This window comes from Mustela lutreola, chromosome 10 (genome assembly GCF_030435805.1).
Source record: "Mustela lutreola isolate mMusLut2 chromosome 10, mMusLut2.pri, whole genome shotgun sequence".
Lineage (NCBI taxonomy): Eukaryota > Metazoa > Chordata > Mammalia > Carnivora > Mustelidae > Mustela > Mustela lutreola.
The window spans coordinates 100,462,985-100,733,872 of NC_081299.1; the positions used below are offsets into that span (position 1 = coordinate 100,462,985).

Below are 270,888 nucleotides of genomic sequence, written 5' to 3' on the forward strand. Positions count from 1 at the left end.
TCAATATATAAAAATTTTTCTGAATTCTCAAAGTCCCTTCCAAGTGTGGTCTGTTCTCACATTCATTGACAGAACGAAGCAGATGATAAGGCTCCCTAGATTTTCATGTAACATTTCAGAAAATAATAGTTCACATTTATATAGTGCATTGCAGTCTATAGCTTATTTTCCCACACATAACTTATTCCCCGCTGGTCTTCACTATGTCCCTTCAAGACAGGTAGACTTTATGGAGGTGTTAACTGGCTCAACAGGATGAAATGACCTGCCCAAGCACGCAGAGCTGGTAAATGAAGTCGACATCCAATACGGCGGTGAGTTGAAAGCCCGTATGGTATCAGGGGAGGTGAGACTGGCTGTCTCCTCAGAAACCTTATTGCACTAAGTTGTCAGGTTGCAAGATCTGTCCTTAGCTTGTCAAAGCCCCAGAATTTTGCCCTCAAAGTCAACGGAAGCCCCAGAACCAAACCCGTAAAGGATTGAAGTCTCCACCAGCAGGCTGGTAAATTTGTTGTGAGAAACATTACTGCTAGGTGAACCAGACAGAATGCAGTTGCTGGTGTACCAGCATGCTCTCTCCTGGTGGGCAGGATTACATGGGGAGACACATACAGTTGTGAGTTGAATGCTGGGCATGAAGGGAGGGGGGTCAATGGTGAGGACTGGGCAAGGAGGAAAATGACATGTATTGACACTTACAGTGGGCCTATTGGTATTTATTAGCAATTCCATTATCACCAATACTTATTACCATCATCTGGCCTGTTCTAGAAGGAGGAAGTTTAGTTACAAAGGGATGAATTAACTCACCCAAAGTTGTGCAACTAGTATGAGAGATGGGTTTCCAATCCGGGTCTATCTACTTTCAAGGTTCTTAGACCTTCTCGGAGGGAGCATGGTAGCCATTATATGGGACGATGGGGATGTGGGAAAGAGGGGAGAGGAAAAAGAAGGTGAGGGGAGGAGAGGGGAGAAGGAGGAGAGGTAGGATGGAGCAAAGGAGGAGAAAGAGATGGAGAGGATGGTGGAAGGAGGAAAGGGAAGGGAAGATACAGAGGGATGGGCAGGACACAGACTCTAATTACGGAGGATCTCAACACTTTCAGGGGCACCTCATATAATTCAACGTGAGAAATTTCCAGGGCGGGATTGAGGCTCTACTGCCCTGCTTGGTCTGTGTTACCCATTGAGTAGGGCTGTTCTTCTGGGGGAAGAGATGGGAGGAGTGGGGCAGCGGAGAGAGCCAGGCAGGCATCCCAGCAGCTTCCCATGTGTGATTGAGCTAAATCTGCCATTTGGGGATTTGCAGACCAACTGATGACAAGCAGTGAAATCTAGCCCGTATCACTCAGAAGTGCCTACTGACTGTATCACAGTGAGGATCCTGGCCTCACTGTTTATTTTCTAAGTTCAACGCATTATCACTTAACTTCTCCGAACCTCAGTTTCCCCATCTGTAAAATGCAACTAAAACGACTTGTCTACTTTCCTTATAATATATCATATTTTTTTAATCAAGTATCATTAACATATAGTGTTATAACAAATGTCTTTCTTCTATTTTTTTTTTTTACTTTCAAGTGTACAATATAATGATTCAACAGTTCTATACATTCCTCAGTGCTCGTCAAGATGTTTGCTCTTAACCCCCTCTATCCATTTCACCGCCCCCCCCCCACCTCCCCTCTGACAATCACCAGTTTGTTCTCTGTATTTAGGAGCTTTTTTTTTTTTTTTTTTTTTGTTAAAGCAGGCTCCACGCCCAGCATGGAGCCCAACATGGCATCTGAATTCACGACCCCCAGATCAGGACCTGAGCTGAGATGAAGAGTCAGTGGTTCAACTCACTGAGCCACCCAGGTACCCGCAAGAGTCAGTTTTTCACTTGTCTCTTTTCTTTGGTTTGTTTCTTAAATTCCACATATGAATGAAATCATATGGTATTTTTCTTTCTTTGACTTATTGGTGCTTATCATAATACGCTCTAGGCCCATCCACTGGGCAAATTGTTGCAAATGGCAAGATGTCATTCTTTTTTATGGCTGAATAAATATCCCATTGTTTTACATATATATATATATATTACTTATTATATTAATACATTATAATATATTATTATGCATACTATTATTTTTATATATATACCACATCCTCTTTATCCATTCATTTATCAGTGGACACACAACCTACTTCCATATCTTGGCTAGAATAAATCATGCTGCAATAAACATAGGAGTGCACCTATCTTTTTGAATTAATGTTTTCATTTTCCTTGAGTAAATACCCAGGAGTGGAATTACTGGATCATATGGTAGTTCTATTTTTAATTTTTTGAGGAACATCCATACTGTTCTCCACAGTGGGTGAACCAATTTACATTCCCACCAACAGTGGACAAGTGTTCCTTTTTCTCTACATCCTCACCAACACTTGTTAGTTCTTGTGTCTCTGATTTTAGCTATCCTAATAGATATGGGATGATATCTCCTTATGGTTTTGATTTGCATTTCCCTGATGATTAGTGATGTTGAGTATCTTTTCATGTGCTCATTGGCCATCTGTATGTCTTCTTTGGAAAAATGTCTATTCAGTTCCTTTGCCCATTTTTTAATTGAATTACTTGGGGTCTGTTTTTTTTTTGTGTGTGTGTGTGTGTGTGTGTTCACTTACATAAGTTTTTAAATCTATTTCAGATATTGGCCTCTTATTGAATATATCATTTGCAAATATCTTCTCCCATTCAGTAGGTCGTGTTTTTGTCTTGTTGATGGTCTCCTTTGCTGTGCAGAAGCTTTTTGTTTGATTTTGCTTTTGTTTCCCTTGCCATGGGAGACATAGCTAGAAAAATTTTGTTATAGCTGAAGTCAAACAGATTACTGCCCATTATTTTCTTCTAGGATTTTTATGGTTTCAGATCTCATGTTTAAGTCCTTAATCCATCTTGAGTTTATTATTGTGTATGGTGTAAGAAAGTGGTTCAATAAGAAACATCATTTGTTGAAGAGACTGTCTTTTTCCCATTGCATATTCTTGCCTCCTTTGTTGAAGGTTAATTAACCACATAATTGTGAGTTCACTTCTGGGTTTTATATTCTCTTCCATTGATCTATGTGTCTGCTTTTGTGCCAGTAACAAGCCATTTTGATTACCACAGCTTTGTGGGATATCTTGAAATCTGGAATTTTGAAACCTATGGCTTTGTTCTTCTTGATTTCAAGATTGCTTTGGCTATTTGGGTTCTTTTGTGGTTCTTTCAAAATATTAGGATTCTTTGTTCTAGCTCTGTGAAAAATGCTGTTGGTATTATGATAAGGATTACATTAAATCTGTGAGATTGCTTTGAGTAGTATGGGCATTTTAACAATATTGGTTCTCCCAATTCATGATTAAAGAATATCTTTACATGCTTGTGTCATCTTCAATTTCTTTCAGTGTGTTATAGTTTTTGGAGTATAGGTCTTTTATACCCATGGTTTATTTGTAGGTATTTCATTATTTTTGAGGCAATTGTGCATAAAATTGTTTTCTTAAATTTTCTTTCTGCTACTTCATTGTTAGTGTATAGAAATGCAGCAGATTTCTGTATGTTCATTTTGTATACTGTGGCTTTACTGACTTCATTTATCAGTTCTAGTACTATTACTGGAGACTTTAGGGCTTTCTGCAGATAACGTCATGTCATCTGCAAACAATGAAAGTTTTACTTCTTCCTGGCCACTTTGGATGACTCTTATTTCCTTTTCTTGTCTGATTACTATGTCTAGGACTTCCTGTAGTATGTTGAATAAAAGTAGTGAGAGTGGATATCCTAGTTTTGTTCCTGGTCTTAGAGGAGAAGCTCTCATTTTTTCACCATTAGGTATGATATTAGTTGTGGATTTTTCATATACAGCATTTACTATGTTGAGGTATGTTCTCTCTAAAACTATGTTGTTGAAAGTTTTTATCATGAATCATTGCTATACTTTGTCAAATACTTTTTCTGCATCTATTGAAAGGCTCATGTGGTTTTTAACATTTCTCTGTTAATGTGATGTATCAGTTGATTGATTTGTGAATATTGAACCGCTCTTGGACTCCATATCCGGAATAAATCCCACTCAATCATGGTGAATGATTTTCTTAATGTATTGTTGGATTTGATTTGCTAATAGTTTGTTAATGATTTTTGCATCTGTGTTCATCAGAGATATTGGCCTGTACTTCTCTTTTTTTCTAGTGTCTTTTTCTGGTTTGAATACCGCATATTTCTTAAGTGCTTACCATATTTCTAGGACTATGCTTACTGTTCTTTTTATAGGCACCATTGTTTGTAATACTTAATAGTGATCATATGATTCATAAAATAAATTACGATTATGTTTGTTTCATAAATGATTAAAATGAGGCTTTGCAAGGCTAAGTATCTTGCCCAATGAGGTGCTTTTGTTATAGTTTTGTTATTGGGGTACTTTTGTTATAAAAAGCTGAAAGATTTAGCTTAAGAGTCTTTTAGCTCAAAGAGTAACTTAAAACAATAAGATCCTAACCCGTGGGGACACTAGACCCTCACGACAAGTAAATCATTTGTTTGATTTCATCTAGGTACCGCCTCTTCAGCTGGTGCAAAAAAATCTACATTAAAGTCCAGGTTGGTTCCTTTGGAGTATGAGTTTCCTAGCAGAGTCAGTGAGTTTATGTAGGTATTTGAATGATACTCTGAAGTGTTGCCCTCTCTAGAGGTGACCCTCTGGTGTGGAGTGGATCTGCCAGACAAGGAGGGCTTCAGGGCTTGGATTTAAAGCTCTAAGAAAACTTTCGGAAATTCTTTTTTTAAGTGTGACATAAATATCCTGTTACTAATGTATAAGTTGATGAGCAGTCATAGGGGACCCGGATCCCTTCTCCTTTTGTAATTTTACAGCTTCCACATTGTTTTAGAGGTTTAAATATATCATCTCTTCAGGACCCTGTAGATTTTAATTACCAAAGCAGCGACATCAGTTTTTACCAAAAGCAGAGTGACCTTCTTTTATAGCTGAAACAAAGCCCAAAGCTGGGTCCCCACAGCAGGCAGTTAATAGGTCATTCCATAAAGATTTATATATACTTTGTGGACAGAGAAGAATTTCAAATAGGGGAAGTCAAACTATAGACTCACTTATCTTTAATCACTTTAGGCAAGTTAAGATTTACTTCAATTAGGGGCTGTCTTCTGGCTGAAGGAGGTTTGTTTTTATGAAGACTCCAAAAAGCACTGCCATTAAACAATTTAGAGAATAGGAAATTCAGTAACTAATGTTACTACACCTGCAGGGGAAAGCAAACAACCACGTTTCCTTTTGTTTTAGGAGAAGGTAGCTTCGCTGTGAGACTAGGGAAACAAGCAATGTTTCATAATTGTATTTATGCACCTGACGGAAGAAAATATTCCTCCAAAGTGAAAGCAAAAATCTCAGACAGAAATAACTGGGTGTTGGAGGTGGGTATGCGTGTAGGAGAGGGGGAGGGGCGCTCTTCCATTATCTCTTGTATTTAGCAGCAGCAACATCAACCTATCTTTCAGCCCACTGTGCTGTTGTGCAACTCTGAAGAGAGGGGAAAAAAAAATCCGTTATTAAAATCCTCAATCTCTGCGTCCCTATTCCCACACCCCATACCCTCTTCCCTTAAAAAAAAAAAAAAAAAAAATCTGTTGTCGGTGCCTTTGCTGTGATCCTTCCTTATGTGGGTTTCCTCTCTGGAATAACAGCTAAATCAGGAAAAGGTCTTGGCCACAGCTCACTGCTTCTGCGACTACCTCGAGGCCAGCTGGGGACCTACAGTCTCAGCCACAGGCCAATTGCTACAGACGCAATTGCTTTGAAAAGCAGGTTCCCGTCACTGCTAACCTCATGCAGAAAAAATGAAAATGGGAAACGCAGTGATATTTTATTCAGTTTCCTCCTGCTCGTCCTAGGAAATAGAACCGAGGCAACCTATGATTGGAATGAAATGAGGTTTTTCTTAGCAAATAAACATTCCACATGCAGAATCAGTACACACCTTGGCTTACAGAGTGTTCTTAAAACATTAAATGGCCATTCTTGTCTTCCCATCAGGGAGGGCCTGGGCGGAAGGGCAGGGAGTATAAATGGTTGATATTTAGAGAACTGGCCTTCTTATTCTTGTTTTTGAAAATAGCCTTCCAATGTGTAGAAGCTTTACAAATTTATAATTTTGTCAGGACAGACAGAAGTATCATTTAAGTGTGTTGTGGACGAGATAGAAGAGAATGGGGTTGTTCCGATGTTTTGAGAGCTCTTAATTAAGGTTCCTGGAATTTCTGCAAAATAAGGTTCATCTGCAGTATGAAATCCAGAGCACCCTTCCTCTTAGGGAGGGAGATCAGGAGTAACTGGGCCTTTAAGTAGGGAAGACCCCATGCCCAAGTAGAATGAAGTGGCAGCTTAATACCAAATACAACCCACATCTTGTAGCCGGATGCAGTGAATACAGGTCCCTAATAGCCTGCCTTATTCCTGGCGCCCTCTCTCCCCCAGAGCTCATGCTGTCTGTTAATAGACTCTCGCATCCTGCCTGAGTGGCTGACTCCCCTCCGTGGGGAAGCTCGCTGGGGCCTGCGTGCCTAAAGGAGTAGAGAGAGGAGTTACCCTATTGTAATCTTGCCACGAAATCACAGCACTCTCTTCCCTGCGGGAAGGGCAAGGGCCAGGCTCCCTACAATTCAGATGTTACACGAAGAGCAGTAAATATCACCCCGATTCATCAGACGGAGAGAGATGCTGCTTAGCTCAGGGACTAGAAGAGCTACGCCTCAGGAAACCAGAATGAGATGAGAAGTCAGGATGGGGCCAGACCTTCCAGGCCATGGGAGGGAAGGCTGGCGTCTCCGGCCGCAGGTCCCTGGCATCACGTGCTGGCTGTGGGCTCAGACAGCATGGTTCCTGCTCACCCCTTGATCCTGGGCACTTTTCTAAACCTCTGCCATTTCAACGGCAGACTCGAGTTTCCTTATCTCCGAAGTGGAAATGACTGTGTTCTGACAATTACAAGAGATAACGTGCACGAATTGTCTGGCAGGCAGTAGGCGCTCAATAGGTGTTAGCTATTACTGTCATCAAAAGCAAAACAGATCCATGATATATGCAGGCCAAACCATCACGCTGTACACCTTAAAATTATACAGTCATGTGTGTCAATTATATCTCAATAAAACTGGAGAAAATGGAATGGCTAAACTTGAAAAATAAGAACACATTAGTATTATTCTTTTTTTTAATCCAAGTACAGATTTTTCAAATATCATCTGAGATGGAACTGATGATTCTTTTGTTCCTGAGTCCAGGTTCCTGGGTGGAGTGGGTCAAGGAGAGGGGCCCATGTAGCTGGACTTTCTGACTTTTGCTTCAGCTCTGCAAATGTTTGATTTTTGTGTTGGATTAATTTCTGTGTGGAAGACTGGTGTGGAGGTAGGCTGAGCTCTCAGCTGACCATTTTCTCTTTATGCTCTACCCGGTCTGTATAAGTTGTCTAATGAATATTAATGAATCTGTGTTAATAAATGTCTGCCTGAGAGAATTATTGAGTGGTACCCTCTGACCTTTCATCCCGTCTCCCCTGTTTTCTGGGGGTTTGATAGTGACACTTATGGTTGTAGCATCTATTTTTATTGAATAAGGAAAGAAACAAAATTAGGAAAATGAAAGGCTTGGGTGCACTTGGATGTGGTTCTTTTTTATTTTTATTTTTTTTAATTGTATTTATTTATTTGACAGACAGAGATCACAGGCAGGCAGAAAGGCAGGCAGAGAGAGTGGAAGGGAAGCAGGTTCCCCGCTGAGCAGAGAGCCCAATGCGGGGCTCGATCCCAGGACCCTGGGATCATGACCTGAGCCAAAGGCAGAGGCTTTAGCCCACTGAGGGATGTGGTTCTTTTTTAAACAGTGTTAACTATTAGCATTAGCTCTGCTCTGAGCACGGTGTCAGCTACTTTCCTTGGGCTCCATCCTTTAGTCGCTGCAAGAACCTCTGAGGAAGTAATGCTTGCACTAGGGATCAGAGACGTCAAGTAGCCTGCCCCAAGTTGCATAGCTGCAAGTGGTCAAGTCCTGTTCCATCAATCGTGAGATCTCACTGTTCACTCCTTGCATGTTTGTGGAGTGCCTGCTCCATGTCCTCACAGTACCCAGTGCCAAGGACATAATGGTCAGCCAGGCAGACTCAGTCCTGATCCTCACAGAGCTTCCAGCCTTGAGAGAAAGGCTGACAAATAAAAAGGCCATTTCAAGTCCATATCGAAAAACACAGAGTGTGGGGCACCTGGGTGGCTCAGTCCCTTAAGCATCTGCCTTAGGCTCAGGGCATGATCCTGGGGTCCTGGATCGAGCCCCGCCTCAGGCTCCTTGCTTGGTGGGGAGTCTGCTTCTCCCTCTGCCCCTCCCTCCTGCTTGTACAAACTCTCTCTCTCACTCTCAAATAAATAAATAAGTAAATAAAATCTTAGAAACAAAACCACAGTCTGTGGGTTGGCAAGGTCCTCTGCTAAGCCCAGGGGCTGAAAAGAGCAAGGCATGTTGGGGGAGCTCTAAGGAATTGACTGAAGTGTTAGGGTTATATAATAAATAAACGCACAGGCAGAGGACTGGGGTTTCTTGGGGAAGGGGCCCACTAGAGGTAGACTGAGTTTGAGTTGATTTGACAAATTATGTTGTCAGACTCCAGTGATTCCCAAGGCAGTAATAATAGGGCTCTCAGGATGATAATGTTTCTTTTCTCTATTAGAATTTTCCAAGAAAGGGTAGGACTCAAGGTTTCTCCAGGGTTGGTCCCTGTTCTTATGGCTCAATATAAGCTGAGGGGCAGCGCTGCCTTGGGTCACAGCACATCAAATTCACTAAAGAAATGATCAAAACAAAACAGAGCGTGTGTCTGTGGCTCAGGGCAAAGTCCTGACATCTCAGCCAGTCTCAGGGGTGGTGGAGAGTAGGCAAAACATCTTCCCTGAGTAAACCCCCTTGACCCTGTACACCTAACACTTTGTACCAGGTTGTGTTCTTGAGCTGCACAGGTACCGACTTACTGAGTCTTTGAAATGACCCCTTGAGGTAGGAACAATTACACTAAGGCTTCAGATGGGGAAACTGAGGCACAGAGCACTTAAATAAGGAAGATACTCAGGCTCATACAACGAGTAGGTAAATCTGGGGCGGCATGACCCTAGGGTCTGTGCTCTTACTCCCAGTCTTTACCCCCTCCTCCCTCCAACTGTTGGAATTGTATTAGACTTGCCAAAAATTCATGAAATCATCTATGCAAATTATGGAAGATAAGCCATGGTTCCTTTCTTTGGCAGTACATGAATTGAAACCATTTATGGGCAATCTCATGGATGAATCTAGCACTGCCCACACCCGCCCCCAGTGCTTTTGACTCATCACCTCTATACCTTTACCAAACAACCAGACGTCGTAAAGCTCGTTACCTTCAGTGGAGCCATGAGCAAAGACATCTTGCTGGAACCCTGTAGGTGTTTTTTTCTTTACCTAAGCCTGAACAGTGGGTCCTTCTCAGAGAGCTCCAGAAAGACTGAGCCTAAGGTAGATAGCCGGGATGCTGTAGCAGGCTTTTGTTCCCAGCTTAGCTCCTTAGGGTTCATTACATGACCACATCTTACCCCAGGAGACTTTAATTTAGTGGCCCAGGGAAGGGGCTGGGGCACACAGATTAAAAACAACATTTCATGGGTGATTATGATATACGACTAGAACTGAGAACCACTGGAATGGGTCAGTCAAATGTGGGGCATTAATCTGGTTAACAGAGAAAGGTGGAGAATCTCTGACATCAGTGATGATGATGACAATAATAAATTAGATTAGTTGAATGAATGAATGACGAAGTGATGATTCCACAAAGCCTTGAGATGTGCCTCTAGACTCTTTGGCTATTTCCTTAGAAATAATATAGTTCCTTGCCTTTGCAAGCCATGGTCTCTTCAAGACACCCATCTCTATTACAGAAAGTCACAACCCAGAACCTCTGTGTCCCTTACTCATAATCGACTTCATGTTCTAGCTTCCCTCTAGATTGTATTCAGATTGCTCCCCAGTGTTCTTTTTTCTATATTTATGCAGTACTTAGTTTGATGGCTTACCTTGGGCTAAGAGGTAACTCCCTAGCCCTGTTTTCACCTAGATGAGGAATTTCTGCTTCTCCTGTTATATCAGCCCAAGGGAACCCACGGCCCCAGAGATGCTATAGCTTTCATGTTCCCCACTGCCTACAGAAATCACTGTTAGAGAAGTTAAGGCAGGAGAGAAGTTTAGTTTAGATGCAGAGAATGACTTTGTATGAAATAGCAAAACAGACATTTGAGGAATCTTCATTTTCCCCTAAATCATAAAATAAGATAGTGTCTTGTGGGGACACTGTGGGTATTTTGCTTAAAAAATGAGAGAAAACCTTTCCCAGTTCCTTGCTGTTATGTTATTATAATGATTAAATTGCTGCTGTGGAAATGATACAATTACCTTTTTTTCCCTGTTAGGTGTTGATTCTATCTTCAGATCTTGATGAATCTTTCTTTCTGTGCAGTGTGTAATTTTTGAGCATTATTCACATCTACTGGTACATTAGTTCCTCCACTTCCCTCTCTTCCTTGGTCTGTTCCCTCCTTCCTTTCTTTCTTCTTTTCTTCTTCCTTTTTTCCTTCCATATATGTTTCTAGGGAGCACAAGGATTTGAAAAAAAAGATTACTACCAACATGAAAGCAAGAAAAAAAAAACCAACCCTCATCTTTAACATATCTGGCTCAGCTGGAAACACAAACTATAATTTTATTTCCATGTCCTAATTATTTCTGTGCTGTTTTTTTTTTTTTTTTTTTTTTTTTTTTTAAAGATTTTATTCATTCATTTGACAGAGAGAAATCACAAGTACACTGAGAGGCAGGCAGAGAGAGAGAGAGGGAAGCAGGCTCCCTGCTGAGCAGAGAGCCCGATGTGGGACTCGATCCCAGGACCCTGAGATCATGACCCGAGCCGAAGGCAGCGGCTTAACCCACTGAGCCACCCAGGCGCCCCTTCTGTGCTGTTTAAAACTAACAAGTAGTTATAATTTTGCAAAATATCAGAAAAGCATCATGCATCAGTTCTTTCAGCTTCCATGATAGGGAAAAAGACTCCTCCAGCAGCATGATAGCAGGACCTCTGAGCTTTTAGCATTTCTCCATGAAGGGAAGAGGTGTCCAAATAGCATAACGGTAACCAAATCATGCTGGAAGTTGAGTGGTATACCAGTTGCCCTTAAAGGAGAAGAGCCCACTTCACTCTTTTCACTGTTTTGCTTGCTCTGCCCCTGAATGCAGAGGTTTGCATTTGAAGAAGTAATATGGTCTGAAGTGAAATTATCCAATAATGGCTTGTAATAAAGAGCAGACTCCATGTGTGAAATTTAATGTAATTTTTGCCCTCAAATAAATAAAGTGTTCGCTTTAAAAATCAGACACAAAAAAAGGTTTTGTCTTTTCAAAACACATCCTTGCCATCATTTAAGAGGCAATGCTAGAGTCACACAGCTCCTATGGCTCTATTACTACCAGGAAACTTCCAATGTGCAGACACTCAGGCAGATTCCCTGTAGGACTCCAAAAGGTTTCTTGGCTGTTGGAGCAACCCTGTGGTGGATGACAGGCTCAGACTTAACTCTGTTTGTTAGGATGTTAGCCTGAAATCGCACAACCTGTTTGTAACTTTAAAATTAAATCGCATTTGCCTTTCACAATGGCTGTAAAGTAAATACAAAACCCTAAAATTCATAATTGGAAATCTGTAAGTCCTTTAAACCTTTTTCATGCTTGAAGCTACTAAATTGCCTTTGCAATAATAGCTCTTTAATTTTCAGCATTTATAAGGAACTTCAGTTTGATCGTATAATATATACACCCATCCCAACTGCTGTCAATGCAAAAATCATTGCTCTCTGAAGGATAGACACACATTGTAAACTGAAACATTAGTTTAAGGTAATTAACGACAATGAGGGAAAGGAAAGGAGTTATGTGCCTTGAAATCTCTAACTCCGTGTAAATATTCACAGGTCAACATATCGGATTTACTTGTTTTAATACCTTCTGTACACTAAGGAAAGCCATGACTGCTTTACCACTTCAGTAGTTAGGCATATAGGTGTGTTTGAAAACTATTAAGTATAGAAAAGTAAGAAAATCTGCCATAAAAATATAAATAATTCTAAAGGACTATTATCATGTGGAAAATGATTATTTAGAATATATACACATTTTTCTGGTATTGTGAAAGTGTTGTTTTCCCCCCAGATTATTGAAACATTCCCTAAGCACCAGCAGTTAAAAGCAGAATACTTTTTGATAGATGTTATTTAAAATTGATTTGTGTATTCGTTGTAGAATGAATCTAATCTAATTTTTTTTTTTTTTTTTTTAAAGTAGGCTCCATGCCCAGCATGGAGCCCAATGCAAGGCTTGAATCCATGACCCTGAGATCAAGACCCGAGCTCGGATCAAGAGTTGGGTGCCCAACTGACTGAGCCACCCAGGCACCTCAAATATAATTTAACTTTTTAATGAACCATTTTGAATGTCTACATTGATGGGCTGAATGTTAAGTGGTATAATCAGAAAGAAGGAAATACTATCTCCCCCCCTACCAAAAAACCTCTTCCTCTTTTTCAGTTTCATGCATCAAGTTTTCTAGGGCAGATGTACAGACGCCATCTTTCATCTCTCTCCTGCCACCCAATCAACTATGCTATCTGAACGCTTCTTGTAATGCTTCCTCTTGTTCGTCACCAATACCACTATGTAGTTCAGGCCATTAATATCTCTTGGCTAGATGGTAGAGAGAGTTTTCTAAAAGGTCTTCCTGCCTTTATGTAGTCTGACCACTCTGAAGTCCACTCTTCATTTTATAGCCAGAGCAATCCTTCTAAAAATGCACATCTGATCTAATCATTCCCCTGCTTAAAACCCTTTAATGGCTTCCTATTGCTCTCAAAATAAAACCCAACTCCTTAATGTGGTCTCCTAAGAGGCCCTTCATGATACGATCTCTATTACCTCTGTTTTTTGTCTGCTTGATGTAGCCGTGTCTGATAGATCGTTAAAATCTCCTACTCAGACACGGGCTTGTCAACTTCTCTTTGTAATTCTGGTGGTTTTGCTTTCTGTAATTGAAAGCTAAGTTATTAGGCACATTCAACTTCTTGGTAGTGACCCTCTGTATTTCATTTGGCTTAAAAGACTTATTTGTCCGATATTAATAATGCTTCATCAGCTTTCTTTTTGATAGCATTTTGATAATTTATCTTTTTTAACCTTTTATGTCCAGTATTTCTGTGGTTAGGTTAGTGTGTCATTTGCTAGCATTACATACCTGAATGTTATTTTATTTAATTTTTTAAAAAGATTTTATTTATTTAGTTGACAGAGAGACAGAGAGAAAGCACAAGTAGGCAGAGCGGCCAGCAGAGGGAGAGGGAGAAGCAGGCTCCCTGCTGAGCAGAGAGCCCAACGTGGGACTGGATCCCAGGACGCTGGGATCATGACCTGAGCAAAAGGCAGCTGCTTAACTGACTGAGCCACCCAGTGCCCCCTGAATGTTATTTTAAACCAACTTGATAATCTGTCTTTTGATAAGTAATTTAAATCTGTTTAGTTACTGTACTTGCTGATATATTTATGATTAATTTTACTATTCTGTGTGTGCCTTTTCTCCCCCCCACTCCCTCTATTCAATGATCAGCTTTCTATATTGAATTTCCTCAACCTTTGGCCATTCTTTTCTCTCTGCAGCTTTAGAAGCTCTAGATCAGCTTTCTATTAGTATAAAATATCCTATAGACAAAGCATTCAAAGGCATTATTTCTATACATCTCCCAAGGGACTTAGCACACTTTAGTCATCCATTGTACATTTCCTTTCTTCTTGTGATTTTTTTTAACACTAAAGTAGTTATTTTTAATTTTATCATCACATTTTATTAATTCCCTCCTTCACCTGTGTCTCATATCCGGTGCTTTCCCTCCGGGCTTATTTTTCTTATTGGGAAAGGATGTTCTTCAGTAGTTCTTTGGATGTAGGTCGGAGGGTGATAAATGCTATTAGTCTTTTAGGTTGGAAAAGTCTTCGTCTTGACCTCTCCCTTAAATGGAAATCAAATTCTTGCTTGATGGTGTTCCATTCAACTTTTAAGATATTCAACTGTCTTCTCGTTTCTGTTGTTGCCTTTGAGAACTCGAGTTACAGTCCCTTTGTAGACAACCAATGTTTTCCCTTTGGTAACTTGCAGATAACGAATGTTTCCCCTTGGTAACGTGAGAGATTTTATCATCATTCTTACAGCCCTGTAGTTTCTCTATAATGCCACAAAAGTGTGAGTTTACTTTTATTTATCTTGATTGCTACACAAGGTGTTCTGATGTTTTGGTTAGAAAACTTTCAGTCATTTCTCATTTCTTTTAAGTAGACTTTCTCCATGCTGCCCTTAAGTTTTTCCTTCTGGAACTCCTATTAGACATATGTTGGAGCCACTCCAAGAATTTCCATGAATCTAAACATTTTTGCTCCCATTTTACAATCTCTTTATTTTTCTATACTGTGTTCTGGGTGAATTATTCAGTACCTCCCCTTAATTCATTACTTCTCTTCAACTTTGGCCAGCACCAGACTTAATGCCATCTATTATTGATTTTCTCATTTTAATGACCATATTTTTGTTTTTAAGATTTCTATTAGTTCTTTTTCACATTCATCTATTATTTACTCAGCTTGTATTTGTTCCCTATTTTTTTGTCCATTTAAAATGTCCCTAATTCCTTGTCATTTATCATCTTGAGAATGCAAAATATTAATTTAAAAATCTCAGTCCGTTCCATAGAGTTAATTTTATCTGGCGTAAATCCATGTTCTGCGTGTTCATTCTGTTGATCATCTATCTCTTTTAGTATTAGATATCAATATGTGTTTGGAACTTGGTGGTCAGGCTCGTTTTGAGTAGGAAGTTTTCACTTGCTATTTTCTGTTTTGTTTGAGTTTAGTGCTGGTTTTTCTGCGTGTTGTTGTTTTGTTTTGTTTTTCCCTCTCATGCACTCTGTGCTCACCCCTCCATGGTCAGTGATTTTCATCTCCACCTGCCTCCCAGAATCTCCATTTGAGAATCGGGTCTCATGTTGGCATTTTGAGGATTCGACCCCACAGTGATATTGGAAATAGTGCAGAAAACTGTCACTTGGCCAGCTGTTTGGCTTGGATGGCAGTAGTTTATTTTCAGCTCCTTCTGGGAGCTCCTGATTTCAAGAACCAAGCCTGGTTCCTTATTTCCACCTTATCTGGAGTATCTTTAGTTCCTGTTACCTTGCAGGAGACACAAATCAGCTTTCAAACCTGAGACCTCAGTAGGCCTGTGGCTTCAGACTGCTTAAGGCTTTTCCTTCCATTTCTGATCTATGAGAAGGCCCATTTGTTGTTGAGCCTGGTTGTGTCTTTTTTGTTTTCTCTTTCCATATGTTAATGGAAATTATTACTAGTTAATCATTACGAGTTTTGTGGAGTAAAGGGAATGGAGCAAATCGTGACCTTACTGTGCCAACCACTTGAGCAGAAATCCTTCCATGTTTCCCTCTCTGGTTTTATCTTTTACCATCCTTCCCTCTACCATCTTTGTTCTGGCCATAATTAATTACTCTAGAGGATCAATAAATTGCATGCTCTTTCTCCCCATCCCATCCCTGAGTTTTGGATGAAATAAGACACAGAGGACAGTCAAGTGGAGATTTTTTAAAATGTCATCTTTAGTACAGATAAGCTAATAAAGAACAGGGTTCTGGATCTGTAACCCAAAAGGGCTTGCTGATTTTCTCTGCCAGCTCCTAATTCCTGCAGAATATAGCCTCAGAACAGCCAACCACAGGGGACGTTTGAATCTGCACAGCAGACTTGTTTACCCAAGATCATTGTCTGCACTGTTCTGGGGCAGAAAAGGAACAAGAGGATGAATCCTCACTAACTGACTAGGGCCTTTTAATAGATTAGCTCCATCCAGTTAAGAACTATGAGCCAATGGATGTAATGGTATTCACCAATCAAGAGACTCACCCTTGAGTGTGAAGGATAGTGGTGTAAGGAGATGGAACACCCTCCTACCCACGTCCTGGATAAATGGGGCCAGAGGAAAGGAGGTGCCCCTAACACACACCATGTTCTTTGTTATTCTTCCAAGTCTTTCTTTTGCCTGCCAATACCTTCTCATCCCAATGCCTATAATAAAAACTGTAGTTAATATTTACTGAATCCCCAAAATGAGGAAGTACAACCTATGAGGTAGGTACTTTTATTTTAATCTTGTGGATGAAGAAACTAAACATAAGGAAGGACTCCAGTGTTTCCAAGTTTACACAGGTAAATGGCAGAGGCAGGATTAAGCCCAAGATTCTTAGTTCCGGACCCTATACACTTTTCATTATATGCAGCTGGCCTCCCCCCCATATTTTATTCCCCATTAGATTATTTAGAACATGCCATAGTATCAGTAGAGAATGGATGCTCAATAATATTTAATGAATGAACAAAAAAAAATCAATGAAACATATTCTAAGTCAACTGCCTTGAGTAGATTAAAAACTACTTTAATATGAGTATTAATAAAGAATACTTAGCTTCTTTTAGCATCGGGCTGCTTTTTTATAAAGGTGGATGTGAGCATCCATTGGAAGGTCTCTGTAGGGGGCTGCTAAGGTTTGCTGTCACTCGTGTCCAGCCCTTTTAATTTTAGGTCTCCTCCTCCTCCAGCTGCTCAAGAAGACAGTTGTTCTCCCTTGATTCTATATTGGCCCAAACCTGTTGGCCACCCGAAGAGTGGTCCTTTACATTGGTAAGTCTACTGAAGCTTCTTTGCATACTACAGGCAGGCAGAGCACCTCCATGCAGACATGCTGTGTATCAGACAACACTCTTCACACTGAAACCTGCAGAAACTGATTCTGATGAAAAAAGAAATTTATAGGCTCGTGTACCGGAGAAGTTCAAAGGATGAACAAGCCTTGGATATGGCAGGATTCAGAGCAGAAGTAATTTATATGAGCCCAATGAAGTTCCAAGGATGAACAAGCCTTGGATATGGCAGGATTCAGAGCAGAAGTAATTTATATGAGCCCAATGAAGTTTAAGCTTCTGGGTTCCTCCTTGCTTGGCCCCGTCTCGGGCTCTGGGAGAGGCCCTAGCAATTTATGTAAGAACAGGTTTTTCTAAATTTTGAAAATGTCTACTTTTTAGTTGGAGAGTATTGGGGGATTAGGGCCAGGCAGCTATTTTTTGGAAGAGCAAGCAGGGAAGGGTTCTAGATAAGTGGCAGGAAAAAGCAGCAGGGGGTTCCTGTGCATAATCTGCTCCCTAGGTTGGGGCACCCTCCATCTCTCCTCCTGGTTAATTAAAGGCTCAGTTTCAGGTGGCATTGATTCAGGAACCTTCCCCTACACACTCCCAATTTCCCTCTCCTTACTCTGGTGCCCTTTCCGTGTTCCCAGGAAACCCCGGGGCTTTATTCTGACATTAACACCCCCCCCCCCCATTTGTAATTGTCTGTGTTCAGCTCTCTAGACCATGAGCTGGTTGAAATAGGGATTCTGACTTTTTTCCAAATCTCTAGCACCTCGTAGGGTGTGTCACATACTAGTCTTTCAACAAACCTGTCTTTTATGGGCCAAAGAACCTCAAAGACTTTGGTTCAGTGAGACACCTAAAGCTTTTATGGCTTTGCTGATTTTCATGAAGCTAACTTGAGAGTTTCATAACATTGAACTTCAGTTTATTCCTGCCCTCTGAGGAAGAAGGCTTCAAAGAATAATGTGAAAACAGAAAGAACAGGGCCAAAGCCTGATTCTCTATGCATTCAGTGGTCATGTCTGGTAATTTATCTTCTAACATCTTTCTTGGATATTGGGGAACCAGTTGAAAATAAGAGGGAATAGGTTATGTAAGTAAAACAAAAGATTTTTTTTGGCATATCAGGTGTATATCTTTTTTTCTAGCTTGTAATTTCAATTTTACTGTAAACAGAGCTAGATGATATGTTTGTGTGTGTGTGTAATAGATCTTAAAATTGTTTTGGTAATGGAAAAGTTAACATATGATTGAACACAAATAACCTTTACATTGTAATATATAAATGGATCTAAGTAATGGTCCTATAAATCCAAAATATGTAGAGGTAAATTTTGTTTTGTTAGTAATTTAGTAAGTCATATTTACTGAAATATCAATTAATGTATATGGATTTATAAATGAGAAATCAACACTTTATCTGCCACTTTGGAATCTTACCTATGCCTTTGGTTAAAGCATAACTACTCTTTAGAAATGAAATATTCTCTTTGCACTCTCTAGAATGAGATCTTCCCTGTTTTATATATACTCTCTGCTTTCTGTTGATTGCCCCCAGATGTGTTTTCACCTTGGTACAACTGAATCCACCTATACGAAATATGACCTCAACTTTCTCAGGTACCAGTTTCTTTAATATTATTTACTTATTTAATTAATAATAAAAGGAACACAAACAGAACGCATGAGAAAAATCAAATGTAATACCAGCCTCTTAACAACAGCCATACTTCTTTTTTCAAATCTTCCCCATTAATCTTTTATATGTATATTTTTATATACTTGTAATCATATATATGAATATACTTGCAACTTGCTTTAAAGAAACCCAATGCTGAAAACAATGCTGATTCTTTTACAACTTACTTGAAAGTGACCTAGTCTCTAGAACAGACTATATGCACACACTACATGCTACTTTGTGATGCTTGTGTAAGATTCTAATAAAATAACTGATAGCATCAATAGCTTTAGAATTGCATTTGGACTGCATTTAAACATCTGCAATAATCCAAATTTAAATAATGAGGTTTTTACTCTTGTGAAGGAAAAATGAATTTTGCAGAAAGGCAAGAGCGAGAAAGAAGGATCACGCATAAGCCGTTTCCAGAAGCTATGAGGTTGAGCTTGCCAAAGTCACACTAGGTTGTGGCAGGTTTCCTATGATTGATCTCTCTGTGGTTAATGATTTGGTGTCAACTTAGATATTTACTTTTCAAGAATCACATAACTTGCTATGTCATTCACAGCTCAGTATTTATTTTCCCTCATCTTTTTATGGGAAATAATGACCTCACCAGCAGGAAACCCAGGTTTCTCCTTTGGCTTTTGGGGAGGTTCAGAATTAGAAACTTATTCATAAAATTGGCACATTTTATGAAGACACTTCTGGAAGGCAGGGCCTTTCTTATACACATTTTTCACAAATGTCCAACACAAACCTCATTTTGGATTGAGCACACTTTACTGCCAGCATGAGGGTGTGAACTCGTGAGAGGGGGCCCTCCCTTAACATTTTTCTCTCTGTTTGATTTGGTGAAGCATGGTCACCGACAATGACTTCTTTTGTCATATGGTAGGTAGTTAGATATGCAGAGCTTCTGAAAATAGTGCATACTGGAATGTACTTTGAGTTGTGCCAGTGAGCATGAGGATTTTTTTTTTTTTTTTTGCTTGATTTTTGAGCTAAGACTGTCTTTTTCTTTCCTGACATTTAAGGGCCTCCTCTCCAATCCCCAGCCATCAGTAAGGATGCATAGAGGGAGTAAGAATTTACCTTAATATTAGAATAAAACTCAATGTGAGAGTAAGTTGCAAGCGACAATAGAACATTTTATCCAGAACATTTTTTTCAGAGTTAATCACAACATGGTCTCAATATTATGGATGAAGGAATCGACTATTTAGATTGTTTTTAAGCCTGAACTTCAACAATATCGCTCTTCTGGGTTTTAGCACCTCCTTGATCATACTTATTTATTTTTTTTTACAAGAGTGGTGGTGGTGAGGAGTGGGATGACTGGAAAACGTATTGCAGTATTTGAATCACGAGAAGGCTGCTTTCACACAGGGTCTTATGGGCTGGTGTCACCCATTCCTCAGGAAAGAAACCTAATGGAAAGGCCAGGTCGCCATTTTTAACACAGAGCCTGGCACATGGTTGATGCTCTGTATTGATGATCGAGTCTCAGGTGCCCAGCAACGTGCCCGTGGGCTCCAGGGAAGAAGTCTGAGATCCCGCCGTTGGGCCCTAGGGGTCGACGGTCTATACCAGAAGCCAAGACTCCCACGGAGCAAGATTAATTCTTGCTCCACGGAGCCCATTAATTCCGCTAAGCCTTAACTGCGGCGAAACCTTCGCGACCCGAGCCCTCCCCCCGCTCCCCAAGGCTGGGTCAACGCCAGCAACTGGCGATGGCAAGGCGCCTGGCAGCGGCAAACTTGGCAGCCGCGAGCAGGGGGCGACCCGCGCCCACCCCGCGCCCAGACAGCGGCTGCAGGACGCTTCCGGGGGGCGTGCGGGCGGCGGGCGGGCGCCGGAGCCCGCAGCCGCGCGAGGCCGGAGCGCGGGCCGGGCGGGGCGGGGCCGGGAGCGTGCGCGCGCACCCCACACTCCGGCGCCCGGGGACGCCCAGTCGCGAGTCGGGGCGGTAGGCCGGCCCGCGCCATCCACCCCCGTACCCTCCGTCCCTTGCAGGCGTGTGCCCAACGGGCGTCGGCCTTCTGCTGTTTGCGCTCTCCGGGCCTAGGAGGCAGGGGCTGAGGACCGGGCCGCAGCCCCGCACCGCGTGGACGCGTCGCCTCTCCCGCACCCGCCGCCGCCAGAGCAAGCCGCTGCGAGCGACCGGAGGCGGCGCCGAGGAGGCCCGCACGGCGGCCCGCGGCCGGCGAGGACGGAGACGGAGCCGACCTCTGCCCGCCCGAGGCGCGGCCGCTCCTGCGCGCCCGGGGCCGCCGCCTCCCCAGCGCCGAGCGAGGAATGAGCAGGCGCCTGTCCCGGGCTCTCCGACTGAGGGGCCGCGGCTCGTCTTCTTCCCACGCTGCGGAGCCGCGGGGGCTCGGTCACCGCGGCCGGGCGCGGCGGGGTCACCGGCGGCCTCGTCCGGACAGCAGGCGCCGGGGTTAACTGCGACCGCGGCGGCGAGCGGGAGGAGGAGCCGGGCGGGGGTGGCCGCCGCGCCTCCCCTCCCCCCCGCACACGCCGGGGCTTCTCAGTGGCCGCCGGAGGAGGAAGTTCCGCTCCCCGCCAGACCCGTGCGCTAGCAACAGCGGCGGCGGCGGCGGCGGCTGCGAGGGCGCAGGCATTTGGGGCGCGAATGCCCTTCGCGCCGGCCGTCGAGGGGGCAGCGGCGGAGCTCTCCCCGGAGCCAGGAGCTGCGGGCGGCGTCGGGAGGCGCGGGCGTGCGAGACCCCCTTCCCGCGACTTCGCCGGGCGCCGCCGCTTCGCTTTCTCGGCGAGGCGGGAGACCGCCCTCCTTCCCTGTTGGCCGACTTCCGAGGAGCCCCTTATTTTTCCACCACCGAGGTGAAGAGGTCCTGGAAGTGGAGCACCAGAGGTGGTTAAGTGAGCCTCCTGCAACTCGTCGGATCTGGGCAGGCTCCCTTTTGGGGGCGGGAGACCACATTGGAGCATCTCGTTGGGGTGCAGGAATGGAAGACCCCACCTTGCATCGTTTCTGCAGTGTTGCTTGCCTCATCCACTCTTAGGAATGAAGAGGAGACTTGTGATAACCCGATGAGGTACTGAAAACCAAATGGCAGAGAAAATATCACAGAACACAAACTAGTGATCGTGTGGGGGCCACACGTTTCTGAATGTAATTGGACGAGCGTGAAAGAGGTGCCCTATTAAAAAGCACAACAGTCCTTTAAGAGGAGCAAAATTGAGTTTTTTTTGGCCAAGATTTTGGAGACTGTTCAATGTATTGTACATTTGATATAAGATGAGAACTTTATAATATATTCTGTCCAAGAGCGTAAACGATGACTACCCCGGCCCTGCTGCCCTTATCTGGACGAAGGATACCACCTCTGAACCTGGGGCCGCCTTCTTTCCCACATCACAGGGCTACCTTGAGACTTTCCGAGAAGTTTATCCTCCTCCTTATTCTAAGTGCCTTCATCACCCTGTGTTTTGGGGCATTTTTCTTCCTTCCAGACTCTTCAAAACACAAACGCTTTGATCTGGGTTTAGAAGATGTGTTAATTCCTCATGTAGATGCCAGCAAAGGGGCTAAAAACCCTGGAGTCTTCCTGATCCATGGACCTGATGAACATAGACACAGGTTTGTTTATATCAGAAGTTTTATTGTTAACATTTGGCAGAGCAAGGTGTGGTTTATTGCACCAAATGTGTCTTACTTTTTTTTTCAGTAAGGTGTAGTTTTCCCTAAGTCGTTAGAGTTATGGTTATTTCAAAATTGTTAGAATAGAACCATGGACTGGAAGGGCTCCTCGAGCCCAGTCTAAAGTGCAACAACTTTGTTTTATGTAGCAGAAACATTTGTGCTCAGAGTTGTTAGGTCTGATGTGAGCAGTTGGGAAGTAGGAAAATTTAATCTAAAGTAATGATCACATAAGCTGCTTTTTCATTTATTAGAATTTATTGCATTCAGTCTTAGTGCCACCCTGTGAAATAGACCCATTGAATCCTGACAGCTTCTATGAGTTTTTTCTCTCCCAAAGGGCTCTTATTCTCTAGCTTGTAGTTAAGGATTAGTAATGAATCTTAGATTTTTAGGAAGACCAACGATGGGCAGAATGTACCTGTCCTTTCTTAGCATACAAAAATACCTTGATTTCTGTTATTTTCAGGGGATCTGTTTTGGTGCTCCATATGGAAATCAGTTATGTTAAAAATATCATTGAATCTTACAGGCATTTCACTTTGTAGATTTGGTTATGTTTTTAAATTTCTTATTTTTATAATATGTGGGTTGGAGTGTGTCAACTAACTTTTGCAATTTGATTGATGAAAGGGTTCACATTCTTTCAAATCAAATTTGAGGAGAGCTTGGGTGAGTCTTGCGGAATTAGGATAAAATAGGAGCTCTAGTAACTATCTCTTTAAATCATTTATGCAATTTGTGTCAAAAGAAGAGTTTGGGAAAGTATTTTACTTTTCTCAAACCTACATTTTTTTTTCCCACCTGTTAAATCCCCTCCTTTTCCTGTTTCTTAAAATAATTTTTGAGTATGTGAAAAAAACCCGTATACTTGAATTCTGTTTTTAGCTGACATTAGTTTTCACTTTTTAAATGAAGCACAAGGTGTTTGAAGAAGCTTAGGTTCAGGTGTGAGCCTAAGTTAAATACTTGGGATAAGGTGGTGTTGTAATGACAGCTGGTTTTTCCTTTTTCTCAATCTTGTTAATTCATTATTTGCTTCCTTATTGTTTGACTTTTGGCTGAACCTTATGGAGTAGTTCTAAAATTGTTTCAAGCCATTATTTTGTAACTAAATTTGGACTTTTTGCCATCATTTTCAACTTCAATACTCTTTCTCATCAGTTTCTTTTATTTTTGCCCGTTGCTCTTTGTGACTTTGAGAAAATTCTGATGTGATCTGCGAAATATGTTGCTGAAAAATTAACACTGCAAGTACTGTTTTCCTGGAGAACCTTATTTCCCATGATTTTTATACAAGCTATGATAAAGATTTGAAAATAAAGGGTGGTAATACTGGCTTCAAATTTCTTTGAGAGCCACACGTTATTTAACTATTATTACACTAATCTGTCACATACTAAACAGTTTATATTTTAAGTGTGGTCTAAAGGTTAAAAAATATACAATATATAGCGACATTCTAGTTTAAAAACATACATTAGAAAAATTCTCAGTTAAGTGTAGTTAAAATGTAATATTTGGAAAAAATAAGATTTGAATGAGAATATAGGTATGTCCATCTTACTTACATTTTAAAAAAGCCTATTTAGATCTCTTAAATAAGAATTCTTAAATTGAATGCATATGCTTCATGTATTGTTACCCAAAACTATTGGGTTCCTGAGTTGGGAGCTTTGGCTGGTTTTGAGTTGTAATACTAAGGGATTGTGAGCCAGATCCTGAGAGTAAGAGCTTGGGTAGCAAATGATACATGTGAGAATTTATTTGAATCTACTTAGTTCCTGAATTTTAGAAAGCAAGGATTCAAATAGTGAGGGTCTAGGTGAAGAGGGATCCCTGTGTTACCTCTGTACATAGTGTCTGTGGCTATATCAGTTTACTATATTTGCTTGGTATGTTATGTGTTGTTGCTTGTATCTGAAGGCACAGTCTGCAGCAATTTCTAATGTGGGCGATGAAATACATTTCAAAATAGAGATCATTCAAATAATAAGTTTAAAATATGAGACGTTAAACATCAAGCTAATGTAGGCACATTAGCTCATTTAAAAATCATTCAAAAAGATATTTCAACAGAACTGGTTGGTGCTAGAATCATACCTATTTTGGGTGTGGTTCAAAAAAATCTTAATTTGAAAAATACAAATTCGTAATTTATCTTTATTTTGTGTGTATGTAGAAGGGAGCAGGGTAGAGGGGTGAGGAACCTTTAATGGATACGTAATAGAAAATGAATCATAGCCATTATTTCTTATTCACAGTATTTAAGGGGTACTTGTTGAATTGACTTTTCTTCATTAATGTGTTAATTTAGTATTATAGTTAGGTGCTTAAGTTCTGGAGTCTTGACTGCATGGATTTATGGCCTAGTTTGTCACTGATTAGATGTATGATCTTAAAATTTTTAAACTCTGTGCCTAAGCTGCTTGCCCTGGATGACATTGACATCTACTTGACAGATTGTTGTAGTGAATGAGATGGTACAGGCAAGTGCTCAGAGTAATATTTCCTGGTGTTTAGTAAGTGCTCAGTAAAGATGAGCAGTTATTGCTATTGGTGATTGTAGTTTTAATGGAATTATTTTAATTTCGAGGCTACTTTATGTATTGTATATGTTTCTGAAAAGTTAGGTACAGAGTAATATATATACATATATATTTTTAAATATTTTATTTATTTATTTGACAGAGAGAGAGCACAAGTAGGCAGAGCAGCAGGCAGAGAGAGAGGGGGAAGCAGACTCCCTGCTGAGCAGAGAGCGGATGTAGGGCTCCATCCCAGGACCCTGAGATCGTGACCTGAGCGGAGGTCAGAGGCTTATTAACCCACTGAGCCACCCAGGTGCCCCCAGATTAGTATTTTAAAAGCATACCCGAATCTTGTTGTCTAAGGGAACATTTTATAACCAAAGTAGTTAGCAGCAAATGTGTATTGCATGTCCACTGGGTGTCAGGCCCTGCTTTAATAGAGCTTCTCATCTAGGGGGAGGATGGGCATTAAATACATACCTTTATTTTCAAAGAGTGATAAGTATTATGAAAGTGTACTCAGTGCTGTCAGAACACATGATGGTGTGATTTATCCTGTGGATTGAGGTTGGGGGGAGGTGGTGGGCAGGCTGTGGGAGTAGGGAAGGCTTCATTGAGGAAGCAATGAATGAGTCAGAGATTTAGAACAAGTAGATTGCTGAGTGAAGTAGGGATGCGGGGAAAAAAAGTAGTCAAAGCTGAAGACGCCCTGTGTGTGAGAACCCTAAGCAAAAAGCCTGGCATCATGGAGGAGCTGACAAATGTCCAGTGTGGCTGGTGTAGATTTAGCAGTGTGGGGCTAGGCAAAGAGACTATACAAAAGGTCAGATTTGGCTTCCGTTGTTCAGAAAGTATGAGTTAGTTGCTAACCTTCAAATGTCAGGAGATTTCACATGAAAGTCTGGACTTCTGATTTCTCTTAAAAATATCAAAGGACCCGGGACGCCTGGGTGGCTCAGTTGGTTAAGCAGCTGCCTTCGGCTCAGGTCATGATCCCAGCGTCCTGGGATCGAGTCCCACATCGGGCTCCTTGCTCGGCGGGGAGCCTGCTTCTCCCTCTGCCTCTGCCTGCCATTCTGTCTGCCTGTGCTCGCTCTCTCCCCTCTCTCTCTCTGATAAATAAATAAAATCTTAAAAAAAAAAAAAATATCAAAGGACCTGACAACACCCAAATCTGTATTTTCCAATGACAGCCCTGAGCTAGATCTGGCAGGAGCTGCTCCCTCTAGAGGGGCATGTATTCTTCATTTTATGACACTCCACTAAGCTTCGAGTTAAGGAAATCTAATGAATCAGCATTTCACCTGGTTGTTGTTGAGTTGGGAATCCCTAGGCATGATCCCGGAGAGTCCATAGTCAAATATTATGGTTTTTATCCTGAGTACTATGGAAAGTCAGTGAAGGATTTTCACTAAAGCAAGGCAGTGACATAATCATTTAAAAAAATTTAAATAAAAATTTAAATAATCACTATGGTTGCATTGTACACATTGGATTGGAGAGGAGCAGGAGGATATGTGAAATTAGGAGAGTCTAGGTCACAGAAGAGACTGGCTTAGATCACGGTGGTGATAATGGAGAAGGAGAGAAGTTAGTGGAGAAGAGGGGTTGATTGAAGAGATGTTAGTCAATGTGTTAAGTTTCACAGAAATTGATAGTTCATTGAATATGGGGCTAAGGTAGGCGGAGGAGGGAGACCAGGATAACTCCCAGTTTCTGGGTGACATGTCTATGGGTTACTAAGAAATACATACCCTATGGAATTAATACTTTATATAATTGATATTACATGAGTTTAAGATAAAGCATTTTAATGAGAAAACCTGTGTGTTCCCTTCAGTTAAATGGTTCACAAATAATTGGTAGTTTTCAAATGATAATAATGTAAAATGCATGGTTTGATGTTGATGACAGTCATTTTTAACATCTATGATCTCAAGGTAACCAAAACAGGTATTGGTCATAAAACACATGGATGTTGTTATAAATATACGCTGATATACATCAAAGTATCATGTTCACGATTTGTGTACACGTAATAGATCTATTCCACTGAAATTTTACTTACTAATTTCTTTCATTTTTAAAACTGACATTTGTTTTATATTCTAGCATTATAAAAGTGGGCTTCGTGTTTTTTTTTTTTTTTTTTTAAAATACTTAATTGAATTGCCAGTAAGTTTCATCTTCTAGTCAGGATTTTGTTGGTATAACTTGAATATTTGAAGATATGTTAACTTCTGGTAGTTTCCTCAGAGAGAACAGGCTTTGGAATTAGAAGGACCTAAAGTTGTGTCTTGGTTTTACTAAATAGCTGTGAGGCATTGTACTAGACATAATCACTCTAAACCTGTGCTGGCCAGTGTGTTTAGTCACTAATGACACTTCACTTTTGAATTTGAAATGTGTCTAGTCCAGATTGCAGTGTGCATTAGTGAGAGTTTTTCAAGATTTTCAGGTCATGATTTGCATTTTTTGCTTGATTCAGTTTTGCTTTTTATTGCAGGAGTAGAAATTTTAAATCTCACTATCATTTTAATTTTAATATCCTTTCTTTTCTCATCCCTCTTCCATGCCTTTTCCCCCCTTATCCTGTTAGGCTTCTGTTTGGGGAGGTCACATCATTTTATCCTATTAAGTTGGCTGGGCTTCCATTGTAATGTATTTACCCTCTTTGGCCCTTGGTTGTTTTTCCCACTTCCCTTTACTCAGCTATGAATAAAGTAATGTCTGTTTAACAGTCTGATATAGATGCCTTGGTCATATGGGTATATATGTATACAGACTTTGTTTACTTTTATTGAGTGAAAACCATTTGTTTCCATAGTTGGAGAACAAGTTGATCTTTACCTCTCAGTGTAATTTCCTCTACTCCGCTGTGATACTAGCATCTTTAGTCCTCTCAACTGTTTTGGTGCTAGAGTACATTTTTGTGTGATTCCTAAATTCAGTGTACAGTTGGCTGCATGGACAGCTACTGAAATTGTTGTCTTGTCCATTACCACTTGGAAAGCAGTTTTTCATTGTTTCCCATGCACTTCCCTCATCCTCCAGGAATTGCTCTCTCACTAAACCTGAGTAGTTAGATAATAAGGTAAGAATTGGGATGAAATGGTGGGGAAAGGCTCTGACTTTATGGAGGTCTCTGTCCCATTTTCCTATTGGGACAGACCCTTGTTCTCTGCGATCAGTTACAATTGGGGTAGAGGTAAGGCTTGATTCTCTACAATCATAAGTATAGTTATCAGTTAGTAAAGTATAGTTATCAGTTAGTAAAAAATTCTTCCAAATTCTGAAGTAATAGCTTTTTTTTTTTTTTAGGATTTTATTTATTTATTTGACAGAGATCAGGCAGGCAGAGAGAGAGAGGGAGGCAGGCTCCCCACCGAGCAGAGAGCCTGACTCAGGGCTCGATCCCAGGACCCTGGGATCATGACCTGAGCTGAAGGCAGGGGGTTTAACCCACTGAGCTGCCCAGGTGCCCCATAGCTCTTATTTCTTTGATAGTCTGAGTTTTCATCATTTTTCTGCATCTTTTTTAAGTACTGATACTGATTTAGAAGAGTGCAAAATCATTGCACTGCTAACCAGATGACATTTGGTATATTCTTATTTAAAGTCAGATTTTGATCCTAGATGAAGTGATGGTGACCTTGCTTTTATTGGTTCAGCATTATCAAATCACTATCTCAGTAGTACTTATTTTTAATTCTTCTCAGAGATGAATAAAGTATTAGAGTGGTATGGTTAAAATGCAGAATACCAAGGCATAAATTCTCATTTTCAACTTGGTCAGTGAATGTTGGGAATTCCAGGAGATGGTGCTCCAGAAACTGAATGTTAATATATTAAACAGCATTTATAGGATCAAGTTAAATGTTTTTAGGAAATCAAATTTGTTCAAGCATTAGTTTGTTTATTTGCTTTAAGAGCTATTATAGCCTTTCCAAAATTTCTCTTGGGTTTTATAAGAAGTGTTCTAGGGCTATGAAATGTTTCTGTGATATTTTTGGATTTTCTTATTTTAAAGGCTCAATCTAAGAATATTTCTTCTGAATTATTAACATTGTCTTATGTAGGTATGTAGTCTCTGTAACATGGAATTTGAAATTAGATTTTATTTTTTATCAGCATCATTTATTGTAATTCCATGCTTCAATTACTTTGAGTGATTTGCATTTAATCTTATTTCTGATAGTGTTTTCTGATCTTCAGGGTTCTTGTTAATATTAATTTACCCATTACAGCTGAGATTGCCCGAATCCATTTATGGGTTTATTCCCTTACCTCCACTGTCTGTAGGTAGTGTTTTTCCCTTGTATTTTATCTTTCTCATGTATGTCTGTGATTGTATATTTACAGTCTTACTTCTCTTTCTCTCCTAAAAGAGCATGGGTTCCTTGAGGGCAAATAACTGTCTTTAATTTATCTTTTATGTCCAATGCTTGAAGTACATTTGGCCCTTAATAAAAGTATATACCTGTTGAATAAATGATGTCCATGGCACGGTGGCCAATTCCTTGAGAGAAGGTATAAACAAAACACAAGAATTGAGAGGTAAGATGCAGAAGTAGGAGGAATGATATCTTGCAGTGAGAAGCATAGTCTTTAATAAAGGCCCTTTATAAAAAACAATTTAAAAAAATTAGGGAATAATTCCTGCTGGCCTTATCGACAACATACTTACTCCTATAAATATATCTAAGTTATTTTGCATGCCCCCACATTGAATTTCTCCTTTAGAAAAAAAGGAAGAAAACAATAGCATGTGAAAAATGTTTTCACACATTTAACCTTTAGTCTTTATGTCATACCTGTAAGTTAGGTTTTACTAACATAATTTTTAAAAATATAGCTATAAAATTAGATCATGCTGAAAGTTGGCACCTGAGAAACTAACGTCTCCAGTAGTCCCCCCACATTGGCAGTTTCACTTTCCTGGTTCAGTTACCTGCAGTCAGCCAGTGATGCCCCTGCTGATGCGTGAGGTCAGTAGCAGCCTCCTGCTAGGTTGCAACACTTCCATTCATCTCAACACGTAGGCATTTTATCATCACACAGCGTCATCATAAGAAGGGGGAGTGCAGTACAACAAGGTATTTCGAGAGAGGGAGGGCAACCACATTTATGGATATTGTTATTCTAATTTATTATGAGATGTTGTTTATCTCTTACTATTTGTCATTTATATCTTAAACTTTATCATAGGTATGTGTAGGAAAAAATGGTGTGTGTATATAGGGTTTGTTATTGTCTGTGGACAGTAGGGGTCTTGGAACTTATCCCCCACAGAGAAGGAGGACTTTTTTTTGAAATCAGTAGTTCATGATAAACATTAGCTAACTGGGCAAATGTTTTGTTTACTGTTGTTTGAAAATTATTTAAAAAATTAGAATATGGTTTGGGCTGACGCTACATATTGATTGGTCAGGACAGTCATTTGCTGTTCTTATTTTCCATAATTGTGCAAATTCTGTCGGAAAAGTTTATTTTGATTGGCATTGAACCTTTGCTGGAACTTTTTCCTTTTAGAACATGGCTGTAATGAAGAATGCACTGGAGATTTATGTACAGATTGGTTTTAGGATTTATTGTAAGAAAAATCTCCTTCAAACGGGCATTTATTTCAATGGTCTATCTTGGAATTTTATGTAGTCCAGAAGGAAGACATCATTGTATATTTAAAAGAACCTTGGGCTCAGTGTTGAGAGATAGGGGCTCTAGTTTCAGCGTTGTCCTTACTTGCTGGAGTATATTTAGATAAGCTGTTTAACTTCCCTGTGCCTTATTTATGAAATGAGGGAATTAATTGAATCTTTAAAGATTCCTTCCAGCTCACACATATGAAATACTAATAATTTCATGAAGTAGGGAACTGAAAAATGTGCAGTAATTTACTTCAAGATATTATAAATACTGTGAAAACAAAATGTGTTCTAAATAGGAATTAGCAGTGTCATTTTTATATATAAAAATGAAGGTTAGGGGCGCCTGGGTGGCTCAGTGGGTTAAGCCGCTGCCTTCGGCTCAGGTCATGATCTCAGGGTCCTGGGATCGAGTCCCGCGTCGGGCTCTCTGCTCACCAGGGAGCCTGCTTCCCTTCCTCTCTCTCTGCCTACCTCTCCGTCTACTTGTGATTTCTCTCTATCAAATAAATTAATAAAAATCTAAAAAAAAAAAATGAAGGTTAAAAACTATTTCATGTGTGGCTATAATTCACTTATATAATATTATTATGTAATGAAATCTGTACCAATTTAAAAAGTGTAAATGAATAAAATACTGTTATATATTCTTGATTCTCTTAAGTTTGAAAGTATAATTTATTGAACATTTTTTTGAAACATTTTATGTGCTGGCCTGAATGAAGGTAATAGATATATTTACGAAAGTATTTCCAGGTGTCATTTTTGAGCCCAGTTAATAATTCCATCTCTTAATTTGCTGTCTAAGTCTTTAGTATAGATGCTGAGGGTAACAGGAGTCCCTGAGTAATTGAGGCCTCAGATCTGTGAAGGCTTTTACTACTCTTGATGCAAAATATTCTTTGGTTTCCTAACCATAATATTGAGAGATGCCATTGAAAGTGTCTGTTCTCTTTTATTCTCCATATCTTTTTTTTTTTTTTTTAAGATTTTATTTATTTATTTGACAGAGACCACAAGTAGGCAGAGAGGCAGGCAGAGAGAGAGGAAGGAGAGCAGGCTCCCTGCCAAGCAGAGCACCCGATGCGGGGCTCGATCCCAGGACCCCAGGATCATGACCTGAGCTGAAGGCAGAGGCTTTAACCCACTGAGCCACCCCCAGGTGCCCCTTATTCTCCATATCTTAACAAGAACTTTAGGGACAAGTTATATAATGAGTTAAACAAAAGGATATGAAGTAATCTGGAGACCACAAAGAACAATGTTTTTATTATTTATTTTCTTCTTCTTCTTCTTCTTTTTTTTTTTTTAAAATATTTTATTTATTTATTTGACAGAGATCACAAGTAGGCAGAGAGGCAGGCAGAGAGAGAGCTCCCCACTGAGCAAAGAGCCCAATGTGGAGCTCCATCCCAGGACCCTAGGATCATGACCTGAGCTGAAGGCAGAGGCTTTAACCCACTGAGCCACCCAGGCGCCCTCTTCTTTTTCTTATTTGTATGAATTATTTCTACATTCTGACTGAATTCTTTGTTATATGCATTACACATATATTCTTGAAATGGATGCCTTATTTTTAAACTTTGTTTATGGTTTCTTTAATGTTTCAGAAGTTTAAAATGTTAATGTAATAGAAATTGTTAATATTTTTCTTCACGGCGTTGCTTTTTGAATTTTGCTTGGGGGAATGCTTTAAACCCTGAAGTTATAGTGACCTATATTTTTAGTTCTGGCAGTTATAAGGTTTTGTTTTTCACATCTAGGGATTTAATCTACTACTTAGTTTTGATTTTTTTCTGTGATGAGGTAGGGATTGAGTTTGTTTTTTTGTACAGGGGTCCAGTTTTCCCTGTGCATCTTATTGAAGAATCTGTCTTTTCCCATAGATTTGTAATGCTGTTTCTTCCATATAACAATTTTTCATATGTTCATAGGTTTTATTTCTGGGCTCTGTGTTGTTCTGTGTATTTCTTTTGGATTAGCATGGTGTGCTATTTTAGTAAGTGTAATAACGAGTGTAGCTTTACATAACTCTTGATATCAGGTAATGCAATGGACTGAATGAGTGCTCCTGTCCTCCCAAAATTCACATGTTGAGATCTGATTTTCAGTGTGCTGGTATGAGGAGGGTAGAGCCTTTGGAAGGTAATTAGGTTATGAGTGTGAAACCCTCCTGAATGGGATTAGTGCCCTTGTAAAAACATGTGAGAGAACTTGCTTGCTTGCTTTCTTTACCATTCCACCATGTGAGGAGTCAGCAGTCTGCAACCTAGAAGAGGGTTCTCACCAGAACCTGACATACTGGCATCCTGATCATGGGTTTCCAGCCATGTATTTCCGGAAATACATTTTTGTTGTTTAAAAGCCATGCACTGTATGGTACTTTATTACAGCCACACAGAGACAGTTTGTTTATTTAAATTGTGCTTGCCCCTCTTGAATCTAAGCTCTTCCGTAAGTATTTATTTCTTCAATCAAGGTAAATTTTGCATGACGTAAAATCAGTCATCTTAAAGTGTACAATTTAGTGGCATTTTAATACATTTAATACATTCCTAGTGTTGTGCCTCTGTCTAATTCCAAAACATTTTCATACCATAAAAGGAAATTCCATACCCATTAAGCAGTTACTTCCCCAGCCCCTGGCAAACTGTCTGCTTTCTGTCTCTAAGGATTTACCTGTTCTGGTAAATGTTATGACCCATGTGGTATGTTTTTAACATGAAGGGAATCATGCTATCTAAGACCTCTTGTGTCTGGCTTTCACTTGCCATAATGTTTATGAGACTAATCCACATTGTAGCATGTGTCAGTATTTCATTCCTTTTTTATGGCTGAGTTGTACTCCATTGTTTGTATAAACAATTTACAGTTTGTTTATGCATTCCTCTGGTGACAGACAGTTGGACTGTTTCCACCTTTTATTCTACCACTATTCACTATTCAGCTGTGAACATGTGTGTATTTATTTGAGTACCTGTTTTTAATTCTCTTGGGTATAAACCAAGGAGTGGAATTTCTGGGTCATATTGTAACTCTGTGTTTAACTTTTTGAGGAACTGCCAAACTGTTTTCCATGGCCGCTGAATCATTGTACATTCCCATTAGTAACTTCTGAAGGTTCCAGTTTCTCCACATCCATGTCAACATTTTAAAAAAATGATACCCATCCTAGTGTGGGTGAAGTGGTATCTCATTGTAGTTTTCATTTGGATTTCCCTCAGGACTACTGATACTGAATGTCTTATCATGTGCTTATTGGCTATTTTAGAGAAATGTCCACCCAAGTACTTTGTCCCTTTAAAAAAAATTGGGTGGTTTGGCCTTTTGTTACTAAGTAAGGTTAAGACATAATCTTCTCGATACTAGATCCTTATCAGATTGATGGCTTGTGAGTATTTTTGCCCTATAAGATAATCTTATAGATTATCTTTCACTTTTTCTTTTTTTTATCTTTCACTTTCTTGAGTGTTCTTTCATGTAAATGGTTTTTAATTTTGATAAAGCCCAATTTATTTTCTTTTTGTTGCTTATGTTTTTGGTGTCATTTATGAATTTATTACCAAGCCAAGATTATGAATATTTACTCTTGTTTTCTTAAGACTTTTATGATCTTAACTTTTATATTTAGGTTGTGGATCCATTTTGACTTTTGGTGTATGGTGTGAGAAATGGGTCCAACTTTGTTATTTTGTGTGTGGCTCTTCATTTGTTCGTGCACCATTTGTTGAAGAAACTTTTTTTCCCAAGTATTGGCACCTTTTTTGAAAATCAGTTCTCTGTACTAGTATGAGTCTTTTTCTGGACACTCAGTTCTGTTCCTTATGTCTATATATGTTTGTATGTTTGTCCTTATGCCATTACCACACTTTTTTCTTTTTCTTATTATTTTTATTTTAAAGATTTTTAAAATTTATTTTACAGACAGAGATCCCAAGTAGGCAGAGAGACAGGCAGAGAGAGAGGAAGAAGCAGGCTCCCCACTGAGCAGAGAGCCTGATGCGGGGCTCAATCCCAGGACCCTGAGATCAGGGTCGAAGGCAGAGGCATTAACCCACCGAGCCATCCAGGTACCCCCTTTTAAAAAAAAAAAATTACATAGGTTATACCCATTTAGTTCCACATTATCATAAAAAGAAAATCATTACTTAATATACAAAAAATTGGACCTTCTGTTGGCATCAGTCATAGGTATAAAAGGCCATTTGATCTGAGCTTAATAGGACTTAAAGTACTCAAAAAATGTACATACCTTTTAGAATGGGGATAAGGGAAAAAAAAAAAGGAAGAGCAATCAGAAAACATCAAAGAGATGCAGACAGAGGGAGAGACATTATTTTAAATAGGTATCTCATGAGTCTGAACCACTGGGTTTGCACACACCTCACATGGAAGAGAATAGAATAGAACATAATCTCGAAAATGCATTCACAGATAGTAATTTATGACCTAGAATAGTACCACACTGTTTTGGTTACTGAACCTTTGTAGCAAGCTTTAGAAATTGAGAATGTGAATGCTCCAAACATTGTTATTCTTCTTCAGGATTGTTTTAACTATTTGGGACCACTTTCCATTCCTTATGTATTTGAGGATCAGCTGTTCAATTTCTGTGAAAACAGCTGTTGGAATTTTGATAGTGATTTTGTTGAATCTGTAGATTGGTTTGGGCAGTCTTATCTTTTTAACATTAAGTCTTCTAATCTGGCTATAATATTATTCCATCATTTATGTCTTCCTCAGTTTCTTTCAGTAGTATTTGTAGTTTTCAGTACACAAGTATCTCACCTTTTTAGTTAAATTTATCCCTAAGTATTTAATTCTTTTGTATGCTATTATGAGTGGAATTGTTTCCTTAATTTCCTTTTTTGGGTTTTTCATTTGTGATACATAGAAACGTAACTGATTTTTATGTGTTGAGCTTGTGCTCTCAGTTTTACCAAGTACATTTGTTGTCTCCAGTAATTTTGTGAATTCTTGGGGATTTTCTGTATATATAGGAACGTGTCATCTGTGAATAGAGATAGTTTTACTTCTGCCTATCCAATTTGGATGTTTTTGATTTTTTTTTTCTTGCCTAATTGCTTTGGCTAGAACTTTGTAGTATAATATTGAATAGCAGTGGTGAAAGTGGGCATCTTTGCCTTATTCCTGATCTTAGGAGGAGAGCTTTTAGTCTTTCACCACTGAGTATGATGTTAGTTGTGAAGTTTTCATAAGTGCCTTTTGTTATGTTGAGGGATGTTTCTTTGTATTCCTAGTTTGCTGTGTGTTTATCATGAAAAGGTGTTGGATTTTGTCAGATGCTTTTCCAGCATCATTTGAGATGATCATGTATTTTATTCCCTTTGTTCCATTAATGTGGTGTATTATTTTTCATGATTTTCTTGTGTTGAACCACGTTTGCATTTCTGGGATAAAATCTGCCTGCTCATGGTATGTATAGTCCTTTTAATATGCTGTTGGGATTAGTTTGCTAGCATTTTGTTGAGGATATTTGCATCTGTATTTCTAAAGAGTATCTAGTGTTCTTGTGGTATCTTTGGCTTTGATATCAGGGTCATGCTGGCTTTATGGAATGAGTTAAGTGTTCTTGCCTCTTTTGGTGAAATCATCTGGTCCTGGGCCTTTCTTTGTTGAGAGGTTTTGGTTCTTGATTTAAGATCTTTACCTGTTACAGGTCTATTTAGATTTTCTGTGTTTGCTTGAGTTACTTTTTGTAGTTTGTGTGTTTCTAGGAATGTGTCCAATTCGTCTAGGTTTTCTCATTTGGTTGTGTACACTTGTTTATAATACTGTCTTTAAATCTTTTTTTTTAAATTTCTGTAAGGTCGGCAATAATGTCTCCATTTTTATTTCTGATTTTATTTATTTACCTTATCTCTGTTTTAGCCATTACTGGAAGTGGAGTATGGAAGTCTCCAGCTATTATTGTAAAATTGCCTGTTTCTTTCTTCAGTTCTGTAGGCTTGCTTCATATATTTTGGGGTTCTGTTGTTTGTTGTTTATAGTTACTACATGTATGTTTATAATTGCTACATCTTCTTGATGAATTGACATCAATAATTATTTTAGAATTAGGTTACCAAGATCCCATCCTCCTGCTTTCCAGTCTCCCTTTAGTACCGCTTATTGGTTGAACCTAGTAGGAAGCCAGTTGATAAAAGAGAGAGGTAGTTTGCAGAGGCTAAGCCCCAGTATCATGAAGGAAAGTATAGAAGAGTAGATTTGAAAATTGAAGATTTGGGTTTACCCACTGGTGCTGTCTGGCTTCCTTGTATGGACTTTTAAAAAATTTTGATTTTTGATTTTTTTAAAGAGTTTATTATTAGAGAGAGAGAGAGCATGAGTAGGGAGAGGGAGAAACAGGTTCCCCACTGAGCAGGGAACCCAGTGCAGGGCTTGATCCCAGGACCCTGAGATCAGGGTCTGAGCTGAGGGCAGACAGTTTACTGACTGAGCTCCCAGGCGCCCCTTTAAGTGTGTGAACTGTAATTAGGGCCAGATGAGCAGTCAGTGGAGCATCTGTAAGGGGCCTCTTTTTTGTAGACTTGGAGTTAGAATAGCCAGTAGTTCACCTGAGGCAAAATGGATCCCTTTTGGGATGGGCCTTTTCTCTGGAGAGCCTTGTAGTCTGATGGTTTTGAACTGGGCAGATAATCAGGAGGACCTCTTCACAGGAGTGACTGAGGCAGGCCCTTTTAGCCTATGCTGGAAGTTATAGCAGTCGGCAACACAGGATTGTCGATAACTTTGCAGGGGAGCAGGTTAGTGCTCTGCCGCCAAGTCCCAGGTCTCTTCCCAGATTCCTGAAAGTACTTTCTATATCCGTGGGTAATAGTAACTAGGAATTATGGGGTGGTTGACTGCCTTCCTAATCTCCAACTTGTTCTCATTTATGCCATATTTAGAATAACTTGGAGTTTTAAGCATTAGGTGGAACTCCTCTGTTTTCAAGTGGTGGTGGTTGGTCAGAATTTTTCATTCTGCATTGGTTGGAATTGCCTTAGCAACATTTGAGAGTGATTGAGTCAAAGGCATGAACTTAGGTCATAGTACCAGAATACCTCTTCCGTCTGTATTAAAAAACAAACAGTAGAAACCAAGTGTAATGCATATTTAAAAAGGTATTTATTGGAAGGATAATGGTTGGCTTTCAAGGCTAGAGAACTAGGTTTGGAAAACAGGCATTAGAGGAAGCTGAGTATGCAGAGCCATGGTGAGAGTTAAGAAATAGTGTACCACGTCACTGCTGCTGGTCACTGAGCTCTGGTTATGGCTTTGCTACCTTTTGACACTGGATCTGCTTCCTGAGTTATTTCCAAAATTGAGTCCTGTTTCTCTGTGTCACTTATTTCAGCTCTGTAGTCCCAGCCAGAGCATCTGATTGCCTAAGCGTGGGTCACAGCCTCTTGTCTTGTTAAATGATAGACAAACTATCTTGAACCTTCTGGCTTCTATAGGAAGAGAATGGATTCTGCTTTCAGTATAATGGTGGATTCCTCAATTTAGATAAGGGATTACATATTAACATAATAAGAAACATAAAGTAAATTGAAAAGAGCTGTAAGTTTTATTACATTGACTTGTATTATAGTTGGGGATGAAATTTTTACTTGTGCTGTGCTATTTGGAAATGTAGATATAAACAGTCTTTCTAGACTCTACCCTTTCTGTACTTTCTGTGCAGTGGTTTAAAACAGGGGGCAGTATTTTTCCCTTAGAGGTTTGTTGGAAACACGGGGACATTTTCTGCTTGTCACACTGATGGAAAGGATAGCATTATTGACATTTAGTGGATGGGGAACAGGAATCCTAACCACTGCAGTGCCCTGGTATTCTGCACAACAAATAATTGAATTATCTTGCCCCAAATGCCCCTAATGCATTTGAGAAACACTGGATTATATGGATTATTTTAATGAAGGGCTGCAAATTTTTACTGGCCTCTTTTACTTCACTGTCTGCACCCTCTAGTTTGAGTTTTATTTCTTACTTCCTTGCTTTGCTTCTTGGTACTTTTCTTTAGTTCAGGGATTTTATTCCTTTTCAAGCCAAAAAAATAAAAAATAAAATCTTCAATACCACGTATAAATATGAACTCAAAATGGATCAAAGACTTAATATAAGAGCTAAAATTATGAAATTCTGAGAAGAATACTTAGGGGAAAATCTTCATGATGTAGGATTTTGCAATGATTTCTTGGGTAGGAAACCAAAAATAAAGGCAACAGAAGAAGGAAATAGGGAAGTTGACTTCATTAAAATTATAAACTTTTGGGGGTGCCTGGCTGGCTCAGTTGGTGGAGCGTGTGACTCTTGATCTTGGGGTTGTGAATTCAAGCCTTACAATGGGTGTAGAGATTACTTAATGAAATCTTAAAAAATTAAAAACATTTGAGAGATCATTAGGGCTTGGAGGTGAGGACGGGGTATGTCTGTATTTGTGGGCTGACATAGTAAAATGCTCAAGTAGATGGCTTAGATAACAAATATATTTCTCACGGATTTAGAAGCTAGAAGTCCAAGATCAAGGTCCAGCAGGGTTTGGTTTCAGGTGTAGACTCTTTCCCTGGCTTGCAGGTGGCTTCCTTCTTGCTGTGTCCTCACATGGCCTTTCTTTTGTGCTTAGGGTAAGGGTAGGATAGGAAGGGTTGGTAGAGGAGAAAAGAGTTTTCTCTCTCTCCTTATAAGGCCTCTAATCAATCCCATCATGAGAGCCTTACCCTTATGCAGTCTAAACCCTCATTTCTTCCCAAAGTCTCCATCTCCAAATACTGTTATGTTCAGGGTTAGTTTCAATATACAAGTTTTTAGTGTTACAAACATTCAGTGTATGTGAATTTTTAGGGACACATTCATTTCTAAGATGTAGTGTCTTTGGGAAAAACCAAATAAACTTAGACCACAGAAGCAAGTTGTCAGTTTGAAGAGGCTAGGTGGAGAAGGAGTATATGAGCCAAAAGAAGTAGAGAAGGAAGGTTCAAAAACTAAGAAAATGGAAAGGCAGAGCTACCAGGAGTGAAGAGAGGTGGCTACAGCACTTGTTTCTGAATCTTGTATTTTAGGTGTAGGCAGGGAGTATTTAGCAAAAATGCTTATTGTGAAAATAGCAGCTTTGGGCCAGGAACTGCACTAGAATCTGAATGGATAATGTTTCACACCACAGGAAAGTAATGAGTAATTTTACAAAACCTTTTAAAAAAGAACATTTAGAGTAAACTCTCTTTATGTTTTCACATATGACCTATAGTGACCTATAGTTTTGTTTTGGACACATGATTTCTCTCTCTCTGTCTTTTTTTAAGTGTGATTGATGCACAGTGTTACATTAGTTTCAGGTGTCCAACATAGTGATTATGTGCTGGCCATAAGTGGAGCTGCCATCTGTCACCATACAATGCTATTACAGTACTATTGACTGTATTTCTTGTGTTGTGCCTTTCATCCTGGTGACTTACTCCTTCCATGACTGGAACCTGTACTTGCCACTCTGCTTCATTCTGTCTATCCCCCACCCTGCTCCTCTCTGGCAGTCACCAGTTCTCTGTATTTATGAGTCTGTTTCTGCTTCTTGTGTTTGTTCATTTGTTTTGTTTTTAGGTTACTCATATGAGGGAAATCATACAGTATTTGACTTTCTCTGTCCGACATATTTCACTGAGCATAATACCTGATAATCTAGGCCCATTCATGTTGTTGCAAATTGCAGGATCTCTCTTTTTGTGTGTGTGTGTGGCTGATTAATATTCCATTGTATATTTATACTACATTTACACATTTAGTTATTGATGGATACTTAGGTTGCTTTCATATCTTGGATTTGGAAATAATGCTGCAGTAAACATAGGGGCACGTATATGATTTGATGATTTCTTATAATCAGTTTATCATATTAGTGTTGTCTCCAGCTTCTCTCCATTTAATGGTTACTTTTTGATGATAATGATTTTTTGTGGAGAGGATCTTTATAATAGTCAGAAAACCATCAACTTTTATTCTTTATACTTTTTCAGCCAGTTAAAAGGACTATTTAAAATACTAAGTCACCTTCTAAGACGAAAGCACATTATGAAATAAAAGTCTTATAAAATATTGAAGCTGAAAGAAAGAAGAGGCTGTGACTTACTGTGTACATAATAGTTTCTTCTTTTTCTTTTGAGTTATATACCTGTTTTCGGTTTCTGATTCATTGCAGGATGACCAGGTTTTGTCGTATTTAGAATCTTTATTCTGGGATAGAGATTTTACTATTTCTTTGTTACGTACTTTTAAATGATAAGAAAACACTTTGAATTTCTTGTAAGGTTTGTTTTATAGTGGATTTTTGCATGTGTGATGTGGTTGTCTATGCGTCCACACTGTCTGTGCCTAGATTGTAATCAGTATAGCAAAACTTCAAGGGAGAGGTTTGTAAATTGACAAAATGTGGGGTTTTTTTGTCCTTCAGAATAAATCGTGAAAATTGGTTGGGTTAAAAACAAGATACATGAGAGAGAGATGGTAATCAGAATGATCACATGAAGGAAACAGACTTACACAGCACTATATTGTTGAGGGATGAAATAGTATGATCAACATAGATGACCAGCAGGAAACAACAGGGTCTGAGAAACATGGAGATTACGGTGGCTTTCAGTGTGATCATTCATTCATTCATTTATTCGTCAATATTTATTGAATAGTGGTTTCAAAGAGTGGGAATATAACATAGAGTAAGATAATGCCGTAGACTTAAAAAGTTTAGCGAACTTAGAGAAAAATGATAAATATGAAAATAAGATTTATAAATAAAGGGCTATGGGAAGAGTGATGTTAGCATCATGGCTACAGAAGATGTCCCTCATTTTTGTCCTCCACTACCATCAGCATCTATCCATGAACAGAAGTGCTTTTGTGGGGGCTTTGCAGTTAGCACTATACACCAAAGGAACCAGGAGGAGTCTTTCCCACCCGTGCATCAGATAATAGGCAAAGAGACCTTTGTCCTGGCTGTGGACCCTGTCAAATGGCCTGTGACCTGGCTCTAGCCTTCCTCAGCTGCAGGCTAAAGCCCCTGCAGAACACTAAGATAGTCACCCATGGACAAGAGAGGCTTGGTGGGCATCCAGGTTTCTAGAAGAGAAGTTCCAGCGCTCTGTGGGAGCAAAAAAATGGAGGAGTTTGGCCTTACTGGAGTGGGTAAAAGAAACAGCTTGGCCTTACCTGATTCAGCCCTCCTGCAAAGTAGCACAGCTTTGGACCAGAGCCCATCTCAGCCCAGGATTTTTCCACGGGGGAGAGGAGGAATGGGTAAGTGAACATCCAGCTTTCCCAGCTATGCTGGATGCTGCTCAAGAGGTGCATTTCTCTCTCGTCCCATCTAGAGTGCTAAATTGGGAGCTCCCGGGCTGAGATGTGACGAAGGACTGGGATAGTGGCAGATAGGACTCTTGGACGTTCAAGGGATGTAGATGCTCTTAACTGCCTCACGGACTCCCATCAAGAACTTCCCTCTGAGTTGCTGGAAAAGCCTTGCCTGTAGATTCCCTCAGCTGTCCCATGGGAGGCCCTTAACATCCCCTGTGCCTTATACTTCCTCCCACTATGCAGCCAGGTCTTTGAGCTCCTGAAGGCAGCCTAAACCTGTGGCTCAGGGAGAGAGCACACACTTGTGCTGTAGCGCCACCCTTAGAAAAATGAAAGAGGCAGTCAGTACTCCGCCTGGTGCATTGTAGGTTTGAGAAAAGGCATACAAAATGAGAATTCTGCCACAGATGGAAACAAGAAGTATGAAACAGGTATATCTATAGAAAGTCTGAGAAAGCCTCAGAATTTCCAACAGGGCTGATGAAAGGTATATTTGTTATCCCCAGAAGGCAGCTGGTACAGACTAGAAGAGGTGCTGATACTTAAGCTGCAAAGAGAGCAATGCAGAAACTCCCAAAGAACATGAAGAACCAGGGAAACACGACACCACCAAGTGATCACTATAGACTTCAGTAACTAAACCCAAAGACATGGAGATCTATGAATAACCAATAAAAAATTCAAAAAAAGCTGTTTTAAGAAAAGTGAGTGAGCTATGAGAAAACAATGAAATTGGACAAAATCAATACGTGAGCAAAATGAGAAATTTAACAAAGAGATAGAAATCATAAGGAAGAACCAAATCTGGAGCTTAAGACTTTAATGAAAGAAAGGAAGAATGTAGTAGAGAGAATCAGTATCAGAATGGACCAAGCAAAAGAATGATTCTGTTAGAAGACAGAAGCTTTGAAATTATACAGGTGAAACAGAATAAAAAGAAAGATGAGAAAGTGAAGTAAACCTATCTAATCTTTGGGATACTATCAGAAGAACCAATTTGCAAATTATTGGTGTTACAAAAGAAGAGAGGGAGGAGGGGGCAGAATACCTATCCATCTCAAGTGTACATAGAACATTTTCCAGCATAGATCATATGGTAAGTCACAAAACAAGTCTTAATAAGTTTAAGAATATTGAAATCATACCAGGTATCTTTTTTCAATAACAGTGGTCTGAAACTAGAAATCAATTACAGAACAAAAGCCGGAAAATTCATAAATATGTTGAAATTCAGCAACACTTGGTCAGTGGATTAAAGATGTCCAAAGGGAAATCCAAAAATACCTTGAAACATATGAAAATGGAAATACAACATATCAAAAACTTACGGGATGCTGCAAAAGCAGTTCTGAGAGGGACATTTATAGTGACAAGCCCCTACATATTAAGGGAAAAAAAGATTTTTAAATAAATAGTCTAACTTTACATTTCAAGGAACTAAAACAAACAAACAATACAATGAAGCCTAAAGCTAGCAGGAGAAGAAATCAAAAAGATGAGAGCAAAAGGAACTGAAATGGAGACCAGAAAACCAATAGAAAGGATCAGCCAAACTAAGAGCTGTGTTTTTGGAAAGATAAAACGGACAAGTGTTCAGCTATACTGCTAAGCACAAAAGAGAAGGCACAAATAAAATCAAGAAATTAAAGAGGACACAACTGATACTGCAGATATACAAAGGATAAGAGAAATAAATGCCATCACACTGGATAATGGAGAAGAAATTGATACATCCTGGAAACATACAATCTATCAAATCTGAATCATGAAGAAAGAGGAAATTTGAATCAGTAATAATAAAACAAGGAAAAACCCAGGACCAGAGAGTTTCATGGGTGAACTCTACCAGACATTTAAGGAAAGATTAAGGTGAGCAGTTCTTCTCAAACTCTTCAGAATATTGAAGAGGAGGGAATACTCCCAGACTTATTTAATAAGAGGAGCATTATCCTGATTACAAAGCCAGACAGGGGGCACTCCAAGTAAAGAAAACTGCAGGCCAATATCCCTGATGAAAAAAACTGCAGAAATCTCAATAAAGTATTAGCAAACCAAATTCAGTCTCACATTAAAAGTATCACACACCATGATCAGATGGGATTTGTTCCTGGATGCAAAGGTGGCCCCCACAATGTGAATCAATACATGCGATACACTGCATTAATAGAATGAAAGATAAGTCATATGATTATCTCAATAGATGCAGAAAAAGCACTTGACAAAATACAGCATCCTTTCATGATAAAAACTCGCAGTAAATTGGGTATAGAAGGAACATGCCTCAGCATAATAAAAGCCATATATTATAAGCATATAGCTATCAATTCAACAGTGGAAGATTGAAAGCTTTTCCTTTAAGATCAGGAATAAGGCAAGACTCCTTACTCATCACTCCTATTCAACATAGTACTGGAAATTGTAGCCAGGGCAAGCAGGCAAACTAAATAAAAGGCATCCAAATTGGGAAGGAAGAAATACAATTGTCTTTTCAGATGATACCATCTTATGTATTAGAAAACCTCTAAAGACTGCACCGTAAAAAAGTTAGAAATAATCAGCGAATTCAGGAAAATTGCAGGATATAAAATAAACATGTAGGAATCAGTTATGTTTCTATACACAAACAATCTGAAAAAGAAGTAAAACAGACCCATTCACAATAGCATCAAAAAGGATAAAATACTGAGGAATAAATTTAACCAAGGAGGTGAAAAATCTGTCAAAGGAAACTACAGGATTTTGATAAAAGAGATTGGAGAGATACCCCTGCTCATAGAGTGAAAGAATTATATTGTTAAAATGTCTGTACCACTTCAAGCCATCTATACAGTCAGTGCAATCCCTATCAGAATTCTACTGGCATTTTTTCACAGAATTAGAGAAAACACTTCTAAAATTCATATGGAACCACAAAAGACCCTGAATAGCCAAAGCAATCCTAAGAAAGAAGAAAGCTTTAAACTTTATACTACAGAGCTATAGTAATCAATCAAAACAGTATGGTCCTGGCATAAAAATGGACACATAGACAAATGGAGCAGAATCAAGAGAAGTAAACCCTCACAATATTATACAAGAGAGTCAAGAATATTCAGTGGGAAAGGATAGTCTCTTCAATAAGTGGTGCTGGGAAAACTTGATAACCACATATACCACTTATAAAAATGGACTTACACCACTCATAAAAATTAGGTCAAAGTGGACTGTAGACTTAAACATAAGACCTGAAACAATCAAACTTGTAGAAGAAAACAAGAAAAGATCCTTGACATTTGTCATTGACAGTGATTTTTTTGGAAATGGCTAAAAGCACAAGCAACAAAAGCAAACATTAATACCTGGATTATATCAAACTGAAAAGCTGGACAGCAAGAGAAACATTAATCCAAAATGAAAAGGTGACCTAAGGAATGGGCAAAAATACTTGGAAATTTTATTGCTGATAAAGGAATAGCCAAACTATATAAAGAACTCCTGCAACTCAGTAGCAGAAAAGCAAACAATGCAACTAAAAAATGGGCAGGGGAAAGGAATAGACTTTTTTTTTTTTTTCCCCAGAGAAGACCTATAAGTGGCCAAAAGATATGTGAAAAATGCTTAATATCACTAATCCGTAGGGAAATGCAAATCAAAAGCATAATGAAATATCACTTCAGGTGCTAGAGGTTTTTATCAAAAAGACAAGATAACAAGTGTTGGTGAGAATAGTGGGGAAAAGGGATGCCTTGTACACTGTTGTTGGGAATACAAATTGGTATGACCACTATGGGAAATGTTATGGAGGTTCCTCAGAAAAGCAAAATCACCTACCATAAGAAGATCCAGCAGTTGCACTTTTGGGTGTACATTGACAGGAAATGGAAGCAGGATCTTAAGATATTGGCATTCCCTAAAAGAAAGAACAAGAACCATATGATACTCTTAATAGATGCTGAAAAAAGCATTTGACAAAGTACAGCATCCTTTCTTGATCAAAACTCTTCAAAAGAAGGTCCATCTGTACTCCAGTGTTTATAGCAGCAATGGCCACGGTCGCCAAACTATGGAAAGAACCAAGATGCCCTTCAACGGACGAATGGATAAGGAAGATGTGGTCCATATACACTATGGAGTATTATGCCTCCATCAGAAAGGACGAATATCCAACTTTTGTAGCAACATGGACGGGACTGGAAGAGATTATGCTGAGTGAAATAAGTCAAGCAGAGAGAGTCAATTATCATATGGTCTCACTTATTTGTGGAGCATAACAAATAGCATGGAGGACAGGGGGTGTTAGAGAGGAGAATGGAGTTGGGAGAAATTGGAAGGGGAGGTGAACCATGAGAGACTATGGACTCTGAAAAACAATCTGAGGGGTTTGAAGTGGCAGGAGGGTGGGAGGTTGGGTTACCGGGTGGTGGGTATTATGGAGGGCACGGATTGCATGGAGCACTGGGTGTGGTGAAAAAATAATGAATACTGTTTTTCTGAAAATAAATTAATATAAAAAATAATCAATTAAAAAACAATAAAATAAAACAATAAAAAAAAATTCTTCACAGGGGTGCCTGGGTGGCTCAGTGGGTTAAGCTGCTGCCTTCAGCTCAGGTCATGATCTCAGGGTCCTAGGATCGAGTCCTGTATCGGGCTCTCTGCTCAGCAGGGAGCCTGCTTCCTTCTCTCTCTCTCTGCCTGCCTCTCTGTCTACTTGTGATCTCTCTCTGTCAAATAAATAAAATCTCAAGAAAAAAAAAAACAAAAAAAACATCTTCACAGTGTAGGGATAGAGGGTATATACCTCACTATCATCAAAGCCATCTATGAAAAACCCACAGCGAATATCACCCTCAGTGGAGAAAAACTGAGAGCTTTTCTGCTAAGGTCAGGAACCACGGTAGGGATGTCCATTATCACCTATTCTAGTACTATTCAATATAGTGCTAGAAGTCCTAGCCTCAGCAATCAGACAACAAAAAGAAATTAAAGGTAACCAAATCGGCAAAGAAGTCAAACTATCACTCTTTGCAGATGATATGATACTGTATGTGGGAAACCTAAAAGACTCCACTCCAAATCTGCTAGAACTTGTACAGGGATTCAGTAGTGTCAGGATATAAAATCAATGCACAGAAGTCAGTTGCATTTCTTTACACCAACAAGAAGACAGAAGAAAGAAAAATTAAGGAGTCAATCCCGTTTACAATTGCACCCCAAACCGTAAGATACCTAGGAATAAACCTAACCAAAGAAGCAAAGAATCGGTACTCAGAAAACTATAAAGTACTCATGAAAGAAACTGAGGAAGACACAAAGAAATGGAAAAATGTTTTGTGCTCATGGATTGGAAGAAATATTGTGAAAATGTCTATGCTACCTAAAGCAATCTACACATTTAATGCAATCCTTGTCAAAATCCCATCCATTTTTTTCAAAGAAATGGATGGAACAAATAATCCTAAAATGTATATGGAACCAGAAAAGACCTCAGATAGCCAGAGGAATATTGAAAAAGAAAGCCAAAGTTGGTGGCATCACAATTCCAGACTTCAGGCTCTATTAAAAGCTGTCATCATCAAGACAGCGTGGTACTGGCACAAAAACAGACACATAGATCAATGGAACAGAATAGAGAGCCCAGAAATAGACCCTCAACTCTATGGTCAACTAATCTTCAACAAAGCAGGAAAGAATATCCAAAGGAAAAAAGACAGTCTCTTCAACAAATGGTGTTGGGAAAATTGGAGAGCCACATGCAGAAAAATGAAACTGGACCATTTCCTCACACCACACACGAAAATAGACTCAAAATGGATGAAGGACTTCAATATGAGAAAGGAATCCATCAAAATCCTTGAGGAGAACACAGGCAGCAACCTCTTTGACCTCAGCTGCAGCAACTTCTTCCTAGGAACATTGCGAGAGGCAAGGGAAGCAAGGGCAAAAATGAACTATTGGGATTTTACCAAGATCAAAAGCTTTTGCACAGCAAAGGAAACAGTTAACAAAACCAAAAGACAACTGACAGAATGGGAGAAGATATTTGCAAACGACATAGCAGATAAAGGGCTAGTATCCAAAATCTATAAAGAACTTATCAAACTCAACACCCAAAGTACAAATAATCCAATCAAGAAATGGGCAGAGGACATGAACAGATACTTCTTCAAAGAAGACATCCAGATAGCCAACAGACACATGAAAAAGTGCTCCACATCACTCAGCATAAAGGAAATACAAATCAAAACCACAATGAGATACCACCTCACACCAGTCAGAATGGCTAAAGTTAACTAGTCAGGAAATGACAGGTATTGGTGAGTATGTGGAGAGAGGGGAACCCTCCTACACTGTTGGTGGGAATGCAAGCTGGTGCAGCCACTCTGGAAAACAGAATGGAGGTTCCTCAAAAAGTTGAAAATAGAGCTACCCTACAACCCAGCAATCGCACTACTGGGTATTTACCCTAAAGATATAAACGTGGTGATCTGAAGGGGCATGTGCACCTGAATGTTTATAGCAGCAATGTCCACTATAGCTCAACTATAGAAAGAACCTAGATGTCCATCAACAGATGAATGGATAAAGAAGATGTATATATATATATAATGGAATACTGTGCAGCCATCAAAAGAAATGAAATCTTGCCATTTGCGACGTGGAAAAGAACTAGAGGGTATTATGCTTAGCGAAATAAGTCAGTCGAAGAAAGACAGTTATCATATGATCTCCCTGATACGTGGAAGTTGAGAGGCAATGTGGGGGTTTAGAGGGTAGGAAAAGAATAAATGAAACAAGATGGAATCAGGAGGGAGACAAACCATAAGAGACTCTTAATCTCTCAAAACAAACTGAGGGTTGCCAGGTAGGGAGAGGGTGGTGGGGTTATGGACATTAGGGAAGATGTGTGCTATGGTGAGTGCTGTGAAGTGTGTAAACCTGGTGACTCACAGACCTGTACCGCTGGGGCTAATGATACATTATATGTTAATAAAAAAAAGCATATTAAAAACAAGATATTGGCATTCCCATGTTCACTGTAGTATTACTCACCATAACCAAGATATGGTAGCAATGTAAGTGCTTGTCAGTTTGGGTATGTGGGTGAAGAAGATATATATATACACACAGTGGAATGTTATTATTCCATGTGAAAGGACATTCAAAGGACATACTGCCATATGCTTAGTGAGGTAAGTCAGACAGAGAAAGCAAATATATCACTTATAAGTAGAATATAAAAAGTCAAAAATCATGGAAACAGAAACTTAAAATTGTGGTTGTTGGGGGCTGGAGTGGGGGAAATGGGGAGATGTTGGTTAAAGAGTACAAACTTAAAGTTATAAGATGAACACATTCTGGGGATCTAATATATAGTATGGTGATTATATTTACCAGTATTACATACTTGAAAGTTGTTAAGAGAGTAGATTTTAAATGTTCTTATCACAAATAAGAAATGATAATGTATGACATGATGGAGATGTTAGCTGATGCTGGGTGGTTATCATTTTGCCATATATAGTTCTATCAAATCAGCATGTTAATACACTTGAAATTCATAGTGTTCTGTGTCACTTGTTGTGGGGAGTATAGAGAATGCTGGATATTGATAGTGGGATTTTTATAAATGCATATGAGCTCATCAGTGCAGAACAGAGAATATTCCAGAGGAGGGGTAGTTAGCATGTGCATAGTCTGAAAGGTGCAAAATGATTAGAGTTAGTTATAGTTTCTCCAGTCCTGTCCGTGAATAAATGCAGTTTTACTTCCTTCTCTGTGAACTGGTTGCTTATTTTTTCTTGCCCTTTTGCACTGGCTGGAGTCTCTAATGCATTTTTGAATTGAAGTAGTGAGAGTGGGCATGCTTCCCTTGTTCCTTATCTTCAGGAGGAGGCATTCTGCCTTTCACCATTAAAGATGATGTTAGCTGGGGCGCCTGGGTGGCTCAGTGGGTTAAACCTCTGCCTTCAGCTCACATCATGATCTCAAGGTCCTGGGATTGAGCCCCACATCTGGCTCTGCTCCATAGGGAGCTTTCTTCCCCCACTCTCTCTGCCTGCCTCTCTGCCTACTTGTGATCTCTCTCTCTGTCAAATAAATAAGTAAAATCTTAAAAAAAAATTTATTTAAAAAAAAAAAAAAGGATGATGTTAGCCGTAGGTTTTTCATAGATGCCCTTTATTGGATTAGGATGTTGCATTACATTCTTAGTTTGCTTGGGGTTTTATTTTTTAATCAGGAACAAGAATTGGATTTTGCCAAATTCTTATCTACTGAGATGATCATATAGTCATTTCTCAAAAGTCTGTTAACATGGTGACTTGCATCACTTGATTTTTGAATTTTAACTCCAGTTATTACTATTTTTTTAAATCATAGAAGTGCTTTTCTGTGTTCACGAGGAGTGGTTATTTCTTATTTTTATCTGGTTTGGTATCAGAATAATGCCCTCATGAAATGAGTAGAGAAGTATACCCTCTTCAGTTTCATGAGTTTCTGAGGAACTGATACTGATTCTTCCCTGCTTGGTGGAGTTTGCCAGTGAAATCATGTGAACTGTGGAGTTCTCTGGAAAGTTTTATGTATATATTCAGTTTCTTTCATAGATATTGGCTATTTAGGTAGTAGTCTAGGTCCTCTTGAGTCCACTGGAGTATTTGTTTTTTTTTAAGCAAGGAATATAAGTTACAGAGTTTTTGGTGTAACCTTGTGAAAAATAGTCCCTTACTATAATTTTAATATATCGCCCTCGCCCCGCAAGGACGACAAGAACCCTGGTTCGGATGCATCTTCTCTCTCTTTATTTCCGCAAGTCTACACACTTATATACGCTTACATGACCAATCAGCGAGCAGGGTACAGGAGGGAGCGAATCAGGCTGTGCACCTAAACGAACAACTTCGCTAGCAACCAATGCTGTTTATTTCCTCTTTGGGCGTTCCGCTTAGTCTCACGAGGCAATCCTAACCTGGCAACTAGCCAGGCGCCATCTTTTAATGGCAGAGGCCGCCCTGGCTAGGGGCCTGCCTCCGACATCTCCCCCTTTTTTCTTTTATGGCAGGGATCGTGCCTGTCTTAGGTTGTCAGTGGCGGGGAATATCCTAACCCGTCATCAGACGGCAGATATCAATGATCTGCGTCCTGTCTTAGGTTGGTATATTTCCCCCACCAATCTTACGCGTTGTTGACTACCGATCCAGCATACTTAGCCACACTTGGGGGGATGTTCCAGCCTCGATGGCTGACAAGGCCTGCACCATGGCTTGCTGTTGCTTAGGTTGCTGTCGCCTCCAAATTTGCAGTTTCCTTACTAGCAGAATCAAGCCCACTACTAGGATTATCATCAGACCAATTACCCTAGCCCATTGTTTCGTAAAGGTTAACACATCTTGCAATGTTTTGATTATGTCTGGGAGGGTTGCAAGCTCAACTCTGGTGTTATTTATCCTTGTTATGCCTAGTAGCAGGTGCTGAGTATAATTTTGGAATTCTGCGGACTAATTCCCCCGCAAGTATTGGGAGAGCTGTTGGGAGACATTCTGTAAGTCACTCATATTAGTATAGGCTATGGGAGTTACACAAATTGCCAGGAAGGGTACTATACATCCCAGTCCCAATAGGGCCCCCCATATGTCCACTTGTTCTTGAACCAAATCTACTCTCTGGTTGACTATCAGGATTCCTGCTTGCAGATGTGCATTGATCTGAGTCTGTGTTTGAAGGGCAGCCGCCGTTCCTTCTGCAAGGGTGTTCACAGCTTCCACAGTGGGTATAGTTGCAGCAAGCGAGACTGCTGCTGCAGTGGCAGCTGCTGTAGATATAGCCAATGCTGTCACAACGGTGGCTGTGATACCAAAATCTCTCTTCTTTCTGGATAGCACCACCGGTAACTTGTTCTCTGGAATGGAAACTGGGATAGGAACATGGGTAGGGATACGCATAATCACAGCCAGCTTGAAGGCCGTGACATTCCAGCACTGGGAAAGATAGCAATTCTTAGTGCAATTCAGCGTATCATTCAGCTCGCTAGCATTTGTTACGAGGAAAAGGAATGGTGGCGAGACGCATATGGGAGTGGGCTGATAAGTAATATTATTGGGACAAGACACATTAACTGTTGTCTCAAAGGTACTAGAGTCATTTTGTTTATAAGAACAGTTGAGGGATTTGCCACCATTTAACATGGACACTGCTGAGATATCAGTACATGCTCCTAGCAAGTTACAGACCTGCCATGCATCAAAGGAAGAGGAAGGAATATGAGAGACGAGTTAGTCACTGGTAAAGGATATAGCCATGCTTTAACCACTGCTCACAGCTCTCTGGCTTGAGTCTGCCACAGGAGGTGTAGCATACCCAGAGTTATCATCAGCATCTTCAGCATCATGACTGGTGTTTGGAGGCAAGGCTGCATGCACCAGCCGCTCTGGGATCCAAATTGGAGCCTCCTTTTCCTGTGGAAAAACACATACAGAACCCCTACTCCATACTAACACTGGATCTGGTCCATTCCACTTTCCTGTGAGGATGTCCTTCCAAAGTACTAAAGGCTTAGGGGAAGCAGCAGCATCACTTGCATGTCTGTCTGCAGCTGATTTACCAGTTTTGTGCGACGTTAAAAAATTCAAAATAAAGAGAATGGTGTTGAGCTTATCTTTAGGGGACCTGAAGGTGTCCCCTATTCCCCCTTTTTGTTTATAAAGCGCATTTTTTATTGTAAGATGCGTGCGCTCCACAACACCTTGTCCTTGTGGGTTATAGGGTATTCCATGTATCGAGTCAATGTCAGGTTGTTGTAGGAAGGCTTTAAAGGGTTGTGGGCTATAGGCTGGACCATTATCTGTCTTTAATTGGCGTGGCTTTCCCCATGCCGCAAAAGCCTGTAGGCAATGGGCGATAACATCTCTGGATTTTTCCCCCGTATGCACTGAGGCGAAAATTATTCCAGAGCAGGTATCTACAGAGATGAACATATCTTAACTTTCCAAATTCTGAAACATGTGTGACATCCATTTGCCATATATGATTAGGTAACAAACCCTTAGGATTAACTCCCAAGGACGGTGCAGGTAGTAAGATCACGCAATTTCTGCAGGAGACTACTATGTCCAGTGCCTGTGCTTTTGTTATGTTAAATTTGAGACCAAGAGTTAAAGCATTCACATGGAACAGCTTATGATAATGTCTCGCCTGTTGCACCAGGTCCTCAATGGCAAAGACAAATTCTCCTCTTTCACTTCCTCCAATGCCTCTGCTCCCTCTTGTAGAGCTGATTCACATTTGGGTTTAGGCCCCACCAGGCATCCCCGGACTAAGGTCCATATTGCCAGGGTCCTGGGTGGCAAAGGCGTTTTATTGTCCTGTTTCTTCAAATCCTCCCCTAAGTGGTCCCATTGAGGTATGTTTAGCAAGCCTTCATCTAGGAACCATGGAGCCGCCTTTTCCACTGTATTCAAGAAGGCCCGAGCAGTTTTTGCTTTTAGTGGAGTTCCATTGGCTTTCAGCAGGTCTTCTAAAGACCCTTCCAACCGCACTTGAGATACTTCAGATCCCATTATGAACACACAGACAACAGACGTGGACATTAAAGACTCGCCGCTAAATTCCGGCTTTAAGGCCGCCCCGCTTCTTATTGCGGACTTGTAAAATCCCGGCTCTAAGGCCGCCCCGCTTCTTATTGCGGACTCGCTAAATCCCGGCTCTAAGGCCGCCCCGCTTCTTATCGCGGACTCGCTAAATCCCGGCTCTAAGGCCGCCCCACTTCTTATCGCGGACTCGCTAAATCCCGGCTCTAAGGCCGCCCCGCTTCTTATTGCGGACTTGAATAAGATTCCCACCACTTTGATCGTGGTCCCTTCCCTGCTTACCTGCGGTTTCGATAAGAAAATCCCGGCTCTATGGCCGCCCCGCTTCTTGTTGCGGTCTTGTACAAGTTTCCCACCACCTTTGTCATGGTTTTACCCCGCATACCTGCGGACTTCTCCCTTGCAAGGTTTTTCTATTTTTACTCCCCGCTTTACCGCGGAATTTCCACTTTTGAACATGGCTAATGTCCCTGCTTACCTGCGAACCTTTACTTCCTGCTTTCCTGCGGATTACCTTGCAAGATTCCTTTATTTAGTTCCCAGGTGCCGGCGCCATTTATCGCCCTCAACGCGCAAGGACGACAAGACGCCCTGGTTCGGATGCATCTTCTCTCTCTCTATTTCCGCAAGTCTACACACTTATATACGCTTACATGACCAATCAGCGAGCAGGGTACAGGAGGGAGCGAATCAGGCTGTGCACCTAAACGAACAACTTCGCTAGCAACCAATGCTGTTTATTTCCTCTTTGGGCTTCCACTTAGTCTCACGAGGCACTCCTAACCTGGCAACTAGCCAGGCGCCATCTTTTAATGGCGGAGGCCGCCCTGGCCAGGGGCCTGCCTCCGACATTAATATTTGTAGTATTGTAGTTATGCTGCTGCTTCTGTTCCAGTTATTATAATTTGTGGCTTTCTTTTTCCCTCTTCTTATCAGTGTTCTCAGAAATTTACCTGTTTTTAAAAATCTTAGAGTAACTCTTTGTTTTATTGGTTTTGCTCAATCTTCAGTTTTCTCTTTTATTTCTTTTCACTTTTGTTATTTCCTTTCATCTGCTAACTTTTTTTTCTATTAAGTTTGAACCTGAGGTCCTTCATATGAGATCTTTCTAATTTGGATTGGTTATGCTAGAACTGTTCCTGTAACCTTCTTTTCTTCACGCTGGCATTTAGTGCTGTGAATTTACTGTAAGGATTCCTTGAGCTTCGCCTACAAATTTTGATATTAGCATTTTCTTTTAGTTCAAGCCACTTTCTAATTTAATTTTTTAAAAAATAGCTTTATTGAGATCGAATTCACACACCATACAACTCAGCCATTTGAGTGTATATTCAGTAGTGTTTAATTTATACACACTTACATGCAGCCACCACTGTAGTCATCTAGTGTCACTTTTGATTTCTTTTTGATTCTTAATTATTGAGAGATGTATAATTCAACTTTCAAATATTTGGAGATTATCTGGATCCCTTCATGTTATTGATTGCCACTTTAATCCTTGTATAGCAAAAAACATACTCTGTATTGTTTGAATCCTCTTCAATTTATTAAGGCTTGTTTTACAGGTCAGAAAATGGTCTGTGTTGGTGAATATTCTGTTTGCATTTGAACAGAATGTGCATTTTGCTGTTGTTGGGTAGTGTGTTTTTATAAATGTTATTTAGGTCAGGTTGGTTGAAGCTGTATTGTGTATCTTTTATGTCCATACTGATTTTCCTTCTTCTTTTATGAGTTATTGAGTGAATGGTGTTGGATTTGCTTAATATGCTGTGGATTTGTCTGTTTTTCCTTTTTTTTTCTGTCAGTTTTGCTTCATATATTTTGAAACCCTCTGATGTGTGATGTTTACATTCTTTTATATTCTCTTGCTATATTCTCTTGATGTATTGACCCTGTTATTATAATAAAACCCTCTTTATCCCTGCTCTGCAGACTGCTGTCTGATATCTGCATAACTACTCCTGCTTTTTAATAAACATCTTTATGACGTTTACTTTCCATACCATAAAATTCACCCATATAAGTGGACAGTTAAGTGGGAGCTGGCTCCTCCTATAGGCTGATGATTTTCTGAATGCATATCGAAAGCCCTGGAGATCTTAATCTGCTTGCTTTGTTGGTTTTTTTTTTTTTTTAAAGATTTTATTTATTTATTTGACAGACAGAGGTCGTAAGCCGGCAGAGAGGCAGGCAGAGAGGCGGAAGCAGGCTCCCTGCTGAGCAGAGAGCCCTATGTAGGGCTCAATCCCAGGACCCTGAGATCATGACCTGAGCCAAAGACAGATGCTTAACCCACTGAACCACCCAGGCCCCCCTGCTTTGTTGGCTTTTTAAACACAGCGTGTGTAAAACCATACTTACTCATTTCTTTCTCACTTTTTCCTTTACTCCAGGTCAACTTTTTCTCTAGTTTCTGTTAACGCTTACCCCTTTTTATCCAGTCAGTAGAGTGAAAAACCTGTCCTATAACTCCCTTTTCCCATTGATGTTTAATTACTTACTTAACATTATTATTGGTCCTGCCTTTCTAAGGTCTCTGATATTTGGTCCCGCTTCTCCATATCTACTTTATTTATTTAATTTTTTAAGATTTTATTTATTTAACAGAGATCACAAGTAGGCAGAGAGGCAGGCAGAGAGGAAGGGAAGCATGCTCCTTGCTGAGTAGAGAGCCTGATGCGGGGCTCGATCCTAGGATCCTGAGATCATTACCTGAGCTGAAGGCAGCGGCTTTAACCCACTGAGCCTCCCAGGCGCCCCTCCATATCTGCTTTAGATGGATTTTTATTAGGTCCTTATCATTTTTTGCTTGGGTGACCTCCTAACTCCCATTTCCTGTTTCATCTTCCTTCCTAACTCCCTTTCCCTCGCATTAGTCCTCCGGAGGCGTTGTTTTTTTGTTTTTAAAATTTAAGTTAGAGAGGAGTCAAGATGGCGGAGAAGTAGCATGCTGAGACTACTTCAGCTAGCAGGAGATCAGCTAGATAGCTTATCTAAAGATTGCAAACACCTACAAATCCATCGGCAGATCGAAGAAAGAAGTACAGCAATTCTAGAAACAGAAAAACAACCATTTTCTGAAAGGTAGGACGGGCGGAGAAGTGAATCCAAATGGCTAGAAGCTAGACCCCCGGGGGGAGGGGCCAGCTCCCAGCATGCGGCCAAGCAACGGAGCACAAAATCAGGACTTTTAAAAGTCTGTTCTGCCGAGGGAAATTGCTCCAGAGGCTAAACCGGGGTGAAGCCCATGCGGGGTCAGCGTGGCCTCAGGTCCCGCAGGGTCACAGAAGGATCAGGGGTGTTTGAGTGTCTCAGAGCTCACAGGTATTAGAATGGGAAAGCCGGCTACAGAGACAGAGCTGACAGTGAGCTCACAGCTCGGTGTAACCTTGAACCGGTCGCAGGCTTGGTGAGCTCGGAGCACGGCCAGAAGTCAGGCAGACGGGAGTTACTGGGCGCTGTTCTTTGAGGGCGCACTTAGGAGTGGGGACCTGGGCTCTCCGCTCCTCCGGGCTGGAGACCAGGAGGCCGCCATTTGTATTCCTGTCCTCCGGAACTCTACAGAAAGTGCTCAGGGAACAAAAGCTCCTGAAACCAAACCCGAGCGGATTACTCAGCCCGGCCCCTGGTAAGGGCGGTGCAATTCCGCCTGGGGCAAAGACACTTGTGAATCACTACAACAGGCCCCTCCCCCAGAAGATCAACAAGAAATCCAGCCACGACCAAGTTCACCTACCAAGGAGTGCAGTTTCAATACCAAGGAGAGCAGCAGAATTCCAGAGGAGGAGAAAGCAAAGCACGGAACTCATGGCTTTCTCCTTATGATTCTTTAGTTTTGTAGTTAATTTAATTTTTTTTTCTTTTTCATTATTTTCTCTTCTTCTGCTAAAAATTTTTTAACTTTTACCCTTTTCTTTTTTAACGTTTTTTAACTACTTTATCTAATACATATATATTTTTTTCTTTTTAATACTTTTCTTTATTCGTTTTCTTTTTTTAATTCTTTTCTTTCTTTTTTTTTTTTTCTTTCTTTCGGAACCTCTTTTTATCCCCTTTCTCCCCCCTCACAATTTGGGATCTCTTCTGATTTGGTTAAAGCATATTTTCCTGGGGTTGTTGGCATCCTTTTAGTATTTTACTTGCTCCTTCATATACTCTTATCTGGACAAAATGACAAGGCGGAAAAATTCACCACAATAAAAAGAAAAGGAGGCAGTACCAAAGGCTAGGGACCTAATCAATACAGACATTGGTAATATGTCAGATCTAGAGTTCAGAATGACAGTTCTCAAGGTTCTAGCCGGGCTCGAAAAAGGCATGGAAGATATTAGAGAAGCCCTCTCGGGAGATATAAAAGCCCTTTCTGGAGAAATAAAAGAACTAAAATCTAACCAAGTTGAAATAAAAAAAGCTATTAATGAGGTGCAATCAAAAATGGAGACCCTCACTGCTTGGATAAATGAGGCAGAAGAAAGAATTAGCGATATAGAAGATCAAATGACAGAGAATAAAGAAGCTGAGCAAAAGAGGGACAAACAGCTACTGGACCATGAGGGGAGAATTCGAGAGATAAGTGACACCATAAGACGAAACAACATTAGAATAATTGGGATTCCAGAAGAAGAAGAGAGAGGGGAGCAGAAGGTATACTGGAGAGAATATTTGGGGAGAATTTCCCCAATATGGCAAAGGGAACAAGCATCAAAATTCAGGAGGTTCAGAAAACGCCCCTCAAAATCAATAAGAATAGGCCCACACCCCATCCCCTAATTGTAAAATTTACAAGCCTTAGTGACAAAGAGAAAATCCTGAAAGCAGCCCGGGAAAAGAAGTTTGTAACATACAATGGTAAAAATATTAGATTGGCAGCAGACTTATCCACAGAGACCTGGCAGGCCAGAAAGAGCTGGCATGATCTATTCAGAGCACTAAATGAGAAAAACATGCAGCCAAGAATACTATATCCAGCTAGGCTATCATTGAAAATAGTAGGAGAGATTAAAAGCTTCCAGGACAAACAAAAACTGAAAGAATTTGCAAACACCAAACCAGCTCTAGAGAAAATATTGAAAGGGGTCCTCTAAGCAAAGAGAGAGCCTACAAGTGGTAGATCAGAAAGGAACAGAGACAATATACAGTAAGTCACCTTACAGGCAATACAGTGGCACTAAATTCCTATCTCTCAATAGTTACCCTGAATGTTAATGGGCTAAATGCCCCAATCGAAAGACACAGGGTATCAGAATGGATAAAAAAAAACCAAAACCCATCTATATGTTGCCTACAAGAAACTCATTTTAGACCCGAAGACACCTCCAGATTTAAAGTGAGGGGGTGGAAAATGATTTCGCATGCTAATGGACATCAGAAGAAAGCAGGAGTGGCAATCCTTGTATCAGATCAATTAGATTTTAAGCCAAAGACTATAATAAGAGATGAGGAAGGACACTATATCATACTCAAAGGGTCTGTCCAACAAGAAGATCTAACAATTTTAAATGTCTATGCCCCCAGCGTGGGAGCAGCCAACTATATAAACCAATTAATAATAAAATCAAAGAAACACATCAACAATAATACAGTAATACTAGGGGACTTTAACACTCCCCTCACTGAAATGGACAGATCATCCAAGCAAAAGATAAACAAGGAAATAAAGGTGTAAATGACACACTGGACCAGATGGACATCACAGATATATTCAGAACATTTCATCCCAAAGCAACAGAATACACATTCTTCTCTAGTGCACATGGAACATTCTCCAGAATAGATCACATCCTCAGTCCTAAATCAGGACTCAACAGGTATCAAAAGATTGGGATCATTCCCTGCATATTTTCAGACCACAATGCTCTGAAGCTAGAACTCAACCACAAGAGGAAGTTTGGAAAGAACTCAAATACATGGAGACTAAACAGCATTCTTGTAAAGAATGAATGGGTCAACCGGGAAATTAAAGAAGAATTGAAAAAAATCATGGAAAGAAATGATAATGAAAATACAACGGTTCAAAATCTGTGGGACACAACAAAGGCAGTCCTGAGAGGAAAATATGTAGTGGTACAAGCCTTTCTCAAGAAACAAGAAAGGTCTCAGGTACAAAACCTATGCCTACACCTAAAGGAAGTGGAGAAAGAACAAGAAAGAAACCCTAAACCCAGCAGGAGAAGAGAAATCATAAAGATCAGAGCAGAAATCAATGAAATAGAAACCAAAAAACCAATAGAACAAATCAATGAAACTAGGAGCTGGTTCTGTGAAAGAATTAATAAAATTGATAAACCCCTGGCCAGACTTATCAAGAAGAAAAGAGAAAGGACCCAAGTAAATAAAATCATGAATGAAAAAGGAGAGATCACAACTAACACCAAAGAAAATACAGACAATTATAAGAACATACTATGAGCAACTCTACGCCGACAAATTTGACAATCTGGAAGAAATGGATGCATTCCTAGAAACATATAAACTACCACAACTGAGCCAGGAAGAAATAGCCTGAACAGACCCATAACCAGTAGGAGATTGAAACAGTCATTAAAAATCTCCAAACAAAAGTCCAGGGCCAGACGGCTTCCCGGGGGAATTCTACCAAACATTTAAAGAAGAAATAATTCCTATTCTCCTGAAACTGTTCCAGAAAATAGAAATGGAAGGAAAACTTTTAAACTCATTTTATGAGGCCAGCATCACCTTAATCCCAAAACCAGACAAGGATCTCATAAAAAAAGAGAGCTCTAGACCAATATCCTTGATGAACACAGATGCAAAAATTCTCACCAAAATACTAGCCAATAGGATTCAACAGTACATTAAAAGGATTATTCACCACGACCAAGTGGGATTTATTCCATGGCTGTAAGGTTGGTTCAACATCCGCAAATCAATCAATGTGATACAACACATCAATAAAAGAAAGAACAAGAACCATATGATACTCTCAATAGATGCTGAAAAAGCATTTGACAAAGTACAGCATCCCTTCCTGATCAAAACTCTTCAAAGTGTAGGGATAGAGGGCACATACCTCAATATTCTCAAAGCCATTTATGAAAAACCCACTGCAAATATCATTCTCAATGGAGAAAAACTGAAAGTTTTTCCGCTAAGGTCAGGAACACGGCAGGGATGTCCATTATCACCACTGCTATTCAACATTGTACTAGAAGTCCTAGCCTCAGCAATCAGACAACAAAAGGAAATTAAAGGCATCCAGATCGGCAAAGAAGAAGTCAAACTATCACTCTTCGCAGATGATATGATACTATATGTGGAAAACCCAAAAGACTCCACTCCAAAATGGCTAGAACTTGTACAGAAATTCAGTAAAGTGTCAGGATATAAAATCAATGAACAGAAATCAGATGCATTTCTTTACACCAATAACAAGACAGAAGAAAGAGAAATTAAGGAGTCAATCCCATTTACAATTGCACCCAAAACCATAAGATACCTAGGAATAAACCTAACTAAAGAGGCAAAGAATCTATACTCAGAAAACTATAAAGTATTCATGAAAGAAACTGAGGAAGACACAAGGAAATGGAAAAATGTTCCATGCTCCTGGATTGGAAGAACAAATATTGTGAAAATGTCTATGCTACCTAAAGCAATCTACACATTTAATGCAATTCCTATCAAAGTACCATCCATCTTTTTCAAAGAAATGGAACAAATAATCCTAAAATTTATATGGAACCAGAAAAGACCTCGAATAACCAAAGGAATATTGAAAAAGAAAGCCAACGTTGGTGGCATCACAATTCCGGACTTCAAACTCTATTACAAAGCTGTCATCATCAAGACAGCATGGTACTGGCACAAAAACAGACACATAGATCAATGGAACAGAATAGAAAGCCCAGAAATAGACCCTCCACTCTATGGTCAACTAATCTTTGACAAAGCAGGAAAGAATGTCCAATGGAAGAAAGACAGCCTCTTCAATAAATCGTGTTGGGAAAATTGGACAGCCACATGCAGAAAAATGAAATTGGACCATTTCCTTAACACCACACGAAAATAGACTCAAAATGGATGAAGGACCTCAATGTGAGAAATGACTCCATCAAAATCCTTGAGGAGAACACAGGCAGCAACCTCTTCAACCTCAGCCGCAGCAACATCTTCCTAGGAACATCGCCAAAGGCAAGGGAAGCAAGGGCAAAAATGAACTATTGGGATTTTACCAAGATCAAAATCTTTTGCACAGCAAAGGAAACAGTTAACAAAACCAAAAGACAACGGACAGAATCGGAGAAGATATTTGCAAACGACATAGCAGATAAAGGGCTAGTATCCAAAATCTATAAAGAACTTATCAAACTCAAACCCAAAGTACAAATAATCCAATCAAGAAATGGGCAGAGGACATGAACAGACATTTCTGCAAAGAAGACATCCAGATGGCCAACAGACACATGAAAAAGTGCTCCATATCACTCGGCATCAGGGAAATACAAATCAAAACCACAATGAGATATCACTTCACACCAGTCAGAATGGCTAAAATTAATGTCAGGAAATGACAGATGCTGGCGAGGATGCAGAGAATGGGGAACCCTCCTATACTTGGTGGGAATGGAAGCTGGTGCAGCCTCTCTGGAAAACAGCTTGGAGGTTCCTCAAAATGTTGAAAATAGAACTACCTTATGACCCAGCAATAGCACTACTGGGTATTTACCCTAAAGATACAAACGTAATGATCCGAAGGGGCACGTGCACCCGAATGTTCATAGCAGCAATGTCCACAATAGCCAAACTATGGAAAGAGCCTAGATGTCCATCAACAGATGAATGGATAAAGAAGAGGTGGTATATATACACAATGGAATACTATGCAGCCATCAAAAGAAATGAAATCTTGCCATTTGCGACAACGTGGATGGAACTAGAACGTATCATGCTTAGCGAAATAAGTCAAGCGGAGAAAGACAACTATCATATGATCTCCCTGATATGAGGAAGTGGTGATGCAACATGGGGGCTTAGGGGGTAGGAGAAGAATCAATGAAACAAGATGTGATTGGGAGGGAGACAAACCATAAGTGACTCTTTTTTTTTTTTTTTTTTTTTTTTAAAGATTTTATTTATTTATTTGAGAGAGATCACAAGCAGGCAGAGAGGCAGGCAGAGAGAGAGGAAGAAGCAGGCTCCCTGCTGAGCAGAGAGCCAGATGCGGGGCTCGATCCCAGGACTCTGAGTTCATGACCTGAGCCGAAGGCAGCGGCTTAACCCGCTGAGCCACCCAGGCACCCCCATAAGTGACTCTTAATCTCACAAAACAAACTGAGGGTTGCTGGAGGGAGGGGGGTTGGGAGAAGGGGGGTGGGATTATGGGATTATGGTCATTGGCGAGGGTATGTGCTTTAGTGAGTGCTGTTAAGTGTGTAAGCTGGGCAATTCACAGACCTGTACCCCTGGGGATAAAAATGTATGTTTATAAAAAATAAGAAATTAAAAAATTAAAAAATTTAAGTAAGAGGTATGCCATTTTCAAGTAGATGTCATTCAGTGGCTTCCTTTTGTCATCAGGACGCAATGCAAGCTCAATTAAGATTTTGTCCTCTCCACCTTCCTTGTTATGTCCAGTCTGTTTTACTCTACTGTACCATACCACCTCCCACCACACACACTATTATTTAGTGGATACAGCAACTTATTTGCTAACTGGGGTGTTGGGTCACTTCTTCCATATCTCTTTACATACTATCCCTTCTATGCCTAGCATGCCCTTATTTTCTTGATCTGCCTGGAAAACTCATGTTTTTCATTTTAATTTGGATTTGGAGATCTTGCATTTCTTTTTTTTTTTTTTTTATTTACTCCCAATATTTATTTTTATTTATTTTAGAGAGGAACAGGGCGGGGCAGAGGGAGAAGGGAGAGAGAATCCCAAGCAGAGTCACCTCTGAGCGCAGAGCCTAATGCGGGCCTCAGGCCCAATCCCTTGACCCAGAGATGGTGATCTGAACCAAAACCGAGTCAGGACTCTTAACCAATTGCGCCACCCAGGTACCCTGAAGATCATGCATTTCTAAGCTATTTTCCTATGTAAATCTTCTCAAGGCATACGTGTGCTTAGAGAATACCTTTTCTGTGGATATCTTACTACTTCAGTCTAACCTAAAGTCCCTGGTATACCACCTGTAGTTATTTATGTTTTTGTGATCCACTCATTTTATATTTACTTAGTTTGCATTTTTATTGGATTGTTAACTCCTGTGGGCAAATAATATTTTATTTTTCTTTGTATTCCCTACACCTAGCTAAGTGCCCCTCACATTTGGTAAATATTTTTTATTATTGAGTTAAGCTGAAATTAATTCAGTGACTGATAACTAGTGATTTAATCTGAAATCACAATTAACTCAAACTAAAATTCCCTAAAATGTAGTCAGATTGATCTATAACAGTTCTCTGTTGTAAACAATTTTTTTAAATGACCATATGGATGACCTATATCTGCCAAATTTAAGATAGAGACAGTGAGTTGTGTTGATGGTTCATGAGCTGCATTATTAAAATGGGAACATGAAAGAACTTGGTATTATATAGGGTGCACATGATCAGAGTAAGTGGATTTGGTATGGAGATTTGAGGGTCATTGGATTTCTCAGGGAATTTTTTTTCACTTTGAATCTCTTTCAGTTTTTTTCAGGTGACTGACCAGTTGTACTGATGAACAGTTGGGCTTTCCTTTTAATGTGTTTTCTTAAGAATGGATTCACTCTTGCGGAATAGGGAACCTAAATGTGATAGAATTCATGCTTTTTGGTTCTTAACTACAAATCAGTACACCAGAAGGTACACGGTTTAGCTTAAAAGGGTAACATTCAGAAAGTTCTTTGTCATTTGTATGGTAGTGTGTTCTGTGCATGTAGAATGCATTCATTTGCTGTGAAGAATTATCCTACACCATATTTGTGAATAACCCTCGGAAAATAATTAGCATGGTTTTATCTTTTAGTTAGCTTGAGTTTCAGGAGTTCAACCTTTATGACCTTGAAGCAGTGGCATTTCTTTTTGGAAGGTCTTAAATTCTTCTAGGCACTTGTCACTAAGCCCGGTAGAATATTCTTACTCTAGTATATTTTGTATCTCTTGCTGACTATCTTATGGTTGTTTCCTAAAACCATTCTTGGCCTATGATTGTGCACAAATAGCTATTTATATAATTACATCACAGATTTTTGTTGTGCTTTCTTGGATCCTGAAGTTTCTTTAGAGTGCTTTTAAAATACAGGATATTTGAAAGGTTAATATTTTATAATTAAGAACAAAGCCATCATGGGATACATGGATGGCTCAGTTGGTTGGGTGGCTGCCGTGGCCCAGGTCATGATCTCAGGGTCCTGGAATTCAGGGTCCTGGGACTGAGCCCTGTGTTAGGCTCCCTGCTTAATGGGCAATCTGCTTTTCCCTCTCTCTCTGTCCCTTATCTTCCCCCTCCTCCCACTTGTGCTCTGTCTCTCTCTCTCAAATAAATAAAATCTTAAAATTTTTTTTTTTTAAAGGCCATCATATAGGGCCTATCATATAGGTCATTGTCATTTATCTTTTGGAATATAGCATTATGTTTTTGATTCATTCAGCATGTTTTTTAGTCAGCTCATAGTGTTATTAAAATTTGGAGATTAGTAAGAGTCACTGTGATAAAATTCCTCACTTTTAATGCTTTAGAAAAGTTATCTGACAAAGTCTTTAAGGGCTTTTATGCTTCTTAAATCTAAATTGGAAGACAGGGCCTGGAAGTCTTAGCAGTGAAATAATGGGTGTGAATGAAAGCTGATGTAAACAGTGGCTTTACCTTAAGAGAAAGGAATGTGTCAGTGGAAGTTTGAATGCTTGGAGTCTAGAAAGATGAGACCCAAAAAGGGTAGGAAGGAAAGGCAGTGATGTTTATTGGGTGTCTGCTTTCTGTTCATTTTTTTCCCTTCCTTGCTGCACTCTTATTTCTGATAATTTGTAGGTTCTTTGGGTTTCCTATGTATAAATCATATTATCTATGACAGAAGACTTTGAACTTTTTCTTAACATTTTCATCTTTTACTTTGCTGGCTAAGACATCTAGTACAATCAAATAAAATTTGGATGGTGAGCTTTCTTACGTATTTCCCTCATTTTGAAGGGACTGCTTCTAAGGTTTTACTGTTTAGATTGCTATTTGCTCTAGGTTTTGGATTAGGTTGAAAAAGGTCTCTTTTTCTCCTTTGCTCTAAGGTTTTATTTTTTTTAAGATTTTATTTTTTAAATAATCTCCTCTGCCCAAGGTGGGACTTGAGTTACAACTCTTAAGAACAAGAGTTGTAGGCCTTACTGACTGAGCCAGCCAGGCGCCCCTTGCTCTAAGGTTTTAAAATCAGGAATGGATGTTGAATTTTATCACTTTACTTTTCTGTTTCTACTGAGTGATTGACATAATTTTATTCTTTAATAATAGGTAAATTAATGGATGGAATTTTCTAATGTTAAGCTATTGTTTCTGGAGTAAGTTATGATTATAACTGATCATAATAGTTATGATGAATTATTTTTTCCATGTTTTATTATTGTTGTTAACTTTGCTGATATTTTTAAAACAAAAAAAATCTTGTTTGTGAATGAACTTAGCCTGTATGATTGTCCCTTTTCCATATTAATCATTCACTTCTGTTTTGGACATGTCGGACTGGCAAATAGTCGATGGCAATGTCTTACATATTGTTAGAATTTGGATTTGGAGTACTTAGTAACCTGGGAAAGGTTGACTGTATATGTGTGTGTGTATGTATATATATGTATGTATATGTATGTATATGTATATATACACACACACACACACAGTCAGCCTTTCCCAGGTTATATATGTGTGTGTGTGTACATGTGTGTGTATGTGTATATACATATATATGTGGACATACATGTGTGGACATACATACATACATATGTATGTATATATGTATACATGTGTATGTATGTATATGTATATGTATAACATGGACAATGTGGACACTGACACACACACATGTGTGTGTATATGTATATACACACGTATATATACACACACATATATATATAACCTGGGAAAGGCTGACTATGTGTGTATGTGTGTGTGTGTGTATGTATATATGTATGTATGTATATATACATATATATATATACACACACATACACACATGTATATATAATAGTTGAGAAAATACAGTTGGTTGATGTTGACTAGGAAGAGTACATAGAGTACTCTTTAACAGAAGTGGAGATGGAATACGACATTTTTGGGGCAACTGGTTGTGGTAAAACCTGTGATTAGTTTGTTGGAAAGGCAAGTGTGAGGAAGAGGTGGTTTCAAAGGATGGATAAACTTGGTTATCAGTTTTTAACTGTGATGGATAGAAGCGTGATGTGAGGTTAAGGAAAGTAGAAATGGCAAGTGTGTTTTTGAAAAAGTATAGTGATAGAAGGAAGGGGGCACTGGTAAAGGTGGACACAGGCAGTTTTGAGGGAAGTTTTTATTGATTTAGTTTTAAGGATGGATGAAACTTCATGTTCCTTAGGTGAAGCATAGAGAGGGAGAGAGTATTTGTATATCCCCCTCAATCTTTGCCAAATAAGACTTCAATGTAATTTTATAGTATCCTTATGTAATTGAGGATTGTATTTGCCCTTCAGAATGTTTCCAAACATGACTTATTTTAGTACTCTAATTGGAGAGGGAAATTTATCACCTGATGAGTTTCTTTCTGGCAAATCAGCCCTCAGATACTAATGAAAGCCTCAGGGAAAGAGAACATTTTGGTTGGAGAGTGAGTAGTTCAGTTAATATTAGGTCATTTTACCAAGCATAAAAGTCACAAAACAACAGTGGCTTAAGCAAGATAAAAGCTTATTTGTGATCACACAAATTCTATAGGGCAGTTTCAGTAAGGGAGTCTGAGAAATAGATTTTATTTTTAGCAGGAGCATGTGTTTAGCTAAAAAGTGAGGGCTATAGGATGAAAGAAAAAGGGAGGAAAGATTGAGAAATTGTGTTTGTATCTACACAGCAAGAGACAAAGTCTTAAATACAATTCATCTCTTACATGAAAGGTGCTATTTGCGTAAATGTTTAAGAAGTCAAAATGCATATGCTTGTGTCTAGGCTCTCTATTTACTAGCTCTATGACCCTGAACAAATTACTAAATTTTTCTCTTTGTGCCATAGTATTTTTCTAATAAGATGGAGAACAGTGCTTAATAGAGGGTACCTCATAAATTGGTGTGAGAATTAAATAAGATAATCTAAGTCATTGACTAAACCAGTGTCTTACATGATTTAAGCCACAATAGCTGTTGTCATTTGCCTTTGCTTTTCAAGGACCAAGGGTGCATGGAAGGACAAAACAAAAACAAAACAACAACAACAAGTCCTTACATTATGTATAGGGTATCAAAAAGTGAGTTAAATATTACACATAAAGATGTAATTGGTAGAAAGCAATTTCAGATTTCATGAGAACCAGTATATGTAAGACTGGATTTTATTGGAAGCCTTGGAAGGTGTCCAGAGTTAGCCTAGCTTCATAGTTTAAGTTTCATCTCTCCACAAGACAACATCACTTCTGACACCACCTGCAATTTCAGGGATCTCCCACAACCACCCTCAGGTTTGGTAATTTGCTAGCAGTCATAGAGCTTAACTGAAAGCTGTTAAACTTACAGAAGAATTATAGATTATAGGGAGAGGATAGAGTTTACAGTCAGCCAAAGGAGGAAGCACATTGGGTAAAGTCCAGGAAGGTTCCATATGTGGAGCTTCTAGTGTCTTCTCCCCACAGAGTGTGCCAGTATGTATTGCTAACCAGGTATTCAGAGTTTTTATTGAGGCTTTGTTAAATAGGCGCAATTAATTGATTGCCCACATGATTGAACTCATTCTCAGTAAAACTGTTTTACCCAGAACCCTCACCCAAAGTCATAGAGTTGGTGTTTCTAGTGTGGCCTGCCTTAACTCTAGGACTCTCAGATGTGGCCAGCCCCACCCTAAGGTTGGGTATGGCCAGCACTCACCATGAAGAAGAATGCTTTAGTCAGATATGAAAGATAACCTCCCAGAAGTTGAGGTATGATAAAGGCCAGACTTCTCTTTGGATGGGGCAGATTGTTTACTGCACAGAAAGATAAAAGGCACTGATGGAAAGGTAGCGGAAACATATACAGGTGCAAGTTCAACGTTGATATCTGTTGAAGATATCAAAGTTACAAAAAATCTTCAAAATACATAAGTAAAAGATGAACTAAGTGAAAAGAGTTGATTTAGCTGGTGTAATGGCAAATCTGGAAATTTGGCCACTAAAAATTTGAAGAGCCCCTTGAAAGGAGACCAAAATGAAAATAAAAATTTGATATGTGTATGTAGAGAGAAGAAAACTATCAGAGAGATTAGGGTGTTTGATATAATTAATGGTTACATTTTATGAAGTGCTTCTACTTACCTTGGATACCAGTAGCCAAGTGGTGTAGTTGGGGTAGTATTAATATGTGTTTACCCAGAAAGTACTGATCTTGTGGGTTTTTAATGATTTGTGTCGGATTGCAGAGTAAGTTGGGGCAGAGCTGGAAAGGAATTGTCTCCTGGCCTTTGGATTAAGTACTTTTACCTTGGGTGCTTTTTGTCCTCAACTATAAAATGACTCTTCTCGGCACCCAGTTAATGGGAGATTCAGCTCAGTTCCTTGGGACTCCGGAGTTCCTGATGAGGACTAGACTGGTCTTTCTTTGAACTCCAAGTTATGGTGGTTATTCCATGCTGACTGTATTCACTAAACTGCTAAACAAAAAATTATTTTGAGGGACAGATGCAAATTTATAGATCTTTAGGTTTTCAAAATATTTCTGAATGAGACCACACAAGTATTGCAACAGTATAGGTTCTGCTGAACAACGTTTGGATGCCATAACAATAGCAAAAGTGGGGTAAAGTGACTGGGGGCTTTCTTATAGAGTACTAAAATTTAGATGGTTCAGTTTTTTTAATTTTTAAAAATAACTGTGTAATTTGAAGATTGTTTACATATACATGTTGCTCTCAAATATACTTCTTTGCTTTTAGAGGAATCATTGCTATTAGTATTTAATTAGTAAAAATAGTGAATGAAAATGGGCTTCCCAGTACTCATGCTCATTATGCCTTTTATTTCTAAGGTGATCTTGAAGGCCCCAGCTGCTGTTATGGGCATATGGGCAAAGGAGTCAGGAATGGAAAAGAGAGGGCATAGTTCTCTGCTAGTTCTGCAGGAGGTGAGCCACATTTTAAGAGCATTTGGTGCCCTCTAAATCCTTGTAGGTTTGCCCATAAGTGTTATGTCATTCAGTGCAGGGATGCTGAAAAGTTGCAAGGTGTCCCTGGGTATTGGTCCCTGGTGTCTGAGGACAATGATGTTATCCCTGATCATTAAATGGCTCTGTGTGTGTGTGTGTGTGTGGTGAGGAAGAGGATAGGTGGTAAGGGAAGGAAGGAAACTTGTGTTGATAAGGACTTCTCTGTACTCTTAGACTCCTGTGTCATCTCATCCATTCCTCATAACAGTCTTGTAAGGGTGGTGGGGATACTCTTCACAGATGGGAAAAGAAGCTTCAGAGAGGTGATACACATCTAATGTCACACAGTGAAAAAGTGGCAGGTTCTACCAAAGCCTTAGTTGGCTGATAGCATAGTTTGAGAATATTCATCTGTGACAGTGTTTCATGGCATGCTAAAAGGGGTGTGCTAGAAGGGGATTGTGACTAAAAAAGGTTGGGCAGTATTATGCTAGGCACCTTTATTGCAGAACTTCGCAGAGCCTTTACAATACCCATGTGCATTGTGAAGCTTTGGAGAGGGACAGTGAATGTATTGTGGCCCTTAGGGTGGGCTCGAGAAGGCGGCATGTAATCCCCAGCTGTTGGTGGAGGTTTGCTGGTGCATGAGGGTGCTTCTAAAGTGATGCCCAGGTGAGCCATTGCACACATGGTGGGGGCTTCCATGTGCCTTTCAGTGGTAACATGGTGCTTGGAGCTATAAAGGGGAAGCATTGTTCCTGACGGAGTCTCTCCCACTCATCAGTCTCTGCCCTTGAAAGAACTAGTCCTTCCTGTTTGATGGTACTCTTCTTTGGGACTTAGTCCCAGGCCTACTGCTTTCCTCACTGTGTGCATTGTTTGCTCACTAAGTGAGGGTGTTGGGAACATTCTCAGGTGGAAGTGACAGAACACCTAACTGGTTCAGCTTCATAGACCCCGAAATCTGGAGACTGGCAGTTGAAGGCCCTGGTAGCAACCTAATGATATCAGCAGCACTTTATGTCTTTCTTTTCTTTTCCTGAATGATGTTGTTCATTTATCCCTGAGCCTTTTGCCTGCAAAATGGCTGTCACAGTTTTAGGCATCACAACCACAGCTGAAGATAGGAGTAGGTATTTTGATAGGTTTGGTCTTAGTAGCTAACGGGCCCTTTTCTCAAATGGTTCTGTCCATTTTTTAATTCCAAAAGGAAATTATTTCCTAGAGTCCTCCTTTGCCTCTGTGGTTGGAATAGGGTTGTGTGATCACCTCTAGCTGCAGGGGCATTTGAGAGAGACTTGGTTGACATAGACGCATTATTTGTGGGCTGGGCACAGTGTTTCTCTGTTGGTAAGGAGAGGGGGGCAGTTTGGAAGGCAGACGATGCCCTTTTTTGCCCGAGTCTCCTGAACGGAGCAGCCCAGAATTGCTCATGAATTCACCCACGGGCCAGCTTTGGCTTATCCTTGCTGCAGTCTTCCCACCTCCACTCTGTCTGGAGGCCCCGTGGATTCTTTCTCCCTGCCTTCAGGTGCCTCTTTGCCCTGTCTCTGGTGGTCTCTCCTGTTTCCCTCATCAGCCCCTCTTTACTGCTAGCAATCCAGTTTTTTCTCTAAACATTTAACATTTTATTTTTAATATTAGGCTGTAAACTGGTATTTTTCTCTGGATGTTCTGTGATTTTTAAACACATATATGTATTCCCATAATCACGATAATTGGGTTACATAACAATGCTTTCATCCCCCAAAACTCTCTTATGTGTTATTCCTTTAACGGTAATTCTCTCCCAACCATACTTCCTGGCAACCACTGACCTACTCACCATCCTTAGATTTTTGTCTTTTTGAGAATGTCATGTAAAAGGAATAAAGTGGAATGTAATGTTTTGAGATGGGCTTCTTTCATTCACGGAGTAATACCTTTGAAATTCATTCAAGTGTGTATGAATAGTTTCTTTTTATTTTGAGTAGTATTCCATAGTGTGGCTAGACCACAGTATAAACAGTGATTTGTTTATTTACTTGGTGAAGGATACCTCAGTGGTTTTCAGTTTTTGCCCATTATGGGTAAAGTCATTATAAACATTTCTGTATAGGATTTTCCCTCCAGTGTTTTTTAGAAATTGTGCTAGGATACACATAACACTTAATACTTTAGCTAATTTTAAGTGTACAGTGTGTTGGTATTAAATGCATTTGTATTGTTTTGTGACCATTTCCAGAACTCTCGATCTTGCAAAACTGAAGCTCTACCCCTTAAAACAGTGACTTCCCATTTCCCTTTCTCCCCCCATCCTATGGCAACGAACCACTATTCTACTCTGTAGGATTTTGTTTATCCTAAATATCTCACATAAGTGGAATCATATAGTACTTGTCCTTTTGTGATGGGCTTATGAATAGGTTTTTTATGAACATACACCTTCACTTTGCTGGGATAAATTTCCAGTGCAGTTGCTGAATTTTGTGGTAATTACATATTGAATTTCTTAAGAAACTGGCTGTTCCATTTTCTGTTTCCAACAGCAATGTTGTAGGTCCGGTAGAGTTTGAATTGAATGTCTAGAGAGTTGACTCTGGTGACTACTGAGATATTTACCCTTAGAGCAGTCATCATTGGCTGATGTCGAAAACAGTAACTACCACTCCTGTATTCATTCATGTGGATGGGGGTAGAAGTGGAGAGAAGATTAAGCTCTCACAAAAGTAGGCCAGGGTAGAAAACCCTCTAAGTGTCCACTGCGGTTGTGGTGTCCAAACCTGTGTGCATACCAGAATTCATCAGAGGAGCTCTTCGTAAAACACAGTCATGGGTTTCATAGAGACCTACTGAATTGGAATCTGTTCTCAATTCCCACAACACTTGGGAATTGTGTTAAGATCTGTAGGATTTTCAAAATATAAAAGTTTTAGAAGCATATCATGTACTAATAATAATAAATGAAAAGTTTCCCTAGATCTTCTCTTTTCCACTTATCACTTTCCTTGACCCTGTATTTATATTTTTGTCCCTTCCCCATACTTAATTCTGTTTTTATTTTCTCTCCCCCGTTTTGTTTTTGCTCTGTTTTTTCTTTTTTCCTCCCTCCCCCTCCCTTTTCTTTCTTCATGTCTTCTGATAAGTTACTGATTGTTCTTTGCTCTGTTCTCACTGCTCCTGCAATTGTAACTTTCTTTCTAGGTTCCCTCTTCCACCTTGTAAAGTGTTTTGTCTTCAGCATCCAGGGCTTATAACAAGTTATATTTATCCTATTTGGGCAGATATATCTGAGTCTCTTTCACAGATCATCCTTACCTTTTAATGGCTGGAGTACGAAACTTCTAACAGGGTTTGGCTCAGGAAACTTTAAATTTTAGGTTCAAAGATTGAAGTTCTTAAGGATCATTCTTACCAGACCTTTTTTTATTCTCTTATAGGGAAGAAGAGGAACGTTTGAGAAATAAAATTCGAGCAGATCACGAGAAGGCCTTGGAAGAAGCAAAAGAAAAATTAAAAAAGTCGAGAGAGGAAATTCGAGCAGAAATTCAGACGGAGAAAAATAAGGTAGTCCAAGAGATGAAGGCAAAAGAGAAGAAGCCACTGCCACCAGTCCCTATACCAAATCTAATAGGAATAAATGGTGGAGACCCAGAAGATAATGACATAAGAAAGAAAAGGGAAAAAATTAAAGAGGTAATAAAACAAGATTTATGATGTGGAGAGGTTATGGTATTTGACTAGATTTAAATGTATATGCCTTTGTATCATCTATGGTGTCATACTTTGTTCTTGTTTGTTTTGGGGTCATGCTCATAGTTCAGATTCCAAGTTGGCAATAATCTTTCTTAATAGGGATTATAAAATAATTATTGGACACTTGAAATTTTGATATAATGTTGTTTGGATCATTATACCACTCTCTGTTGAGGGAGCTTTTGATATCCAACATTTTATAAATAATGGAGAATAGATCTGTAAATAATTTATCATTGAATAAGAAATTTCTGAAGTGTTTAGTTACAAGGGACTCTGCTAGATACTATGCAAATCTCCTCATAAACATGCCTCTGAAAAATTAGCATTTTATCTGCCATCTTTTAAAGAATAGGTCATCAAACCCTTCTGCCCTTACTGCAGATATCTTCCAAAGAGTCTCAAAAGATTAAAGAATGGGGACCGATTGACTTCAGGATTCTTTAAATGTTTAGTCTCAGAAGTCTTTCAAATTGTTATTCTAGGAATTATTTGGAGATAAAGAGAATGCCATGGTATGTGTGTGTGTGTGTAGGGAGGGGGCGGAATTTAGTGAATACTACAGTTAAGTTTTGTTAACTAGAACTCCTGCTGATTCTTGGTAAAAGTACTGCCTGTGAAGAAAAAGGTTTTGTCAGGTTGTAACAGCATCAGCAATATTTCAAAGGGATTATTTATCATAAAAGAAGATGGTAAGTTTAGTTCGAATAGTTAAATATCTATTTGGAAATATTCTAGTAATGATTATGAAAGACTTAGCAGGTACGTAAAGCTTGGTCTTATGAATTATTATAAAACCTTGACCTTAATGGAATCAAACTAGAGCTGTACTCTGATGTTACCTCAGCTCTGGAGACTGTCTTAATGTGCTGGCTGCTGTAGGCACTTTATTTGGACTGTATTGAGAAACATTGATAGATTTTTTTTTTTTTTTCCTGAGATGACTGACCTGCTAGTTTTTAGATGTAATTAGAATTTATTGAAACACTTTCCTATGTACATAATAATTCAAATAACAGTGTGTGTTTAGGGGACTCCCAAGACCACCACAGCCTTAGTGATTTACTGGAAGTATTCCCAGAACTCAACAAAGCAGTTGTTTTCATGGTTTGGGTTTATTGCAGCAGTAGCATGCAGATTAAAATTAGTAATAGGAAAGGCCCATATGAGAGAGTCCAGTACATACCAGATGCAAGTTTCTAGCTGTCCCCTTTCGGTGGAGTGGTATGGACAGTGTTTAAGTGTCCAGCAATGATGTATGGTAAGGAAGTATCGTCAACCAGGGAAGTCCACCTGAGCCTTGCTGTCCAGGGCTTTTATTTGAGGTTCATTATGTAGGCGTGACTGACCTTAGTTCTCTAACACCTCCAAGAGGTCAGGCTGATATCATGTAACCCAAGGCCCCCACCATAAATCACATTGTAAGCAGAAACTGTTCACATGGCCCAAGGCTACACTTAATCGAAGGTACTCTAAAAGGCAGGGTAATAAGATTTAGTGGTTATTTTCTAGGAGTCTGGCACAGGGCAAATCTTTCTTTGGAATGTACAGGGTTTGGACAGCCTAGACCTGGTGAGTTAACCCTTTAATATCCATATATCCAGTGTTCTTACAAGTCAACATGAAACATTTTAAGACCTCCTGTACAGGTAGGCTCCTGTTAAACATTATGGTCACTGGCTTAGCAGGCAGAGAAAGTTGAACCTTAAGCTTATAGGGGAAGAAACTAACAAGAGACAAGATGATGTGAACTGAGGAATACCTGAAAGTTTCAAGGATTAGAGACAATGGTTACTTCTAAAGGAAGGGGTATAAAATGACATTAGAAAGGGATTATTTGAACATTTTAAAAAGTGCTCATAACTCTTAGATCTCCAGTTCTCCAGCTTAGGCATCCTAGCTGCTGCCTTCCCTTCCCCAACAGAAGACTAGAGTATACTGTAGCTTTTTGAGGGATAAATTAGAAGAGGTCTGAATTTGGGGAATACCAGTTATGGCTGGTATTCTGACCAAAAAATGTGGTCAGAGAGGAGGGAATAAGTGAAAAGTGTTCTGAATATTGAGACCACTTTCTCCTGCTCAACTCTCCGAATTCTGGCAGCCAGGTTTTCATATTCAATAAGCAGAAGACGGGCAGACTTCTCTGGGGAGACTGGCCCAAGAGAAAAGATCTAGAGTGTTCCTCAGTGAAAACCCCTGGGTTCACCTGTAGTCCCTAAGATGAGGCTCAGCTCAAGTTTGGCTCATTCACTGACAGCATTTAATTATCTTGTAAGTGCCTCCCTCTGATGTGAAGAACAAACCAAAGATCACTAGGCATTTCAGGAAAGTTTCTTACATTAGAAAACAAAACAGATGGAAGAATTCAGGAATTCAGAGAATATAGAAACAATATGGGGAGGACCAAAAAAGAAAAAAAAAATTGTCATTGGCATGACAAAAAAATGGAACTCATGAGAACAGGAGGTTATGAAAAGGAACATTTATAGAATATGAAGGAGCTCTTAGAAATTAAAAAAATATAATTTTAAAATTCAGTAGAAGAGTTGGAAGATAAAATTGAACATATCTCTCAGTAGAACAAAGAGATTGAGCAAACAAGAAGGTAAGATTAGTCAGGAACATTTGACAAGTGATTAGATGAAGAAAATAGATGAGAAGAAGTCAATTTAAAAAAACTGGCTGAAACTAAAGAATGTGGGTCTTGGGGATTGAAAGGACCTACCAGACATGGAACAACAATGAGCAAAAAAAATAGAAAAAAAAAAAAAGATTCCTACTGAAATTTTAGAAAAATAAGCATTCAAAAACAGATCCTAAACATTTACAGAGGAAAAAAAAAAGATGGGATTGTATATAATGGCACCTCAGATTCCTCAGCCATAATACTGGAAACTGGAAGAGAGTGGAACAGTAGCTTAGAAAATTATATATTCAGCCAAATTGTGAATCAAATCTGAGGGTAAATTTAGTCATTTTCTCAGATTGCTATTGAAAAATATGCTTCAGCACAAAAATAGGAAGAGAAGAGATTTTGGCAACAAGGGATCTGTCACTAGAGAGAGAAAGGATTCTCAGGATTCTGAATAAGGGACTCAGCAGGGTGACTGCTGTGCTTCAGGCTGAGAGAACAGAAGTCGAGGTCAGAACAGGAGGGATAGAGAGCTTCAGGAAGGATATATCAGAATAAAATGGAACTGATAGTTTATCTGATGTGTTGGATATATACTGAGACAGGTTTTGGAGCTCATCTATAATTTGGAAGTAAATTCAGAATTACTACATTAAAAACTTAAGTAAACAAACAAACAAAACCCGAAGCCCTCAGATAACTAATTAAAAGCAGGGCAAACAAAAGTTGCATAAGGTAATATAATAATTACAAGAAAAACATGTTAATTACATTGGGAGGATGCGGGTCAGAGAAATATAAGTGTATGCTGAGGTAGTGGCATAAAAGAGCTAAATTATCGCTAACTGTAGGGGAATATGGTACATACCTAAACCTTTTTTAGAAATTAAGAACTAGCCCTATAGACTGTATTTCAAAATACAGTGATAAATGGAAAAAATTGGTGAAGGGTGCCTGGGTGGCTTAACTGGTTAAACAGTTGCCTTTAGCTCAGGTCATGTCATGATCCCAGTCCCATGCTGGGCTCTCTGCTCAGGAGGGAGCCTGCTTCTCCCTCTCCCTCTGCCTGCTGCTGCTTCTGTGTGTGCTCTTTCTCTCTCTGCCAAATAAATAAAATTTAAAAAAAATTGAGCTTTTTGAGACATGATTTTGTAAAAAATAAAATGTACCTATTTTAAGAGTATTGCTTGTTGATGGGTTTTGATAGCTGTATATACCTGTATAACAACTATTATCAAGATATTTATAATCTCAGAATGTTTTTCTTGAGCCCCTCTTTGGTCAGTCCACCCGATTCCTTGGTCACAGGCAAACACTGATCTACTTTTAATTATTATAGGTTGCTTGTCTTTTTTAGAGTTTCAGTCAAATGGAATCATAAAGTACAAAAGTATGTGATATTTTGTTTCTGGGCATTTGCGTGGCATAATTTTTTTGAGATTAACCTATGTAGATTGCACATGAAGGTCATTTTTTCCTTAGTAGTATTCCATTATATGGGTATACCATAACTTGTTTTATTTATTCACCTGTTGAACATTTGTTCAACAGTTGTTCCAGGTTTTGACTGTTATGGTTAAAGTTGCTGTGAACATTTGTGTACAAGTATTTGTATGGGCACATATTTTAGTTTTAATTTTAACCTTTGTCTGTGATCTGTTGCTGGTTAATTTTTTTGTTTATTGTCTGAAGTAAGGGCCGTGCTTCAGTTTTTGCCCATAGGGCATTCTAGTCGTTTCAGCATCATTTGTTGAAAAGATTATCCTTTTCCTGTTGAATTACGTTGGCACTTTTGTTCAGGATCCAATGATAAAATCAGTAGTTGTTGAGCCCCTTTCTGGACTCATACCTATTCCATAACCCTTAATGCCAGTAGGACCCTATATTGAATTCTTAAATTATAGTAAGCTTTGATGTCAGGTTAAATCCTCCAACTTTGTTCTTTTTAAAAATTACTTTGGCATTTCTGGGTCCTTTGCCTTTCTAGAATTAGCTTCTTTATGAAAATAGAAGGTTGCTGGATTTTGATTGGGATTTTATTGAATCTGTAGATGTATTAGGAAGAATTATTAACAGTATCCAGTGTTACATGAACATGTTACATGTTTCCACTTATTTAGGTTTTCTTTGGTTTCTCAGCAGTGTTTTATAGTTCTCAGTATATAATTCTTGTACATATTGTTACATTTGTTCTGAAATATTTCATGTTTTTGATGCTAATATAAATGGAGTTGCTTATTACTAGCATATAGAAATATATTTGATTTTAGCTTTCTGGACTTGTTTCCCTATTACTTTATTGAAGTCATTTATTCTTGTGGACTTTTCTTTTTTAGATTGCTTAGGATTCTCCTTATACATAGTAATGTCCTCTGTGAATAGAGGTCCTTTTCCATTTTCCTTTTTGATTTTTATGCTTTTTATTTCTTTTTCTTGTATGGTTACATTGGTTAGGACTTCCAGTACATTGTTGAAAATAAATGGTGAGAATGGACATACTTGATCTCAACGTTAGGGGTTAAGCATTTAGTCTTTTACCATTAAGTATGATGTTAGCTATAAGTTTTTTGAAGATCCCCCTTTTTTTAGGTTGTAGACATTTCCTTGTAGTTTACTGAGAGTTTTTTTAATCATGAATGGGTGTTGAATCTTGTCAGGTGCTTTGTCTACCGGCATAAAAATGATTGTTTGATGTTTTTCCTTTTATATTATTCTGAATTACATTAATTGATGTTTGAATGTTAATCAGTCTTCAATTTGTAGGTTAAACTGTTCTTGATCATTACGCAGTATCCTCTCTCTATTGCTGATTTTTGTTAAGGAATTTTGTGTTTTGTTTTGTTTTGTTTTTTTAAAGATTTTATTTATTTATTTGCCAGGGAAAGAGAGAGAGAGAGAGCAGGTGCAAGAACACACAAGCAGGGGAACAGCCTGCAGAGAGAGAAGCAGGCTGTCTGTTGAGCAAAGAGCCTGATGGAGGAGTTGATCACAGGACTCTAGGATCATGACCTGAGCTGAAGGGAGACCCTTCACCGATTGAGTCACTCAGGCATCCCTCATTAGGAAATTTTGAATCTGTGTTTTTGAGAGATACTGGTTTTCAGTTTCCTTGTAATGTCTTTGCCTGGTTTTGGTTTCTGAATAATGCAAGCTGCAAAAAACCAAGTTGAGGAATATTTTATTGAATAGTATACTGATAATTGAATAGATTTTTGATATACAACAGTCCACTGTTGAAAACTGTTATAAATTAAATACTCTGCTGTTGCGTAGCTTGGAGCTCCTTGGGTTGTGAGAAGTGCAGTTCAAGCTAGTTGATAAAAAAAATTTATTAGCTTAGTGGCTCTAAATGAGGGCTTCAAGCTTGGCTTGACTAAGTTCACATCTTAGATGTGATTGTTAATAATATACACCTCTGTCCTTTTGTTTTTTAGTTTCTCCATGTTGGGTGAATGTTAGCCTCCATCAGCTCTACGATGATATATTATGTACACCTTGAGATTACAAATCGAGAGAGTCCCTTCCTTTATGCATAAAGGGACTTGATTGCTGCTACTTGAATCACACCTAGTCACTTTGTTTAGGTCAGGAGTTGGCAAAATACAGCCTGCAGGCCAAGGTTTTTTTTTTTTTTTTCTCTGTTGTGTAGACTGAGGTTAAGCATGGTTATGTGTGTTGTCACAGTGGTACAAATGGTAATAGAATAATATTCTAATGTAGGAGATATAGGATAATAGGTAAGACTATAGTGATAGATGATCTAGATAGATGAAATAACAGTCTGTGAGTAATGTAAATTGCTTGGTTATAATTTTTCCTTTCTCAGATGATGAAACATGCCTGGGATAATTATAGGATATATGGATGGGGGCATAATGAACTCAGACCTATTGCACGGAAAGGACACTCCACTAATATATTTGGTAAGTTTACTTCTTCTAATTATACATCCACTACTATATCCATTTTCTGTCTCCATCTTTAAAATAGAATCTAACTTTTTAAGTTCTTTATACTTTATCAAGTATTTCTATGTAACAATAATTTGAATTATAATAAGTACATAACATGTACTTTTTTTTTTAAGTTTCAGTGAAGATTTAGGGATACTTTGGAATATACAGATGATGTGGTAGATTTTATATATATATATAAATCTATATATAGATAGATTTATATATAGATAAATTTATACATATATGTATGTATATATATATACATATATGTATAGATATATAGAATCTATATATGTAGATAGTATTTTTATATATATATATATATATATGTCATTCATTTATTTGAGTATTTTGCTGCTTTTTCTGCCATTTCTTTTTTTAGTATCAGGGAAGTTTGGTACCCATTTGTAGTTTTTCTTCAACACAGTTCTGATACTCCTCATATTATAGAGGAGGAGGGGATGCAAAAGAAAGCAGCAGTCCTCATTGCTTTGTGGATGCCCCATTGTGAGATATTAGTGCAGGAAAAGACATTATATGTAATGGTTAATTAAAATTAGATCCTCTCTTCAAGTAAGTATTTCCTTATATTAAATTCAGTGGTAAACTGTGAGTCCTTTTAAAGGATTGGAGTATAAATGTGTACTGAAAATAAAGGTTGGGTGTTAATTTTCTACTCATTTTCTTAAACCATATTTCTCAGAACATCTACTATATTAAAAATTATCAAAGAGATACGGGTCCTAGATGATAAATTATTTAAAAAGATCAATGAAACCAAGCTCCTAGCAGGACTGACAAAGAAAAAGAATAAACATGAATTACTACTATTAGGAATTAAAAGGGATTATCACTACAGCTGCCACCAAACAAGAAACAGCTGCCTTTAGCTCAGATTGTGTCATGATCCCAGGGTCCTGGGATCAAGTCCCATTGTAGGGCTCCCTGCTCAGTCCCTGGGGTTGTTGATGCCCTTTAGAATTTTATTCTCTTATTTATCTGTTCCTCTCTGGACAGATGACAAAATGGAAAAACTCACCTCAAAAAAAAGAGTAAGTGGCAGTACTACTGACTGCCAGGAAGCTAATCAGCGTGGATATAAGTAAGATCCTCCCCTGCTCGTGTTCCATCTCTCATTATATCTCTCTCAAATAAATAAAATCTTAAAAAAAAAAAAAACTCATTGATAGAGAACAATCTGAGGGTTGATGAAAGGAAGTGGATGGGGCTAGATGGATGATGGGTATTTAAGGACGGCACTTGTGGTGGGCCGTGGGTGTTTATTTAGGTGATTAATCACTGGATTCTACTCATGAGACTAATATTGCACTGTATGTTAGCTAACCAAATTTTAAATAAAATTTTTAAAAATCAATAGAAAGAGGACAACACCTCGACATAATAATGAAACTTTCAAATCTCAGAGACAAAATCCTGAAAGCAGCTCAAGATAAGACGTCCATACCTTACCAGGGTAGACTCATTAGACTGGTAGCAGACCTGTCACAGAGATCTGGTAGGCCAGAAAGGACTGGCATGATATATTCAGGGTGCTAAATGAGAAAAAATATGCAACTAAGAATATTTAATAGATGTCATTCAAAATAGAATGAGTGACAAAAAGCTTCCAGGACAAACTAAAAGAATTTAAAGAAACTAAAAGAATTTGTGGTCACTAAACCAGCCCCAAAAGAAATATCAAAGGGGATCCTTTAAGCAAAGAGAGAGCCCAAAAGTAACATAGACCAGAAAGGAACAGACATAATCTATAGAAACAATGACTTTATAGGTAATACAGTGGCACTAAATTCCTATCTTTCAGTAGTTACTCTGGATGTAAATGGGCTAAATGCTCCAATCAAAAGACACAGGGTATCTGATTGAATAAAAAAGGAAAACCATCGATACACTAGGTGCAAGAGACTCATTTTAGACCCAGAGACACCTCCAGATTGAAAGTGAGGGAGTGGAAAACCATTTATCATCCTAATCGACATCAAAAGAAAGCTGGGGTAGCAATCCATATATCAGACAAATTAGATTTTAAGCCAAAGATTAATAAAAGATGAGGAAGGACAGACACTATATTATAATTGAAGTATCTATCCAACAAGAGGATATAACAGTTACAAATATTTATGCCCCTAACATGGGAGCAGCCAATTATATAAGCCAATTAATAATAAAAGTAAACTCATTGATAGTAACAAAATAATAGTAGAGGACTTTAACACCTCCCTCACTGCCGTGGATAGATCATGTAAGCAGAAGATCAACAAGGAAATAAGGGCCCGTTTTATATATATTATATATAACAGTTATATCTATATAGCAGATATATTACACACTTATATATAACAGATATATTCAGAGCATTCTGTCCCAAAGCAACAAAATACACATTCTTCTCGAGTGCTCGTGGAACAACTTCCAGAATAGACAGAATTGTCCAGAATAAACTACCTGGGTCAACAAATCAGGTCTCAGCTGGTACTAAAAGATTGGGATCATTCCTTGCATATTTTCAGATCACTGTGCTTTGAAACTTGAACTCAGTCACAAGAGGAAATTTGGAAAGAACTCAAATACTTGGAGGCTAAAGAGCATCCTACTAAGGAATGAATGGGTCAACCAGGAAATAAAAGAAGAATTTAAAAATTCATGGAAACAAATGAAAATGTAAACATTTAGAAACAAATGAAAATGTAAACACAAATGTTCAAAATCTTTGGGATGCAGCAAAGGTGGTCCTAAGTGGGAAGTATATAGCACTACAAGTCTTTCTCAGGAAACAAGAAAGGTCTCAAATACACAAGCTAACCTTACACCTAAAGGAGCTGGAAAAAGAACAGCAAATAAAGCCTAAACCCAGCAGGAGAAGAGAATTACTAAGATTAGAACAGAAATCAATGAAATAGAAACCAAAAGAACAGTAGAACAGATCAACAAAACTAGGAGCTTGTTCTTTGAAAGAATTAATAAGATTGATAAGTGCCTGGCTAGACTTATCAAAAAGAAATGAGAAAGGACCCCAATTAATAAAATTATGAATGAGAGGAGAGATCACAACCAACACTGAAGAAATACAATTATAAGAACATATTATGAACAAATGTATGCCAACAGATTAAGTAATCTGGAAGAAATGGATGCATTCCTAGAGATGTATAAACTACCGAAACTGAAATAGGAAGAAATAGAAAACCTGAACAGGCCCACAACTAGCAAGGAAATTGAAGCAGTAATCAAAAAAAAAATCTAACAAACAAGAATCCAGGGTTGGATGGCTTCCCAGGGGAATTCTACCAAACATTTCATTAATAAATTCTTCTGAAGCTCTTTCAAAAACTAGAAATGGATGGAAATCATCCAAATTCATTTTCTGAGGCCAGCATTACTTTGATCTCAAAAGAAGACAAAGACCCCACCAAAAAAAGAGAATTATAGATCAATATCCCTGATGAACATGAATGCAAAAATTCTCATCAAGACACTGCCTAGTAGGATCCAACAGTACATTAAAAGGATTACTCACCATGACCAAGTGGGATTTATTTCTGGGCTGCAAGGGTGGTTCAACATCTGCAAATCAATCAGTGTGATACACTACATATATAAAAGAAAGGCAGGAACCATATGATCCTCTCAATCCTTTCTTTTATGTAGAAAGGGCAAGAACCATATATGTAGAAAGCATTTGACAAAGTACAGCATCTGTTCTTAATGAAAACTTTTCACAGTGTAGAGATAGAGGGAACATAACAATATCATAAAAGCCATCTGTGAAAAATCCACAGTGAATATCATTCTCAATGGGGAAGAACTGAGAGCTTTTCCCAAGGTTAGGAACACAGCAGGGATGTCCACTGTCCCCTCTTTTGTTCAATAATAGTACTAGAGGTCCTAACCTCTGCAGTCAGACAAGAAAAAGAAATAAAAGGCATCCAAATCAGCAACGAAGCCAAAGTCTCACTCTTTGCAGATGGCTTGATACTCTTTTTTTTTTTTTTTTTTGTGGAAAACCCAAAAGGCTCCACCCCAAAATTGCTAAAACTCACACAGGAATTCAGCAAATGACAGGATATAAAATCAATGCACAGAAATCCATTGCATTTCTATATGCCAACAATGAGAAAAAATGGAAATTAAGGAATGGATCCCATTTATAATTGCACCCAAAAGCATAAGGTACCTAGGAATAAACATAACCAAAGAGGCAAAGGATCTGTACTCAGAAAACTATAGAAATCTCATGAAAGAAATTGAGGAAGACACAGAGTGATAGAAAAACGTTCCATGCTTATGGATTTCAAGAACAAATATTGTTAAAATGTCTGTGCTATGCAAAACAATCTATACATTCAGCGCAATCCCTACCAAACTACCATTAACTTTTTTTCACAGAGTTGGAACAAATAATCCTAAAATTGTATGGAATCAAAAAAGACCCTGAATATCCAATGACATACTGGACCAGATGGACTTAACAGATAGATCTATTGAATGTTGAAAAAGAAAACCGAAGCTGGTGGCATCACAGTGCTGGACTTCAAGCTCTATTACAAAGCTATAATCATCAAGACAGTATGGTACTGGTACAAAAACAGACACATAGATCAGTGGAACAATATAGAGAACCCAGAAATAGACCCTCAGCTTTATGACCAACTAACCTTTGACAAAACAGGTTGGAATATCCAGTGGAAAAAAGAATCTCTTCAACAAATGATGGGAAAATTGCATGCAGAAGAATGAAACTGGATCATTGTCTGACACCATACACAAAGATAAACTCAAAGTGGAAGAAAGACCTAAATATGTGAGACAAGAATCCGTCAAAATCCTAGCGTAGAACACAGGCAGCAGCCTCTTTGATCTTGGCCACGGCAACCTCTTGCTAGAAACTTCTCCAAAGGCAGGGGAAACAAAAGCAAAAATGAACTATTGGAACTTCATCAAGATCAAGCAAAGCAAAGAGTCAAGGATACTAAAAGGCAACCTGTGGAATGGGAGAAGATATTTGCAGATGACATATCAGATAAAGGACTAGTATCCAAAATCTATGAAGAACTTATCAGACTCAGCACTCAAAAGAACAAATAATTCAATCAAGAAATGGTCAAAAGACTTCAAGAGACATTTCTCCAAAGAAGATACCCAAATCCCCAACAGACACATGAAAAAAGGCTCAATATCACTTGGCATTAGAGAAATACAGGTCAAAAACCACAATGAGATACTGCCTCATGCCAGTCAGAATGGCTAAAATTAACAAGTCAAGAGATGACAGATGTTGGTGAGGATGTGGAGAAAGGGGAACCCTGATACACTGTTGGTGTAAATGCAAGCTGGTGTAGCCACTCTGGAAAACAGTATGGTGGTTCCTCAAAAAGTTGAAAATAGAGCTACCCTATGACCTAGCCATCATACTACTGGGTATTTACCCCAAAGATACAAATGTAGTCATCTGAGGCACCTGCACCCCAGTATTTATAGCAGCAGTGTCCACAATAGCCCAACTGTGGAAAGAGCCCAGATGTCCATCAACAGAATACTATACAGCCATCAAAAAATGAAATCTTATCATTTGTAATGACATGAATGGAGCTAGAGGGTATTATGCTAAGTGAAATAAGTCAATCAGAGAAAGACAATTCTCCTATGATCTTCTGGAATTTGAGAAACAAAACAGGATCATAGAGGAAGAGAAGGAAAAATAAAAGAAGACAAGATCAGAGAGGGAGACAAACTGTAAGAGACTCATTCTTTTTAAAAGATATTATTTATTTATTTTACATACAGAGACACGGTGAGGGAGGGAACACAAGCAGGGGGAGTGGGAGAGGGAGAAGCAGGCTTCCCGCTGAGCAGGGAGCCTGATGTAGGGCTCCATCCCAGGACCCTGAGATCAAGCCTGAGCTGAAGGCAGACGCTTAACAACTGAGCCACCCAGGCAATTAAGACTCTTAATCGTAGGAAGCAAGCTGAGGGTTGCTATAGGGGATTGGGGTAGGGGTATGGGATAACTGGGTGATGGACATTTAGGAGCACACACTTTATGATGAGCACTGGGTATCCTATAAGACTGATGAGTCACTGACCTCTAGGTCTGAAACCAATAATACAGTATATGTTAATTTAATTTAAATTAAAAATAAATTTAAACAAATGTGTATGTATACAAGGGGATATCAGTCAATCATAAAAAAGAATGAAATCTTGCCATTTGAAATGATGATTGAATCTGGAGAGTATTACACTAAGCGAAATAAGTCAGAGAAAGACAAGTACCATATGATCATCAAGTACCATGATGTGGATATTAAGAAACAGAACAAAGGAACATGGAGGAAGAAAAAAAGAGGTAAACCAAGAAACAAGCTCTTAACTGTAGAGAATAATCTGATGGTTACCAGAGGGGAGGTTGTTGGGGGGATGGGTGAAATAGGTGATGGGGATTAAGGAGTGCATTTGCTGTAATGAGCACTGGGTATTGTATGTAAGTGCTGAATCACTATATTGTACACCTGAAACTAACAGTACACTGTTCACTAACTGGAATTTAATTCAAAAAAAATAGAAGCACATGGAAAAAGCCATGTGCTTTTCCACTTGGGAAAAAAAACACATTTTCCATTAGGAAGTTTAATTTTCAAACATTTAGAGATTTTCTTTTTATCTTTCCATTACTGAAATTTAGTTTACTTCTGTTATGGTCAGAGAGTGTGCTATATTTCAGGGTCTTTTTCTAAGATTTTATTTATTTGACAGAGAGAGCAAGAGAGCACAAGCAGGGAGAGTGGCAGAGGGAGAAGCAGGCTCCCCGCTGAGCAGAGGGTCTGATGTGGGGCTCAATCCCTGGACCTGGGATCATGTCCTGAGCCGAAGGCAGATGCTTAACCGACTGAGTCATCTGGGCACCCCTATATTTTACTTCCTTTAAATTGTTTAAGGTTTATTTTATGATCCAGAATATGGTGAATGTTCCATTTGTGCTTAAAAAGAACCTGTATAGATGTCATCTGCTGATCCTGGGTAGAATGTTCTATTGATGTTAGATCTCATTGGTTATTAGTGCGGTTGTTCAGGCTCCCTCTCTGCTTGCTAAATTTCTGTCCAGTAGTTTTATCACTTCCTGAGAGAAAGGTGTTGAAGTCCTCAACTGTAATTTTGGATTTCTCTCTTAGCCCATTCAGTTCAGCCAGTTTTTGCTGCTTATATTTCATTTATTGATATATTCTTGTTAAGTGTTTACACATTTAGGATTGTTTTATGTCTTCTTGGTAGCACCACCAAACCCCTAATACCAAAACCAGACAACAGTATTTCAAGGAAAGGAAAACGTAGACCAGTGCCCATCATGAATATAGACACAAAAATCTTTAGCCAAATCTTAGTAAATCTAATTCAGGAATACCTCAAATGAATAATACCTTATGACTATTGCATGGTTCATTTAATATTGAGAAGTTAACCAGTATAATTGAAAATATTAAGGGGGATGGGACGCCTGGGTGGCTCAGTTGGTTAAGCAGCTGCCTTCGGCTCAGGTCATGATCCCAGCGTCTTGGGATCAAGTCCCACATCGGGCTCCTTGCTCCGCAGGGAGCCTGCTTTTCCCTCTGACTCTTCCTTCCACTCTGTCTGCCTGTGCTCGCTCTCACTCACTCTCTCTCTGACAAATAAATAAATAAAATCTTAAAAAAAAAAAAAAAAAAAAAAAAAAAAAAAAAAAGAAAATATTAAGGGGGAGCATGTGGGTAGCTCAGTCAGCTAAGCGTCTGCTTCCGGCTCAGGTTATAATCTCGGGGTCCTGGGATTGTGCCCAACATAGGGCTCCCTGCTCAGCGGGAGCCTGCTCCCCCTGCTTGTGCTCGCCTTCTCGCTCTCAAAAGAATAGATCTTTAAAAAAAATAAAATTACGGGAATCAAAGAAAAACCTTTATGATCATTTCAGTAGATGCAAACAACTGGTTTAGCAACACTCAAGATTGATCCATGATTGAAGTTCTCCGGTAACTTTCATAGAAGGGAACTTACTCAGTATGATTAAAGAAAGGCATTAAAACACACAGACACACAGATACTCAAAAATAAAACAAATGGAAAAAGTTTGCCACATTCTTAATATTTGAACATGAGATGTTTTCCTCTAAGATTATGAACCAGCAAGGATGTCTGCTCTCTTACTTTTGTGTAGCGGTGGAGTTGAGGTCCTACCCAGTACACTAAAGTAAGCAAAAGACAAAAGAGGCCTAAAGATTGGAAATGAAGAAGCACAACTTATAGCTAATGAGATTTTCCGTGAAGAAAATCTTAAGAAATCAGCACCAACAAAGTACTCGATTGAATAAAATTTAGTAAGGTTGTGGTACAAGTTCAATGTACAAAATAAATTGTATTTCTATATACTAGCAATGAACAGTCATAGAGTCATTTAAAAATCATATCATTTGCAATCGCATCAAAAAATATGAACTGCAGGGCGCCTGGGTGGCTCAGTGGGTTAAGCCGCGGCCTTTGGCTCAGGTCATGATCTCAGGGTCCTAGGATCGAGTCCCGCATCGGGCTCTCTGCTCAGCGGGGAGCCTGTTTCTCTCTCTGCCTGCCTTCCTCTCTGTCTACTTGTGATCTCTCTGTGTCAAATAAATAAAAAAAAAATAGAACTGCATGTGGATGAATTTAACAAAATAAGGGCAGAACCTATACACTTAAAACTGATTATTGAGAGAAATTTCAAAGGACTTAAATAGATGGAGAGAAATGCCATGTTCATGAATTGGAATATTCAGTACTATGCGGATATCAGTTCTCTTAAAATTCATGTTTAAATTTAAAGAAATCCCAATCAAAATGACTTTGCATAAATTAATAGGCTGACTCAAAAATCTATATAGAAATGCAAAGCATTTATAATACAATAATTTTTTAAAAGAAGAACTAAGTTGAGGGACTTATATGACCCGATTTTATGGTTTACGGTAAAGCTGCAGTAATGAGGACAGTCTTAATGATGCAGTCTTCTTATTTTAGCCTAAGGACAGAGAGATCAGTGGAAAAGAACAGAACTAGGTCTGCACATACATGGTTGATTCAGAGGTACTCAGGTAATTCAGTGGCTAAAAAGATAGTTTGTCCAGTAAATTGTGCTGGATCAGGTGCATATTTGTATAGAAAATTAACAAAACTCGACTTTTCATTGTACATAAAAATTAACTTGAAATGGATCATGGGTCTAAACCTGGAAGCAAATAATGTTTTAATGTTCCTAACAAAAAGCATTTTGGTAGGAAGCTTTGGAGAAAATCTTTGTGACTTCGAGGTAAGAAAAGAGTTTTTAGGGAACCCGGGTGGCTCAGTCATTGGGCATCTGCCTTCAGCTCAGGTCATGATCCCAGGATCCTGGGATTGAGTTCTAAACTTCGGGCTCCCTGCTTGCTGGGAAGCCTGCTGCTCCCTTCTCCCACTCTCCCTACTTGTGTTGCTTCTCTGCCTCTGCCCCTACTGTGTCTCTCTCTGTTAAATAAATAAATAAATAAAAATCTTAAAAAGTTTTTAGAATACAAAAAGCATAAACCTTTTATAAAAGGGGAAAATATGGATAAATTGGACTTCATAAAAATTAACAATTACTGTTTTCCAAAAGATATTAAAGTGAAAAGTAGAGAATGTGTGTGGTATACACACATGAATATATTTAGAATATATGTGATTTATATACCAAAGAAGATTTATGAATAGCCAATTAGCATGTCAGTTGCCAGAGAAATTAAAATTCAACCCATAATGCAATATCGTACATGCTCATTAGAATGTCTAAAATTAAAAAGGGCAGCAATATCAAATGTTGACAAGGATGGTAGAGCAACCAGAACTTTTCTGCATTGTTGCTGGGTGTATAAAATGGTATACTCTGGAGAGCTGTTTGTCATTTTCTTGTAAAGTTAAAAGTAACCTTACCATACAGCTCAGCAATTTCACTCTTAAATATTTCCATGATGCTCACAAATGAGATCAGAGAGTAGTTTTATTTTTCTTACTGAGATTTTTACATCATTGCCATGCAGAATCTGTAAATTGAATTTATAATTTACAATTTAGATCTCTTCCTATATTCTATAAAAATTTATGTAGGAGTTACTGTGCTTAAAATTAAAGTAGAATCTATTCTGTGGAACTTCCAGAGTCGACTTTTATGGTTGGTAGTTCTTTGAGAACTTCTCAATTTCTTCTGTTTCTTGGTCTTTTTTGTTATCTAGATTTTGTGTTTCTCTCTATGTCAAAGTTTCTAAGTCAGAGTTTCTTTTCTATGTCAAAGTTTTCTTTCAAACTTAGAAAAGTTTGTTTTCTAAGTCAAAGTTCATTACATATAAAAATAAGTAATATTTTTATTTTATGTGATACTATAGTATTGAATATATGATATATATTCATAGAAAATCATCAGTTGCACTCATTTTTTCAAATTTATTGATATGGTATGACTAAAATGGGCTTTTTATAGTTTTCTTAGTTTCCTCTCCGTTGATGCAGTCATTTCTTATTTTGTGTTTTTGCATTTCCTGGGTACTTTTTAAACTTTGGTGAGTGGTAGATTCATTATGTAGTTCTTCTAATAGAACTGTCTCTTGAATTTATATTTTTGACAGTTTCTTAAATTTGTAATTATTTTTTGCCTTTATCTTTTCTGATTCTTTGAACTTTTTGCTTAGGTTTATCATTCTTTTTTTTCCCCGTTGGTAGAATGTTGTGAATTCAATTACTTTCATTTGTTCTCGTTAAATAACATTTTCAAGTTATGAGTTTCTGAGAACTGCATTAGTTGAATCCTGCATTCTCATAAAATTTTATTAATATTTTATAGATTCTTTAGTATTGTGTTTAACTTCTTTTACCCAAGGGCAGATTGACTAATTGATTGAGGATTTTTTTTATTTATTAGAGAGAGAGAGAGCATGAGCAGGGAGAGGGAGTGGTAGAAGCAGACTCATGTGCTGAGAAGGGAACCCGATGTGGGGCTCCGTCCCAGGACCCTGAGATCATGACTTGAGCTGAAGGCACTCACTTAACCCACTGACCCACCCAGGCGTTGTTGTCCCAAGGATAGTTTTAGATCTTTTAACTTTTTCCATTTGAAATCTTGAGTTGTCTAGGTAAACAATCATAGGGATAGCCAGGAACATCAGTTTTGCTTTCCACTTCTTTGGTCTGTTTGCCCATGGCACAAACCTTTTTGTGAAACTAACCGGAATTAGTACAGAGCAGGTGGGTCAGGCCTTTTTCCGTTCCAGAGTCGTCTGCACCTTAGAGGAATACACATTCCCCGGACTCCATAAATAACTAGAGAACTGAAGCATAACTACCTATAAAAATTGAAATAAGAACAGAAATAGGTACTCTTAAGGATTTAAAATAAGCATGATAAATATTTTGGATGGAATACATAAAAAGATACATATTTAAGTTATTATGAGAGAGAGAGGGATATATGGGTGATTAAAGGCTTGATAAAGTATCATCTTAATAAAAAGCTGAGGAACAAAGAAAAGTAAAAGGAAAGTATGTCTTTAATAACCCAGAACAAATATTCTAGTTAATATCTAGGGAACTTAAGTGGGGAGAAGACCCAGGAGCTTATCAGAGTGTGATGGAGTGCTTGTCTTTGTAGTGGAAAGATAATACTTATTGATAAGTTGAAAAATTTATTAGAATCATGTGAAGAAGAAAATGTGATATAAGTTAAAGACATTTTAAGAATGAATTTGTATAGCTTTAAAGTGTCAGAAGAAAGCACTGTTTACTCAGTGGGAAAAGGGATGGAAGAAAAAAGAAAGAAAAGTAACTAAGCAGTGTCAAATATGACTTGCTGATAAGGCAAAGCTGAGTTTAATGCTTCACTGTGGTACAGTAGATCACTACCTCACCAGAGCCTTAGTAGCCTGTCAGATAGAGAAGGACACAGTTGGGTTAAGATGGGCCTTTCAGTTGGGGGAGGGGTACTTGGTTATGATTGGGTAAGGACCATAATATAACACTTGAGGACTGGTAAGCAGAGAATTTGGAGGTATTTCGTTCAGAGTTTTAATAGGTCTTTCAGGAAGTTCCTGGAATGAAAAGTAAAATTAATTTACAACTTTTATCCTTCTGGGCCAGGATAACAGTAAACTCATGTTGATGAAGACAGTAATAAAGCCCTTTCAATATAGATGATAACAACTGTGGATAATTTTCATTCTCAGAAGGTGGAAATAATTGTGTTTCTGGGGCTGGGGACGACTCATCTGCTCCATGTAACTTACTCTTCTACATGCTATTAGATTTGTTTTAGATTGTATTCAGGATTTTGTAATTCTTTTCATTAGTAAGATTGACCCGTTTTCTTGTCATGTGTTTAGAGTGTCTAGCTTTGCTATCAACTGGTTTTGTTGAATTAAATTTTTCCCTACCGAAATTGTTTCCTTTAACATCAGAATTCTCTTTTTTGAAGATGGGTGTAAATCTTACTATTTTGATTTTTTCTACTCATATATTTTGTTTCATACTTACTTTCTTTTTCAGTATGGTTAACCTGCTTTTGATTGGTAAGGTTTTTATAGTTTGTTTTACTGTGGTCATCTAGGCTTATTGCACTTTTACTATTATTTCTAAGTATATTTTTTGCCCTTTTTATGCATTTATACCAGAACAGCACAGTTGTCCTACGACTGGTTTGACATCTTGAACCACCTTCCCCATTTCTTGAATTAATTCCCCCTCCTTTTTTTTTGGACTTAGTTAAACAGATAGAGATCTCATACTGTGACCAGGAAGAACATGAAAGGAGAATTACTGTTTTAGTTTTCCTTTACCTCCCTTTTAGTTGTCAACATGTCATCTTTAGGAAAATACGTTGAACAGTGTTTGTTATTGTTCTTAAGGAAGAGTGAATCATGTTGGGGGTTATTTTTGGTCCTTGTATTTCTACTTTGATTTTTTATATATTAAAAAGTTAAAACAGACCTTATATGAAGGGCGTGTTATTAATGAGTTTTCTTTCTACCCCAAATACAGGAAGTTCGCAAATGGGTGCTACCATAGTAGATGCTTTGGATACCCTTTATATCATGGGACTTCATGATGAGTTCCGAGATGGGCAAAAATGGATTGAAGACAACCTTGATTTCAGTGTGGTGAGTATACAACTGATGACTTCTTTGATTGACCTTGAAAAGACAGTGTCTAACTGTAGTAATTTTGAGCGTTACACTCCCAGTTTAAGGAAATCCTAAATTCCCTCTATTCTTTCGGAATTAGGATTGTCATTTAACTTTTGCGTAAAATACATCCCTTTCTCACCATCTTCCTTTCATTCTTTTTTTTTTGAGGTAGTGTGTTCAGCGTGTTAAGGCATACTTAAAGAAAAAAACACATGGGGGTAGAAATACCAGGAAAACATGAACTAGTTTATAAACAATAAGTGTTTTATTGTTTTTTAAAGATTCAGTAATCTGGTATAGCTTTGATGAACCTTCCTAACTAGGCCAATGCCCCTTTTTCCAGCATTTTGGTATAGTTGTTAAGTTGTATGGCTAAAGTTTGAAGCCCAGCACAGCTACATTCTCACTGTGGGACTTGGGAAAGTTCTTTTATTTTTTCTAAATCTGTCATAAAATTACTATCGCACTGCAGTATTGTAAGGATTATTTGACATAATCTGGTACACATTAAGTGCTTGTAAATGGTAAGAATTATTTTCATTATTATCAGTATTCACCCACAAGTTGTATGGGCTATTTTGTCATATTCATTATCATCTCTGATGATATCTGTGCTTGCTGTTCTTTCTTGCTGTGGTCAGAAGTCGCTCTTTCCTTGTGTGTTTTTCTCTTTGGCAGACTGCATCACTCACGTTGTGATTTAAATCCATAATTATTTCTTCTCTCATGCTTTCCTGATGCTACCCACATGAAAATGGATTATTTATATCATTCTAGCGTTTTGGACATATATCATTTAGAATAATTTTTATTATCAGTTAGATTTAGATTTTTCTGTAAGTGACAGAAAATCTAATATAAAATAGCTTAAACAAGATACATGTTTATTTCCCTTTCGTGTAAACTAAGTGCAGAATGAGCAGTTTAGGATTGGCTTGGGTAGCTCCTGGTTCCTCAAGGGTCTGGGATCCTTCGTCTTGTTGCTCTGCCAACTCCAGTGTATAGCTCCAGCCTCACGGTCCAAGCTGGTTCCTTAATATAAGGTGGATAAACCTTCCAGTTTCAGGAAAGGGAAAGATACATGACTCTCCTATATTACTTTACAGGTATCGGTTACCCCAGTTTTGCTTGTGTACTGTTGAGTGGCTCAGAGTCTTACAGCCCAGCCTTAGTGTAAAGGATGGCTGAGAAATAGTTGTTTTCTCCCCTGCCCCACCGCCTTTGGCTATGTGGTCCTTATAGGATGTGCTTTGATTTTAAGAAATCCCTACTCTTATTGAAGATACAGTCCTATATTTCATTCTGAGTGTTTTAAAGCTTGGCTTTTGCATTTAGGACTTTAATCCATATGAAATTGATTTAGGGTGAGATAGACAAGTATTAGTTGATCCTAGCCATTTATTTCCCTGCTATTTGTACATGCCACATTAGTCATTTGAGCTGATTCTTTTCTGTTCACTTTTTCCCTCCGTGCTTACATTAATACCAAACTGTCTTAACTACATATTTTTATAGGAAGCTTGATACCCAATTTTGTTCTACTAGGAAATTGTCTTAGCAGTTCTCAACTCTTTGTTCCTGTAAGCTCTGGAGTACTGTTGACATTTTGATGAGGATCGCGTTCAATTTACAGATTAATTTGCAGAGAATTGGCGTCTGTAGAGTCTCAAATACTCCTGTCCATTAACATGTCAGCTTTATTAGGCCTAATAATCCATCCGCTGATATATCATTGTATCAGTTCACTCAATCAGGAACCAGAACTGTACGTGCCATTTATTTTAATTAGAGGATTTAATGTTTAGAATTGTTAACCAAATAACAGGGAACTGAAAAGGCAGAAAGAGAACATTGTGGTATTACAAGAGGGAGTAACTATAGTAAATATCTACCTCCCTGGGACTGTCAGAACAGTGGGAAGAAGTGGGGATTACAAAAATTTAGTAATTTGGAACTCTGCTGCTAGTATTTCGGAGCTCTTAAAAGGGCTTTTTTAGAGCTGGGACTCAGACCTCCGAGGAGAGGGTCCCTAGCTGGTGGGCCACAGTGAGGCTGATTTGGAGAATGTATGTGTGTGGCAGCGGAATTGTAATGTGGAACCAACTGCCACTGCCAGGGCAAAGAACCATGACTGGTTTGACACTGTCAGAAACCAGAAGTAAATTGGAAGGAATAAGTCCTTTCTCCTTCCTCCAGCCTTGTATTATCTTTGTAAAACCTCCCGTTGGCATGGCCCATAAGGGAGCCAGCTGGCTAATGAGACACACATTTGTAGAGTCCAGTTCCAGTTTACCAAGTAGACTATAGAAGGATAGATTTGAAAATCTGAGGAAAAAAGAGCTTAATAATCAGCACAATCATTTACCATCCCTTTACTTTTAGCCTTTCTGTGTCATATATTTTAGCTGTATATTTTGCATGTAATGTATTTCTGGATTTTGTTATTTTTATCCAGTTTTGGAGTCTTTTAACTGTCAAGTTTGGAATGTTTACATTTGTTATGGTAACATATATTTGGAGCTGGACCTTCCATCTTTGTTTTTCAACCTATGTTATTATTGTACTTTCATTGTTTTTATTTTCTGCTTCCTTTATTTTAGATGAAGTTATTTTGTGTCTTGTTTGCCCTCTTTTACATTGACTTTTATACTTGTCATTTTCATTCGTTCTGGGGTTATCCTTAAAATTTTATATTTATACTGTTTAAGTTTAAAATTAATCAGTTTCTGAAGAACATAAGTCTCTTAGAATGCTTTAATTTAGCTCATCTCCCTCTTGTCTTATGTGTAATTGTTGTCTAGCTGGTTCCACCTTGTATTTGAAACTTCCAGATTAATGAATGAATGGATGACTGAATGAAGGAATAAATAAATAAATTTATTGAATGCCTCCTCTGGGAAAGGCACTGTTCTGGCTTTTGTGGATACAGTAATGAGCAAAACAGTCTTATTTCTTCTTGAGTTTTTACTCTAATTTTGGGAGGAAAACAGTAAATAAATCTTCAACTCATATATAGTTTAGGTGGTGATAAATGCTGTGAAGAACTGTAAAGAAGAGCAGGTAGGATTGGAGCACGTGGTTGCCATTTTACATGGGGTGGCCAGTGAAGGACTCTCTGCTACGGTGACGTCTCTGAGAAGAGACCCAGTGGAAGCCATGTGGATATAAGGCTCTCTCATACTGGATATTATAGTTGAGTATAGGATTGGAGGTTGGTTATTTTCTCTTAAGCTTTGAAAGGTATAGTTCCATTGTCTTCCTTTTCCTTTTACACTATTGGACATCATGCTGTCAATCTAATTTTTCACAAGTAATCTATCTTGTTTTCCCCTTGTTTTAATCTATCCCCCCCCAATCAGTTTTGGAAGATTCACCATCACTATTCCTTTGAATAATGCCTGTCTTCTGTTTTGTCCCTTCTCTCCCTCTAGAACTCTTATATTACCTCTCTTGTGAGGGAAGTTCTGAATTTTACAAATAAAGAATTATATGTAATTAAATGGTGGTAAGTGTTAATTGGGGAAATAATGCAGGTTAAGAGAGATTAGTGATGAGGACTGACTTCATTATTTTGTATGGTGTGTTTGGAAAAGCTTCCTATTCAGAGACCTGTAGGTTAAGAGTAAGACTGACATACAGGAATGAGTTCGGTAATTCTAGAACAGCAAGTAGACCCATTTGGTGATAATAAAGTAAGTTGAGAGGACTTCTCTTGTTAGGGGATGATGTCAGACAGGTAGTGGGGAATCTGATTACATTGGGTCTTACAGTTATTTTGTTCTGAGTGTAACCAGAAATCATTGTAAAAGTTTACACACAACAGTAACCTAACCTGACTTAAAATGCAAGAGGTTCACTCTGCCTACAGGGTGCTGCATAAATGGAGTGTAAGGAGGAGAGTAAGGCTGAAATCAGGGAAACTGATTAGAGGGTTATTTAGGTGAGTGATAGAGGCCTGCTCTCTCTCCCTCTTTCGTGGCCTCTCTGTATTTAGTGAATGTTCTGTGCCCTGCAATATACTATATGTTGGGAATATATGAAGTGATATAAAGCATTTTGCTGTCGTGGATGGGATGAGATGATAGATGTGTTACTAAAAAATTCCGGGAAGTAATCAGAGAGGGAGGTAAACCATGAAAAACTCTTTAACTATAGGAAACAAATAGAGTTGCTGGAGGGGAGGCAGGTAGGGTGATGGGGTAACTGGGTGATGGGCAGAAGAAGGGCATGTGATGTGATGAGCACTGGGTGTTATACATAACTGATAAAGTATTGAGCACTATCTGAAACTAATGATGTACCGTATGTTGGCTAGTTGAATTTAAATTAAAAAATTCCATTGTGAAAATTCTATATCAGATACACACTTTTGGGTTAGCAAATTATGTGTTCTGCCTGTGAATGTTAGAAAGACTTCTGGATAATATATATTTCCTTTTAAATTTTGTTAAAAAATTAGTTATGAGTGTTACCTTTATACTAGTCAGTTGTATATATCTTGTGGATTCTTTTGGTCATGTTCTTTTCCACTTCTACTTTTCTTTCCATGTATTAGAATTTTTCTCAGCAATATCTGTATCTTTATCTAAATACAAGCATATAAACTTTATATGCTAAGGTTATTAGTACTGCTATATTTGTGCCAAATTTCCCTTTTTTTTTTTTGTTTGCCTTTTAATTTTGTTCATAATTGTTTTTCCTTATAGGTATTCTCATTTTGGGGAAATTCAAGTCTTTCTATCATCATTTGTTGTCAGTATGCTTGATTTAATGATTATAAAGTACTGTTTTGTCAAGGAAATTTATATATATTGTCTACACTTTCTTCTACTTTTTTATAGTAATTTTCTCTGCATTTATTTCTAAATTATTTGGACTTCATTTTGAGAGAAAGAGCTATCTGAAATGAGTATTCAAATTTATTTCTAACCTAGGAGTCCATTTTCTCAACATTATTAATTGAGTAATCCATCATCCTATCATTTTTTTTTTAAAGATTTTATTTATTTATTTGACAGAGAGAGATCACAAGTAGGCAGAGAGGCAGGCAGAGAGAGAGAGAGAGAGAGGAGGAAGCAGGCTCCCTGCTGAGCAGAGAGCCCGATGCGGGACTCGATCCCAGGACCCTGAGATCATGACCTGAGCCGAAGGCAGTGGCTTAACCCACTGAGCCACCCAGGCGCCCCAATCATCCTATCATTTTTGATCCCTCTTTAACATTTATTAAATTTTTATATATACGAGGAAAAATTTTTTAGATTCATGAGAAGTATAAGTAAAAATGGGACAGTATGCTGTAGTAACTAGAACAGAAGAAAAAGGACCCAACAGAGACACTTGCTGTTCCAGAATTCAAGAAGTGGAGGGTTTCATAAAGAGAAAATAGTCAAGAGCATCAAATATATTGACAATTTCACAATGATAGGTAATATACATAAAAATGATTTTAGTTAGTAGGAGCTTGTGGTGGCATAATACAGGAGTTTCAGTAACATTAATAAATGGTGAATGAGATTGCAGTTGCATGAGAAATGAAGGTGTGGAAAATGGAGGAAAACATTCTCTGCAGGGTGTTTGTGAGAAACATAGGAAATACTGAAAATATTTGGAAAATTCGGAAGTTTTATGTATATGTGAATATTTTCAACATGTCTTCACAGAATTCAGAGGTGTCTGTGTTTGAAGTCAACATTCGATTTATTGGAGGCCTGCTTGCCGCTTATTACCTTTCAGGAGAAGAGGTGAGCCACTCAAGTGAAACACTTTGGGGGGGAAGGGGCTCTGAATGGACTTTAATAAAATGAAAGATTTCCCTAACAGCATATTGTTTTTCTTAATTGTTTAATAATTGAACTCTTATAAAGATTTGCTGAGAGAACTGGATGCTTCAGGTAGAACTGTCCTTGGGAATAATGATTTTTCCATTTTGAGAATTTTAATAAAACATAAATTCATCACAGATTCTGTCTGTGTATATACCACTTCTCCTTTGCGGGAGCTGTCCTCCAGGATTTTGCCGCTGCAATTAATTACACAGTTGAAACAAGGTGGGGGGGCGATTAATAAAATCAGAATTAGGAATGAATCAGGAAGAATTAATATGGATCCTCCTAAGACCAAAAATTAATTATGAAAACTGCCTGTTTGGAAATCAGATGAGATTTTTTGCTATAAATTTAAAAAAAAAACACAGCAACAACTCTGAATTCTCCTTTCTGGAAGTCTTAGGGTATGTAATACAATTGATTGATTTGAGACTTGCTGTGATGGGGAAGTGGGTGTGGGAAATCCCTTTTTACCTCTCAGGTGGGTTTAAAGGATGGATTTGGAGAGTGGGAGAAAGAGAAACTAAAGGAAGAGGCTATAAGTCATTTCTGTTTGTTTCCTGAGGAATTTCTATATTTGACTGGTTTGTTGGTCTAAATGATTATAAGAGCTCTTTGTAAATTTATGAAACTCATCTTTTGTTTTATGTGTTGTAAAGATGAATTTCTTTGTTGTTAGTATTTAGGAAATGTTTGCTTAATCCAAGGTCACAAAAATGTTCTTTTATGTTTTCTTCTAAAATATTAAGGTTTATTTTTACTTTAAGTCTGTAATCATTTTGAGTTGTATTCTGTATATGCTGTGAAGTATAGGTTAAGCTTGTTCTCTTTCCTTCTGGATATTAAAAAATTCTAACAACATTTGTTGAAAAGCCTTTCTTTTCTCTGTTTAACTGACTGCATTTTTATTGAAATCACTTGACCATATATGTATTAGTTGACCTCTAACCTTGCTGTTTATGTCTGTCCTTTTGCCACACTGTGTGAGTGAACTACACTCTAAACAGAGTGAACTACACACACTGTTCATTATTGTGGCTTTATGGAAGGAAAGTCTTGAAATCAGGTTGTACGAGTCTTCCAACTTTGTTCCTTTCCAAAATTGTCTTGGCTATTCCATTTATTTTATTTTCTATTTTAGAATCAGTTTGTTGATCTCTACAGAATATTCTACTGGGATTTTTATTGGGATTACCTTGGATCCATAGATGACTTTAGAGAAAATTGGTTTCTTAACAAATATGGACCCTTCCAAACCATGAACATGACATACCTACCCATTTACTTAGTTCTTTAATTTTCTCTCTTGGCGTTTCTAGTTTTAGCATATAGATATTTTACATATTTTGGTAGATTTATACATATTTCATACTTTCTGGTCCTATTATAAGTCGTATTTTTAATTTCAATTTCTAATTGTTTATTGCTGGTATATATAAATATATATATTTAAACTTTAAAAGAAAGTTTAAGTAAGGCTTAAATTCTCAGCTGGCTTAGTACATCTTGTTTATCACTGAATAACTTCCTGATGCTGTCATTTAAAAAAATATTATAAAATGTACATAACAAAGTTTTTCATTTACCATTACATTTCAGTGATATTAAGAGTAGCGTTCACATTATGCAATATACGGTTGATTTTTATATTGACCTGTACTCTGAGATTCTAGTTGCTTTTATTTTTTTTAATTTTATTTATTTATTTGACAGAGAGAGATCACAAGTAGGCACAGAGCCAGGCAGAGAGAGAGGGGGAAGCAGGCTCCCTGCTGAGGAGAGACTGATGTGGGGCTCGATCCCAGGACCCTGAAATCATGACCTGGGCCTAAGGCAGAGGCTTAACCCACTAGCCACCCAGGCGCCCCTCTAGTTCCTTTTAAATAGGTTTTAATAGATTCTTTGAGATTTTCTTTTATAAATGATCATGTCATCAGTGAATAGTTTCATTTCTCTGTATGGAGAACAATTTTATTTATGTAGGTTTTTTCGTTTGTTTGTTTTCAGTTAAAGATTTTATTTATTTGACAGAGAGAGACCGAGAGAGAGGGGAATACAAGCAGGGGGAGTGGGAGAGGGAGAAGCAGGATTCTCACTGAGCGGGGAGGCCCGATGCGGCTGGATCCCAGGAGTCTGGGATCATGACCTGAGCTGAAGGCAGATGCTTAACAAATGAGCCACCTTCTATGCCCCCTATGTGTAGTTATTTTATTACTTTGTCTTGCCTTACATCCTTCTATGTTTCCTGATCTTATAGGAAAAAATTTAGTCTTTCACTCTTACATGTGTTAGTCATAGGCTTTTTGGTTCTTTTTTTTTTTTTTTTCCTTTTAGACAGAACATACCTGCACATGTGTGCACAGGATAGGTAGGAGTTGGGTGGTGAGGGAAAGGGAGAGAGAATCTTAAGGAGGCTCTACGCCAGCATGAGGCTGATGCAGGGCTCAGTCATCACCCTGAGATCATGACCTGAGCTGAAATCAAGAGTCTGAAGCTTAACCCACTGACCCACCCGGGCTCCCTGTTAAGCCATAGGTTTTTTGTAGATGCCCTTTATCCTCTTGAAGAAGTCCCTTTCCATTCCTAGTTTGCTGAGATTTTTTTTTATTTATTGTGGATGGATGTTGAATGTTGTCAGATGTTTTTGTTGTATTTAATAAGATTATATATGATGTTTTTTCTTTCTCTGTTGATTTGCAGATTATATTGGTTGATTTTTGAATGTCAAACCAACCTTGCATTTTCAGGAAGAAACCTGACTCCCACTTAATCATGGGGTATTATCCTTTTTATATTGCTGCTAGGATTGATTTGATAATACATTGTTGAGAATTTTTTTGCATTTATATTCATGTGGCATATAGGTCTATATGTAGTTTTTTTTTTTTTTTTTTTTTTTTTTTTTATTTATTTGAGAGAGAGGAAGGGAAGCAGGCTCCCTGCTGAGCAGATAGCCCAATGTGGGACTTGATCCCAGGACCCTGGGATCATGACCTTAGCTGAAGGCAGAGGCTTTAACCCATTGAGCCACCCAGGTGCTCCAGGTCTTTATGTAATTTTAATGTCTTCACCTGTGTTTTATAAGAGTAATGCTGACTTCATGAGTTGGAAGTATTTCTTCTTTTTTTTTTTCCTTTTACTAGATAAGTTTTTGTATAATTGGTATTATTTCTTCATTAATTGTTGGTAGAATACCCTTCGAAGTCATGTGGTTGTAGAGCTTTTTGTTTCTGTTTTTTTCAACTGAGTTTTAAAGCTGTTTAATTTCTTTGGTAGATATAGTACTTTTCAGTTTATGTCTTCTTGAGTGGATTTTGTAGTTTTTGTAGCTTGTGTATTTCTAGGGATTTGCCTGTTTTTTCCTAGGTTGTGTAAACTGTTGACATAAAGATTTTGTAATATTCCCTTATTGTTTTCATACCTGTAGGATCGTTTGTAATGTGCCCTATTTCATTTTCTCTTTTTGTCAGTCTGGATATAGGTATATTGGTATTTTTGTTTTTTTCAGATAATTTGTTTTGGTTTTATTGATTTCTTTCTATTTTTGTGCATTCAGTTTCATTTCTCCTTTTATACTTATTTACTTCCTTCCGTTTGTTCCTTTTTTTCTATTTTAGTTTCTTAGGTTTGGAGCTTAGATCATTAGTATGACACCTTTTAAAAAAGAACAGTGTTATAAAGTTGCTTCTTGGCCCTTCTTTTGCTGCATCCTATGAATTTTGGTATATTTTCATTTTCCTTTAGTTCAAAATATTTTCTGATTTTTTTTCTTTCTCTTTGATTCCTGAGTTATTTTGAAGTATATGTATTTTATATATATATATATATATATATATATATATATATATATTTTTTTTTTTTTTTTTTTTTTTTTAAGTAGCCTTCACACCCGGTATGGGACTTGAACTCACAATCCTGAGATTAAGACCTGAGATGAAATCAGGAGTTGGATGTTTAACCAACTTGAGCCACCCAGGTATCCCAGAAATACATTTTAAATTTTCAAATATTTCACAGATTTTTCTGTTATTTTTAGTTTTAAGTTTTTGGTAGGCAGTGATTAGAGAACAGTTCTACTGAACTGTTGAGGTTTGTTTTATGATCTATTTTAAAAAGAATGTGTGCTTGAAAAGAATGTGTATTCTGCTGTGGTTTTGTTAAAATATCAATTAAGTCAAAGTAGATAATAGTGTTTGCTCAGATCTTCTGTAATTTTACTAATTTTGTGTCTATTTGGTCTGTCAAATACTAGGTGAGGAGTCTGTATGTATTTTGGAGGCCTATTTTTAGATATGTGTACACTTAGGATTGTTAGGTCTTCTTGGCTGATCCTTTTATTGTTTTACAGTTTTTCTCTATCCTTGGTCACATTCTCTGTTATTATTCTTCTTCTTCTTTTTTTTTTTTTTTTTTTTAAATTTGAGAGAGAGAGAGACGGAGACAGAGTAAGCATGCATACCTGCACAAGCACACAAGAGGGGGGAGGTAGAGGGAGAGGGAGAAGCTGACTCCCCTCCCTGCTGAGCAGGGAGCTGGACACAGGGCTCAATCCCATGACCTTGAGATCATGACCTGAGCCAAAGGCAGATGCTTAACTGAAGTTAGACACTTAACCAACTGAGCCACCCAGGTGCCCTCATCACATTCTCTGTTCTTAAATCTAGTTTGTGTGATACTGCCATAATTACTCTGGCTTTCTTTTATGTAGTATTTGCCTGGTATATCTTTTAACCTAAATGTTTTAATATTTAAAGTTGGATTTCCTGAAGAAAGCTTGATAATCTTTTTAATTTGTGTGTTTAGACCCTTTACATTCAGTAAAGCTATTGATAGAGTTGCATTAAATCTACCACATTGTTAGCTGTTTTCTATTTGTCCCATCTGTTCCTCATTCCTCTTTTTTTCCTGCCTAATTTTATATTATTTTTGTGATTGTTTTATCTCCATGACAGACTTATTATTTATTCTCAATATATTTTTTTTCAGTGGTTGCTCTTTTTGTTTACTGTGTATCTTAATTCATCCTGGTTCTACCATGAGTCAGTATTATGCTGCTTTGCTTGTACTGTGAAAACTTTACAGCTGTGTATTCTTAATTCTTATCAGTCTTCTTTTGTGCTGTTTTTTTGTTACTGTACATTTCTTACATTACAGGTCCATAGGGCTTTGCTACTAGCTATTTTTGCTTTAGGTGGTCAGTTATTATTTAGAGCTATTCAAAATAAGAAAAAATACACCTTTTTATCTTTCAGTCATTTTTGTTGGTCTTCATTTTTCTGTTGATTTAAGCTTCTATCTGGTATGTATTCCTTTTGTGTGAAGAGCTCACTTTAACTTTTTCTATAGTGCAGGTCTCTTGGTTGTAGATTCTCAAAGTTTCTGTTGGTCTAAAACTTCCTTCTTCAGTTTTGAAAGATAACTTTGTACTTTTCCTTTTAATACTCTATTTTAATTTTTTAAAACATTATTTATTTATTTGTCAGAGAGAGAGAGAGTGAGCGAGCGAGCATATAGGCAGGCAGAGTGGCAGGCAGAGGCAGAGAGAGAAGCAGGCTCCTTTCGAGGCAAGGAGCCGTTATGTGGGACTTGATCCCAGGACCCTGGGATCGTGGCCTGAGTCAAAGGCAGCGGATTAACCGACTGAGCCACACAGACATCCCCCTTTTAACACTTTAAAGAGGTTACTGCATTAGCTTAAGGTATGCATAGTTTGAGAAGTGTGCATTAATTCTTGTTCCTCTATATGTAATGTGTCTTTCCCGCTCCTTTGGCTGTCTTTAAGATAATTGGTTCATATTTTATTTCATGTGAGGAATCTCAGTGGTTTTACTTTTTTGCATTTGGAGGGGCAAGTAGGACTTAATTATCTTGCTTGAGGTTCTCTGAGCTTCTTAGGTGGATGGTTTGGTAGCTTTATATTTGAAAAGTTGTTACTATCTTTTAACATATTTTTTCTGCCTTTTCTTCTGGAACCCCAATCACACATGCATTAGATTGTTGGAAACCGTCTCTTCGCTCTTGAATTCACTGCTCTTTTTTACCCCACCCACGCTTTTCATTCCTGCTGTTTCAGTTTGGGTACTTTTTAGAGACCTGTCTTTGAGTTCACGGATTTATTTATTTTTTTGTTTGTTCCATTGAATCTACTTTTAATTAAGCCCGTTGAAGACTTTCTCTTTCTCAGTTTCTTTGATTTCTGAAAAATTATTTCTAGTATTCATTTGACTTTTAATAATTCCTATTTCTCTGCTACAATTTCTCATTGTCTTCATGTTTTCCACTTTATCCACTAATGAGGTCTTTTACCATGTTAATCAAAATCATTTTAAATTCTCAGATTGTTTTAATCTCACCGAGCTTGGTTTGCCACTTGCTTTTTCTCTAGAAAGTGGTTTTTTTTTTTGCTTTCTTAGGTATTTCATAATTTTTGACTGAATGCCAAATATCAAGTATAGGACAGTAAAGACTGGGGTTGATACTGTTTATGCCTGTGCTGTTAGTGTCAGTGTCAGTTTAGTCTGGAGTTGAACCAGGTTTTGGTTTTTTACTGCTGAGATTGCCCCCCATGTACCACTAGTTTCAAATTCCTCTAACATCACCTTGTAATTAGAGTGCACCTGGCAGGCAAGTTTTTGTTGACATTCTGTCTCTTCCCTCCACTTCAGGCATTTCCTGTGTTCCTGTTCCTCAGGAAGGGTCTTTTCCCACTTTGCCTCCCCACAGGCATGGACTGTTGTTACTCCATGCTTCTTAACCTTTATGTCCATACTCTTTTCTAATTTATCTCTAAATATCGGCAGCCATGAGTTCATACTAATAGCTCTGATTTCAGCCCAACACCATAAGGTTTATTCTGGCTTTCTGCCTTTTCATATTTCTCTTTTGTGGCAGTGTGAAATCTGCTCACTACTATTCCTTCTACTCTATGAAACCACTTTCCTGCCCTCACCAGGTTGCAGCCTTGGTCAGTGCATCTTCTTCACATGGACCTCTCTGGGATTTTAGTCCCCTTTGTCCGGCTGGCTTCACCTTCCTCGTGTTGGTCTTAGGCCCTCTCCAGACAGTCTTATGCCCTCTCTACGCATACTCTCTGGGCACAGACCCCTGACTTTTGGAGCTTCTGGATTGAAATATTAAATAGTGAAAGGAGGGAGGAAATGGAACTATTTTGATGTCTTCAGTTTCAGATTTATTTCCAGATTAGACATTACAAGTTGTCCTTGAGAAAGGAAAGCATTCTTTTTTTCCTACTTTCATGCCTGTCTGGCTATGTTGAGGAAGTACTAAATTTTTTGGGTGTAGTTGACAAACTTGATTAGTTTTCATACCAAAAGGCACATGATTCAAAGTTAATTATGAACAGCTTATGAAAGAGATGTGTGGCCTTGGCTGTTTCACATTAGACTCCCTATCTGAAGTTGGAAACAAAATGTTGAAATTTTGGTTTTTTGAAATTTTGAAATTACTGTCTTAGGAAAACATTAAAATGCTGATAAAGTATATAATGTCACCAGTATTTCCATTTTTGCTGTTCTTATGCATCATACTTCAAGAATAAACATTTTGAAGTGGAGGGAAGCACATATGCTTTGGAGTTTAGAGGCTTGGGTTCTTACTCTGCCTCCTTTTCATAATGGTATTTGGCAAGCTATATATCTCTATAAGTTTCTTCCTCTATGAAAATAGGAGCGTTCACTTGAGAGTTGTAAGGATCAAGTTATGTAAAAGTGGCTAACACAGTACCTGACTCAACAGATACTACTTTACCTTTCTTCCTCTTTTGACTTTTTCCAATATGGTAAATACTCAGTGTTTCAAATGGGTGAATCCTTTTATTTATTTATTTTTAAATTTAAATTCAATTAATTAACATATAATATATTACGTGTTTCATGGGTACAGATGTGATTCATCAGTCTCACATAAAACCCAGTGCTCATTACAAGGCATACCTTCCCCGATGTCCATCACCCAGTACCCCATTCCTTCATCCTCTCCCCTCCAGCAACCCTCAGTTTGTTTCCTCTGATGAAGAATCTCTTATGGTTTGTCTCCCTCTCTGGTTTCATCATTTCATTTTCTTTTAACTTATTTAAAAATAGATATCATAAATTAATTTCTTAGAATTTAGTTTACTCAGGTAAGAAGTATAAAGAGAACATCTTTTACTTTTCTGACTTTCTCATACAGTAGAATTGTGCTGACCTTTTTTACTTTTCTTTTTTATCATTTTATGTTGAAATATGTGATCCATATCTGTTCTGGGAAGCCAATAATAAATCTCAGATCTGCTAAAAATAAATTAAACATGGAAAAATAATTTGAATATGACATTATTATAATAGAGGATATACAGTAAATTTCTACATCTCCACATAAGCCAGGAAATTAACTCTAATTTATAACTTGGCAGATTGCCTTTTTTATATTAAGGTAGTTTGTAGATAGAATAAAGAACATTTTACATGCATTCTGTTTTCTGGTACAGGAAACCAGATGAGGGTTACATGCCATCCTAACAAAATGTTCCTCTCGCCTATTGATTTATTAATAAAATAAATGTGAAATTTTATCATTTTATTTGCTCAGAACAAGGCTATTTATATTAAATATTTACAAGTTAAAAATATCCTGATGATTTATTATATTTACTTGATGTTAATCTCTAATACATGACATTTCTGTTACAGGATTGTCGAGTTTTTTAAATGGTTATCAAAGTGATAACCCTTCCTTAGTAAGATAATAACATAATTTGTGTGGATAACTGCATCTGAAATCTGTCAGATAAAATAGAGAAATGGTTATGTGGAATTTAATACATGTTTTACAGATAATAAAAAAAAGTAAAAGCAACAACAACAAAATCTTTCTTTACTAAACATAAATGTACTCTGTTACCTGTAGTGTAAGATTGTTTCTGAATAAGTTCAGGTATATTTTCTAAGACAAATAGAGTAGTCTTTTTGACCCAGATATTTCCTGGTTTAAGTATCAGTTATTATTGCCCTTACTGCACTAATTTTCATTTTATTTTTGGAAAACCTGACACTGCTCCAAAAATTGCTGCTATTTCCATTGACGGTTCTACCTCTTCATTCTCTAGAGGTGTGCCGGAAATTGGGCAGAAGAAGCTTTACTGCTTTACTGACTTCAGATAACATTTTTATACACACACACACACACACACACACACACCCATTTATATACATATTTGTTTATGATTTTATTAATTTGACAGAGAGAGACCCAGTGTGAGAGGGAACACAAGCACAGGGAGTGGGCAGGGGAGATGCAGTCTCCCTGCTAAACAGGGAGCCTGAAAGTGGGACTCTATCCCAGGACCCCAGAATCCTGACCTGAGCTGCAGGCACTGCAGACACTTAATGACTGAGCCACCCAGGTACCCCTCAGATAACATTTTTAAATGCACTCCAACATTTTCCTATTAAATGTGTGAGTTCATCGCTACATCTGTACACATTCTTACATGTTTAAAGTTATAACCAGAACCAATCATAGTTGTTGATTATAGTTATGATTGTTGGTTTTTCAGATCAGAAGACAGAGTTTGGAGCTAACACAGAAGCTAGAAATTAGAAGTGAAATCCAGTATAGGAGGGATCCACAGAGGAGAGGCTCAAAATTCTGCATACACGAAACTGTATTTAGACCACATTTATTTCCTGCATGTTTATAGACCTCTACCATAATTTTCTGCCTAAAATAGACCCTTCCACATTCTCTGTCTGATAAAGAACTTCAAGGCCCAGCTCAAAGGTTATTTTAAGCAACTCTGCTTAGGCTAATTTACATACAATAAAGTGCATTCACTTTAAATAGGATGTAATTAAATGTGTAGTTTAAATTTTAACAAATGTGTGATAAGCTGTTGGAGGGAATACAAATGAGACAACCTTTTGGAAAATAATTTGGTGGTGTCAAGAAAACATTTAATATGTAAAATTCTCTTTGACCCGGTAACCTGCCTCTAGGGATATATTATCTAAAAGTAACAACATGGATACTTAAGAAATATTTAGAAAGATATTTTTTTGCAATAGTGTTTTTAGTAGCCAATATTTGAGAAGAACTGAATATTCATCTAGAGTGGAATGTTTGTATAAATTAATTCATTTCTCACTTATACAACTGTGAACCTAAGTTTGATATATTTTATCTAGGAAAAATATGCTTGATATATTCAATGACAAAAGCAAATTATAGACCTATAGTTGTAGCGTGGAGGGTGTGTGTGCCTGCTTGCATGTGTGTGTGTATATATTCTGTTCATTTAGTTAGTTAGCCATTTCAGTATTTGGGGCAAGAAAAATGGCAGCTTGGATGCAGATGGTTGTAGAAATGAGAGATTAAAGGATTTCAGGAGATTTGGGAGGTAAATTCCAAAGGATTGGGTGATACTTTGTAAGGGGTTATGAGTCAGAAGGAGGACTTGGTTCCATCTCTAGTTTCAGGGTTTTGGTACTGATGACAGGACAGTATTAGAAATTGAGCGCTTTAAGAACATTGGATTAGGAGTGGAAGATCATCAATTCATTATAAGTATTTTGAGTTTGAGGGGATTTTGCTATATTTATGTGGAAGTAGGTAGTAAACAGATGTAACGGAGCTGGTGCTTTTTGGAGAAGTCTTGATGTGAAATATAAATGTGGGAGTCAGCTGCTGTGTACCTGATAGTTGAAAGCAAGCACATGTGAAGTTGCTCAGGGAGACAATGTAGGATAGGAAGCTAGGAAGAGGTTGGAATCAAGCCTGGAGGAACACAGCATTGAAGGTCAGATATAAGGAAGATGAGTCAGTGAAGGAGGTAGGGAGATTGTGGGGTTACTGAACACAAGGGAGGGAAGTATTTTAAGAAGGAACTGGTCAGTAATTGTTATACCCGAGTTTTTGCGTCCGAGAGACCACCAAGGAGCCAACACCAATGCAGTCACACGAGGGTTTATTTGACAAGCTTAAACTTGGGCCCAAGTATACCCGACAGAGTGGAGTAGGGACATGGACTCCGAACCAGATTATAGACAAAGTTTTTAAAGGCAGGGTAGGGGTGGACTGGGCAGTAGGTGAGGACAAAGGGGGTGTTCAGAAGGACTATCAGGGTAAAGAAGACTATAAGGATATTGGAGGCCTGGTTATCGTCAAGCCAAGGCCGTTCTTCCCTCTGATGAGGCACCAACATGGAGATAATTGGGAGTTTCCTGGTGGAATGTCACATTTCTTCTATCAAGCATCCTTGTTGGTGAGATTTAGGTTTAACTTTATTTCCATTTTCTTCCGCCTCAGCCTCCTTCAGTTTTTTTTTTTTTTTTTCTTTTCTCTTTTTTTTTTTTTTTATAATTTTTTTATTTTTTATAAACATATATTTTTATCCCCAGGGGTACAGGTCTGTGAATCACCAGGTTTACACACTTCACAGCACTCACCAAATCACATACCCTCCCCAATGTCCATAATCCCACCCCCTTCTCCCCACCCCCTCCCCCCGGCAACCCTCAGTTTGTTTTGTGAGATTAAGAGTCACTTATGGTTTGTCTCCCTCCCAATCCCATCTTGTTTCATTTATTCTTCTTCTACCCACTTAAGCCTCCATGTTGCATCACCACTTCCTCATATCAGGGAGATCATATGATAGTTGTCTTTCTCTGCTTGACTTATTTCGCTAAGCATGATACGCTCTAGTTCCATCCATGTTGTTGCAAATGGCAAGATTTCATTTCTTTTGATGGCTGCATAGTATTCCATTGTGTATATATACCACATCTTCTTGATCCATTCATCTGTTGATGGACATCTAGGTTCTTTCCATAGTTTGGCTATTGTGGACATTGCTGCTATAAACATTCGGGTGCATGTGCTCCTTTGGATCACTACATTTGTATCTTTAGGGTAAATACCCAGTAGTGCAATTGCTGGGTCATAGGGCAGTTCTATTTTCAACATTTTGAGGAACCTCCATGCTGTTTTCCAGAGTGGCTGCACCAGCTTGCATTCCCACCAACAGTGTAGGAGGGTTCCCCTTTCTCCGCATCCTCGCCAGCATCTGTCATTTCCTGACTTGTTGATTTTAGCCATTCTGACTGGTGTGAGGTGATATCTCATTGTGGTTTTGATTTGTATTTCCCTGATGCCGAGTGATATGGAGCACTTTTTCATGTGTCTGTTGGCCATCTGGATGTCTTCTTTGCAGAAATGTCTGTTCATGTCCTCTGCCCATTTCTTGATTGGATTATTTGTTCTTTGGGTGTTGAGTTTGCTAAGTTCTTTATAGATTCTGGACACTAGTCCTTTATCTGATATGTCGTTTGCAAATATCTTCTCCCATTCTGTCAGTTGTCTTTTGATTTTGTTAACTGTTTCCTTTGCTGTGCAAAAGCTTTTGATCTTGATGAAATCCCAGTAGTTCATTTTTTCCCTTGCTTCCCTTGCCTTTTGCGTTGTTCCTAGGAAGATGTTGCTGCGGCAGAGGTCGAAGAGGTTGCTGCCCGTGTTCTCCTCAAGGATTTTGATGGATTCCTTTCGTACATTGAGGTCCTTCATCCATTTTGAGTCTATTTTTGTGTGTGGTGTAAGGAAATGGTCCAATTTCATTTTTCTGCATGTGGCTGTCCAATTTTCCCAGCACCATTTATTGAAAAGGCTGTCTTTTTTCCATTGGACATTCTTTCCTGCTTTGTCGAAGATTAGTTGACCATAGATTTGAGGGTCTATTTCTGGGCTCTCTATTCTGTTCCATTGATCTATGTGTCTGTTTTTGTGCCAGTACCATGCTGTCTTGATGATGACAGCTTTGTAATAGAGCCTGAAGTCCGGAATTGTGATGCCACCAACGTTGGCTTTCTTTTTCAATATCCCTTTGGCTATTCGAGGTCTTTTCTGGTTCCATATAAATTTTAGCATTATTTGTTCCATTTCTTTGAAAAAGATGGATGGTACTTTGATAGGAATTGCATTAAATGTGTATATTGCTTTAGGTAGCATAGACATTTTCACAATATTTATTCTTCCAATCCAGGAGCATGGCACATTTTTCCATTTCTTTGTGTCTTCCTCAATTTCTTTCATGAGTACTTTATAGTTTTCTGAGTATAGATTCTGTGTCTCTTTGGTTAGGTTTATTCCTAGGTATCTTATGGTTTTGGATGCAATTGTAAATGGGATTGACTCCTTAATATCTCTTTCTTCTGTCTTGCTGTTGGTGTAGAGAAATGCAACTGATTTCTGTGCATTGATTTTATATCCTGACACTTTTACTGAATTCCTGTATAAGTTCTAGCAGTTTTGGAGTGGAGTCTTTTGGGTTTTCCACATATAGTATCATATCATCTGCGAAGAGTGATAATTTGACTTCTTCTTTGCCGATTTGGATGCCTTTAATTTCCTTTTGTTGTCTGATTGCTGAGGCTAGGACCTCTAGTACGATGTTGAATAGCAGTGGTGATAATGGACATCCCTGCCGTGTTCCTGACCTTAGCGGAAAAGCTTTCAGTTTTTCTCCATTGAGAATGATATTTGCGGTGGGTTTTTCATAGATGGCTTTGATGATATTGAGGTATGCGCCCTCTATCCCTACACTTTGAAGAGTTTTGATCAGGAAGGGATGTTGTACTTTGTCAAATGCTTTTTCAGCATCTATTGAGAGTATCATATGGTTCTTGTTCTTTCTTTTATTGATGTGTTGTATCACATTGACTGATTTGCGGATGTTAAACCAACCTTGCAGCCCTGGAATAAATCCCACTTGGTCGTGGTGAATAATCCTTTTAATGTACTGTTGAATCCTATTGGCTAGTATTTTGTTGAGTATTTTCGCATCTGTGTTCATCAAGGATATCGGTCTATAGCTCTCTTTTTTGGTGGGATCCTTGTCTGGTTTTGGGATCAAGGTGATGCTGGCCTCATAAAATGAGTTTGGAAGTTTTCCTTCCATTTCTATTTTTTGGAACAGTTTCAGGAGAATAGGAATTAGTTCTTCTTTAAATGTTTGGTAGAATTCCCCCGGGAAGCCGTCTGGCCCTGGGCTTTTGTTTGTTTGGAGATTTTTAATGACTGTTTCAATCTCCTTACTGGTTATGGGTCTGTTCAGGCTTTCTATTTCTTCCTGGCTCAGTTGTGGTAGTTTATATGTTTCTAGGAATGCATCCATTTCTTCCAGATTGTCAAATTTATTGCCGTAGAGTTGCTCATAGTATGTTCTTATAATAGTTTGTATTTCTTTGGTGTTAGTTGTGATCTCTCCTCTTTCATTCATGATTTTATTTATTTGGGTCCTTTCTCTTTTCTTTTTGATAAGTCGGGCCAGGGGTTTATCAATTTTATTAATTCTTTCAAAGAACCAGCTCCTAGTTTCGTTGATTTGTTCTATTGTTTTTTTGGTTTCTATTTCATTGATTTCTGCTCTGATCTTTATGATTTCTCTTCTCCTGCTGGGCTTAGGGTTTCTTTCTTGTTCTTTCTCCAGCTCCTTTAGGTGTAGGGTTAGGTTGTGTACCTGAGACCTTTCTTGTTTCTTGAGAAAGGCTTGTACTGCTATATATTTTCCTCTCAGGACTGCCTTTGTTGTGTCCCACAGATTTTGAACCGTTGTATTTTCATTATCATTTGTTTCCATGATTTTTTTCAATTCTTCTTTAATTTCCCGGTTGACCCATTCATTCTTTAGAAGGATACTGTTTAGTCTCCATGTATTTGGGTTCTTTCCAAACTTCCTTTTGTGATTGAGTTCTAGCTTTAGAGCATTGTGGTCTGAAAATATGCAGGGAATGATCCCAATCTTTTGATACCGGTTGAGTCCTGATTTAGGACCGAGGATGTGATCTATTCTGGAGAATGTTCCATGTGCACTAGAGAAGAATGTGTATTCTGTTGCTTTGGGATGAAATGTTCTGAATATATCTGTGATGTCCATCTGGTCCAGTGTGTCGTTTAAGGCCTTTATTTCCTTGCTGATCTTTTGCTTGGATGACCTGTCCATTTCAGTGAGGGGAGTGTTAAAGTCCCCTACTATTATTGTATTATTGTTGATGTGTTTCTTTGATTTTGTTATTAATTGGTTTATATAGTTGGCTGCTCCCACATTGGGGGCATAGATATTTAAAATTGTTAAATCTTCTTGTTGGACAGACCCTTTGAGTATGATATAGTGTCCTTCCTCATCTCTTATTATAGTCTTTGGCTTAAAATCTAATTGATCTGATATAAGGATTGCCACTCCTGCTTTCTTCTGATGTCCATTAGCATGGTAAATTCTTTTCCACCCCCTCACTTTAAATCTGGAGGTGTCTTCGAGCTTAAAATGTGTTTCTTGGAGGCAACATATAGATGGGCTTTGTTTTTTTATCCATTCTGATACCCTGTGTCTTTTGACAGGGGCATTTAGCCCATTAACATTCAGGGTAACTATTGAGAGATATGAATTTAGTGCCATTGTATTGCCTGTAAGGTGACTGTTACTGTATTTGGTCTCTGTTCCTTTCTGATCTACCACTTGTAGGCTCTCTCTTTGCTTAGAGGACCCCTTTCAATATTTCCTGTAGAGCTGGTTTGGTATTTGCAAATTCTTTCAGTTGTTGTTTGTCCTGGAAGCTTTTAATCTCTCCTTCTATTTTCAATGATAGCCTAGCTGGATATAGTATTCTTGGCTGCATGTTTTTCTCGTTTAGTGCTCTGAAAATATCATGCCAGCTCTTTCTGGCCTGCCAGGTCTCTGTGGATAAGTCAGCTGCCAATCTAATATTTTTACCATTGTATGTTACAGACTTCTTTTCCCGGGCTGCTTTTAGGATTTTCTCTTTGTCATTGAGACTTGTAAATTTTACTATTAGGTGACGGGGTGTGGGCCTATTCTTATTGATTTTGAGGGGCGTTCTCTCAACCTCCTGAATTTTGATGCTCGTTCCCTTTGCCATATTGGGGAAATTCTCCCCAATAATTCTCTCCAGTATACCTTCTGCTCCCCTCTCACTTTCTTCTTCTTCTGGAATCCCAATTATTCTAATGTTGTTTCGTCTTATGGTATCACTTATCTCTCGAATTCTCCCCTCGTGGTCCAGTAGCTGTTTGTCCCTCTTTTGCTCAGCTTCTTTATTCTCTGTCATTTGGTCTTCTATATCACTAATTCTTTCTTCTGCCTCATTTATCCTAGCAGTGAGAGCCTCCATTTTTGATTGCACCTCATTAATAGCTTTTTTGATTTCACCTTGGTTAGATTTTAGTTCTTTTATTTCTCCAGAAAGGGCTTTTATATCTCTCGAGAGGGTTTCTCTAATATCTTCCATGCCTTTTTCGAGCCCGGCTAGAACCTTGAGAATTGTCATTCTGAACTCTAGATCTGACATATTACCGATGTCTGTATTGATTAGGTCCCTAGCCTTCGGTACTGCCTCTTGTTCTTTTTTTTGTGTTGAATTTTTATGTCTTGTCATTTTGTCCAGATAAGAGTAAATGAAGGGGCAAGAAAAATACTAAAAGGGTGGCAACAACCCCAGGAAAATATGCTTTAACCAAATTAGAAGAGATCCAAAATCGTGAGTGGGGAGAAAGGGGATAAAAAGAGGTTCAAAAAGGAAGAAAGAAAAAAAAACAAAAAGAAAAGAAAAAAGAAAAGAAAAGAAAAGAAAAGAATTTTTAAAAAAAGAAAACACCTAAGAAAAATGTAAAAAAGAAAAAATATATATATTAGATAAACTAGTAAAAAATCGTTAAAAAAGAAAAAGGTAACAGTTAAAAAAAAAAAAAATTTTACCCGAAGGCGAGAAAAAAAAAAAAATGAAAAAGAAAAAATCAAATTAACTGCAAGACTAAAAAAAATCCCAGGAAAAAAGCCATGAGTTCCGTGTTTGGCTTTCTCCTCCTCTGGAATTCTGCTGCTCTCCTTGGTATTGAAACCGCACTCCTTGGTAGGTGAACTTGGTCTCGGCTGGATTTCTTGTTGATCTTCTGGGGGAGGGGCCTGGTGTAGTGATTCTCAAGTGTCTTTGCCCCAGGCGGAATTACACCGCCCTTACCCGGGGCCGGGGTGAGTAATCCGCTCGGGTTTGCTTTCAGGAGCTTTTGTTCCCTGAGCGCTTTCCGTAGAGTTCCAGAGGACGGGTATACAAATGGCGGCCTCCTGGTCTCCGGCCCGGAGGAGCCGAGAGCCCAGGGCCCCACTCCTCAGTGCGCCCTCAGAGAACAGCGCCCAGTTACTCCCGTCTGCCTGACCTCCGGCCGCGCTCCGAGCTCACCGAGCCTGCGACCGGTTCAAGGTAACACCGAGCTGCGAGCTTACTGTCGGCTCTGTCTCTGTAGCCGGCTTTCCCGTTCCAATACCCGCAAGCTCTGCGACACTCAGACACCCCCGATCCTTCTGTGACCCTGCGGGACCTGAGGCCACGCTGACCCCGCGTGGGTTTCGCCCCGGTTTAGCCTCTGGAGCGATGTCCCTCAGCGGAGCAGACTTTTAAAAGTCCTGATTTTGTGCGCCGTTGCTCCGCCACTTGCCGGGAGCCGGCCCCTCCCCCCGGGGTCTATCTTCCCGTCGCTTTGGATTCACTTCTCCGCCGGTCCTACCTTTCAGAAAGTGGTTGTTTTTCTGTTTCCAGAATTGCTGTTCTTCTTCTCTTCGATCTGCCGATGGATTTTCAGGTGTTTGCAATCTTTAGATAAGCTATCTAGCTGATCTCCGGCTAGCTGAAGCAGTCTCAGCTTGCTACTTCTCCGCCATCTTGACTCCTCCCCCAGCCTCCTTCAGTTTTATGGAGGAGGATGATGTTAGGGCTTGAGGAACTGAGTTACTTGTCTCTGGAAGTTGGGCTATTGATAAGATAGCTTCTTTGTTGTAAATCAGTAGGACATTTGTAAACCAAGGGAGACTCCTATCTTGCAGGATTGTGATCCCTGCAAATTAACTATTTGTTTTTCTTTTAGGGCAGCCAGGGGTGTCTGAGGAATGCCACACATATTACCCAGGGGAGCCGGTGGAGAGGGGGTGCAAGATGCCAGCTTTTGCTTTGTCCTCCTTTGCCAGCCTTCTGCTCCCTCATCATAGTGATCTGTGCTCAAGTGTGTGACTAATCATTAGCAAGATGCAGTTCAATGAAATGAGGGGTACAGAAGCCATGTTGGAATAGGATGAGGAATGAATGGGAGGAGAGGAAATGGATACAATAAATTGGACAGTTTTGTGAAAATTGCAAAGTTACTTATGTTATTATGTTAGTAGCAAGAAAAGACTGAATAAAAATCTACTTAGCAATTGTATGTTCTTAGAGTAAGAAGGATGGAAATCCATCATAATACTATTTGGTTCAGAATATAGGAGCTGTGTATGATTTTAAAAATTTTCATTTTTCTTATTTTTATTTTCCTTCTTTTTAAATATATAACAAAATATGGATGATTTTTTTTTTATCCATTAGGATCCAGTTAAGAGACAAACCATGCCAATATTTGAACAGAGAGAATTTAATATACAGATTATTAACTAGGCACAAAGTCACCTAGGTAAGTGCTAGATTAAAAAGAATATTCTGAAATATCATGGAGGTGCCTGCTACAGGGTTGAGGGAACATGGGGATGAGTTTTCAATGACTAAATGTTAGAAACTGTAAGAGGAAGGGCTAAGCAGTGCTGAAATTCAGACCTCTGACGAAAATGTGCTGGCACGTTCGTGCTCTTGCTGCTGTCTTTCCAATGAGGGCAAGGTCATGAAGCTGGTTCTGCTAGCATCAGAAAAAAGTGGATTTAGCTGCTGCTACAGGAAGGCAGAGCTGCTGCTGATCTGAAGGGTTAGGAAAGCAAAACACCATAGTGCCTGTGTCCCTGCACACTTCTGCCAGGAATACCAGGGGTACAAGGCCTTGACTGCTCTTTACTTAGGTCTTTAGGGTTATGCTTACAGGGATGAATTAAGGTCCTCAAATGGGCTTGCTTTCACTTACTGTAAAAGAGATTCTCTAAGCTCAGTGTTCTTTTTCTGCAACACAACCCATCATGTGTACAGGAATCCACCACGGACTCTTCGAATCATCTCTCCTGAGATTTAGGTGGGGGTGCAGGTGGGGCAAGTACAGACAGTGTAGATTAACTTAAATCTTTGGCTGATACTTTGCCATGAATAAAATAGTCCTCTGGTCTCTGACCCACTAGTCAGAGATACTTATGACTCTATGGGTATTCATGAAAATGTAGTATGCTAACTTGTTAGTTTGCAAATAGAATAATTCTTACATTTCATTATGAGTTTAGATACTGTTTGCAGGCTCATTTTGAGGGAGAGGTGTGTACGAATATGTTAACCTGCAATTTGGTAGTAACCTTCCCTTGATTCTGATGAACACCTGTCTAGCCTTTAAGGATGTTCATGGTGATGATGAAAATTCATCCAGAATGCAATGTAGAGAGTCAAAAAGAGAAATTAAGAAAAAGAGTTGAGAGATATAAAATAATGAGAGGTTTCAAAGAATGTTTAGAAGTGTTAGACGAGTTTAATGGAATAAAGGATAGAGAATCAATATTTGAAAAGATATCAAGAATAAGGAGGAAATACTAAGGCTTCTAAAGAGAAAGGGCTGATTGCTTACAGAAGGATGACAGCTGACAGCAGAGTGTCCAGTAGCAGTAGACACCTGAAGATGCTGGGGTGATATCTTTAGATCGCTAAGATAAAATAACTGCCAACTCAGACTGTTATATTAGTCAAACTATCATTCAAAAGGGGGGGGGGATGTAAGATACAGGACAAAGAGATGTGCAGTGAATTAGTCAAATACTTGAGGTATTTAATTGTTGACTACAAAAAGTAAGATTAATGAGAGGTGTAGGAATGTCTTTGTTTACATTTGTGTCTATATCAAGATGTCAGTAATCTCTGTCTTTATCTAATTAGTGAAATTGTCAAGCAAGAACATGGACTCTGGAGCTAGACTGTCTAGGATTAAATTCAGGCTTACCATTGACTGGTTATGTGACCTTGGGCAAATTAACTTACTTGTGTTAAACCTCAGTTTCCTACTCTGTAAAATGGGAGTAATGATATTTATCTCATTGGGTTGTTGTGAGACAATTAACAACAACAGTTAATAGATATGTGTGTCATTATCATCATTGTTATCATCCCAACCTTTCTGTAGAATATCTTAAAAGTCTTAAAACCTTTGCATGTTAATGTCAAGTATTTTGGGGATATGAAGTTGGTATGGAAGAGAAATAAGATAGTTACTTGTTTATTACAAATCTCAGGCACGCAACAGGCAATGAACAGAGTAGATATGTGAGAGCCCACATACATGCACATGCACTGTTACTGAGAATCAGTAAGGAGAGAAGTAGAGCATGGAAGGGGATCAGGAGGCTTTAATTTCAAAGAAGATGGTCAGCGAGTATGTGCAAGGTTTACATTTGTATAGGGACCTGAAAGAGGTAGGAGAGGGCCATGAGAATGGCTTCTCCTGAAGGAGAAGAGAGAACCTTTTTCTAAGAGCATTTTGTTGAAAGGAACAGCAGACGAAAAGCCACTGAAGCAAAGCGCAAAAGCATAACTGACATTGTTAGAAAACAACTAAAACAATTAGTAGGGCTAAGTAGTTGTTGGAAAAGAAAGAAAGGAGAGAGTGAGGCATAGAAGTCTTAGAGGTTCATCACTTGTAAAGATTTATAGCCTCTTAAAGGACTTCTCCTCCGAGTGAGATGGGGAGTCATTTGGGCATTCTGAACTCTTCAGTTCTATATTCTCTGCTAGGTTGAAAACAGGCTGTGGGATATTACATTAGTAATTTAATTCAATAAAGAAACCAAAAGCATCCATATTTCTTTTAAAAAAAAATTTAAATTCACTTAATTAACATAAACTGTATTACTGGTTTCAGAGATTGAGGTCAGTGATTTATTAGTCTAGTATAATATGGAGTGCTCATTACATCACGTGCCTTCCTTAATGCCCATCACCCAGTTGCCCCATCCCCCCACCTCCTTCCCCTCAAGCAACCCTCAGTTTGTTTCCTGTGATTTAGAGTCTCTTATGGTTTGTCTCCCTCTTTGATTTTATCTTGTTTTATATTTTCCTCTCTTCCCTAATGATCCTCTGTTTTGTTTCATAAATTCCACTAGAGTGAGATCATGTGATAATTGTCTTATCTCTGATTGACTTATTTGGCTTAGTATAATACTCTCATTCTGTCCACATCATTGCAAATGGCAAGATTCCCCTTTTTGATGGCTGCATAATATTCCATCTCCCTCCCTCTCTCTTTCTCTCTCTCTCTCTCTCTCTCTCTCATTCTCTCTCTCTCTCTCTCACACATACACACACACACACACACACACACACACCCCACATCTTTATCCATTCATCTGTTGATGGACATCTGGGCTCTTTCCATAGTTTGGTTATTGGACATTGCTGCTATAAACACTGGGGTGCAGGTAGCCCATCAGATCACTGCATTTGTATCTTTGGGTAAATATATAGTACTGCAATTGCTGGGTTGTAGGGTAGGTCTATTTTCAACTTCTTGATGTACTTCTTTGCTGTTTTCCAGAGTGGCTGCTCCAGCCTGCATTCCCACCAACAGTGTAGGTGGGTTCCCCTTTCTCTGAATCCTCACCAACATCTGTTGTTTCCTGACTGGTTGATTTTAGCCATTCTAACTGGTGTGATGTGGTTTCTCACTGTGGTTTTGATTGCATTTCCCTGATGCTGAGTGAAGTTGAGCATCTTTTCCTGTGTCTGTTGGTCATTTGGATATCTTTGGAGAAATGTCTATTCATGTCTTCTGCCCATTTCTTGATTGGATTATTCTTTGGGTGTTGAGTTTGATAAATTCTTCATAGATTTTGGATACTAGCCCTTTATCTGATATGTCATTTGCAAATACCTCCTCCTATTCTGTCAGTTGTCTTTTGATTTTGTTGACTGTTACTTTGCTGGCACCCATGGATTCTAATATCACTTCCCTCCTCAAGAATCTACAGTGGCTCTCTGTGTTTTCGGTTATGTTACTCTAAGTTTCATCAGTTTTATTTTTAAAGCTCTTTGTAATTTTGCCACATTCTATCTGTTTAACCCTATTTCTTCTGATTCTTCCACACCTAGGAATAGTTCTTCCAGTATTAATCCTTCTAAACCTAGAACTAGTTTTAGTTCCATTGCCTACCATTATTTTCTGGTAAAAATAACTGGGAGATTTTATATAATGTACACATTGAACATTTATATAATGTACACATAATTGAAACACAAAAGTTTTTTCTGTGAATAAGTGAAATGTTGTAGAGTCTTAATAAAATTGAGCCTCTTAAACATGAATAATTGAATTGCTCTCATTATCTTATCCATTAGGAATTACAGTAAAGTAGGCAGTATCTGTTTTACCTAGTGGTTTATTACAGGGTACTGATAGTTAACTGAATCTTGGGGCAGGCCATGGACATGAAACACTTTTTTGTTATATACCTTAGAACCATACACTCAGGAGAAATGCCCAAGCATGCCCTACTTTGTATCTCATCCATTGCCTTTATTTCCTGCATGGTCTCTATGAAGATGGGGTCCAGTCAAGAGAACTTCAGTTAGAGCCACCACAGAAGAGTCAGATACCTTCACCATGATGCTTGTAAGGCCACTGCCTCAGATCACTTACTTTTTCCTTCCAAATGCTGCATATTTAAGTATGCTCGGCAGTGGCTTTGCCATATGTTGAACTGTAGGTGGAGTGGACTCAGGGAAATGTTATGTAGTTTTCCATCCTCTGCAGTGTTTGAAGGTGTGCTTGAAAAGAGATTTGAATGAGTGTTGAGTTATCTACTGCATTTATAAAAAAGGAAATGAAAATAAAAATGACACCAGAATCTTCTTTTTCAAGTATAGATCTTCCTTGATTTACAATAGGGTTACATCCTGATAAACCCATTGAAATTTGAAAATACTGTAAATTGAAAATGCACTTAATACACTTAATCTACTGAGCAGTGTAGCCTACAGTTGTGCAAAATCATAACACAAAGCCTACTTAATAATAAAGTGCTGAATATCTGCTGTAGTTTATTGAATCCTATACTGAAAGTGAAAGACAGGATGGCTGTCTGGTACAGAATGGTTGGAAGTATATTGGTTGTTTACTTTCATGATTCCATGGCTGGCCGGGACCTGTGGTTCACTGCCTATGCCCAGTATCATGAGGGAGTATCCACCACATTTCTCTAGCCTGGGAAAAGATAAAAATTTGTAGTTGGTTTCTACTGAATGCATATCACTTTCACACCATTGTAAAGCCGAAAAATTGTAAGGTGTCCATCATTTGGTTGGGCCATTGTAAATTGGGGACTGTATGAGATAGGTGGCAATTAAAATTGCTAACTTTTGTGTTAACAAGAACACAGGGAAATGGCTATTCAAACTTCCAGGTAAGAATATAAATTAGTAAAATGCACGGAAGGCAAATTGGCACTAACTGTCAAAATTACAAATGAATACACCCATTGATACTTCATTTCCCATTTTGGAATTTATCTTATATAGTCACATAGTTTGGAGACATATATCTGTCACATAGGGGACTAAATAAATTCCAGTATATCCATACAAGGAGAAATTCTGCAGCCACTAAAGAAAAGGTCGTTACTTTAGTGGACAGATTTGGAAAGATCTCCAAGGTACCATGAAGTGAAAGAAGCAAGTTCAGAATAGAGCACGGTAGTATTCATGTTTGAGAAAGACAAAGACAAAAACTGTGTGTGTGGTGTGTGTGTGTGTGTGTGTGTAAACCGTAACAGGATTTCCACTTCTGGGAGGGTCAGAAAATGAGGATTTAATGTGACAAGACTAGGAGCCATGCACATTGTGGAACTGATTGAGCACAAAATATTTACTAGATATTTAAGAACCTGAAGCTGTTTGTGTTGTTGAAGGAACTGTGTGGTTGAGAAATAGGACTGGAAAAGAGACTTATTTTCTTACTTTGATACATTTTGAATTTTGCATGCCAAAAAATAATGTGTTTTAAATATTGCTGTTGCCTCCAAAATATGTTTCTGAAAATAGGGTATGTAGGGCAATGATTTATTTAACATTGAAGAGTTTGTAGATTTGTGAAGAAATTAAGACAAGTACACTATATAAGGAAATTGTTCTCGGTGATATAAATATTAGGGATTGGGGGTGTTGTGTATTATAACTGGTTACTATATATGTTATCTGTTACTAATAGTGTAAAGAAGGTGAAAATTAGAAACTATCTTTGGGAAATTTACTCCTAGAAGTGAAATGAGAATGCTTTCTACTTAGAAAATGTTTATGTTTGTAAGTCATTTTACCATTTTGATTATCAGTTTTTATATGTAGAAAAGATGTAATATAAAAATATGTGATTAATAAATCCATAATATTAATATTAGGTAAGACCTTAGTCCTTTTCATCTTCATGGTAAACATAAGCAGTACTGCTGTTCACTATATAATGCAACGTGACTTTTGTAATGTATAAATGTTAATATAAAGAGAACAGTTTATATTTGCTTTTCTGAATTAATGAGATGAATATGAGAAAATTATTAAAACTTTAACCTTAAATTGTTACATTTTTCATTGAGACTTTTGTGCCAAAATAGGTATTCATTAAGGAAATGGTAAATTGTTGATGTATGAGAATATCTATTTAAAAGTTGTGCAAAGAGGTTTTGCCTCATTTAAGAAACCTTGCAAAACATCTTAATGTCATATTTCTTTGTCAGCTTGCACATATTTCTAATACCTTTAACCCCCAGTAATGTTGGGGTGCTTTGTTCAATGTAACCTCAGTGTAGAACTTTGATCCATTCCAGACTGTCAACTACTTACTTATTTGAAGGATCTAATATATTATCAAAAACATTTGACTGCAGTGAAGATATGGATGGAAGCTTAAGTATCTGATCAGTTTGGAATCAACTGGAGAAAGATAGGCTTGAAGCATATAGGAGAACATACTCCTTTTCCTAATTGGATATTATGACCCAGTCTCAGTTTGGAGCCTCTATGTCAAAGGTCTCCAAAGTGATCTCTCTGGGTATTCCAAGAATATTAGAAATTTTACTATATATATTTTGGTGGTAGTACATGATTTTAAAAGTTTGGAAATCACTGATATTAAGGCAATTTATTGTTTTGGTACCCAGAATAACAGTAATTAGGACTGAGGGGTGAAGCATTTATTACTCTCCAAGTAAATTTGGAATGCGAACTGAAACCTTTTCTTTCTTTCTTTCTTTTTTTTAAAGATTTTTATTTATTTTTATTTAACAGAGAGAAATTGAGATCACAAGTAGGCAGAGGGGCAGACAGAGAGGAGGAAGCAGGCTCCCTGCTGAGCAGAGAGCCCAGTGTGGGGCTCGATCCCAGAACCCTGGGATCATGACCTGGACCGAAGGCAGAGGCTTTAACCCACTGAGCCACCCAGGCTCCCTGAAACCTTTTCTTTTTAATAATGTGGACAAACCTTTACAGAAAATGTTGAGATGTAACATGTTGTTAGTATTTCAAGAACATTTATCCAAATTGGTTGCATGTTTTTGTTTTAATATTTGTACTAAGCTTAAATACCTTTATATGGATATTTCATAACCCGACGTTTTCTCTAAGACTTTTGCCATCTGAAAATACGGGTAATATTAACACCAAAACCATATCCTTCCCTTTCAGTAATTATAATTTCAGGATATTACACACTGGTAGTTTTCCTCAGTATCTAGTTTACAAACATCTTCTCTGATTGCTGTATCCTTCATGGTATGAAAGAGATGCCATTATTCCCCCTTGAACTTCTTCCCCAAGATCAGCAGATGATAGTGGCTATAATTTATGAGTGGGTGGCTCTAAATTTTTTTTATAAAAAGTGTTTTTATGTTTTCATCTCAGATATTCAAGATTAAAGCAGTTCAACTGGCTGAGAAACTCCTTCCTGCCTTCAACACGCCTACTGGGATTCCCTGGGCAATGGTGAATCTGAAAAGGTAAATTTTTTATTCCTGTTCTGAAAGAATTAGATTAACTCAATGTTAGAAATTTCTAACAATCTTCTGCCATCATACTTTCTAAGACTTAAGTTGTTTTTCTCTCTCTATATATGCAGAAATATATTTCTTTAAAGCATTCTTTTTTTTTTTTTTTGAGTGCTTTACTTTTTCACAGTTCACTTGTCATAACTCTATTCCAGTTTCTCCAAGGCTATTTCTTTTCCTCACCTGTTTGTTTCTTTAATTTGCTTATTCATTTCCATTTTGTGCTATAATGGATTCAGAGTGCTTTCCCTCTCTAATTTTTTGTACACTATCTGTTGATCTTCTTCTAAGTCAAAATGGAACACAAATATGCGTTAAAATCAGGGCTTCCTATAGCTGAATGATAAAGACAGAACTAACTCATGATGTTGATTAAAGGGTCCCTATTATTGTATTTGTACTATTGATGTTCAAAGTGAACTCAGCATTCTTTGCACTTTGTTTCATTCTGATAGAAGACACTGTTCACTTAAATGAAAAAAATTTTAGGTTAACTTTATAAATCATGCAAAGGTATACAATTAATATTTTAAAAATTGAGTAATGTCAACATATTTAACTTGCATTGAAATAATTTATGCTGACAGAAATTTTTGCCACTTTGGTTTTTCTCCAAAAGAAATTTATTGCTCTTAATGTTAGAGCTTGGGAATTACATGAAAATTTGACTCTTGTTCTCCTTACCTGCAGGCCCTTTAGAATAAAAGTTAGGAGAATTTATTTTTCTGGAGTTGTGATTCTATGACAGCCTTATCTGGAAAACCAATCTATTTTAGTCACTTCTTTGTAATGGAGAGTTATAGAGTTTAGATTTCCACTGAGGAATTTTTTTCCACTGAAAAAAATACTGAGAAATTAGTATTTAATACTGAACATTAAATTTAACTTTACTCTTCTCCAGTTTCATGCACTATATATAATATAAATTACCTCCTTGCGAGGGGAATAAGTTGACTGGAAATGGTCAAATGATGTAAATGCACCTATTCTCATTCTTAGTTTTATGGCAGATTTTCTGATGTTTCCTTCAGCACCATTGCCAGAATCCTATAACTTTCTTACATAAGAAATTTAATTTAGGGGTGTCTGGGTGGTTCAGTGGGTTAAAGCCTCTGCCTTTGGCTCAGGTCATGATCCCAAGGTCCTGGGATCTAGCCCGGCATCAGGCTCTCTGCCCAGCCAGGGAGCCTTCTTCTCTTCCTTTTTCTCTGCCTGCCTCTCTGCCTACTTGCGATCTCTGTCTCTCAAATAAATAAAATCTTTTTAAAAAATTTAATTTAAAATTTAATTCTGAGATGAAGAAAGGATGCAGGACTTCTTTTTGTCTCTGGAAGAAAAAATCTAGCTTACATCACAAAACTTCAAACCCAGATTGAGATGAAAGTAGAAAGGTATTCAACAGTCATGTCTTGCACATTTTTATAAATGTAATTTTCATTTAGCTTCTTTATATGTATTCATACAAATACATATCTTACTGAGTTTCTAGATCATAAATGTAATTATTTACCTATTTTTTCAGAGTTTTTTTTTTCTTTCTCTTTTGTTGAGGTCTGCCGATGTCTTACACATAGACTTTTCTCTGCTCTCTTGCTGCCTGAAAGCCAACCCATGTTAACAACCAGGCATATTTATCTTCTATAATATGATACAGCATACAGAAACACATGTTCTGTGCAGCTTTTTAAAATTTTGTAGGGGTTTTTTGGATGGTTGTTTTTGTGCCTCTTATTTTTCTTAAGTTATTTCTCATTAGTGTTTCTTGGAAGTACTCTTCCAGATCTTCTGATACAGATCTGAATCAGTCTTTGCAATGACTACATAGTGAAACATACTGTAATACATTGGTTATAATGTTATACCGTAATTTATTCCATCATTTCCATATCAATGATGTTTGTTTGTTATTTTGCTACCATAAACATTGTTACAATAGTATCCTATTAAATAGGTCCTTGTATAATGGGGATTTTTCTCTGAAAGTGATTCTCAAGAATATGATTGCTGGAGCAGAGACTCTGTGTGTCTTTTTATTCTCAAGTGTGGGATTGCTGGATCAAAGGGTATATGCATTTTATGTTTAGTAGTATTCCCAAAATGTTGTCCAAAAAGACTTTATTTCATCATATTTCTACCTATAATGTGTAAGATACCTAAATGTCTGTAGGTGTTTAAGTTCTTTTTAATTTTTGATAGATTGATAACTCTGAAGTGTTACTCATTGTTATCTTCATTTGTATTTTCTGGTTAGTGAATTTGAACATCCTTTTCATAAATATATTGGACATTTAAATGTACTTTTTTGCTTTATTTATAATTTTTTATTCATACGTTTTAAATTTTTATATATTCAAATAAATCTTTTTTAACTTTTGGGTTTATAATTTTTATTAAGAAGGTTGTCTCCATCTGTATTTTATAAGTCTTCTGGATTTCCGTTAAAGGTTTCTATAATATGCTTTTTTTTAAAAAAAATTATTTTTTATTTATTTTCAGCATAACAGTATTCATTATTTTTGCACCACACCCAGTGCTCCATGCAATCAGTGCCCTTTATAGAAAATTTCATCAAGTATGGTGTTAGCTGTAGATGTTTCATCAGTTGCCTTTGCCAGGCTCAGGATGTTCGGCTCTCTCCCTATTTCACTTAAGTTTTTGTCATGAATGGGTGTTGAATGTTGCCACATACTCTTTTTTCTTCATCTGTGAGATGATAACATTTTTCACCTTTGTTCTGTTAATGTGGTAAATTACCTGTTGGATTTTCAAATGTTAAACCAATTTTGAATTCCTGGGATAATCCTTGGCCCTAATGTATTATCCTCTTTATATTTAGCCGTATTTGGTATATTAGAGTTACCTGCCTTCATAAAATGAAGTGGAAAATAATCTTCCTTTATTTTCTGAAAGCATTTGTGTTGTATTAGTGTTACTTTTTAACTACCTGGGCTGAAAATTTGCTTTGTGGGAAGATTTTTAATAGCAAATTCAACTTTCATATATATACATATAATATATGGGTATTCACATTTTGTATCAATTTTAGTTGATAGTATTCTTAAGGAATTTCTCCATTTCATGGAGGTTATAAAACTTCTCGGTGTGCAATTATACATATTACTTTCTTATGCCTCTCATTTTCTAGGCTTTGTAGTGATAATCCCTCTTTCATTCCTGATACTGGTAATCTGTTTTCTCTTTTTATCCATCTAGGTAGGCATTTATTAATTTTGTTAATCTTTTCAAAGAACTAACATTTGTCTTTAGCTGCATTTAGTAACATTAACTCTGTTAGTTTTTTGTTTCATTATTTTTACTTTTTCCTTCCTTAGAGTTATTTAGCTCTTTTTAAAAAGCTTTTTACATTGGAACTCTAGGTATTTGATTTTTATATTTTTCTTTTTTTCCTAATAAGCTTTTTTTCTATAAGAATTTTACTTATTTGTTTATCTGTTGTTTTCTTTTCCTATAAGAATTTTAAACTGTAAATTTCCCTTTAATGACCCAGGTATTTTAATATATTTTTTTTCATTATTACTCAGTTAAAAAATTTTATAATTTTCCTTAGGATATCTTCTATGAAAGTCACTTATTTCTAATTGTGTTGTTTAGTTTGCCAAATTTTAGAAACAGGAAGATAGCTTAGCTATCTTTTTTTTAAAAGATTTTATTTATTTGAGAGAGAGGATGTATGACTGTGTATAAGGGCAGGGGCAGAAGGAATGTGGAGGAAATGTGGAGAAGCATACTCCCTGCTGAGCGGGGAGCCCAACATGGGGCTCATTCCCAGGACCCTGAGATCCTGACCTGAGCTAAAGGCAGGTGCTTAACCAACTGAGCCACCCAGGCGTTCCTTAGATATCTTATTGTTTTGATTTCTAATTTAATTTAATTGTGATCATAAAGGATACTCTATATAATTTAAATCAATTTAAACCTCTTGTGCTTGTTTATGGCTCAGCTTGTGGTCTTTTTTGGCAAATACACTTGAATCTGTATTTTGCAGTTGGTGGGGTAATGTTTTATAAATATTAGGTTAAGCTAGTTGATGATGGTGTTTAGCTATCTGTCTTTCCTGATTTTTAATTACTTTAATTAACTTAATGAAGTTAATGATATACTTTTTTATTTCTGTCAGGTTTTTGCTTCCGTATTTTGAGGCTTTACTTTTTGGTACTTACATGTTTATGATACATCTTTCTGATGACTTCACCCTTTTATCATTATGATATGCCCCTCTTCATCTCTGGTAATATTTTTACTTGGGAGTTTGTTTCATCAGATGCTAATATAGCTACTCCCCCATTCTTATGGTTACTGCTTTTTTGGTGTATTCTTTAAATTTTCAACCTAACTGTATCATAGTTTTAGTCCTTTTGGAGACAGCATGAGTTGGATTTTGCCAGTATGAAAATACTAGACCTTTAACATGTAGTTAGTGATGCAATCTGATTTAAATTCTCTGTTTTCCCTTCCTTCATTTCTTCTGTCCTAATTTTTGAATTGGTAAATGTTTTAGAATTCTCTTGGTTTATTTATTAGTGTTCTTATTTAATACATTTTTGGAGTGGTTGCTATAGAAATCACACCGTACATAATTAATTTTCCATTTAACAGTTAATATTGTACTACTTATGTGCAGTATTATTTCAGCTATATCTGTCCATTTTTATCCTGTCTTCCATCCTTTATATGCCATAGTTGTGAAGTGAATTGCATTTAATACACTCTAAGTCTCAAAATACATTGTTAAAATATTAAATAGATCTATTTACTTTATAGAATGGAGGGGATTAGCCAGTGCTCTTCATTTCTCTTTGTAGATCTGACGTTTAATCTGATACCACTTCATTTCAGCCTAAAGAACTTTAGTTAGCATTTCTTTGTAGTGCTCATCTATAGGGGTGAATTCTCACTATATTCTTTGAGAAGTTTTTACTTTGCATTTATTCTCAAAGAATTTTTTTTTTTTTAGTGAATGATAAACTTGTGATTGGTGAATTTTTCTTTCTACACCTTAAAAACATTGTTTTTCTCTCATCTGTTTTCCATTGTTTCTGGTAACTCAGAATTTAAATGATTTTTGTCCTCTGTGTGTGTGTGTATACATACTGTCTTTTTTTCCCTTCTGAATACTTTTAAGGTTTTTTTTCTTTATTCTTGGTTTTCAGTCTTTTGACTAAAATATGCCTCTTAGTGTTTCCTCTAAAAGGAAAGTTCCTTTTTGTTGTTGTTTCTTCTGTATCCTCCTTAGGCTTTGCTGATGAACATGTTGAATCTGAATGTTTGGGTCTTTCATTACATACATACAGTGGTAAAATTTTGGCCATTAATTCTTCAAATGTTTTTTCCTGCCCTATTCTTTTTGTTTTGTTTTGTTTCGTTTTTTTTTTTTTTTTTTTTAAAGATTTTATTTATTTATTTATTTTGACAGAGAGAGATCACAGGTAGGTAGAGAGACTGGCAGAGAGAGAGAGAGAGAGAGCGGGAAGCAGGCTCCCTGCTGAGCAGAGAGCCCGATGTGGGACTCGATCCCAGGACCCTGAGATCATGACCTGAGCCGAAGGCAGCGGCTCAACCCACTGAGCCACCCAGGCGCCCCTTGTTTCGTTTTTTTAAAGAGATTTTATTTATTTATTTGACAGAGATCCCAAGTAGGCAGAACTGCAGGCAGAGGGAGAGGAAGGGAAGCAGGCTCCCTGCTAACCCTGAGATCATGACCTGACCGAAGGCAGCGGCTTAACCCACTGAGCCACCCAGGCGCCCTCCTGCCCTATTCTTTATCTCCTTCTGAATTTCATTTACTTGTATTTCAGAATTTGTATTTCTGTCTCACAGGTACCTGAAGCCTTTGTTTTATTTTTGTCTTTTTTTTCCTGTTTTCTTCAGACTGAGTAATTTCCATTAATCTATCTTCATGTTCACTGACTCTTATGTTGCTCTAATCTGCTCTTAAGCCCATCTAGCAGAATCTTTAGAATTTTGATCTGATGCTCTCTCATTCTGAGATAGAGATTTTGTCTTTTCATTCACTGTGAACACATTTTCTCTATTTCATGAAGTTGAATTAGAATATCTGGCTTAAAGTCTTAGTATTCTAATACCTGGGTAATCTTGGAATTGGTCTTGGTTGGTTATCTTTTCACTTGAGGCTAGGTAACATTTTGATTAATCCTGGATATTCTGAAAGTTCTGTTTGGAAATTCTGGATTCTGTTATAATTTTCACAGGGGTTGTGTGTGATTGTGTGTGTGTGTGTGAGAGAGAGAGAGAGAAAGAGAGAGATTGAGATTAAGTAATCCAACTTCTTAGTTGGATCCAAACATCAAACAGTGTCTCAGTTCATTGCATTTCTTTATCTTTAACTGGTTTGCTTTGAGTCTGTTTGCAAGCATTAACGATTCACTTGGCAACCAGAGACAAAGACTTCATATTACAGAACTAGAGGCTTCCTTTCTCTTGTTCTCTCTCTTCCCCAGGACTTTTTCTTCCTTCTTTTTTTAGTAGCTGTAATTGCTGCAAAAACTGGTATCTGATTCTTTAAGACACCAGTGTTCTATCAGGTTTTCACTCTTCTGCCTATATGGGCTTTAGATTTTGGGATAAGAGCTATGAGAAAGTGTGAAACTTAATCTCATGCTAGCCTGTTTTTGCTAGTTTCCACTGTCCTTGGAATCTGACCACTTTTGTTTATTCTTCAGGGACTTTAGGCCGTTGTCATTTTGTATTTTGTTCAGAGGTTATAACTTTTTTCTGCAGGAGAGACTAGTTGAGTCATTAGTAGATTTCAGGGGTCACAATGAGAGCAGAAATTAGAAAAATTTTGTTAGGTTTTATGCATAGATTCTTCATTATTAAAAGTGCTGGAGGGGCATCTGGGTGGCTCAGTCAGTTAAGTGTCCAGCTGTTGATTTCAGCTCAGGTCATGATCTAATGGTCCTGAGAGCTAACTCCATATGAGGCTCCATTCTCAGAGTGGAATCTGGTTGAGATTCTCTCTCTCCCTCTGCCCCTCCCCCTGCTTGTTCTTGCTTTCTCTCAAATAAAATCTTTTTAAAAATGCTATAAAATGGTATTTATAAATTTTTGTTCTTTACTGCTAGAATATAGAATATAGTTGTTTTGTAAACTTATTCTGAATTCAGGGGTGCCTGGGTGGCTCAGTGGGTTAAAGCCTCTGCCTTCGTCTCCGGTCGTGATCCTGGGTCCTGGGATCGAGCCCCACTTTGGGCTCTCTGCTCAGCAGGGAGCCTGCTCCCGCCTCCACCCCCGTCTGCCTCTCTGCCTACTTGTGATCCCTGTCCATCAAATAAATTAATGAAATCTTAAACTTATTCTGAATTCAGCAATCTTGCTGAATTTGAATTCTCTCCTTAACATCAGTAATTTATCTGAGATTATTCTGTATTTTTTTCATATAAAATCATCTGATCTGTGAATAAGGATGGTTTCAGTTTTATCCATTCTGCCTCCCACCCCCTTATCGTACTGGCTGGAACTTAAAGCACAGTATTGAAAAGAAGTGGTGACCAAAGATACTCTTGTCTTAGTGGAAAGTGAGTTTTTAACCATTAAATATGATATTACTTATAAGACATTTCTATATGTCTAATATTTTAAGAGGTCTGTTTTAAAGTTTTATATTGTTGAACTTCTTTCCAAGCAATTTTTCTATAGTTATTAAAATGTTTATAAGAATTTTGTTCCTAGATCTTTTTATTGCAGGCATTTATGTTATTTGTTTTCCAGTGAGAAGCCATTATTGTATTAAAGGAATAAATACAGTTTGACCATGTTATACTATTCTTTTTATATATTGTTGGATTTTGTTTGCTGATTTTGGGGGGATCATTGTATCTTTTTTATACATGAGATTTGTATGAACTTTTTAATAATCTTGCTAGGACTTTTTCAGCCTCTTTAAAACTTTAAACCTTTAAACCTCTAGCTCGGTTGTTCTCCTTTAACAAAACATGTTGGATGGTGATTCTTCTTTTTCTCTCAAAGAGTTTGTAAAGGTTTTTTTTTTTTTTTTTCTTTCCTTTCTCCCCCTGAGATGCTTGATAGAAGCTTCTGGTAGTTACTTGGGTCTACAATTTCATTTTGAATAAGTATTTATACTTTTAATTTAATATCTTTTAGCACTTAAATAAGTTATGTTAGATAATTTGTTTTCTGTTTAAGTAAGTTTTAATAATTTATGCATTTGTAGGGCTCTGTCCATCAGGCACAATAAAAATATCCTTGTGTCACTTGTTTACTATCTGTTTTATCTGTTATGTGTCTTTTATACTGGTATCATATATTCAGTAAAGGATAGCATTTAAATTTTTAAATTTTTGCTGTACACTCCTAAGTAACATACTATAGAAATTTTGGGTGAATAACACATAGTTTTTAACTTTTTTTTTTTTTTTTTTTTAGTAGGAAGCACAAAAAATTATTTAGCACCAGCTACATTTATAAACATGATCTTATTCTAACAATATCCGTATGAAATAGATATGAAGGAAATGTTATCTTTGTTTTATAGATAAGGAAATTGAACATCAAAAGGTCATACCTGGGTCTATCTCCTGACAATGGATCAGTCTGCTTCTGTCATTTATGTTTTTATTTATTAAATTCCAGTTAGTTAGCATGCAGTGTAATATTAGTTTCATGTGTACCATATACTATTTCATAGAACATCATCTGGTATTCATCACAACACATCCTTAATTCCTGTCGCCTATTTTAATCCATCCCCCTACTCACCTCCCCTCTGGTAACCATCAGTTTTATTGTTTCTGTAGTTGAGAGTCTGTTTCTTGGTTTTCCTCTCTCTCTTTTTCCCCCCTTTGCTTGTTGGTTTTGTTTCTTAGATTCCACATATTAATAAAATCGCATCATATTTGGTTTTTTCTGACTTACTTTGTGAGCATAATGCTCTCTGGTTCCATCCATGTTGTGTGAATGGTAAGATTTCATTCTTTTTTTTATAGCTGAGTAATATTCCATTGTGCGTGTGTGTGGCGGGGGGGCTGTTTCCATAATTTGACTATTGTAGATAATGTTGCTGTAGTAATTAGTAATTTTGATTTAGTAATTTGTAGTAATTAGTAATTTTGATTTAGTAATTTGAATTAGTACTTTTGTGCTTTTTGGGTAAATACCTAGTAGTGCAGTTGCTAGATCATAAGATAGTTGTGTTTTTAACTTTTTGAGGAATTTCCATACTGTTTTCTAGAGTGGCTGCACCAGTTTGCATTCCCACCAATAGTGTGTGAGGGTTTCCCCTTTCTCTACATTCTCGTCTACACCTTTTGTTTCTTGTGGTGTTGATTTTAGCCATTCTGACAGGTGTGAGGTAACATCTCATTTTAGTTTTGATTTGCATTTCCCTGATGCTAAGTGATGTTGAGCATCTTTTCATCTGTATGTCTTCTTTGGAAAAATGTCTATTCATGTCTTCTGCCCATTTTTTAATTGGATTGCTCATTTTTTGGATTTCAGGTTTTAGAAGTTCTTTATATATTGGATACTAAACCTTTATCACTAAACCTTTTCCCATTCCATAGGTTTCTTTTTATTTTTGTTATTTCCTTTGCTGTGCAGAAGCTTTTTATCTTGGTGATGTGCCAGTTGTTTAATTTTGCTTTTGTTTCCCTTGAGTTGGGAGATGTATCTAGAAAGAAGTTGTGTCAAAGAAGTTACTGCCTGTGCTCTCTTCTAGGATTTTTATGGTTTCAGGTCTCACATTTAAGTCTTTAACCCATGTTGAGCACAGATTGCATGGAGCACTGGGTGTTATACATAAACAATGAAATCAAAACTAATTAAAAATTAATGATGTACTGTATGGTGATTAACATAATAAAGAAATGAATTCAATTTTGTATATGGTATAAGAAAGTGGCCCTGTTTCTTTCTTCTGCATGAGCTGTCCAGTTTTCCCAACACCATTTATTGAAGAGTCTGTCTTTTTTCCACTGGATATTCTTTTCTTCTTTGTGGAGGATTAATTGGCCATATAGTTGTGGCTACATTTCTGGGTTTTCTTTGCTGTTCTGTTGATCTATGTGTCTGTTTTTATGCCAGTACCATACTGTTTTGATTACTACAGCTTTGTAATATAGCTTGAAGTCTGGAATTGTGGTGCCTCCAGCTTTGCCTCTCTTTTTCATCATTGCTTAGGCTATTCAGGGTCTTTTGTAGTTTTCATACAAATTTTAGGATTGATTGTCCTAGCTTTGTGAAAAATGCTGTTGGATTTTGATAGGGATTGCATTGAATGTGTAGATTGCTTTGGGTAGTACAGACAATTTAACAGTATTTTTTCTTCCAGTCCGTGAGGATGGAATGTTATTCCATTTCTTGGGTCATCTTCAATTTCTTTCATCAGTGTTTTATAGTTTTAAAAGTATAGGTCTTTGATCTTACTGATTAGGTTTATTCCTAGGTATCTTGTTATTTTTGGTGTAATTTTAAATGGGATTGATTCCTTAATTTCTCTTTCTGCTGCTTCATTATTAGTATTTAGAAATGCAACAGATTTCACTCACTTTCTACTTTCAGAGGACAAGCCAGGGCTGAATTGTGATATTCAGTGGAATGACACATGGCAGTTACCCAAATATTATGTTATAAAGTAGAAGGCATTAATGTGCATCCAACATGATATGAGGTCATCAGAGAAAAGGAAGTTTCTGTTTATTTAGAAAGATCAGGGAGTTTTCATGGAGTGCCTTGAATTGAATTGCTATTATAAAGGAGTAAGATACTAAGAGGTGATATAGATGGGTAGGTCATTTTGAATGGAGGAAATAGTTTAACCAAAAAGAGATGTGGAGATGAGAAACTGTAGGGGAGAAGATTGAACTTTTAGAGGAAGGGCTGGTGATGAAATATGGGGAACCAGTATATATGAACCTCCAAATGCCTCAGCTAATCCTGTAAGTAAGAAGATTTATGAAAGGGCAGAAGTGCCATTTTGTAAAGAGGCTTAACCTTTAATTGGAAAGCTTGCCTTGGAGTTACGGAGATAAATCTTATTATCAGGAGATTGAAGGAAGATCTTGAGAGTGTATTTGAAATTCTTTGCTCTTCTCTGAAAAAGTAGCAAGACATCCATAGGGCATGAGTAAAGGAGGTTACTTTATTTCTGGGGGGTTAACTTGTGGAACAGATTGGAAGCACTTTCTTGGGAGTTTTTTGCCCTCCTGAAGGCAACAACATTCAAAGGCAATGTTGCTTAACCCCTACATTAGATTGAATTGTCTTGCTGTGTATATCTGTCCCACAGAACCGTGCTTGTTTTGTTCACCACCATATTCTTAACACTGAACATGGTGACTGCTTTCAAATAACACCTATCCCAGACAGAAGTCTCATAAGCAATGGTATGATTCTTACATGGTTGGCAGAAGCACAGTAAATGAAGCTAAACCGAATATGCAGAATAAAAGCTGAGCCCAGCAGAAAACCATACATGGAAGACTCCATTAAAAAGAGAGCAGAAGGAACCACCCAGAGATGAAGTTTCTTGGCCAACAGTTTTGGTATCCTCCACATAACCCTCAAACCGCTATGTCACTGAAGGAAGGAAGGAAGGAAGTTGTGTTATCACCCAAGGTTCAGTAAAGGGTTTCTAAGAGGAATTGTCTACTGTGATTTTGGATAAATTTTTAGCTTGGATTGCTCTCTCATTATTGAGGAAGGAGTAGGTAGTTAAAAATTAGGACCATTAAAACACAAAGGAAGAATGAATAAGAAAAACAAAAAACAGACTCTTAACTAGAGAAGAAGCTGGTTATCAGAGGAGAGGTGGGTGGGTGGTGGAAAATTAGGTGATGGGGATTAAGAGTACACTTATGATGATGGACAACTGAGTATTATGTAGAATTGTTGAATCGCTATATTGTATACCCAAAACAAAGATAACACTGTACACTAACTGTACTGGAATTTTAAAACAAAAGATTGCGTACCTTAAAATTTGCAGATCTCTGTCAAAGAGGCAGAGAAAACAAGCATTTAACAAAACTTTTTACTTCAGGAAATATTTAAATTTAAAGCATATGCTTGCTTCTCTTGAATTTTTCAATCATGTTGAACTTAAAGCTATCATGTTGAATTTCTTCCTCCCTTCCTCATTCGCTCGCTGGACTTTGCCCTCCAGGAATTGGTTTATCAAAGGGAAATGGGAGAAGCATCAGCCACTCATTCAGGGTTTGCTGAGTGTTGACTTGCTCTATAAGGCACAGCTCAGATATTACTTCCTAATCTCATCACCAACACCATCTCCCCCACTCCAAGGAGGGTCTTCTCTAGGTTTCTATGGTAGAACTCTTGCTCCTTTTTCTCTTGTTATATGTACCAATGAAGTAACTTATCTGCTTACACATCTGGCTCTACCACCAGAATGGTGGAAATATTTAAATTTTAAATTATTTAGGAAATATTTAAATTTAAAGCATATGCTTGCTTCTCTTGAATTTTTCAATCATGTTGAACTTAAAGTTATTATAAAAATATACCATGAATAAAATTTAAGGGGAATAACAAATTAGAACAATGTTAACAGTACTGGTATTGATAGCATATGCGTGTCATTCTTAATATATAAATAGCTTTTACTGACTTAAAATTATTTGTTAGTAAATTATTTAAAAAGCTACTAAATACATGAATGGGTAATTAAAAAACATAAAAAATCTTCAGCCACTTTAGTAATCAGAAACATTTATATTTGAATAAGACTGTATGTTTTTACCTAGAAAATTGACAAAAAGAGAGTGGTTTTATTTAGGACTGACAAAGTGAAGAAATAAGAACTACACAGAGTTGTTGGAATTGGAAATTTGAGTAACTTGGAAGACAGCTTGGCTGTGGGTTTCAGAAACTTTGAAATATACCTGCCTTTTGACCTTGTAATTTTACTTCTAGAAATTTATCTTAATACAAAGTAATTTTAAGTGGGTTTTTTTTTGTTTTGTTTTTGTTTTGTTTTGTTTTGTTTTGTTTTTTAGTAATTTTAAGTGTTTACAGAGCATTAATTGTAAGGATGCTCATAGCAGTGAAGTTTATATTAATGAGTATAGAATGTAATTAAATTCAGAGGAGTGGCATGTTTATAGAGTGAAATGTGACACAGACATTTGAAATGATGTTCTGGGAAGTGAATTTTTGAAGAAAGATAATACTTGTGATCTGTTAGGTGAAAAAGCAGTATATACAAGAATGTGACCCTATTTTTGTTAAACCACTGTATCACTTCTAAGTAGGAATCGGAATTCGCTTTCTTACTGTATCTTTTTTACTTCCTTCTCCTAAGACTACAAAAACAACAGTAAAATAGATTCTTTCTTCCTTTTTCTCTCTCCCTTCCCACTTCCTCCCTCTCTCCCCTTTTTATTCCCTCCACCCTTACTTTCTTGTCTATTTAGCTAGATATTTTAAGAAAAAGAACTGCTTATATTGGGTAAATATACATGTATTGAAGTAGCATATACTCAGCTGTAAAATAAACCTTCAGTTCCAAACCCCTTGTTCTTTAGGGAAGCCATTATTACAAATTAAGATCTTGAGTATCCTTCCAGACATGTTAAGTATTTATAGATGCATTCATACCCTTGCATACATGTATTGTTTTCTTGTCATTTTCACTTATCAGTAGGTCTTGAAAATTACTCCATATCAACTCTTAGGGTTATTTACCTCATTCTTTGTTTGTTTGTTTGTTTGTTTTTTTAATTTGACAGAGAGAGAGAGAGAGATCATAAGTAGGCAGAGAAGCAGGCGGGGGCGGGGGATGCAGGCTCCCTGCTGAGCAGAGACCCCCCCCAATGCAGGCCTTGATCCCAGGACCCTGGGATCATGACCTGAGAGGAATGCAGAGGCTTAACCCACTGCGCCATCCAGGCGCCCTACTTCATTCTTTTTAAGAACTTTATAATAATGATTATGAAGGCACCATAGTTCATTTAAAATAGATCTGATATTAATGAACTGTTAGATTATTTTCCAATTTTTCCTATTAAAAAATGCTAGAAGAAAGGCCCTGCATATGTTGGGAATCGTGTGTGTGTGTGTGTACATATGTGTACATATATATGTGTTGGTATGTCTTTGGTAGAAATGCTGGGTCAAAGAATTACCTAACATTTTGCAAGTACTGTTTATTATTATTTATCAGGTATAAAATGAAACATTATTTTAATTTTCATTTCACTGGCTTTTGAGTGAAGTTGGGTATATTTTATTCAATGCAAAGCTTTTTTATATCCTTTCCTGTTTTCCAGTGGATATTAAAAAAATGAATCCTTAAGATCTTTTTGTATATTAGCTGAATCAGTACTTTGTTATGTATGTTGCAAATACTTTTTGCTGTTGCTATTATTTATGGGAGGTTTTCCTTCAAAGATTTATATATTTTCTAGTACAATAATGGTTTAATTTTTCTTTTATACCTTTGATCCATTTGGCATTTATTGTGGTGTAGGAAGAAAGATAAAAATCAAGCTTTATTTTTTTGAGATACTTAGGTAATGCTCTGACATTACCTACTGAGTAACTTTTCAATGCCTACTGAAGTCATAATTTTATGATAAAAATAATGAAATATAAAAAGTATTTCCAAATATATGGGACTATTTTTTAGACTTTCTTCTGTTGTATTAATTAGTATGTTTATTTTAACTCTGCATTGATTAAATTGCTTATAATTTCTTTATTGTGTGGTTGGACTGGTCCCTTTAGTATCCTGCTTCTCAGTTTCAGCTGTTCTCACATACTCATTTTCTTTATAAGAAATTTTGAATTACTGTGTCTAGTTTATTTCTTCATATTTTATAGTTTAGTTGGGTTTGCACTAAATTTAGAAATTAATTTAGGGAACATCTTCACATGAAATCTTCCTTTCCTATAATTTATGTCTTTTCATTTATTTAAATTTTATTCTCTGTCAAGTGAGTGGAGGTGTATACAGCTTCTTTTATATGGATTTTGAAGTTCATGTAAAAAGTTTTTAAGTTCACTTAAAAATGCTTAACCTTTTACATTTTTATTTGTACTTTTTGGGGGGTGTAAGTACTAGAAGAAAACAGAGAGAATGGTTTTATTTATATCATCTAGGTACCAAAAGATGCCTGACATGAAAAAAAGTGTGGAAGTTGTACACCTTTAATTAAACAAAAGAATTAGTGAAATGTTGAAGACATCACATTAAAATTAAGAGCAAGAAAGTATTTCACATTTTTCTGGAGGTTTTAACAAGTGTAACCAAATAAAAAGAATAAAGTGGATATATGGATTGGAGACAAAATTATAATTAATAACAGATCATATGATTGCCTTCCTGGAAGAAAAAGAAAGTGATCAATTGAATAACCATCTGAATAATAAAGGGAGTTGAATACATTGGCTAGCTAAAAATTAAAACACTTCTTTGAACACTAGGGATATTAGGTTGAAAGTACAGAAAGGTCTTGCCTTATTAGTAAAGAACTGAACTAGCCACAGAGTAAAGTCAAATGTAGATCTGTCCTAGCAAAGCCTGAAAACAGCCTTTGCAAGAGCTAAGCTGTCCACGCGTTATATAGCTGTCAAAAGAAAACTGAAAATGCTTTAAATGAAGAAAATAAAATTCAGAGATTCAGGAAAATGTAACCTAAAATCAGGAGGAAAAAAATTATCAGTAGAAACATACACGAATAACCAGTAATGGAGATTGCAGTAAAGGATTTTAAAATAGCTATCATAAAAGTATGCTGGGTATTTAAAGGGAAATATGAACATAATCAGAAGAGAGATTTTATAAAGGAGTAAATGGAACTTCTAGTGCTGAGAAATACATGAAATAAAAAACTAACTTGATCAGCTTAACAGCACATTCTTCATTGCAGCAGACAAAATCCATGAGCTTGAAGACATAGCAGTAGAAACCACCCAAACTGAAGCACAAAGAAAAATGAAAGGAACAAAGCCCATGACCCATGGGACGATATTAAATGTTTGGCGTGCGTATAAGGGAATGGTTGGGGGTGGGGAGCAGGAGGAGTGGCAGACAAACTGTTTGTAAAGGGAATGGCCCCAGATTTTCCAAGCTGATGAACAGCTATAATCCCACAGATTTTAGACACTTGAAGAAACCCAAACAAGGTAAAATAAAGAAACATAATAAATGGTTAAAAATCAGTGAAAAAAAATTTTTTTTAACACCAGAGGAAAAGACATTACATACAGGGAACAAGGAGAGAAGTACCATTTGCTTCTTGTCTGAAGTGGTACAAGCCAGAGGACAATGGAATGCATCTTGAAAGCACTGAAAGAGAAAAGTCGATCTAGAATTCTCTAATCACTAAAAATATTTTTAAAATCTGTGGGTGAAATTAAGACATTTTTAGACAAACAAAAGCTTAGAGAATTTATTGCTAGCAGGCCTCTATTACCAGAAATGTTATAGGAACTTTTAATGACATTACATAAAGAAATGTAAAGCAGGCAGAAGAATAAATATATGAATATGTATCAAAGGCATACTTGTTTTCTTTGGTCTTAGAGTTTTCGTTAAAAGATAATTGGCTGTTTAAAGCAAATGTGGTGAGTTTACATTGGAGGTCTGTAATATATGTAGAAGAGAAGTGTGCAGCCACACTAGTACCAAGGTCGGTATAGGGATATGAAAGTATACTGTTGTCATGTTGTTAGTTTACATCTGAAGGGGCGTGTTACTTGAAGGTGTACTGCAGTATGTTAGTTGTACATACTCTAATCCGTAAAGCGGTCACACAGACAAAAATCAGTGGAAATACTAAAGAATACTCGATCCAAATGAAGGTGGGAAAGAGGACTAAAGAACTAATCAGGAAAAGTAGGTGGTAAAAAAAAATCAAGATACTAGACCTATGTAGTGGACAGCCATTTTGGAGAACAGTTTTTACAGTTAAAATAGAGTTATTACAGAATCCAGAAATTATATTTCCAAAGTATTCACATGCCCAAGAGAAATGAAGCCTATGTCTGAACAGAGGTTGTTCATAACAGCCTTATTCATAATAGCCCCAAACTGTAATCAGCTCTGGTGTTTATCTAACCAGGTGCATGACTAACTAGTTGCTGTATTCACACAATGGACCACCACTTTGTAATAAAAAGAACTGAGCTACTGAGATGGCAATATGCATGAATCCCAGGGATAGGGTGCATGAAAGACTCAAATGCAAAGGAGTATATATTATGTGATTATGTTCACATGAAATTCTAGAACATACAAAACTAGTAATAGAGAAAGTAGATTGACACTGGTTGGAGGAGAAGTATGATTTGACTGCAAAGGTGCATGAGGACAGGTTTTGGAGAGATTGGCTTAATTCTTATATCAGTACATTAATTTCTCAAAACCCTTGAAACTGTGTGCTTGAATTGATGCATTTTTGTATTAAATTATACCTCAGTGTGTTTCTTTGAAAAGGAAAATAAACAAGATCCTAGGGTTGGTTGAGGGACTTTTTTTTTTTTTTTTTTTTTAAAGCAACATCAACATGGACGGGACTGGAGTAGATTATGCTAATATTTTGACTGGGTATTTTCACAAATGCCATTCTCTTGCTTTCATTCAGAGTACATTCTACATAACATTCTTGGGTTTTTTTCACTCAACTATAATGAGCATACATTGTTAGTTTCAGGTATAATGATTTAGCAGTTCTATACATTTCTTTTTGCTCATCAACCCATCTGCCCACCCACCTCTCCTCTGGCAGCTATCAGTTTGTTTATTTAAGAGTTTTTGTTTTTTGTCTTATCTTTTCTTTGTTCACTTGTTTTGTTTCTTAAATTCCACATATGAGTGAAATCATGTGGTGTTTGTTTTTCTCTGACTGACATAACTTCGCTTAGGATAATACATGCTAGCTCCATCTATGTTGTTGCAAATGGCAAGATTTCATTCTTTTTGATGGCTGAGTAACTCCATTGTATGTATATACCACATCTTGTTTATACATTCATCTATCAACGGACACTTGGGTTGCTTCCCTATATTAGCTATTTCAAGTAATGCTGCAATAGGCATAGGGGATGCACATATCTTTTTGAATTAATGTTTCTATTTTTGGGGTGAATATCTAGTAGTAGAAATACAGGATCACAGGGTAGCTCTATTTTTAACTTTTTGAGGAACCTTCATACTGTTTCCACAGTGGCTGCACCAGTTTGCATTCTCACCAGTGGTGCACAAGGGTTCCTCTTGCTTCACATCCTTGTCAAAACTTGTTATATCTTGTGTCTTTGGTTTTAGCCATTCTGACAGGTGTGAGGTGATACCTTATTGTGGTTTTGATTTTCATGATGATCAGTGATGCTGAGCATCTTTTCATGTTGTTATTATATTTCCTTTGGAACAGTGTCTCTTCAGGTCCTCTGCTCATTTTTTTAATTGAATTATTTGGAGTTCCTTTTTGGTGTGAAACTTCTATTTTTTTTTTAAAGGTTTTTTTTTTTTTTTTTTTTTTTTTTTAAATATGAGAGAGTGAGAGAGAGAACATGAGTTTTGGGGGACAGGCAGAAGGAGAGGGAGAAGCAGGCTCGGTGCTGAGCAGAGAGCCCTATGGGTCTCAGTCCTAGGACCTCAGGACTATGACCTGGGCAGAAGGCAGACACTTAACTACTGAGCCACTCAGGTGCCTCTCAAACTTCTATTTTTAATTTACTTCAGTATTTCTTCCAATTGAGCTGATGCAAAATCATAGATGGCCTCAATTTTTTCCCACTGAAGTATATATCTAATTAAAAATAGGAGCTCTGTCAAGAGTCTTCCTCTAAGTCAAGATATTCCCATTTAAGAATTAAAATTGTTGGAAGTTTTGTCATTTAGTTTATTTCCCCCTTTGCTTTTTCTGAGATAAACATGTGCTCTGTTTTTAATAACTGCAGTATACTGAAAACTTTATTTCTTGAATTCATCCATTAGAAATTTTCAAAAGACTTTGAGGAAAATAAAAACAATGTATAGATAACTCATTATAAAAAAAAATACAGTGTAGGACACTTAGGTTGATTGGTCTTGTAAATCACCAGGAGTTTTTCAAACATTTCTAAAATCCACTTGCTGGTGGTCAGTCAAGAGAGATCATGCTTGTATATGTGTACATTTTAATGTCTATACCTTTTATTTTTGATCAGTTAAAAATTACACCATTTGCATAGAATTATGATCTGGTTGTTTTTGTCACCTCATCACCTTTGTATAGTTGGAGCTATTCTGTTCTCATTAGTATTACATCATCTTCTAAGGGATTTTTTTTTTATTTTTCAGAGTTGTTGAAATGTAGACAGGTATCAAATTTAACATTTTAGATTGTTTCTGTGAGTTGTGTCTGAAGTACATGAAAAATCTTGTTTAGCATTTAGTGTTTTGAAAACTGTTTAAAGGTACTTTGAATGAAACTTTCCTTTGGGACCTTTGGACGGGAAGTTTTTATAGGGAAGGGTAAGCTGTTGGACTTCCTAGGGACTTCGTGTTTATACTTGACCACTCTGTAATCCATTTATCATGCCAATGCCTGGGTAATCTTTCTAAATAGTATGCTTTCTTCCTTAAATATGATGTTACATTTCTTAAAATCCCCCGTGACTTTCCATCACACTTAGAATAAAAATGGTTTAAATTTAGCATGGCCTTACAGAATTCTTGTGTAGTTTTGATTATACCTAGCTCTCTAACCTCATCCTCTATCATTCACTTCCCCTTCCTGCTCTGTAGCCACACCGGCCACCTTCCTTTTCCTCAGGGTCATTTGTTGTTTCCTCTACTGGAAACAGTACTGCATTTGTTGTTTCCTCTACTGGAAATGCTCTTCTTCCAGAGCTATTCATCACTGGCTCCTTCTCTTAATGTAGATTTCAGTGCAAATTGTGTCATTTCAGAAACAATTTCTCTGTTATACATAAAGAGCCTTTCTTTTAACTTCTGTCACTAGTGCTTAATGTTCTATTTCTCTGGTAAATTTTCTTCATAACAATTATCACTATTTCAAATGGTTTTATTTAGTTTAGGAGTAGGAATGTTCTAGGTCAGGTTCACTACTGTATCTCCCAGAGCAAGATAGGCTCTTGATTTTAAATTTTTATTTATTTATTTGACAGAGAGAGAGAGAGACAGACAGAGAGAGAGAGAGAGATGACAAGTAGGCAGAGAGGCAGGCAGAGGGAGAGGGGGAAGCAGGCTCCCTGCTGAGCAGAGAGCCTGATGCGGGCCTCAATCCCAGGACCCCAAGACCATGACCCGAGCCGAAGGCAGAGGCTTAACCCACTAAGCCACCCAGATGCCCCTGGGCTCTTAATATTTGGAAATGAATGACTGTATAGTTACTGTATCCATATTTCTTCCTTGATTCTGACTTCTAGCTACAAAAGAATCTGTGTGTGGTATTTGTCTTCCTATCATATTTTCAAAGACAGTGTAAAATTAGCACCAACCAATTAAAGAACTTTAAGCAAGGTAGTAGTGTCTTAACATCTATTTTAATGTTTTCTCAGGACAAATAAATAATAATGGTGTGTTGAATTGGCAGTATACAAGTGGATATAAAATAAGAGAAAGATTTCTATTTTTACTTCCTCCTAAAAGTAGAAAAGACCCTGAAGAATGGTTTAGAGCTCTCATAGGAATAACCCATGAACAATGCTACTTGAAAAATTAATCTAGACTTCCAGTTCCAACCATGGAATACCTTGTATCAGATCAATCCTCCCACCAAAACCAATCATAGAACCTAGATAAAATGGTTCAGTGGTCTTGGAGAGCAACTAACTCAGATGGGACTTCCTAGGAGAACATTGTGTCCATATAAACATTGGCCTTTTCCCTGAGAGCATGTTCCAAATCCTGATGCAGGCATAAAGGCCAAGGCTGAAGTGGTGGTTATTTGGGTCAGAAGGCACTATGGTCAGATCTTAGAGTTGCCAGAATGGCTGAGGCATGAGGGACAAAAATCTCAAGGCAGGAGGAAATTGCAGAGGAGAAAAGCCCGGTGGTTTATGTATATTATGTATATTTCCCTCAAGTTGTTTACTGTTTCTACAGTTTTACCTGCATAGGGCAAGAGTCAAGGAAAAAAAAATTAACAGCCACATGGTACGGGGGAGGCAGAAGTTAGTGTTTAAGGCTGCAAAGGTGAAGGGCCCTTGGGAACACCTCAGGCTTCCAGCTGAGATCCCAGAGGGAACTCCCTAAAAGTAGCAGGTAAAATGGAAGTAAGCTACCCTTAGCAAAGCCTGACACCTGAGTAGTCTGCCTCTACTCACCCTGTGTTTCAGAAGAAACTTAACCTTTAGAAAGGATGTAATGCTCAAAGGGTCTATGCTTTTTCACTTATATTGTATAGCTTCCAATAAATTATGAGGCAGGCTGAAAAAGGCAGGAAAATACCCTAGAGATATATCTACACAAAAGAAATGTACATAAAATTATTCACTATGGAAGTTGTTATTAATAGCAGAATATTAGGAAAATGCGAAAGGACCACCAACAGAGGATTGATAATTATGTTGGTTCATAATTTACTTAAATTTTTACACAGGTCCTATCAGCACGTGGGGCAGGACAGTTCTTATTGTGTGACACTGTGCTGATCATTGTTGGACATGTTACATCTTTGGCCCTAGCACAATAAATACTAATTGCACCTTCAAGGTTTGATACAACTTGGAATGCTCTCACACACACATTTTCATATACCCCTGGGGTGGGGCATTCCAGTTGAAAATTATTAATATCATGGAATTCTGTACAACTGTAAAAAAGAAAATCATTTATGAACTGATACGGAAAGTCTACTGCAGTGCATCTTAAGAGTAAAAGGCAGGATAACGAGCTGTATGTGTACTTTGCTGTATTCTGTTTAATAAAGGAAAAAAATACTTGGATTGCTTATGTGTGCATAAAATTCCTGTAGTAATACATAAGAAACTAATGAAAGTGATTATCTGTGGGGCCTGGTGGGATGAGGAGAGATGAGATTTCTGGGGTAAAATTTATTTACTGTATGTACTTTTCTATTTTGTTTTGATATTTGAAACATTACCTGTTCAAAAAATTTTTAAGTGATAAAATAAGCCATTAGCTACAAATAAGCTGTTGTGTTAAGTATAATTAAGAGAATGAAAGTTTATGTATTCATTAAAAAAATGTTTGGTCTTTTTCCTATTCTGTCTCCTTTTACCTTGGCTTTCATTCAGTGGAGTAGGGCGAAACTGGGGCTGGGCATCTGCGGGGAGCAGCATTCTTGCTGAATTTGGTACACTGCACATGGAGTTTGTCCACCTCAGCTACTTGACGGGGGACCCAGTTTACTACAAAAAGGTTGGTCTTCTTGCCTTCTTTTCTGTGTTTGTTATAAAAGAGTTCTTTAAGATTTGCCAACAGACTTGATTAATGCTCAGAAAATTTTACCTTTCTAGAAATGTCTTTATCAGGACTTTGGTTCCCCGTTTTTTTTTCTTTTTAAATTATCTAAAGAAATGTCCTTTCTATTTAAAATATTTACTGTTGTCTGAGAATCATTAATGGGTTTTCAAAAATTCCATTCTGTTCAGCATTGTGCTGCAGTGTTCCTAGCCTGCATGGTAAGACAAAAACAAAATGAGCAAGAAGTTAAAGAATTGAATTGGATTGAAAAGGAAGAAAGGAAAGAGTAATTATGCATAGATTACATGATTATTTATATAAAATATTAAGATAATCTGTATTAAATTGTTAGAAATAAGAACATATATGTAGTTCTGAATAAAAGACCAATGTAGATATGAAACATCAACAGCATTTCTCTGCACCAGCTACAACCAGCAAGAAAGTATCACTTTACAAAAACATCTGGTTGAAACAAGAGTTTATGTTTCCTACAAATAAACTTAACAAAGGATGAATGAAGTTCAAAACAATTAAATGACACTAAAGAGGACCTAAGTAAGCAGAGAGGTATGTTATGTTCATGTAGAGCTAAGGAATATCATAAAAATTTTAGTTTTATCCAGATAGATCTATGGTATCAATTCAATGGCAGTCAAAACTCCAGTGGCTTCTTTTATAAAAATGAAACTTGACAAGAATTTATGTAGAAGAGAAAAATTTCAAGGCACTCCTGAAGAAAAACATGTGGAGTGGGTTTGTATTACCCAGTTTCCAACACTCACAGTGAATTATTGTTGCATAAGACAGACAGACTGATGAATGGAATAGACATTCTGTAAGTAGATTGTATGTGCAACCATTATGATAAGGGTAGCATTGTGGATTCTAACAATTCTAAGAGCATTAAAGGCCTATATTTAAAAGACAAATGTAGTACAGTTTAAAATACATATACCCTATGGCCCAGCAGTTCTACTCTTTGATGTGTGCATTTATATTATATACATAGAAGCATTGTTTGTATTAGCATTTTATATAATAAAATTCAATACAGCAGTTAAATAAAGGAATCGTAGTTACATTTATCAGTTAAAATAATATACTGGGTGCCTGGGTGACTCAGTCTGTTGAGCGTCCCACTCTTGATTTCAGCCCACATCATGATCTCAGGAGATTGAACCCTGAATTGGGCTGTGCACTGGACATGGGAGTCTGCTTAAGGTTCTCTCTCCGTCTCTCTCTCTAGCCCTCCCCTGCACATCTCTCTCTCCTTCTTAAACAAAGAAAAAAAAATAGGATACAACTTAAAAAAAAAATTCAACACAAGCAGAACTGAATAATATGCTTTGTTTAGGAATTCAGAAGTGACTTCAGTAGAGTTAAGACAATGGTGGACATAAAATTGAGGACTGTGAACATAGCCAAGACAAAGACAGTGATGTGTTAATGTATAAGCAGAGCAGCAAAGGTATTTGTAGTGTTGTATTTCTTAAAGTGGGATGTGAGTAGAATCTATATGTAGTCCTTTCTATGTATGAACTATTTCTTCCGTTGAGAAGAATTTTCAGGTAAAGACAGCAGTGGAGCCTGACCACAGAGTTTTTCCTTCCCTGATGAGATGAACAGTAACAATAAAACAGTAAATAAAAACTAGCAAAAATTTATCAACAGCACTGAAAGGAGGAAAGGCTGTAGTCTCATGTCACTAGTATGTGACAGCCCCCCTACGAAAAAAAAAAAGAAAGTAAAAAATTTCTGGTATGGTACTTAAGTCAGTTTCTCACTGAATCCTTACTGGGCCCAGAAAGCAAGTCAACAAATTCTTGGTACTCCCCATTAATCTCACAGAGATCAGTGCTGGGGTTTGTTGAGTACACGACTGTTCACAGCTCGGGTCAGCGTGGCGGGGGCGCTTCTTACCTCTATCCTTCTTGAACACTAGTACTCCAGATCTCAAATTGTGTCCAGCGGGGATGGAATACCTCTCTCTCCCCAGATAAACGTAGGAAGGAATTCAGGGACAGTTCAGTACAGCTGTGCCATATCAAATCAAAGTCTCGGTCAGAACCTACCCTGTTCATTGTGAGCAGGATGAAAAGGACACAAACAGTACTGCAACTTGGAGGTAACAAAAGCATGGTGGTAAATAGCATGTAAAAGAATCCCATTTCAAATTATATAAAGTCACCATGAGTAATTTATATAATAATAGCAATTGAACTCAGTAAAATTAGAGCTCAAAATAAATCATAAAATGATACAAACATATTGCGGAACTGAAGAAAGAAACTGAGACCTTAAACGTTGTGTTTCTGTAATGAATACATAAATGGAAAACAGCAAAAGTGACTATACGTGATTGAGAACCAATTTACTGACATGGAATAAAAGCAAGAGACAGTCATGGTGGAGACAAAGAAGAGCATAAAGAGTTTGAAAGGGCGATACATTTGCAAAGTGAAGATGATCTAGCACAGTATTTCTCAAGTGAAGGACCTGACACATAGGAATCCCCTGAAAGTGATGGAAGGAGAAACAGAACTGCAGACTCTATTTTTAACAAAATTAAGGGATACTTGGTCTGTCAGATCACAAAATAGCAAGAAGGGTTGGCACAAGCCAGCAAGCCATCAATGGCATAACCCATCAATAGCGAGGTTTGGGAAATAAGAGAGGTTATTTGTGGCCATAGATTTCAAAAATAAAAAGAGAGTATAGTTCTCTGAAATCAGTGATATGTCTTGAGGTACAAAATCATAGTCCTCATGAGCAACACTGCGAGTAGGGTCGTGGGCTGATGATGGTGCTTTTTTGGACCTCACTAAACATGTGGTATGTTGAGAAGCTGGGATAAAAGAATTCTGAGGAAATTTTGGTGAGGGAAGAGAATAAGTGACAGACTTTCTTTTATGAGCAGTGCTGCATGGCTAGTGTCAGTTATCTGGGGAGACACAAGGCATCTTGACTCACCTTGGGCTTTTATGTCAAAACTCTTGTGTGACTAGCTGGTTCAGGGAAAATAGTAGTGAGTAATTCATCAAAAAAGAACAAGCGTACAATTTATACAAGATATTATTAGAAAAAAAGAGGGAAGGAACATGATATGTAAGTAATAACAAAAAAAATACCTTTCAGTTAAATCCTGACCAAACATCACCATGAGGGGGAAGATAATAGAGCCCCCCTCTCTGTAAGTCAAGTATATGAGCAGAAATACAAGTGCTCAGAGACAGTAAGATGTGCTATCAGTAACAAATTACAAGAAAAAGTTATCACCAAAAATGAGGGCCAAATTGGAAGCAATACAAAGGAGGTGTTGAAAATACAGCGATGGACTTAGAAGACCAAATCAAGACAAGCTAGTAGAGGTATAGACATTAGGAAAGAGATGGATAGAAAGATTCTGAGAAGAAATGATAGATGTGGAAGAGGTACGGAGGATACAACATGTGGATAATTTTTAGAAGACAAAACAGTGCAATTTTTCGTTTTTCTTAGCGTCAGTTCAAACTGACTAACCTTGGTTCATGGAATTACTCAGATTGAGGCTGCTGTACATAGAGCTGGTCTCAGCCTTGAAAGAACAGGGGGGACACAGCATCCCTGAGCCCGTTCCTAAAACCGCCTCATTTCAAAGTCCAGCCAAAGGAGAAATGACTGGGACATTGTCCGTCAAAGGATGCGTGCTGTGTTCCAGCCCCCAAAATAGTGAAGTAGATTATTTCCCCAAGACATGGATACCTAGTGGGTTATCTTTCAGATTTAAAGAGAACATTCTCAAATAAGAATACCAGGAATAGAATACATTTGTGCCTTTTTTTGTAAGCACTGACAAAATCCATCCAATCTATAGATGAATGAAGATAAAGTCCTTGGAAAAGTTTTTTAGTATATTTTATGATTTTTTTCCCCTTTCTAGTATTAGGGAGATCTTTTAGGGATCAGAATTTTGGGGATTTTAGGAATTCAGAGATAGCTTTTGTGGAATCAATATTTAGAGTTCAACAATTTAGTTGAAATTAGTCATTTTATGTTTCCATTTCTATGAAATTATTTCTGTTCTTATATTTAGATAAGTACGTAGTGAATATGTCTGGAATGACGTTTATCACTGATGTTTCTGATGACTATTTCTGGATGGTAAAATGTTGGCATTTAAGTTGGTTTTTCCCATGCTTTTTTCTTCATGTTTTTAATTGTTGCTTGATCTTTAATTAATGGTTATTTTTAATCTTGTAAAAATAATGAATCAGCTGTAAAGTAGAAGCCTTTCCTGACCACACACAGAAAAAAGCAAGGGGGAGATGGTGTAGGTTCTGAGTGAGGAAAACGCACAAAGCTTAGGTTAATATAAAGCCTTGATGACATTTATTTTATTAATTGTATTCTTTATTTGTGTTAAGGTAATGCACATTCGGAAACTACTTCAGAAGATGGATCGTCCAAATGGTCTTTATCCAAATTATTTGAACCCAAGAACAGGTCGCTGGGGTCAGTGTAAGTATTTCTTGTACAGCTGATGCTATGTTAAAAGATTATTCATCTGAAAACTTGCTTGATGTGGTGAAAAGTACACTATACAAAGGGCTAGAATCCCTCCGCATCAAACCCTGTGGTCTGCTAGTGCTGTTACCTTTGACAAATTTCTCATCCTTCTGTAGCTTCAGTTTTTCTACCTGTAAATGCAAACAGGAATAACCTGTGTCACAAGTGGTATTTTATTTCATGTATGTATAAGTACTTTGTTAAAATATAGTGCAGTCTTTGCGGAGGGTTGCCCCTATTTATAAAGCATATCTTCATGTAAATAAGAGCATGCTTGGGGTAAGTATTATTAAAGGAATCTGAAGAACAAATGAGAATCTTGAATGATTAAAAGGGAGGGCAGTTGCTCTTGGCAAGCTTTGTTCCGTCATTTTAACAGAGGATATCAGGGTCTTTTATTTATCAGGCTCTGTGCTAAGTTTTTGGATGAAAGTGGAGATCGGGAAAGACCATATAGATCTTGGTGGGATTTCAGGGAGCTCACAGGCTAGAAGGGTAAGCAGACACAGTTAAATGTAGTTGGAATAAGATGTGGTAAATGTTGTGGTAGAGGCATGCGCCAGTTGTGATGTGAGATGGACAGAAGCGACTTTCCTCTGTGAGGAGCAAGTGTTTTGTTTGGGGAGAGGGTGATCTTATTAGAGCTTTAGAATTGATCTTTAAAGGAATAGATTTTTAAACAATAACATATTTATTAAGAAATATGGAATGTAAAGAGTTGAAATAAAATAGGGGTTTATGAGTACTATTCTCTCTTAAAAGACAGGAGAACTGGAAGAAATACTAGAAGGTGTAACATGTTTTAGTTATTTTTGAGACTAATAAAAACATAATGAAATAGTAAAAAAGTGGTAAAAATAACAGTCCGTTAATCTGTCAGTGAGAAATTCTGCTGATGTTTGCTACTAAGAGAAGAAAAACATTTGTCATGGAATTAGGGGCTCCTCTCAAGGAAGTTGTCCTTTATTTTGTGAAGGAAAGCAGTTTGGTCAATACAGTCATGTCTTTCATGGACCTGGGAACAGATCTCAATCTTTGGCTCCTCTTAAATACTTTTTTGAAATTCTTTACTTACAGTCTATTTTTTTCTCTTTATTTTGAGGAAAATATAAGAGCTGTGCCTAGACTGGGTGAAAATGATACTTGGAAAAAAACCAAAGCCCAAGGGCAGCATTTCTAAAATATAAAAATATACTTTTCTTATTCCAGATAAGGATGACTAGTTTGGATGTCTGCTTAGTAGTTTGGGTGAATTTTATTGTATACTTCACCCCCTAAAATTTTATTAAGATTTGGGAATATTCTAACAGTAAAAAGTTATATTTGGTCTTTATGTCATATGCCAGTGAATATACTATGAGGTAAAACTTAAAAAAAAAAATTTTAAAGTTTAACTGTAAAAAAAGGTACGAAAATACTTAAAATACTTAAAAAGGAAAGCCCTCTCCATAAGAAAAAGATTATCTGTTTTATATAAACATTTACCTCTTAAATTTCATAACAAAGGCAAATAACTAGCTAAGGAAATACATTTGAATGTATTTGGAAAACAGAGTTTTCATATCCTCTTTCAAGAACTCTTATAAGATCATAAGAAAAAAGATTATCATCTCAGTAGAGCAATACACTGAGAAAAGTTGGTTCATGGAAAAAATCAGACATAAATGTAAGAAAGCATATGTTCATTTTTAACCCTGAAAGTGGTATTACTGAAAATAAATAGTACATGGAGGCAGTGTAATGTGGTACCACCCACTTTCTGTACAAACCGGTGCTATGCCACTGTAGTAGCATGTGCAAACACTGCCATCTTTGGTATCCTTTTGGTACCGTCTCCATAGACTGGTTACCAGAGATCTTGTCCCTCTCTTGTCCCACTTCACCACCACCCTAATCAAATCAGTGCAGCTTTTATTTGATTTATTTTATAGAGGTGTAGTTGACATACAGCACAACAGTATAATATAGTTGACCTTTGAACAATGTGGGGGGGTTGGGGCCCTGACCACCTGCACAGTAGAAAATCTGCATATAACTTTTGACTCCCCACCCAAAAACTTAACTCCAAAGAGCCTACTGTTGACTGAAAACCTTACTCATAACATAAGCAGTTGATTAACACATATTTTGTGTTATTCTTATACAAAAAAAGTAACTAGACAATATATTAAGAAAATCATGAGGTGGGGCACCTGGGTGGCTCAGTGGGTTGAAGCCTCTGCCTTCGGCCCAGGTCATGATCTCAGGGTCCTGGGATTGAGTCCTGCATCGGGCTCTCTGCTCAGCAGGGAGCCTGCTTCCTCCTCTCTCTCTGCCTGCCTCTCTGCCTACTTGTGATCTCTGTCTGTCAAATAAATAAATAAATAAACAAAATCTTAAAAAAAAATAGAAAATACATTTATAGTATTAGACCTTGTTGAAAAAAATCTGCGTGTGAGGGGACGATTCAGTTCAAACCCATGTTGTTCAAAGATCAACTGTATTAGTTTCAGGTTTAAAACATAATGATTCTCAATGCAGCTTTTAAACAGAAGATCCTACTCTTTATCTATTAAATTAGTAAGGGATTGGACACATCCCTGTATCTGGAGCTTCAAAGGGGGTGAAAATTTGTATGCCATTTGAACCTGTGACTCATTTCTAGGTATTTACTCCAAAGGGATTTGCACAGCTGTATGTATAAAAAGTTTATGTACTGTACCTTTGAAGTTTTTTATAACAGGAATACTTTGGAAACATTCTAAAACAGCCTGTCCAATAGAACTTTCTGTGATGAGGAAAATGTTCTGTATCTGTGCTGTCAGTACAAGCGTCACTAACCACATATGGTGTTGAGCATTGGAAATGTTGTTGGTGCAGTTGTAGAACTCCATGTTAAATTTTATTTACTTTTAATTAATAACTGCTTGTGCCTAGTGCCTACTGCCTGGACACTGTACCTATGAAAGAGATTTGGTTAAATAAATTATTGCACCTTCAGTGGCAGTATACTGTGCAGCCATTAAAAATTATGTTACAGGGGCACCTGGATGGCTCAGTGGGTTAAGCCTCTCTGCCTTTGGCTCAGGTCATGATCTCAGGGTCCTGGGATTGAGTCCTGCATCGGGCTCTCTGCTCAGCAGGGAGCCTGCTTTCTCCTCTCTCTCTGCCTGCCTCTCTGCCTACTTGTGATCTCTCTCTCTGTCAAATAAATAAAATCTTAAAAAAAAAAATGATGTTACAGAATACTTGACATAAATAAATATATGTTGTGTTTTTTCCTTAATGTTTGTTTTTATTTTCTATTTGTTTTCCTTTATTAATCTAAATTTGATAATGAACATCTATCGCTTTTGATGTAAGAATAAAAACATTCTTTTAAAACAGTTTTATTGAGATATAACCCCTATACCATATTTGATCCAGAGTATGCAATTGAATGGTTTTTAGTCTATCCACAGTGTTTTGTAACAGTCACCAACACCAATTTTAGAAGATTTTCATTTACCACCCCCCAAAGAAATACTGTGCCATTTAGCTATCACCTACCTATTTGCTGGTTCTCCCACCCCCTGCAGCCTTAAACAACCACTAATCTGTACTGCATCTCTATAGATTTGCTTGTTCTGAACTTTTCATAAAATCACATATTACATGGTCTTTGTGATTGGTTTCTTTCATTTAGAAAAATGTTTTAAAGCTTCTTCCATATTCTAGTATGTATTAGTATTTGGATATATTTTATGCCTGAATAATATTCCATTTTTTGAATCTACCGCTATTGTTTATCCATGCTTCAGTTGATGACTTCGGGGTTGTTTCTGTGGGTTTTGTTTTTTTCACTATTACTCCTTTTTTTAAAATTGACTTGTAATTGACATTCAATATTATATTAGCTTCAGGTATATAACATAGTGATTTTTTCTATATTTTATATCACCTTGGGTAGGTCTGGTTACCATCTGTCACTTATTACAATATTATTGACTATATTCCCTTGCTGTGCATCACATCCCCATGACTTGTTTGTTATATAATTGGCTGTTTGTACCACTTGATTTTTCCCTTCACCAATTTCTCCCATTCCCCCAACTCCTTCCCTTCTGGCAACCACTAGTTTGTTCTCTGTATTTATGAGTCACTTTTTATTTGTTTAGTTTGTTTTGATATTTAAATTCCACATATGAGTGGAATTATATAGCATTTGTCTTTCTCTGACTTACTTGACTTAGCATAATATCCTCTGGGTCCACCTATGTGGTTGCAAATGACAAAATTTTATTTTTTATGGCCGAGTAATAGTCCATTGTTTTTATGTGCACCTCATCTTCTTTATTCATCTCTCGATAGACACTTAGGTTGCTTCCGTATCTTGGTGATTGTAAATAATGCTGCAGTGAACATAGGGGTACATACATTTTTTGAATTAGTGTTTTTGTTTTCTTTGGATAGGATTGCATTTTTTGAGAAATCTCCATACTGTTTTCTATAGTGTTGTACCAGTTTATTTTCCCACCAGTAATGCACAATGGCTCTGTTTTCTCCACATCCTTGCCCACACTTGTTATTTCTTATCTTTTTGAGACTAGTCATTCTGACAGGTGTAAGATTATGGTTTTGATTTTCATTAAATTTCATTATGGTTTTGATTTGTATTTCCTTGCTGATTAGTGATATTGAGCATCTTTTCATGTGTCTCTTGGCCATATGTCTTCTCTGGAAAAATGTCTGTACAGGTCCTTTGTATATTTTTTAATTGTGTTATTTTTTTTTAAACTTTTTTTTTTACTGAGTTGTATCAGTTCTTTTATGTGTTTTACATATGAAACCCTCATCAAGTATATCACTTGGAAATATTTTCTTCCATTCAGTAAGTTACCTTTTCATTTTGTTGATGGTTTCCTTCCCTGTGCCCAGGTGTTTTTAAATAAAAAGAAGATGTTATCTCCCATATCAAAATCTTAGAATACCTAAAAAAATTAGTCAGTGTTTGTGAATTGCTAGCTTTTGAAATGAACATAGAGCATTGATAGATCTTAATTATTAACAATGTAACTTTTTCTCATTAAATAAACATTATGAAAACTAGATAGCTACGTGAGAAAGAATGAAATTGGGCCCTTATATCATATATAAAGCTTAACTTCAAATGCATCAAACCCTCTAAATCTAAGAACAAAAATTTAAAAACCCTTAGGAGAAGAGAGGGAAGAATCTTCATGACCTTGTGTTTGGCAATGGTTTCTTCAGAAGCAGAGGAAACGAAAAAAAAAAAAAAATAGATGAATTAGATTTTATTAAAATGAAAAACTTGTGTGTCAAAGGACTATCATGACAGAGGAAGACAAGCCACAGAATGAGAGAAAATATTTGCAGATCACATGTGTGATAAGGGTTTAATATCCGGAATTTACAAAGAACTTCTACAACTCAACAACAAAAAGATGGTTAAAAAATGGGCAAAGACCTTGAATGGATATTTCTCCAAAGAAGATATGCAAATGGAAAATAAAACACGTTAAAAAGAAGCTCATCATCATTAGTCACGAGGGAAATCCAAGTCAAAAGCCCATTGAGATTCCATTTCACACCTACTAGGACAGCTGTAATCAAAAGACATCATTTTCTGGAACCCTTGTACATTGCTGTTGGGAATATAAAACAGTGCACCACTATAAAAAAACCATTTGGTAGTTCCCCAAAAATTTAAATGTAGAATTTCATATAGTCCGATATTTAACTCCTGAGTATGTACCCCAAAGATTTGAAAAGGTACGTACTCAAGCAGATACTTGTGTGCTAATGTTCACACAACGTTATTCGTAGTAGCCTAAAGGTAGAAACAACCAAAGTGTCCGATGATGAATGGGTGAACAAAATGTGGTCTGTCCATACGATGGAATATTACTTTGCTGTGAAAGGAATGAAGTTTCTGACACATGCTACAACACAGATGAACCCTGAAACCATCATGATAAATGAGAAAAGCCAGTCACAAAAAAGGACAAATACTGTATGATTCCACTTTACCCAATCTGAAGTAGTCCAGACACAGAGTGGTTTAGAGGTTGAGACTTAAGTGAAAGGGGAATGGAGACTTACTACTACTCCATAGTCTAGGGATGATGAAAAAGTTTTAGAAATAGTAACAGTTGTACAACCCTGTGAATGCAATTAATGCCATTGAATGGTACATTGAAAAATGATTAAAGTGGCAACTTTAATATTACATATATTTTAGCACAATTAAAAAATTACAAAAAATAGTACCTTCTTCCTTGTTTTTCTTATCACAATAAATTTAAACTATTTTTTCAGAATATATTCGCTCTTAGCAGTTGTTAATTTTGAGAATGTTACAGAAAGAGCTCTTCACTGGTTATCTTGGCAAGGGACTTTAAAATTCTAGGGAAGCCATCCTGATACTCTTTTAGCAGCTGTAGTCTTGACTAAATTGTCCAATTTGTTTCTTTTAATGTTTTTGTATATTTTATATCAGCTTCTGAAAAGTATATCAGATCCATTATTATCATTGAGCGCTATACATCTGTCATATCTATAAATAGTCTGCAAAACAAACAGTGAATACAAAAACTGAAATTTAACAATCCAGCTTTGGCTAACTGTATTGTAATTAGAATAATGGTAATGTCTGTGACATGCACATAGCGATCACAGAGAATAATTATTGGTAATTACCTTCAGGAAAAGTACTTGGCAACAGATATAAAAGAATATAGAAAAGAACCTAGAGTTAAAGGCACATTATTAATATTTTCTCTCTTTTTTCCTTTGTTTTTTCATTAGTTTTCTAAGCACAGTTCTTAGCCTGTGCTATTTAATGACTAAAGTGAAGAAAACATAGGAAATTGGTCATTACTGATTCATTATGTTTTATACCACTAAATTAAAAGATTTTAGAAAAAACGAGGATGGGTATAATATTTGGAGTTAAAAGACTAACCCTGGATTTCCTGCTTAATAATTTAACATAATAACATAGGTGAGTTATTTAACTTCTCCGTGCCTTTGTTTCTTTATGTGTTTTCATTGACCTATTTAAGAGGATGATCATGTAGATCAATTTTATGACATACTATATTTGAAAATGTTTCATAAACCATGACATGATACAAATAGTAGCTTTTATTCTAGAATTTCCTATAAGAATGCTTCAAGAAATAGCTTTTGTTAGAAACTAGCCATTAACTTCATAACATGCTGAGACAGGTCATATGAATCATTGCTGTTTAGTAGTGCTTTATAATGTGTTATCCATTTCTGCATCTCTGAAGGATCTTGGAGTGACATGGTTCATCAGATTTGACACTGGGGCAGGCATGATTCAGTGGTTCAAGTAAGGAAGTCAGACTACTGGGTGATAAATTCCATAGTTACCAGGGATCTTGGGCCTCTGCTGCTTATTTATTAAGCATATAATCTTCTACTAGAGCAATAGTCTAGAAGAGCTGGAAAGAGAACTTATTGTCTTAGTACTCAGGTAACTTACAACTAAATCTGTAAACCCTGGCAATAATTCACAGACCTAAACAACATTTCCCCTAAGCCATGATGACGAAGACTTTTGACTTTCCTGGATACTTAACCTGTTACCTCACCTCTTTTAATTCTGTTATGTCTTCGTTATTTTGTTTTCATTCCTGTTCATTTGTTCATCCCTTTCTGCAGGTCTGTACCATGCCCAGAAATATGTGTGAGGCCAGAGCAGAATAGAAAATAACCTGTGTGTTATTTTAATGACTCTTTCTTCTATAAATGTCATGTTCCAAAGTACCATTTGTATTCTTTAATCATTCCATGAAAATGCTCATGGCTCAAATCCATTTTATATATTGTTAATTACAAAGTGTATACCCCCAGTCCCTGGATTTCCACATGTCTGATTGCTTGTTTGTCATATCCATTTAGATAACCATCTGGCACCTCCAGTTCGACATGTCCCCAATTCAGACTCCTACTTTAAACCATTTCCTCCTTTGGGATTACCAGTTTCCGTGAAGAGCACCATTCATTGGTCCCCCATTTGTCCAGCCAGAAATCTAGACGACATCTGTGATTCTCTTTCTTCACTTACGTTGGTACACACTTGATAGGTATCAAACTGAAAGAGTATAGTATTTTCAGAAAGATTATTTAAGATGTTAGTTCACTCTCCTTAGGAATGTTAGCAAAAGATTTCCAACTATGAAGTCTGTTTTATTAGTCTCTTCTTTTCTGAATTATTCCTTCATATCTTATCTAAAAAAGCTTTGCCCAAGCCAGAGTCACAAAGATTTCTTCCTATGTTTTCTTCTAAAAGTTTTAGAGATTCAGGTGTGTTTTCTTTTGTTTTGTTTTAAGATCATTTATTTATTTATTTGACAGAGAAGGAGAGATCACAAGTACGCAGTGAGGCAGAGAGAGAAGGGGAAGCAGGTTTCCTGCTGAGCAGAGAGCCTGATGCGGGGCTTGATCCCAGGACCCTGGACCTGAGCAAAGGCAGAGGCTTAACCCACTAAGCCACCCAGGCACCCAGAGATTTAGGTTTTATATTTCGGTGTGTGATCTTCTCGGAGTTGATTTTTATAGAGGTATCACAGTTCTTCCCTCTCTCCTTCACTTCTTGCCTCCCTTCCTCCCTGGGTATCGATTATTCCAGCACCCAGAATAATTGTTGAAAAGATGGTCTTTTCTCCACTGCATTGTCTTTGCACCTTTGTCAGAAATCAGTTGTACATATAGATACAAGTTTTTGAATTCTGTTCTGATCTGATGATCTATTTATCTGTTATTATGCCAGGACCATGCTGTTTCAGTTATTGTAGCTTGAAACCAAGTAGCGTTAGCTCTAAATTTTTCTCAACACTGTCTTGGTTATCTAGGTTCTTTGCACTTCCGTATTAATTTTAGAGTCACTCTGTCATTTTCTACAGAAAAGCCTGCAGGTATTTTGGTTGGGAAGTATATAGATCATTTGGGGGAATTTGACATCTTAACACTATTTGACAGTTGATATCTTCCAGTCCTTGAACAGGTTCTATTTATGTCTACATTTATTTAGGTATTATTTATGATTTCTCTCAAAAATATTTTCTCACACATGTTTCATCAGATTTATCTGTAGATATTTCTTATTGTTGATGCTGTTAAAAATGATTTTTTAAAATTCAGTTATATTTTGTTGCTAATATATAGAAATAAAATTGATTTAGTTTATTAAGCTTGTATCTGCAACTTTCTATACTTTATAGTTCTAGTAGGTTTTTTTTGGTAGATTCCATTGAATTTTCTTTATAGACAATCATTATATCTAAGTAAACATAGCTTCCTTCTTTATTTCCAGCCTGAATGCCATTTATTTAAATTTAATTCATTTCTTTTTTGACCTCATTGCACTTGTTAGGAACTATGGTGCAGTGTTGAAGAAAACTGATGAAAATGAACAGCCTTGTCTTGTTTCTGATCTTTGGGAGAAAGCATTTAGTCTTACTAAGCTGTTGATTTCCTTGTAGATGCCCTTTGTGTATTTTTCCTGGTTTGCTAAGAGTTTTTATCAGGAATGGATGTCAAATTTGTGTGTGTGTGTCTATTTTCTTCTTCTTTGGTTTATTGAATGTAATGAATTACACTAGTTTTAAATGTTAAACCTGCTCTGCATTTCTGGAATAAGTCATACTTATTCATGATGTGTATTAGCCTTACAGTATGTTCTTGTAATAGACTTTTTTTTTTTTTTAAGATTTTATTTATGTATTTGACAGCCAGAGATCGCAAGTAGGCAGAGAGAGAGGAGGAAGCAGGCTCCCTGCTGAACAGAGAGCCCGATGTGATGACCTGAACTGAAAGCAGAGGCTTTAACCCACTGAGCCACCCAGGTGCCCTGTAATTGATTTGTTAAATGAGAAATACTGCTCTGTAGCTTTCTTTTTTGTCTTTGTCTTGTTTTGGTATTGTTACGGTGCTGGCCTCAGAATGGGTTGTGAAGTATTCCCTCCTTCTCCGTTTTTTTTTTTTTTTTTTTTTTTATAAAAGTTTGTGCAGAATTGATAATTGTTTCTTCCTTAAATGTGTGATAGAATTTGCCAACATAACCATCTGGGCCTGGAGTTTTCTTTTGGGAAGGTTTTTTAAGTATAATTTCCGTTTCTTTTCAGATGATTGTTCAGATTATCTGTTTCTTGAGAGTATTGGTAATTTCTTTGAGAGTATTTGTCCATTTCATATAGTTTTTCTAATTTGTTGGCATAAAGTTGTTCATAATATGCTCTTATTGTCCTTTTAATATCTGTAGATTTGGTTTCATTGGTTTTTGCCTTAATGTTAATTATTTGCTTTCTTTTACCTAGTTTGTGTTTAATTTGCTTTCCTTTTTCTAGCTTCTAAGGTAGAAGCTGAAGTCATTGATAGGAAACCTTTTTCTTTTTTCTAAAAAGGTTTCATGTTGTTAATTTACCCTTAAGTACTGCCTTAGGGCTACGTTTCTGGCATCTTATGTTTTCATTTTTATGTGGGTTTATAGTTATTTATCAAATTGGGAGATTTTTTTTTTAAGCCCTTATCCCTTCAAAGAATATATACACATAGGTGTAGCATCAACTAATTCAGATTCTTTTGAAAATTTGACCTGAAGCCAATTAGAGTTTAATTCATATGAAAGAACAGGCCCGCTAAGAATATTTATGTTATATTCAAACATAACTGTAGACAAATGTTTAACCTAATTAAAATAAAACTCTACTATTTTAGCTTAACATTAGTTGCAACTAGAGTGTTAATGAAAAAATTATTTTTCATAATGGCCCTTTCCATGAAATTACTTGAATATTTATTACTTTAAATGACTGGGGTTTTTCTGTAATGGATAATCTAGGCTTATTTTATAATAGTTTAAAATTTTAATTTCCCCTGCTTGTTCAACTTAATAAAATACAGAAAATTTGGAAATTGTATTTGCGGATTCTGTTGAACAGATGATTCTATTGAACAGATGAGATTTTCTCCTGGAAAAAGTAATAGCCAAGTAGTCTTCTATTTTATTTTTCAAATTTCCAAGGTATATAAGTGTCTAGTACATAAATATTTTCTTAATATTCATGGAATGAATTTCTGCAGTCATGTACAAGCTTGTAATAATTTTAAATTACAGATCCATGGATTTGATATGATTCCATCAGCATACCATATTTTTGTAAAGTAAAACTTAATACTGAAATAAATGAAGAGTGGAATAATGGAATAATTGAACTTGGAAATGCACCCATACAGTTACTGAAGAAGTTTTTAGCTCTGTGACTGATCAAGTGGCTTTTATCCCATAACAAATTGAATAGAAATATTTCCTATCCCATAACATTATTATAAAATTTTTAAAATTAAGAAACCTATTGGGTACTTAGTGAAAGCAAGGAAAAAAGTGTTCTCTATCATGCAACATACATTTGCTTATAAAACTCAAAATTAGTGTATTAATACATTGTAATTAGAATATTTGTATTTTATCTTACACAGCACTATAGGCCAGCTAATATTAGTGGAGAAGAATTAATGTATACCTCACATTAGATATATCCAGTTGAAATATTAAAACAAAAATAGTTTATATAAATCACACTATTGCAAAAAAATAATAAAATTAAAACCCTTATCTCTTCAAATAATTTTTCAGTCATGTCTCTCCAGAGATTCCAATTGTCCATATAATAGACCACTTAGTTCGCTGATACTTTTTTTTCTTTGTTTTTTCCCCCCCTCTCTGTTTCATCTTGAATAATTTCTGTTGCAGTGCCTTCAAAGTTACTAATCTTTTCTTATGTATTGTCCGATCTGCTGTTAACCCTTCCACTGTATTTGTTTGTATCTCATACAGTAGTTTTCATCTTTTGAAGTTCAGTTTGGATCTTTTTATATCTTCTTTGTCTCTGCTTACCTGTTTGAACATAGGTAACACAGTTACAGTAACTTATAATGTTCTTCTCTGGTGATTCTACCATTTGTGTCAATTCTGGATCAGGTTGGACTGGTTCCTTGTTTTCGTCATTGTGAGTTGTTTCTTTCCTGCCTCTTCGCATGCCTGGTAATCTTGGACTAGATGTCAGACATTGTCAGTTTTATCTTGTTTGAGTGCCAGATATTTTTGTTTTCCTAGAAATCTTGAAGTTTTTTTCAGGGATACAGTTAAGTAACTTGGAAACTCTTAGACCTTTACCTGTCTTAATTTTATGATTTATTAGGGGCATCTGATACATTGCTCAGTCTAAGGCTAATTATCTTCTGCATATTCTACTCTGATTGCCCTTGAAGTATGAATTTTCTTGTCTGGTTCATGGGAAGAGGCATTATTACCAGTAGGGTCTTTGTGAGCCCTAGGCAGTGTCCCCTGCAGACCTTTCATGTGGTTCTTTTCCCAGTCTCAGGCAGATTCCCACACGTGTGTGCTGCTCAGTACCCCACTGGATACTCAAGGAAATCCTTTACGGATATCTGATTTCTCTTTCTGTGCAGGTCTCTTTTCTCTGGTATCCTGTCTGGGAATCCTAGCTGCCTTGGACTTTCTGAGCTGTGCCTTATTTTTTCCTCCCTGTGCTTCTGCCTGGAAACTTTCTGGGGGTAGTCCTAGAACGCCCCTTGTTTATTTTCCATATCTCAGAGATCACTGTCCTTTATTACCTAATGCTCAGTGTCATAAAACCATCATTTCATGTATATTGTTCAGGTTTTTCTTTCTTTGTTTGACTTTTTGTTTTTTTTTTGTTTTTGTTTTGTTTTTTGGCTATTTTAGGTTACAGGGTAAACTATTACTTCATCCTGGTTTAAAACCCAAGTCTTTTTCTAAGTCTATTTCTTTTATTTTATTTGTTTTTTTCCCCTATTTATTATTATGCATTCTTAAAATATCCTCCCCTTGTTGCCTTATGTCTTTTGTTTCATATTCTTTCTCTACTTGTTTAAAAATTGATATATATATTTTCATCTTTTCTAACAATTGCCCTTGAATTTTAACTTATGCCCTGATTATTTATATTTTTCTAATGACATTTAGAATTAATCATTACTGGATCTTCCTTTTGAGCAAGATGAGAACTCTAGCATACTTATATTGCTCCATTGCCTAACCTCATCATAACCTTGTGGTTCAAAGTGTTAATTTCTTTGTTCACTATTGCTTCTTGTATGACCCATTTTGTGCTCCTAGTTTTTAAAAACTATTATTATTCACAGACTGCCTCTTTTGTAGTTTTTTAAAAGTTGGTCACCATACCCCTTCACCTCACTGCTACCTAGACGACCTTACTTCCTAAGTAAGAGTGAAAGTGAAGATCCTTATTTAGGAGATCTTTCTACCTGTAAGTTCATTTACTGAGTCACTGGACTTTATTTCTATTTTTCAGTCTCAGATCCTGTCCAGTATTTTTTCTTTGACCTGGGTCTTGTATTCTCTCCTCTTTGAACTCCTGAAGTTTTTCTTTTTTGGTATCCCCATTGTGATTATACCATGTGTTAAACCTTCAGGTTCCTTTCTTATTGCCAAAAAACCCTTCTATTTCACTCTGCTGTTCCTCATTGCCATAGCCCCTTCTAGCAGACACTCCAGCTTTCTTCTTCCTATCATGATAAAGTCTTTTGAAGAAATGTTTATATTTGTTGTTTTTTCTTATTTGCCTTCTGTTCACCCCATTTATTTATTTATTTAGAAAGATTTTAGTTACTAAATTTGACAGAGAGATAAAGACAATACAAGCAGGCAGAGCAGCAGACAGAGGGAGAGGGAGAAGCAGACTCCCCATGGAGCAAGAAGCCCAATGCACGTAATTAACTGAGCTAAAGGCAGCTGCTTAACTGACTGAGCCACCCAGGCACCCCTGTTCACTTCTTTTAATGCATTGCCTTCTGGGCTCTGCTTTCTCCCACTCCACTAAAAGTAACTTTTTACGTGGCCCAGCGACTGTCCTATAGACTGATCCAAAAAAGAACAGTGTGTTAGTTAGTTATTTCTGTATAACAAACCACTCTAAAATTTAGTGACTTAAAAGAATGTATTATTTCTTCAAAATCTACGGGTTGACTGAGAGGTTCTGCTGGTCTTGTCTGGACTTAACTCATGTGTCCAAGTGAGCTGGCAGGTTGTCTGGACACTGGCTAATCTAGCACGGCCCCAGTTGGGAAAATTCAGCCCTACTTTCGGTCTCTCACCATTTATCAGGCTATATACCATGCTTATTTCCATGGCAGTAACAAGGTCCCATAAAAAGAAGTGAAGCGCATAAGTCCTCTTGAGGATCAGGCTTGAAACTGGCACGATGTTACTTTTTACCACATTCGGTTAGATAAAACAAGTACAGTACCAGTCTGCTTTAAAAGGGATGGGAGGGACGCCTGGGTGGCTCAGTTGGTTAAGCCACTGCCTTCGGTTCAGGTCATGATCCCAGCGTCCTGGGCTCCTTGCTCAGCAGGGAGCCTGCTTCTCCCTCTGCCTCTGCCTGCCATTCTGTCTGCCTACGCTTGCTCTCTCTCCCTCTCTCTCTCTGACAAATAAATAAAATCTTTAAAAAAAAAAAAAAAGGGATGGGAAATGGTTTCATATTCTTCTTCACTTAGCTTCTTAAATGTTCATATTCCTAGGAATTCTTATCTTTTCCACTTTTGCCTCACATACCTCCTCTCTTGTTAACAGGACAAACTGTGTCCTATATATCTGTAAAATACGAAATCAGCAGCTGGCCAACTAGGCTAGTCTCTGGCCTGCATTTATATGGCCTACCAGTTAAAAATTTTTTATACATTTTTGAAGGGCTTAAACAATCATTATCAACAACAAAACAGGAGCAGGCAACAAAGGTTATATATTATCTGTCCCTTTGTAGAAAAAATTGCCCTTCCACTCCCACCCCTGATGTAAATCAGTATTTCATTACTAATTTTGCTTGGGTTTTAAACTTATATCCCACCTCCCCACATACAGGATATTTGTCTCCTGGTTATTTGTAGGTATCTGAAACTCAGTAGGTACAAAATTGAGCTTATGATCTCTTCTTTAAAATTTATTCTTCATTGGGATTCCTTATTTCATCTGTATTTTACATAATCTGGCCTGTGCCAGAAACTTCACAGTCTGGCCAGATTCCTGTCCTGTTGTTTTTACCTTCTTAGTAACTCCAAAATCTGTTCCTTCATTTCTTCTTCCCTTTGGTTAATTTGGGCCTTCCGTTCTCTCCCTCAGTTTAGTATCACCCTTACTGCCTCACCCTTCGCAGTGCTGTTTTATGGTCTAATCATCTCTTGCACGTACTCTTTATTCAATGTATTGGGCTTGTAGAAGGCCATTTTGGTTTGGCTATGTGCTGTAGGCCAAAGCCAGAATATAGGGGAACAAGAAGCAAGTAGGTGAGGAGGAAAGAAGCAAGAGTAAATTTAAACTCTTTTAAGAGAAAAGAGAAACGGGGTTTAGGTATTTGGTTATTTTTAGAAAGTACATTCTTGGTTTGTCTCCCTCTCTTGATTTCTTTCCTGTTTGCCCTCCCTTGCCCTGTGGTCCTCCGCTCTATTCCTTATGTTCCACATATGAGTGAAACCATATGGTAACTGTCTTTCTCTGCTTGACTTCACTCAGCATAATCTCCCTCCAGTTCCATCCATGTTAATGCACACGAGAGACTCTGGACTCCGGGGCCAGTAAACTGAGGGTTATAGAAGGGAAGGGGGTAGGGGGATGGGGTGACCAGATGATGGGTATTAAGGAGGACATGTGTTGGAATGGGCACTGAGTGTTACTTGCAACTAATGAATTGTTGGCCACTACAGCAAAAACTTAGGATGGTAACATATGCTGGCTAACTGAACATAATAAAAAAAAAAGAGAGAGAAAGAAAATACATTCTTACTACAGTCCCCTCAATAGTTGAAATACTATATCTGGATGCTGAGCTATAAGAAAATTAAATATTAAGGAAAACCTTAATATCAAGACTTTTGTGTGTATTTCTGATAATTCACATGAATGAAGTTTTGTAAGGTTTTTAAAATTATATTTCAGTGGATAGTTCATATAAGCAATTGAATATACTACAATTATAGACATCATAGTATTGGAATTAGGAAAATTTAAAAATGTACACGTGTAAATTTTATTGAAACTTGAAATAATGAGTACTTAAGGTAGTTAATGCATTCATTCTATAAACTTTTTTGTTGGACTTGTAAATATTAAGTGTTAGGTATTATTATTTACCTCATAACTATTTGTTGCCCTAAACTGAAAAAGAGTGAAAGATTTTGAAAACGGAATCATTTTTTTAAAAAATGTGATCTAATTCATTTTAAAAAAGAAAAAAATGCCCCCTTTAAAAAAAAGGTTTATTTATTCATTTATCTATGGAGAGAGAGTGAATACGTTCATCAGTGTGAGAGGGTGAGGGAGAATCTCCACTAGACTCCCATGCTGAGCACGGACCCTGACATGTGGCTTGATATTATGATCCCAGAGATCGTTATCTGAACCAAAACCAAGAGCTGGATGCTTACCTGACTGTGCCAACCAGGCACCTACCCCAAAAAGAAAAAATTCAGGTTATTAATTGTGAAATGCTATTCACACTTGAAAATAGGAAGTCAGCCATTTAATAATTGCTCATTGAGCACTCTCTAAGTAAGAATTGTGCAAAGCATTGTAGGGTATTATATAAAGAAACAAGCCAATGAGTATCTCTTCTCAGGCTGCTCGTAGTTTTGCAGAGTCTGCTTTCCTTTAAGGCAACTCAGACTTACCAGCATATTAAACAAGGCCGTTATCAGACTCATTGTCTAATTTTTTTCTCTGATATATCAGTTTTTAAATAGTTGTTTTATATTCTATGTTTGCCAACTTTTCAGTGCAAATTGATCAGTTTTGGCTTTATACACTTATTCTCTTGGCACTTTTTTTTTTTTTTTAAAGATTTTACTTATTTATTTGGCAGACAGAGATCACAAGTAGGCAGAGAGGCAGGTAGAGAGAGAGGGGGAGGCAGGCTCCCTGCTGAGCAAAGAGCCCAATGTGGGACTCCATCCCAAGACCCTGGGATCATGACCTGAGTCGAAGGCAGAGGCTTTAACCCACTGAGCCACCCAGGCACCCCCTCTTGGTACATTTTTTAAATACACTTATTTTAAACTTGTTTTCAGAAGGTAGCTGCACTATTTATTTATTTATTTGGTTTGAAGAATTCCAACTTATTTTATTTAAAAAATTTTTAAATTTACATTTTATTTTTTCTATTTTATTTATATTTTATTTTTTCAGTGTTCCAAGATTCATTGTTTTTGCACCACACCGAGTGTCCCATGCAATATGTGCCCTCCTTAATACCTACCATCAGGCTCGCCCATCCCCCCACTCCCCTCCCCTCCAAAACCCTCAGTTGTTTCTCATAGTGCACTCTCTCATGCTTTGTCTCCCCCTCTGATTTACCCCAATTCACTTTTCCTTTCTAATGTCCTCCATGTTATTTCTTATGCCCCACAACAAGTTAAACCATATGATAATTGACTCTCCCTACTTGACTTATTTTGCTCAGCATAATCTCCTCCAGTTCTATTTGTTGATACAAAAGTTGGGTATTCATCTTTTCTGATGGAGGCATAATACTCCATAGTGTATATGGACCACATCTTCTTTATCCATTTGTCTGTTGAAGGGCTTCTTGGCTCCACAGTCACGATTGTGACTGTTGCTGCTATGAACATTGGGGTACAGATGGCCCTTCTTTTCACTACATCTGTATCTTTGGGGTAAACACCCAGTAGTCAGTTGCAGAGTCATAGGGCAGCTCTATCTTAAATTTTTTGAGGAATTTCCAACACTGTTTTCCAAAGTGACTGCTCCAACTTGCATTCATTATTTACTTTTTCATGGTGTAGTACATTCTCCCATTCGCATAGTTGAGTTCTTTACTGATGAGTTTTCCTTATGTGCATTGGAGTTTTCATTTGTAAGTTCAGTTTCAGTGAGAGCTTCATGACGTGTACGTTTTTCTTTCCACTTTCACTACTTACTGCTCCATTCCTGGCAGTTTTATTAATGCTTCCATTGGCTCATCAGTTCAGAACTTGGGTCTTTTTTATACTGGAATGTCAGTTTTCCCAAGGATATAACACATCTGTTTGCTCAAATATGTAGCAGTTTATCCTAGTCTCAGTCTTGCAGCTGTTTCTGCTTCCTTTTGCTAGTCTAGGAAACTTAATTTCACACCCCGAGTTCCACCATGAGTGAGTGCTTTGAATCCCATTATGTTGGAGGAAGTAAACTTCTGGATGTATTTATTTATTTACAAAAAATAGAAGCTCCTGCTTTTAACACTGAGTTTCTTTGTATTTCTTACCTACTACAATTTTTATTTTGTTTTCAAGTGTAGAATATCTTTTAAATAATTATTTCATCCTTTGTTGTTGGTATGTGCTCTGGGGGACAGGGTGATCTTGTATGAAGTTAAAAGATCATCTTGACAATAGCCATTGTATAACAACTATTTTTGCGGGGGTCGGGGGAGGATGACGACAGAGAGAGTGGGAGAGAAACAATTCTAAGCAGGCTCCACACCCAGTGTAGAGCCTAATGGAGGGCGCTCAGCCTCACAATCCTGGATTACAGCCTGAGCCAAAAGCAAGAGTTGGACACTTAACCAACTGAGCCAGCAGGCACCCCATGACTATGACAATTTTTTAAAGGTTTTTCTATGTTCCCCCTAAAATCATCCTGAATTACAGAGTGGTAACAAGCTTACAAGTCCCACACCATCCAGAAATACTGTAGTAAACCAAGATGCCCTAAGTTCCTATCTTCTTTGATTTTTATTGAAGATAGGACAACCTGAGAGCAGATCAGGAGACAGGGAAGGAGAAGTCATACATATATAGCATTAACAAATTGCAGAGTTATCCAGAAAGAACTCAAATTTGAGAAAGTTTTATTAGAACTTCTGCTTCATGGTGGAAGATTGAACTATAACTTCACTACTGTGGTCAACCATCTTCCTAGAGACCACAGTGAAATGGAAGTACAGAAAAATGTAGAAAGCAGTTAACTCAATAGAGTAAGGAGATTTGGAGGTAAGTGGGAGATCATAATGGGCAAGATTATTTAAACAAATTTGCTTAAACAAATTAGTGTAATGCACTGTAGCTGGGAGTGTGTGAGTAGACCTGAGAAAGGCGCAACCTAGAATATAGTAAAAGAGCACTATAAAAGGGTGACTGATGAAATTCCAGAATGATTCAGAGTTCATAAACAATAGGTAAACATAATTGAATAAATAAGTGAGGAGTAGAGTTAATAGTAGGTATTTATTGAAAGTCATTATAGGAAACAAGTGCTCCACTTGAAATTCTTTTTTTTTTTTTTTTAAAGATTTTTATTTATTTATTTGACACAGAGAGAGCACAAGGAGGGGGAAAGGCTGAGGGAGAAGGAGAAGCAGGCTCCCTGCAGAGAAGAGGAAGCCCCATGTGGGACTCGATCCCAGGACTCTGGGACCATGACCTGAGCCAAAGGCAGTGGCTTAACCAGCTGAGCCACCCAGGTGCCCCTCCACTTGAAATTCTTATGCACCAACTCATCCTGGAATTTTCAGATAGACAAAACTCTGTAGCACTTCTTTTTAAAAAGTTGAGTGATTTCATTGAAGAGGAAGTTAAAATTTTCCATGTGAATATTAGTACCCCAGAATAAAGCCTCCCTTTATTCTAAAATTCAAGCAGATCCAGTTTCACAACAAATACCCTGTTCCTGACTCTAAGGCGAAACCTGGCAGTTGGCCTACCTTTCCTCAACTTTGCCTCCACAGAAGGCATCCAGTCAGAATTCCCACTCAGGAGAGAGACCTAGTGATGTTCACTAGACCTAGTCTGTTCAGTGGAAGAGTATCCCCTGTTCTGTAGAGGAAACCCCCACTAACTACCCAGAATTTTAGTCTTAACACAGATAAATAAACAGTGGTTGGTTGATGCAGTGGGATATCAAATAGCAGCACATACATACAACAACGTGGTTGACTCTCACAGAGCATTGAGATACAGAAGATAGCCACAAGAGAATATATAACATTTATTAAATACACCAGTAGACAAAGTTAAACAGTAGTGGTTGGGAGAGGGTATCAGATGATAACCATATAAAAAAGTGATTACATTTTTTTTAACCGAAAATTAAGATCATGGTTATTTTTGGGGATCTGGGAATAATAATTGAGAAAGGGTACATGAAAGGTTTTTGGGCACTAGCATTCTTCTGAGTAGAGATTATACAAATATTCTGTATAATGAATTTTATATGCTTTTCCATGTGTATGTTAAATTTCACAGTGAAAAATATTTAAAGTCAAAAGGGGATCCTGGAAGAGACTGAAGCAATTCCATAAACAAGCATACCTAGTTTTTTTTTTTTTTTTAAAGATTTTATTTAATTTGACAGACAGAGATAACAAGTAGGCAGAGAAGCAGTCAGAGGAGGAAGCAGGCTCCCTGCCGAGCAGAGAGCCCGATGCGGGACTCGATCCCAGGACCCTGAGATCATGACCTGAGCCGAAGGCAGAGGCTTAACCCACTGAGCCACCCAGGCGCCCAAGCATACCTAGTTTTTTAGAGAACTCTAAGATGATGATGTATTCATAAAATAGGAATACAGTACTATGAAAAAAGAAACAGAGAACAGAGAAGAGCTCACAGGTGAAAAGTGGCATTGCTTACAGTAAAACCACAGTGAAAGGACTAAAATAAAAACATTAAAAAAAAAATCACAGGGGTGCCTGGGTGGCTCAGTGCATTAAGCCTCTGCCTTCGGCTCAGGTCGTGGTCTCAGGGTGCTGGGATCGAGCCCCGCATTGGGCTCTCTGCTCAGTGAAAAGCCTGCTCCCTCCCACCCCGCCTGTCTCTCTGTGTACTTGTGATCTCTCTCTCTGTCAAAAAATAAATAAAATCCTTAAAAATAAATAAATAATTCCAGAATATAGAGGAAGAAGACTAAGAGAGACTAAAATCTGAGAGTAGGGACGCCTGGGTGGCTCAGTTGGTTAAGCAGCTGCCTTCGGCTCAGGTCATGATCCCGGCGTCCTGGGATGGAGTCCCACATCGGGCTCCTTGCTCGGCGGGGAGCCTGCTTCTCCCTCTGCCTCTGCCTGCCATTCTGTCTGCCTGTGCTCGCTCTCTCCCCTTCTCTCTCTCTGATAAATAAATAAAATCTTAAAAAAAAAAAAAAAAAGATAAAATCTGAGAGTAAAGAATAATAGAAAATCAATCCAAGAGGTCCAGTTTCCAACTAGTAAGAGTTTCAGAAGAGAGAAACAAGCAGGTGAAGTGAGGAAAATAAATAATGGAAGAGAATTTTCTCAGAGTTGAAAGATGCAGATCTATTATTGGAATAGTGCCCAGCACAATGAATGTAAGAAAACATTTGAACAGTATCAAAATGCAGATGTAGAGCTTAGAAAGGCCAGTTGAGTTTGAGGAAGGGGATTGGAGAAAAGAGGACACGTTGAGCCTTTAAAATAGTATTGCTAATGTCTCTCGCCCATGACACGATGTCACGGGACATTGGGGCAGTACTTTTGAGAACCTCTGTGGGAAGAGGATTTCCAACCTGGAATGTGATACCTTTACAATATAAAATTAGGAAGGGGAGCATAATAAAGGTATAGTTATGATCCACATAGTCCTTTCTGGGAAATTATATAAGAATATGACAGTAAAACAAATGTAAACAAGATGACATGTTGAGGAAACCATGGTACAACTTGGGAAAGCAGGTACAGTACCCCTGAGAGAATAACCAGCTTGGGGAGGAAGGCCTCAAGGGCAATGAAATAAACATAGGAGGGACTCTGTGTACTTGGAAGTGACACACCTGAGGGGCTGGAAAGAAAAATGATGAAGGAAAAACAGGGGAGACCACAGACAGGCAAATAGGAGGACAACTGAAACAAGCACGTTTTTAAGCAGTTGATGAGAAGCCCAAGACAAGACTGGGCAGCTGGTAAGATAAAATGACATCATTTACCAAGTGAGTCAAGACATCATGACATGACCACAACACTGAAGTAACAGTTTTGATGGTGACATTTTGTCATAGTTGTTTTATGCAGCTGTTTTAACATAGTTCCTCGCCAAATAAAAAATTACTGTCTTCTGGTTCTTTAGCAAATAATGGACCCAAAGGCACCCCTCAACATTTCTGCTTTATGTATATTCTCTGTCCCTAAATATAAGGGACGTTCCCTGTCTACTCAATTCCATATTGTTTTAATATTTTACAAATATGTGTTATCTTTTATGATTTCCAGTAACTTTAAAATATTTAAGTCTGTTGGAACTAATTTAGCATCTGAGTGTAACTTAGCCTTTAAACCCATTGTCATATATTACCATCATTATAAAATTCTTAAATGTAAGTATGACAAGTATTAAAAGCTCTTAGAAATCTAATTGTGATCTTCCTCTACAGTCTGAGAGAAAACTGTGTTCTTTTCCTCTGAGTGTCTTCCCTAATACCCAAGCACTTTAAATGTTAGAGACTCAGAAGCCTACATAAGGCAGGGGGCTTTTTCTAGATGGAAAACAAAGGAGATCATTGAGCTCCCAAATCATTCTTGAAAGCCACTTCATATGAGTGGCTATTTTATGTGAACTTGACAGGTCATTTAGTGATAGAGGTCAGAAAAATGGTTATCTTTGGAAGTTGGAGTATTGATTGGGAGGGCCACATGAGGGAGATTTTGGAATTTTGGAAATGCTCTATATTTTTATTTTGGTGGATTTGTGAGTGTATAGATGTAAGAATTCATTCAAGTGTACACTTAGGTCTAAAGAAAAAAATGTGAGAAATAAGAGCATTTGAGATGCAGGCCATTGAGGATACAAGCGAATTACTAAAGTATTAGAGATCATGTTTAAAGTGAATGGTGGCACTTTCCCCTGTTTATTTCTATAACAGAAGATGATTTAACCACATGAGTTACATGTATTCCAATAATGCATAAATATATACAGTAAAAATTGAAGGGCTACTTTCTTAGAGGTAATCACTGTGCACGGCTGTCTTTTCGGACCTTTTCTATGTTACAATAATATTCTTTAAACATACAAATTTTTAGTAGTATCAAACTGTGGTTTTCTGAAACTTGCCCTCCCTCTATTTAACAGCATATAATAGATGTATTCCCAGTAGCAGATGAAAGATTCACCTGATCCTCTTTAATGATTACGTGTTCTCTTACAGTCTGTTTATACTGTAATTTATGTAGCTACATCCCTAGACCTTTGAGGTTATCTGACGTTTTTATTAATGGATACAGGGCTCTGATGACCTTTTTTTTGTTTGTTTGTTTTTTTAACATCTATACTTGTGTATTTGTGCAAGTGTTTGTTAGAGGATAATTCCAGAAGTAGAAAATGTAGTTACATTTTGATAGCAACTACAAAAATTGCCCTCTGTTCCCAGCACCTGTGAACCGTAACTTTATCTACATTGGATGGTGTGAGTTTTAAAAAATGTTTGCCAATTAAATAAACAAAAATGGAACCTATTGTTTTAATTTGCTTTCCTCTGGTCACTAATGGAGTTGATCTTTCTTTCTTATTTTAATTATCAATTTGTGTTTCTTTTTTTAAATAATTTGTGTGTGCTCTGAAGCAGTTTTCCTTATTTAGTTATCAGAGTTCTTTGTATAGGGTATTAATCCTTATTTCTGTCATATATACTGCAAATACCCTATTCGATTTCTTGTCTTATAAATTCATTTATGGTAGCTTGTACCAGATGATGCTATAAATCTTTTCTTTTGGGTTTTGCCTAAGAACATTATCTGCTTAGGAAGGGCAGACATCTTCTTGTATTTTTTTCTGGAATACTTACAGTTTTGTGTTTTACTTTTAAATCACTGATCCACCACAAATTTATTTTTGTGAGCTTATGCATGTTCCCCCAAACGGATAGCCAGCTGTTTCATAAACCACCCAGTGGTCCATCGTTTCCTCACTAAAGTCGGAAACCAGTGCTGGTACTCTGTGAATGATCGACAAGTCATAAAAATGTGCTGTTTTTCTTTTTTGGGCAGGGAGGATGTGAGTTTTTAAGCAAAGTTTAAGAATGTAGAATGGGGCTCATGGAAAGGGATAGAAGAATAGTGTTGCCTTGGGGATTGTGCTGTTGCCTTGGATAGGATTAAAAGTATAGATGGGGTAGAATAAGAATACACATAGGGCAGACATATGAAGTAAGAGTTATATAAATAGCAATCAAGTGTATCCATTCAATAGCTTATTATAGTATGCAAAGTTTTACTACAAAGAAATTCTTTGCTTTTTCTCCTTTTAGATTTATTTTACTTTACTGTCTATGGCACAGAAATCATCACTAACCATCCTAGAGAAAAATGGGCTCTTTTTAGTTAACATCAGATTCAAGCGTATCTCATGTTTAATCTTACAGATTGTATAGTTAAAGTCATTAATATATGAAAGATAATTGTTTTCACTTTTGGAAAAGTATGATTGTGTGATGGTATACAAACTCTATGGCTGAAGAAAGACTCCTACGTATGTGAAATACCCCGTCCCCAGAAAGGGATTTCTGGAAAGTTGGATATACATGCAGAGGGAAGTGATAAGGGCATATTTTTACTGGACTGAATTTGAAGTATGCTGCAAACAAGGCTGTCAATATAATTTTTAAATTACTGATCAGTAATAGTCATTATACTTGAAAAAGATTATTTCATTGTTTTCTGTCTTCTCTCTTCTCCACCTTCATCCTTTCCTTTTTCTTTTATTACAGATCACACATCAGTTGGTGGGCTGGGAGACAGTTTTTATGAATACCTACTAAAAGCATGGTTGATGTCAGATAAAACAGACCACGAGGCAAGAAAAATGTATGATGATGCTATTGAGGTAATTCTTGCCAGAACACTTACCTGTTTAACATTCTTTGAATATACAGTGTGTTTCGTAGTGACCAGTGACCACCTATGTGCATTTGATTCTTTGCCCTCACTGTAGAGTTTTAGTATTTTAATCTAAAAGTCTTGTATTTTCCTTTATTCTGGCTTTTTTTTTTAAGATTTTATTTATTTATTTGTCAGAGAGAATGAGCACAGGCAGACAGTGGCAGGCAGAGGCAGAGGGAGAAGCAGGCTCCCTGCTGAGCAAGGAGCCTGATGTGGAACTCGATCTCAGGATGCTGGGATCATGACCTGAGCCGAAGGCAGCTGCTCAACCAACTGAGCCACCCAGGCATCCCCCTTTATTGTGGCATTTTAAAGAAATTGTTGAAGAATAAATAAGTAATGGTTTATGTAAGAACATTTATTATGATTACTTTTAGTTATTGTCTACACAGACTGGAAAAACTTGTGACTTTACATATATTTTCATAAACATTTCTTCTTTTAGCTGATATTGAACCTACTCAATAATATGGATCAATAATAAGGGCAAAACACTTACCTAATATTTTCCACACACCAGGAGCTGTTGTAACCCCTTTTACATGAAATGAAATCATTTCATCTTTACTACCATTTTATGCTTGAGAACCTCATGGCACAAAGAGGTTGAGTAACTTGCTCAAGTTCACAAAAGCTAGCAAGTGATGGAGCCTAGAACTGAACAGTCTGGCTCCAGGGCCTGTGCTTTGAGCCACTTTACTGTATTATTTCATATTTATATAAAATAGATATAAATGTCTGTCACCTCTTACAAGCTGTGACAGTTTAAAATGGGGAAAGGTTTCAGTCTTGGAAGCACTTATATGTGATATTTCCAAGCAAAAACTGTGAAATAGAGAAGTGTGTCACCCACTTATTAAGTTATTTGCTTTCCGATCCAGCACAAACCCATAGCCCTTGAGTGATTTTAATCGGTTTTTAAAGTTGTATTGGAGCGCCTGGGTGACTCAGTCAGCTAAGCATCTGACTCTTGGTTTTGTCCCCCTCCCCAAATAAATAAATAAAATATTTTTTAAAAATCAGGTTTTAACAGTCTCTCTCTCTCTCTCTCTCTCTCTCTTTCTATACATATATATATATATATATATATATATATATTCTTTAAATTTTATTATTTTCACTGAAGTATAGTTGACACATAATGTTGCATTGGTTTCAGGTGTGCAGTGTAGTGATTCAACAGGTCCTTACTGCTGTACTCACTGCAGGCGTAGCCACCACCTGTCACCGTATAACACTATCACAGTACCACTGACTCGATTCCCTGTATCCCTATGACTGGGAGCCTGTATCCAACTACCCTTCACCCATTTTGCCCATCCTCCCACCCTCCTCTCCTGTTCTTGATATTCTTAAATTATGTTTTCTCTACGTTTTTCTTCATCAGAGTTGTTTGGATTTTCAAAGAAACACATTTAGACTTTGTTGACTTTGTATAATTTTGTATATAACAACACCATTCTGACTGTGGTTGATGATCAATATTCAGAGTTCTAGCTATTGTGTTTTTAAATTAAAGCAAGAATCTTATTCTTTTTATAGCCTTACTTTTGGGGGAACTAAGTCCCTCTAATTTACAGAATGCACAGATGCTAGACTGATAATTTGGTATATGGTGTTTAGTCCATTGTAGGCATTCAGTAAATGTTTCTTGGGTAGGCATCTATTGAGTGCCTTTCCTGTGGAAAACACAGCAGATGCCATGAGGCCCACAAAGATGAAAAATACTGTCCTTGTATTCGGAAAACTAATCTTTTCATTTGTGGAGTTAAAACAATAATCAAAACTTAGAAATCAGTGCTAGTCTCTTCTTTTCCTTACGACCCAATTCCCAATTCCCCTGACAGCCCAAATACAAGTATTTACCACTTATTTATAAAATGACTTCTTAGCTGAACATTTATTGACTGCATACTACACTTATGGAGTATAAGATGATGAATGAGGCATAGTCCTTACAATTCTGTAAAGCAGACATTATCATTGTAAGAAATACACAATAAATTTTTCCAGAGCTGATTGTTACCAAACTTGTCAGAGAACAACACACAAAAATATGGGTTAAGTCTTATTCTTTTTTATTGTCCAAAAAGTGTAGTCTCTAATTGTATATAATCCTTTTCACCAAAGAGAACTGGATTAATGGTGTTTCTTAGGCTTTTCCATAGAATTATCTCTAAAGGCAGAGAACTAATTTATAGCCCCTCCTAGCAAAGTCTGAGAACATAGTCCAAAGGAACAGAGCTCCTAAAAAATCTAATTTTTATAAAGCTAAATGTACTTGTTGGAGACTATGTTGTGTTACATTCAAGTTGAATGTAAAATATTTCTCTTACCATCCCCACATCTTTTGAGTAAAGTTGGCATTCCAGGAAGATGGACTCTGTTTTCACATGGCCTCTCATCGCCATGACACAGCACCCAAAACAGATACCTGGGTTTGCAAAGTAAGGGGCTGAGGGGTGACATTTAAACTTCTAACTGGTTTTGAAAGCTTTATAGCATACAAGCTGCCTCACCTAATAGTGCCTTTTAAAAGCGCTTTGACAAGAGCTGTGGTTACGAGGAAAAGGAGAGACCATTTTTACTAAATACCAAAATCATATTTTTCTGATTAACCTAGGTATCCTCCTCTTCAGCTTTACTGTATGAAATAGAAAATAGATTGATAGAACCTTTTGGGTTATAACTTGTCATCATGATCTCAACTGACTGATTCTTATGAATTCCATTTAGCGCTAGAAGAAGAACACCTGTAATGCAGGTCATGTTGTGTCTTTAGGTCAGTCTTCTGTCTCCCACCTTGTCTTTATCCTGGTAGTGATGCGGTATTCAAGATTCTGTGTGACTTGTTTGCTCTCCAAAACTTACTTTTTATAAATTAACTCTTCCAGGTAGGGAAAGTTACTGATTTGTAGAATATCCTATTACCTATTAAGGTTTTATGATAACTTGAAGAATGTAATAAGTTTGAATACTAACACTTTGCTTCTAAAATTTTGAATTTCTACTCTTTCTTACAGGCTATAGAGAAACATCTTATTAAGAAGTCCCGAGGAGGTCTCACCTTTATTGGAGAATGGAAAAATGGGCACTTGGAAAAGAAGATGGGGCATTTGGCCTGTTTTGCTGGGGGAATGTTTGCACTGGGAGCAGATGGTTCCAGAACGGATAAAGCTGGTCATTATTTAGAGCTAGGGGCAGAAATTGCACGTACATGTCATGAGTCATATGACAGAACTGGTAAGAGTGTTAATAACACTAACCACTTAGACTAACAACCTCTAAGTTAAAAATATATCCAGGAATTAGAAGGAAAATATATAGGCATTTGTCGCTTTAAAATAGTTATTCTAATACAGTAAATCATTTTTTTAAGAATTTTAATTTTAATTCTGGAGATGTGTTCATTTTTAAAAATTATTCTGAATTCTACTGATTTTATTAATAAAGATTTTTAAGAAATTGTTTTAAGCATGTCAGGTGGGGCATTTGAGGATGTGTGGAATGACATTATTTACTTTAATATAGTAAGAATCCATTTTAGCCATTCATTTCAGCTTCTGTAAAACTAGTTACTTAAAAGAACACAGAATTGGCTGATTGGGGTTACTTGTCTTGCATATCCTCTTGTGAAAATAAGAATGACCAAAAAATAATAGTAGTTATATTGAATGTATAATTGATATCTGGGTCTTTTAGTAGTCTCTTAGTCAATTCACCGATAATTTGGGGATTAATTGTGCCTTAGACAAAAAGGATCCTCTGTTGCTTTAGGCAAATATGTTATGTTATGTAATATTACTGGGTTGCAGGGTCCTTACTTGGAAAATGAGATGGTTCTCAGTGGTGAAAAGGATTGTTCTTAGGGGTGGGGAAAAATATTTTTATTTATTTTATTTTGAAATATATAAAGACTAGATATATATACAGTCATGGATAGATAAACATATTTGATCAAATGCTGGCCTTGTTGATGAACAGGATAGAAGTTCTCTAACAAAATATATTGATGAGTTGTTAATCAAAATTTCATGGAGAGAGAAGGCAATCAGGTTTTTTTTTTTTTAAAAGATTTTATTTATTTAACAGACAGAGATCACAAGTAGGCAGAGAGACAGGCAGAGAGAGAGGGGGAAGCAGGCTCTCCACTGAGCAGAGAGCCCTGGACTGAGGTCCCAGGACCCTGAGATCACGACCGAGCCGAAGGCAGAGGCTTTAACCACACTGAGCCACCCAGGTGCCTCGGCAATCAGGTTTTTTAACAGACTTCAAAAAGGATTGAGAAATACTAAAGTAGACCTTCCAAGATTTTTTTTTCTAGTTTTAAAAAAGCGTTTCTATATGAAATAATGGAAAATGAGTTCACAAAAAGACTAAAAACTAGTAATTTCTGTTTGCGATTTCAGAAGTTGAGTTGCCTTTATGAAATAACTGAATTTCCATTTTAGGATTTATATAATAAGGAGTTGAACTTATGGTGAAATTGACCTTTTAGTTCCCTCAGTAACTCAGGGATTCCATTTCTTGACAAAAACAACTAAGTCAAAAGGACTTTGAAGTGGATGTTATTTTGGAGTGGATTAGTGTTTGTATGTAGTACTTAAAAAGTTGGTGATCTAATTATAAGTAGAAGCTAAGTTATATTAACATGTTGACCATATGGAGTATCAAGTGTATATTTAAAATACAGCTAAAATCAGTAAAACCCTGAGGATCACAATGGATATTTGGTATGCTTATTATGATAGAGACTTGTTATGCAGGTTTCGACCACAAATGAAATAAAAGATAAAAAAAATTGTAGGGTTTTACAGAGCAGACATATTAAAAATATGATATACTATTGTTAATAATTAATGCTATTAATTATTCACTCCATTAAAAGTGAACACCTCTGATGTGCCAAGCCTTACACTGGGTGCTTGCAGATGAAAGTGTGAATAAGACCTATCTCCTACCTTTGAGGAATTATAGAATACCAGAGTTAGGAGAGGATTCCCTGACTGTCACATTTCATAGACATTGCTGATGCTGATAGGAAGTACTGTGATACTGTAGAAAGGAAATGTGCCTACGATTGAAAAGCCCCATGTTCCACTATTTATTATCTCTGAGCTTTAGACAACTCGTTTAACCTGCCTAAGACTCAGGTGCTCCATCTGCAAAAAACTGGAACAACAATACCTACCCTGTCTTCCTCAGTATGTTGGTTCTCATGGTCACTATTACATGGCAAGTCAGTGACCTTGTGACCTTCTTTGCCATGGTATGCCCCAAAAGATAACTGTTTGATTTGTGTCCTGTATTTTCAAGTCTTTCACTGTTTTTGCGTATCTTTAATCTCGACTTAAATCCTTTAATTAAACGGTAGAGTCCTAGTGTTGCTTCCTTCCCACTTGGTAATTACATCTCCTGTGTTTTGGTATAGCTGTGCTAGAATTTTTTGGCCGGCTTATTTAAAAATATCCACTCACTTTTTAGTAGTGATTCTAGCTGAATTCATACCATAAAGACTTTGGAATTTCACTTTCATTTGTTATTGGAATTAGAATTAATACTAATGCAAAATTTGGTAGTCCTCATATTTCATCTTCTTGATGAGCATGGTCTTCTGCTAAATAATTTAACAAGGTTTGTAGGAAACATTGCTGAATCTGTTCATGAAACCAAGTAGTAACTTAGTGTAGTTTCAGACCTATTGTATCTATATGGGAAGCTAGATTGATAGATTATTTCAGTTTATTCTGAGATATAAGGCAGAATTGGTGCCAAATGAGGTCTTAGACTTTAGAGTCTAAGAGTACTGTCCCCCACCCCCGTTTCTAGATTTAAAACAAAACAAACAAAAAACCCCAAAACTCCTGAACATGAATAAAATAATGACTTAATTAATTTAATTTACTTCTTACTGAAGTTGGCTAAGGTCTTCCCTGGACCAAGTGCAGTATATTACATTTTGGGAGAAATTTTAATGTTTACATACATATAACATATTCAGTGGACAAGAGAGCCATTAGACATGGAGTTTTGGACATAACTCTTTTCTTCCTTAAAGGAAGTTAATAGGGAAATAGTTTAAGTTCTTCCTTTACTGTTAGCCTTCTGAAACTGAAGTCCAACCACCTATCCCAGTATATTCCTCATGCTTTTTTATCTTTTGTTGGATTACTTTTCCTGACCTAAGATGCTTATTTTTCCCATCTCTACAGACTCTATCTGGAAGAGCCCTGTGCCTTACAAACTTATCTATGCCACCTTTAAATGTATTTTTCACTGTCTTACTATTGACCTTTGTCACATTTGATATTTTATTCTGATTTTTTTTTTATTTGTGCATGTCTCTTCAGTTTGCTTACATTATATGATTTTTGCATCCTCTTAGAGTTCTTTTTACCCAGGTACTAAATTATTTATGGTTTCAACTCATTTTTACTTGCTGGATTAGTTAGTTTCCTTCTGGAAGTGAAGTATAAGTATAAATGGGAAATTTAAGCTAGAAAATAGAAATTAAGTGCAAGATTATTAGGAAATTATTTTTTATCATTCTTAAACAAAGGAACACCTAAGAAATAATGCCCTCAGAAACACAAAACTAGTGATTTGACCAGCCTAATGGATATAATTGGTACATAATTTAGGCTTGTGCATTCTTATTTACCAACTTCTCACAAAGCAGATATGTTCTCTTCCTGGTATGTCTTTTTTGTGAAGTTGTGAATGGCCAATCAGAGAGAGAGAATTTTTAGTGAGAAGTTTAAAATATTAGTATCATGCAGCCAATTTCTACTTCCAGTTCAGGCAGTATTATCATTACAGAAGTTACTGTCTCATTTAACATTAGCCTTAAGATTAACATTTGAAAACTTCATATGATCACCTCTTAGCATTCATTCTTTGAGAAAGGAAAAACACAAGAAATTCAGATAAAATGACTTACTCTACTCTATTGGATTGCTATCATCTCATTGCTTATGGTGTTTAACTTTTATTGTCATTTTTTTTTTCCATTTATTCATTTGACGGAGATCACAGGCAGAGAGAGAGAGAGGGAAACAGGCTGCCTGCTGAGCAGAGAGCCCGATGCGGGGCTCGATCCCAGAACCCCGGGATCATGACCCGATCCAAAGGCAGAGGCTTTAACCCACTGAGCCACCCAGGCGCCCCAACTTTTATTGTCATTTTAAAAACATTTATTAAATGCCAAATCATATTTGACCATATCCTGACCTTGTTAATAAACAGGATAGAAGTTCTTTAACAAAAAATATTGATGAGTTGTTGGTTAATCCTAACCTCAAATCCCATTGAAGAGCTAGCTGGTAAAAGCTTTATGTGCACACAGAGTTATGCATATGGTTTCACAGGCTTCTTGGCAGAACACTGTCTTCTTCTGGAGCCTGTCACAGAGTTCATGACCCTCAGGTTGAAAATCTCTTGCTTGAGTTCTGCTTTAGTTCTCTTAGACTTAGCGGTAAATTCTTCTGGATCACATATTTGCTTTCAGTAGAACAATCAACCATTGGTACAAGGCTTTTGGTTTTGTGTATTTTCTTGGAGGTGATGGTTGGTGAGAAAGACTTGGTTTTCACATTTGTATGGGATTACTTAGAGCTTATAGTGTCTCCCTTGTAGTGCTGAAATTTGCTACAGCAACCCATGTCGTGCCAGCAACTGTGGCATGGTTCTGTTTGTGGTCTCCCAGCATTATAGTTCTTGTTTTACCTTTTCTTTTCTGAGAAAACATAAAAATGTCTAGCATTTTTTGAAAGAGATGAGAGACCTTGAAACTACCCCTAAAAGGAAAGAAAAATGGCAGCTGAGAATGGTAATTATGTGTGAGCCCAACATCCCAGTGGAAGATGACTTCACATTGATCAGATTTAAGGTGCTTGGTGTGATTAGAAAGAGGTTATTGAAAAGACTTTAATGTAGTGCTGTATTCTAGCCTGAATGGAAATCATGTCATTCAAAAAATAGAATGTAGTGTTGAAATATATGTGTAATGGCCCTGTTTTATTCAAATTGATAAATGGGCAATACTGATGAAATTCTTGGTGATTGACAGTTTGAATCTCTTCCTTACTATATATACAGGGGCCATAGGAGAGAAGAGTTTATCTTTAAAACTGCTTTAAGTTTGAAAATACATTGCTTTTTATATACTGTAGGATGCTCAAAAAGTGTATCATCTACACCTTAATCTAATTCAAGATCTGAGCTCTAAAATGTTTTCTTACATATGTGTGTTCTATTTAAAAGGACTTTAAAATTGTTCTGACTTAAAAAAAATTATTCTGCACAGTACAATTATCTGCCTCATTTTATTTTTGAACAGAACAGAATATATAATGTGCTTATGTCTAGCTTTGCATTTGTTGCCAGAGGATTACTAGACTCTTGTCAGTATAGTTGGATTTAGCGGTATGTTGATGTGCAGTATGTATGAGAAATATTTCATGTCAGGATAATAAGAATATTTATAAGGCTAGTATAGGAAAACCAAATGTGGATCTTTTAAAGTCACTGATTTTGCAAAACAGCCACAATAAAAATAAAACAAAATGAACATAACTTTACATTATACCCCATTCTTTCAGGGGAAAAAGAAGCTCTGGCGAACAAACACAAATGGTTTATTGTGCTCATTTGTTTCTTTTGTCATGTTACAGCATTAAAGCTGGGTCCTGAATCATTCAAGTTTGACGGTGCAGTAGAGGCTGTGGCAGTCCGGCAGGCTGAAAAGTATTACATCCTCCGTCCAGAAGTAATTGAAACCTATTGGTACCTATGGCGATTCACTCACGATCCAAGATATAGGCAGTGGGGCTGGGAAGCAGCACTGGTAAATAAGCCAATATTTCATTTCATGTGCAAGAGCATTAAATCAAGCCTGCCCACAGAGCCACATGTCCTCATCCATGTTACCTCATGTTCAGCAATTGTAGTGAGGCTTTATTTATCTGATGCAAAAACTCTGTTACTCAATTTAAGTTGCAAGTTTCTTTCTTTTCTTTTTCCTTTCCTTTTCTTTCTTTCTTTCTTTCTTTCAAGATTTTATTTGTTTGAGAGAGAGAGAGGGAGAGCACCAGCAGGGGAGGGAGGGGCAGAGCTCCCTCTGAGAGTAAGTAGAGTAGTAAGTAAGTAGACTCCCCACTGAGCACAGAGCCTATCCCTGTTGTAGGGCTTGATCCCAGGACCCTGAGATCATGACCTGAGCTGAAGTCATGATTTTGCTCAACCGAGTCTCCCGGGGGCCCCTTAAGTTAAGTTACTTAAGCAGTAGAAGTAAACCTTAGAATCCAGTTTAGTTCTTGATGAAAACTATTTTCCTCCTGATGTTCACTCATTCTTCTTCTTGAATAATGAAAAATCATTTAAAAGACATGATGGGTTTAAGTATGATTACACAGTTTCTTTACTTGCTAGTTAAGGCTTAACCTCTAGGAAAAAAAAAATCCTGAAACTGCCCAGACTCACAGCTGGGATAGATTACCCACTATTCACTTCAGCTTGTGTTCCAAGTAATTTCTTAGTGGACCATCATAAGAAGAATCAGTGAATTGTTAAAATTTTTCTAGATTGAAAGACTGTTTATTTACTTATCTATTTATGAGACATTTTTACTAGCTAGTAAGTAAAGAAGTCAAGTGGTTTTTTCTTAAAATCCTAGCCTTTCAGAGAACCCCATGGCTGTCACTACCTAGAGAGAAAGAAAAATATTAGTCTTCTCATGAAAGTATAGCATATTCCTGGGAGTGAGGGAGTGTTTTATTCTTCGAGATACACTAATTATGACAAATAACAGTAATTATTACGGATATTCATATACCAGTTGTATAACTTAATGTTGCAGCCTAGACAGAATTATGACATTGTAGGGGAGGTAAATAATGTTAGTAAATATCTTTGGTAAGAATGTTCAAGATATGTTTTAGGGCAGAATGTAGACCAATTTATGTAAAAAAAAAAAGGTTTCACAACTAGAGTATAAAGAACGTGAACTGAAATAATTACACTTTAAATTCAAGTTTCAGAAGATGCCATGATGAGGAAAGGCAGAGATGGAGATAAAAGAGGAAGATTTGTATCTTAATTCACATTTTAAATAGAAGTTGCTTTTTTGCCCATCACTGGACATACCCATGACGGATATGAAGAAGGTAAAGGGAAGACAGATTGAGACAGAAGAATAGTATCTTGTATGTCTTCTGTTTCTGTAGCTTTAGCTATTCCATTCACATCTTCAGACTTCCAAATTTGAGTATATTTGCATGAAAACTTGCCTTCAAGAAATTATCCTAAATGACTTAAAGATTTAGTCATGCCTCCCTGCCACTTTCACAGTATCCTTAAACTGCTCTTGATAGCTTTCTGGTGGTGAAGACACATGATCATTGTAGAAAACATGGCATTTAAAAACTCCTGAATTCAAAATATGTTTAAAATATTTAGATAAGAGGGTTGGCTCAGTTGGTTGAACAGCTGACTCTTGATTTCAGCTCAGGTCATGATTTCAGGGTCCTGGGATCAAGCCCTGTGTTGGTCTCCATGTTCAGTAGGGAGTCTGCTTGAAAACTCTTTCTTCCTCTTTCTCTCTCTGCTCCTCCCCCTGCACGTGCACATGCACTCTCTCCCCTCTCTTTTTTTCTCTCTTTCTCTTAAATAAGTCTTTTAAAAAAAAAAATATTTAGATAAAGTACCAAACTCTTCGGTAAGACGACTTTTAAAACCCAGCTGTAGTAAAAATGGAACTATATAAAAATGAACAGCTTGATTAAATAAAAACTTTCAGTGTTAATTAGCTTTTCATTAGAAAAGAGGAATACCAGAAGAGTAAGAAAGGTAACAAGATTAGGAAAAAGAAGCCATGGCGGTAATGATTAAATAATTGTACCTTCATATGACAGTGTCTCAGGGTTATGTAGGGCAGAGAAAGAAAAGAACCACATGTGATTCAGCTTCTCGTGAATGGCTTATTTTTATAGTGATGGACCTGCATAAGCAGGATATTTGCTTCCTTTGAATTAAAAACAGGTTTGAGTGGGTGCCATTTGATTCCATGTATTTTATTTAGACATGTTCAGAGATGCAAGAAGAGATCTAAATTAAGAATTTTAGCTCACAGTTGGGCAGTAGAGCACAGTAGTTAATAATGTGGAGCAAATTACTATTCTTTGCCTTAGTTTTCCTGTCTGAAGTAGAGCCTATTGAGACACTTCATGGGTTGTTAGAGATTTTAATGTTATTACATATGAAGCCCTTACAAGACCCTCCAGCACGTAGCAAAAACTTCATAATGGTTAGCTTTTAATATTGTAATTATTGTAACAGCTATGTGGGTGGGTACATCCTGCCAGTTGGTACCACCTGTAATGCCTAACTTGTAGGATTGTAATATAATGTCTGTCATACAGTACGCTTGCAGTAAATATTACCTCATTGCTACTACTAGGGAGAGCTCCTAGGTAATAACTTTTTTCAAAGCATGTTTTGGATTGTTTATTCTTAGAAGTGAAAAAAAAAATTGTCTTTGAAATTTAATTCAAACTAACCTCCCCTGGTTTGCCAAAATTAATGAGGGTTTATTGTGCTAGACAGGTCTCTAATTCAGTGTGAATAGTCCAAACTTGACTTTCCCAAGTGAGGAAAATGTAAGATGTTTTTGAAAGATTAAAGAGTTTTGGAGAGGGAAAAGTTCCACAGGAAACAGGATACCTCAGTTAATTTTTCCAGTGCAAGAATATTTCCATTTGATAATAAATCTTATTCTTAACCTGTCAAATTCTTACATAGATCTTTGTGAACTTTTGACTACGGTTCCTTAATTTGTCCTTCAAAACTTGATATTCTGTGGAATTGATTGTTTTGTCTGATTGCTTTCACAGGCTATTGAAAAGTATTGCCGAGTCAGTGGTGGTTTTTCTGGGGTGAAGGATGTGTATTCTTCTACTCCCACACATGATGATGTACAGCAGAGTTTCTTTCTTGCTGAGACACTAAAGTAAGTAGATGCCTTTAAAAAGTTTTTATTGTGGGCTGGTTTTGCTGTATGATCACTACATGATGAATTATGACTGTGTGGTATGTTACACTAGGTTTTATTACAAATATCTTTTTTTTTTTTTAAGATTTTATTTATTTATTTGACAGAGAGAGATCACAAGTAGGCAGAGAGGCAGGCAGAGAGAGAGAGAGGAGGAAACAGGTTCCCTGCTGAGCAGAGAGCCCGATGCGGGACTCGATCCCAGGACCCTGGGGTCATGACCTGAGCCGAAGGCAGCGGCTTAACCCACTGAGACACCCAGGCGCCCATTACAAATATCTTTTTATGTAATTGGGTCTTAAATTTTTAGCTGCATCTCAAGAAGAGTGACATTAACTATGAGGTAGATGTTTTGTCAAGTAAGAGTTTAGTACCTTCATTTTGTCCTTGGCTCTGTGGTGTGCATTGGAATTCCCTGGAAGACTCCTGAAAACATGCATCACTTGGGCCATACCCACAGAGTTTCTGATTTAGTAGGTCTTAAGGCCAAACCTAAGAATCTGCATTTCTGATGGATTCTCAGCTGATAGTCATGATGCTGGTCCTGGGACCACACCTGAACTCTCTACTCTGGCTAATGAAATCAGTTCAGAATAATCATGGAGTTTTAAAGGTCCTGGAGGATATATGATCATAGTTATGCATCCTCCCTATGAGGTTTCCTCTAAAGATATACATAAAAGGAAGGGGGGGGGGAGACAGCTATTACTTGAGTTTATTCAGAACTCCAGGCAGAGCTCTATAAATTGACCTGGAAGAAGGTGGAGGCTTGAAATGTGTCCGCTTCCCTAAGGACCTACAAAGTAAATATCTTTTGATAACCTCTCTTAAATTTCATAAATTTCCTGTCTGCCTATTCCTGAATGCTTCATAAACTGTCATTTCATTTGTTCAAAAAAAAGTATTTTCAACTCCAGTAAGGATCATTTGTCGCATTTGGTTGTCATGTCTCTCTGGTTTTCTTTAACCTAGAGCAGTGTTCCATTTTGCTTCTGTCTTCTATGACATTGACATAAGTGTTCAGGCTGGTTGCTCTGGAGAAAGTCCTTTAGATATTTGTGCTTTGTTTCTTTGTGATCGGATTTAGGTTAAATGTTTTGGGCATGATATTATATAGATGATGTGTCCTCATTGCATCCTCTAAAGAGGCACATGATAAAAGGTTAACCCATTACTGGTAACTCCAAGTTTGATCATAAGGTTAGATTCGATTAACGTAAAGAATCTTACTTGTTGGGGCACCTGGATGACTCAGTGGGTTAAAGCCTCTGCCTTCGGCTCAGGTCATAATCTCAGGGTCCTGGGATGGAGCCCCACATTGGGCTCTCTGCTCAGCGGGGAGCCTGCCCCCCCCCCCAGCCTGCCTCTCTGCCTACTTATGATCTCTCTCTCTGTCAAATAAATAAATAAAATCTTTAAAAAAAAAGAAGAAGAAGAAGAATCTTTCTTGTTTTTTGTGAGTGATAAGTGATCTGTGGAGTGGTAACTCCCTGATTGGGTAAATATCCTTTTTCCAATAGTCTTTCACCCAGTGTTACTAGCATCTTACTCAATCAACTATTACTGTAGTAGTGGTCAAATGCTGATTTTGAGGCTTCTAGTCTTAAAAAGAAATTACTTGATTTTCAACATTTGTATACCATTTTCTTCATATCACTCTTCTGCTCAAAAAGCCACAGCTCAAAAAGCTCATCTCTAGCATCATTTCTCATTTCTTTTACTATAGATTCTATCCTTAAATCAAGCTATAGTCAAATATATATATATATATATATATATATATATATGAATATACATATGGAATATATATATTCCTTTGCATTTCATTGCCTATTTCATATTTCATTGGCTCTGACAGGAATACCTTACGATTTCTATCAATTCCCCTCTCTTATTTCTAAATTCATATCTCACCTGTTACAGATTGGCTTTCATAATTCTAATTCCTCATCAATATAGACCTTGAGTACTTTAGTACATGGGATAGGGCTGCAAATTTGTGCCATGCTGCCTTTCCCTTTCCAGTATGTGTATGGAATATCTCCAGATCACCAGTTGACCACCTTGGTACTTTCACTGCGGAGTTCAGAAAGAATCCATTTGAACACAGCACTCTAGGTAACCAGTTTATTTATAAATAAATATGTGTATATATATATGTAGAGAGAGACACACACACACACACACAACAGTACTAACTACAATACTAACTATAATACTCAACTTCTAGAAAAACACATATATGTTTGGATCAATAAAAATGAAAAAAATCAAACAAGAACAATCAATTTTACAGGTAATTATAACAACATCTAGACTGAAGAAATTATTACAGTTGAGTACTACATTCAGCCCCAAGCTTCTTGGTAGTTAAAGCAAAAAGAAAGCATTTTGTTCAGTGTCATTCTCATCTTTGTGAGTTGGGAGAATGTATTACTGTAACAAATGAGACTGAATTTTTTTTTTAACCGCTAAATTTTAAGATGACTTAATTTGATAGCTCATTATTAAAGACTGAAATACTAGATGAAGCATATAAAAATGCCCTTATTATAGGTCAAAAAGAGTTGAATACTAGGAATTTTACTTGGTTCAACCTAGTTCAACCTAGTATAAAATGTTATAGAAGATGTCAGACTATTAATGTGACTTATTCTTTATAAAAACTTGTGGCATTTGAATCAAGACATTTCTGTGAAGACTAATATAGGTTTATGTGTTCTTACTATTAACATAGAGCTTAAAACTCTATAGAGCCATGAAGACTAGTATGATTTCCTAGATTTTTCTTAAATACCAACTAAACAGGAGTGGTTCAGATTTATTGTTAATTCATTACAGGGCAATAATCCATTAGTTGTAGCTACCAGAGATGGCAGCTGATTAGCTTGGCAGTGGCAAAGTTAAGTGTAAAAGCCTGTGGTCTTCACCTAGTTGAGGGCCATTTAACCTGGGGTGATATACTATATCTAGATGGACTATAGCTGTAGGTAGACATTTTCCTCCAGAAGATAAGATGCTGTGTCCTCTTTCCTTGCTTCCCTTAGTAGTTGCTAATTTGTTTATTCCTATAGCATATATACTGATGGCACAATAAAAACTATGTAATCAGTAAGGTCAGAGATAGATTTCTTCAAAGCCTCTTTCCTTAAAACCCTTACATTCTATTAGAGGAAATAAAACACGTGCAGATTTGTAAAAAAAAATGTTAAAAATAGTACATAAGAGAAATGTTAATAAAAAGCAAGTTTTCTCAAGGAGGAAGAGTTTACTTAACCTAGAAAGCATAAAGAAAGACTTCCTGAAAGTGGTGGCATTTAAACCAGACCTGAAAGCAAGATGAATAGAGTAGGATGAGTTCATATTTGGGGAGTAGCTATAAGGCAGACAATGAAATATTAAGGATGAGATATAAGCACTCTTTAGTGTAACTGACGGTTGCTAGTTTCTTATGAGATACAGAGATTTGGAAAGAAGGAAGAGTAGGAGATAACATTAAAGTTTTCATTGTGGGTAATTTTAAGGATTATGACACCAAGTTGCAAGAATAAATAGATTTCTAGAAAAGATAATGGGTTACTTTTGACATGTGTTCCCAGGAGACATTTGAAAATACAGGTCTGGAGCTAAAAGTACAAGTTCAGGAAGATTTTTAAGGATGTAGAGAAAAGAAAGCATATAGCTGATCCTTTGAAGATGCCTACGTGTAACAAAGGAGGTGTTCCAGGTTAGCCTGGTAGAGTGCATTTATCCTCCACTCTCTCTTGAAAGCCATTAGAATGATTATAGAGGGCTAAGAAGGTGTAAAGAACAAGCACAAAAGAAACGAGAAAGAAATCAACAGCAGACAAGAGATGTCTGCTTTTAGAAGATGGAAAACAGGAAGCTACAGTACCTGCATGAGGAGATGTTTATGAAAACAAACTGGTGAGTGATTCATAACCTTGGAAAGACCAGAAACTGTAGGGTGTGTGGTAGGGTTGACAACTGAGGAATTTTTAAGTAAATTTATGTAAGGAGTAGCTAGACCCCAGGTTCACCCCTGCTTCATCTCTACCATGAATGAAACTAGAGATTTTTTTTCTGAAGAGGTCGAATCATAGAGGCTGTGGACTTAGCGATGTCAGGCACAGCTGAAAACAGGAGATTGGAGGCTTCCTTTCTAGGAAATGAATTAGCCTACAGAAAGAAAAACTAGAGCTGCTGCTACATGAGGTTTTGACAGAAAAATGGCCACATCCTCCTCTGTTCCCCAGTGGTGCAGCCACCAGTAAATGCCAACATGCCTATGGTTTCTAATTCACATTAGGGGCCTGGCTTTTAAATATTAATGCGCACATTGACTTAGAAATATTATCAAGCCTGATGTTTATGTATATATACTTAGAGTTTTTAAAGTTTATTTTAAAAAATAAAATATGATTACAATGAGGTGATTTGAGAAAATATCCCAGGAATGAAGGACTTGAGTTTCCAGTTTGAAAGCAGCCATCAAGATTCCAGCATAGTGGATATAAACAGACTCACACCAAGACACAATGCTGTATTCAGAACCCTTGGGGTAAAGGAAAGATCTAATGGCCTCCAAAGAGAGGGAGAATAAAAGTCTTGGAAAAATGATCTGACATTAGGATAGCTTCAGACTTCTCAAGAACAGTTGTGAAAGCTAGAAGCGGTGGATCGGTTCATTCAAAATTACGAGAGACAATTAATTCCAACTTCGAATACCAAGTTTTAAGTCATGCAAAGTCTCAAAGGTTTACTATCTGAGTTAATGCCTTGGAGGATATATGCTATCAAAACTGAGTATAAACCAAAACAGAAGACATGGGATGTAGGGAACAAGTGAAAGGAAGATCAAGAGGGTTATTGGTCTAGACTGAATGTGACAGAAGACTCCGGAGGGATTTTCTCCAGATTAAATTTATAGGATGTTTCTATCTGAATATTTTAAAAGTAGATTTAGACAATTGAAGATTTTGGTGTATTATTAGTAATAAATACAAGGCAGTCTGCTTTTTAGGTGAGGGGAGGAATTATGTAAGAAAGGAAAAGCCGTGAATGCTTTCAGCTAATGGGAAATTGCTTAACTTGAAGCCTTTTGTTTGGAGTCTGGATTGTTTTACAAAAATAGGTAAATAATACCACTGCTGCATTTGTCTGGTTGCAAGAAGAGAAATACATTCTTTGATAATGGGCTTGTTTTCTCCAAGAATTGTCTTTTCATTGGTTTTTGATGTAATAAGAGCTGATCCAAAGTCCCTTATTCTACAAGAATCCAAGAGATGTATCTCTACCTCAGTATCTACATCCATTAACCTAATCTTGGCTTGGTTCTGTTCTCTCACCGAATCTTGGCTTGGTTCTGTTGCATCTGTATTGGAAGGTCTCAGAAATTGAGAAAAGTGTACATGTTGAAGATACATTTCTGTTTTTCTGAGTTCGGATTTATTGACATTAATTAAATGTCAATCACAGGTTAGGTGGAATCCTAGTCCTCTTAATAAGTTGTTATTGAAAGAGAAATACCATAAAGACCAAGTTTACTACTACAGTTTGTCTGCTTCCACTGGCAAAATATCTGGGGCAGAAACAATATTTTGTGTGCCTTTCTGTGACTCTGGCTTGTGCACTCCCCCTTTCCTATCTCTTAAATTCAAACTTTGAATATAATAGCGAAATTCTGGAAAACTATATAATATGTCAAGGATCTTGGTCAAAGCTATGGAAAAAAATTTATGTAAAAGGGTGTTTATTACTGTTCTAAAAATAGTTATTACATGTTCAGTAGTAGTTGGACAGTTAAATAAATTATGGCACGTCCACATGGATATTAGGGAGCCAGTTATGAACTCCTCATAATAGAATATTAAGTAGGCTATTAAGGCTATTAATATTAAGTAGGCTATTATGTGCACATATACGTAGGTATAAATAAATGTGTAGATAAATAACTCCATGTGTATTTTAACATCAAAAACATTGTTTTTATTTTTGTAATCAGAAAAACAGTCTTTTAAATAAATTAAACTGCAGCCATGTTTTCCTGCATCAGATTTAGTGGCTGTTTTTGTGTCTAGAATCAAAAGGAAAGTTTTTTGAGCTACAAGAAAATTTAGAGGTCATTCAGTCCAACAAAAACCACCACAATCCATTTCTTCCTCCCACACACATTCCCAATGCTAAGTCTCTTTACAACACACAGAGTATTTTGTCATAAAGTCTTTTCTGTTTTGTCAGTTGATGGGCAGATTGCTGCCTCAAAAGGCCAACCCGTGCCACTGTTCAAAAGCTTTTTTTATTAGAAAAAATCTTTCTTATTTTCAGTTAAAATCTGCTTCACCGTGAGTTCCATTCAGTGATCCATGTTTTGCCTTTTGGAAATTTACAATCTTCCTTATAAATGTTCACTAAAAATACTTGTATTTGCCAGGTAAACATTGTAAGCTTGTGTCCTGCTCTTTCTATGACAGCGTTCTCCTTCCCTTCTCTGGAGATGAGTGCTTGGTTTTCTAGACTGAACACTGTATTTAAGATGTGGTTTGGGCGCCTGGGTGGCTCAGTGGTTGGGCTGCTGCCTTCAGCTCAGGTCGTGATCTCAGGGTCCTGGGATCGAGTCCCGCATCGGGCTCTCTGCGGGGAGCCTGCTTCCTCCTCTCTCTCTTTCTGCCTGCCTCTCTCTGCCTGCCTCTCTGCCTACTTGTGATTTCTCTCTGTCGAATAAATAAATAAAATCTTTAAAAAAAAAATTCTTAAAAAAAAAAAAAAAAAAAAAAGATGTGGTTAAACCGGGGTGGGTTACCAGTCCCTGCTGTGGTCATTATATTCCCATTAGTGCAAGATAATCCTGTTTTCTATTTTCTGCTAACTGTCTATTTAGTTTGAAATTTTATGGTAGGTCTTTTGGGACTGGGGTTGGAGGGAGGGAATGCATGAACTAAGATAATTATTTTCTGTCTTATATTTGGAATGGTTAATTTTTCTGAAATTTATTTTATCCTTATTAAGTTTATTTTGTTAGGCTTAACATACTCTAATTTGTTGAAATTTTGAACTCTTGAATTTTTCATTTAGTGTTTTAGCTATTCTAGCTTTGTGTCACTCGGGGATTTAATAAATATGTCTTCTCTACATATACCCAGTTAATTATATGATACAAACATCTAACCATGTATTCTCATCCATACATATTTATCTGTTTCATTCCAGCTTTTCCCCTTAGTAGCTGTGTGACTTTGGACAAGTTACTGAATTTTCTGCCTCAGTTTTATTATATGTAAAAAGAGAATTAGTAATAGTGTCACCTGAAAGAGTTGTTACGGAGGTGAAGATAGCGAAGCATTTAGAATTATACCCGGCACAGAATCCAGCATAGCAGGTGGAAAGTCGCTGGAGGACAGGAGGGCTGGCAGCCAGGGAAAAAAGCTAGGTGTGAAGCAAAGGAGAACAAGGACAAACTGGAACTCGCAAGGACAAAAGATCCCATATCTGTCTCACGGCCTCCAGCTTTGATAAGCGGCTAATTTGCAGAAGAAGCTGGCACCTTTTGCCAGAGGGCTATCCATGCCTGGCTTAGGAATCGGAAAAATTGCCGAGGAGCTCCACCAGGAGCTGCAGGTGCTGCAGGTGGGGCCTCTGCCCCGCCCTCCAAGGTGAGCCAGGCCATCCCCAGCACGTGCACAGTGTTGTCAGCACACGGCTGGGCTGCACTCCCCGGAAGGCAGAGTGCGGGCCGCTCTTACTGCAGCCTGCATATCACGTGCGTGCACAAGCCGCTGGAGCCAGCCCTAACTTAGAACCACACAGAGAAGGTGGTTCTGACAAATGTAGCTCCAGCTTAGCTGTGTTTGGCCAAGCCCGCAATCACCGCAGGAGACAAGCCCTTCCAAACAGTGAAAGAAATTAGAAGCTACTTTTATATCCTATAGTATGCAATGTCTGTATATAAAAGACCATTGAAAAACTGCTTTAAAGTTATACTAACTATGAGTAGTGGTACAAGAATAAATGGAACAATAGAACAGAACAGAGTTCAGAAATAGGCCCCCTTATATGTGGGAATTTCATCTTTGAAGAAAAGCCGTGCAGGTCATTGAAGGAAAGTCAGATTAGTTAATAGGTGATGTTAGGAAAACTGTTCATTAGGAAAGAGTCCTGGGAGTTCAGCTGGATCCCTGGTAAATAACAAAACTGATCTTAATATAGATCATGCTTTAAATATAAAAAATGAAATAAAATCAGGGGGAAAAAAATGGAGGTTTTTTTTCCCAACTCTGGGAGTGAAGATGGCATGGCACAAAACCCAGAAACCATAGAAGAAAAGATAAAATATTTTAGCCACTTGAAGTGGAAAACATCTACAAGGGGAAAAAAAATCAGTAAAGTAAAAAATGGCACACTGGGAAGACACACTTGGAAAACATTTGATAGTCAATGGGTAAACTTAAAATCTGAAATTAAGGGAAAAATACTAAGTTAAAATAAGTAAAGGCATTTCACTGAAAATATAGATGGAAAATAGCATGAACAATTGAAAAATAAATGTTTGACCCACTCAGAGAAATGATGTAAACGTAATAATCAGATGCCATGTTTTACTCTCCACTTCAGATTTTAAAAATTTGTGTTCTGGTGTTGGCAAGGATGTAAAGATCTAGTCATTTACCCAGGAGATGAGAGTGTGTGTTGTTTGATGTGAGTGATAGAATCTTTGGGGGAAAACCTATTGAAATGCTAAGTTCACATAAATTTTGCTCCAGGAGTCCTGCTCCTGTTGTAGAACTGTCCTGCAGGTGTACTCCCCCGGATGAGGAAGACTGATGAAAAAGGTGCTCTTTGCTTCCACATGGTTGACATTCTTTGCTTCTGTACTGAATAATTAAGTGCCAAATGTACCTTTTCGGCCACATCTCCTGTTAGACCACTTTCCCCAGGCATTTGATCTGTATCCGCCTGTTAGGCCTTTTCACTTCCATGTCCTTAATCTTGCTGTCCCTTCTGTGTGCAGTGCTTATTCCTTTTTTTTTTTTAATCCCTAACAGAATCCTATTACTTTCTCGAGGCCTTGTTCAAAAGCCCTGTCTTTGAGGCCTCTCTAACACTAAGGCAAAATTAGTTCATCCTTAGCTATACTCACAATACTTCCCTGGCCCTGATAGTCTACAGGAAACATTAATACCTTCAGGGCTTGGTTTTATGTTTGGGTTGAGTATACACTCGACAAATGTTTGTTGAACCGTACAGAATTACGGTATTATTTGTAATATTATATTTGGTTGCCATATTATAATTGGTTGTGTAAACATCTGTCTCCTCTATATTGTGCAGCTCCTCAAAAATCAAGACTACTGTTTTTTTTAATATAGTTTATTTTTTAATTATAAAAATAATATGTGGATATGGCAAGGTGAATTAAATATTAATGTGGAACATAAAAAATGAAAAAGAAAAGTTTCTCTGTATTTCCACCTCCAGTTTCACTTCCCAGAGATAATTATTATTAAACTGTTCTTGTTGTATCCCTTTTAGGAGTTTTCCGGGTATAACCAAACATATAAAAATTTATAATGTATATCTTTTTAATAGCCTTTCTCCCCCTACCGAGGCATAGTATACTTACTGTTCTGAGACTTGCTATTTTCTTCTTACTCTTTATTTAGAGAAGGTTTCCATATGGACACAAATCCAATGAGGATTGTCATTTATTTAATCAGTAATTTATTGTCATATAAAATACAACATTTTTATATATAGAAGTTGGTTCTATTCTAGTTTTTTGCTGTTAAAAACATTTAAATGAACACCCTTTTACATATAATTCTGCTGTTGGTATGAATGTAAATATTGGCTAGATTTCTAGCAGAAAGATGGCTGGGTCAAGGGGCATGTGTATTTGAGTTATGATCATTTTAGAGCACTAACTTCACAAAATTTCTCATAGATAGCTTTGGAAGTTCAGGGAGGAAAATGTTTTAGAAAATTAGCTGATCAGAAACGTTAGAATCAAGAGAATATTCTGAGAAGTAACAAAACATTTAGATAGTACTTGATAGGTGAAGTAAGCTTTGAGCAGGCTTTTTAAAAATCAGTCTTAAATTATTTTGAATTTTTAAATGATTCATAATAAATTCAGACAAGAGAATAAGTCACTTAAATATTTTTCTATAGGTTAAGAGCCACAGATAAATCAAACAGGTCTTAGGAAATGAATGGGGATACAAGTTTCAGCATTTCTCACTCTTTCAAGCTATCATTTCCTTGGATCCTTAATTCCACCTCTTTGCTCTAGGTGCGTCTGAGCTCTTTGTCCTTATTTACTAAGTAAATGGTGACCAGAATATACAAATGATACAATGTACTATGAAGTAATTCATCTAACAGATACTAAAGTGCCTCATATGTGCCCTTGCTACTTTATCTGCTGAGGATGCCTCTGTGAATATAGGAGAGAACAGTCCTGACATCACGGAACTTAGAAGTTTTTTTGAGTGCCTGCCCATAAAAATAGGCCCTTTGTGTGTATATCATCTGTACTTTCCATTATGCTCTCCCCTTGCCCTGCTCTGTTTTTTTTTTCTGTACTGTTACCACCTGATACGTATGTTTGTTTTTTTATCTGTCTCTCCCATTAAGTAGAATGTAAGCGTATAACTGCAGGAACTTTTGCTTTTAACTACTCTCACCTCCTAGCACCCAGCACACAGTGTATGAGGCACTCAATAAATAGGTGTTACGTAAGGATAAAGTTGGCTGTTTGCCTCTGTATGCTGACGCTGTTAAGTAGTAGTTTGTTTTTCAGCTTTATTGCGCTCCAATTGACGTAAGATGTTGTGTAAGTGTAAGGTGTTCAGGGTGATTATTTAATACATTTATGTATTGCAGTGTGATTACCATCTGCAATGTCAGCTGACATCTTTGTTGTGAGAGCCTGTAGGAGCTTTCTTAGCAGCTTTCAGGTATATAATATAGTATCGTTAACTGCCATCACAATGCTGTACATTAGATCTCCAGAACTTACCTTCAAACTTTATTCCCTGTGACTAACATCTGTGCAGTCCCCTGGCGCATATAATCCCCATTCTGCTCTCTGTTTCTACACGAGTATGGCCTTTGAGCATTTCACATATGGATATCATATATCATATAGTCTTTGTCTTTTTTTTTCTGACTGATCTCACTCAGCATAATGCCGTCAGGGTCTACCCATGCTGGAAATGGCAGGATTTCCTTCTTTCTCATGGCTGAATAGTATTCTCTGTGTGTGTGTGTGCATGCATATGTGTTTGTACACACCGTATCTTCTTTATCCATTCATCTGTTGGTGGACACTTAGGTTGCTTCCATATCTCGGCTCTTGTGTAGCTTAGTTAATGTTGCTGTAAACATGGGGATGCATATAGCTCTTAAGATCCTGCTTTCATTAACTGTGGATATATACCCAGAAGCAGGATTGCGGGATCGTGTGGCAGTTCTATTTTTAAATTTTTGAGGACCCTCCATACAATTTTCCATAGTGGCTGTACCAGTTCGCATTCCCTCCAACAGCGCACAGTGTTACCCTGTTCTCTGCATCTCTGCCATGGTTCTCTTTTCTCTTTGATGAAGCCATTTTAACAGGTATGAGTTGATACCATTGTGGTTTTGGTTTGCATTTCCCTGATAACTAGTGATGCTGAACATCTGCATGTGCCTGTATGTCTTTTTTTTTTTTTTTTTTTAATGTCTATTTAGTTCCTCTGCCCACTTTTTAATTGAACTCATTTTTGTTACTGAGTTGTATGAATTACTGAATATTTTCTATGTTAACCCCTTGTATATATGACTTGCAGATATTTCTCTGTAGGTTGTCTTCCATTTTTTATTGTTTTATTGTTTGTTCTGTTATGCAGAAGCCTTTTAGTTTGATGTAGTTCCATGTATTTATTTTTGCCTTTGTTGTGTGTGCTTTTGGTATCATACCCAAAAATCATTGCTGAGACACATGTCAAGGAGCTCTTTGTCTTTGTTTTCTTCTAGGACTTTTGCAATTTCAGCTCTTAAGTAGTTTTTAATCATATTTTGTCACTTCTAATTGTATTTTTTTAAAGATTTTATTTCTTTATTTGACAATCAGAGATCACAAGCAGGCAGAGAGGCAGGCAGGGGGAGGGGAGCAGCCTCCCCGCTGAGCAGAGAGCCCAAAGCGGGGCTCGATCCCAGGACCCTGAGATCATGACCTGAGCCAAAGTCAGAGGCTTAACCCAGTGAGCCACCCAGGTGCCCCTAATTGTATTTTTTTAAAGTTTTTATTTAAGTAATCTCTACACCCATTGTGGAGCTCGAACTCATGACCCGGAGATCAAGAGTCACATGCTTTTCCAACAGAGTCAGTGAGGTGCCCTTCTAACTGTTTTTTTTAAAAGCATTCCCTGCTTATCTTACATAAAATTTCAGATTGCTCCCTTTCCCCCCTCTCATTTCCCCTTTAACTTTTCTCCATAGCACCCAACTTCTAACATACTATATAATTTCCGTAGGCGTTTCCCAACTTATATAAATTTCATGAGGGCAGTGTGTATTGTATATTTTAGTTATTGTTGTATCTCCAGTATCTATGGAGGGAACACATATACTTGTTTCAGACTTAGGTATTTGTTGAATAAAGGATTGAATTATTTGATTCCAAGAGAGATCGCTGAAAAAAGCGTTTTATAAGATCTTGCAAAAATGGGAGCAGGAGGGCGAAGAGAATAATAGACCTATTGGGGAGTTGAGGCTCCGGGCTTGAACTCAAAATTTGGTTTGTGCTAGAAGATTGCTATCAGTGACTAGGTGAGGAAATTGATGAAGCAAGAAGAAAACGCCCAACGCAAGCTGAGAAGAGTGGGGGAGTCGGGACAGTGGATTTGTTTTCAGTAGAATCAGAGGTTCAGATGCCCACATGAAGGAGAAAAGCAGAAATAGTGCCAACTAGCTGGTTTTGGAAGATAGATAAAGTTGGTAAACCTAGAGCAGTGGTTCTTGTGCTTGAGCTTGTATCAGAATCACGTGGATAGGTTGATAAAGCACAAGATGGCTGGGCTCCATCACCCGAGATTCTGATTAGTACATCTTGAGTGGGGTCTAAGAATCTGCGTTTGTAAATATTATGCTGCTGGTCGTTGAGGAACTGCTGACCCCTGTGAGTCAGTGCACCTTTTATGGCAGAAGCTAGGGGTCAAGGAATCACCTATGCTGACAAGGGATAGCCAGTACTCCATGAGGGCAGGTGGGCAGATCATTGCTGTTAGCTGCGTTATGTTGTCCAGTCTCCTCAACTGCTGGTCCACTGGAGGACCAAAACTATGGTCTGCATGGTTTTTACTTCCTCTTAGGACTCACCACAGTGTCACAGTGCAATCCAAATATTAAATGGTAGGTATACCCACATACACAGAGTGAATTTCACTGGCATTCTTTAATAGAAGCATTTTTTTTTAGTTTCAAGCCTGTTCCTTTGAAGTATCCTTGCCATTTTTTTTTTTTGCTGCAGTAGAGGGAGCTATAATCCAGATTGTATTCATATAGCAATAACACATAATGGGGTTAATTTCCTTTCCCATCCTTCCCTTTTAGTCTTTTTTTAAAATCCACTTTAATGAAGTACTTTAAATGTGCAGTTTATTGTCTTTGGGCAGATATATATGCCTGGGTAACTAGCACCTCAGTTACTCTGGAACACTTCAGTTCCTAGTCTTGCAGTGATATCTGCCCCACCTCCAAATACACAGCTGCTTTTGGTCACTATAGGTTGCCTGCCTAGAATCTCATGTAATTGCAGTCATGCAGTATGTACTTACTTTTGTGCATAATATTTTTTAGATTAGTCAGTGTTGTTGCATGTATCAGTAGTTCACTTTTTTCTGATGGTAAGTAGTATCCTGTTGTAAGGGTATACCATGTTTTGTGTATCTGTTATTCTCTTTTTGATGGCATGTGCCCTATGCTTTTGAAAGGAATCGGGGTGAAAAAGGAATTATGTTTATTTACCATCTGACTACCTGTAAGTATTTTGCTCTTAATTTCTTCTTTCCAGGAAGTTTTAAATTCTTCCCTTAAGAGTAATGGTACCTCATTGGCTATTATCAAATAGTTACTGCCAAATAATTTGCTATTATTAAATAAAATTCTAAATGTTTCTGATCTTCTTCTTAAAGTAGAGATGGCATAGATGAAACCATAGGAGCCAAAATTTGTAGCAACAGTCTTCCTCTCAAAACTTAAGTAAATATTGTTGCCTAAAGTTGTTATAAAAGTTCTGGTGAGACTTCCAGTTTTCCCTTTGCAAACCATTTTATTGACCAAGTTTTTCTTGATACTTAGCTAGGTTTGCTAATTAGCTGCTCTTTCTAGATGGAATATTTTAGTATGATAGAGAAAACTAGTAATATAGGAAAAGGTAATAGTAATACAAGAAAAGTAAATAGGAAAGGGTAATAGACCTATAATCAAGAACTATACCAAAATGCTAATTGTAGCATCTAGGAGGTAAGCATGTATGGGTTTCACCGTAAAATTCTTTTGAAGTTTCTGAGGTGTGAAGGTTTTATAGTAAAATACTAGGGCAGGGGAAGAAGGGAAAGCTAGTAAATTGTTGCCCAGGACAGATATTGTTACTGATGTTGCTTTTCTGTCCTCCAGTAGTTCTGGTTCTCCTTTTTATAGCCCCTGTTATCTGCCTGTGCCTGTCAAGTTATTCTCAGCATAAGCAAATGAAAGCACAGTTAGCCCGCTATCAGACTATTAAAGCTAATCCCTAGTGAAGAAGGTTTTGAAGTAGGTTCAAAGACAGTTCTGATAATAGTTTTGTCAGTAAAGCATCAAGAGTAGCATGACATCTAAGTTTGTAATCAAAAGTGTCCAAGTAATATATTTGGGAGAGAGGGAGGAATCAATGAGATTTTTGGAGTGAGGATTCTTAGCCAAGGAAAAAACAGTTCGGGAGGGAAGACTGGAAAAACCAAGCCACTATTCCCTTCCATTTATCTTTCATCTTTTATCTTGTCTGTAACTAGATCCTAAAGTTAACCTCCTACCATGAGAAAATGACTATATTTCCAGCTGGAAAAGTAGCATTAAATCTCCTGTTCTGTGCTGTTCTCTGCACCCTTACCCCTGACAGCTGATTTGCAAACTAAGTCAAATCCATAAGTATTTATTAAATAACTGCTCTCTTTTCAGAATTGTGCTATTTGGAAATTAAAGTGTATGAAACATAACGCTGTATGAGGAGCTTGCAGTCTAGTTAAGAAATCTCTTATTTCTGGCCCTGGGCAAATTCAGTAAAAGTACAAACTGTATAGTCAAGTGCTAAATAGAATATAAATGTTTTAGAGATTCAAAGAAGGGAACTTTGGTGTGGGCTGGAGTAGTCATGAAAAAAGTTTGAGATAATGCTACATTGTAGTAGGTGAGGTAAAGCAGAAAGTCATTTCATGAAAAGGGATTCAGCTTGAGAAAACAAATGCTACTGTTCTTCAAAAAGACAGTAAAGAAACTGGACTTACTAAAGAATATTCATTGGAAGTAATGGGAGATAGGCTTCTAGAATCAACATCAGGGAAGCAACAGTATGGATGAACATTGAGAACACTATGTTCAGTGAAATGAGCCAGTCACAAAAAGATTGTTATGATTCCACTCGTATAAAGTACCTCTAACCAAACTGATAGGAACAGAAAGTAGAAGGTGGTTTATCAGGCACTGGGGGAAGGGAAAAGGGGAATTGTTGCTTGAAAGGGTGTAGAATTTCAGTTTTGCAAGATTAAAGAGTTCAGGAATCTGTTTCACAATTGTGTGAACATACATAGCTCTACTGAACTTAAAAATAAGATGGTAAATTTCTTTGTTTCTTTTTTAAACTATAGTTGACACACAGTGTTATTGTTATTTTCAGGTATAGAACATACTGATACAATAACTCAGTCTATGTTATGCTCACCACAAGTCTAGCCACCATCTGTCACCGTCTGTCACCACAGTCCTATTACAGTATCATTGGCCATGTTTCCAGTTCTGTACCTTTTATCTATGTGACTTACTCATTTCATAACTGGAAGCCTATGTCTCCCTCTCCCCTTCACCCATTTTGCCCATCCCTCCACCCTTGGCAACCATGTTTATTCTCTGTATTTATGGGTCTGATTCTGCTGTTTGTTTATTCATTTATTTTTTAGACTTGATATATGAGTGAAATCATAGGGTATTTGTGTTTCTCTGATTTATTTCACTTAGCATAATAACCTGTAGGCCCATCTGTGTTATCACAAATAGCACGATTAAGGGGATAAATTTTATATTATGTGGGTTTTTTTTTTTTTAACCACAATGAAAAATCGGAGAAGCAATGGCATTCCTCAAAAGGGAATCATAAGATCAAATGCAAAGCATCAACACTTTAACTCCCACCCACCCCCCTCCTCCAACCCCTATAACTTCTACCTGGGGTGAAAGGAAACGAAAGAAAACTAAATGGAACTAAAGGAAACTAAAGAAATTATATATCAAGATATCACTGTACATGTAATTTTGTAATTAATATTCTTTCAGGAATGATGCAGAGATAAAACAGAATAGGTAGCTAATTTTAAAGAAGGGAAAAGTTGGATTGAGAAAAATAAAAGTAGATGGATTTAATGTCCATTTTCACAAAGTTCTAGGAAGTCATAAGACTTTGATATGAAGATAGGAAGACTTTGGAGAAAAATTAGTGATCAAGAAGAGCCAGAAAGGCTTCCTCAGAACAAGTTCTTGCTGGACTAACTCTAATGTTCTTTTTGGATTGGTTTAATAGTAGAGGATTAAGTGATTCCATGAAAATACATGGTGTTCAGCAAATTGTTTGACAAAGTATCTCAAAATGGAAGAACCAACTCTTCCTCCCAAGATGAAGTAACAAGGCCCAGAATTTACCCTTCTACCCAAAGCAGACGGATGAAATATATAGGAAACAATGGTTTTCAAAACACTGGAGGAGTTGGTCTGAAGGAATGTGGTCTCTGAGAGATGGGAAACAAACCAGCAGCCCTGGGTTTGCCGCAGCTTGCTGCCTTGGTAGAGCTTCCCCACAGCACAGGGAAGGGAACATGAGGCTGAGTGCAGTAGGCTCCCTGAGGAAATCGGAGTTGTGAGTCCAAGGAAATGAAAATAGCTGGTGGTTACAGGAGAGTAGTGGAGAGTAGCGGGCTGCACAGGGAGAGAACGCCAGAGAATCCCTCTGGGAGTAGTTAGCAGAGGGAAGAAACTATATCTGAGTGGGGAAAGAATCCTTTATGAGGAATTAAAGGGAACAGTTTATGGTGACCACACAGGGTCAGAAACAGTGCCTGTTCCTAGGAGCCTGACTGGAAAATCTTATAATTCACAGGGCATGGAGTAGAGTACTCAGGATAGTCCTTCCTGAGTGGTGAGGAATAATCTCTAGCTTTGGATCTGCATAGTCACAAAAGCAAGACTTGAAGGTATTGAATTGTTTCCAAGTAACTTAACTATATACCTGAACAAAACTCAGGATTTATAGGAATACAAAATTATCTAGCAACCACAGGTAAAACTCAATGTCTGGCATCCAGCCAAGGATGCCATGTATGGTATACCAGGCAGGAAGGGATGACCAGTAATGAAAATAATCAACTGAAACTGACTCAGAGCTCATATAACTGTTAGAATTAGCAGGGGACATTAAAGCAGTTATTATAATTATATGCCATATATTAAAAAAAATTAAAGAGAGACATAGGAGATAATAAAATCCAAATCAAACTTCAGAAGTGGAAACTGCCAAGTCTGAATTGAAAAATACACCTTAAGAGGATTAATAGCAGATTAGAACTTGCAAAAGAAAAGATTTGTGAACTTGAAGACATTGCAGCTGAAATCAAAATGAAAACAAGAGCCAAAAAAGAATCTTATTAAAATGCAAAGACTATTGGTGAGCTGTGTGACAACTGTAGGTTGCTTAAAATATGTGAAATTGAAGTCTGAAGTGGAGAGGACAGAAGAAAGGATTAAAAATATATTTATGTGGGCCAAAATCTTTCCAAAGTTATACCCACTCGAAGGAACTGAACAAAGTCTAAGGACAAGAAACATGAAGAATACGTCACCAAGGGCACATCATAATCACATTGCTTAAAACCGGTGGTAATGAATAAGAGTCTGAAAAGCCATCTGAGGAGAAAAACGAGTTAGGTAGAAAGCAACACATACAAGAATGATGGCAGGGTTCTCATTGGAAACAAGACTAATATCCCTCATGAACAAATATGCATAAAGCAGCTAAACAAGATTTTAGCAAATTAAATCTAACAACCTATTCAATAGATAACACATCATGACCAAGTAGATTTACTCTGGGCATGGAGGTTTGACATTTGAAAATCAGTGAACTGAAAAAGAAAAACCATATGATCATATGGTTTTCAGTAGACACAGAAAAATTATTGGACAAAATCGAGCATCCCTTCGTGATAAGACTCTTAGCAAACCAGGAATGGAAAGGAATTCTCTCAACCTGGTGAAGAGCATAAATGAAAAATCTACACCTAACCTCATACTGAAAAACTGAATGTGTTCCTCCTAATATCAGGAATAAGACAAGGATTTCTGTCTGTTCTCTTCACTTCAGTTTAGCCTTGAACTGGAGGTTCTAGCTAGTATAGTCAGACAAAAAAAAGAAATAAAAGACATCCAGACTAGAAAAGAAGTAGTAAAATTAACTTTTTTTCATAAAAGTTGTGGTCATCAAAGTAGGAAATCCTGTGGAGTTACTGAAAAGTTACTAGAATTATTGAACTATTTAGCACAGTTGCAGATGCAAGATTAGTATATCAAAATTAATTATGTATGTATTAAACATGAACTGAAATTGAAGCTGAAAAACATAGTACCGCAACATTATGAAATACTTAGGGATAAATCTTGACAAAACACATGAAAGACCTGTATACTAGAAACTAAAAATCATTGCTGAAAGAAATTAAAGACCTAATTAAATGGATTTACTTTGTTGATGGTTCTGAAAACTCAGTATTGTTCATTCTTTTCAGATTGATCTATAGATTCAGTTAAGTCCCAGTTGAAATCTTAAGAGACTTTTTTACAGAAATTAGAAAGCTGTTTCTGAATTTCATGTGGAAATGTGAAGAACCTAGAAAAACCAAAACAAGTTTGAAAAAGAATAAAGTTCAAAGCGTAACACTGCCTGATTTCAAGACTTACTACAAAGCTTTGATAATCCTTACATTGTGATATTGGTGTAATGCTAGGCAAATAAATTGATGGAATAGAATAGAGAGTCCAGAGAGGAAAAACCTTGTATATATTTGGACACCTGATTTTTGACAAAGGTACAGAGGCATTGCAATGAAAAAAGATAGGCTTTTTTGATAGAATAATTGAATTTCTATATGCATATACAAAAAATCAATTCAAAATGTATCATAGACCTAAGTTTAAAACCTAAAAGTACAGGGGCACCTGGGTGGCTCACTCATTAAGCATCTGCCTTCGGCTCAGGTCATGATCCCAGGGTCCTGGGATAGAGCCCCACATCAAGCTCCCTGCGTAGTAAGGAGCCTGTTCTGCCTCTCCCGTTGCCCCTGCTTGTGTTCCCTCTCTCGTTGTGTCTCTCTCTGTTAAGTAAATAATAAAATCTTAAAACAAAACAAGACAAAAAAAAAACCCTAAAAATACAGCTTGTAATAGAGAACAGAGAAGAAGATCTTTGGGACCTTGGGCTAAGCAAAGATTTTTTTTAGATATACACCAAAGCATGATACATAAAAGAACAAGTTGATCAGTTGGTCTAAAATTTTAAAAAATCTCTCTGAAAGACATTTGAAGAAGAATGAAAGAAAATGAAGGGATGAAAAGATAAGGCACAGACTAGGATAAAATTTTTGCAGACTATATAATTCTGGGTGATATGACAAATTCTAAAATCTAAATAGTAAGACAATATGCAACCCAATTTAAAACCTGGCAAAAGATACTTCTTTTATATATATATATATATATATATATATATATATATATATATGGATGGCAGGTAAGCTCATGAAAAAAATGCCAAGCATGATTAGAACAAATTGCAACTACAATGAAATACTACTTACTACACATGTATTAGACTATCAGAATAGACCCACACCTGCAGAGAGATCTCCCTTTACTTTTTGCTTTGGACTTGAGTGGAGATGTAAGGTATGGAGCATCTTCTAATTTTGAGAAGAAAGTCAAGAAAATCTTGAAGATCCTGATGACGGAGGGGGGGAGGGGAGGTATTGGAAACCAGATCTTCTGCCAACCCAGAAAATCCTCTCCACAAATATATCAGAGAAAGAAAACATTTTAGAAAACATTTTTATCATTGGATAAGCATGAAACCAGGCGGCAATTTGCATCACAGGCAGATTGCAAAGACAGAAAGAAATTTCACCTTTCCATATAACCAGGCAGATACAATTCCTTACATACGTGTTCCGAAGATAAATTGTAACTTGTCCATAGGTAAGAATAGTTCCTGCACAGCACCATTTGCTATACATAGTTCATTCTAAATTCACGTTGAGGTATTTGGGGTGACTATCTGTGCTAATCAATTGTCTTTATTCAAAGGACAACTGATACTGCTGTCTCTGATAAGGGTTAGTTAGAGCTTTAGAGAGAAAGCCACCTGAGCTAGAGTCCCACAGTGATGGGGACACTGGGGTTCATCTTCCTTGATGATTACATTGCAAAAGCAGGCCACTAGGAGAAACTAAATTGTACAGCTGGCAAGAAGTTTATTCAGCTTTTAAAAAGATTTATGTACATTTCAGAGGGACAGTTAGTTTTCTCAAGGCAGTGAGCTAAGAGGAGGGAAGGAAGGATAAGGTATTTTGGCACCAGGAAAAATTTAGTATTTTATTAACTTTTATAAAACCCAGAGCTCTGATAGTGTTTTACTGCTAAATGAACCAGCTTTTGTTATCATCTACCTCTGGGCTTTTGTTGTAGAAGCTAACACCCACTGTTAAGGTAGTTTAGGTATCTTGTATCCTGCAGGCAAAATTATCCTAACTTATTCAGCCCCTAAGGGCAGAGGAAAATGAATCCCTCCCAGCTCCCTTATATCGCAAGACAAAGCCTAAACCATTGCAGTAATCAGAAATATCTGCTTTCTTCAGTTTATCTTTAAAAAAAAAAAAAAAAAAATGCGGGGTCTCCTTCTCTGTAAGAGGTGGCCCCAGCTGTTGGTTTGGTTCTCAATGCTTGGCACGAAATAAAGCTTTGCTTTACAAAAAAAAAAAAAAAAAAAATGCATGTATATTTTGCTTTGGATTTGTAATATACCCACATTAGTTTTAAGATTTCTTCTTTCCCCACCTCTTCCCCTAAACAAAACAAAACAAAACAAAAAAACACTTTAAGATTTGAGAGGAGATGTGGGGAAAAGCAGAGAGGGGCAGGTCCTTTTGGCGAGATTAAAAATTGTATGTTTTAATGCAATTTTTTTTTTTTTATGATTTATTTATTTGGCGGGGAGAGGGAAGAGGGAGAGAATCTTCAAGCAGACTCCTCGCTGAGTGGGGAGCCCGGGGAGCCAGTGCAGGTTCCATCATACAAGCCATGAGATCATGACCTGAGCCAAAACCAAGAGCTGGAAGTGTAACCACCTCAGCTACCATGTGTCCCAATGTGTCATCTTTTAGAATTTAATTTCCACTGAGTATGTTTCAATTTAATTTGATTGCTTAGCAGTCTGTTCCAAAGACATTGTTTAAACATTAGAAGTATAAATGAAATGGAAGTTTTAAGTAAGTTATTTTTCAAACAATCTAAGGGTTGTTTTTTTTTTATGAGTTACATATACATATAAATGCAAACCTTTTTAGAGTTGTAACATCTTTCCGTGATACACGGAACATTGCCATTGGTAGTTGTGAAGAAGAATAAATGAGTCACCAAGGCTTGTTTGATAAGTCAGCATAGAGGCCCAAGTACGTAAGTACATGTTAACTTGGCAGTTGGTTCTTTCAGCTTTACCATTTCTGTGTTGACACTTAAATTTTTCTCCTCAGATTTGGTTGACTTCTCTTGCTGAAAACTTGCCTGTTCAGTTACTACCAACACTTGTATTGAGATGACTCCTGGCATCACCACCTTGAAATACCTTGACTTTAGATGAGAGACAGCTAAGAGAGACATAAATGAACAACATTTTTAAATAGCTCTAAAAAGTAAAGCTTACACGTCTGTCCAGACTGAGGTCCTTAATAGCATCTTTTCATATGCCTATAGGCTTTTGTCAGCACCCTTGTCATCTATTAAAACCTTAGTTTTGGGGCGCCTGGGTTGCTCAGTAGGTTAAAGCCTCTGCCTTCGGCTCAGGTCATGATCCCAGTGTCCTGGGATCGAGTCCCGCATCGGGCTCTCTGCTCAGCAGGGAGCCTGCTTCCTCCTCTCTCTCTGCTTGCCTCTCTGCCTACCTGTGATCTCTGTCTGTCAAATAAATAAATAAAATCTTTAAAAAACAAAACAAAACAAAAAAAACCTTAGTTTTAAGAAAATTCAAGCCTTGGTGACTCATTTATTCTTCTTCACAACTACCAATGGCAATGTTCCGTGTATCACGGAAAGATATTACAACTCTAAAAAGGTTTGCATTTACATGTATATGTAACTCAAAAAAAAAAAAAAACTAACCCTTAGATTGTTTGAAAAATAACTTAGATAAAATGAGTAGTGCGGTAGCTAATTTAGACTATAGACTTTTCTCAACTTTCACAGCACAGATCACACTTCTCCAGTTCTACTTTTAAAATCCAGGTTAAAAGTCTTAAATCACTAATAGTATACCATGTCCTCTAGAGCTTTTTCTGAATGTGTAATCCAAAATTAAAAAGAGTTATTTAACTATATTACTTTAATTTCAAACATTGATTTTGTTATAAATTTGTGAGAATATGTATGTGGTATGTGTTTATGTGAATGTGTGTGTATCTGTGGGAATCTGTGACAGTGTGTATGAGTGTGTGTTGTGGTATGTGTGTGTCTACGGGAGTGTGTGGTCTCTGTGTGGTTATGGGAGTGTGTATGAGTATGTGGTCTTGTGTGTCTGGATATGTGTATGTGAGGGTGTGGTGTGCGTGTGTCTGGGAATGTGTGGAGTGTGTGTGTGTGTGTGTGAGAGAGAGAGAGAGAAAGTGTGTGTGTGGTCTTTGTGTGTCTGGGAGTGTGTGTGTATGTGTTTGTGAGAGTGTGTGGTCTTTGTGTCTATGGGAGTGTGTGTGGGGGGGGGTCTGTGTGTTTCTGTGGGATTGTATGTGTGAGAAAGAGAGAGTGCATGGTGTGTGTGTGTCTGTGGGAATGTATGGTATGTGTGTGTCCCCGTATGTCTAACCCCTGCTCTCTAGTCTTGCTCCAGGCCCCTTGAACCAAGCAGCAGTGCTTAAGGTCTAGAGGTATCCTGGAGGTCGGGGTGGAAGTTGTGTTAGTTCCTAGGGTTGCCTTAACAAATTACCAGAAACTTGATGGCTAACAGCAATTTCGTCTCCTGATTCTGGAGACCTGAAGTCTGAAGATCATTCTCTCTTGTGGCAGCATAGCTTTCATCCCTGTCTCTCTGGCTGCTCATGACCTTCCTCCCTGTGTGCCTTTGGGTCCACATCTCCCTCTTTTTTCTTCTGCAAATTTCAAGTTACTGGATTTTGGGGAAGCCCTAAATCCAGGATGATTTCATCTCAAGATCCATAATTGATGACATCCTCAAACATCCTGTCTCTAAATCAGGTCACATTCTGAGGCTCCAGATGGATGTGAATGGGCGAGGCGGGCACACTGTTCCACCCACTATAGTAGTATTCAGTCAGGTTCCTTTTATTATTATTTTAGGGAGAGAGAGCTGTGGGGAGGAGCAGAGGGAGAGGGACAAGCAGACTGGGAGCTCAGAGCCCAACGTGGGGCCCAGTCCCTTGACCCGGACGAGATCATGACCCAAGGCAAAAACAAAGAGTTTGAGGATCAACCGACTGAGCCACCCAGGCACCCTTAATTAGGATCTTTTTTTAAAATGATGGCTTAAAACTAATATTCCTTAAAAAACTAAAAATAATGTCCCTTTTTGTTGTCTAAAGCCTGCACATTCATTATTTTCTTGATTTTTATAATGGTTGTGTTTACATCCGGTACTTCCATAGCATCCCCCATGGAAAGGAATCATTTTGTGGGAGACTTTTGAATTTTTTCTCTTCTCTTTCAAGAATTGATGAAAGTAGAGCAAGCCTGACCCATCAGCCCATATTTAACCCAGACACATGGGATTGCACAGAACATAGCGCTTCCGGATATGTTTGTTCCCAGAACTCCAAGAGCTTGTGCTTCCGTCCTCCCTACAGTAGACCCAGCAGACCCAGCAGTCTCTTGCTACCTCCAGCCAAGTCTGTTTTTTTCAGTTCCAGCTTCTCTGCCCATGATGTGGTGAATGAATTCGAGTCAAGCAGGTCTCAAGGTCTAGGATCTGGGAGGTTGGAAGCCCTGTTACTCTCCATTCCAGCTTTACCAGTTACAATGTTGCCTCAGGGCTGTCTCTTTTTACTCGGTCATCTAGGAACTGTAATGGTAATCAGAAAAGATATTAATGTGCTATTTTTAAGATAAAGGAATTTCAGCAAAATCATTGTAAAGGAGTTCTTCACCAAATCCTAATGAAGAGTTAGAACCCAGATTTCCTGACTCTCTGGAGTTGATTTTTTTAAGCTCACCTTAAAGACCCCTTTAATAGAATTTAGATTGGAATATGCCCAGCATTATAGGTAACAATTATTGTTTGTGTCAGCTCTATCACTGTGGCTTGCAGTGCCCATGGGGAGGTTGGGAATCCTTGCCTTCGTGTACACAATGCTATTACCTATGGAGAACAAGCACAAAATTCTTATAATCCATAGTGTTTCTGAAACCTTCATTAAACAGTTTGTATTACCTACTGGAAAAAATACAAAAACTCCTAAAGTATCTGTATATAAAAATCCCTGCTAGGTCCAGATAATATGCTAGTTATTTCCTTCACTGTTAATAAATGTGAATTAATCACCTTCTACTTGCACTATGAGCTCTGTGAGCTGCCAAAGTAGATGATTGATCTTATGTGTGACTTTTAAAAGAATGCCTGTGAAAAATCACAAAGTGGTTTGTTCGTTCACGATGGAGCCAACTTACAGCTTTGTTGTCTGATGTGCTTCTGACAGGTGTCTGGACTTTGTTAACTGTCTCACGTCGTCCAGGGGTGCATCTTACTGGATTTTCATATGCACAGCACTATTCTAGAACATGTTGTTACTATGTTTTAGATCGTGTGAGTGAGTGAATTTTATTCTGTGATGTGTTTTTCTTCAGAGCTCTTCAGAATAGGCTTTTGGTTTCCTCTGCTGCTGTAGCTAGCTCACTTGATCTTGTTGAACTCTAATTGAAGCTCATTTCTCTCTCTTTTATTTTCAGATACTTGTATCTGCTGTTCTCCAGTGATGACCTTTTACCTTTAGACCACTGGGTATTCAATACAGAGGCTCATCCTCTGCCTGTATTACATTTAGCCAACACCACACTTTCAGGAAATCCTGCTGTTCGATGAAAGCAGCTCCAGAAAGACCATTCTCACCTGTATTTTGTTTACATGGACCACTACAGAAATTAGTCTGGAGAGGGGGCTTTGGGAAACCTGGACCTCGTAAGTCACCATGGCAGGGTGAAACATGACTGTGCCCCACAGGACTTTTCAACTTGTAGATATCTCAACTTTGAAATGATTCCATTTTATACCTGACCAAAACATATTCTGGTATGTATAAGACAAAGACCTGGTGTGCTTGGATTCGTAAAGAGATGGTCACAAGGGAAATTTTGCCTGTTACTACTATATTGTTTTTAGAGTTCCGGAGTCTGGAGTCTGGACTGCCTAAGAATAAGCCAAGAATGTGGAGCACCTTGTGGGAGTGAGAAATGGCCTTGGGAACCAATTCTATATGTGTTCCAAAGCGGAGCAGCTTTCAAATCAAATATTTACTTACCGGTTCTCCCCCTTTTCTCCATTTTTAATAATGGAAGGAACTAGAACAGACTGAGAACGGTGGAACTACATCAAGAGCAATGAAGACTGGAAAAAGAAACCCGAGTACCTGTCCCTGTTTCAATTTTCAAGTTCCCCATTGGACGACCAGACTGGCAACCATTTCAGATCCCAGTGTATCCCATTGAAATTTCTTGGTTAAATTTAATTTTCTCTGGGAGCACGATCTCACAAAGAATACTCTTCAAGTCTTTGTCTCCATATGGAATCATTGAAACTGGTATTTATCATAACCACTACTTATGAGCCTGGGTTTGGGATTTTGTGCATGTTGATCAGTCTAGTGTTGGTAGCATGACCAAAAGTGGGAGAATCGCTACAGTTTGTCGCCTTGAAACCTGTTCTAAGAGGTTTTGTTGGGAGGAGACTTTTTTTTTTTTTTTCCAAACCAGCAAATCTACCAAGTGAACTTGATCCACTTTAACCTTGTTATAAATTTAGTAAAATCCCTCAACTTAACAACTTTACGTGGCTTGGCAAAATTCACCATGCTATTACGCAGCTCTGAATTTACCCAAATTTCTTTTACAACCTATTAAATCAAAAAACAAAATACAATGAAACTTGCTTAAATGCTCTATCTGGAATGGGAACAGGGCATCCTTTATTTATTATCTCATCAGATGAGTGAGCTTTTCACAAATACTTTATGTAAAAAATAAAATTCAGCTTTTATTTTTTGTAAGGGTATTTATAGAAATCCAAAGAAGAGCTTCAAAGTAATTTTTAACAGAAAAAAATGTGGTATAATTAATCATATTAACTAAATTCGGGATATATCTAAGGGAGTTTCTCTTACCATCAATAGATTTTGCAGTGATACTTATTTTTAAAGAAATTACTATTTCTTTATATTTGGGGGGGGGAAGAACTTAAATTTTTTCAAGAACTGTATTGTAAGATAAGTATGCTTATAAATTTTCTGTCCCTTGAGTTTATGTCACAGTGCAAGACACGTTTTCTTCTTTACATTTAATACAAACAGCTTCCACTGACAATAAAAGTTGGGAGCAGTGTAACTAGTCTAATATTTACTCTGAATTTGGAGATTTCATGAAACAGTGTTTAGGGAAGAAGCCCACCTTGGAATTCTGAAGGCATATTTTCTTATTTTGATAGCTTTTCTGTGTAACCTTTTAGCATGTAGTAGATTTAAATTGGAGAAAAGATTTAATAAATTAGTATAATTATTTTCTAGGGGTGATCATCTTATGCCACCAAGAGTCAAACAATCCTCACAATTTAGGAGATGACCCGTAAGTGGTAAATGCCCCTTTTTCTCAGTATATCTATAAAATAAGGATGTGGAGTCGGTGCATTATTTACGTTTTTAAGAGAGTTAAATTTTAGCACACATTTTTAAATTATATCTTTTACTATTTGAAAGATTGAAATTTTTAAATGAGAAGGGTAGATGACTAACTTGAGAAAGGGAGAGTATTTTTTTCTCAAAATGTGTTGGCCTTCCTCTGAAAAATAGCACAAGTCCACTTACGAGTCCCTAAAAAGTGTGAACAACTTGAGGTAGCAAACAGCCACTGGGCGCCTGGCAGGGAACACACCCACACTTTGTTCAGAAGTGTGCAGAGTAAAGGGGCCTCCTTGGGCTCCCGGGAGCCTCTCAAGGAAGGAGAAGACCGAGCCGCCTCCCTGCCAGTGCTGGGTTTCTAGGTCTGGGCTGACTGGGGCTTAAGGGGGATGGAGAGGTGCCAGAGCATGGCCAGTCCTCGCCCAAATGAAAAATCTGAGAGGAGCAGGGGATGGGTGTTCACCACCGCCAGCTCCCTTCCCTGTGATGAGAGAAGACTAGCTCTTCTCACAATGTTTCCATTGTTTCTTTCTCTGAATACCAAAGGCAATTAAAGTCAGCTACAAATGACTTGCCAGTGTCATGTTTTGTTTTTGTTTTGTTTTGTTTTGTTTAACAGATTTAAAAAATTATTTCCTGCAGGATCAACCCTTATCCCATATTCCACTTAGTTTCCAAGAGTATATTTACTTTCTACAGTCCCTTACCTACCGTCCTTTGCATTTTGTAGACCTATTACTCAGGTTAAAATACTCGTTACATGTATAAGACCTTCACAAAGAGCCTACAGATGCTCCTTTCCAGGTGCCTCTTCAGAGAGCTGACATCTCACTTTGTGCCTTTGGCACAAATGTGCTAAGTACATAGATCAGTTGGTACATAAAAGAAAAGAAAAACAGAGGTGTTGAACACCCCCTCTACTTCCTGCATTTCTCTTTTACAGTTTTAGAGTCATACTTTTTTGTTAAAACCAGTCTAAAGTTGTTTAAGCCAAGCAAATGCAGCCCTAACAAAAAGTCATCTCTGCAGAAAAAAAGGCCCCCGTCAGAGGGTTCTTGTTTTCTGGTGGGTTGCATGTATGTACTGTTTTGTCTGACACCCACTTAACGCCTGTCTTTGAGCAGTTATTTGTATGTAAGAGGAATGTGTTCCTCTTGTGGAAATGTTGGCCCTAATTTCTTGTGGAAATGTTGGCCCTAATTTCTTTGTGATGTCAGCTAAGGCACCCCTGGGCTGCCCTTGGTAGATCTTAACCAAGCAGTTTGGAACTGTGACCATCAGCTTCTCATCTCCACTCTCCTTTGCCAAAGTCTTTGTCCGAGCTACCGATTTGTTGATAAGACTGTGCTTGCCATCCTCGCTACGCAGTTTTCCCTTCAGCCTGAATTTCTGTGAATGAATGCACGAGTGAATGAGAGAATGAGTGAACAAACGTGGAGTCCCTCGGCAGGTGCCGAGCATCGCGCCAGGCACTCTCAGGCATTAGAACGTTTTGTGATTCTGCTGGCATTTTCTGTGTAAGAGTAATTCATACCATTTTAAATGTTTTCCAGTATGAATTATGTCACAAAATCCTTAATTTTATATTTCATTTAAATTAAAGAGGAAAAAATGGTTTATAATATATTTTAAGCAATGTGTCACTATATAATACTAACAACTGTAATTGTGGTTAATAACTAAAATCTCTTGGAAAATGTCAAAGAAATACTTCTGATGCAACGTTGACTAAAATACTTTAGAAATAAAAACATTCTTATTTTGCTATATCTCTTTAATTATATAATCAAAAATTAATGTTTTCTAGAAATGCTGGTTATTTTCTATTCAAAAAATTTTGTCACATAAGTCATGGGTAAAATCTGCAGTTGTAAATTGTTCTTGCTCTTCTGAGGGCCCTGGTCATGGTCCCGTGCTGTTTAATATAAAGAAAAATATACTAAAATACGTCTAAGTTCCAAATAACAAGTTTCTAGTAATCGTATTTTGAGTTTTTCTTTTTCATTAGGTCTCCTTTCCTTCAAATTCTCTAGCTCGTATCTTTCCATTCTTTACATAGATATTATGCATAAATACAATTATACACAGATTTTTAATATTGTCTGTGTTTGTTAACAAACACAGTTGTTAACTAGTTTTGGCTACACAGATTCTAAGCAGAATGGTTGAGTAGCCAAATATGATGTGGAAATATTTTAATGTACTTTTCTGGTTCAAGAACACAGGTGAAGATGATCTTCTGTTACTTCAGCTCATTCAGATCATGATGGAAACATTCTTTGATCTGTAAAGGGTCAGCGAGCTTTTCTGTAAAGGGCCAGATAATAAAGACTTTAGACTTTGTGCACCATACAGTGGCCTAGCTCTACTACTCAGTTCTGCTATTGGAACATGAAAGCTGGTATAGATGATACGTAAATGAAGGGGTGTAGCTGTGCTTCAATAAAACTTTATAAAAACATAGCTGGATTTGGCCCATGGGTCATAGTTGTTAACCTTTGATCCCAAGTATAATTTCTGTAAGATCCTTATGTATCTTTTCTCTGTTTGAGTTACATAATTCATTTTCAAAGCAAAAAGACTGTGTGTATGTATGATTGTATGGGTTTGTGTAACCTAAAGCTCTGTATTTTGTTGTCTTGAAAGTAGATCTACTCTTGTGGCGTCTGTTCAGGTTTCAATCTGATAGGACCATCATGAAAGAAGCATTTGTTGTTGTTGTTGCTGCTGGTGGTGGTGTTCGGGGGGGTGTGCTGTCAGCCAGTTTCCTTGCCTTGTCATTTAATGCTATGGTTCCAGACACCCCATGTGATAAGGAGGGTCTCTGTGGTGTCAAAATATTGTAGTTTCTCCAAGTTGGGCCTGCTCGTTAACCTTTGGACCAGGACTCCGGCTTGTTGGAGATGCAAGATCTCCCCCCACCCCTTGAGGACTCTCAGGTCCCTCCAAGGGGAATATGATAAAATCTCTGACCTTTGTGCTGCAAAAGCCAATCTCTTGGAAAATTTGAAGCAACAGAAAATGGGTTATGTGCCTCATTCGCCATTTGGCAAGCCACTCTTCCTTTTTCAGACTGCAGAATGGTGCTGCCTATTCCCTCTAGAACGGCCTAAATCTGAGTGCAGAGGAGAGAGAAATCCAGAAGGAGAGTTCCCTTTTCTCTTACTGGATAACTTGCCTCAGATCCTTAACAAGTTCATTGCATTATTTCAGAATGTCAGAATGCCTCATATCTAAATGAAAGAAAGCATCCCTCAGCGTCAGTCTATTTCCATGACTGAGCAGTTCATCTCTTTTAAACTTTGCTTGAGCCCTGCAGCACTCATGAAATTACTCCAAGTTACACGACACCATAGTACTAGTATATACGTTGCAGTGCACCAGCCATCATGACAGAGAGAAGTTTCACTAGTGGGTTTATCAAATAGGCATTTCACTCTTTGGAAATTCTAGAGGAGAGGAAGCCTGTAGATGAGCTGCCTTTCTAGGTCCAGCCTGTGCAGAGTGCTTCAGTTCCGTGGGTGTGAGTGTGAGAGCACACAAACACACACACACAGAAACCCACATCTATGCATGTTAATATGCACAGGGTTTTTATCGCAAATGTCTTGCTGCTACCGAATTCTACAGAATTCTACGGCAAATTGCTTTCTGGGACACTCCATGGAGAGAAGGTCAGCTCACTCTTGGGAAAAATTATTTCTTAGAAAACAAATTAGTTTTTTTGGATTAATTAAATAAGGTATCCCCCATTTTAATTCCTGGATTTGGAAATTGAAATGCCATTCCTCAATCTCACTGGTCTCAAATTCACTGATAAAATTTTTCCCTTAATTAGTAAGCGGGGTGAGTATAACCCCCAGATCGGTACCCACTGGCCGCTCTTGAACTGATTTCCAGTCATGTCCTCCATATGTAATTTTTATAAATTAAAGGTAATATTGTATATTAAAGATCAAATAAAGATGTTCCTTAAGTGAAAGTCTGTTTACTCTTCATTCGTACCCACTGATGCCAACCGAGTTCAGTCTTCCTACTTGCATGACAACTTTGGCTTTTATAGTAACTGGCAGTCTCCAGTCTCCTAGCTTCAGAGAGCATTTCTTTTGGTTCAGCTAAACATTTATTGGTTTATTGATTTTTTTTTTTAAAAGATTTACTTGTTTTGGAGAGAGAGTGCATGTGGAGGGGAGGGGCTGAAGGAAAGAGAGAAATAGAGAATCTCAAGCAGACTCCCCGTTTGGGAGCCAGCCCAACGCAGGGCTCAGTCCCAGGATCCTGAGATCATGACCTGAGCCCAAGCTGAGAGCTGGAGACTCAACCGACTGAACCACCCAGGTGCCCCTGTAAGGGGTAGTTTTTACTCCATCTGGTTTTGAGAACTGACAGTCTTCCAGGGTTACCGTGCCTGGTACCACTAAGATCCAGTCTACCCTCTGAGGTCATCAAGTTTAAATGCTCCCTTAATCACTGGATCTCAGTCCGTGACATTAAAATTTGACCTGATTCTTGAGCAAAGATGGGCTTTGAGGGGGCTTGAGGAATAGGATCTGCTAGACTTTAGCGGTTTAATCTCTTGACACTGTAAAGACACAGGATATCTAAAACCCTGAGCCCATGTGGCATCAAAGAAAGTAGCAGTAAAACCTGAAACAACTAGTTTACAACCAGGGTCTCGTTCTTTCCAGCACAGTGGATTTCAGCTCGATCAAAATTTCAAACAAGGGAATATACATTGTGGCCACATCAAAATTCATTGCAGACTTACCTCTTCAAGAGCAACTAAAACAGGACCAGGTAAAAGAAGAGAAGGTCTCTGGGTAACTGGGACTGATAAAATCTGGGCCTCTGCCAGATACCTGAAATTTCCATCACCATTTTATTAGGTTAGAAAAGACTGTCAACATGCAGGTAACATTCATGTTAAGAGAATGGGTTTGTCATAGAAACATCATAGATGAGTGATTACTGGGGGTAAGGGTGGGGGAAATGAAAATACTGGCCACAGGTCACACATCTAAGGGAAGTTCTGGGGATGTAACGTACGAATGGTGATTACAGTTGACAGGTCTGTATTACATACTTGAAACTTGATGAGAAAGTCGATTTTAATGTTCTCATCACACAAAAAGTATGTAAGATGGTGGGTATGTTAACTAAGTTTATTATGCTGGTCATTGCACAATACATACTGCATATCAAATCATAGTCAGCTTAAGTTTGTACCCACTTACGCCATTTCTATCTCAGTAAAGCTGTTTTTTCTTTCTTTCAGATTTTATTTATTCATTTGACAGAGACAGTGAGAGAGGGAACACAAGCAGGGGAAGCAGCAGAGGGAGAGGGAGAAGTAGGCTTCCTGCTGAGCAGGGAGCCCGATGTGGGGCTTGATCCCAGGACCCTTGGATCATGACCTGAGCCGAAGGCAGACGCTCAATGACTGAGCCACCCAGGTGCCCCAGTAAAGCTGTTTTTTAAAAAGCATGGAACCCATATGTTTTTTTAAAAAAGCTTTACTGAGATGGAATTGGCATAATGTGTAAGATGAGAGCATCTTGTTGGCCGACCTAACACAATTTTTTTAAATTTTGTGATAAAATATAAAATGTGCTATTTTAACCAGTGTTAAGGGTACAGTGCCATGGCCTTAATAGTTACATTAACGATGTTGTGTGAACATCACTATTTCCAAAACTTCCTCATCACTTCCAACACATCTCTGTAACCATTAAACCTGTTCTCCCTTCCCCTCCAAAAATGTCGATTTCTTAACACCCAGAAAATCACAATTTTCTTGTTGGTAAAAAGAGTATAGTATAGGATTTTCAAGAGAATTTTCACTTGAGAAAAATCCACGTACCTGGTCTGGCATGGTTGCCTGGGTGGCTCTGTTGATTAAGAGTCTGATCTTTTTTTTTTTTTTTTTTTTTTAACGATATTACTTATTTATTTGACAGAGACACAGCAAGAGCAGAGAGAGTGGGAGAAGGAGAAGCAGGCTTCCCACTGAGCAGGGAGCCTGATGCAGGGCTCGATCCCAGGACTCTGGGATCATGATCCTGGGATCATGACCTGAGCTGAAGGCAGCTGCTTAACTGAGCTACTCAGGCACCCCAAGTGTCTGATTCTTGATCTCAGCTCAGGTCTTGATCTCAGGGTCATGAGTTCAAGCCTCACGTTGTAGCATTGTACTCCACTCAGGGTGTGGAGCCTACTTAAAAAAAGAAAAAAAAGGAGGGGGGGAAGGGCAGTTAGGGCAGAAGAGACCCAAGAAAACCATCTAGTTCTACCTTCTTATTTTATACATAAGGAAATTAAAACCAAAAGGGGTAATATGAAGGCATTAGATAATCTTTAAGATGGTTTTCCAGTTTTACCATTCAGGATTCTACGAAATAAGACTTGTGCAGTTTTGTCATAAAAAATTTAATGACAACCAAATATGTTCATGATATAGATGAACAAAGCAGTTTATTTTAACCAAGCAGTTTAAAAAATATAGAAACAATTTTTTTTTCTAAAACCCAGCAAAAAATGTACACTGAATGTGGCTATTATCTTTGTGGGGTAAGAGTATAAGAATTCATTTTTTGATATTTGCTTCTTTTTAAAAAAAATACCAGCGTTCTTGAAGTGCAATTTACATCAGGCTTTCCCACCGCAAGTGGGAAGTAACAGGGGTATACAACACTCTCAGTCCATAAAGACCCAGCGTGCCCACTTACAGGCAGCCTTCATTCCTATCCTGGCTTCTGACACCCGGTGATCTATGTTTGTCTTTATAGATTTGCCTTTCCTGGCTATTTCATATGCATGGCATCATTCACATGTGGTCTTTTGCACTTGGATTCTTTAACAGCGTAACAAAGTTTTCAAGCCTGCTTGCTTGCTTGCTTGCTTGCTTGATTGATTGATTTATACTTTATCAGTGTTCCTTTTGATTGCTGGAAATAACTTCATTGTATGGACATATCACTGTGTCTCCACTCACCAACGAATGAACACATGGATTGTCTCCCTTCTTTGGCTATTGTGAATAATGCTGTTATGAATATTTGCAGACAAGTCTGTGTGGACATAGTTTTTCATTTTTCTTGGATATGCACTTAGGAATGGAACTGGTGGGTAAAGTTATGTATAACTCTAAGGAACTGCTAGATTGTCCTCCATACTGTTTTTACATTCTCACCAGCTTCTCACAAGCTTCTCCAGATCCCCACCAACACTTGCTATTCTCTCTCATTCCTTATAGCCATTTGAGTGAGTGTGAAGTTGTCTCTCAGTGTCGTTTTAATTTGTATTTCCCTAGTGACTAATGAGTAAATATCTATGTATCTTTTGTAAAACGTCCTTTCAAATATTTTGCCCACTTAAAAACTAGGATTGTTTATCTTAATGCGTTGTAAGAGCTCTTTATATATTCTGTATTTATTTTCTTTAACATCGTGATTTGTCCTTTCATTTTTAAGGGTGTATTTTGAAATACAAAATATTTTGATTATGATAATGGGCAGTTTATCAAGATTTTCTTTTAAGGATTGTCTTTTTGTTGCCTAATCCAAGGTTACAGAAACTTTAGACTTAACATTTTCTTTTAAAAGTTTTATAATTTTAGCTCTGACATTTAGGTCAAGGATGCATTTGGAGTTCATTTCTCATGTATGGTAAGGGTCTAAAGTCACTGTTGCATGTGAGTAATTATCCTAGTACTATTTATTGAAAAGACTGCTCTTTCCCTATTAAATTGCTTCGACACCTTTGTAAACTATCAATGGATCATAAATGTGTGGTAAGATTTTATTACCGGATTCTTAATATTGGTTCCACTGATCTATGTCTTTCCTTGTGCCAGTACCACATTCTGTTGATTAGTATTGCTTTAGGGCAGTGGTTCTCACTCAGGCTGCTTTTGCCCTACTTCCCCCAGGAGACATTTGGCAATATTAGAAGGTGTTTTTGGTTGTCATGACTGCGGGGGAGAGGGAGTGCTGCTGGCATTAGTGGAGGGGATGTCAGGGGCAGAGGTAGTATTTATTGACTTCTCCCCCCCCCCCCCAATAATAGTTCACTCTTAAGTTTGCTTGTATATCTTATATTTTTTTTATTGAAAAATGGACATTTTAAGGGTGCCTGGGTGGCTCAGTCAGTTAAGCACCCAACCCTTGATTTCAGCGCAGGTGCGGATCTCAGGGTTATTGGATCGATCCCTATCCCTGAGGCTCTGCGCTCAGCCTGAAGTTGGCTTGTCCCTCCTGCTCTGCTCCTCTCTCCTACCTCTGTCCTCTCTCTCTCTCTCAAATGACTAAATAAATAAAATCCTAGAACGAAAGAAAGAAAGAAAAAAATGGACATTTTAGGTAATATATTTTTGTAGCAGCTCTGGATTCTGCTCTGTTCTCTACCCGAGGAGGAGGTGCTTGTTGCTACTGCTGTTTTTATTTGTTCAATGATTTCCTTGGACTAATTGTGTGGAGATGATCTTTCCTGGCCACTTATGTTTCTGTTCAGTTTTGTATTTTTAAATCTTGTTCATATATATTTTTTATTTAAACATTTTTTTTTAATGTTTTTTTTTTATTGGAGAGGGAGAGGCAGGAGAAGCAGACTCCCCGCTGAGCAGAGAGCCTGACCAGGGCTCCATCCCAGGACCCTGGGGTCATAACCTGAGCTGAAGGCAGATGCTTTACCCACTGAGCCACCCAGCGCTCCTATATCTTGTTTGTATTTTTAGATCTGGCTTCCTGGAGTCATCTCTGTGTCGGCATAGCTTTGGGGGGTGGGGGGTCAACAATTTGCATAACAAAAGTTGTCCTCAAATACCTTTAGCTGGCAAGAGTTTCTACCTTTTGCCACCAGATCTGTGTGGGGGTTGGGGAACACATTTAACATTCAGGCAGTTGACAAGTCTTCCCTAGCTTTTAACCCTGGGCCCTTGTATGTGTGTTTTGCCTGTGTCACTCAGCCATGAATGTCCAGAGCTCCCTCTGGTCTCCCCTGAATGTGTGCTCTGCCCGGCTTTTGTGCCCCCCCCTCCCCGCTCAGGATGTGTGGCAAGCTATAGTCTGGATTCCCTGGATCCATCTCCCTGGGACATTTCTAGCCAATGTGCCTGCCAACTTGTTTCTTGTCCCAACCAGAACCCAGACCTCAAGCTAGCAGGGTCACCTTTCCCATTCATTTGCCCCTGAGGTGGCTTCTGTCTCTAACAATGCCTAAGGGCATGTTTTCTGCACCCCAAATCAAGTGTCGGCTCCCAGCTTCCCCTGCCTCTGGTACAACTGCCGCCCGCACAGAGCGGGAAGGGAGCAGGAGCAGAAAGCTGGACTAGAAAATTTGTGATGCAGAAGATAATTGGGATGGTTATATATTCCACACACATTTATCGAGCTTCTACCCACCGTTTCCAGAGCTCTAAAAAGCTTCAAAGATATATACATCAAAATAAATAAACAGGGATGCCTGGGTGGCTCAGTTGGTTAAGCCTCAGCCTTCGGCTCAGGTGATGATCCCAGCGTCCTGGGATCGAGTCCTGCATCGGGCTCCTTGCTCAGCAGGGAGCCTGCTTCTCCCTCTGCCTCTGCCTGTGCTTGCTCACTTGCTCTCTTTCTCTCTCTGACAAATAAATTTTTTTTTAAAAATCAATCAGTCAATCAATCACCCTCATCTAGGAAGGGACTAAAATAAATCACCCTCATCTAGGGAGGGACTTGGACTGCTTAATATTATGACAAATGATCTAGTAGAGGAAGTCATTGTGTGTTCTGTGTGGTAGGAGGAGCGTGTAATTAAGCTTAGGACAGGCTTGGAGTGGGGAGGATGGTCAAGATCGTTTCTTCAGGTCACTAACATTTAAACTGAAGTGAAGCTAAGGGGAAAGGAGCTATCTGATTAGGCAAAGATAGCTGAAGAAGCCAGGGGGTATGATTTTCAAAAGTGGGAAGATTAGCCTTGAACTTGAGAAAAGACATCCATATCCCAGAGACCCATAAAACCTTCCTGTCCTGCAGTCCTTTTCAGACCCGAAGACTGCTCTGCCCATGGCCCAGGCTAGGCCCATGGGGACCCCCCCACCAAGGTCCTGGCAGTGGCTCTCCCTTTTGAAAGCCTGGGTTCAGCCATCTGCAAGGAGAGAAAAAAAAAAAAAAAAGAAGAATGTATTTAGGAAGTGGTTAAAGGACTCCCCCGGAAATAGCTTTCAAAAATATTCATCAAAACTTTGGATGACTCCAAACTAAAAGAGCGTGGGCAGGTTGTTTTGAAACAGTTCAGAGGTAGAAAGCCAGAAATGCACACCACTAGAGGGCAGTCATCTCAATTTCTTTTCTTTATATTCATTTGCTCTTCAGCCGCCTGGAGCTTGGGAGGCTGGGGCTGTGGTGAAACCTCTCGCTTATGTTTTTCAGTATACCCTAACGCTGGTTAACAGAGGATGCCACAGCTCCTGGCTGCGGGACAAAGTGAGACTAAGGACTCGCTGGGACCTCCAGTGGCTCCGACACAGTCCTTCCAGCCCCGGAGCTCATGCCCCACCGACACCAAGCTCACCACGGAATGTTTGCCAAACAGAAGACAGATGTCGCCTGAAAAACCCTTTAACATTTCCCGCCCAATATGACCCCTCCCTTCTTTTAAGGCTTTTGACCTAATAGGTACGAGTTATTGAAAGATGGGAAATATCTCCGATCAGAAGAGAGACCTAGAAAAATTCTAATTTGAACCCTACTAGTGATTTTAGATCCCATGGGACACATTGCAGAATAGTATATGTAATGATCTTCTGTAAGTCATATGATAATTGCTCACCATGTTTCGTATTTATACAACTCCACTTAACTCCTTTTGGAATTATTTTTCCCTGAAACATTTGAGCGTCTATGTGCCAAGAACGATGTCTGGCGCTGGAGATCCTGCACCAACTCTAACGCGGGTGGACCTGCTGGGCTCGAAGAAGGTGCGCCGGAAAGGCAAAAAGCATGCTTTCTAGCAAACCTGTGTAGCGGCTGACACCAGAGCTTGGAAGAGAGCATTTCCGGGGGCAGGGGGTAGTTCGCGAAGGAGGCCCTTGAGCAAGGGAAGTGAATTTTCCTGAGCAAGGAGGAGGTCTGAGGGCAGGGATTGCACCCTTGGGAGTAGACAGGGCCGCAGGGAAGTGCAGAGGAACCAAAGCCACCCTAGTTCCCGCTCACAGAGAGGATGCATTGGACTGAAGTTGGAAGAGGGAGAAGCTTGTTGGATGTGGTAGGTAGGAGTCCGGCTGCAGCAAACAGGGAAGGGCATTCTAGGGAAAGGGAAGGTCGTATTTCAGACAAGGTCATGTTTAAGACAAGGACGACAGTGCCTTTTCCAGCCACCAGACCTCCGAGGTGGGCCTGCCTGGCGGTCTGTGGCAGCGAGCATGGGGCTGACCCCACAGTTACCCTCCTGCCCATCACATGAGACCTGCGATCTGCTGCAAAGAGCTGGGCTTTTCCTCCAGGCCAGATGGAGCCCTGGATGACTGAGCGAAGGAAACAGGATGGCTTTATAGTTTTGGTCAGTCTGGAGAACCCAGTGTTGGGGGCAGTTAAGAGTCTACTGAAATAATGGTGGAGGGGAACTATGGTGACTCGGACCCACAGGGAGGGCCGTGATTTGGTCAGTCTTCTGCAGGTGAAGCCAACATGATTTGTTCACTCGTTGGTGATGATGGTGAATGGAAGAAGTCAAGGTCGGTTCATGTGACCCAAGCACCCAGCAGAATGGGGTTACCACTTACTGAATGGGATGGGCGCACTGAGGCCCCTGCTCGTGTGCACATGCAGTTCCTGCTGGACACGGAAGAGCGTGGGGAAAGGGGGAATGTAAATGGTGGGCAGCGCGAGCCTGGGGCGGGGGCGGGGGGCGGGGCCGCGCGGGGAGTGCGGAACTTTGGCCTGCGGTGCGGGGGGCACCCTGCGCCCGATAGACGCGCTGAGCTCACTGAGATCTCCAGGGCTGGGGTCCCTGGGAAGCCCCGGGAGAGCCTGAGAGCAAGGGAACACCGTCGGTGAGACGCCACCCCCCCCGGGCGGCTCTAGGAAAACCAGGGCTGAGAACTGACCACGGGGCTCGGCAGCTGACCACGGAAATCATTGGTGACCTTGACAAAACTGCGTCTTTGGGTGGGTGGGTAGGTGGGGGACAAAATCCAGCTCGGGGTGGGGTCCGAGGAGGACACGGCGTCACCAGCTTTTTAAAGGAGTTTTGCCGCAGTGAGGAGCCTTAAAGCAGGAGGTCGCCAGACACAAGAGGGACAGGACAGGGACAGATTTTCTTTGAGGAGATACTACGACTTGTTCGTGTTCCCACGGAAACATCCCCACAGAGGGAGACTCTGATGCAGCCAGGCTCTAGGTGGGCAACGGCTGTGCGGTCAGGGGCGCAGGAGGAGGCCGCAGCCTCCCTCCCAGGAGAAGGTGGAGGCTGGTCCTTGCGCCGGGAGCGGAGCGCGGCAGGGGTGTCGGGCAATGTGGGCGGGAGAATGGGAGGCGAGGGCCGGTGGGGGCTGTCCTCCTCCTGCTTCTGTTCTCCCGGTAAGCTAGGACGGGAGGCCACTCTCAGACTGGGGATGGGGAAGAAGGTGTGGGGATTTAAGGAGAAAGGAGACAAGAGAAAGCATAAGAAGTAGTTTCCCAGAGAAGGGGGAACATGGAAAGTTAGGGAAACCGCCTCATTTTATCATCTATGGTAACAACTCCATCCACCGGCTTCCATCAACGCTCAGGCCCGCAACCATTTAAAGTGCTGAGTGGAATTTTAAAAAGGAAAGAAAAATCACTTTTAAAAGCATTTGGGAACTGGAAGCCAGCAGGAGATCATCAGACCCAAATCCAGGAGGTGTGAAACCCTAAGAATCAGGCCCACACTCAAGGCTGCCTTGGACCGCAGGACATTTGCTGATAGGGCAGAAACAGCTGGGACACTCCTCCGCTGTGCTGGAGGGGGCATCAAATTCAGCTGCCCACCTGGGTTCCCTGTCCTTCGGGCTCCCCCTCAGTCCTCCACGCATCTGTGGGACACTGTTGGGCGCTGCCCTGAGCACAGAAGAGGCAGATATGAAGGCAAAGTCTCTCCTTACAACCCCAGGCTGGGGAGGGGCAGCTCAGGCTGTCCTCTCTGAAGGTCCAGGAGAGAATACAACACGCAGGATGCTGGCTCATCCACTCCCTTCACAGCCCCGCACCCGCTGGGGAAGCAGAAAGCCCTGGGGCACCCCAAGGAGGAGGGGGAAGAAAAGCACGGGCTCAGGTGGAAGCAGGAGCAGGGCCTTCCAGGGTTCTGCCTTGTTGACCTCTGGGATCCAGGAGCTGGCGAGGGCACCCGAGAGTCTCACATCTGACCTTGCATTTCGGAGGCTGTCTGTGCTCACAGGCCAGACTTCAGCAGGGCACGCAAAGCCCCTCCATGCCCATGCCACGGCTGCTCATTTTTCTAGCCTCTCACTCGCCCTGCCCTGCCTCACCCCTCCCACTTTTACTGGCCCCAGAATGGGCAGCTCAGTGGGCTGACAGGGGAGAGAAATAACCTGGGCCAGAGGAGCCAGAGGACCCTGAAACGGACACAGGCAGTGTGTGTCCGGGGATGGAGGAGACGATGTGGGGAAGTGGGTACTGTGCGTGCGGAAGAGCATGAGGGATATATGGGTAAAGGGGGTTGTTGACGGTGGGGGGTGGGTGTCCAGGGCTGGCTCCTAACCTCCCGAACTGCCATGTCTCCTGACTGCAGCGAAGCTCAGGGTACGGGGCCCAATTCAAGAACGCCTTCACTCCGGCACCTAGTGAAGGGCACTTCCAGCCCGAAAGGCTGAGGTCAAAGGCAGCCAACAACACCCCTGTCCTGCACGGAGGGCCTGATGCAGCCCCTACTCCTTTTCCTGGTCAAGGTAGGTAGACGTCCTCAAAGAGCCACCTGATGTGGCTTTGGGCCTGTGTCTGTCAGTGTTTCTTCCATGCAAGGACCAGGAGCTGACTCTGGCTGCGGAAATGAAAGGGTATTTTTGACAAGGATACGCGGGGACTCAGGCCACCTGCAGGAGGAAGCTGGAGGCACAGGCTAGGACAGTTGGTGGGAACCAGGCCTTCAGGAAGCCAGCTGCTGAAACCCCCCAACAGGAGCCCCCTGGCAGACACAGCCCGCACTGTGGGGCCACCGTGACTCCTTTTCCGTGACCCCTTGCTCTGGAACCCCGTGCGGGGTTGGAAGTCTGTGTTTGGGGTAAATAGTGACAAGGGGTCCAGTGGCTCACTCTGACTAAGCAGGGAGAAGGAGCCTTGCCCACTGGGACTCACACCTCAAGGGATTCCCTAAAACTTGGAAGGCCGTCCGGGTGTGGGGAGCAGCAACAATAGGAAAGACCAATAAGCTTTTAAGTTGAGTTTCAAACCCCAGGTCCGGTACGCACTCACTGTGCGACCACAGGCCACGGATCTACCATCCCGAAGGCGGTGTCTTCGCATGTGAGAAATGGGATAGTAATACACCTCCAAGAGGGTGGTCGTGGGGATCAAATAGCTTGTCCCACACGGCATCCCAAGGCCAGGCCGACGAATTCCCGCCCCAGCCTTGCTCTACAGACTCCTCGCCTCCGAAGCTTTCCCAGGCCAGGGCGGCCGCCTCCCTCCTGTGGGAACAAGGAATCGCTCTGTCACTCAGGCCCCTGTTATTCAGCTTGACAGTTATACCCTTGTATCCCATGGCCCTCCGAAATGAGGGGCACCCCGATAATCACATCACAGGCATCCTTTTTTGTAATCCTCACAACAAAGCACAAGGTAGGTGCTAGGGTCACTCCCGTGTTCAGATGAGGAAACTGAGACTCTGAGTGCCTTAGTAGCTTCCCCTTGGTCCTCTGAGATGAGAGCATGTACTGCTAACCACTAGATGGGACCACCTCAACAACGGCTGACAGAGCCTGCCTGTGGGCACGGCTCCAGCCACCTTAGGTCACAGCACATAGCCAACCTGCCCCCAGAGCCAGTGCCCACTGGGAAGGTGACAGGGACCCTGCCATTTCCTTCAGGGCTGGGTGGGTCCCTTCTTCCCCATCCTGGTCCAAGTGTGTGGCCAGAGCTAGAGGAGTCCAGCTGGAGCTCCAGTCTGCCCAGCCAAGAGCTCAGACACCCGGCTCAGACAGTCTCCTTGGGGGCCTGGAGGAAGGAGCAACAGAAGAGGAGCTTTCTAGAAGCTACACTGAGCACGATGTGGTCCCCAGAGAGCTCTGGAATGAGCAGAGGACCAGAGGCCTCTCAGGCACGTCAAGGATAACCTCTTCACAAGGGCAGCACGTGACACAAAGGCCTGCCATTTGCCCTGGGGGTTCAGGGCCTGGCACCCTTCAGCCCAAGTGCCCAGGAAAGGTAGCCCTGGGCGTGCAGGATGGAGGGAAGCAGGTCACACCTGGCTTCTGCGGGCATGGTTTCATTTTCCTCCTCTAATGAAATGTTTCTAAGAAACATAAAATGAAAACATTCTGAGGGTTGGGTATTTTTCCACTTGGCAAACACCTGTGATTTATATAGCACAGGCTGCTCCTCCCTCACTCTAGTCCTTTCCTTCTTCCTCCCCGGCGGCAGCCCAGTGCAGGTCAGGATCAGCTCAGCTCCCCTGTGTTGTGGGGCCCCAGGGACAGTGTCTGGAGAGGTCCGCCACCAGCGCCCTCAAGAGCCCGCAGCAGGTGCTTGCTGCCCAACACAGTAGGCTGTAAAGTAAGATAGGGAGTCTTGTGTCTCTGTGGTCCCTCCAGGAGCCAGAAGAGGCCAAAAGAGATCTGGTTCCCAGCAACATCAGGAGAGCAGAAGCTGCAAAGGGCAGAGCCTCCCCAGCCCCCTTTAGCCACAGGGCGACTGAAGCTTCCCTTAGCTCTCACCTTGGGCCTAAGAACCAACAGCCTCCACTTAAAAAGGAACTAGAATTTTTAAAAAATTTAACTTCAAGGGGTCCTGGAGTTTGTCATTGGAGACAATTTGCAAATAGGAAGCAAACACACACAAAAATGAGAGAGGAGAGAGAGAGAGAGACAAGAAGCTTTTGTCAAATTCATTCATGCAACATTTGCTTATTTACAAAGCACACTGTGTCATCATTAATGCCGAGTTACTGGAAGATTTACAAAGATTGTTGTATTTAGTCCCTGGCCTCAAGGACCTATCACGATATTGCCATTTCTACTTTGCTCTCAGATGATCTGAATCAGGGAACTCACCCTTGAAAGGGCTTTATCCCATCTAGTCTTTTTGTCAATAAATTTTAGATCTGGCTTGCTTTGGCGCAGGTGCCTCGGCTAACAATTAGATGAAAGCCAGGTTCAAGTAGACGTAGTGTAGCCAGTGTGGGTTTCATCTGGCGCAGGAAGCACTGAACGAGCTTCTGTCCTATAGCGTGGCTGGGCGCCAGGGGTGCGGAGAGGAACAAGGTCAGTCCCTGTTCTCAAGAAGAGCCCCCTCAAAACATATCCAAAGGTAGAATAAATGCCATAAAAAGACATGACGCTCTGGGGGCAGTGAGGGTAAGACCCCTCACCTGGGAGTCAGGAAGGCTTTCTGCAGGAGGTGGCCTTAGAGAGTTAAAACAACCCGTCCTCCCCCAACCCTGCACTCTCTTCTGTATCTCTGTCGTATCCCAAGCTCGTCTATTTATTCACTCTTAATCATCCATGCACACATTCAGCAAATATTTATTAAGCTCCATGGTGTCCTAGGCACTGTGCTAGGCTTGAGAGTCCAGGGGTGAGAGCAGCACAGATCAAGTCCCAAGTGCTTGTAGGCATTCCACTGGGTGGGGATGGGCCAGAGACAGCAGCCAACGGAGGGATAAACATATCACCATGTCGACCATGGTGAGTGTTCTAAATTAAAATAAGGTGCGGGGGACACATAGCTGAGTGGATACAGGGGAGGCCTGTGTGTTCCATTTCAAGTACAGCATTAAAGAAGTCCTCTCTGAGGTGGAGACATTTGAGCAAAGACCTGAATAAAGCAGCAGAGTGAGCCTGGGAACTCTAGGGGGAAGAATATTCCCTGCAGAGAGAACCGGCAAGCACAAAGGCCCTGGGGTAGGAGCCTGACGGATGGCCAGGTGGCAGGAGCCACCTGTGAATGAGGGGAATGGTGGGTGGAGAGGCCAGCAGGGGCCAGGTGAGGAGTCTGGGTTGCATTCTAAAGGTGATGGGAGGCCACGGGAGGATTTGAACAGGGACTCGGATCATCTGACTTTGTGTGTTGAAGAGATTATTGTGGCCGTAAAAGGTCAAGGAGGGAAGCAAGGAGGACTTAGGGAGTATTTTCAGTTTGAGGAACAAAAAATAGAGCTGACCTTTCCGATATAGGGAAATAGCAAGAGGAGTGAGGCTTGGGGCGGGGATGTCAGGGGCTCGGGTATGGGCGCACCAAATTTCAAGTGCCTGTTAGACGAACCTGAGTGGAGACACCGAGCAGGCCGTTGGATCTGAACTTTAGGGACTAGTCAGAAACACCATGGCCAGGCAGAAGGCCCAGTGGATGAGCACTCCCAAGAGTTCATTCAGGTTTGGTCTATAGGAAATTATTAGAACTTCCTTTGCTGGAGCAATATCAGGAGCCTAATGAGGTAAAAACCAAATCGTGGGTGTAAGACAGTAAGGATAGATCATGCTTCCAGAAGAACCAGCTTTGAGCTTTCCTCATTCCCTTTGAGTTCATTAGTTTTCACGCTTATCTCTATTTACCTCCTATTTCCTTCGGGGTGTCGGTTCTGCTATGGAGGGGAGTCTCACCTACGTAATTCTCACCTTTTCCTCTTTTCTGAGGCAGGTGTTTCAGGTAGAAAAGTTTCCAAACATCCCACATGAGGCATTGCACAAGTTTTAAAATGTGGTGATTACACCGTCATTTCGTTCTGAGGATTTCTAAGTTTCCATCGTGAATGGAAATTCTTTGACCCCCCTCTTCCTGTCTTATCCCCGGCAAGGATGCAGTTTACAAAGAGAAGTTTACTACAGAAGGGCCACAAAAATGACAGGCATATCTGAAAAAACAAAGACATGGAAATTATCAAAATAAAAAGTGTAACCACTGCAATGACAACCATATTCACTAAGTTAAACAGAAGATGAGATGACACGTTGAAAGGGAATTTATTCAGAGCACAGCAAAGAAATGCAAGAATATGGGGAAAACGAAAGAGAAGTTAAAGGCATCAAAGCTAGAACAAGGCCTGTTATGCCTGATTGGAGTTCTGGAAGGAGAATCAAGATAAGATGGAGCAGAGGTGATCGCTACTGAGGAGATCCCAGAAATGATGCAAACTGAATGATCTGTGAACCCACAGATCCAGGACACATAACATATGGGAAGCAGGATAAACTAAAACCAAATCCATGCCTAGACACACTGCATTGAAATGGCAAAACATCAAAGACAGAAGACCTTGAAAGTCACCGGGGAGAAAACACAGATCCCCTGAAAAGGACGGTTGGAAGGAAGCCAACTTCTCAGCAGAACAATGGAAGCCAGGAGACTGACCATAACCCGTCGAGCGAAAAGAGCTGTCCACCTAGATCTGTGCCCTCTGCAAAAGGGTGGCTCAGTCTATTAAGTGTCTGCCTTCTGCTCAGGTCAAGATCCCTGCTCAGCGGGGAGCCTGCTTGTTGCTCCCCCTGCTTGTGCTCACTCTTTGGCTACCTCTCTTTCTCTCTCTCTCTCTGTCAAATAAATTAACAACAACAACAAAAAAATTGGGGGCGCCTGGGTGGCTCAGTGGGTTGGGCCGCTGCCTTCGGCTCAGGTCATGATCTCAGGGTCCTGGGATCAAGTCCCACATCAGGCTCTCTGCTCAGCAGGGAGCCTGCTTCCTCCTCTCTCTCTGCCTGCCTCTCTGCCTACTTATGATCTCTGTCTGTCAAATAAATAAATAAAATCTTTAAAAAAAAAATTTTTTTTTCTTTTTTTTTTTTTAAGGGACTCTTCCAGAATAAGGGCCAAGAATCTACAGGATGCAAAACTGAGAGCATTTACCACCAAGAGACCCATTCTAAAGAATAAACTTCAAGGAAGAAAATGATGCCAACAGGATGGTATGATATGACCAGAAAAAAACGGTAAGTGAGTAAGTGGTCACTATATCCATAAACTCAAAATAGGTTTTTCCCCGGAACAGCAGTGTGAGAGTTCAGAGAGGGAGAAATGGGGTGGGTGGGGAGGAAGGTTGAGCCCCCCATCGTAAGATTTTGGGTTAAATACGTGTAGTAAACTTTGAAGGGAACTACCAGAAGCATAGAAAGAGCACGTGAGCATTCCAAATGTGGAAAGACAGAAAAATAGGAAATAAAGGGAACGGCTTGATTAATTCTTTTCTAAAGGCCGGAATGAGGAATGACAGGAATAGACAGTTTCAACTAAAACAGGGATGGGCTATTAACGCAAGGCGAGACTAAAGGGTAAGGCCTAAATCCCTGGAGGGGTTTACCGTGAGATAGTGGTGGGTCAGACCAGAGCTTTGGGGAACGTGAGGTTGCCCAGCGTGGAGGGTGCACCCAGAAGGTTGGGGCAGGAAGCTTTACCACACTCTGGGCCTGAGCTGGGACTGTAGCAGGGACCAGGGACCAGTGACGAGAGAGGAACAGGCTGGGGAGATGAAAACGTCTTCTCTGTCATCCCGACAGAAAGCCAACAGTGCCCATGTCCTTTCAGTCAAATGACAGCAACAGGCCTCTGATCTCAAACCAGGAAGTAGTGCTTGTGCCAAAACCAGGCCAGAACGCAGAGCTCCACATCGAGGCCTCTGGAACTGTGAGAGGTTGGGCTTTTTTACATACGAGTGACATAATGAGTGCCTCAGGTAGTCTGGGCCTTCCGATCCTGCCATCAAGGGAGGGGGCTGTTCAGTCTCCCCTGCTGAAAACCAACCTCTTGGCAATTGTCATTTGAGGCTGTGCTCTCTCAGAAACTAAATGAACACTGGAGACTCACACACACACACACACACACACACACAGTGTTTTAAAAACAACCGACTCCACTGTTACTGTAATAAAGATTCCTCCCACATGAACCAAGATTGGCTGATTCCAAGTCCCTCCTCTCCAAAGTTCTTCACACCTCACCTGAAAATAATAGGAGGTCCTATTATTTCAGTAGGCTAGACGGGTATTAGTTTTCACATTTCCTTTCACTGATGAGGAGACAGTGACCCAGAAACTGACGTGGCTCGCAGGAGATCACCCAAAGCTGAGGGCAAGGAAGCCGGCCCGTGGGGGGCGGGCCGGTTTCTCTTTCTGCCGGCAGGCCTGAGCTTGTCGGGGTGAAAAGGGGGAGTCAGTGGAAGAGGCTGGGGCTGACTCCAGCTCTGTTTCCATCGTCCCCCTCCCACTCAGTCCTGCTACTTCTTTTTGTAAAGGGTTTCCCCCCGCCGCCAACAAATAAGGAACAGTTTGAGATAAACATAAAACCTTGCGTTTGGATTTTCACGGATTTTCTCCAGTGTAGGTCCCAGTGGGCAGTGTAGACCCAGTGGCCCCGGTTTTTTCCTGAGAAAAAACCCAACATCCAAAAAACAGCAGTTCCTGAGAGAGAGAGAGAATAGAAGAGGAGGCTATCAAAGAAATAAAGAGGATTTTCCCGACATTAAAAAAAAAAAAAAACACGAACTCACACATTTGAGAGGATGGTCTTGGCGCCTGTCACAAAAATGAAAGACTACCTCTCTGAAACTGCGACGTTTCTGAACACTGTAAACAAACAAAAAAACCTGAAGAGCTTCTAAAGAGAGGCAGAGTACAAAAGTCATATTAAAAGGGCCAGGAATGGGTTTGGATTTTCTGAACGTCCCCCTAGAAGAGAGAACATATGGATCATTGCTTTCCAGCGTGTTCTGTGGGAAAGTGACGTCCCACCTAGAATTTTACATTTGGCCACACTGTCAAGCATGAGGCTCAAATAAGGTCATTTTCAGGACAAGCAAGGTCTTTAAAAATGTACCACTTGAGGAAATGACGCTTGTGAAATGGCGAAGCTAACACTGGCGTTTGGCCGAAGCCAAAAATCACCATCTGAGATACATGACTAAATCAGAAATTTTATTGGTCAAGTTTACATATTAATATAACTTTATGACAAAGAGCCTCAGAGGTCTTTAAAGTCTGGGATTATAATTCAGGGAGAAGGCTTTGTCAGCACTTCAAGCTGCTCGACTATTCCTGTGGTCATTATATCTGTCATACAAACAGATGCTCACTTTCAACGGAGTTTGGGTGGTGGACAAAGCTAATTCTAGTGTCTCCTTGTCAGCCCGGGTACCACTGATGGTGACATTGTTCTCCAATGATTAATCTTTTCTTTTCTCTATAGTAACTCAAATAATGCTTATCGCATTTTCAACTCTTACTTGAAGATTGGGCTGCTGATGAAGATGCTATTTCTTGGAAGCAGTCCAAAAAAAGGGAAGTTTTGTACTGTCAGAATATATTCATAAGGAAAGCAAATTTTTGCTCTCACACAAATGTGTATTTTCTTCAAAACCTTGGATAAATAGGTCTGGGAATGAAATGACAGAACTGGATTTCAGAATAACAAAGTCCATAAATTTTCACCTGGATCTAAGATTCTATCGTGCGTTGTGGCAATTTCAGCATCTTCCCTGGAGAAGAATGACAGGAGGAATTGAAACAGGCATAACTTAAGAAAAAGTTGTTCTCTGGGGCACCTGAGTGGCTCAGTGACACACAGTGAAGTGTCCAACTCTGATTTCAGCTCAGGTCTTAATCTCAGAGTTGGAGGATGGAGCTCTCCGTTGGGCTCTGCGCTGAGTGTTGAGCTTGCTTGGGGTTCTCTCCTTCTCCCTCTGCCCCACCCTCCAATTTTCACATGCATGCGTGAGCTCTCAAAGGAAGGAAGAAGGAAGGAAGAAAGAAAAAAAGGAAGGAAGGAAGAGGAAGGGAAGGGAGAAAGAAAGGGAAAAAGAAAGAAAGAAAGAAAAGGAAAAAGAAAAAAAAAAGTTGTCCTCTCGAGGTCTTTCATTTCAGTTACTTCTCTAGCAGAGTCTAGCAAATGAATTAATTTCTCTGCAATCAACCAGTGGGTGTGAGCTGATCCCACTAGGTTGGTATTATTACCTGACACCTACAAGATTAAGTCATTTTTTTAAAAAATCAAGCCATTTTTTATCGGCAATAGCTGCTGTTCCATCTGTTTGACCATCTCCCGTAAGTACATGACAAAATGATTCCAGAGTCATGCAGTTTCTTTTCTGCTGAAGACTGACGAAAATGGCCCATTATCTTTTTGCTTCAGTCTATAATTCTGTTAAAATATAGTTGTACTTACATTCTTAATATACAAACTTGAGAATGTGTGCAAGATGTTTTGCTTGTCATTCCTAAGTCACTTACTATCTTCGCTGTGATTTTTCTACGGTCAATCTAAAGATGGGTTTTCTATTCTATAAACTCATCTTCTATCAGTTTTGCCCTTCTCTTGGTAAGACCACCTCTCCCCACTCCCATGCCCTAGCCTTACTCCTTGACAAGCAACTTTAAGTAGTTTAATTCCTGAAAGTCCTCACTTTCTGAAAAGGAAAAACACAACTGTTGCTTCTACTGTTTCCTTTTACTATTTGCACCGATACTTCTGGTCTCCCAACGTGTGGATTTTTTTCTCCCACCGACCAATTCTCCAACACCAGCTGCGTGTCTGTTGATTCCATCTAGTTCAGACGCCATCTGCCTGAAGTCAGGCCTCACAGGGTAAGGGCTCAGCCGCACAACACTGTTCTCTTTTCACACACCAAGAGCAAGCATGAGACCTCAGGTCAACCACATTTCTGTCTGACGTGACTACAAATCAGGGATTCCTCAACCCCCTCCTCAGGTTTGATAATTTACTGTAATGGCTCACAGAACTCAGGAAAACACTTATGTTTACTGGTTTATTACTTAATAAAGGATATAGATGAATAGCCAGATGAAGAGATACACAGAAAGGTCCAGAAAGGGTCCTGAAAGCAAGAGCTTCTGGTCTCTGGAGTTGTGGTGCACGCCCCTCCCAGCACATGGTTGTATTCATCAACCTGGAAGCTCTCTGAACCCCCTAGCTCGGGGATTTTTATTAAGGCTTCATCACATAGACATGTAACTCAATCTCCAGTCCTTCTTTCTTTGCTGGAGGATGAGGGTAGGGCTGAAATTTCCAAGCGTTTTAGCTGGTCTTGCTGACCCTTTCCCACCCTGAAGCCCACCAAGAGTCACCTTATTAGAACAGCAGATGTTCCCATCACCCAGAAAATTCTAATGGGTATGGGAACTCTGTCAGGAACCAGAATCAAAAGACCAAATATTAGGACAGAAAGTTTTCCTAGCATCTTTATTGCTTAGGAATTTACAAAGGGCTTTAGGAATGCTGATCAGGAGCTGAAGATAAAGGCCAAAATATTTATGTATTTTATTATATCACAATACTATACAATATCTTGAAGTAGTAGAAATACTAACTTATGGAAGACTTTAATAAGTCCAAGACTCCTATTGTAAATTCTAAGGGTATTTAAAAAAGAAAAAAAAAAAGTCTTGTGGAATGTAAAGAAAAAATAATAAATATATATATATATAAATATGTGTGTGTATGTATATATGAATGACAGATTTAAATCCAAGTATATCAGTTACATTAAATATAAATGAACTAAACATTGTAATTAAAAGCAAAGGTTGCCAGCCAGGATTTTAAAAAACAAAAATATTAAGCTATATGATTCTGTCAGCAGAGTCTACTGGAATATAAGGATAAGAAATGTTAAAAGCAATAAAATGGATTAAGGTTCATCATGGAAATACTAATCAAAAGAAATCTGGCATTATTATATTAATATCAGAAGGATTACCAATATTGCCTTTTCTACATAGCAGGCAACGAGGGGTAAGTATTTTAGTATCCTAGTTCTTTTCATTCAACCTGGAATTCATTGCTTGAAGAAATCTCAAAAATATCTCATCTTTGATCGTTGAAAATTGGTGTCAGTCTATTTAGTTCTTTTAACAAGTATATTGTTTACATTTTTCTCCAAGGACTCAAAACTATGAGAAATTATCTTAAAGCACTCTTATGATGTCTCCACTTTGAAATCTGATATGTGAAAAGAAAATGTGTTTTGTTTACCTCATTTTTTTCTAAAAAATTTTTTTATACATTATTTATATATTATGTCTAGATAGAAGAAGGTTTATTGTGGATGGTGTTGTACATGGTTTGGCTTTTTTCCTTCCTATGAAATGTTGAAGGGACAGAATACTTCCTCAAAAGCCATAACAAGTATTCTTGAAATACCTTTGGCTTAAGTGGAATTAAATAACTGAAAGCTAAATATAGTTCTTAAAGTTTATTTTGTCAGTGTTATGAGTGCTAGTACATCAAGCTATTCTATAATAATCTGAATAATGCTCTATTATTCTTTCTTGTGGTGTTTAACTGTTTGACACTTTGGGTTCATAAATTTCTTCTTACAGTTATCCTTCTAATGCATTCTAACTTACCCTTCATATCAACTGACATTGTTTTTTCTACATATGTAGCTATTTGTTTTTAATAACTGTTTTTGTATGTAAAATTACTTATTAATTCTTGTAGCATTTCAATTTTGTAATAATTGAAATACATTTATATTTGACTTATTATTTATAGAATTATATAATTATAGAATTATATATACAGAGAATTATATATAGAATAATTATAGGTTTATTTATAGAATTAAAAGATACAAAGTACACAAAGAGATTTAACTCCAAAATACATCTAAAATGATTACCCTCAAGGATGAATATTCTAATATTAACAATAAACTGAATAGCATAACTTATTCACATGACTGACATTTTTTCATGAATTGTATATGATGGAAACTCTCAAGGTCACATGATTATTGGTTGTTACAAACTCATGGATGCCAGATGTAATGCTGGAGCATGGATTTGACACTTTGGCTCTCTTAAGGCTGAGGCTTAATACCAACACTCAAATTGAACTAGTATATACCCTATGCATACTATTCTCCATTTTTGAGGAGGTCTTCTACTAAAAGAGAGCATGAACCAAGAGGAAGGAAAGGTGAGATTCAGGAAACAGAGTTCCATCTTTTTTTTTTTTTTTTAATATTTATTTATTTATTTTAAAGAGGGAGCGAGCTGGTGGGAAGGAGCAGAGGGAGAGGGAGAGAAGCACACTTCCAGCTGAGTGTGGAGCCCTACCAAGGCGCAGGGGCTGAATCTCATGACCCTGAGATCATGACCTGAGCTGAAATCAAGAGTCGGGGGCTCAACCAAGCCACCCAGGCATCCCCGGTGCCCCATCTATGGCAATGGCAATGAAAGGAGATATTTAGGACAGCAGCTGTGTGTCAGTCCTGAGTGTGGCAGGTTATAAGCATTCAGAGGCAGATCTCCAGGCAGGTGGAACTAGTAGAGAACCTGATGTGTCTGAGTGATTGAGGGCAGTTTTAGACGGTTAGCTGAGAGCCTGGTTGCATTAGTCATGCATACGGACAACCGTATCAGACAAGCTTTATGAGCCTCGGCACGCCATTCCTGCAGCCGAGCCAAGCAGCCAGTCTCCCAGGCTTTGTCTCCTCTGTCACATCCAGGGTTGGATGAAACGCTACGTCCCAGGGAGGGGGTTCTGGCACCCCAAGTTGGCAGCCCAAAAGGGCACTGGATAATGCAAGCTGGAAGTGCAAAGGACTAGATTCCCCGGGGGTGAATTTTACCGGATGAGAGACGGGAGACAAGAAGGAGACGCGGAGTTCAGTTCTTCTGTAGAGGACACGGGGGCACACTTTCACCTGTCCGCTCACCTGGGGAAATTACAGGTGCTGATGAACACGCCCGTGCAGCATGACTGCTCCGTTGGCTGGTGGTTCTCCGCGCTCTGGTGCGCGCTCACACATCACTTTGCCTTGCCTCCTCCCTCTCCTTCCTTCCTCCCCTTTCCCTCATCCTCACTTCCCTGGATTTACATCTCCCGAATCAAGTTGACACACTTTAGTCGGCCTTCGGACTCTACTTTTTAGAGGATCTGGGCTAAGCTGAAAAGAAATAACTAAACAATGAACTTCTATTTAAAAGCTTGAAGTAGGGGCGCCTGGGTGGTTCAGTGGGTTAAGCCGCTGCCTTCGGCTCAGGTCATGATCTCAGGGTCCTGGAATCGAGTCCCGCATCGGGCTCTCTGCTCAGCAGGGAGCTTGCTTCCTCCTCTCTCTCTGCCTGCCTCTCTGCCTACTTGTGATCTCTCTCTGTCAAATAAATAAATAAAATCTTAAAAACAAAATAAAAAAAAATAAAAGCTCGAAGTAGTTTAAGAAATGACAAATAATAATAGTCGAGGGCATGGCTCAGACCTTAATAGGGTGCGGTCATAACACTGTAAATACTAAATATCCAACAAACAGAGAGTGAGAGCTGCCTTGGAAGAACGGCTGGGACAGAGATGACTGGTATGAGCGGCAGTGCTGGTTAGAGAGACCTACGTTCTCTTCTTCCATAGTGAGAAGTTAATTAGACTGAAAAATCTGAAAAACAGAATATTAAAAAGAATTAAAAGGAAAAAACTAATAAGTTTGAAGAATGATTGTCTTTGGGGATAGGAGAATAGGAAGTCAAAGACAATTCTTTTTCAAGTCTCCCTGAATTAGCCGATTCAGCCACTTACCTCTGTGACTTTGGTCTTCAAAGATACATTTGAAAATGCATCTCAAACACGATGAAGGGCAACAGTGCGGCTTCATTGTTGTCTACTGCAGAATCAGATTAGGGCAAGTGTATGTTTGCTTTTATTTTTTATTTATTTACTTGAGAGGCAGAGAGAATGAGCAGGGAGAGGGACAGAGGGAGTGTGACAGAAGGAGAGGGAGAAGCAGGCTCCCTGCAGAGCCCCGACATGGGGCTTGATCCCAAGACCCTGGGATCATGATCTGGGCTAAAGGCAGTTGCTTAACCAACTGAGCCACCCAGATGCCGCGTTTGTTTGCTTTTAAATAAACTTTCAGTTTTCTGAAATAACTACACCATTTTTTTTTAATTTTTTATTTTTTATAAACATATATTTTTTATAAACATATATTTTTATCCCCAGGTCTGTGAATCACCAGGTTTACACACTTCACAGCACTCACCAAATCACATACCCTCCCCAATGTCCATAATCCCACCCCCTTCTCCCCAACCCCCTCCCCCCGGCAACCCTCAGTTTGTTTTGTGAGATTAAGAGTCACTTATGGTTTGTCTCCCTCCCAATCCCATCTTGTTTCATTTATTCTTCTACCCATTTAAGCCTCCATGTTGCATCACCACTTCCTCATATCAGGGAGATCATATGATAGTTGTCTTTCTCTGCTTGACTTATTTCGCTAAGCATGATACGCTCTAGTTCCATCCACGTTGTTGCAAATGGCAAGATTTCATTTCTTTTGATGGCTGCATAGTATTCCATTGTGTATATATACCACATCTTCTTGATCCATTCATCTGTTGATGGACATCTAGGTTCTTTCCATAGTTTGGCTATTGTGGACATTGTTGCTATAAACATTCGGGTGCATGTGTCCCTTTGGATCACTACATTTGTATCTTTAGGGTAAATACCCAATAGTGCAATTGCTGGGTCATAGGGCAGTTCTATTTTCAACATTTTGAGGAACCTCCATGCTGTTTTCCAGAGTGGCTGCACCAGCTTGCATTCCCACCAACAGTGTAGGAGGGTTCCCCTTTCTCCGCATCCTCGCCAGCATCTGTCATTTCCTGACATGTTGATTTTAGCCATTCTGACTGGTGTGAGGTGATATAACTACACCATTTTTTATTGGCTCCGGGACTTAGGACTTTCCCCCATGATGCCTCCTCAGAAGTATGGGCCACCTGGGCAGAGCTTCACGGCCAACAGCAATGGGTAGAAAGAGTCTGTGGGGCTCTGTGTCCCTCGGCAGTGATGTTTATGAGTCCGGTGTTGGTGCCGTGTGAGTCAGACCCGATCTGCACCTCTCGCCCTAAGGCCACTCAGACACCAGGGGCTGCCCCTGGAGGACAGCTGTGCCCTATACCCTGCAAGTACGGAGCTTCTTGCCAGCTCTGGCAGCCAAGCCAAATCAGAAGCCAAACAAAGGCAGGGGGCAGAGGAGCGTGAAAGCAGTCTTTATATAATGGGAGCATCTCAAAAGCCAGTGAAGTAGCCTCACAGTGTCTCTGGACGTTATAGTTCAGTACCCAGGATGGCATTTCTCAGCTCATGCGCCATGTGAGAGGGAGAGAATCGTGTTAGACTGGGAGGCACCATCCATGCAGGAGGAGAATGAACCCTTGGGAAAACCCCACTAAGTGCCAGGTGCCCCACTGGCTGCTTTAAGCCCTCTCTTTAAGCCCCACAACACCTTTGCAGGGCAAACCTTGTCCCATCATGCGGACGGACCTGAGGCTCAGCGAGGTTAAGAAACTGGCCAAAGGGCACACAGTCCTACGTGGAGAATCAAGGATCCATCTTCCTTCGGAGCCCAGTGTTTCTCCACTAACATTCGCGGGATCCTTACAGAAAGAAGCCCATGGTGGGCGGCTGCCAGAGCTGGGGAACTAGCCCCCAGGGTGGAGGTTCCTAAGGAAAGCACTGCAGAATCTGCTGTCAGATCACTTGACAGTGGCCGACACCTAGGAATCTTTGGCAAATGGCTTTCACCATCCTGTCATCATTGGAGGGCATGGTGATGATGCGCGGCTTGACAGCTGATGGAAACCTGCACAGTCTATCTTTGATTTGCACTTAATGTTACCCTGAGAAGCAGATGTTATAAATCTGCCTGTTTTTGAGATGAACAAACACAGATCTTTTTTCCAGGAACCTTCCTTTCCGTGAGCTACCTTGGGAGCCCCAGGCTATGGGGCCAGTGCCCTCTGAGGGCTGGCATGGGAGGGCATGGAGCAGGCTCCCTGGCCCGGGAAGCGGGGGGCCCTGCCAAACCTTTGTGGGTGTGAGTGAGGCAAGGGAGGAAGAAGCCAGGCTGAGTGGATTACTGAGCATTTGAACTCAGCCTCAGAACAGCAAATATTGATTCAAGAAGCTGCCCAAAGAAGCTGACATTTTTATAGTCAACAAATAAAACCGAGCCCCTCCCAGCGCCCCTTCATCAAAGGCTCTTTTTCTCTGCAGCTGCCAGGGGACATTTGTCATCTGCGCCTGGGAAGAGGAGGAAGAGCTGGTGGGAAATGTCCACAGGGGCCTGGCCGGTGTCAGCACTTCACCTTTAGAGAGACCCAAGAGCCCCCAGTCCCCAGGAGTGGGACCTTGGGGAGCCAGGCTGCCAGCCCAACAGGTGCCAGGGTCCCCTGGGGCAGAGCGGAGCCTGGCACCTGAGTCCCCAAAGACAACAGACACGCCTCCCACACAGCTTCCTCCTGCGGTGGCTCTTGGGCTGTTTACCACGGCCCAGTGCCCCTCATTCATGAACTAGGAACCTGAGGCCCAGGGAGGTGAATGGCCCTCCAAGGTAAACAGCAAGAGAACAGTAAGGTCTGCCCAGCTCCTTGGTTTCAAGGCCTAGGTGAGGGTCAGCACTCGCTAAGCTGAAAATTTGAGGTAACCACACCTGGCCAACAACTGGCCCTGCCACCCTCCCCCGGGCCCCCGGCTTTGCCTCTGTGACCCAAAGCCTGGCCTTGGTGCCCCAGCCTCCAGACTTCGCTCAGACAGCTCCCCTCTACCTGGAATCCCTCCCTCCCTGAAACCCTTTTGGGACATGGCTCATCATTCACACCTTGCTCACTTGTTACCTTTGCAGGAAATCTTCCCAACGCCCTCCGCATGAACCCACCCTCCCCATGCCTGCACCAGCACCTTTCAGCAGGCAGAGTCCCTACTTCTCTCCGCACTCCCGACGCTCAGGCTGCTTCTGGTCTGGCCCCCCTGTGGCTGTTGCACCTCGGGTGGGTCCTCCCTTGGGTGTTTGTCTCTCGGTCCTTCCAAGCCTGGACTCCATTACGGGCAGGAGCTTTGTCTGATCCACTCCCCTCTACACTCCCGAAGAGCTTCGACAAGTGCCTGGCATGGGACAGGTGCTCAATCAGCGCCCGCAGGATTGAATTAGGAGAGTCTAAGATGCACAACAAAGAAACCAGAGAAGGGAATCCCACTGCCTCTGGGCCAGGGCAGGGAGGTAACTGCGCCCCAGGCAGGCCCACCTCAGGTGGGAGGCTTCTGCCCTTCGTGGCTTTACTTGCCCATTCTCATCCTCCTCTCCATCACCTAGGCCTGAGCTGATTTTCCGGGTCAGGCCTCATTGGCTGCTAGGAAGGCCAAAGCTGCAGAAGAGCATGCAACCTTGCACTCTGTCTGCAGTTTCTGGAGCATTCCAGGGCGTGGGGCCAGGGGAACCCAAGAGGTCTTTCCATCTGCTCACCGGTCTGTGGGCAGCCTCTGTGAGCGGCGGCTCTAGGGTCTGTGGCTTTGGACTCAGTGCAGTCAAGGACTCTTAGCAGGACCGGTCCCAGGCAGAGCTGCAGGGCAAGCTGTGGAGCTCCTCCCAGCTGCTCACCAAGGATTTCCGCCTTCTGGGCATATTCCTAGGAGTCCAGGCACCGTCCTAGGCCTGAGATTGGGTGTGAGCCAGGAGCTAGTTCAGGGCAGAAGTGGCACAGACCCCTTCTGAGATAGATATGCAAGCAGTCTATTTCATACTTGCATGAGACCCAGGAGGACTCTCTTTTCTCCCAAGGGGGCAGTTCTGCGCCCTGAGGCCATCTGGGCACCAGTAGCGGGGTGGCTGTGCCTCCCTCCACACAAGGCTCCATACCTGGGTGTGTCCAAGGCAACTGCCCCACATGTCACCATCTCTTAAGAAGGGGGATGGGGAAGAGGGCATGCAGACCTGCAGCTGGGCTTTAGGAAGGGACCCAGATGTGCTTTCTTTCACATCGGCTGGCTTAAACTCGGCCATATGGCCATGCCTACTGCAAAGGGCCATGGGAATTGTAGTTTTGGGTCAGCAGCCATGGGCCCTGCTTAAATTCTGCAAAGTTCATTATTGAAGTGGAAAAGGTAATATGGACCCTGGGGATCCTCACTCACCATCTGGCTCTACCAGTGCCTGGGGGATCCTGGACAGACCCTGACTGCCCACAGCCCAACCGCCAGCCGGCTGGACCTGGGGACCTTTCCTCTCCACTCACCACCTACCTTCCAGCTCTGAATGACCCTGGGCAAAACGTGTCTCTTCCCAGGGCATCCTTTTCTTCATCTGTAAAAGACGAGATTTAGACCAGTGATCACTGGGGTTCCTTCCAGCACTGACACTTGGCAGCTGTGGTTATGGGCAAGTTCATGAACCCCTTTGGGTTTCAATTTCCTCATCTAGAAAAGGGAGATAAATATAGTTCTCACCTCAGAGTTGTTGTGAAATCATCTAGGGTGATACCTGACATATAAGAAACAATTGATAAGCGTTTGCTCTCTGAGTTCTATTTGTCAGTTCCTTAGGAAGAATCTGGTGAACCTATTCATGCAAGCACAAGTATTTGCCACAAGTCCTGTCATTGTCCTCTCTTCATCTCTCTGAGGTTGAGGCTGCTGTCTGGAGCGCTGTATGTGTTTGAAAATGAATTCTAGATCCTGTGGCTGGCAAGCGGTGGGGATATTTGGGGACAGGCGGTGGGCTACAGGACTGCCTTACAGAAGACCCTGCTCCCTGCCTCTGTACGTTCCTGCTGGAGCCGTGGGGCGGGTCTCTCCAGCCAGACTTCTTCTGCAGCCTGGTTGGACACCTGGGGTGAGCTGGGGGCAGCCAGCACACCTGGGGACTGAACTAGGCCAGCAAAACCGGAGGACGCCAAGTCAGTTCCGAGGGAGCTGCCCTCCCTGGGTTCCACAGGAGTCTGCCTGCACCTCGGGCTCCAGGCTGCAGGACGACTTCCCACTTAGCAACTAATGGACCTGGGAGAGCTCAGGCACCTGCTTTCCACTCTTGCAGACCAATGCCGTGCATCACCTTGGTGACAGAAGGAGAAGGGGGGGATGGGGAGGCCGGAGAGTGCCATCTGCCAGCTTAGCCCTGGGGGGGAGGCCCGCTGCTGGGACTCAGGCAGGCCTCGAGGTGGGGACTGTGACCCCAGCTGTCCTCAGGAGTCCCTGTTGAGCTGTGTGCGGCACTCCCACACAAGGCAGAGGCACGGCAGCTGGAGACTCGGATTTCTAGTGTCCTGGTTCCCGGACATACGGTGTCATCTAATTCAGGAGCGTACAGTATGGTTACCAGACAGGAGTCTGATGGGGAAGCAGTATGTAGCCTGAAGGGGCGAGGAAGGCCTATACTTGCCACATATCTACCCTGTGCCCTGTCACAGGCCCTGAAACGCCAGAATCGTGATGAAACCGGTCCCTCTACTAAGAAGGCCCCTTGTCTCCGCAGTCTTTGATTGCAGCCATTTGATAGATGAGGAGCCTGACTCTCTGGAAGGTGAAAGGACTTCCAGAGTTCACAGAACTTGGAAGCCAGGGCTCTGCCCTCCAGGCACTGGGTTTATCCCTCCATCCTGCAGGCCGAGCAGCGAAGGTCTGTTCCTCAAACCAGCCCTTGAGGCCACGGCCCAGGTGCCGACACAGCTCAGGGCAAGGGTCACTGAAGAATGATAACTACTAATTATTAAACATTTAACTTTTTCTGTCACTGATCTCAGGTGATCAAACAGCACCCCTGAGCCAGGGCCAGGTGCTGGGGGTTAAGATAGCGGCAAGCCAGGGACTCTGCCCTCCAGGACTCAAAAAACTGCTGTGTGATGGTGTCTACAGAGAGCCCCATGACGAGCTGGTTGTGTCTTCACGGGCAGCCTGGGGTAAACAGCAATAATAATAATAGACCTATTCCATGGGAAGAACACGTGTTGAGCTAAACCGGTGGCCTTTCCTTTCGCCCCTTCTGTGTCTGCTGCCAACCTCCAGCTTCAGCCCGGGGCCATCCGTTGCTTCTGGAAGGATTAGGATGGTCACCCCAGGAATACAAAGAAGAGAACATCATTAAGCAGGCTTTCTTTTCTTTTCTCTCTCTTTTTTTTTTAATCATATGGTTCATTTTATTTGAAATATTTAGGGAAGGTAAGTCTATAGGGACAGAAAGCACATTGGTGGTTGCCAGGGGCTGGGGCAGGGGAGAATGAGGAGTGATGGCTCCATAGGTATGGGGTTTCCTTTTAGGATGGAGAATATGTTTTGAAACTTGGTAGAGGTGGTAATCTACTAAAAGCCTCTGAATTGTACATCTTTAAGTGGCTAACTTTATGTTATGTGAATGTCGCCTCAGTAAATAAATTTAAAAAAGAACATTATACAGGTTCTTCAAGGCCCTTTCAGAGGTAGACATTGTGAAAAGGCCTCATATTTGTTCCCAAAACCCAGGAGTCCTGAGAGGAAAAAAATGTGTGCTTTTTTTTTCTTTTTTTCTTTTTTTTTTTTTTCCTTTTTGCAAATCCGAGTTTGATCTCAGGCTCTTACTCAAGTATTTCCTGGGAAGCCATTTCACGCCACACACACTATTGTAGACACTGAGACAGTTGTCGACCATATCTGGAGGGAGTGGAGGGCTGGAGAAAGAATTAGTCAGGCCCCAGGAGGCGTTGGCATGCCCTACCTCGTGGGTTAGGTGGTGAACAAGTCAGGTTGAGTGGGGGTGTGTGGAAGGTGGAGGCTGGGTCCAGTGGAGCCTCCGAGTTCAGGTCATGTGGGGAGTCGGCCCTGCCCGAGCACCTACAGGCTCCTTGGCTGGTGCTGCCCAGGGAGCAGGCCTGCACACTATCTGTGCCCGGAGCTGTGCAGGGCCCCTGGACGGTCTGCTGAGTCCTGGACCATCACTTGAGAAGTACCTGTCCTCAGCACTAGGCCTCAGAGCCTGCGCGGCAACCCCTTGTCTTGTGACCCAGGTCTCTTTCACAAAGTGCTGATCTCCCCGAGCCCCAGCTTTCTCAGCTTGTGAAATGCAGGTAAGACCGTGCTTTGCCTGGAATGTCCTGTGTTCTCCTCTGTACTGACTCACAGGTTACTGGAAGGGAAAGTCTTGGGTCAAAGAGCTTCAGCACTGTTAACACTGGCTCTACGTGTGGCCAGATGGTTTTGCGGAGAGGTTGTACTGATGGAAATGTCCTCCAGCAGTGGGCAAAAGCCCTCTTCAACATGGAGGGATGGCCTTTCCTGACGTTTCCCATTTGGTGGGTAAAAAAAATAAGCACCTCCCTGGGGAGATTAAGCATGGTGTGCTGGTTCAAGTACAGGGGGTGGGAGCCGATTGCTGGGTGTGGTTACAGCCCTGCCCCCTACAGGCCCTGTGACCTTGGGCCTGCTCCTTGGCCTCAGCTTTCTTCATCTGTACAGCTGTAGGATGGGGAGACATCACGGAATTTTTGCAAGGCTTAAATACGGTATCACAGGCTAGTCGAAACCCGGTACATGTTTAATAAATGTATTCTTTCCATTTCTTTGGCTAATAGTAAAGTTGAAATATCTTTTGGATTTCTTGTCTTTCTTCTCCAACAAATAAGACGTTTGTCTTTTGCCCATTCTTCAGTCAAAACACCGGACCTCTTCTTACTGATCTTTGAGTAAGTCTTTATCTGTTCATTATATTAACACAGGATCTTCTAATTTTTCATACTAGGTCACATGGGAGTCACCTGGGAGCTTCTAAAACTTCAACCAACCTGTGAGTGAGGTCTGGGCTTCAGAACTGTTGGCAACCCGATCCTACTCTGTCTCCGGGGTTTGGACACAGTGGCCGATTTTAGTACCATTGCTTGCTTGATGGTTTTGTTTATGTGTGGCTTCAGGTTCTAGAGTTTAAGTGTTTATGTGCATAGTTGCATTTATCTTTCTTTTCATTTATGATTTCATTAGTATCCTTTATGCTTAAGAAGCTCTTTCCCCCTCAACTAGTCACATATCTCTTCTGGTTTCCTGTGGTAGCCTCACCTCTCACTTCCTGTGTGGTCTCGGCAAGTCGCTGAATCCATCTGGGCTTCTGGTTCCCCCAAATGAGGGGGTTGGGCTAAATCAGACTTTTCCAAAGTCTTCTGAGCTGCTTTGTGGAAATATGGCTCCCTGGCCAAAGAAGGTTGGAAAACGCCCATTTTTTGTCAAATATTCTGAGAAACAGTACAGTAAAGCCAAGTGACTCAGCAGCTCCACTCCTGGGTCTAAGCCGGAGAGAACTGAAAACACACGTCCCCACACAACGGGTCCCGGGGTGCTCGTGGCAGCATTGTTCCTGTCAGTCAAGAGGTGGGTCCACGAACCGATGAGCGGATAAACAAGGTATCCAGACATCCACACCAAGGAATGTTATTCGGTTGTAAAAAGGAATGATGTCCTGATTCCTGCTAAACACAAGCCTGAAGACCATCATGCTAAATGAAAGAAACTGGCCATGAAAGAGCACACACCATCATTCCATTGCACCCAATGCACAGATTGGGCAAATCTACGGAGACAGAGGGTGAATTAGAGGTTGCCCAGAGCATCGGGAGCCGGTGGGGAGTGAGGAATGGTGGCTGACGGGGACAGGGTTTGGATCTGGGGTAATAAGAATGTTCTAAAATTAGATTGTCTTGATGGTGTACAACTTCGTGAATGCACTAAAGGCCACTGAACCGTACAGTTTAAAGGGGTGAACTTTACGGCATGGGAATTATATTTCATAAAGCTGTTTAAAGGAAGAAAAGAAAAGAAAGGTCAGGACTTTGGAAGAGCTGGGTTACCTCTCAGTTTCGTGCTCGCCTAAGCCCTGGACCTGGAGCAAAGCCTGTAAAATTTTCGTCTTCGAGTCTTACTTATTTCTCTCATCTGCATGACACAGCCCGTAGCATGACTGCACCGTCATGAAGGAGTGAAGGGTCACTTCCACGTCCGCTCCTTGCAGCCCATCCAAGAAGAGGCTAAGGTGACAGAAATGAAATAGGAGTCCTTCCAAGCGTGCTTGACTTGGTTCTCACCACGCCAAGCGGGGGTGTCTGAGTTCCTGGTCCAGCCAGGGTCATGGGCTGCTGAGACTTTTGGGTCAGGGTGGTCCAAGAGCAGGCTTTGGGACTTGGAAGGGACTATGCAGATGTGAGCTGTCTGCTAGCTAGTGACCACAGCAGAGGGGTGGCCTGGGGGGTGTCACACCTACACTCACTTCCTCTGAGGCTAGACCAGCTTTTCTGTTTCAACCCATGACCCCTGGTCAGCCTCTGTACTGCTTCGAGCTTTGTGTTCCTTCTTATCTAAATGGAAGTCTGGTCCTTAGCTCAGGGAAGCAGGTGGCCACAGAGGACAATAGCAACCCCTTTACCAAGTGTCTGCTAGGTGGCCCGCACACCACACGACTCCAAGCCTTGTTTAAAAAAGCCGTGAGTTAGGTGCGGTCCCTCCCCAACCCAGAGGAGCCCGCCGAGGCTCACCAGCCGGTTTATGGCCTCTCTCTTTTCCACTTAACTTTATGCCTGCTGTTTAACAGTCTTTAAACAGGTTATCAAAGGCTATATAATATTCCGTCAGAGGCAGAAACCGTCTTTAACTATTCCCTAGTATTGGACATTTCTTCCTATCTTAGTTTAAGCACAAACAGAGCTGTGGTGAATAAACCTACACATAAAATTTATACACCTCTCTGCTTTATTTCCCTCAGGCAGGTTCCCTCAGGCAGGTTCCTAGGTGAAAGGGTGTGAACTCATTTGCTGCTCCTCCTATAGGCTGCCAAGCAGCTTTCTAGAAAAGAAAGGCCGAGATGTCTGCACCTGCATGGGCAGGGTTGGTGACGCCAGGAGAGGCAGGTGGCTAACCAGCCTGGGCCTCTGTTCTTTCTCTCATCCTTCTGGATGATCCCCGGAAAAAGGACCTTACCCAACTTCATGCTAGTTAAAAAGTATGCTAACTAGTAACTGGAAATAATCAGTTCCACGGGTCTCTTCCATGGGGCTGTAGAAATCCCCAGGGCACCTTCCCACAGAACACTAGTCGGGAAGGCCGACAATAAATTAAGAGCTGCTAATAGGCCTGCTCATGGTTGCAGGTGGTATTTGTCACACGAGAATGCCAGTCCTGGAAAGAAATACAGGGCTTTGCCTCTGTCATTGCCAAAGCAGGCAACCAGAACAATTCCTAACATTTACTGAGTGCCTACTGAAGAAATTATGTGTATTAATTAATTTAAACCTGATGAGAATCCTCTGAGATGGACTTTATTATTCCTCCCATTTTAACAGCGGCATGAGGAAATGAAAGCACAGCAAGGTTGAGGAAATTGTCTGAGGCCACACAGTAAGCTGGTGGTGGGTGAGGGATCTGATCTGATTCCAGATGGTCGGCCTCTATGGGCCATGCCCTCACCACCCACATGGTGTGGCTATGCTGTCTGCCCAAGGCGCAAACGGTTCCTGTAGGTCCACTGGCTTTGAATTTGCTGGAGGGTGCAGGGGCCTGAGACCCCTTGATTGGGACCAGTTGCTGGTAAATTCTTTGGAGAGCAGCACATGCAGAAGATTCAGGAACACCTGAGGTCATCTACTGAGATGCTGGAGTCCTTCAGAGGCCTAGAGGTGTAACAGGTGGAATATGGTTCTCATGCATTTTCCTTCGTGTTCAGTGAAGGACACGTTCAGCTTCAGTGTAGCTCTTCCCTGTGCTGCCAAGAGTGGGCAGCAGTGGGAGTCCGGGTGGTCACCAAGATGTCCGTGTCCTTCCCAGCCGCGCCTGTCCATGCCCCCTCCAGCCTTGCCCGGGTGCTGTGGCGCTCGCCTTCTCGCAGGGCTGGGGTAGCATGGGGCGGGGGGTTGTGGGGAGGCAGCCCTGAGCTGGTCTGCTGCCCTATCAGGCTCCTGCTCAGAGAGCGGGCAAGAGGCCTGGAGTGGTGAGTGGCCTGATTCTCAGTGAAGGTCCTACCATGGTTTCTTCCCCGAGTCCCTGCGAGACTGTCAGCTCTGGGCGTCCACTGCCATGTCCCCAGGGCCCAACACCGTGGGGCGCTTGGGGGACAGTGATGTGTTGGGGGAGGTGGAGCTGGGAGATCATTGAACAGTTGCATGAAGGATTCGGTTATTTTGGAGTTAGGAAAACGGATATATAACCGGAGGAAGGGGGGTCAGATGTGGTGGAGACAGCAGTGGGAGGAAGTGAAGGGTACGGCTGATGCGGGGACAGAGTAACAACAAGAAGACAGTTAAAAGCTTTAATAGGTGAAGGAGGAGTATGAGGGCAGGGGGCAGGGGTGAGGGTGTGGGTTGGTGCAGAGGGAAGAGGTTGGCAGGGTGCATGGGGGAAACTTGCTGTCTGGGACACCACTGTGGGGTACATCACATTCCAGGGCTTATTCGAATGGGGTGCGGGGCCTGCTCCCAGAGTTCCTGACTCAGCAATTCTGGGGAGGGCCTGAGAATCGGCATTACTGGCCCTTCCTCCTGATGCCTGCATAGTTTTGGGCTCAGGCCCCCTGGCTGCCTATGGATACCCTGACCCTTCATCCCAGGCTGAGCCCAGGGCTCAGGAGCATCACAGGCTGGGAGGGGGTAGTGGGGGGTTTGGAGGGTGGGTCGGGGGTGGGCGCGCCAGGCTGGGAAGCTTTACAATCAGAGACTCCTCCCATAAACACGTTCCCTAGAGACGTTGGACACATTTCCACACACATCCGCATGTTCTGGGATAAGAGAACCAAGTCAGAGCTGATCCCTGGAAGGGAACCCCTGAGGAAACTGCAGCACCCGCTGGCACTTGCCCCAGCTACGGGGTTTGGGAGCAGGCATCCTCACACTAAAGACCTGAGAAATTGGGGCTGAGACCGGGAGAAGCAGTGCACCTGTGGCACGAGTTCAAGTCCTGCCCCAGCAGCCAGGCTCCTGTGCGCGGGAGGCCTGGGGTTCTTGTTCCTCGAGGGCCCAACCCCTCGTCCCTGGCCTGCCCTTGACCCGGCCCTCCGCGGGACCCCGCGAGGCCAGAGGTGCTCAAACTTGAGAGCGCATCGGAATCACCTGGACGGCTTGTTACAACAGCCTGCTGGACCCACACCCAGAGCTTCTGACCCATAGCTTTGGGGGAAGGCCAGCGTGGCTGCGTCTCTTACCAGTTCCTGGGTGAGTTGCACTTTGAGAATCACTGTGTTGGGTTCGGCTCTGCCAGGCATTCTACTGATTCCACCCGCAACAGGGTGAAGGTCCGGCACTTTTTGGACCTCATGTCAACAGCGTGGGGCTCTGGGAGCGTCTGCTGGCTGGTGACAGTCGTGGGGCTCCGTGCGCAGGCCCTGGACAGCTGGCATCACTACCGTGGCTGGTTTCTGTCATGGTTCTCTCACATGGGCCTTCCCTTCTGCCCTTCCTCCTGGAACCACCCCCGCTTCCTTAACCCTCTGCTCCTGAGCAGGTGCCCAAACCTGGACTGAGCTTCTGGGTTCCTGTGTCCCATGGAGAGATAGAGCATACTCATTCTTTTCTCTTCCCTTTGCCTTTCGCTCAGGACATAACCCCATCAGCCTTTTGGGTCTCTGTAGAGGTCCCGTCCCCAGGCCCCTCACAGCCTCACTGCAGCATGCCACCCCTCCCCCCAGTGTCTCTTTTTGACACAAGCCACCCTCTTCTGTCTCTGAAGCTCTGCACACCCCCCCCACACACACACCCTCACTTCAACCGTCTGGCCTTGGGCTTTATCGTGCTTGGCTCTGTTTTAGCCAGGGCCCTTCTCCAGAACTTTCCTCCAGCCCCACAAAGGGGGCAGTCAGGGAAGGGCTGAAGGCTCAGGAATGTGTTGCTCCTGGTGGGAAATGCTTGCCTCCTATAAAGTACATACGAAGCAATTATTTAACAAAGGGAAAGGTAATAAAGGAGCTCAATAAATATTTGTTGAATAAGGGAACACAAAAGCTACTTTCCATGATGCACAGTAAAAACCTCCTGTTATGAAAAAGTGCTTTGATTGCGAGAGCCTTGCAGGTGTGCATGCAAAGTGGGGAACGGGAGCCCTGTTGGTGGGCATTTCTTTGGCACTGTGATTTCCAGTGAGTTCCATGGCAGCGAGTGTCCATGATCATAAGTGTTACACACCCAGAAGGGGCCCCAGAGATAATACATTTGGCAAGCACTCAAGTGAGTAACTATCATCCGGTCCCTGTATTAGGGGGACTTCCCTGAGCCTGTCCTGGGTAGGGGGTTGTGTCAGGCCTTGAGGACAATCCCACTGGCCCTGGGGCCGGTGTCTGCTGGATATCTGTGTGGGAACATGGGGGACGTTAAAAGTGAGGGCAGGAAAATAAATTAGTTAAAGTGAGGACAGGAGTGAATGTGGTTTTAGTTTCTCACAGAGCCCCTTCCAGCCCAGGGGTGCCAACATTTGCGCCCAAGAGGCAGAGGATTGCCTTCGAAGCTTCTACCCAGCAAGGCCAGAGAGAAACAGTTGCCTCCCCTGCCCCCTACCCTAAAGGGGGTAACAGCTGAGGACCATGACTAGCCTGATGACCAGAGGTCTCCTCATGCACACACGCAAACACACATTTGTGCAAACACACACATGCATGCACACACACACTGGGGTTGTGCATGGGGTGAGCCCTGCAGCTCTAAGTCATCCCATCTGGGACTCATGAGCCGGAGGAAGATTCTGGTAGGAATATGGGCAAATGGGTGGACAAGAGTTTGGAGGGACATTCCCAGCGCCCTGAGCTCATGCTTTTCTCCTGCCCTATCACTGGATCACCAAGGGAGGGGCACAGAGCAAGGAGGGGGTCACTAATCAGAGGGAGAGCTGGAGGCCAGAGACTTCGGGGATGGCAGTGACCCTGATCCTTCCCCTCCTGGGGCTATCTGGCAGCCAGTTCCTTTTGTTCTGTTTGAGGATCTCTGTCCCCCAGGGGCTTGGTGGAGGAGAAGGTGGGATGGCTCAGAGGTCCACAGTGAGGGCTAGAGAAGGGGAGGGTGTCAGGTGGGGAGTTGGGTAGGGGTAGTGACTGTCCTAATGGTGCTGGAGGTAAACTGGATAAGCGAAAACCCCTTCCCTTGGGGTCCCCTGAAGATCCTGACGATGGCTCATGTGGGCCCAGCATCCCAAATGGCTGAGTCAGCAGTCATCTGACAGGGACTCACCAGGCCTGAAATGGGCCTTTCCCCACAGTGGAAAGCGGGCATGTGGCCGTGAGGTCTCCCATTACTTTGCCCTCGGCCACCCTCCTCTGGGCATACTGTGGCCTGTCCATTACAGTGGCCCCCCGCCCCTCGACCCCTGCAGAGCCCTGCCCCTCTTTGCGCCCACCCCGAGCCCAGCGTGCTCTCACATCCACTTGCCCGCACCCAGCCCCAGGCATCGCCTCTTCTCTCTGCCTCCTGTAGCCCCCTCCACTTCCCATCTCCGGCCCTCAGCAGGCAGCCATCAAGCATCCAGAATGAAGGGGACGTTGAGTAGAGGTTGGGGCTGGCAGGGGTGAAGGGAATGGCTCCTCCCAGAGCCACTAGTTAGAGTTCCCAGGTCCTTGGGGGGACACAGACACCTCATCACACAGAGCTGGCAGGTACCCTAGCTTGCCTTCACAGCGGGGCTGGCCGTGAGGACCATGTCTGTCCAACAGTAACCACACTTCCTGTTGCCCTGGCTGTCACCTCAGAAAGCCCCGACTTATCACCATTTCACACCACCCTTCCACTCCTGGTGGCCCTCGTTGCTGTAGCTGTGGCTTCCCTGAGCAGACTGTCCGTGGTGAGATGTCCACACAACCTGGAGCCCACGAGAAGCATTGCTGTGTGAGGAAGGAAACTGCTCCTGGGTCTTTCTACAGTCAGGGAATCCTTCAGCTCCTGGCCTGTCTACAAGGCAGCTCTGGGGGCACAGGAACCGTCCTGGCTCCTGGGACACTCTGGTTCTCCCTGGCCTGATGGCGGTCCTGGTTTCTAGGCTTCCATGAAGCTGTTCAGGCTGAGTTGTGCAGAACTGAGGGGACCCAGCAACCTGGAAAATGTCATTCTCCTGCTGGGAAACCGGGACGGTATTGAGAGCCTCCTTCCTCCCTGACAGGTCCCAAATGGCAGGATTGGCAAGGCCCAGGAAGGCCCTCTGAGATGGGAGGCCTTCAGACCGTAAAATCTGAGAGCCAAACCTTGGACAGTTGCATGGATTCCTGGCTCAGCCCAAGAACCAGGCCAGGACTAGGAGGGACACAGCAAGAGGGACAGGAAAGCACCTACACGAAGTTCCCCACATAGGACCGTACCCCAGTTTCCCGGTTCCTTGGGTTTGCTGGAGCCTCTGTGCACCGACACAGGAAAATCCCCAAGGTCCCCTGATTCCATTCACCCAGAGTGACTACAGATGGACCACATGTGCCATGAAACCTCCCCAAATCTGGGATGCAGAAGGATGTCCAGCTGTGTGTGAATTGGGGTTCTGAGTATTAGTGCCAGCTTCTTGGCAGTGGAACAGGGTGGCAGGCTTTCAGCACAGAGACCCCCCAAGGGCAGGACCTCTTGGAAATTATAAAGACGGGCTCCAGCCCTCTTGCTTGAACCCTCAGAAACGTTCCTCCCTCCAATTCTGTCACTCAGCCCCTTGCTGTCCCCCGAGGCCCTGGGTTGGCCTCAGGCTCAGCCTCATCACAGTCCCTACTTCTTCCCTCTGCTCCAGCGACCCTCATGATCTGCCATTCCTCTCACCACCCCTGCTGCTTTCTACTGCAGGGGCCTGTGTGGGGGCTGGTCCCTTCCTCTAGAATGATCTTCTTGCTCCTCTCTGCTTGTTACCACCCACTCTTTTCTCAGATCTCCCAGTCAGGTCAAACCCTCTTTTTATGAGCACCGTATCTTTATTCTCTGAAGCTTTTGCCATTGCTGCCACTTGTGCTACCCAGTCGACAACTGCTTCCCTGACTAGGGCCGCAAAGCTTCCTGATGGCCTGATTGTAGCCCCTGGCCCCAGGTGTCCCCAGTGCCAAGCACTGAGCAAGACTCTGTAAACATTTGCTGGATGGGTAGATGGTTTTCACTCTCCACATGTTGGTCAGTCCTAGTGCTGAAAGGGATGTCCCTTGGGGGGTCCCCAAACAAGATGACCATGACCGAACTTAGGACCACTTGCTTTGGCCAACTCAGCCGTGAGCCCTGGGGACCACAAATGGGGAGGGCAGTGTCACTCCTCCTGAGTCTGAGATCTGGCATCCCTGGCCTGGTCTGACCCTCTGTCATAGTCCATGTAGGCTGCTAGAACAAAAACATAACAAACTGGGTAACTTAAACAACAAAACTTGATTTCTCACGGTTCTGGAGGATGGAAGGCCCAAGATCAAGGTGCCTGTAGATTCTGTGCCTCTTGAGAGCCCCTTCCTAGTTCACAGGCGGCTGTCCTCTCGGTGTGTCCACAGATGGTGGAGGGGTGAGGGAGCTCTCTGTTACCAGAAGACACATTCCCTCCACGAGGGCTCCACCCTCCCTACCCAATCTCCTCCCCAAAGGCCCTGCCTCTAGAAACGATCACACCGGGGATCAGGATTGAACATGGGAACCTTAGGGGGACACAAATATTCAGGAGGGCAACCCCATCTGGTAACTCACCTCTTCCCCAGGCACAGAGAGTTTGCAGAAGCAGGCACAGGGACGGACACGGCCCGTGGCTGGGCCTGCTCAAGCCCCGATTTGCCATGTACTTGCTGTGTGACCCTGGGCCCACCTCGAGTCTTCCAGCCTCCTTCCCCTCCTCTGCCCTGATGCCCAGCAAGGCCGGTGGGGACGTGGACTCTGGCCATCTGCAGACACGGGAGGGCCTGTCGGAAGCAGCACACGCCTTATAGACATCGGAACTCCTGCCACCGGTGAATTATAGTCATGGGGCTTGTGGTCCTCATGCTGAAATTCAAGTTTCTCAGACTCCTCTGCGTTTGGGGCTTCCGTTTGCCCTCGGCTCAAACCCTCTTTTGGTGCCGCTGTCCTTTCCTTGGGCTGACGCTGCTTCTACCCCAGGCCCTGCCAGGCTTAGTTAGCCTAGGAAACATGGCTTCCCTGCCCTGAGCCCCCAGCCCATCCGTGGCTTCTGGCCACCGTGGCCCCACGCACCCCATCCCTTCAGTGACAACTTTCCTCACAGTATCCCCCTCTTTTCTTTGCTTCTGAGGAGGCGCTGACCCTGGAGCAGGCAGACACAACTTGAACCTTGGTTCTGCCACCCTAGCTGTGGGCAGTGAGTCAACGGCTCTGGGACTCAGCTCCTTGTCTGCGAAACTGCCATCCAGTCCCCCTGCGGGTTGCAGTGAAGATACAGTGAGGACATGGGTGCAGTGCTGGCTCAGTGCCTGCAAGTGTGGGGTGTGCTCCCCTCTGAAAGCCTCCCTTCTCCTCACAGCTCTGTTCTCCAGGCTCCAGAGCTGGGCAACCTAAACCCCAGTGACGCACACAGATAAGGCCTGGACTCCGCCTGGCAACCTCATTTAATCTCCTTTGAGTCGCTCACTAGGCTTTTTCTACCTTCCTTCCTTGCTCCCGAGGACAGAGGAGGCTGCTAGCTCAGGCTCCGCCTAGAGCCCCCGGGGTCAGGCGGAGGAGCAGGGAGCCTGGCATCTGCCAGGGTGTGGAAGGGCACACGCCTAGCGAGTCATCTGCAGTGGAATCTGACTTACACATCCCCTCCTCACACCCTGCCCTGGAACATGGGAGCCCCAGAGACAGGGCTGTCCCGGCCAAATTCTCAGTGTGCTTTGCTGGGCCCCAGTCCCGCAGCTTGAGGGACGCCACTGCCACAAACAGATTCAGATCCCTTCAACATGATTCAGCCAGAATCAACCACCATGGTCTTCTGGGTGCTAGCCACCGAGGGAGGGATGCCCTGAGGATGCAGAGATGGGGAAAGCACAGTCCCTGCCTTCCACGGGCTTCCAGCCCAGGTGGAGAGACCGCCGCCGACAAGCACTGGCCACACCGGCGGTGCTCAAGCTAAAGAGGTTTGGAAGAGGAGTGACACAGTCTCACCCACAACACTAAGCACAGGCTCGTGCGCATGCGTGCCTCCCCACCCCAACACCCACCCCCCCCCACCGTGCTTCAGCTCCACCCTCTCCACCAAGGCCAACTTTCAGCTCCTCCAACCCTGCCCAACCCCACCGGCCACGCTCTTGCCACCGCATTTCTGTTGTCTGAGACACTCTGTTATGACGTTAGGTTTATCGCGCTCTAATTTATTCATGTAAGATTCTCCAGGTTTAAGTGTACAGCTCAGCAGGCTTGGACAAATGCATACGATTGCATAATTTCGCTACGGTCAAGAGAGAACATTTCCACCATGCCAGCAAGTTCCCTCCATTAACCACATGGCTGACTCCTCACCCCCTGGGGTCTTATGTCAGCCACCGCTTGGGGCACTTACTCCCTCTGTTGTGCTCATTCCTGACCGCAGCCCCCAGCACTAAACCTCATGCACGTGTATACTTATGCACACAACTTATATGGGTCTCACATGCTTCCCATGCAGGATGGGAACAAAACGATGTATTTTGCTTGTTGTCCTATCCCTGGTGCTCAGTTATTGGAGCTCAGAATTCCGAGTCTGAGAGAAAGGTTCAGAGGTGTGGAGCTGGAGCTGTGGGAACACTGGGGGGCCCCTGCTACAGTTATTGGGGACAGACGGGCTTGGCAGCAGGTGGAGAAGGAAGGAAAGGGCATGGCCACCTGAGAACCAGAGTCCGTTTGGTGAGAGTGATGAGAAGTGGCTGGAGAGGCAAGTGAAGGGTGTCAGGTCCGCCAGGCTGGGAGTTCTCGGACATTCGACCCCTTGCCCCATTCCCTACAGTTGCCTACTCCTGGGAAGGTGGGGGAGGTGATTCAGGAGAGTTACATTTACACATTAACAGGGGCTGTCTGGGTGTACCCTGGGGGAAGGTCTGGAAGAGCCACAGCCCCTGGAGGTTGGACATTGGTTACTAGGTGGGAGGCAACAGTGGCTGAGATGGAGCCTGGGGCAGTGAGTCAGAGAGGAGAGACTCAAGTGAGGTCTTGGTTTCTCCTTCAGGCAGCTCTTTTGGCTGCTACTAGACCACAAGTGCCCACCCTCAGTGCCAGCCACATTCTGCTTTCTCGTTCTTCAGATCTCCACCTGCCGGGAGGTCTTTCTCATGGCAGGACACCAGTGGGGGACTCGGGAGTCCCTCTGGAAACTTCTTTCTGACTCCCCCTTCCTGAAGATGGGCACGTCCTAAGGCTGTATGATGCTTGGGGTCTTATCTTGATATCCAACCCCATAGAAGTCTTGGGCTGGGAGTTTTGATTTGCTTTGGCGGGGGGTGGGGTGTGAACAAGTAGCCAAAAAGATGTTGTTGTTGTTGCTTCCCATTTAAACACATTTTAGGTGAGCACTGAATGCCAAACTCTGTGATAGGAGCTGGGGATGTAGAGATGGATCAGACAGAGTTGGACGCAAAGTGCACTCACTGTGAGAGCCCTCAGAGGGTGTGATTGACTATGGGAGGGAGTGTTCGGGGAAAGCCTCCTGGAGGAGGTGACATTCAAAATGGATTTTGAAGGATAAATAGGAGTTCCCTCACAGTACCTAGTAAGGAGGGTTGGCAGGGATTTTAGCAGAAAGAATAGCTCCACAGGGCCTGGGAGGGCTGAAGGTATGTGATGGGTACAGAGCTATGATCACTGATAAAGTCTTTTCTGGGTTGCTTGGGTGATGAAGAGTGACTCCTGGGAGGTGTTCTTCTTGGAGAACAGTGTGGACGATTCTTCACTGACTGCTTTGTAGCCTCACCCTAGTCTGACTGGCATTCTGTGTCACACCATCCTTTCGCCATGACCGCTTCTCTTTCCCTCTAACTCCCTTGCCTTGCTCCGCATTTGCCCCTTCTAAGATGATCTGGTGCTGGCTGCAAGGCACTGCGGGACTTTCACAGCCACACTGTGGGCTGTAGAGCTGCTCCAGCAGCTCTGGAGAGGCAAGGCAGAGGGCAGGGACCTCAGGAGGCAGTCAATGCCCAGGGGACCCGTGGGGATATGTCTGTGGGTGGCAGGAAGCTAGGCATGGGAAGCCAGGCCTGTGAAGCTAGGCAGGGGAAGGAAGGACAATCTCTCCCACTGCTCCCTAATCACCAAGTGGGGCTCTGAGCAGGACTCCACTTCGGAGGACACCTGGGTTACCAGCAGGGTGGCTGGTCAGAGCCAGGGTGGAGAAGCTATAGCTATGTCCAGGGAGTGGGGCAGGGGCGCTGGTTAGGGGTGCCTGCCCAGGGCAGCAGCATAGGGGCTCCAAGTGGACAAGGAGGGAGGAAAACCAGCTTCAGGAAGGGGGGGTGTGTCACACTGGAGTGTTGACACCTGGCCCAGTGTGGCAAGCCGCCTGTTTCATACCGATACTTCATCTTATTTGGGGCTTCCCATGGGCCAAGCACTCCGCTATAGGTTTTGAAAACATTGCCTCACGTGATCTTCATCCTGGCTCTGTGTGGGAGGTGCTGCTACCATCCCTTCTCCAAGATGAGAAGCCACAGCGTGGGACACTTACCCAACAGGGCACTCCCCCCACCAACAAACGAGAAACCTTAAGAGGGGGCGTGGCTAGGAGCTGTGCCCCTCCCCCACCCTCCCCGGCCACTGAGCCACTGTGCCAGCCTCATCCCCAGGGCACAGAGAGAGACAACCAGGTGGTACCTACACTGCCTACCTGCCTGCAGGCCTGCCGCCCCTCTCTCTGCTTCCCACTTTCTCTAAAGCGTTTGCTGTTGGGGGGTGGGCCGCCTCAGGGTAGTGGCTGGAAGAACAGGGCAGCTGAAAGCTAAGCCACCCTGGTCCGACCTCTCCCCTCCCCCCAGCTAAACGGAGGCCAGGGCCTGGGCGTCTGCAAATTGGGTTGGCCCTCCTGGGGTTGCGAAGCCACCCAGAGCTGAGTCACAGAGATTTCCTTGGGATTAACGATCCTCCGAGGTCCACGGTACCTGGTTGCGGTGGAAGCAGTTTGGCTCTTCCAGCCAGGCATTAATCCTAGTGAAATACTTGGTATTTCCAGTCATTCCGGCTGGAATTAAACTTAAATCAAGCCCCAGAAAAGCAGAGCCAGGAGAATGTGAGCAAACTTGCCAAAGAAACCAGGCATCCATCCGGCCTGTTCAGATGCTGGTCTCAGTTCTCAGGAACTGTGGGCCATGCATGGCCTGTGCCTGGGAACCAGGAGGGGAAGTGAACAGAGCACCCCACTGCCCTCCCAGCAGTGTCCTTCGGCACACGTTGTACACTGCCCAGCAGTCCAATAACAGGCATCTCAGCCGGGCAGCAGAGCCGGGCCGCCCGAGTGAGATTCTGTTGTGGTTGCAGATCCCTTTGCCCAGGGGCACGCGAATCTGGTTGGTGGCAGAGAGGCAGCCCAGCTTAGGGGGAAAACAAGAGACTAGGAGGCTCCCCGGGAGATTGTGAATAGGAACTGGGCTAAAACACACGAAAAGCTTATGTTGTGAGTGTTGGGAGTGTCGTGTGTTAGCTACTGTTACTCTAGGGGCCTGGCTTCCTCACCAGCAGGGTGGGGCTAGGGGAAGGCTTTGACCACCAAGGGCCCTCTTCATGCTGACGTTCTATGCCTGTGAAGAAGGCCCTGCCTGTGGAAGGCACTCGTCCTCCATGGGAGGAAGTGGGTGGTGGACAGAGGGCATTCCCTGCCCCACAAACCACACCCTATTCGGTGGCCATGGTACGGAACGTGCCTATGTGTGTGTATCGATGTATGTTTACTTGTGTATATTTGTGTGTGTATGTGTTTGTGGGTGTGTGTGTACATACCTACACGGGTATATGTGTGTGGGTGTGTTTGTACATATGTGTGTTCATGTGTGTATGCATGCATGTGTCTACATATGTGCACGGGCTTTTGTGTGTCCATGTGGAGATGTGTATATATGCATGTGTGTCAATGTAAGCATGTGTGTATGAGTGTGTGCATGTGTGTACACATGTATATTTGTGCTGTGTGTATGTGTGTAGATACATGCATGTGCACGGGTACCTGTGTGTGCATAAGCATGTACATGGGTGTGTGTGTGTGTGCCCTTGTGTATATGTGTCCAGCTGGAGAGGATGGTGAACCAGCCCATTTTGATTCTTTGCTGAGGTGTGGATGGGAAGGTGCTCCCAGGTCATCTCACACTTCGGCATGAGCCTGTCTGGGCACTGGCAGTAACCTAAACCCGGGAAGGAGGGCTTTGGAGGCGGGGGTGGGGACAGAAGGACATGAATGCAGGTGCTTTTACCAAAAAGACGTACCGGGAAGTGGAGCAGAGTAGCTGGAGAGGGAAAGCAAGATGGGTTACTCAGTGGTAAGCACAGCCTCAAGTAAGCACTCCTGCCACAGAGGGGAATGTGAACCCCTGACGGCATTGGGGACTGAACCAGGACTCGAGTGGTTCCACTGATCCCCAGCCCAGGCTTCCTAGCCACTTGGGCTGCCCCTTGGGTAAAGGGAGACAGACTGGACAGGGACGGTCCCTGGGGCCTCAGTCCACCAGGCTCCAGTGTGGGGAGTGATTGGGGCTCCCAAGTGCTGGATCTCCATGCCCCAGGCCTGGCCTTGGGGCGGGACTGGTGAGGAGGGATTGCTGAGGAGGGCAAAAGGGCTGTGGAGCCCCCAGAAACCAGGGCAGGCCACCGGGCTCCCATATGGCATGAGGTGGTTAGCAAAGGGCCAGGCTAGGGTGCCTGGGTGGCTCTGATGGTTGAACATCTGCCTTCGGCTCAGGCCATCATCCCAGGGCCCGGGGATCTAGTCCTGCATTGGGTTCCCTGCTCGGCAGGGGGCCTGCTTCTCCCTCTCCCTCTGCTGCTCCCCCTGCTTATGCTCTTTCATGTGTGTTCTTTCAAATAAATAAATAAAATCTTTTAAAAAGAAAGAAAAGGGCCAGGCTACTGGTATTTTAGTTCTCTTTATGAAACATGATATCTGGGCAAGTCAATTCACCTTCTTGAGCCGCTCTTGGTTCATCAGACACTTCTCCGCGCCCAGTCTCTGGGTAGAGCTGGGGGTAAGAGTACAGCCTTTAGTGCCCCCAGAGTGACTCCTGACCCTGACCCTTAGCCATTGTGTGACTTTGGGCAAGTCACCCTGTCTGCCTGTTGTCTTACATGTAAAATGGGGATAAGAGTGGTCTCCTAGGGTATTAACTTGAGTAATGCCTATAAAACACTTAGAACACCAGGCCCAAAGACAGGGGTTAGGGAATATTTGTTACTGTTGCATTTGATATTATTTCATAAAATGGTTAGAACGAAGCAAGCTTGCATGGAGGAGACTGCGGAGCTGCGGAAGCATCTGTCGGAAGGCGGACAGTGTTATTGTTTGCACTATCCATGGCCTCTGTCCCTTTGAGACCAACATATATTTTCACCCTCCTGACTTTGCACTTGACCATGTGACATGACTGGGCCTGTGGAATATGAATGGATGTGATGGTGTGCTCTAGGTTTCAGCAGAAGCTTTAAAATGCACTGATGAGAGCTTCTACTGTCATATTTGCTGACCCAGATGGGACAGCTTGGGCCCTAGAATAGGAAGTCATGGGACAAAGCCACAGGAGTCACAGTTGGTGGTCACCCACATGTGATAGGAGAAAGAAATGTTTGTTATCATTGTGAACCCCTGGGATTTGGGGGTCGTGTGTTATCACAGCCAAACTGATACATACAGACAGTATTACAAAGAAGGGTCTCCAAGGAGGTGTCCCATGACCTACTGGAGAGGACAAGAGCCAAGTCTTGGAAGTTGAAGTTGAGGAAGGGATTCAAGTAGACAAAACACATAAATGCATGCATACATACACGTCAGACACAAGGAAAACCTCAGTATTGTCTGCCCTTCATGCCCACAAGACATCGTGGTACTTAGCAGGTCCTTGGAGCAGGCCAGCTCTCTCCCACAGGGTCTTCTTGCCTTCCCACTCCTCCCTCACTCCTGGCCTTGATTTCTGGGTTGTTCTCATTGAGAGAGCCTAAGACGCCCTTTGCATTGGCTTCTGTTTTGTTTGCTTTCACTTGTGCCATCCTGTTGTGGACAAGAAGGAAGCAAGCCAACATCAGCCCCTGCCACAGACCAAGGGAAACATTTTCTGGCCTCCGGTTGGATGTGGTTCCCTTCCCATGGGTCTTCCTTCCAGAGCCAGGTCTATAAACTTGGGGAGCCAATGCTTTGTTGCCACACTGTGTCTGGCCCAGAAAAGGTTTTTCTCACAGGGAACTGAAGTGGGAGGGGGCTGAGGTTGCCAGGCCTGTGGTCCCAGCAGTTCTCCCAGTTGGGTGCGGAGGGTCTGGCGGAGGCCGCCATCTTGCTTTTGGAAGAGGAGTTTCTCACAGATCTGACCTCACTGGTCCGGAAACGTTTTCCACTTGGAGTGCTTTCCATTCCAGGAGGCAAAGCAAACATCTGGTCACACAGTTCCCTTTTCCCCTGCCAGCTACCCCACTTGGGGATTCTAGACATTTGTTCCATCGTTTCTTTATTTTCTTTCCATACCATCGAGCTGAGCTCTGGCTGTTTCTATCTTTCCTCTCATCCAGGGAGCCATTCACAGTCTCTCTCCCCTTGTGTCTGCTCCTGGCCCTGACGGGAATTTTCCTGTGGCTTTCTGTGGTCTCCAACCCTGTAATTTACCACACAGAGCTTGCAGGCTCTCCCCGAGCTGAAGACATTCCGAGCAGATCTAGGTCCAGTGTGGTGGCTCCGGGTGACTGTCACAGAAGACCTTGGAAAAGCCGCCACTGTGGCCCCAGCAGCACTCCAGCCTCTCACCCAGAAAACGGCAGCTCATGGTAGCTCTGTGATCATGTTTGGTGTTTTGGAGGTGTGCAAGGACTAGAAGCCCCCTCAGGCAGCCTCAGGCGTCCCTGGTAGGATGTGTGGGACAGGACCTGTGGAGAATGGCCCTCTCAGCTCCTCACGGCTCAGCACAGCAGTCTGTGGTCCCTCAGAGGCACACCATCTTTTCCTGCTCCCGGGTCTTCATCATCCTTGCAAGTCAGCTCTCTCAGTCACTGCCTCCAGGCCTGCTGCCCCAATCTCTCCCCTCCCCCATCTCATTTGCTCCTGCTTGGGCACCATGTCTGCTGCTTTGTGGCTTTGGCTTCTGACGACCCTCTGAGGGTCTCTCAGCACTGCTGCATCCTGCTGACTTGGGCTATCTCTGTGTGTCTGCTACCAGAGCCCCCGAGAGGATCTGGCTGGGACAGTTCTTTCTGTCTGGCATCTGGTCTTTGCTGGACAGAGTTCCATGCCAGGCCACCCCCCAGGTCTCTGGTGTCCTCATGACCAGGTTCTATGTGGCTCCTTCGGAGTCAGGTGCCAAGCCTTGTGTCAACTGCTTATTTATGGCCAGAGCTGCATAGTCACAAGATCCACAACATGGCAACTGGTGGGTAAGGAACTGTTCAAGGCCACTATATTCAGCATGCAGCGTGGGTGTTGTGGGCACTTGGGGACCTTGCAGCCACCCAACAGCACCCTCACTGCACCAGGTCTGGACCACAGTTCGAGAGCGCCACTGTCTGTCCTGCTGCATACTAGCCCACCTTTCTTCTCCTGCTGCTTGACACGCTACCCCTCCAATAGGGAAGTTTCTCTTGTATGTCCCCATGCTCCCATCCAGAGTCCTCCTGCCAGCCATCCCCTACTCGAGGGCCTGCGCAGCTGTTCCAGCTCCTCCTCGAAGTTTCCCCTCACACCTTTCAGGGTGTCTACAGGACCTGCCTTAAAGCCTGACCCTCGCACTTGGTTTGTCTTGCCCTCTTTTCCACGCGGCATCACCACACTGTTCCTCAGTGGGGCTGATGCTTGTCAAGGGCCACTGTGGAGGTGTCAGTCATCCCCACCACGGGCGCCCCACAAACAGTTCCACTTTCCTCCTGTGGGCCAGCCTTGGCAGACAGAAGAAAGAGACAGGAGTGCTCCTGGTGGAGAGATCAGGCCGCAACCCCAGGTTGCTTCACCAACAACAGCAGGATTTGTGGAATTTGGTCATGCCACTTCCTTGCTCAAAACCCTCCAGCATTTTCTCTTGGCACCAGGAGTCCCACAGAGCCCTCCGTGGAGCCTGCGAGCACCCACATGACCCACTCCCTGCTGAGTCCTCAAGCCACGCTCCCCAACCTGCCTTGCCTCACCCTGGGTTTTCAGTTCCTCGAAGACACCAGTCCGTCTCCTTGGCTCAGGCATCAGCTCCACATGGCGGGGCGAGGCTTCTTCACCTCCACGGAGCCTGAGATGACGCATAGCCACGAAGGTGTTGAATAAATCGTTTACAGTGACTAAGCGAGCAATGTGTGCGTTGATGTGAATGGAGGGGAAACTCATGAAATACATCCGAGGAGCAAGGAGAAGGCGGGCCAGGCCAGACTAAAGAGGCAGCAGTGGGAGACAGGCTGAAGGGGGTTCGGGCCAAACTGTGAGGCCCCGGGTGCCAGGCCGGAAGTCTGGCCTGTCCCCACTACCTGCAGCCAGCAGCTGGATGGTCCCCCTGGGGAATGAGGGTGAATGATTCTGAAGGAGGGCTTGGGCCTTCTCCGGCAGAACAGCTTGAAGCCTGAGAAACCTGAAAGTCAAGGGATAGATAGAGAGCCTTTGGAAATACCCCAGGGTTGGCTAAGCATGCACACAGACTAGGGGCGGGGGGGGGGGAGCAAGTGGCCTGAGGCCAGAGGGCTCTGGAGACCTGGGTAGGGGGGAGGGGCAAGACAGGACAGATGTGCTTACGGAGTGGAGAAGGAGCCAAGTCCAGGAAGGTGGGGACTTGGAGTCTCCACATGGGCCACAGCCTGATTTCTAGGAGGGCAAAGGAATGGTAGAGGTGGAGCAGGGGGCAGGAGATCAGACCAAGAGCACAGGAGGGTGGCCACGTCGGTGCGGCAGGGGCTCTGCCTGAAGTCCAACAGCCCTGGTTCCCTTCCCAGCTTGTCACTGGCTAGCTGGCTGAACGTGGCTAACCACTCGGTATCTCTGCCCCTCAGTTTCCTTTTGTGCTCCAGGGTGGGGGCGGGGGGGGCAGGTGCAGTCAATCATGTCCTAGTAGAGGTGACTCGCTAAGGTAATGCAGGCACAGGGCACAGCTCGGGGCTGACGTGCAGTCCGTCCTGGGTTAAACTGTAACAGTTTTTTTTGTAGCTAATATTATGCATACAGTAATATTAATTCCACAAACTGGTGTCCCTGGAAGGACTCATGCTTGAAGATGGAGGCACAGGAGCTCCATTGCAGAATGGGGTTGGCAGGAGAGTAGAAGTGGGGAAGTGGGAACCCCTTGGCCTGCAGGTGTGTTCTCAGGGAGGTTTCTTAACCCCTCCGTGGGGACTGAAGCCCCGGGGAGGACAAACCTGCCCATCAGGGACTGGACTCAGCTGGGAGGAGCTGGGCAGTGGAAACAACAGGTGTGGGGGTGTTCCTGTTACAGGAGCCCACATTCCCACCTGGCATCTGCCCTACTCCTTGGGAAGGCTTCCCACAGAAGGCATGACTGAGGCAGCTGCCAAAATGACTGTCCTCAGGGTTGGCTGAGGATTAGAGTCACCTGGTGCTCCCTGTCTGCAGGCAGAGAGGT

At 39.9% G+C, this 270,888-nt stretch overlaps 1 protein-coding gene and 2 long non-coding RNA genes across 4 annotated transcripts; all 3 read left to right on the forward strand.

The window, feature by feature from the left end:
* The first annotated feature begins 20,954 nt into the window (after positions 1-20,954).
* MAN1A2 (mannosidase alpha class 1A member 2) lies at positions 20,955-216,921 on the forward strand. Of its 2 annotated transcripts, none has more exons than XM_059137472.1 (13): positions 20,955-22,180; positions 73,033-73,288; positions 79,807-79,903; positions 92,987-93,105; positions 98,793-98,873; positions 124,847-124,941; positions 147,211-147,334; positions 151,786-151,879; positions 176,703-176,818; positions 179,898-180,117; positions 185,547-185,641; positions 188,763-188,878; positions 214,415-216,921. In XM_059137472.1, exons 1-13 carry the CDS (start codon positions 21,879-21,881, stop codon positions 214,545-214,547), a joined length of 1,848 nt encoding a protein of 615 aa, XP_058993455.1. In that variant the 5' UTR covers positions 20,955-21,878; the 3' UTR covers positions 214,548-216,921. The 2 variants fall into 2 exon arrangements, with proteins under 2 accessions (XP_058993455.1, XP_058993454.1); XM_059137471.1 differs by having other exon boundaries at positions 20,960-22,180; positions 185,547-185,719.
* A 613-nt stretch (positions 216,922-217,534) lies between these two features.
* Positions 217,535-226,891, forward strand: LOC131809967 (uncharacterized). The gene is made up of 2 exons (XR_009345350.1): positions 217,535-221,148; positions 226,755-226,891. It is a non-coding gene; the product is annotated as an uncharacterized LOC131809967 (long non-coding RNA).
* Positions 226,892-233,808: 6,917 nt separating this feature from the next.
* On the forward strand, positions 233,809-240,696 carry LOC131810061 (uncharacterized). The gene is made up of 3 exons (XR_009345387.1): positions 233,809-234,958; positions 235,302-235,441; positions 237,690-240,696. It is a non-coding gene; the product is annotated as an uncharacterized LOC131810061 (long non-coding RNA).
* The last annotated feature ends 30,192 nt before the right edge of the window (positions 240,697-270,888 follow it).

What these genes read in the sequence shown, in the direction of transcription:
- MAN1A2 (XM_059137471.1), top strand. Translation starts at nt 21,879, where the DNA reads ATGACTACCCCGGCCCTGCTGCCCTTATCTGGACGAAGGATACCACCT. An exon ending in GCAATGGTGAATCTGAAAAG is followed by an intron (nt 124,942 to 147,210) that starts GTAAATTTTTTA and finishes GCTTTCATTCAG; the next exon opens with TGGAGTAGGGCGAAACTGGG. An exon ending in TTTCTTGCTGAGACACTAAA is followed by an intron (nt 188,879 to 214,414) that starts GTAAGTAGATGC and finishes TTTTATTTTCAG; the next exon opens with ATACTTGTATCTGCTGTTCT.